Source organism: Artemia franciscana, chromosome 14 (genome assembly GCF_032884065.1).
Source record: "Artemia franciscana chromosome 14, ASM3288406v1, whole genome shotgun sequence".
NCBI lineage: Eukaryota > Metazoa > Arthropoda > Branchiopoda > Anostraca > Artemiidae > Artemia > Artemia franciscana.
Genome location: NC_088876.1, coordinates 37917643 through 38205588, shown reverse-complemented (window position 1 = coordinate 38205588; position 287946 = coordinate 37917643). Strand labels below are relative to the sequence as shown.

Below are 287946 nucleotides of genomic sequence, written 5' to 3'. Positions count from 1 at the left end.
ACACCTACATATAAATTGCCCATGGCCCATGGGAAAACAATCCGTATTCAGATCTATACCTCATTATTCTAATGACTGCCCTTGAGCTTTGTTGATGGTGATTGCTAATCAAACATTCCCTGTGTCCCCATCGTCACTTATATTTTATCGTCACTTATATAGAATAGAAATTTCTCTTTCAACGATCTTCTTACAATTAAAAATTTGTCTTTGAACGATATTCTTAAATACCTGTGTCCTGGTCGTCATTTATATTCCCTGTGTCCCGGTCGTCATTTGTGTCCCGGTATCCCAGTCTGTAATTTCTCTTTGAGTGTCCCGGTCGTTATTTATATTCCCTCTGTCCCGGTCGTCATTTGTGTCCCGGTCTGTAATTTCTCTTTGAGTGTTTTTTTTTTCTTTTTTTTAGTTTTTTACCTTTTTTCTTTTTTCAGTTTTCTTTTTCTTCTTTATTTTTCAGCGTCACTATGAAATACATATCGCCGATCCTTTGTTTTTTTTAACTAAAATCTGGTAGGCATTGATGACCTTATCCAAGTCAAAATCCCAAACCCAATAATCATCGCTATCATTTTCAGTTTTGATATGTTTTGACTCTCGCTGTCCAGGTGGATTTTCATCTAACTGCGCGGTTTTGCGTTCTTTAGCCGCAAGCCTGTTTTCTTGCTGTTCTTGTGACTCCTCGGCACGCTTTCTTTTCTTACTTTCTCTATCAGCCGCAAGTTTTTTCGCATAGACTCTTTGAGCAGCTTCCTCGGCTGTTGCCATTGTAGGTTCTTCAGTCATTTTACAATTAAACATTTTTCCGTCCACGATCTTCTTACAATTAAAAATTTGTCTTTGAACGATTTTCTTAAATACTATTAGCCTTCTTTTTTCACTTTCTCTTTTAGCAGCAAGTCTGGTTTCGCGTTACTCTTGTGATTCCTCGGCACGCTTTCTTTTCTTACTTTCTCTATCAGCAGCAAGTTTTTTGGCATAGACTCTTTGAGCAGCTTCCTCGGCTGTTGACATTGTAGGTTCTTCAGTCATTTTACGATTAAACATTTTTCCGTGAAAGAATGTCTTAAATACCTTTAATGACGTCATTGTCATAATGACGACATGACGACCTGATGACATGACGTCACTCGACACACAGACACACATACAACTTATTTTTATATATATAGATACTAGCTTTTGGGGTGGCGCTTCGCGCCACCCCTAAAACCTAGTTGGTGGGGCGCTTCGCGCAACCCCAAGCCCCCCCGCGCGCGTAAGTCGTTACGCACCATATTAGTTACGCGCCATTGTAGTTGTGTCCCTGTGTCCCACCTGTGAATATAGATAGATTTATATATGTGTTTCAAACTACGTAAAAATTGCGAATATACAACATTTTTGGCTTTCCCACTACTGGGAGCTTACCGTTTCCAATTGCCAGCAATTGATCTGAAAATGTTTGACCAGAGTCATCGTTTTGCAATCGGACACGCATATTTGTAGTTAATTTTAATATTTTTACGTGTGCCCATAAATTAGAATTTTTCAGGCAAGCATTCATTTCGTCTGCAGGAGTTAAACTACGTAAAAATTGCGAATGTACAACATTCTTGGCTTTCCCATTGTCTGTGCATATACAAAGCCGTATGTACTAATAATGACGTCATATGCAAACGCTCTTTTTACAAACAAACAAACATGCATACACACAACTCGTTTTTATATAGATAGATAGATAGATAGATACAATACAAATTAACTGCTTAAAACTTGCGAATATACAACATTCTTCGCTGTCCAATTGTCGCTGCATATAAATAGATTGTCAGGTTTACCGACCCTCGAACATGCAACGTACAATTGTCCATGGGAAAAACAATCAGTATTAAGATCTATACCACATTTTTCTAATGATTGACCTTGAGCTTTGTTAATGGTGATTGCAAATGCTAATCGAATTGGGAATTGCAATCTTTTAAATTGAAAAGGCAGATCCGTTGGAATCATGGGAATGCGAGGAATAAGAACAGCCTCACCCTCAAAAGGCCCTGTCAAGATTGTGGCCTCTATTAGGTTTTCCATTGTTTTTTTTTACGGCAAGTCGCGTGCCATTGCAAAGCTTTGGTGGGTTTATATTTCTTAAAAGTATTATTGGTACGCCTATTTTTAGTTGTAGCACGTGTGGTGGAAACCCTGAAAGATCTATGGAATTTAAAAATTCAGATGGATAATTAACCGCTTCATTTGGTTCCAAAACTTTGTCGACTGACTTGTAAAGGACTGCCTGGTCTCGAATCTTGGTCAAAACAATATTGTTGATTTCGTGGACGTCTATATTTTTGGGTGCGAGAATCGCTCTTTCACTTAGCCATTTATTATTTTTATAATTTTTTAGAATATTCGGAAATACTTTTTCAATCAATTCATTTTTGGACGTCACTAAATTACAGAAATCAGCAGGTAGTTGTATATGTCCTGAAATTGAGTCTATCGTATCATAAATGTCTTTTTGTTCCGACGTTAACTTGGAAATGTTATTTTGTACATACGACAATAGATCACTCGTACTGTAACTTTGTTAACGATCCAATTCTACACATGTCAAAACAGCAGCGATACGGTTAGGTGAAGGCATTCCCAAATCCTGAAGAGGTTTGTTTGCCATACGTACGCACAAATCTTCTATAATAACTAAAGTGTAGTTATAAATTTCTGATGTAAAATCAAAAGTCATATCTGACGTCTCTAACTGTTTTCGATGGAGTATATCTTCGGACATTTTTGACTTATATTTTTCCCATAACTCTGTACGAGCTGATGGAGAGCAAGTTGTTAAAATGATGCCAAACAATGCACGAATTTGACTTGGGGTTGACGTTTCGCACGCGTCATTGATGCAGTTATCCCAGTGTTGGTCATACTCCAATAAATTCAGAGCTTGGCATGCACTACGGTAAGTGTCATGTATAGTACCGTTTACAGTTCTCAAATACTCAAAGGATGTCGGACCGGATACATTCACCAAAAGCAGGCGTAGAAAGAAGCATTCATGTTGATTGGGGTGAACGGTGTAGAGTCTTCCTATCGTGGTATCTTTGAAGATGGTAGGTTGGCCGTCGACTGACTTACCCTGTTTTTGACGTTCAAATACTTTATTTTTAGTATTCCACGTGTAATACGAAGGCACTTCAGTATACAGCAGTTTTTTTGCAAAAGAATCATTTTTGCAAAGCGAAAAAAAAGCTGTTAATTTTGTATCCGGTGGATTCAGGGCTCTTTGTTGCACGTTGGTTTCCGAGAAATAAACACGTTGACCATTCTGTAAATGTACCGCTAAGTGAACAACAGCTGGACTACGTTCATGTATCGGAAATGAAAGAATTCGCCAAACAGCTTCATTACTGCTTATGTATCTTCCAGCCTGATATTGTAAGATTTCGTCGAAATCTTTGATTTCGGGCTGCAAGCCAAAAACTGCCATGTCACTGCCTTTGTTGACGTATTTACATATGTATTTGATTGCCTTTACGGAGTTACAGTATTCAACGTTTATGTGTGCATTAAATGTTTTTGATAATAATGGGGAATATGGAACGACCCACTGGTTATCTACTTCGATGGTGGTACCGTTGCCATTGTAGGTTCTTCAGTCATTTTACAATTAGAAATTTCTCTTTCAACGGTCTTCTTACAATTAAAAATTTGTCTTTGAACGATATTCTTAAATACCTGTGTCCTGGTCGTCATTTATATTCCCTGTGTCCCGGTAGTCATTTGTGTCCCGGTATCCCAGTCTGTAATTTCTCTTTGAGTGTCCCGGTCGTTATTTATATTCCCTCTGTCCCGGTCGTCATTTGTGTCCCGGTCTGTAATTTATCTTTGAGTGTTTTTTCTTTTTAGTATTTTTTAGTTTTTTACATTTTTTCTTTTTTCAGTTTTCTTTTTCTTCTTTATTTTTCAGCTTCACTATGAAATACATATCGCCAAATCTTTGTTTTTTTAACTAAAATCTGGAAGGCATTGATGACCTTATCCAAGTCAAAATCCCAAACCCAATCATCACCGCTATCATTTTCAGTTTTGATATGTTTTGACTCTCGCTGTCCAGGTGGATCTTCATCTAACTGCGCGGTTCTGTGTTCTTTAGCCTCAAGCCTGTTTCCTTGCTGTTCTTTTGATTCCTCTGCACGCTTTCTTTTCTGACTTTCACTATCAGCAGCAAGTTTTTTGGCATAGACTGTTTGAGCATCTTCATCGGCTTTTGCCATTGTAAGTTCATCAGTCATTTTAAACTTAAACATTAATAGATTTCTACGTGAACATATATGTCTTAAATATCTTTAATGACGTCACCGTCATAGCAAAAATGACGACAACTAACTTCATGACGTCAGTCGACACAGAAACATGACGTCACCTGACAGACAGACACACAGACAGACAACTTATTTTTATATATATAAGATAGATAATGTTAATGTCTTTCCAAAAACCCATCCTAAATTCAATGGGATTGCCAGTCCGATTTGTAACTTTCTTTACTTGAAGCTCCTCGGCTGTTGACATTGTAGGTTCTTCAGTCATTTTACAATTAAACATTTTTCCGTGAACGAATGTCTTAAATACTGTTAATGACGTCATTGTCATAATGACGACATGACGACCTGATGACATGACGTCACTCGACACACAGACACACAGACAACTTATTTTTATATATATAGATATAGATAATGTTAATGTCTTTCCAAAATCTTATCCTAAATTCAAAGGGATTGCCAGTCCGATTCGTAACTTTCTTTACTTGAAGCTAATCACCATTTCTCTTTATTTTTTTTATCAGGTTAATAAGTAGAGACGTTTTAAAGAAAACTTATATTTTAGCCTTTTTCTAAGGAATATTCAACAGTTTACGAAAATAGTTAGTTTAAACGATAACCAATCCTTTATCAACCATAAAGAACTATTTTTAAAACTGTTAAATTGATTATTATAACAGTAACTATAAAAAAAATTATTATTATTAAATAAGTATATTTTCTATATAGGTGTCTTTTTATATTTCCAGCCTAGTGATATTATACCAAGGGAAAAGCACGCCCTCTTACTGCAAATATCAGGGAGTAAGTCCTGGCTTGGAGCATCTGACATTTCTTATGTGTTTTTATAGGTTAATTGGTCACATAATTGAAGAGCAACAGGCAATTTCTTATATAGTTCCGTTAAAGTCATTTAATTTTTCTAACTTACCGAGTATTTTTTGCTCAATTAAAGAGACCTGTAATCTGGATAGGATTGAATTGCAATACCGATATTCTCAAGAATTAAGTTGGATTTGTTTGGGAAGCTTTTTAAGTTAATTTGTTACATAATTTAATAGAAACAGGCAAGTTTTTGGATAGTTATGTCTCAGTCACTTAATTATTCTAACTTATAGATTGCTTTTTACTCAATGAAAGAGACCTGCACCCTGGATAAAGTCGAATTGCATTACCGATATTCTCCAGGATTAAGATGGATTCATTTGGGAAGCTTTAGTCGAAGGGAGTTTCAAAATAACACCCATCAGCGAATTTTAATTCCTTTGAATAATCAACATCAAACTTCGTAAGTTTTCCCTATGCATTACAAAACTTCGTTCGGAATTTTGTGTTTATTTGATGTGATGTTTTAATTAATTAAAGTGGATGATTAATGTCCATTGAAAATTACAATGGGAAAAGAACACATTATCTAACAGTGGTTCGTTCGAGCAGTCACCATTAACTGTTGAAAGATTGCTCAAATATATGACAATGTTTAGTCTGCCTTTCTTCTTTTTTCAGTATGGCAAGTATTCACATTCCTTGAGTCATATCCATTCAAAGATCCAGGCCAAGTTTGAAAAAATCATTAAGCTTCAATTTGCTTGAACTGGTAGCATCAAATATTTCTAGTTTTTTCCATGTATCAATTTACCCAAGCCTGTTGTCTTTACAATCAGTCAATAAAAAAAAATCATCAAACTCATTTCAAGTACCTCTATGCCTCAATTTACACAAATTTTTACTTTTGATATCTCAAACACTTACATTCTTTGACTCATTTCTATTGAAAACTAAAGTTAATTAGAAAAAAATATCATCAGACTTTAGTTTCTTTGAGCTAAGATCGTCAAATATTTCAAGTTCGTATTTTATATCATTTTACCAAAACCTGTTTTTGATATTTAAAATATTCACAGTATTTGAGTCATGTATTTGTAAAAATCAACAATTATTTCAAAAAGAATATCATCGAACTTTGTGGTCCTTTCAGCTGCCATCAAAAAATATCCATTCCGAAATTTAATTAATGTGAAAAAAGAAAGCATATAACTTTTATTTTAATTTAAGCTACAATCATCAAATTTTTTTAAATATACTCCATGTAACTTTACCCAGGCCTGTTGATTTATTTTTAAAATAATCATATTCTTATAGTAGTGTCCATTCGAATTTCAAAGTTAATTTCTTTGAAATGCCCATTACCTTATGTTTCATTGTTTTTACCCAAGATTATTTTTGAATATTTATATATTTACATTATTTAACCCATATTCATTCAAAAGTCAGTCTGTTGGAAAATAATCGAACGAGTCACGATGTAGGCAATAATCCTCCTAATATAATCAATCTTTAACTTCTTTGATGTGTCATTGCTAAATGTTTAAAGGGTTCAATTTCCATTACTCTTCCCGAGCTAGTTTGTTATCAATGTTTGAGTTATTCACATTATTCGAGTTACATCTGTTCAGAATTCAAAGCGAAATAAAAAATTATAACAAACCTTGATTTCTTAGCTGTCATCTTTAAATGTTTCAGTTTAGCTCTGTGCATCAGTCTACCAAATCCTGTTTTTTTCGATGTTTGAAATATTCACAATTTTTGAGTCATGTCCATTCTAAAATTCAGTCAGTTTTAAAAGGAATACTATCGAACTTTAATTTTTTAGCTGAGCTGCGTTCATCAAACATTTTTAGTTTACAGAGTTGAAAACTTTATCCAAGCTTTTTTTCATACTTTAGAAATTGACGTTTTTAGATTTAAATCCATTCAAAAATCAAAGTCAAGTAAAAAAAAAATCTAAATTTATCTAAATCTTTTATCTAAATCTTATCTAACTATTTTGAGTCATATCCGCACAAAAACAGTTTTGATTTAAAATAAAATGTCAAACTTTGATTTCTTTCATCTGCAATCATGGATTGTTTCGTGATTGCTCTGTAAATCTGTTTACCCAAGTTTTTGTGAAATATTCATTCAAAATTCAGCTAATATGAAAAATAAACATCATTCAACTCGTTTCATTAAGGTCCCATTATCAAATGTCTCAAGTTTGCTCCGCGTATCACTTTACTTAAGCTAGCATTTTTGTTTTTTATATTTATATTCTTCAAATCCTGTACGTTCAAAATTCAAAATCAATTTGAAGAAAATATATTACCAAGTTTAGTTTATGTCAGGTGTTATTGTCCAATATTCCTGTTTGCTCCTTATTGCACTTCATCCATTTCAGGTGGTTTTCAGTGTTTGAAATGTTCATATTATATGATTCAATCAATTTAAATTTAAGCCAGTTTGATCAATTTATTCTAATGAAGCTTAATATCGTGGAATTATCGTCATTAAATGTGTCAAGATTGCTACATCACTTTACCCATGCCTGTTTTTCCGATGTTTCATATATTCAAAGTCTTAGAGTCAAATTCATTCAAAAACCAGTCAATTTGAGATAAAAATTAATTGAACTTCGTATTCATTGAGCCTTCATCCGTAAGTTTTCCTAGTATACCCCATGTATTTGGCTCCCAAGTCTGTTTTTCAGATTATTTATTTATGAAGATTCTTAGAGTCATATCCCATTTGAAAATCAAAGTCCTTTTGAAAAAAAATCATCAAGAATTCACTAACTGTTTCAAATTTGTCCCTTGCATCACTTTACCCATACTTTTATTTTCAAGTTTGACGATATAACCATATTATCAGCATCGAGGATAACAAATCAAAATTTTGATTTGATGTCAATATTTTCAATTGAATTTTGGTCTGAGATTGATTAAGAGATCAGCTAATGCAACATTTACACAAGCTAGACAATGAAAAGTTTATCTCTGTATGAAAGATTTACAAGAAATTCTAAATTATCTGATAACGTATTTGGAACTCCCAGTTAGCACGATCTGTGATATTTTGAGAAAGAAATTCATTTTCTAGTACTTTGTCTATGAATTTTTGTCTCTATCTCATTTTCGATCTTTAATCGATTTACATATCTTCAATATTCGAGGAAAAGCTGAATTATACATACCCAGAGATTCCTAGTTCTCTTCAGTACTCATCATCAAACTTCTTAACTTGTTTTTGTGCACCACACAGAAAGAGTGAAGAGCGAAGCTCTAAACAGAAGGAGCGTACGCAGTTGTGGTCACTACTGTTGTTTGGCGCAAAAACTAATCATAATAACTAAAGTAAGCTCATGGTTCGAAAACCATATAATCTGTAAGGATTCCTCGTACTTATGCCACAACACAACTGGCCCGAAAAATAAAATCTATGTTTCTGTTTAAGAATCTTTGCTGTATCTCTCAATCTCTCTCTCTCCTCTCTCTCTCTCTCCTCTCTTCTCTCTCTCTCTCCTCTCTCTCTCTCTCTCTCTCTGTCTCTCTCTCTCTATTTCTTTCTATCTCTCTCTCTCTCTCTCTCTCTCTCTCTCTCTCTCTCTCCTCTCTCTCTCTCTCTCCTCTCTCTCTCTCCTCTCTCTCTCTCTCTCTCTCTCTTCCTCTCTCTCTCTCTCTCCTCTCTCTCTCCCTCTCTCTCTCTCTCTCTCTCTCTCTCTCCTCTCTCTCTCTCTCTCTCTCTCTCTCTCTCTCTCTCTCTCTCTCTCTCTCTCTCTCTCTCTCTCTCTCGCTCTCTCTCTCGCCCTCTTTCTCTTTCTCTCTCTTTCTATCTAGCTATCTGTCTATCACTTTCACTTTGTTACTTATATCTATCAAACTGATTAATGATTCTAGGAATGGACAGATAAGATTGCTGCAAATTGGTAGGTTTGCCTGGGACTTACTTCATATTTACGTTGGAGAGCCCTGTGAAGAATCATGCTCTGGAAGGGGTTTCTGTAACCAAGGAAGATGTGTTTGTGATTCAGGCTATGATGGTATTCTTCATAAATGTTAAATTATTAATGGAAGCAGAGTTTTCATATTTTTGGAGTGGATCGGAAGGGAGGGGGTTTTGGAGGGGATTTTATATATTTTGGAAGGTGCGGCTTGTTTCCTTTAGTTTAGTCAAACCCCCGTATGCTGAAAATGAATACTAATGGATTCTTCGTGGTTTATCAGCTGCTTTATGTAAGGACTTTGTCCCCAAAAGTGCTTCTGAGGTGGCTTTGATGCACTATCTCCAGCAAAATTTAAAATAAGGAGGGTCATGGTATTTTGAAAAGTGAATATTTTACATTTTAAAGAAGTTGAAACTAATTGAGAAATGGCTCGGCCCTTAAAATTCCAAAACAGTAATTGAATTAGCAAAAAGTAGCTTGCTATAATGTTTTATACAGTACCATAGCCAGTGTCATTTTATACAACATAAATTTCCATTAGGAGACAAAAAAAAACGTTGAATTTTTTTTGTCATTATCCCTCATCTTTTGTATACCTAGGTTGACTGTGGATTACAAAATAAGCAAAAGTTAAGTTTTGATATGAAAAACTTCATATCCCCCATTATTTTTGCGAATGGAAAAATAAATGTAGAAAATTCTTTTTAGGATTGACTGAGCACTTTTAAACATATTCAAAAATAAATAATACGCGACAGATTGAACTTATTTATATTGACATGGTTGAGTTCAATATGATGAGTAGCAAATCTCATTTTGATATTTGCAAAATCCCTTTTTAATACCATAAATAAGCTATTCTAAGGCATAACCACCCTTTTTTAAAAAATTGTCAAGATTTATTGTGCCTTTTATACATAATTTCTATAGACAGTTAAATAGATAGATTTATTCACACGACAACCCAGTTAGGCCATGGTGACATGCACAAAACAAGCAAAATAAAATACAGAACAAAACAAAGACTGAAAAAACACTAAAACTAATTGTTTAAGAAAATCATCACGATACCTCCCACCTACCCGGACGAACTTTCCAATATTTTTTATGTTTAAGTAACACCTACTTCTCAAAATTTCCGGAATCCAATCCCCCCCCCGACCTCCCTAATACACATTTCCAAGCGCAACTCCCTCAACTCCCTACGTTCCCCTAAATAATGATGCAAAGACTCATCCATCTCTTTCACACATAGAGAAACTGTAAGGACCATACCTCAATCAATTTGAGTAATACAAATCCCCTTTACATACACTATCCGCGTCAAATCTTCCGGAGCAAATCGTATTCTTAGGTAAATATCATCGCCCCAGTTCTCCTTGTCTTCCACAAGGGACGGCGAGGTGGCATTCTCAGCTTGCCGAAACCTGAACTTGCCAAGACTCTGGCCTAGTAGCAACTAACTTTGATTCAGTCCCTACCATCCCTCCTATCCCCTTGCCCTTATTACAGCAATTACCTAGCCCTGCACGGTCTAATATACACTTCACCTGATTTGGCCACGAATCCTTCCTCCTATATTGAAGCATCATCAAAAATTATTGTTTAACCAGCCGATTATCTTCTATCAATGACACCCTTCCCCAAAATTTAATCATACTAATTAACCTACTCTGTCTCATACACTTTATTCCTATATGCCCTTTCAGCTCTAACCCTTTGAACTTTTTATCAATGCCTAACATACGCTTGAAAAACCTCTACTGCATTCTTTCTAAATTTAGCTCCTTATTAAACCCCCGAAGCTCCGCACTGTAATGCAAAGCTGATCTAACCCTAGCATTTAAAATATACTTTAGCAGTCCTACATCCCTACTTTCCTTAATACTACTTTTACTTAACATTCCTAGTAGTCTATTTCCCTTTCTGTCAACCATCTTAAGATAGTTTTTCCGTTTCCTATCTGACGATAGCCTAAAACCTATGTACCGAAATTCATGTACATGATTTAGTGTCCAAACTTCATACGTAAACTGACAGTGCAAGTCTATCTAATCTCCACTTTCACTAAAAACCATAAACACTTACTACTTTACGTTTAATACGACTTTCTTATTACAATTAAATGAAAAAAAAACAAGTTTTTTTTTTAAACTGAAAGTAAGGAGTGACATTAAACTTCAAATGAACAGAAATTACTCATATATGAAAGGGGCTGTTTTCTCCTCAACGCCCCACTCTTTACGCTAAGGTTTGACTCTTTTTCTCAACTCTACTTTTTAAAAAAGTAAAAAAACTCTTTATGCTAAAGTTTGACTATTTCTCTCAACTTTACTTCTTAAAACATTAAAAAACTTTAACGTAAAGAGCGGGGTGTTGAGGAGAGAACAACTATTTTCATATACGGAGTAATTTCTGTTTGTTTTAAGTTTTAACGTCGCTCCCTACTTTGAGTTAAAAAATTGCTTTTTTTTCGTTTAATTTCTGAACGTTTTTTGAATTAATGTATATTTTGATTTTGGCTCTCCTCACATGAATAATTAAATCGAAATTTGAATAATAGTTTTTTCGGCTACATTGCTTTCTCATAGTTTTGATCGGATGATTTTGAGAAAAAAAGGAGTGGGGGAAGAGGCCTAGTTGCCCTCCGATTTTTTGGTTACTTGAAAGGAATAATAGAGCTTTTAATTTTTAACGAACGTTTTTACTAGTAAAAAGTATACGTAACTTACGAAATAACTTACGTAACGAACTTCTGCATTGTTTTTTTTATTACGTATATGAGGAGGTTCACCTCCTCGTCAATATCTCGCTCTTTACACTAAGGCTTAAATTTTGCCCCAATTCCTTAAGAATGACTCTTGAATCATAAAGGTCGTATAATAAATAGTTGAAATAACTAAAAATACTTTAGTGTTAAGAGCGACGTAATAAGAGGAGGCGAGCCCCTCGTATACGTAATAATTTCTGTTCATTTTAAGTTTTAATGCTGCTCCTCATTCTCAGTTTAAAAAAAAATTTCAAATTTATTTTTCCATTTCTTTTAAAATAATGCTAGAAAATCCTGCGCCCCCTTCATTGAAAATCTCTTCCCCCATGACAAATTCCTCCATGGAAAGATCCTTCCACATAACCCCTCCCCTCAACCCGTTCCCCTGGAAACCAAAGTAAAAATCCTATGATTGAAGATAAGAAGAGGTTATATCTGGCAGTTGTTGCAAATATTTTTTACCTTCAGCTACTAATTTTATGTCGTCCACAAAAAGTAATGCCGCAGCAATTGCACTTGAAAGTTTAATTATTGGGGTACCTCTGCCTATCAAATGTTCTTTAAAATCACTAATATACAATGAAAATAGCCTTGGGGAAATTTTGCATCCCCGCTTAACACCAATTCTACTCCTGATAACCCTAGAGAAATCCTTGCCTACCCGTAATAAAGTCTTAACTATATTATGTGTAGATGCTATAATCATCACAAATGCGCTTGGTAGCCCTAGTAGTAGTAGCGACTCTATCGTTAAGCATCTCTCCACTCCATCAAACGCCCCTTTTAAATCCAAAAATGCACAAAAAGACTGCCCTTTTTTCTCTTAACTTGTTTCCTAATCATACCTAATAAAATAAAAATTTGATCTGTTGGACTATAGCCTTTTCTGAACCCCTCCTGCGAATCTAACAAAGTTTTATTTTGGTCTATCCAGCTATCTATCCTACCACATAAAATTTCAGCAAAAACCTTATGAACCACATTGCTTATACTTATACCTCTATAATTCCCATGGTCTAACCTATCCCCTTTGTAAATAACAGCACTAGAATAGACGTAACCCAAGACAAGGGTCATTCTACACTATTCAATATACCAGAAAGTGTCCCTGCTACAATAGGCAGCAGTCACACCCGTCCCTACTTCTTAAGTGTGGTTGGTATTCCGTTTATACCTGGAACAGAACTGTTTCTCATTTCTTTCATTGTCTCCCAAACTTCACTTACCTGGGTGGGAGCAACCAAATCCTAATGACATTCTTTCATTTGCCTATTAACTACATCAAGTGCTGCAGATACCAGATCTGCACTTAAACTAGTTTCTCCTTGGTCCCTGATCAATACATTTTTTCTCTCCTCTAAATATATAAGCCAAGAATCTATTTCTGGTATACCAACATAAACCTCTATTCCTCCAATAGATTTCTTAACTATACGCCAATAGGTTCCAATATCCCCTTGTCTAATACCTTTCTTAAGTCCCTCTCCTGTCCTAATTTCATGCTCTTTTTTTTAAATCTTCAACATTTTCTTATACTTATCCAGAATCAACTTGTAACCCATATAAAATCTAGTACTTTTTCTTCTTCCCATGCTATACTTTGCATTCTGCAGTGCCTCTAAAACTTCCTGGCGTTTCCTTTTGAAGTCATCATCGAAATATCCATTCTTGATAGCATTCTTAACTCTACAATTTAACTTTGAACCTACCTCATGTACAACACCATAAACTAATGCTAAAGACTCCTCTATTTTCCCGTCACCTAATAAAACGAAAGAATTCTCTAATTCCTGCTGAACTTCTTAACTCATCATCATACTCTTTCTCCTTTTACCCTGATACTTTCAGTGCCTTTCTAATCCCTAAATCCTCATCTTCCCGGTGTGTTTTCTTCCTATCACTATTCTCCGCTAGTTTCTTAGAACTAACCCAATCAAAAGTAGCCATAACAGGCAAGTGATCCGAACCTACCGCTGCCACAGCCTCGAAATCCACACAGAGACGCCAAAGAGGAAGACAAAGCGAATCAGAAGGAAACTGAATGGAAAATTTACCTTTTTGGTCCATCTAATATACACAACGTATCCTCCTCGTTGTACGAGCTCGACTCTGGAGGGATATAAATTGCACAAAAAAATAACAGACCGTCCATCAACTTTCGACTCTTAACCATATCGAATTACCAAAAAACGCTCTTCAGCCGTTGTACTTTATGCCTAGACAAAAAACTCTCAGATGAAAAAATTGCTACTCCACCACAAGTTCGTCCATTCCTGGATTTTCCACACTGGACAAAAAAAATACATAAACCTTTCAAACTCAATTTCATTTTCAACCACTTTTCCGATAATGCTACAATATAAAACATGCACTGCAATACCAATAGACTATTAATTTTCACTTCACTCCATCCTTAAATGTTGAAATGTACTATCTTATTCTGTCCTGCATAACATCATGGCCCTGGTCTCCCTATTCTTGCAACCGATCACTCTGATCTTGGAAAGATAGCTTACGACGTACGAACCGCCTTTCAATTATTGTGGCCCTACCTCTAAAAAAAGGTGGCTATTTTGTATTCCGCGCACTATCGTTCGAGCTTATGATTTCAGAGCTTGAATCTGTGCTTGAAGCTCCTTCTTCAACATGCAGCGGAGCAACAGAAATAATTGTTTTATGTACTTTGATTATATTATGAAATTGTACAGGATCACTAAATGCGCTACCAAAAGACGACATAGGTGTGGCGCTTGAGTTCGATAATTGCGAATCCGCTCTCGGCCTTCCGTCATCTATCAACGTTAGGTTTGAGCCACCAGCAGCCTATATTCAGTGTTCACTAGCAACTCCTTTTCTTTATTCACCACCAGGTACTGTGCGCTCCTCTATCACATCAGTTTCGACATTTTATATATAACCCTTGTTCTCTACAAACAATTTCATACTACGCAACTTACCCTCTTTTCCCGCTGATTTCGCTGCCTCATGGGCAAATTTCATTTTCATTCTCGCAAGCAATTGAAGCTCTGTGTAGTCAGGCGTAATTCAATTTTTCGTGTGTCTAAAACGTTGACCTGATTCAGAACAAAATGACTGCAAAAAGCGCTCGTAAATTTAACAAAATGGGGCGGGGTTTTGATTAGATTTAATAGATTTAATATGGAAAACGTTTTCTATGTCGCTAAGATGTATCAAGACATTTGGAATAAACTGGTGAAAAGTGGAAACTACAGCTTCAAGTAATGTCTGTGTTCGTCTTGACGGATCAAAGTTGTACAAAATCACAAAAGTTCTTTTCGAATCAGCCTTTATATTACTCATTTTAAGTCGCGTCTTCTCCAGTTTTGTTCTGAGAGAATCCATTACTTCTTCAAGTAATGTCTCTGCTCATCTTGATGGATCAAAGTTGTACAAAATTAGATTAGTTCTTTTAGAATCAGCCTCTATATTACCTATTTCAAGTCAAATACGTTCTGAGACCATACTGGCTATACATGACGCATGAAAACAAGAAAGGGAAAAAGAAATGAAAAGAAAAAAATCAAATAGTTGAAAAAGAGGATTTTGTCAGCCAGTTGCAAGATATGAAGATGAAAATCAAGTAAATATTTCGACAAGGACCTCCTTCAAGTCGTCCTTAGAGCTCTAAAAAAAGAAAGAGGAAAAAAACAAAAAAGAACAACAACAAAACCTAACTTTGTGAAGTGAACTCTACAAGGAGAGAAAAGACACTGAATCAAAAACAATAGCCAAAATGAGATCAATGAAAGAGAAGTTATCAATTGATACTTAATATTGATATTTAATAAAATTTGATATTTAATAAAATTTAATGAAATTTGATATTTAATAATATTGATATTTAATTGAGATTTAATAAGTATCCTTTGCCATGCAAACGATATTGCCTGTCTACAATTTCGGTTTTCATTAGATATGCGGACAGGCTTTCTTAAATTAGACTGGGCGAAAATATTGATAGAGTCTTTTAATATTAAGTTTTTTATAAATTGGGAATAATGAAATGTTTCCCGTGTTTCTATTTATAGCCAAATTTCTGCTTATATATTTTTTTTATATCAATCACCTCTTTAAAAGATTGCGGTAGGGTATTTACAGTAGATATTAAAGTTGCCTCTTCAAAAAGAACTAAATGGTCAGTATTTTCGTATATATGCTGCGCCAGAGCTGAATCAAAGTTGTCACTTTTATTTTCAAATCTCAGGAAGTTATCTATTGAAATTTTGTGTTCATGCAATCGTTCTCCTAGTTTTTTATGGGTCCTACAATGTAAAATTTTTTCAGTATGAACACGGGACTCTGTAGACCCTACTACCTAGTATAGAGTCCGTTGTATTCTTTCCTGAGTTGAAGAAATGTTCAACTTTCTGTTCAGTTTCGAAAGAAACAGAGAGATTATGTTTTTTTTCCCATTCTTCCCGCTGAGTTTTGAGACGTATGGTAATGTAGTGAAAGTTTTGTTCTTAATTGCCAGTGTAACTGGATCAAGGGGGACGGGATCCCTATTTTTCTGTAATACCTATTTTAATCGTCGGTCTATTATGTTTTGAATGAGGCTGATTTGGTAGCCATCGCAGAATACAATATCTTTAACATAATCTAACTCGGATTTTACATGATTACGTGAACATATTTTTATAACTCTGTCGACTAAAGAAATTCCTACCCCTCTTATTACAAAAGGAGGGTGATTTGACGAGAAACGTAGATATCACAAAAAAAATGTACAATTACAATATCAGGCTCAAAATTTTATAAGTACAAAATCAGGCCCACATTGGATGTCTACAACTAAATAGAGAGTAGGGAAAATAAAAATTTCCTTGAATTGCGTGAGCGGAAGGTGGTTTCATTCTCGCAGGGTTCTTAATTGTCTGTTTTTTTGGGTTCTGACAGGGGTTCTGTTAGATTTACAATTTAGTAATTGTCTGTTTAAACAGGGTTCTTAATTGTCTGTTTAATTAATTGTCTTAATGTTTTAATCTGTTCTTTTCCAAGTGTTATGAGAATCTTAAGCTGTATCCAGTTCAAAACTGTTTTCAATTTTTGAGTAACTGCAGAACAGTTTGATTTTTTAGATTTATTCCTTATCTGTTTAGTTATGATTAATTTTCAAGATTTATGGTTGTAGTTTAATCTGGGTCTCATTTTGCCATTTTCTTGGTCTAAATTCGTAAGATTTCCTTCCCAAAGATCTTCCTGATAGAATTTATTACCATTTAATTACCCTTCATATTTATTTCTTCTTATTAATATTTATTACCAATTAATTACCTTTATACTTATTTCTTCTCGATAATATTTATTACCAATTAATTACCCTTCGTATATATTTATTCTTGATAATGTCCATTACCAATTAATTACCCTTCGTATTTGTTTTTTCTTGGTAATATTTATTACCAATCAATTACCCTTCATATTTATTTCTTCTTGATAATATTTATCACCCATTAATTACCCTTCATATTTATTTTTTCTTGATAATATTTATTACCAATTAGTTTCCCTTCATATATATATCTTCTTGATAGTGTTTACTACCAATTATTACCCTTCATGATTATTCTTTCTTAATAATATTCATTACCAATTAATTACCCTTTATATTTGTTTTTTCTGATAATATTTAATACCAATTAATTGCCCTTCATATTCATTTCTTCTTAATAATATTTATTATCAATTAATTTTTCTTCATATTTTGTTCTTCTTGATAATATCTGTTATCATTTAATTATCCTTCATTATTTATTTCTTCTTGATAGTATTTATTACCATTTAAATACCCTTCATCTTTGTTTCTTCTTTATAATATATATTACCAATTAATTACCCTTCATCTTTATTTCTTCTTCATAATATTAATTACAATTTAATTAGCCTACCCTTTATATTTATTTCTTCGTCGTAATGTGGGACCCGAAGATTTGTCTCATCTTTTTTTTTGGGCCTGGAATACACAGAGAATATTCATTAGTGTCTCCAAATGACCGTACAGGAAGAAGGAACCCTTGCTAATCTTCTTCAGATTGTGTCCAAGCACCTAAAATCACGATGAAACCATAGCTTATACTCAAAATAAAATAGTTTAGATTCAACTCAACAGCATCTTCGGTAGATTTGAGAATGAACGGATTCTTGAAATCCTTTATATTCGAATAGCAGGTCCTATCTGAACCTTAGCTAATCTGCTGTATACCTTAAGTGATATCAAAATTAAAAAAAAAAATTGAGCAAAATCAGAAATATCCTGGAAAAATTTTGTATTTTCTGACCGACTTATATAGAATTGATTATTTATAATTCTAGAAGATACAAGATTTTTTTTATTTTTCGTGTCATATCCGGCATTTGAATATCTGACTGGGTTACTTTGTGAGTGGCTTACCTTTGAAGCTACAACTGAATTGTTTTTTTGGTCCCACCCCCATTGCAACCATTTGAGGAACGGTGATTTTTTATGTTTTCACTGAAAAAACACTTTTTTTGTGCTTTCATAAAAAAAAATCTAAAACAACAAATTTACCTCCCATACATTAAAAAAAGTAAATCTGCCCTACCCCCCCCCTAGATTTCTAGAAGTAGCACTACTTGTAAAAGAGAGTTTTTTATTACCTTTTGCATATGTTATTTAGTAGTCTATACAATGTTTTATTCCTCGGTTCTACTAAAAATCCTTAGTATTTCAAAATAGCTTTTCTTTTCTTTTGCATGATTCTCATATTAGAAAAGATATTTGAATTGACATATCTTACCCCTACTACAGTGTAGACTGGTGATCACAGCAGTTAGATAAAAACAAAAACGTTAAAAGTAAAAGTGTTGCTCCATAGCGTAATGACATTAAGCAAGGGTCCAATATCCAAACTCCTTTAAATTATGTTGGCATTCTTCCTACCCGTCATCGGTGATCATTTCTGTTTGCATTTAAGTTCAATATTATAAACTTTGAATTTCAGAGGCTAATCCTGGCCAAGTTTAGCAGCAGTTTCTTAGTAATTATGGTTTTTCTCGTTTTTATTTTTGTGAATCAATTAAAGGTGCTTATGCTCAAAATTATAGGCCCGGTTTGTTCAGCTAAGAATCAATCGAAGAAGCAACAAAACCGAAAAGTGGAAAATTTTGACAATGGTATAGAAAATAGCGCAGTCATAAACTTGTTGACTGGTGGAATTGATAATAGATGTTCCCCCATTGCCCCTTTAGGCCGAGGAAACTACTTGATTCTGGACTCCTGTCAATATAGCTTGTTGATGACTCGTTCAATGAATACTAATAACAATAGGTTAGTTAACTTATAAGTTAAATACTGCTTTAATACTTATTTCTTACCTGTTGCTATAAGGGATACTGTACCGCTACTACTAAAAACAATATCACCTCTTTCTATCCGATAAGAGGAAACCCCTTTTTTGTGTCTAAAATTGTTTTATTACAAGGTTTCTTGTAGCCATAATCTTTATCTTTATCTTATCCTTTTATCCATATCATTTATCTTATCCCTTTTTCTTATTTTTATCCTTTTATCCTGAAGACATATTCTATATATCTTATTCTTTCTGTTTTTTAGCCATGGAAAATTTGACAGAGGTATATTTTTGTGAAGCTCACTATTTTACTTATGTTAATTCAAATAAGTACAAAACTGTTTACAAAAGCTTCACCTGGTCATTCAAGTAAGCCCAAAAATATCATTCAATGTTTCACCTGGTCATAAAATTGAGCACAAATTGTCCACCGAAGCTTCAGTTGATGATTCAAGTGAGCACAAAATGTCCACCAAAGCTTCACCTGGTCATTCAAGTGAGCCCAAAAATGCCCCCCTAAGCTTCACCTGGTCATTCAAGTGAGCCCAAATGTCCCCCAAAGCTTCATCTGGTCATTTAAGTGAGCACAAAACTGGTCACCAAAGCTTCACCTGGTCATTTAAGTGAGCATAAAACTGGTCACCAAAGCTTCAATTGGTTATCCAAGTGAGCCAAAGCTGTCGACCAAAGCTTCGCCTCGTCGTTCAAGTGAGCTCAAGACTGTTCCCCAAAGCTTCACCTGGTCGTTCAAGTGAGCGCAAAACTGTCCATCACAGCTACACCTTCTCATTCAAGTGAGCACCAAACTGACAACCAAAGCTTCAGCTGGTCATTTAAGTGAGTACAAAATTGGTCATCAAAGCTTCAATTAGTTATCCAAGTGAGCACAAAGCTGTCCACCAAGGCTTCGCCTCGTCATTCAAGTGAGCACAAGACTGTCCCCCGAAGATTCACCTGGTCATTCAAGTGAGCGCAAAACTGTCCATCAAAGCTAAACCTGGTCATTCAAGTGAGCTCCAAACTGTCCGCCAAAGCTTCACCTGGTCATTCAAGTGAGCACAAAACTGACCACCAAAGCTTCACCTGGTCATTCAAGTGAGCACAAAACTATCCACCAAAGCTTCACCAGGTCATTCAAGTGAGCACTAAACTGTCCACCAAAGCTTCACCTGGTCATTCAAGTGAGCACCAAACTGTCCACAAAAGCTTCACTTGGTCATTCAAGTGAGCACAAAACTGATCATCAAAGCTTCAATTTGTTATCCAAATGAGCACAAAGCTGTCCACCAAAGTTTCACCTCATCATTCAAGTGAGTACAAGACTGTCCCCCAAAGCCTCACCTGGTAATTCAAGTGAGCGCAAAACTGTCCATCAAAGCTACACCTGGTCATTCAATTTAGTACCAAACTGTCCACCAAAGCTTCACCTGGTCATTCAAGTGAGCCCAAAACTGACCACCAAAGCTTCACCTGGTTATTCAAGTGAGGTCAAAACTATCCACCAAAGCTTTACCTGGTCGTTCAAGTGATAAAAAACCTGGCTTTTTTATTTATGTTTATTTAAATCAACATAAATTTTTCTGGTAAACTAGAATCTATTACACAGCTTTTTGAAACGTCCACTTTTCAGTACTTTTCTTGATTACTTACACTACCATGTATCCTAGTATAGTAACATTAATTTTCAGACTTGTTCCTAGGGTTCTTCAAAGCAATTTTAATCTAAAAAAGAAAGGGAAATTACTCTCTTTCTTGGCAATTGTAATTTTTACACTTTCAATACATCCACCATCCTTACCAATAACAACACTTAAGATGAGATAATTTTAGTTTCTCGCCTCCCAGTAGCAAAAAAACAAAAAAAAATTAAGTGGAACAAGGAAAAAGGAAAGATAAAAACTGAAAAAAAGTAAATTAACTTCTTAGCAGTCAAAAATACATAATTAATCCAAGCTGCTCGCGCTAATTACTCGAAATGGGAAAGTCACTTGCATTTATATTAAAGTCTATGTACTGTTCATACGCAATGAAGTATAACATTTCAGGAAGCCAATATTTTTGCCAAATAAAAATAAACTTGAGAAACATTAGAAAACTTAATAAAAACTTCAAATAAAAAAATCATGATAAAACAGCGAAAAAAATCCTTAGTATTAACATCACTAACATTCAAAAACTAACATAGCTAGTCTGAGACAAACTCCAAATAAAATTTTATCTCTGACAACGAATGAAAGCAAAACCTAGATGCCTAGAAAATCAAGTGTAAATTTATTAAATAAAAGAAAAGAAATGCAAATATTAATTGACTGGATTTCAGAGAAGTAAAAGTCAGAAACTTTAAACCTTTATCAAAGAGTTGTATCAAAATTATAGTAAAAGTTAATAGTATTTACTTGGAGGCATAAAAAATTAATTTTAAAGTTTTTCTTCTGTGCCAAAAATGATGTTTACTTACTTAAAATTACTCAGAAGAATTTAAGCAGAAAATATTTGACTTCTGAGAGAGATTCCCGAGCAATTTCTCTAGGATTGCAACAATCTATTCAACATTGTTTAGACTAGTAACAAAATAATATGCAAATTTTTGAGTAAAGAAAGGTTAATCCATAGAACTAAAATTCCTCAACTTGTTCCCTTATTTGAGCGTCTGATGTTCAAGTGACTTAATACAGAGGGGAAAGGGTAACAATGAGCTGTTTCCAAAGAAAACTCATGCTTTTTAAGTGGCAATAGTAAATTTGAAAATTTTACAAGGATTTCAGCTATCTGTTTGATGAATTTTATTTGAATATAAAAATGTGTTTGATGTTAAAATTGTTTTGAAATCGTGAAAAGAGGATTATACCTCATAAAAGCTATATCCACAATTCAAGCGCCAGAAATATACACTGTTTAGTAGGATTAATCTAATAAAAACTAATTCTAGTTTTTATTCATCTTTTTAAGACTGTTTTATGCACCTGTTTTCTGAATTATCAATATTGTAAATTATTTGAGACATGCAATAATTGAAACCGAGAAGTAATTTAAAACAGACACTTTAAACAATTATGTTTTCTTAGAAATCATATGCTCCGTAAGTAGCTAAGGAAATGCGATTGTAGTTTCGTTTCGATTAATGAATTGTAAAATTATGGCTATTACCAACTGAAATAATGTCAACTTTGCTGCTTAAAAAATATTTAATAGTTTTGACCTACATAAGAAGCTTACCAGTAGGTGTTTTGGTCGACTAAAAAATATTTAATATTTAATATTTAATTTTAATTTAATCCCTAAAAACGACAAATGACAAATGACCCTAATGACTTAGAAAATTGAAATAGTCAAGTAATAAGACTTGAAAATTTTACGACTTCAAAAATTTACATGGATTACTTTTGGGTTTTACAGTTTTTTATTACTTTCTTATATTTTTCTTGAAGTTTAAATGCCTTTTTTTAAATCTTCTTTTACATATACAATTTCAATTTTTAATTTCCATCTGAATAAACATACTTCTATGAAATATTTTGCGATAAATTATGGCTCGCTATTAATTTTTCTCTCCATAGCCTAGCAACAAAATCATAGTAGAAGGAACATGGCTCAAGTAGCTAAAGATTTTCCACTGTGCACGTTAAATCACCTGGAGCCTCACCTGGAAAAGTTTAAAAGATAAAATGTGGTTAGAGGAATTCAAAAAAGGAAATTTTGTTTTTTAGTTTTTAAAGTATTTATGACTAGTTTTCTTAACAATCCGCCTAGAGCTTTCTTGATAATCTACCTATACTCCCAACTCTGTGACAGAGAATGGTGGTCTGTTAGGTCGCAATCCACTCATAGAGCCAACAAGAACGCTCCTCGGGAAAATATAATTTGAAAAGAAAAATCAAATAAGGAAACAACAATAATCCCTTTTTGATGTCAATCCCTGCGCCTGTCAGACGGAAAGGACTTTCAAAGGTACAACTACTACTGAAAATCAGATTTTGGAACGTTCAAACGCTAGTAGAGCTATCCTAAATAAAAGTGCTGTAGGTGGGAATGAACTGCTATCGATTAGATATCATGGTCCTCTGAGAAGTGCGATGGCTGAGAAACCAAGAACAACGGTTCAGCGGTGGAGATATCTTAATCTTCTATTGCTATGAAACAAGACGTGAAACGGGAGTGGCCGTGTTCATTCTAAAGCCTTTGACAAAACCTCTGATTGGTTGGAAATCCTTGAGCAGCCGCATTATGACCGTTTGAATCTGTAGGAAGCATGCCAAGACGACCCTGGTTGTTTGCTATGCATCCACAAAAAATTACAACTGCTGATCATCCGCTTGTGAAACCACAGATGACCAGAAAGGGACATTCTACAACGAACTGAATTCTCTTCTTTGAGATGTGACCGATATGGCATGCTCTGTGTCACTTGGTATTTCAATGTGAAGGCTGGCAACGACAAGGACTATTGTGTCGAAGTCCTTTACAACTATAGACTTGAACAACGCAATGAAACGGGGGGGCTGCTAATAAAAGTGGCCCAGCTCTGTCGCCTGGTTGCTGATGGCACTCTATTTGCCTACAAAGACATCTAGCAGCACTCCTGGACAACACTTGACAAACACAAAAAAAAATCGAACACGCACTGATAAAAAAAGAGCCAGGCATCGGCGTGCGATCCGCACGCATTTGATGGCGCTAATATCTTCTCTAATCAAAGCCTTTGGTTGCAAAACCTCGTGATCCTGAGACGAATAAAGAGAGCTAGGCAACAGCCCTAAAACTATAAAAAAAAAAAACAATTGAGAAATTTGGTCACAGATTGCACTGAAACCTACCAAAAGGCTCAAAGCCCTCAGTTAACTGATATATCAAGACCAATAGGAGGCTCGGACGGTCATCAGAAGAACCCACAATGATGTCGCCAAAGAAACAACTAGCCTTAAAAAACCGCTCAAAGAGAGATGGACACATTAAGGATAAAACTGGATGGCTCCTTTCTCATTCTGACAAAGTGACTGAAACCTATATTACGCATTTTGACAAGCTACTAAATAGACCGCCACCAGCTTATCTTTCAGATATACCTCGTGCATTTTTTCTAAGCTAAGGCATTGATTTTGAACAACCTTCTCTTGAGAAAAAGAAACTTCCTCACATTCAAATATTTATGTTTAAGGAACATTCTATATGGCCATAGGACATACGAAAAAGGGACTCCACTGTACGACAAAAGATATTTCAGCCGCCGACAACTGAATATATTATATACCTAAAGTGGGGATTCCCCGGACATATGGGCCGGAATCCAAAAACTTGAATGCAAAAGGCTGTTCTCCAGTGGCAACCATGCCGTATTTTGAGAAGGGGACACCCCAAAAATACCTTGCAAAGCAGCTATTAAACTGACCTCTCAAATCTTAATCCTCGCTTCAACCTGAATGGGTCATTTCTGGACGGCCATAGTGATGAGGGATGACTGGCGACTCTTCAGATGCCCTAAGGATCTAAGACACGGGAGGACTTAAAGGTAAGGTTCCTGAATAACCCTTATTTCAGCGAAAACGTGTGTGACTTCTTATAGTCTAAATTCAATCCATTGCTCTCATACTATGTTGTTTCATAAATAAAAAATGGACTGAGTTAGGTTGACTTTCGATTGGAAATGAATGGCCCAGTACTGAGAAAGCTATTAAAGGGTGTTAATTCATTTTGTGAGAAAATCCAAAATTCGCCAGAGTAACAAAACTAGTTATCTTTGGATTTTTCAAATTAACATGTCAAAAACATAGTACGCAAAATTTATTACGTCATTCAACATTCATTGAATTTTTGAGTAACTATTTGTTTAATATTTTATTAAGGTTAGTCCATCCTTTTTTGGAAACGGGCTTAGAGATCCTAGTGGGTCCCTTGATCCTAGTAGCTATGACAATTTTTACCTATTGACATTTGTTTAAAGAAATTATATATGATTTTTTAATTTTAGGAAGCAATGATACCATTACTATTTCACTACCTTCTTACCTACTTGTTTGTCTCCTATTTTCTCTTGTTGTCAATTTGTTGCCACTTTATTTATATGTGTATAAATTTATTTATATTATATAGGGAGATACTTTTTGTCCTTCGACACGTTAAACTTGATTTGAAGAAATGTATTGTATCTGATTCTGAAACTAAGTCAACATTGGTACTACAACATTCCAGGGGAAGAACTTACTCTTGGGAAACATTGGCAGAGTTCAGCTCAAGCGATTATCTAAAGGTATAATGCTAGTTTTTGGTCTCTCCTTTAACGAAAATTTAAAAGAAAGTGACTTCAATAAAATTGAATTATCTGAGGATATGAAACAACAGGTTAGTTTAGCGCCGCTCAACAAAGAGGTAAGTTAAACTAAGGCTAAGGTATAAAAGTTATTACCCTGTGAAGGGTAAAAAGGAAGGATGAATTGAATTCACCCCAGAGTTTTTTAATTTAATCAAAATTGCTGATATCTCGCTTCATGGCTTGAAACTGAACAACAAGATGATTATTATGCTAATGCGCAGACATTCCAGAGGATGTGAGCAATGGAACACGTCTGGGTATTACTAAATTATATAACATCGTTACTAGAGCAAAAAGAATAACTGGAAAAAAAATAGAAAAGAAGTTTACATTATCCTGCAGTTAGAAGACAAGGTGCAGAGAAAATCACACATATACAAGCCTGTCACGAACAGGGCAGAGTACCAGGGACCAAGCGAATTTCGGTCACCAGGTACTTATTGTCGTATTAGAAATGTCTAATATTATTAGTAGTACATATTGAAAAATTATATCTACTTTTCTTTTATAGCTTATTCTTAGCCTAAAAAGGAATTATTCCGAAAAATATAAGGAAGCTGAAATAGTAAGTATCTTCAGGCTTTGCATCAAGCACAAATGAAACCTAAATACTGCAGACCATGTGCTAAATAATGGGCACAATGGTAGCAATTTTCACTCGTTAATAATCCCCGGATATTGTATTTCAAATTACTTGTAACCAGCTCGGCAAATTTAGTCGCATACATCTCCTCCGTTTGGCCCCCTTTTCCTCGTAAATATAGCCTCAATTACCTTCCTTCACTCACCTTTCTAGTAACTGCCGAGGTCCATGGCCATAAGAAGATTTTCACTTGACGTCATATTTTGCTTTTGACGTCAAAACAAAGGTATGTCAGATACAACCGCATAGCTGACAAGGGTTTTAACACTTTGTAAATTGGCTAAAATTTCTGTTTGTGTTGTTAGTAAAAGATGTTACTATAACATTGATAATTTAAAAACCAAGTTAAAGATAAATATATCATATTTATGCATTGATTTTATGAAATAATTATAGAAAATCTGTCAAACGATACTGCATAAATGAATATATGCATTTAGCATTGTGATGATTTTGAGGCCTTATTCTGTTGACCGAATGGATTTATGCTGCTCCTATAAAAATTACATTGAAAAATAAACAGCAATATGTAAGCTTAACCCATGGTGCACGTAACTTCGGCTCTTCAAATGACTGTTGGATTTTTCCCTAGAGGAAACAGTTAAAAACAAGTGAAAAGGTGCATCTTCAGATTGAGATTTTGTGTAGATGAAAATCTTTTGACTAGGATTTGGGGGGAATACCCCTTAGCTCTTGTGTGTTCAGATTAAAAGAAGGAAAACTATTCTTTCGGAATTATGATCTGCGAAGCCCAAACAGGGAGACAAGCAAAATCTTTATAAAAACGAACTGCGAAATAGACTATAAATTGGTAGAGGTTGAGTGTGTCATACAGTGCTTTTTTGACAGAACTAAATTAAAACAAAATATCTCTGTGATTGGTTGACCCACTAGCACGTATTTGTGCAATAAATCTAACCAACCATGTTGAAAAACTTCTATAGAACTGAACTGTCACCAGAACTTAAAGTTCAAGGAGTTGATATTTTAAACCTAGTTCACAGAGTTTTGATACGATGCATATTACAATACCTATTTGACCGTGTTAATTTAATACCTTTGTGTTATATGTGGCTCACTGGGTCCAATTCTTCCAGTAAATCGGTCCATTTGTATAAAGCAAAGCTTATACATTTATTCCAGCTTCAAAATTGACGCTCAAGTTTTTTTTTTCAGGCAAGAAGAATTTCAGTTGGTTTAACAGGAAATACGAGGTCAAAGGACAGTAAATATCGTTGGATAGTTCTTGAAGGCTACCCAAAAATCGGCTATGGAGATCTTCCGGGAGAAGCAGGAAATTGGATATTTGATTCCTTAGAATTATTATAAGAACTTGATAAATATCACCAGTACTTCGAATACGCTATTATTTTCCTTCCATCAAACTTAGTCTTACGATCAAATCTGGAAATAACTTCTGGTTTGGTTCTTGTATTTTGGGGAAATTTTTAAACGATTGCACCTACTGCCCCAAGAACAACTATTTTACTTAATCTTGTTTTCACCGTTGTATCTGTATTTGCACTCTTCTTTATTATTTCAATCGTATCGTTTGATTTTCAAGAAAGGAATTAAAAATATCAAAATAGTTTCGCTAAGTTTACATGGTTTTATCGAAAATAAAATTAGCTATTGCCCTTAATTAAAGTGGCATTTTAGTTTAAATTACTCTTAGGGATAATAGGATAAAGGATAAAGATCATCTAAAGCCGTTGATGGTGTCTAGTGTGTCAAATTGACGTTTCCACTGCTTTTTTTATAGCTAGCCTTTCGCCCAGCCTTACGGTTGAGGGAACTGAACCCTGGTCCTGGTGTTGCTAAGCGCAGTATCAATCCACTGTGTGACACGGAGACCCTACGAATAATAAAATGTAATATATATTTCAAATTTAAACTCTTAATTTGATAGCACTCACCTTACCCATACATGACATATCGCACACAGAAATAATTCCTTGCTTTCCTTATTCCGGCTTTGCAGCGGTAGCAAGCAACCTAGTACAAGAAGATCACGTCCAATAGTAAAAAAAAAATACATCGTAACTACTCTAGAGTCAGATAAAAATAGAATATAGTAACAACGAGCCACAGAGAATTAGGCAGCAGAAATAATCAAACATGGCATCATACCCAATATAACATCATTTTGCATATGAAAATGAAGTTTTTTCTCAAAATTTATCTTTATTCATTACAAAAGGTCCTAGATATATCGATTTTACTTAAAATTAGGCCTCAGACTTGGAACAAACAGCCAAAGTGAATGAGGCAGCAGAGCCGCTCAAATATGACATCATACCGAAAGTAACATCATCTTGCATATAAAAATGGTTTTTTTGTCAAAATTTTATTTTGTTTTTAATATTAATTACAAAGGGCCAAGATATATCAATTTTTTTAAACGAGCCCTCAACTCCTCTCTATGATTTTCCGGTCCCCCACTAGCATTGGAGGAAAAAGAGGATACGTTAATGCTAACCATACAAAAGAGTGATTTTTCTTCTTATTCAAGCCAGGTGGACAATAAGTTTACTGTATAAGTTTTCCGGCCAATTGTGATTCCAGTGATGTACATTTTCTTTCGATCCTGGCCTGGTTCAAGCTATTTTTGAAAATTTCCATAAAGCCGTTCGAAAAAACATTATACTTACCCAGATAATAGTTATCATTACTTAATAAGCCACATGTGACAATTTTATCAAACTAGGAGTTTTTTAACGTGTTTTTAAATTTTTGTCTACTATAGATTGTGGTTCATTCTCTACTTGGTTCCAACTACCACTGCACGCATGGTACGCCTCCAATAATACTTCAAACGATGATTACATTTGTTTATCCATGACATTGATATGTTTCAGGGATAACAATCAGCCGATATAATTTAAGAGAATAGATGCATGTACTTTCGAGTCAATTATATTGGGGAGCATTATTATGTTGCTTAAATAGGTATTTGCCGGTCGTTCAAAACTACAAAACAAAAAAGGTAACCCACAGACGTAACAATTATTCAACGTAACATCGACAGTTCAAACAAAATATCATGATTTTTCTGGTAAGAGGGCATTGAAAACAATAAAAAGGTGGATTATTAGACCAATATTTTTAGAGAAAGGTGATGTTTTTATATGATCTTGGTTACTATGGGCCTTTATTTATTATTTAATAGTTTAGAGCTGTTTCTGCTACCATGAATAGAGGTAGTCCCCCTTATTCCCTCTGTATGAAGATACAAGAGAAGGATAATGCTTTTGTAAATTTGGGCCCTGTAACACCCAATTAAGGTACAGATATGAACTGCAAACTAGACTATAAATTGGCAGGGGTTTAATGTGTCTTGCAGTGTTTATTTGAGTAAACTAACGCTTCATAAAATATCTCTGTTAAGTACACTTACTTTTACTTGCACTTAGCGCAGGAGTAGGTGCTTCCAACTTGCCTGGTATCCAAAATAAGCTTCTAAATCTGGGTCTCCTCTGATAGCCGGTCTTGTGCCAAATCTTTCGTGAACTTCGGCCAGCACTGGTCCCATTTGTTGCCAAATATCTGAAGATCTCCATCAGACTCTGGATCTCACGTGACGAGTGACTATAATATTTTTTAACTGTCCCCTTTTTTCTACACCATGTCTATACCAACATGTTCTATACCGGTGGAGCTTGATATCGCTTGAGATTTTATTGATGATAAAACAACTTCTGCAGATATTGTATTTTGGAGTCTGATCTGACTCGAAGCGTGAAATTGAACGTAGGCAACTACAGTCAAAAGGTCTAGATTTTTTCCCTGAGCTGCTTTGACGAGCAGCGATTCAAAACCATAGAGTAGGACTGCCCTCACTGTCGACCTATATATGGTATCTTCGCTCACAAGCTAATTTCTTGACAGACCCCTAGCTGTTTGTGAGGCTGAGCAAAAACTGTTTGAGCTCTAGGTATTCTTCGGTTGACATCTTGATCACATTCTGCCTTTGAACCACCTCGGATTCCAGACAAACAAAACTGTCAACCTTTTCAATTGGTAGATCAGCCTTCTGTCACAGGACAGTCCACATCGAACAATGGCAACACAGTGCCATAAACTCTAGCTCGGTATACACATCCCTCGTAATTATCTTCTAACTGTCAATGAATTCTTGTGGCCTTTCGTCTTCAAGGGCAATCTTCCATAAGATTTGCCGTTCATCAGAATCAAATTGGCAACAGAGTCAATGAGTATATTGATAAGGGTGACGTTGAGTCGTCTTTTTCTCTCTGTGTGGGATCTATGCAATAGAATGAAGGAAAATAATTCAGCTATAATGTCAGTGAATATATATATATATATATATATATATATATATATATATATATATATATATATATATATATATATATATATATATATATATATATATCCCTTTATAATTCATACACACTGTTTTTCACGTTTATTGTAAATGGGGGGGGGGGGATAATTGAAGCTTTCTAGTCCTTTTGTAAGTTCTTGGTTTTTTGGGTTTTTTTTTAAAGCGGCATTAGCCAGTTTGCATTTTGTTGGGGGGGGGGCTCTTAAATCTCAGGTAGAATAACGTCCTTACCGGAAGACTAGGGACACTTGAGACTTTGAAATAGCGGTGGTAATTTGTTTATAGCCTAAGAGAGACTTTTTTATACAGTACGAGTGCTTTGAAACCGGTTTCCACTTCTGTAATCACCTTTACGGAGTAGTTTGTAAGTTCAATAGAATGTATTTTCCATCACTCAACTTTTTGGATACAATCGCCTATGGTATCGCCTTGTTTATTTATGATAAAGTCAGGCACAGGTGATTTCTTTTCGATAGTTTCTTAAGAATTTCATGTGTTTGTCTAGATTCCAGTTTTCGTGCTGTATCTTCTAGTTTATGAGCAACTTATTCCTGGTGACTAGTGCGGTCTGCTATTAAGTATTATTTGACGCGTTTTCTCATATACTTGCTAGGTTGCTTGAGGTATGTCTTTCTTCAACCATCCCTAGAGATTTATTTTAAAAGTCCAGCTCTTTTTAGAAAGGTGGTGTTAGCCAAGAATATCAAAAGCAGTTTCAATGGCTGATATTCAAACTGCCTCACTCTGCTGAGTTTTGCGCATCCTTGGGTTGGCCATCGGACCTGTTTTGACTGTGAATCCAGAGATGTCATCAGAATCCAGTTTTGTGAAACTCAATTTTCTCTTTGGTGCCTTCCCCTTACTCGTACTAAGAAGGAAAAGGATCTTTGTTCCCACAAGAGAATGATCGCTTCCTGCTTTGGATCTAGTACAAGCTCCACTAAAGGCACGGGCGTCTTGAACAGAGTTTCACCATCTTCTCCTGAATAGGATATAGTCCATCTGGGCTGCGTTGATATTATCATTAGAGCACCAGGTTGTGTGTTATGAAGCCCTGTGGAGTTTCAACAGCGCAATCAAGCGCAATCAACATAAGCAATTAATAGTTGAAAGTTTATGCATTATGGCATCTTATTCCATGCTTGTAGTGTCAGTCACATCATTGACTGACTTATCAGTTAATCAAACTCGGACGTTCCAATCTCCTGCAATGAAATCGTCCAATTTAGGACAGGTTTTCAGTTTATGCTCTAGTTTCTTAAAGAATACAAAAACAAAATCGCATATAAATGAATAGCCAACTGGAATACGAATTTACAGAGCTTATTTGCTAGACTTATTTGGTAGACTATTAACATAGTGTACATTGTTGTATTTTTTCGACTGTGTTAATTAAACACAAAATACTTCTGTTTTATGCGTGGCTCACTGAGACTTATTTTCCAATAAATCTGTCCATCCATCTTTTACAAAGTTTAAGTATCAATTCTTGCTTCGAATTTAGCAATTGTATTTTTTTAAGCAAGCGAATTTTCATTTAGTTTAACAAGAAACAAAACATTAAGGGACAGTATATACCATTGGACAGTTTTTGAAGGCATTCCAAAACTGATTATGAAATCTTTCGTTAGAATCTAGAAATTCGATTCCCTTGATTTATTATAAGGAATCGAAAAATATCATGAGTTATTTGACTGCATTATTTTTTTCTTTTTCTACCAAAGTTACTCTTTTGAGTCATTCAGAAACCTAAGAATAATTTTTGGTTTTGATGTTTGTTTTTAAAATCATTTATTTAAGCCAAACACAACCAGATGATGGATAATTTAGTCAAGGGCACGGCTAGTCTTTGGTGGAAGGGACGTGTAGTTGACATAAACTAAAATTGAGAAAAAGAGAGCCTAGCCTTAGTGACTTTGTCCTCTCAACATTAATTTTCAAGCCTATTTTAGCACCCTGAAGTTGCAAAACCTCTAAAGATTCATTCATTTTGCTCACACTTTCATCTAGCATACTTAAATCATTAGCATAATCTAAGTCTAGGTGCATTTTTCCTCCCCATTTGATTCGTTGTCTCCAATTGCCTTTCCTGTGCTCCTTAAGACAAAGTCCATCAAAATGATCCATATAAACGGGGATAGAACACAATCCTGCCTAGCTCATGATTTCATACAAAACCAGATAATAACCTCATTTCCAACCTTAACCGTCCCAGTATAATTTTCGTAATGTAGTTGTCTGGTATTCCATATAAGGATAAGACCTTTACTAACGCTTTTCTATCAACCGAATCGAAACCTTACTCATAATTTATAAAAATTGAGGACCAAATGTGTTTGACAACGAAGGACCTCTCCATTATTAACCTAAGAGTGAAAACTTGATCGACAGGTCCTCTATCTTTCCTAAAACCGTACTGTTCTTCCCTTAAAACTTTGTCTACAGCATCTGTCAGTCTAAAAAGTATCATATTACTAAGTAATTTGCTACTTACAGAGACAAAACTAATGCCTCGATAATTACGACACTCACTTTTGTCACCTTTCTTATACAGTGGTTTAATTAAGGTTTTCCTAAAATCAATAGGTACTTCCCCCTTCCTCACAAAAGTTTTTCCTCAATTCTTCCTCACACACTAATTCTTCCTCAGAAAAACAAATCTTCCTTTACTTCCGAGGTATCACAAATTTTTTTATTTCGACCATATCTTTTCCTGCAGCTGTATCTCGGTTTAGCACACTCTCAAAATGTTCCACCTATCTTTCTTTTACTTTTTCCTTTGTGGCCCCATTCCTATCTTTAACTGGGACTCTTCCAGGTTGACTAATCCCTTTCAATTATTTAACATATCAGTATGATATTTTACTATTATACCGTATATCTTCATCTTCTAGATCCTCAGCAATTTTATCCATGGCCTCCACTTCACATCTCCTTAGTTCAAATTTCAATGCTTTCTCCACTTTCTTTACATTCCTTTTGTTTTCATACGATCTATCACTCAGATAATTCTTGTACAACCCCTTCTACTCTCTATTAAACATAAAGCTTTTTCACTAATATCCCTAGTTGCAGTCTTAGCACTTTTTCCTAAGACACCATCAGCAACTTCACAAATTGTTTTTCTAATATTATTCCTTCCATATTCCACATTGTCAAACCTGGTAGAGCATTGAGATATTACTCAATAATGCCAAAACACTTTCCATTTGTTACAGAGCCTTATCTTTCAAGGGACAAATGTTTTACATTACAAATGTCTATCTGGCATATCCTGAACTAACAAAAAGAAGATGTTAGGCATTAGGTTGGCCTTAGAGCTTTTCATGCTGGGCATTGGAAGATAGGGAGCAAGCATTTTAATTAAAACAATTAATCCTTTTTTTTTCAAAATTTCATACAATGTGAGTAACACTGATGAGGAATCTCAAGAATATTTGCGACTCAACTATTTTCAATTGTCTGAATTTCTATCGGAAAAATCTTGCTTAGTTTGACATATTTATCAATATAAATTTTTCCGTGAATTGTTTATACAGTCTCAACAGAGGACACAATGTCTGAAAGGGCTAGAACAGGGGCGAATTCAACAGCCGTTTAGATTCAAAACGCTACGTGTGTCCAACCTTTAACATCTGGTCTATAAAACGCAACGAGGTAATGCTATAAATTCAAATTTAGATGACGTGTCTCAGTCCGTAATTTTCTTCAGAATATCCGAAAGACATTTCCTCTGTTTTAACATGTACAACGAGCCAAAATTCTTCTTGTATGCAGTTGGAATTTTTACATGTTATTTCTTTTTTGGAATACTTCAAGAGAGGATGTAGGTGAATTTTTTACATTGCTGTGAACATTTTTGTATTAGGCTGGCAGACTGAAATGGCCTGTAAACTTGGGCATAACTTTGAATTAAGATTGAAAGTTTCTAGGAGATAAACTCCACAAAAGGAAACATGTTAAGAAAAGAATTTGTACCCTACTTCATAATATGCAGAATAATTATAGTTAATACATGTTGCAAAGAGAGAACCATTATTTTCACTTCTTCCAATTTATTTCCAGTTTTCAACCACATTTCTAAGTTTGATATGTCTATTCTTTTTAAGTCTTGAAAAACATGCCCAAACAAATATCCAGTCATCATCTAACTGACAACTATCTGATGTCACCTAGCCTAATTTATTACCATTTTTTTTATTTATATGTGATATGAAAAGTAGTTGGATAGCATGATGCTGTTTAATTTCTATTTGAGAATTGACAAAATGCTTTTTGAAACCATACTTAGTTTTCAGAAATTTTTTTAAAAGGTTTTGCAACTATGAAAGAAGTGAAGATAAAGGGGTAATATTCTATTTAATTGAATTCTTGCTATTTTGGAAAGGGTTTAGGTTAGGAAAATGAAACTGTCAGGGATAGGTCTCCAGGCTAAAGCATGTCCTGGGAAGGTATTTTAAAGTACCCACCTCCACTCCTCCCTCTAGAGGACCCTGAAATTTGCTTACATGACAGGTCTATACCTATTGAAATTTTGACAAAACAACATTTTACCCTGATTTTCAGTTACTAGTTGCTTCTTCTATGCCTTTAGTTCTGAAAATGCATTTCCTGTTATTTGAGCAGAATTTTGAGCCATATCAATTTTTTTTTCAAAATTTAGGAAATGTATTTGTGTATTTTTAAAACCTTATAAAATAGAATTGAGCAAAGTTATAAAGCTGAAAACAATTTGGTGTATTTGCATTAAGCAGAAGATCTTTTTTGCAAGGTTTCACTTTTATAACACAAATATTTTTAAAGGTCATCATAGGTCAGGGCCCTCTAAAGGGAAAAGGAGTGGAGGTAGTTGCTTCAAAATACCTTCTCAGAACATACTTTAGTCTGTAAATTCATCCCTGATAGTTTCAATTTCCTAACCTAAACTCTTTCTGAGATAGCAAGAAGTCAATTAACAAGAACTTTACCAATAAAGGTTCTCACCATGCAAGGTGTGTTAACTATGATTATTCTGCATATTGTGAAGTAAGAATTGTTTTTTACCATGTTTCCTTATATGAAGCTTATGTCCTAGGATTATATCCTAATGTTTGGTTTTCCCAATTAATTTTTCACCTAATAGGTGAACAGAGAGTTAGGCTACCACCCAGTGTACATTTGATGTTTGTCTTGCTGAAATTAAAGACAATTTTTTGGTTTTCTTAATTAATTTGTTACCTAAAAAATGAGCATAAGTGTATGCTAATGCTCAGTGTGCCTTTAACACTCTTTCAAACTGCCTAAGTCAGTTGTTATGCTTAAAAATATATCCCAGCTTCTCTTGGTAAAATTATAGCAGTTCATATAACTGGCTTACCAATAAAGTGAATATACCACTTGATCCCTTTTTTATGTTCTTACAGACATAATAATCATTTCTACCACAAATTCACATTTAAGCACTTTTTGAGCTATTAAAAATGATAAAATTTCAAAAAAATATGAAAGTTCTTACAACTGACTTGCCAATAAAATGAATATACCACTTGATGCCTTTTTTATGTTCTTTATGAATATAATAATTGCTTCTTAAAATTTAAAAACTTTTAAGCTCTTAAAAATGACAAATTTTCATTTGAAGTATGAGCTATTGCTTGTTTTCTGCAAAATAATGCTATGTTTTCTCAGCACCATCTTTTTCTATTGTTTTGAAAAAATAATGCTACATTTTCTCAGTGCTAAAATTATTTATAATAAGGTTAGTTTAGGTTAGGTTAAAAAGTGTTTAAATTTTAATTTAATAGAAGCAATTATTATATTTGTAAAGAACATAAAAAAAAACGCATTGAGTGGTATATTCACTTTATTGGTAAGCCAGCTATATGAAATGCTATAATTTTACCCTTCTATCCCATAGCATGACCAGATTTAAAGCTTTGGTTTTTCCTGGCCCCAAGTGTTTTTGCCACTCAGTTTTTGTAAGATTATTGGGAAAATGACCAAAAATTCAGACATTGTAGAAGCACTAAACAGAATGAAACTGATAGGCCAAAAGCAGGGTAAAGGTACCAATGATTTGACAGTGCAATTTTGGTACCACTGTGAAAATTTTGCAAAAAAAATTGGGATCAACACCATTGCTTCAATTACATTTGGGCTTCTCTAAAATGTAGCCACATTTGCTTTATCTTGATAAAATCAAATTAAAATGGCAGCTAATATTATATTGACAAAACTATGTTCCTGTGTCAAAAATTCTTGTCTGATGTAATGGAATACCACCCTGATTAAAAATGCTCCTTCAGTCCAATTCAAATGTAGATCATGAGATTCATTTCTTTTGAGAATACCTTGTAGTAACCTTGCTAAAATTTTTGACAGACAACAACAGACCCTGTCAAAATATAGGTGACTCTGTCAAAACTTCACTGAACATATAACCCTGATGAGAAACATTTTCTCAGTGCTAAAATTATTTATAATAAGGTCAGTTTAGGTAAGGTTAAAAAGTGTTTAAATTTTAATTTAATAGAAATAATTATTATATTTGTAAAGAACATAAAAAAAAGGCATTGAGTGGTATATTCACTTTATTGGTAAGCCAGCTATATGAAATGCTATAATTTTACCCTTCTATCCCATAGCATGACCAGATTTAAAGCTTTGGTTTTTCCTGGCCCCAAGTGTTTTTGCCACTCAGTTTTTGTAAGATTATTGGGAAAATGACCAAAAATTCAGACATTGTAGAAGCACTGAACAGAATGAAACTGATAGGCCAAAAGCAGGGTAAAGGTACCGATGGTTTGACAATGCAATTTTGGAACCACTGTCAAAATTTTGCAAAAAAAAATTGGGATCAGCACCATTGCTTCAATTACATTTGAGCTTCTCTAAAATGTAGCCACATTCGCTTTATGTTGATAAAATCAAATTAAAATGGCAGCTAATATTATATTGACCAAACTATGTTCCTGTGTCAAAAATTCTTGTCTGATGTAATGGAATACCACCCTGATTGAACATGCTCCTTCAGTCCAATTCAAATGTAGATCATGAGATTCATTTCTTTTGAGAATATCTTGTAGTAACCTTGCTAAAATTTGTGACAGACAACAACAGACCCTGTCAAAATATAGGTGACTCTGTCATAACTTCACTGAACATGTAACCCTGATGAGAAACAATTGGTGTTGAAAATCCAAGCATCCTCTGATGAAAACAGTTGTTGAATTTACAGGTACTATCTCAACAACAAGAGTTTTTTGGTGATTATCATTTCAAATAATATTCCACATGAAAAAAACAACATAAAAAAATGTTTTATTAAATTATAGTTATACTGATTTGATGCTAGATGATAGATTTTCCTTCATCTGAGGAACTGCCTCTTGATCTCATACCATGTTCATGTTGTTGAGCATTTAACAGGGCTGATCACAACATCTTAATTTGTTTATTGCTGAGTAACTATGAAGTAGATGCTCTCTGAGTAAAATTTGTATATGTTTTCTGTCAAATAGATCCCAAGTTGTAAAATACAAAATTTTCTCCTTGATCCCCTCCCTACTTGATATAGAATTCCTTAAGGAACTTTTTAAGGACCTCTTTTATATCTAATATTGATTAATGAATTTGATCAGAGATTCCCTCAAAGGTGTTTATGTGTAGATTAACTTCTGGCCCTTAAAGTATGTCATAGAAGTATCAAAAGTGGCCTGATCAAAATCATAGCTGTATTTAGGACAGGGCTAAGAATTTACATATGAATTTAAATTCCACTAAGTCAATCATAATAACAATAAAATTCTTGAAATATACTCTGGTTTTTTAGACCATATCCCACCCAAAATCCTAGTGAAACATGTTAAACTCCTCTGTGTCTCAAATTTCTAATAATCTAAGTAGGAAATGCACACAAGGATTTTGACTTTCCAGACAAAGGATAGTCAAAGCTAAAGTTTTTAATCCTCATTTTTAAGTGGGTGCATATTATTAAAATCGTTGAAAATTTTGTCCAACATATAAATAGCAAGCCAAAATATGGATTCTTATTGAAAAAAAAGAAAGATTTAAAATGTTCTTTTCTTTACCAGTGACAAAAGTTACATCAATAAAAACAAGAGCTAAGAGCTCATATGGCATGACCTCTTAGGTCATGGCATGACCTAGAGGCATGATCTCACATGGCATGAGAATCATTAGGTTGATTTAAAAGGAAAATTAGAGGCTTAATGTCAGTTGGGATTTACAATAAGATCTCTGAGACAAGAGGTCCTTCTAAATATTAAAATTTATTAAGATCCAATCACCCACATGTAAGTTAAAAATACCTCATTTTTTCTAATAATTCCTCTCCCTTCCCCAGACAGTTAAATTGGGGAAAACGACTTTATCAAGTCAATTTGTGCAGTTCCCTGATAAGCATACCAATTTTCATCATCCTGGCCCATCCAGAAGCACCAAACTTGCCAAAGCAAAGGACTCCTCTAACTCCCCCAAAGAGAGTGGATCCAGTCCGTTTATACCAATCATGTACCTACAACATTTGCTTGTTCTACCTACCAAGTTTCATTCCAATCTCTCCACTCTAAGCGTTTTCCAAGACTTCCAGTTTCCCCTCCAATTCCCCCCAACGTCACCAGATTTGGTCAGAATTTAAAAGAAGAACTATGAGACATGGGTTCCTTCTAAATATCAAATTTCATTAAGATTCCATCACCCATTCTTAAGTTTAAAAATCTCAATTTTTCTAAATTAACCCCCCCCCCCAACTCCCCCAAAGAATACGGATCCGCTCCAATTATGTCAATCATGTAGCTAGAGCTTGTGCTTATTCTTTCCATAGAGTTTCATCCTGATGTCTCCACTCCAAGCATTTTCCAAGATTTCTGGCTTCCCCCTCCAACTCCCACCAACGTCACCAGATCTGGTCGGAATTTAAAAGAAGAGCTATGAGACTTGAGTTCCTTCTAAATATCAAATTTCATTAAGAACCATTCACCCATTCCTGAGTTAAAAAACCTCAATTTTTCTAAATAACCCCCCCCCCCCCCAACTCCCCCAAAGAGTGCGGATCTGTTCCAATTATGTCAATCATGTAGCTAGAACTTTTGCTTATTCTTCCCATCAAGTTTCATCCTGATCTCTCCGCTCTGCATTTTCCAAGATCTCTGTTTCCCCCCTCCAACCCCCTATGTCCCCAGATCCTATTAGAATTGAAAAGGAAGTATCTGAGATATAAGATCTTTCTATATATCAAGTTTTATTAAGATTCGATCACCCATTCATAAGATAAAGATACCTCAATTTTTACATTTTCCAAGTTTCTGGTTTCCCCCTGGTCAGGATTTAAAATAATAGCTCTGAAGCACAAGATCCTTTTATATATCAAATTTCATTAAAATCTGATCAACCATTTGTATGTTACAAACAACTCATTCTTTCTGATTTTTCCGAATCCCCCCCAACTTCCTCAAAGAGGGTGGATCCGGTCTGGTTATGTCAGTCATGTATCTTGGGCTTGTGCTTATTCTTTCCACCATGTTAACTTCTGATCTCTCCACTCTAAGCATTTTCAAAGATTTCCAGTCCCCCCCTCCAACTTCCCCCAATGATACTGGATCCAGTCGGGATTTAAGATAAGAGAACTGAGTTACAAGGTCTTTCTAAATATGAAATTTTATTAGGATCCAATTGCTCCTTTGTAAGTTAAAAATTCTCATTTTTTCCAATTTTTCAGGATTAACCCACCCCCCCCCAACTCCTCCAAAGAGAGTGAATCCGTTCCGATTATGTCGGAACACCTATGTATAAAATTATTTATGTATAAACTCTGATCAACCATTTGTAAGTTACAAAGAACTCATTCTTTCTAATTTTTCCAAATCCCCCCTGACTTCCCCATAGACGGTGGATCCGGTCCAGTTATGTCAGTCATGTATCTAGGACTTGTGCTTATTTTACCCACTAAGTTACATCCCAATGCCTCTACTCCAAGCATTTCCAAGATTTTAGGTTTCCCCCTCCAACTCCCCCCAGTGTCACCAGATCCAATCAGGATTTAAAATACGACCTCTGAGACACAATATCCTACTAAGTATCAAATTTAATTAAGATCTGATCACCTGTTTTTAAGACATCATTATAAAAACATCATTTTTTCTAGTTTTTTGGTATTAACCATCCCCCCACTCCCCCCGGATGGTTGAATCAAGGAAATGACTATTGTTTAATCTGGTCTTGTCACTGATACGCCTGCCAAATTTCATTGTCCTAGCTTATCTTGAAGCGCCTAATCTAGCAAAACCAGGACCAAAAGACAGACTGACAGAATTTGTGATTGCTATATGTCACTTGGTAAATACCAAGTGGCATAAGAACACTTAACTGAAAACAATACACATTTTAAATGTTTTCTGTTTTGTAACATTACTGAAGAAGAGAAGAAACAGTGAGAATTGCAACGAGTTCCAGAAGAAACCGTATGATTTGCAATATGCATGATTCCTTGATGCATTAACAGCAAAGGGTTATTGAATCCAAACGGGACTTCCCAGACTTTCTTAACTGAATCAATGATGCTTTAACATCTCATGACTTAGAACTGTATATTTATTTTGAACATCTTTTTGTTAGAATTATATGCCTTTTTAGCAATTTTCACTGGGTGGTTGCATCTGACACCATGACATCAAGAAGAAGTTCTTATTATCTGTAGTTAGAAGACAAGCAACAATAAAAATCTATATATGAAGATCTTGTGTATATATTGATGATAAGTGCTTGAGTCCAGCCTCAAAATTTGCCAGTTCAAAAGTCTAGTTGTATGATCTCTCTGCACATACCAACTAAATATTCTGGATGACTTATCTTTGGCTCAACACATGTGTCAGCTATTCACTTGTCACAGCTTATGTTGAGCATCCAGTATATAAAACATAGTGATGTCTGGAAATACTCCATATGATTTTCTACATTTACTTTTCTCCGAAATGATCTGAATATAATCGAAAATTTATTAGATAAAGGGCCCTGAAAAAAAAGGAAATCCAACTTTAGTTTGCATATCTATAGATGTAATGAACTTGTTTTCCTGGGAATTTTTCTTTGGAATCTGGAAATTTTCTAAGAATTAAAATTCTTGTGCCATATACCTTCATTTTGCAGTGTGGAGCAATGATGCTGATGTCCTTTTTCATGAATCTAGACACTTAGCTACAAGAATAAGAATGGGGTAGTATGAATTTTGTATAAGGAATGCAGAATTTTTTTCTGAAGATAAATTGCTGTGTTTCTAAGATTTAGGATTCTTTCGTTATCTACCTTCATTCTGCTGTTTGGAGTGATGATGCTCTCGTCCCTTTTATAAATATAGACACTAAGCAGCAGGAAACTAGAGTGGTAGGACATTTTGTAGAATATTCTAGATATTCTAGAAACTAGAAGAATATTCTAGAAACTATGTGTAGAATATTCTAGAAAGTAGACAGTTTGTAGAATATTCCTTGGATTTTTTTTTCTGAAAATAAGTCGGAAGTATGTATTTAAAAAAAACTCACATTTACTTTTTAGTTTTTGTTTGGTCTTTTCGTAAATAAGAATATCTGTAACAGTATAAAACAGATTAAATTTTTGTTGAAAAACAAAAGAGTTGTTTTGTTTGGCAAAACTTCCTACACAAGTATTTGTTTTTCAATATCTAAACCTATAAGTTTCTAACCTTTAATATGATAGCCAAAACTGACAGAAATTAAATTTAATAAGCAATTCTTGTTCAAGTGAAAGTGAAGCATAATATCAAAACTTGAAACGAACACAAGTTCTCCATTTTATTTAGGACTATTTTGTCACTCTAAAGACTCCTCTGTATACACTAAGGCTTAAGTTATTGAGAGAATTGTTAGCATAGATGATTCATGCAATATCTTGCAAATGTAAACTCTCGGATACTAAAATAAAGAATTCCAGCTGTTACAACGTGAATTTGATATGGAAGAGCGGGGGGGGGTATCTTGGTTGGGAAACTCGGGAAATTTCAGACTTAGGTCGTTTAAGGTGTTACATCAGCAGGGTCGTCAATTAATGCAAACCAGAGATCTAATACACCAAAATTAAAAGTTCAATAGATAATGTATTTAGTCATTGTCTAGAGAGTTACAGATGGGTCACCATCACATTTAAACGATAAATATGACAAAGTGACTTTATAAGAATTCTTATGTCTATTTAACAGTACCATCTGGTCCAGCAAAATCTTAAGATTGGACCTTCTTATTAAATCAAAATCATTAAGCATAGCAATCCTGCAACCCATAGGCTCAAAATTTGTTTGTAAAAGTAAGCTAAATTCTAGGTCTAGTAATTTATATTATTCTAAAATTTTAAATATGTGGTAGCTTTTTTTTGTACAATTTTAAATAATATTTTGTACAATTTTGCTTTTCAGAACTCGAGGAAAATATGGAGAAGGTGAAAGTGAGGAAAAATTTACATACACTCTTGCCTTGGTGTTTTTCCAATGCATCATTAATTATTTGTATGCAAAAATCAGTAAGTGTATCTCATTAGTCACACGTATAATCCGTCTTTGTAACTGCCCCACTTATATTCTGCCTGTTATTAATTTTTGAATATTTATTTGTTGTAGACCTGCCTAAAAGAACTTCCTGGAAAGCTCTAAAGAAACGTCATTTAAGGTAGAGAGTGGATCTTACAGGAACCTTTTTTTTTTCTCAGAAAAAAAAATTCTTGTGTGAATTGAATATCACAAATTATAACATGTATTTTTAGCCGCCAGTGAGGAAACTCTCCCTATTCTCTCTTGCTTTTGTTAGTGGATCTAAGGTAATTGACCCAAAATAAATGTTTTCAAGCTTTCTAAGAATTACTAGATTCCTCGATATCTTCATTTTAATTTGACTAATGTGGCGCCTAAAGGAAAGGTTCTCATCAAGAAGAATACCCAGAAGCCGAAAATAACGATAACTAGGTGCACTGAGAGAACCCCTTGAAAGATGAATTTCCAAAAGTTGGGAGGCAAGCCTGAGAAACTTGCGAGCTATCCAGGAAGCTCAATTTAGCGACATACAATGCCAGGAAACTAGCATCAACCACATAATTACTCTCTCAAACAAAACAGTCAACTTAATGCTGATCTCAGGCTTCATTCTGACAGCAGTGGTAAGAGTACCGTACATTCATAACCGACAAAAATGATTTTCTTTGTAATAATTTCTGGATGAAAATAAAAATGGGTTCAGTTTAAAAAAAATTTTTGTTGTATTTCAGAAAAAAAACTGAATCAAGCTCTACGAATTTGTCAATTCATTGTTTCTTCTGGTTCTCTTAGTCTCCAAAGAAAGAGATGTAAGTTACTCAATTTTCCCCTTGTTCACATATAGCCTAGTATTTTTTAATGGGAAATATTCGAGCTTTTTAGGGTGGGATTTCTGTAAGGGGGGGGGGGGATTTTCCATGGGAGGAAAAGTTTCTGGGGGCACATTAAACTGTTAATTTTATATGGTGGGAAGGAGGATTTCCTGGCATTATTTGAAAAGCCGTCACAAATTAAATAAAAAAAAAACAGGAAGTAAGGAGCAATTTCAAAAGTTAAAACGAACAGAAATTATTTTGTATATGAGGGGGGCACTCCCTTCAGAAAAAAAGATCATGACAGTGTTGCTTCTACATTAAATTTAAATTAAAAACGGGCAAAGATTAATTTAAAAAAAAAACAAAGTTATTGTGAGGAAAGTAAAGAGTGTAGTTGAAACTTAAAACGAACAAAAATTATTACTTCACAATCTGTCTAACATATATGAATGAAACTACTGCAAATAGACCAACTGATGATATTCTCCTATGTTTGTATGATTATAGAAAACTAGGCCTAGTGTTTTACTGAAAACACCCAAAGGCCAGTATAGAAAACAAGAATACTGACTTGTGACTCAAAAGTGAGTGCGTAGCCTGACAGCAACAAACTAATGTATAATGCTTTTATAGTCTTACACCAGCTATGATATCAGTAACTTTCAGATAATTTTAACTTTCAGGTAGTTTTAAGATAATTAAAATTATCTTAAAACTTGAGCATAAAAAAAATCTAATTTTAATAACTGCAAAGTCATTGAATATCATATAAAAATAATATACAGATATTTAGGTACCATCTTGGTTTCACCAGCTATAATATCAATAGTGTGTAATGTACAATTTTGAATTGCAAAAAAAAGTGCTTTAATATTACTCAATATGAAGAACAAATAAACCATAATATTAACTCTGGAAATTCATTTATTTCTCTTTATTCAACAGAGAATTTCAAGTTATGATACAAATTCTAAACCTAGTCTGTAGTCCTAATACTATCAAGATGGCTTCAGTCCAGACTTGTCTACAAACTAATCATGAAATTTCCTTTTTAGGAGGCAAAACAAGATCAAATCATTGGACTGAGCTCGTTTTGGAGAAGTGATACCAAAATAAAATAAAGCAACAATCCTAAATCAATTATTTTTTTTGAAAAAGGGCTCTTAATCAGTTTGCTTTTACTGTAACAAAAATCCACTATCGTTTTTTGTGTTTTCAGTAAAGTGCTAGTTTTCTATTATCATACAAACATATGGAAATATCATTAGTTGGTTTGTTTGCACTAGTTTTAGTGATATATATATATATTAGATGTACTGCGAATCCATATTTTTTTTTTCCTTTTAAGTTTCAACTTTGCCCTTCATTCCTCTCAGAAAAAAAAATATTTTTTAAAAATTGAATTTCAATAGATATGAATTGAAAGATCCCTTCCTAATTCCTTGAAAGATCACTTCTGACGATGTACAGAAGGTTAATGAGTATATAGCCTAGAAGGTGAGTCCATGGATGAGCCCACGGTTTTACCATCCTCTACCGATCTGTTGTTCCCTCAAATATCTGGGTGTATGCTTCAGCATCTCATTGCTATTATCCAGAAAGGTTTCACGTAGCCCAATAATGTCAGGCAGTCCATCACCAGCTATTAGCATCAGTTGATCAATCGATGATATCAAGGAAGCAAAATTTAAAAATGTTTCCTAAATTTTGACCTATAGAATTATTCAAAATACCAAAATATGTTTTTGGTTATTTTGAGGCTCAAGAAGACACTTGACAGAGTTAGAACATTCCTTATCACTCAAATTGTGGGCTATGGTTTACATTATAAATCGGCAATTTTTTTTGCCTTTATCAATTTAGTTTCCACGTACCTTCTTATGCATGTGACTCTTTCCTGTGACTAGCAAGCAAAACAAGTGCCATCATTCAACTCAATCAGTATGTTGAGCAAATAAAGCAGATCATCAAAGATAATTCCTCCTTCCCAAATTCCTTGATGCGAAAACAAATTCCATGGTGAAAACAAATCAAATTTGGCAAATGAAAACCAAAATAAATACTTGCGGGCATGCTTGACCCTGACATTTGTTTCTTGGCTTCAAAACTATATTCAGGTTTTCCTTCACACACAGCATTATGGGAATCTGATCAGCTAATTGCACTTTTATTGTCCTAGACTTCTGAAAAGTTAAATTTACCCTGATTTTTTTTTAAATTTGGGTGTTTTGGGGTTTTGTTGTATTCCTACCCCCCCCCCTTCTACTTCCAAAATAAATTCCTGCATATATAGCTTACAGATGTTTTTTGCTTGACATCTGCCATTTTGTCTTTGTCATTTGAAAGTATTGAATATTGTAAAAAAACTAAAAAGAAAAAAAAACAATAGAAAAGAAGAAACTAAAAAAAGAAAAAACTAAAAAAGGAAAAAACTAAAAAAAATAAAAACTATATTGAATAAGAATGTTGCATGTTTGAATAACTCGCAACATGTATTTAAAGAAAATTACCGAAAGCCTTAAACGTGTCTTGCTAACTTACATATGTATGCGTTTTAATGAATAAATATTTTAAAATATTACTTTGGTATACGTTTGTTGACATCTCTCTCGCTCTCAAACATTCGAACGCGTTTTCGAGACCAATTATTTTCGAAAGTAGAGGGCCGCCTGTATTTGTAAAGGGCCTTAATACTATAGAAAATAAAAAATCATTAAAGGACTCTTCTCACTTCAAAGGAATTCATATAATTGGCGCAGAAAAGATGGTACTTTTGGCTACCCTCCCATATCCTCGCAAAACGCTGTAATACCCTTTTTCTCTAGGTTAAAAAATAAGTTAAAAAAGGCTAGCCTAAAATATTTTACCGTTACACTTATACCTCAGGGATATTCCGATTTGCTATTGGGGTAGGGCTTTGTGGGGCTGGTTGGATCTATATTTTCCGATACGTGGAATAGCTTCTTGTTTTCTGGTCATTATTTTATTAAGACTTGAGTTTTTTCGTGAGGATAAGGGTTCGATTTCTGTTGTCTCTGGTTATTGGTTTAAGCGTGAATAAGTGGCGTGAGTTGGTAAGCTCGGTCAGAGTCAACCCAGCTCTAAATGGATACCTGGAGAAATCCGGGGAAGGTAAACAAGAAGGGTTTGCGAAAGCACAAGATGGGTGGCCCCCAACCTCTCATTGCACCTCCTTGCTGAAGGGCCACGAAACGGAGATTAGCAGCACACGTAGGGACTATAAAGTCCAGTGCTGTATTCTTTACCTTTATTCTTGTATTTTATTTAATTAAGATCTATGTAGGCGCATGTTACTTAACCAGTTTTTGATTTCATGCTTAGTCTGACTTGTGTCTATAAGCCAACTTTTGTACTAAGTTAACACTATTTCTATTTTTAGTGCTCAAATTTGTTTTCAAACAAGGTGAAGACACAACCCGGAATGTTTACTATGCATCATCTTCAATGACGTATCTTCTTGCCATGATTACTAGTAATATGGCCCTGCAATGGGTAAATTATCCAACACAGGTATGAATAAAGAAAAAACTGATAATTGGCCCACTTTAGATTACGGCCCTGCGATGAGTAAATTATCTAAGATAGGTATGAATAAAGAGAAAACTGATAATTGCTCCAATTTAGATTACTCTGTTCGTAGAGGGGTAACCTTTAGTCACAGTAAATTGAGTTGTAAGGATATTAACTTCTGATAAAACCCCCTCAGTAATTTTTGATGGATTTTGATATAGCAGTTGGTAATAAACAAGCACATAGAAAGGCAATATGTAGTAAGATACGCAGGTGGCTTTGTCCTTTCTTTCCAAATAATGACTAGCCATTCATAGTTTTTTTTTTTTCAAAACTATTTTATCAGTCTTGTCAATATTTCTTCAGTTGAACTGACATTACCACTATAATTGAACCGACAGAAAGTTTCAAATTTAATAAAATAATTGTAAAAAAATATTAACAATTCGAAGACTGGATTTATTTTCGTTATTAATCCGGTTTTTTTTTTCGTTTTTTTCTTTGTTTTGAATAGCCCAAATTTTGTGTTTAACCCAAATTCAATGGCCAAATTTGAATTAAATTTTATTATTTGGAAAGATTTATTTTTGTTTTCTATGAGAACATCTACTATCCTTCCTCCAACGAAGGATACATTTACATTTATTTTACATTTATTTATTTTACATTTATTTTTTACATTTACATTTTTACATTTACATTTACATTTTTTTTTACTTTACATTTATTTTTAGCGGCCTGGTGTTATAAATCTTGCCGTAAAAAGTAAGCGAATAATAGCTTACCTTTAATTAGCTGATACAAGCGAATCTGTATCTTATTTTTTTATTATTTAAGAATTAACGACGCTTCTTGACTACTAAGGTCCCTGCGTCGGCCCTGCAGCGTGATTCGATCTCTGGGTCCCGTATTACCAAGCTAAGGTCAAATCTACTGCGCCACCACAGGACTGAATCTGTATCCATAATCTTAATTTGGAGGTTTCAAACTTTATGCGGAAACTCTCTCCAATAGGCACAAAGATGAATATAGTAATATGTAACCTGAGAAAATCAATTGAACATTTTTCCGAACTTGTATATAGAAGCAATACTAAGTTAATTGCAAAGAAATCTTGCCTCTTAATGTGATGAACAACCATTTTAATGGCTAGTATTATAGTGAGATTAGATGAACTTTGCTGTCATATTATTGAAAAAGAGAAAAAGGAAATTACAAAAAGATTATTAGGACCAGTTTGAAAATTGAATTTATGAGAAGAAGAAGAAGTTTACAAGAAGTTTATTATTATTCAATACAATACAATACAAAATACTATTCAAAATGGAATTACAATACACTTATTTCCCCTCGAAAGGCTCCATGGCCAGGGATACAAGGGGGGTGTAAGGAAGGGGATATTTAACTTGACAAAATAATTGGGTGTCCTACAACACCCAAAACGAGCATTTTAATGATATTAGATGAAAATGTTTTGTTTTATAAAATTTTTTCTTACATAATTTAATAAAGTTTAGTAAAGTAGAGACGTTTAATTTAGCAATTGCCCTTATTACATATTCTAGTAAAATTTGAACCTTTCTATGAGTCCCGTTTCTTGTGAAAAAGAAGGATTGAAGTTTCGTAATTCTTCTTATAGACCTAAGTGTTTGGTCTAAGTGATCGTCTTGGTTTCAGAGACGGAAACACCAACCCGATGCTTTATCGTTATTAATTTAGCTTAATAGTCTAATTCTCTTATGATAATGATTAGCCTTCAACCATTACAATTCCTTATTTATATATCCCTCTACATCAGAAGATGAAAAATGTTTGTTTTTTTTTCTCATAGAACACTTTCAAAATTATGTTGGTTTTGATGGACCACCTGCTAAATTTCTACCATATTCCAAAACTCGACAAAAAAAGGCAAGAATTGATTGGCTAATTAATTAATTGATCCTGCTGTGATTGGATGTCAAAAAAGTAAAGCTGGCCAATCAAAATAGCAATTCCAGTGAACGTTACTTTTGACTTCTACCAATCAATTCTATTTTATTTATCCAGAAATCTTCGCATTGACAGTGGTAAAAATAAAAGTAAAATAGTGTTTATTTGTGTTACGTTTACCAAATATGTATTTATTACATTAATTATTATCATTGTTATCATATAAAATATCGTCTGTCAACATTGATTGGTGAATTTAAGCAACATTTTATTTTTGTATTATATAAACAAAAGGAATTTTCGCGGACCCTCACTTACGAATTGTGAACCTCATTTTTTTCATCTCGTCATCGTGTACACCCATCGAATCTCCCGTGGAACCCTGGAGTCCACCGGGACCATTTTGGGAATTAGTGTTTTAATCAGACATTTAATTAGTTAATAAGTGCTTTAATTTAATTTGATTATTGCTTTAATTAGACATTTAATTAGTGCTTTTAATTAGACATTTAGAGCAATATGAGTACAACAAGAATATGTTTTGGTGTCCCCAATCTTATAATCAAATTTAATTGTCTGGCTAAAACTCCTTATCTCACAATGTAAATGTTAGGTAAAACGATGTTCTCAGTGTTATGTAATGTTTAAGCAGATATTTTTGTGGTTAATAGAACATCACCCTGATTATCCGTCATTAATTTATAGATTTTGAGAATTAGGATTGACCTATTAATACAAAATTTATTTAGCATGCTGATAATTAAAACCTAAAATCAAGAAAATAAGGGATTTTTAAACAACAAGTAGAACAATGGAGACATTGTTTATATAAGACAGTGGAACGCAACTTTAAATGAATATTTTGACCCTATGTCCAAGGACCGTTCTCCACAAAACAAATGAAGAAAAAAAACGAATATTAAGGAACTCATCTTAGAATACAATCTTTGAAACTAAAATATTTTCAAAACAGCCCTAGCATCATTACTTCAACGAGGTTCAACCAGGATTGGTAGATCAAGCGAAGTGAAAAAAGACAATTCATTCAAATAGAATAAAAAAAAAGAACATTTACAAACAAGCTCTTAAAGCTAATCTCGCCTTTTTGGCAGCCAGCCTAGAAGGTCTATCCATAACAGTTTGGGTGGAATTGTTTACTGTTATTTTAATATAATTACTTAAATGTTTTTGAATTGAATTTGTATATAAAGCGTTTAGTGAAAATTTCTCCAAGTCCCTATTTATTTTTTATTTTTCTTCGTTTGTTTTGCTGAGAACAGCCCTTGTATATAGGGTCGAAATATTCGTCTAAAGTTGCGTTCCACTGTCTTACATAAAAATTACTTGTTGTTTATTACGGAAAAGCAGTGTAGTCTTCGTTGCTATTTAAACAAGAGATTTGTGAATTTTATTGAAGTAAATGAAGCTGAATAATTTTACGGCGAAAAAATGGTTTTTCATTCCTCAAGGAGATAGACCGTCAAATTTTTCCGTAGTAGTGTCCTATGACAAATATTTGAGTGAGATCCCTCCTCCTACCCACCTATGTATAGGTCTGACTAAATGAACTATTATTCCCTAAGATTAGCATAGAAGGGGACAGGGCTTTTACCAACAAAAGATTGAAGACCTACTCACACATAGGGATAACTAATATTAGTGCCCCAAAACTGCAACTCTTTTATTTTTTTCTTTAATGAGTAGTCTTTTTCTTCACTACATAACCCTTTTTTCAGAGCTATTTATATGTTGATCATCTGTTGGCCTGGTTATTATTTAATCTTTTTCGTTTTTCAAGGTGGTTGGCAAATCCTGCAAGCCAATACCAGTTATGGTCCTTGGTTTTCTCTTTGGTCGAAAATCATATCCGATTCAGAAATTGATGTTTGTCCTCATCATAGTTATCGGGGTAGCTATGTTCATGTTTAAGGATAGTGAAGCAGCTAAGAGTACAGAACCTGCTGGCTTAGGCATGGGGGAGCTAATGCTGGTAAGAAGAGTTTATATCCTGAGTTCATTGTTCATAACTATAAATGGCGTGCAAGATAGATTGTTTTGTTTTTATTAATGGAAAAAAAAAAAACAATGTCGAAACCTTGTGTCTCAAAAAAATAATTGTTGTACTGATATTTAATGGAAAAATCCGGGGGACAAACTTTATTAGCTGTTCTCCTTATTGAAAAGGATGGTAAGCCCTATAAGTAGTAAATTAATAGTCTCATGTCTGATAGTTCCACTGTAGTGACCTTCTGCGTTTCGAAAATACTAGAAAAATCCAAATAATGTTCAGAATGATGGAACCGATCTTTTCCTAGCTTTCAAGGAGGAACACTCGTGCCTCTATAAAGAGGCGACCCACGACAATGTTAAGCGATCTTCGGTTCCAGTGGTCGCAGAGGGATGGGGAGGGATGCATTTCGTAGCCCGAGCTCCAACTAAGAAACCTGCCAAATTTCATCCCCCTCCAACTTTTCCTTAATGGGGAAAATCTGGCCGAAAGTTTCGACCCGTCAACCCCAGCCCCCCTTTAACGTTGTCCGATCGGGCTGAAATTCACAAGTTAAGGTCCCCTAGGGCCCAGGAGCTTATCCGCGAAATTTCAACTCGATCCGATAACTCCTTCCCTGTTTTCCAGAAACCACGCATAGACACTTAAAATTCATTTTCTTTTTTTTTCTCGACGCCTACAGGTCACAGCCGACATCGGATCTGGGTGTACGAGGACTCATTCGATGCGGAATTCTCCGAGTAATTTTCCTCGAAAGTTTAGTAGGAAAATCTTAACCCCCCGAAAGTTTCGACCCCCCAACCCCACCCCCCCTTTTAACGTTGTCCGATCGGGCTGAAAATCACAAGTTAAGGTCCTCTACGGCCCAGGAGCTTATCCGCGAAATTTCAGCTCGATCCGATAACTCCTTCCCTGTTTTCCAGAAACCACGCATTAGCTACTTAATTAACGCATTTCTCTCCATAACAGCCCATGTTAATTCGAAATTTTTAAAAGTTATCGAGAAGTTATATTTACACACATGTAAGTGATTAGCTCAGTCGGTAGAGCGTGGGACTTTTAATCCTCTGGTCAAGGGTTCAAGTCCCTTACGGGCGGTTTTTTTTAACAACATCAAAATAAAAGTGTATAATTTTGATAACACCTGGACGGCTTATCAATTGAGAGATAACAGAATATTAGCTTCTTATGAGCAAAAGAAACATTTCGGTCATTCTATCTATTTTTTTTTCTATTTTATACAATGATTTAAAAGCGGGGGGGGCGGAAGCCACCCAAGTTCCTCTCCTAATTCCTGTACGAGGAGTACAGGAATTGTTAAATTACATCCACCATGGATTGTAGAAAAACGTACAGAAATAATATGAAAAAAACTTCGTTTTCTTAAAGAGTTAAAGAGGCTGCGTCCCAAAGTCGAACCTTAAAACGTACAGGAATTAGAAGAGGCAGTTGGGGGGCTGCCGCCCCCCAAACCCCCAGCTTTTAAAGACTCTTTTGTACAGGTTTTTTGTTTTTTTGCTAACCCCCCGCTCTTGGCTTCGGAAAGGCCCTCTTTTAATTAACAAAAAATTGAAATGAATGAATAATGGAATAACTTCGAAAAATGTTAAACACAAGAGGGCAGGAGAACCATTGCGCCGAAACTAGTAATTAGTAACAATGAAGTCCCCCCACAAAAAAATTTCTATTACAAGGCTCAAAATAAAAAGCTTATACAAACATCAGAACTTGATTAAAAAAAAAATGCTAAAACAAGTATTTAAGTTTTTGTTTATCTTTTTTGTAATTTGCCAATTTCACTAGTTTTGCTACTAGTGAACTTTTGCGTTTCAAAAATGCTTGAAAATTCAAAAGAATGTTCAGGATGATGGGGTAACCCATCTTTTCCTAGCATTTGAAAAATTCTAAGCTCACCATGATTAAAAACAGTAAACACACTACGAAGTCCTTGATGACCATATTCTGAAGGGCTATATAACAGGAAGGATCTATAACTGAAGCCCATGTCCTCCTCCAGAAAGTTTAAAACACCTCGATTGTATTTCTAATAAAAGGCTCAAAATTAAAAGCTTACACAAACATTAGAACTTGATTAACTAGTTTCGCTGTAGTCAACTTTTGTGTTTTAAAAATACGAGAAAATCCCAAACTATGTTCAGTTGGATGGCAGTATCCCTTCTTTTACAAGGATTTGAAAAGTACAAAACCTCGCCATAATTAAAAATAGTGGATAAACTACGAAGTCACTGATTTTCAATCACTGCAGATGTATATAAGGGGGGGGGGTCTTCGAGTCTATATCCTGCATCAGAAAACTTTGAAACAGCTTGACTATATTTCTATTGAAAGGCCCAAAATCAGAAGCTTACATAAACATTAGAACTTGATTAAAAAAGGCTAAAATAATTATTAAAATTTTTGTTTACCTTTTTTTGTAATTTTCAAATTTCACTATCTTTGCTGTAGTAAACTTTTGCGTTTTGAAAATACGAGAAAATTCCAAAGAATATTCAGGTGGATGGTGTTATTCCATCTTTCACTAGAATTTGAAAAGTGCGAAACCTCGCCATAATTAAAAATAGTGGATACTCTATGAAGTCACTGATTATCAAGCATTTTAGGTGTATATAGGGGGGAGGGGGTCTGTAAGCCCATATCCTCCTTCAGAAAATTTTAAAATGCTTTGAATGTATTTCTGTTGCAGGAGTCAAAATCAGAAGTTCATATCAATGTTAAAACTTGATTCAAAAAGCTAAAATAATTGGTAAATTTTTTTGCTTTACTTTTATGTAATTTCTAATATAAAATGTTATGTTAAACCAAGTACAATTTTTTTTACAAGAAGAAGCATGACTTTAATGTGGCCCACCCCACTTTTCTGTTTTTTCATTGTCAAGTACAAAATAGTGACCAATTTTCACCGCAAATAATTTGGTTTTTCAGTAGTGTATTTTGTGACATTTCTATTCTTATTACCAATTATATAAAGATTCTCCTTCTTTACACCAAAATCTCTTGAAAGTCCTGAAGGTGGAAGGGAGTTTCCTAGCCATTTTGCCATGACAACTGTTTTGTGACGTTTCTATTTATGTTTATATTTTGTAACGTTTTTATTTTTATTATCATTTATGTAAAGATTCATCTTCCTTACTCCAAAATCGCTTGATAGTCCTCAAGGTGGAAGGGAGTTTCCTAGCCATTTTGCCATGAAAACTGTTTTTCGACGTTTCTATTCTTATTACATAAAGATAATAAAGATTGGTAAAGAATACCAATTACATAAAGATTCTCCTTCCTTACACCAAAATCTCTTGAAAGTCCTCAAGATGGAAGGGAGTTTCCTAGCCATTTTGCTGTGGCAGCTGTTTTATGACGTTTCTATTCATATTACCAATTATATAAAGATTCGGCTTCCTTATCCCAAAATCTCTTGAAAGTCCTCAAGGTGGAAGGGAGTTTCCTTACAATTCTGCTGTGACAACTGTTTTGTGACGTTTCTATTCTTATTACCAATTATATAAAGATTCTTCTTCCTCACTCCAAAATCTCTTGAAAGTCCTCAAGGTGGAAGGGAGTTTCCAGACAATTCTGCTGTGACAACTGTTTTGTGACGTTTCTATTCTTATTACCAATTATATAAAGATTCTTCTTCCTCACTCCTAAAAACAACTGAACAAGTGGCAGTGAGCCCAAAAACCAGCTGAAGAGTCCAAAAACCAACAGCGCCCAAAATCCAACAGAAGAGTCCAAAAACCTACAGTGCCCAAAAAACAACTGAAGAACAACGAAACAAGTGGAAGCGAGTCCAAAAACCAACTGAAGAAGAACAAGTGGCAGTGAGTTCAAAAACCAACTGAATCACCCAAAAACCAACAGCGCCCTAAGAACAACTGAAGTACAACCGAACAAGTGGCAGTGAGCCCAAAATACAACTGAAGAGTTCAAAAACCAACAGCAACTAAAAACCAACTGAAGAACAACTTTGAAAAGAAGAACAAGTGGCAGTAAGCCCAAAAACCAACTGAAGAGTCCAAAACCAACAGTGCTCAAAAACCAACTGAAGAAAAACTGAACAAGTGGCATTGAGCCCGAAAACCAATTGAAGAGTCCAAAAACCTACAGCGCCCAAAAAAAACAACTGAAGAACAACCGAACAAGTGAGGGTGGGCCCAAAAACCAACTCAATAATCCAAAAACCAAGTGCGCCCAATACCAACTGAAGAGTCCAAAAACTAACAGCGCTCAAAAACCAACTAAAAAACAACCGAACAAGTGGCAGTGAGCCCAAAAACCAACTGAAAAGTCCAATAACCAACAGTGCCCTAAATCCAACAGAAGAGTCGGAAAACCAACAGCGCCCAAAAAACCAACTGAAGAACAATCGAACAAGTGGCAGTGAGCCCAAAAAACAATTGAAAAGTCCAAAAACCAACAGCGCCCAAAAACCAACTGAAGAATAACCGAACAAGTGGAAGCGAGCCCAAAAACCAACTAAAGAGTCCAAAAACAACAGTGCCGAAAAACCAGCTGCAGAACAACTGAACAGGTGGAAGTGAGCCCAAAAACCAACTGAAGAGTTCAAGTACCAAGTGCGCCCAAAAACCAATTGAAGAACAACCGAACATGTGGCAGTGAGCCCAAAAACCAACTGAAGAACAACCGAACTAGTGGCAGTAAGCCCAAAATCCAATTGAAGAATCCAAAAACTATCAGCACCTGAAAACCAACTGAAGAACAATAAAAAAAAGAATAGTGCCCAAAAACCTACTGAAAAACAACATTGAAAAGAAGACCAAGTGAAAGAACAAGGTTAAGTGTTGGAAGTACTAGTGATAAAGGCTATGATAGGTCAGTCCCATCAATGCTCACTGAATGAAAAAAAAAATAATAACTACCGCTCTCGAAACCATTTGAAAGCAAATAGAGTCTAAGAAACAGTTACTGGTTTTTAAAGTTTAAAAGCGGTTGATTTTCTATTTGTGGCTATTGCTTTGATGTTTTCTTTGTATTTGGTCCAGCATATTCGGAAAAACAATAAAGAAACAATTCAAGAATAACCAGAACAGCTTATGAAAGTACTTTTCTCATATAACGTTCTTCAGTTGGTCAGTTTCTTAGTTGTTATAACTTTTGAAGCAAAACTTCAGCTTCATTTGTTTACTCTTTCAGGCAAGTTTAATTTCTAGTTTTATCTAGTGCTTTATTCCATCCTATGGTCCTCTGAAGCTGAACTTAGGGTCTAAAAAGGGATACTTTTTTTGAACAAAAACAGGCCTTAAGTCCCTTGTTTCGGCCCTTTGACCCCCTGGTAAGCCTACATTTGTGACGATCAATTCAGTTTTTCGATCTTTTTTTTTCATTCAACATTTCTCCTTTTTCATCCATTCTTTCAGATTTGTAGAAAATTGTGAGAATTAAATGTGGAAACTATATACTACTAAGGGTGGGGAGGGATTTAGTCAAAGGCCTGTTTAAAACGCTTGTTTGACTTTGATATCACCATGGTACCTTCCTACTAAAATACATCTAGGAAGCCTTTTTTTTAAACGGACAACTTGATCCGATGCTATAAATACCTGTAGGGCTGACTAGGGTAGTGAGAGATTTAACCAACTTCGATTGATTTCTTCCTTAAAAATATCCTTAAGCATAATCATTCGCAACCAATTGAGCAGTCCCCAGCCTTTAACGGTCCTTTGCTCTGCGCGATTTGGTTGAGAAAAGAATAGTTCACGGAAGACATATCGGTCTTTGCTATGTCATGACTGCAGCGGTAGCTGAAGCCCAGTAAAAAGTGAATAATGTCAATAGTGACCAAAAGCTTAAAAACGTGTTTTTTTAAGTGTATAGTTAGAAAATATTGTCATCTAAAGCTGATTCGTGAATGGTAATTATTATTCTGGCTAATCTTAATTGTAAAGTATATTGCGAAAACAAAATTACAGGAATTGTGAAAAAGAGCTTAAAACCCTTCAAAGGATGGCGGAGCGAAATAAAGTGTAGCGTTAAGATCACCAAGGTATTCAATGTAAGATCACCAAAGTTCCTCACCTTGAACAACAAGAAAAATCACTTTGTTGCCTGGTTAGCACTGAATATTTCTTCTTTTTTTCTACCGAGACTAGCAGGCTAACACAGCATCTTAGAGAAGTTTTCAATGGCTCATTTAAAAGTTACAAGTCACATCCACGCGATTCTTATAAATATGTTTCAATAATGCCATTAGCAAGTACCGTATAGTACAAAAAGCGGGACTTTATGGATAGGAAAGGAGGGGAAGCATAAAAAGGTTCCAATATCATCTCTATCGTCGAAAACATTTAACCAGGAGTTTACAATCCTCAGTGTTATATTATAGCTCCTGATCATATCTGCGTAAATTTATCTTGATAACAATCTTTATCAATATCAATTATCAAGATAAATCTTGTTAATTGTGAAGTTGAAAATGATCTGGATTACACTTGGATAATGACGAAGACCACACTGCTTTTCATTAATACAAATACAGAAGATAGAATAATGAGGACTTTTTTTGGAAAAAAGTCCTCATTATTTTCTCTTCTGTAATTGTATTACACTTGGGTTATACACTTAAGGCTGAGATCTATTGAGAAATTGCAAAGTTAACAATTTGGGTTTTGCTTTGTCGCTAACTTCTGAAAATGGCTTTTAAGCATGACGTTTCTTGCGAATTTTTGTTTTGATATTGTTTTTCTACTAATACTATTCATCATTTATTTACTTTTACTATAGATTATTTCACTGACGATGGATGGTCTTACTGGCGCTGTTCAAGAAAGAATGAAATCAGAGCATCAGACAAGATCTGGTCACATGATGAGTAACATGAATCTCTGGTCCGTCGGTTACCTGGCTGTTGGTAAGTAATGAGAACGCATGCTTTCCACTATAATATACCCACCAACGTCATTGCAATTATATTCCTGGTTATTTCACAATAATTCCGTCAATTAAAATACTCTTGTAAAAATTTTGTTTTCATTCCAACTCAATTTTTCCTTTCATTTCTGAAATTTTCTGCTGATTATCTAAGTTAGCGGTCGGTGAGTTTCAAGAATCCGTAGAATATTCCCTTTGTTTCGTTCCGGTTATTTTGTCACTTCACCGTATAGTTTATTTCATTTTACTACATTTTCTTAACTTCATTATTTATTTATTATTATTTATTTATATTATTATTTTTATTACTATTATATTATTGTTATTTATATTATTTTCGCAACATTTTCTTAATTTTATTATCTGGCTGTTTGTAATTAGTATTTATATCCTGTAATGTCCGTTCAGTACTTTTGTTTGTTTTACTGTACTACTCATCTCCTTAATTTCCAATGGTTTCATTTCACTGAAATCCTCTCCATGTCATGGATCTTGTTATTGGTAAGCAATAACAACTTCATGTGCTTTCAACTTTTCTTTTCGCTTTGCTATTTAATTAATTTCGCAAATGTCCTATACATATGTAACTACATTAATATCTTCTTCATTTTGTACTTGGATGTTGGTAAGTAATAAGAACCCATGTAAAATTCTCTACGTTGATTCAGTTTTTCTCTTCTTTTTCCGGCATAATTCATTTTGCTTCACTAGTGTCATTTTCATTTTGCTTTCTGGCTATTAGGAAGTAAATAGAACTCCGTGTAACATTTCGTATTTGGCTTTCTTTTTATTTTGCTTTATAACATATTTCACAAGTGTCCTGTATGTTAATTTCAATAATTTCCAATTTCTGGGACGACGCTAGCTAAGCAGGAAGAAAGAAAATGAGAAAACATAGCACAACAAAGAAAATAATTAAACAATAATAGTAATTATAACAACAATAATAAAAATAACTCGCAGCCAGTGAGTAAAGAAGCAAAGGTCACCTTCAATTGCTTTTTACGATTATTAGATTAGAAAGTCGCTTTTATCTTTGTTTGTAAGAATCGTCGTCTTATTTTGTCCCGTCGACTCATTACTAAGCTGTATGCCTAAAAGTAGTTCTATTAAATTAAAAAAAAAATTCTTGTGTATCCTTCTCTCCTTTTCTTTCTTTAGTGTCAATGCTTCTTGGTTTTACTTGCTATCACTGCCATTTCAGATATCCTCAGTTTTGACTCAATGTGCACCTTTTTCGTTGCGTTCTTAGCACACTACTTTATATTTTTGCCATTCAACTTTTTATGTATTCCCTGTAACCTCCTTTCTTACTAATAACACTACCGACATAAAGATACATCTTAATCATTAACTCTCATCTATTACTCATTGCGCTTTGGATAACCACCTCGATTTTAAAGCGTTTCATTTTGGAAAAAAAGGATAAAGAGCCATTGTTGGCGCATTGTTGGCAATGCGCATTGTTGGCAAATGCTTGAGCCATTGTTGGCGCAAAGGGTGTCGAGTTGACGTTTCAGTTGCTGAGTGTTTCTTACAGGGATAAGTAGCAAGCTTGTCTCCTAACCTTGCTGCAGCGAGGATCGAGCCCGGGTGCTCCGTATTACCAAACAGAGCATCAATCCACGTTGCTACAACAGGTTTCATTTTAGAATCTAATCACTAATTCCACACTTTGGCTTATTTTCAAAAGAGTTTCTCGTCTCAATTAGTCCGATTGTTTAATACTGCCGACAAAAAAAAAAAATAAATAAAAAAAAACAGATGAACGTAGTGCTTTGTAGCATAAACCCCTGAAAGTGGGTGCATTTTAGACTAATCCAAGTGGATCTGTAAATTTTGCTTATTTAATCTAGGATTAATATTATTCCGCTTTTCTTTGCATTACCAGATCCTCAATAAACAATAATGCCCCCTTGTTTGTCTTTTAGCTCTTCTATTGACGGGTGAAATCGTTGATTTTGCTGAATTTGTTGCCAAATATCCATATGTTCTTTGGGAGATGCTTGTCTTTTCTATTGCCAGCGCTTTTGGACAGGTGAGACTTTATTTCTTTCTTGTAACTAGAAAATCGTATTTAATAGTGCTCGTAGCTATGGAAACAGATAAATACTGGGACTACATGGCTATGGAGATCACTATTAATTGAGAAAAATTTTCGAAAGAATAGAGAAGAGTATTATTGATAAATTTATACATAAAAATACTAACTTGGTAATCTTTTGTTTTTGAAATATCAAAAAGTTGATTTTTAGTGTAAAGCTAATTAATATTATGAGAAAACAAAGTTTTGGGTGACAACGGCTTTATTTTGGATTTTTAACGGCTTTATTTTGGATTTTTCTATAACAGGACACAAAATTACTAGCCCATACAGAGCAATCATAACAAATGTACGGGTAAAAAATAGCGAAATAACACAATCGAAGAATTTTCTGGGACACTAGGGTTTTAACTCAGCGAAGCACACCCAGAGATCTGGACAACTTTGAAGCTATAATATTGGAATGTGTTTTCCTTTATAGATTTTCATCAATCATAAAACCATATATTTTTTTACCTTTACTCTTTTTATTTGATTTCCATTTATTATCAACTCGTGAGTTAATTTCAATACTAGATACACAAGAAAATAAATTGTAGTTAGTTTTAGTATAATTTAATGTCAAAAGATTGAAAAATGTCCACTCAATAAACTCGGTCATTGCCTTTATCATTTGATCAAAAAGTAGATCAACTGATGGAGCAGCTACGAGTAAAAGAGTATCGTCTGAAAATAGAATTATACCAGCCTCTGACAAATATTACTAAATCCGATCTATAAAAATTAAAAATAGAAGAGGACAAAGTATAGAACCCTGGGGTACTCCGCTAGCTATCGCAATAGCCACACAAGTAAAACACTTATTCACCACACTTTGTTCTGGTAACTTAAATAAGATTCAAACCAAGACAAACTCTTCCCGGTCACGCCGATTTTTTCCAGCTCAAATAATAACTGTTTATGGTCAATCGCGTCAAAAGCCTTCTTCAAATCCAGGAATAAAGTAGCTGGAATAAGACCCGCTTCAAACGACATATTTACCCAGTCAACAAGTTTAATAGTTGACATATCTGTGGAATTATTTTTTCTAAAACCAAATTGAGTATTGATAAGAATTTTATTATTTTCAATGTAATTAGTTAGCCTGGATCCAATCACCTTTTCATATATTTTTGAAAGGCAAGGGAGGATAGAAATGGGTCTTTTGTTTGAAGGTTCGTCTCTCTTACCTCTTTTATGCAACGGTATTATTTTAATGACCTTCAAAACTTCCGGGAAAATTCCTTTTTCCATAGATTTATTAGTTAAATTACATAAAACTGGTGTTATAACTGATTTAACTGATTCAGTAATCTTAAGAGAAATCCCATCTACACCACTTGAATTTGATTGCCTTCTACTGATAATTTTATTCACTTCATTTATAGTACAAGCACTAAAAACCAACTGATTTTCTACTAGAAGTTCCGACTGAACTATTTTGGGAGGCCGCTTCATTCTTTTCCGAGCATCAACGCAAAGTTTTGCTCCCTCACTAGAAAAATATTCACATAAATAATTCGTAACATCCTTTGGGATGTTACACACAAGGGTTAATACAATATAACACATAAGGGTTAATGATAGTAGTTGCTATGATAACATACACCCTATAAAAGAATCTCACCCCTTTTTATAAACAGGAACTCCCAAATTGCAACAATCATGACTTGGCTACATCAATATTCCCCATTGTTTGGAAATGTTCGTCCCTCCTACCAATCTTAAAGAAAAAATAAACCCAAATAAAACGCTGAATTTTACAGGCCTATAATGATTACTCCTGCGTTGGGAAATGTAAAGCAAAAAATTATCCATCGACTCTCTTGGTTTGTTGAGAAGAATATTATGATAAATCATACTCAAACTTGTTTCAGGAACAGCACTTCTCGACAGATGCTTTTACCTTGTTAACAAATGCCATAAATAAATTTCTAATGATAGTAAAATTGATAAATAAATTTTCTAATAATCTAAAAATAATGCCCTAGTTGCTGCTTTCCTAGACTTTGAAGGGGCGTACCATAATGTGAACCACCATATCCTTTAAATATATATATCCATTTATATCCATTAAATAAAAACAAAAGTTTTTCCAACGGAAAGTAAGGAGCGACATTAACAACTTAAAACGAACAGAAATTACTTCGTATATGAAAGGGGCTGCTTCCTCATCAACGCCCCGCTCTTTACGCTAAAGTTTTAAAAAGTAAAGTTAAGAGAAAGAGTCAAACTTTAGTATAAAGAGCGGGGCACCGCTCTTTACACTTTTCGATTGCACCTACCAAATCGAAAATCATTCAGTTTCACCATAAGAGAAAAAATTTGACTGCAAAAATGAATCTAAACGGCATGATCGTTCCAGAGGATAATTGGTAAATTACCTAGGTCTTAGACTTTTTTTACTTGAGACTTTTTATACTTTTAGACTTTTTTTAGACTTGACAAAAAATTTTATTTCCGCCTTGACATCACAAACACAATAAAAAAAAATGCTATAGGAAAATCAAAATAATAAAGGGACTACTATCCACACTCTGGGATTGTAATGAGAAAACTTAATTTCAATTTAATAGATCACGTACAAGACCCCATATTGATTTTGTGACAGAACCCATCACACATTGGGTCTTAGGAAAGCAACAAGTACTAAGTTTCTGCTTACTGAGAGTGGATTATCAACAATAAATGAAAGAAGATTTCTTTTGATAAATTATCTGACAAAAATTGAAGCCAATAGCTCACATACCCTGCATAACTGGTTAAAAATCCATCCATCTATAGAGGCATTGCAAATGAATACGCTAATACCCAGAAGAAATTCTCAGTGCGAGAAAAGCCTATTGCACCTACAATCCCCCAGACCCTCTACGGAATTGGTCAGTCCCTATAATAAACACTAATTTTTCAGAGCGGACTAAAGAACTTACCCTCATTGCTTTCATCCAGAAAAAAATTGCTGAATTTAATACAATTACATAAAAAAAAACATTTCCAAATTTCTGTTGATGGGTCCATAATGAATGAGAAGGTGGCAAGTGGATATTTTATCAACACTTTAAGGTTGCAGTGGGCGAGAGAATGTATTATAATGTCACTACAATGTCACCAGAATTAAATACCATAATCATTGTATTAGAGCACCTCATGAATAACCACCCTTTGAATTCTAAATTAAAAATATTATAGTTTATTCTGACTCTTTGTCAAGCCTAGAGCTGCTGTCTTCAGCTTCTCAGGATAAGATGGATATAGACAGTTTAGATTATCTTAGTATTATTGATACTCTTGCTTCGAGAGGCAGAAGAACTGACTTTGACTATGTTCCAATCCACTCAGGTATAACTGGTAACCATCAGGCGGATAAAATTGCAAAAGATGCTCGAAATATTTACGAGACAAGTGGGAGATTAATCCCCATTGGAGACATATATCGTTGGAGATAATCAGAGGTATTGTCAAATAAGAACAATCCTGTTTTTATCTCCCTTTCCCAATATGCACCTTTCTAAAATTTATCGTAGAACCCAGTCAAATAGGCTAAATTTTCAGGTGTTTTTGAATCAGTTCCCTAATAAATGGCACAGTTCCATCTTCCCCCCTTTGCAGGTCTTGCAATTTTAAAATCGAAACAATTGACCATTGCAATCCTATCGCCCTTCCCCAACAAGCACCTTTCTAAGATTTATCATAGAATTTGAACTGGTTCAGATGGGCTAAATTTTGTGGCGTTTTCGTTTTTTTTTCTGGCGTTTCAATTGCCTAATTCAAGTAGCTCAGTTTTCTCTTCCCCTTTATGCAGATATTGCAATAAAAAAATTAAACAATTGATCATTGCCTATTTGAATTTAATATTCTGACGTCTGTACAGTATTCCCTGCAATCTAAACTATTAAAGTCCTTCAAACACCAGAAAGTCTCACTATCAGATAAGAGTCTAGCTGATTATACCTGCACACAGAGCACAGAACTCAGAGTATATCCTCTCATATTTCAAATCCTAGAATGGATAGATTTACTACAAGAAATCTGAGCAGATTCAAGATAAATAAGAAGCAACCAAATCAGTAGCTCTGTTCATCTCACAGAGTGAGTCAAAAGGAAAACGGCTGAATAGTCTCGACTGAAAAGCCCGCGTTTGCTGAAATAGAAGAAGAAATGCTCTAATTCTTTTAGCCAGATTGCAATTTATAAGGATGTCCTTGTACATTTGCAGAAGAAGGAAAATATAGCCAATTTCGTCACCGAAAATATTCTTCTTTAATTAGCCAAATTAAAATTTGTAAGGATTGCCGTGCACATTTACAGAAGAAGTGTTTTCGGCAGGCTAATATAAAGCAGGCTAATAAAATTTGGTTCATTTACTAGCTGAGTATTATTCAACGTCACGTGGATTGCTTATCCGGCTTTTCCTACCATATCTGGATACAATCTATAACCGATAACAGCAAATTCTTTTACATTTGCATATGCGCAGTACAGTAGAGCAACAGCCAAAAATAAAATTACCCAAATTCAGTTATCCTCCTTGGTCCCGTCTATTTCTGGACTGCTGGTCGTAAGTTATTCCGGTACTTGACAACGACGACATCAAATCCTGGAAGACCCCAGTGAAAAAAGCCAATCGATTTAATTATCATTTTGTATTGGTTTTTACACCACAATCGGAGGATAGAAGTGAAGCAGTACGAACAGAGCAAGAAAATGTTGGCTTCCCAGTGATAGATTTAATGAAGATTTCATATACATAAACTTAAAAAGCTAGACATAAATAAATCGAAGACGACATGCACCCTCACATTCTTAAAGACCTTGAAGCACAAGTCACAAAACCTTTATCTCTCATCTTTTGGCATCTATAGATATGGGTAACCTCACTATAGTATAGTATATGGAAAAGGCAATTATCACTCCAATCTTCTAGAAATTTAACAAACCCAATCAACTACAGGCCCATAAGTCTTACATGCATCACTGGTAAGTCCTCGAGTCTATCCTAGCACCCAACACATTACTGCAGATTACTACATAGCACCCGACAGATTACTACACATTACTACAGATTACCACATAGCACCTGACAAATTACTATACATTACTACATAGCACCCGACAGATTACTACACAGCACCCGGCAGATTACTACAGATTACTATATAGCACCCGACAGATTACTACACATTACTACATAGCACCCGATAGATTACTACCCAGTACTACATAGCACTCGACAAACTACTACATAGCACCCGACAGATTACTACACATTGCTACAGATTATTAGATAGCACCCGACAGATTACTACACATTACTACGGATTACTACATAGCACCCAACAGACTACTACACATTACTACATAGCACCCGACAGATTAATAAACATAACTACAGATTACTACATAGCACCCGACAGATTACTGCACATTACTATAGATTATAACATTGCACCTGACAGATTACTACACATTACTAGATAGCACCCAACAGATTGCTACACATTATTACATAGCACCCGATAGATTACTACATAGCACCGGACAATTTACTACACATTACTACGGATTACTACGTAACACCCGACAGAATACTACACATTACTACAGATTATTACATAGCACCCGGCTGATTGCTACATATTACTACATGGCACCGTAATGATTACTACACATTACTACATAGCATCCGACAGATTAGTACACATTACTACATAGCATCCGGCAGATTAGTACACATAACTACAGATTATTACATAGCACCCAACAGATTACTACACATTACTACGGGTTACTACATAGCACCCGACAGATTACTACAAAGCACCCGACAGATTATTACACATTACTAAATAGCACCCGACAGATTACTACACATTACTACAGATTACTACATAGCACCCGACAGATTACTGCACATTAATACAGATTATTACATAGCACCCGACAGATTACTACGGATTACTACATAGCACCCGACAGATTGCTTCACATTACTATATGGCACCTGACAGATTACTACAGATTATTACGTAGCACCCAACTGATTAATACACATTACTACAAATTATTACATAGCACCCGACAGATTACTACACATTACTACGGATTACTACATAGCACCCGACAGATTACTATACATTACTACATAGCATCCGACAGATTACTGCATAGCACCCGACAGATTACTACACATTACTGCATAGCACCCGACCAATTACTACATAGCACATGTCAGATTACTGCACATTGCTACAGATTATTAGATAGCACCCGATAGATTACTACACATTACTATGGGCTACTACATAGAACACGACAGACTACTACACATTACTACATAGCACCCGACAGATTACTACACATTACTACAGTTTACTACATAGCGCCCGACAGATTACTACGCATTACTACGGATTACTACATAGCACCCGACAGACTACTACACATTACTACATAGCACCCGACAGATTACAACACATAACTACAGGCTACTACAAAGCACCCGATATATTACTACACCTTACTACAGATTATAACATTGCACCCAACAGATTACCACACTTTACTACGGATTACTAGACAGCATCCGACAGATTGCTGAACATTACTACATAGCACCCGATAGATTACTGCTTAGCACCCGACAAATTACTACACATTATTACGGATTACTACATAACACCCGACAGATTACTACACATTACTACAGGTTACTACATAGCACCAGAATGATTACTACACATTACTACGGATTACTACATAACACCCGACAGATTACTACATAGCACCCGACAGATTACTACATACCACACGACAGATTACTACACATTACTACAGATTACTACATAGCACCCGACAGATTACTAAATATTACTACAGATTATTACATAGCACCCGACAGATTACTACGATTACTACATAGCACCCTACAGATTACTACACATTACTACATAGCACCCGACAGATTACTACAGATTACTAAATAGCACCCGATAGATTACTACATAGCACCCGACAAATTACTACACATACTACGGATTACTACATAAAACCCGACAGATTACTACACATTACTTTAGATATTACATAGCACTTGGCTAATCACTACACATTACTAAGATTACTACATAGCACCCGAATGATTACTATACATTACTACGGATTACTATATAACACCCGACAGATTACTACACATTACTACGTGGCATCCGACAGATTAGTAGACATTACTACAGATTATTACATAGCACCCGACAGATTACTACACATTACTACAGATTATTACATAGCACCCGACAGATTACTAAATATTACTACAGATTATTACATAGCACCCGACAGATTACTACGGATTACTACATAGCACCCGATAGATTACTACACATTACTACATAGCACCCGACAGATTACTATAAATTACTACATAACACCCGACAGATTACTACAGTTTACTACATAGCACCCGACAGATTACTATAAATTACTACATAACACCCGACAGATTACTACAGTTTACTACATAGCACCCGACAGACTACTACACGTTACTACATAGCACCCGACAGATTACAACACATGACTACAGATTACTAAAAAGCACCCGACATATTACTTCACCTTACTACGGATTAGTAGATAGCATCCGACAGATTGCTGCACATTACTACATAGCACCCAATAGATTACTACATAGCACCCGACAAATTACTACACATTACTACGGATTACTACATAACACCCGACCGATTACTACACATTACTACAGATTACTACATAGCACCCGAATGATTACTACACATTACTACGGATTACTACATAGCACCCGACAGATTACTACACATTGCTACAGATTATTAGATAGCACCCGACAGATTGCTACACATTACTACGGACCACTACATAGCACCCAACAGACTACTACACATTACTACATAGCACCCGACAGATTACTAAACATAACTACAGATTACTACATAGCACCCGACAGATTACTACACATTACTAAAGATTATAACATTGCACCCGACAGATTACTACACATTACTAGATAGCACCCGACAGATTGCTACACATTATTACATAGCACCCGATAGATTATTACATAGCAACGGGCAATTTACTACATATTACTACGGATTACTACATAACACCCGACAGATTACTACACATTACTACAAATTATTACATAGCACCCGGCTGATTACTACACATTACTATATGGCACCCTAATGATTACTACACATTACTACATAGCATCCGACAGATTAGTACACATTACTACATAGCATCCGACAGAATAGTACACATAACTACAGATTATTACATAGCACCCAACAGATTACTATACATTACTACGGGTTACTACATAGCACCCGACAGATTACTACACATCACATAGCACCCGACAGATTACTACAAAGCACTCGACAGATTATTACACATTACTAAATAGTACCCGACAGATTACTACACATTACTACAGATTACTACATAGTACCCGACAGATTACTACACATTAATACAGATTATTACATAGCACCCGACAGATTACTACGGATTACTACATAGCACCCGACAGATTACTTCATTTTACTATATGGCACCTGATAGATTACTACAGATTATTACTTTAGCACCCAACTGATTAATACACATTACTACAAATTATTACATAGCACCCGACAAATTACTACATAGCACATGACAGATTACTGCACATTGCTACAGATTATTAGATAGCACCCGATAGATTACTACACATTACTATGGGTTACTACATAGAACACGACAGACTACTACACATTACTACATAGCACCCGACAGATTACTACACATTACTACAGATTATAACATTGCACCCGACAGGTTACTACACATTACTGCTGTTTACTACATAGCGCCCGACAGATTACTACACATTACTACGGATTACTACATAGCACCCGACAGACTACTACACATTACTACATAGCACCCGACAGATTACAACACATAACTACAGGTTACTACAAAGCACCCGACATATTACTACACCTTACTACAGATTATAACATTGCACCCGACAGATTACTACGGATTACTACATAGCACCCTACACATTACTAAATAGCACCCGACAGATTACTACACATTACTACAGATTACTAAATAGCACCCGATAGATTACTACATAGCACCCGACAAATTACTACACATTACTACGGATTACTACATAAAACCCGACAGATTACTGCACATTACTTCAGATTATTACATAGCACTTGGCTAATCACTACACATTACTAAGATTACTACATAGCACCCGAATGATTACTATACATTACTACGGATTACTATATAACACCCGACAGATTACTACACATTACTACATAGCGTCCGACAGATTACTACACATTACTACAGATTATTACATAGCACCCGACAGATTACTACGGATTACTACATAGCACCCGACAGATTACTACACATTACTACATAGCACCCGACAGATTACTATAAATTACTACATAACACCCGACAGATTACTACACATTACTACAGTTTACCACATAGCACCCGACAGATTACTACACATTACTACGAATTACTACATAGCACCCGACAGACTACTACACATTACTACATAGCATCCGACAGATTACAACACATGACTACAGTTTACTACAAAGCACCCGACATATTACTACACCTTACTACAGATTATAACATTGCACCCGACAGGTTACCACACTTTACTACGGATTAGTAGATAGCATCCGAAAGATTGCTGCACATTATTACATAGCACCCAATAGATTACTACATAGCACCCAACAAATTACTACACATTACTACGGATTACTACATAACACCCGACAGATTACTACACATTACTACATAGCACCCGAATTATTACTACACATTACTACGGATTACTACATAACACCCGACAGATTACTACATAGCACCCGACAGATTACTACATAGCACACGACAGATTACTACACATTACTACAGATTACTTCGTAGCACCCAACAGATTACAACACATTACCACAGATTATTACTTAACACTCGACAGATTAATATACAATACTACGGATTACTACATAACACGCGACAGATTGCTACACATTACTACATTGCACCCGACAGATTACTACAGATTATTGCATAGCACCCGACAGATTACTACACATTACTACAGATCATTACATAGCACCCGACAGATTAATATACATTACTACGGATTACTACATAACACCTGACATAATACTACACATTACTACATAGCACCCGACAGATTACTACACATTACTGCATAGTACCCGACAAATTACTTCATAGCACCCGACAGACTACTACACATTACTACAGATTATTACATAGCACCCGACAGATTAATATACATTACTACGGATTACTACATAACACCTGACATAATACTACACATTACTACATAGCACCCGACAGATTACTACACATTACTGCATAGCACCCGACAGATTACTACAGATTATTGTATAGCACCAGACAGATCACAACACATTACTACGGATTACTACATAGCACCCGACAGATTACCACACATTACTACATAGCACCTGACACATTACTACATAGCACCCGACATATTACTACACATTACTACATAGCACCCGACAGATTACTATATATTATTACAGATTATTACATAACACCCGACAGATTACTACGGATTCCTACATAGCACCCGACAGATTACTGCACATTACTACATAGCACCCGACAGATTACTACACATTACTACAGATTATTACATAGCATCCGACAGATTATTAAATATAATTACAGATTATTACATAGCACCCGACAGATTACTACGGGTTACTACATAGCACCCGACAGATTACTACACATTACTACATAGCACCCGACAGATTACTACACATTACTACAGATTACTCCATAGCATCCGACTGATTACCACACATTACTACTTAGCACCCGACAAATTACTAAACATTACTACATAGCACCCGACAGATTACTAAACATTACTACATAGCACCCGACAGATTAATTTACAGTACTACATATCACCCGACAGATTACTACACACTGCTACAGATTATTAGATAGCACCCGACAGATTACTACACATTACTACGGATTACTACATAGCACCCGACAGATTACTACACATAACTACAGATTACTACATAGTACCCGGAAAATTACTACACATTACTACAGATTATAACATTGCACCCGACAGATTGCTACAAATTACTACATAGCACCCGATAGATTACTACATAGCACCAGACAAACTACTACAGATTACTACATAACACCCGACAGTTTACTGCACATTACTACAGATTATTACATAGAACCCGGCTTATTACTACACATTACTACAGATTACTACATAGCACCCGAATGATTACTACAGATTACTACATAACACCCGACATATTACTACATAGCACCCGACAAACTACTACGGATTACTACATAGCACCCGACAGATTACTACACATCACTAGAGATTACTACATAGCACCCGACTGATTACTACGCTTTACTACAGATTACTAAATAATACCCGACAGATTACCACACATTAGTACATAGCACCCGACAGATTACTACTAATTACTACTTATTACTGCATAGCACCCGACTGATTACTACACTTTACTACGGATTACTAGATAGTACTCGACAGATTACTACACATTACTACATAGCACCCTACAGATTACTAGAATACCTTCTAACCAAAAAGTTAGAAGGACTGAAACCTTATAACAAAGGTAGTTTGGATTCCTAAGACATAGGTTAGCTGAATCCCAGCTACTTCAAGTTAAAAACACCGGAGACTAAACATTGACAAAGGCATACAAGTCGACGCAAATATATATTGATCTTAGCCTTCGATGAAATTTCTCATTCAAAGCTCCTTCATAAGTTAAGAAACCTCGGGAATGCGAGCATTTTGGCTCGATCACTAATTTCCTAGCAGGTAGAGCTCAGAAGGTGAAACTAGATGGCCGCATTAGCACAGTTGCGACAAAAGCATCTAGCGGTATTCCCCAAGGTAGCATCATCTGGCCCCTGCTCTACAATTTTTTTGCGAACGACCCGCCTGACAGTATTAACTCACATATCGTGCTTTACGCTGACGATGCATAGCTTTTTAGACGTATCAAATGCCCAAATGATATTCAAGAACTGCAGAACGACTTGAATAAGATAGCCGATTGGATGAGGACGTTGAAAATAGAAGTAAACTCAAACAAAAGCTCCCGTCTCTGCCTTGGACCGCAGAATTTTAAGTCAACCTATAGTTTTAAAACCAGTCTAATACCAAAAATACTTTTTGATCGGGACCTTAGTAATAGTATACAGTGAGCTAAAATTCACCAACCACTACGTATCCATCGTCAGCAAAGCTTCAAAAGTAGTCGGACTTATTCGTAAAAACTTTGCCCTAAACGATCTTCAGCTTTTTTCAACTCTATTCATATCTCTTGTTTGGCCTATCATTGAATATGGTTACACGACGATAAGACCTCACCTTAAAAAAGACATTGATGCACTTGAGCAGTTCAGCGAAGAGAAACACAATCTGTATCAAAACTAAGAGGCGTCTTCTACTGCGAGAAATTGCAAAGTTTTCACCTCCTTCCTTCTCCTATAGACTCCTCCAAGGTGATCTTATTGAAAATTTCAAGCTATGTCACAAGTACTACAGTGACATTGGATCAGAGGAAATTCTCTTCTTCAGCACAAGCAATCTGCGAGGACACAACTTTAAGCTACAGCCAAACATTTACAGCAAAGAAGTTCGAAGGTGTGCTTTCTCAAACCGATTAGTCAAGGAATGAAAAAAACTTCCACCAAGAAGTGGTTATGGCGGACTTCACCAACTCTTTTGTGAATAGTATTAGCAAGTTTTTTAGTGAAATTAAATTTTTATTGGGGCGAAAGCCTTTTATTCCAGTATATTATTATTAGTATATTTTGCTTAATGAAAACAAATCCGGATGGACAATAGTCTGGTGCTCGGAACTTATACAAATCCAGATTGATATTGCTTTCGTTGTACTCATTTCTTTTTTATTTTGAATATAATTTGAGTTAGGTTCTTATAAAGAACACTAGCTGATTAAAAAAGGAATATATCTACCAATATACCTGTTAGCCTTTTTGTCAAAGTTTCTTTGTTTAATATTTGACCTAGACCAAAGCAAAAGTAAAATAAAGAATGTATAAATAATAAAAATTACTTTGATTTTTGTAAAAAAAAATTATACTTTTGTTGGGTAACGCTAGATTATGTTTTTATGTTCTCTAAGACAAACTCAAGTTTCCTTTTTTCAGTTCCCTTACTCTTCTCTTTGGGTGGTTTCAAAGAACAAACTTTAATATTGATCTAAAATTAAAAACGAACTATTATTTAAAATGTCCTGTCAACCGAACGATAAGTTCGTATTGTTTATTTTTTTTCTAGTTCTTCATATTTTTGATGGTAACCGAATATGGTCCATTGCCTTGTTCAATTGTGACAACGACGAGGAAGTTCTTCACTGTGTTAGCATCTGTTCTTTTCTTTGGAAATTCACTCCTCAATCGCCAATGGGTTGGAACCATTCTAGTGTTTACAGGTAAAACATTATTTATACTCTGTTACATATATTAATGGAAGGGTTGGGGGAGGTTGGACAAAAGGACCACACCCATCCAAGTCAAGTTTCAGGGCCCTATCTTGCTACAATAGGCTCCTTAAAATTCTGACGGTTCGTACACATGTTTTACTTTAGTCTATGTAGCATTGTTTGTTTTTTTTTTCAAGTTAAAGGGAGATATCTTCTATTGGGAAACGAAATGTTTAAATTAGATAGGCCCAGGTATCTGAACTTTCGCGGCCACTTTGGGGGGGGATGTTTTAGGTGCCCTCCAACTTCTTTGTGTTATGAAAGTGTCGCATTGAGCCTCAAGTTTTCCTAGAAGTTCATTGAAGAATTTGTATATCATATTATATATTGTAATATTTGTTCTCTATCACTTCAAGCCTATGGCATTTCCTGAAAGAAACGAAATGACAAAACGCGTTTACTTTATGATATGCAGGAAATTTATTTCATATGGCGTTTTTGAGTTGCTTCCACGTTAGTTCATGTTTTGTCCACTATTTTCGTTGTATTAAACAAAAAAAAAGTTTTAGTCTTTGTATGCACTCCTTTTTGAAATATTGTAGAAACTTCAGATGTAATTAATTTCAATTAGAAAGAAAGAGCTCTCCGCCTGATGCTGATATATGAATTTTCATAACATATGGTCCAACTGAATGTATAACAAAATGCTTTTTCAAAGTTATGATATCTCTGAAACATGTGTGAGTGAATCTTCATTGACAAAGAAATAGGTGGCGTTTAATATTGTAAATATTTAAAATAAGGTAGCACGGAAAAACTATCGTTTGATAACTATATTGTTTCTAATAAAGGAAAATATTGTGGGAAAACAAAATGCAAGTGAAAGTGGCCAAGAAAATCCGTTCATTATAAATTTTCTGTATACGGTAAAGTAAAAATTTTGTTTCCTTGAAAAGAGGTCACAGGCTGGAATGTTACCACTTGTTTTATCGTCTTTTTAAAAGAATTACGCCCTTGAGTCATTCGTTTAGGGTGTAATCGACTAACGTTCCTACTCAAGGGTTTCTTCTTACGCCTGAGTCATCTCTTTCGGCCATAATCTAATAACCTTTCTATTTAAAGGCTTCTTGTGCCCTTGAGTCATTTCTTTAGGACATCATCAAATAACGTTTCTATTTAAAAGCTTCTTCTTACGCCCTTGATTAATCCCTTTGTGGCATAATCCAATAACGTTTCTATTCAAGGGGTTCTTCTTACGCCTTTGAGTTATTCCTTTGGCGCATAATCGAATAACGTTTCTATTCAAGTTCTTCTTTTTAAGCCCTTTAGTCATCCCTTTTGGGCATAATCTAATAATGTTTCTATTTCATTTGTTTGATTTTCACAAGTTCTTTTTTTCTTCTAGGCTTGACATTGGATAGTATTTATGGTAAATCGAGCGTGAAGAAACCTGAATGACATGCATATAGCCTAGTCTAATTTTTCCTAAGAATTTTTCACTAGTCTATTCAACTGGAATGTTATATTGATAAATTAAGATTATTGCTATATTTATATATATTTTTTTGCTTTATTTACACTTCTTTGTGACATTGCTTGTATCATGACTCATTGGCTGCAAGCTGAACTGACTGTTTTTCAGTAAGGCCTGTCGAAAGCTCCCCGTCCTTTAAGGTAATGCACCTCTAGAAGTGAGACAAATGGAAATCAGTCACTTGTAAGAGCTAGATCATTTTAGAAAGTTTGATTTTCCTAATCATGTAAAAAAAAACTATCAGATACTTGCTTTCATTTGGGACTTGACTACATATAACTATATTGTAATTCATATTTTGTCTCCTTTTTTAAAGTATATTTACTCTTAGTTCTGTATTTAAAATCGGGAGCACCGTATCATTTATATTTTACACCGTATCATTAATGAACACCGTATCATTTATATTTCTGTAGCTCGGAAAAGACTTTGTAATTTTCAAACTTGATTGTTTCGGAAGGTTTTTTTGCCATATTTTTGATCATTGGTTATCTCGGAAATTTTAAAGGTTTGGTGTTTGGGAAAGATTAAGCTTTCTTGTGATGGCTTTGATTTCAAACAACAAAGAGAGATAAAACTCAACAAAGAAAAACCTCAAACGAAACTGCGGCCAGTAGAGGGAAAAGAGATGAAAAACTAAAATAACGTGGATGTTTTGCCTGTATTTAAACTAGGCGTCCTCAGCACAAGATAAAAAGAAAAAACACTAGACTAAAAACAAATAGAACCGCCACCAATAATAATAAATACGATTATCGCTACTGATCCACGTAGGGAATAGAAGCTGTTAGAGTTACTTCAATAAGAACATCAAAGCAATTGAGGAAAAATTATAAAAATTGAAACTAAGTTAACTATTCTGTTTTGAAATAATCCTCTTGTAAGCTAATATTGAAGCAACTCTTTTTGGTCCATCTATTTTTATCTTGTGTTGATGACGCCTAGGTTAGATACAGGAGAAGTATCCGCGTTGTTTCAGTCTTTCATCTCTTTTCTCTCTACTGGCAGCAGTCTGGTTTGACTGTTTTTTTTTTGTTTTTTTTTGTTTTTTTTAGTTCTATTTCTCTTTGTTGTTTGTTGTCATGTCCGGCCAGTTCGGTTTAAGAACTTTCATGGCTTTGGTTTGAATTTCTCGCGGGCTGCCAATATCAGAAGTGAGTTTCAATGAAGTTTTGATACTTTTTTCGAAGTTTTTGAACTAATGGCTATAGTTGAATCAGGCACTGATACGTTTTTGTCTCAATTGGGTATGCTTTTAGAAAATTGCCTTTCTAACTAATTTCAGTAAAATATCTGATGCTTCAATGTTATTAGATTTTGTATGTAATCCATTGCACACCGTTTTTATTTCTCATATACTTAGCTCGTTTTTTATTTATTTTTCTTTATTATTATTTTTACACTTGTGGAACGTGAGTATCTATGTCGATTGAAGTCAATAAAGCACAAAGTGGATGCAATTTTAAAGTAAAATTATTTGCTGGTTTTAACTTATTATTGTTCAAATAAAAACCATAAATAATAATTTTTTGTCTATTTTTTATTATATGTTATTAATTTGTTATTATATGACCAGCTTTACTGAGCAATACACCGTTTGGTCGCTGTTCTATTTATTTTTAGTTTTTTTTTTGCTAATTGCTACAAATTTTGCAGTCTCGCTGTTTTTTACTAGTTTTATTTTGTTTCTCAAACATTTCACAAAGTTGATTTCAATGCTCCTAGGTTTGGTGCTTTCTGTTTGACATTGTTTGATCATTTTTGTAATTTTGGATATTCACTGTAAAGGGAAACACCTTTTAATAATGTGCTTTGGCCGTATTGTTCCTAAATTAATTCTTCTATAACCTTCTCCATGTGCTCATTTCTTCATATTGTTTACTGTATACTTTCGATACAGTAATGCCGTGTTTAATTTACCTTTAAAAAGATTTGCCAAATTTTTGGAGCAGCGCAATCCAAATAAGGCAACACCGAAAATTTTTTTTGCTAAACTAAAAAATATCGCTTTGAGTTAAAATTAGCAATGAATTTATCCCATAATTCATAATCCAGTCGTCGTTTTAAGTTATTTTTTGCCTGGCTTCTTTGATTATTTTTTTTTACCCTGTTTGGTGGAATGAAATAAAAGGTGATATTGACTTGTTTCTCTTTTTTCAAGTATGGATTTAGACAATTTGGTGGTTTAATTTAGAACCAGTAGGTGTAGACAGTGACGATTCATAAGCACGATTGTAAGATATTTTGAAGTTGTTTATGTTTATATACGCCCAATCTACTTAACTCCTCAACGAAAGGACGAAATATTACAAAATTGCTAAACATATGCTACATTTAACACCCTAGGAAACACTAGCCGACCACTCTTTTTTAAAGCTAGAAAAATGAGATTTTTAGAAACTCTAATAAAATTCTAAAATTTTCACCAAAATGACGTAATCCCTTGTGATGTATGACGTTATTTATTCGTGAAAGCTAGAGTCTGAGCTGCCTGTCAAGCAAACTATAGACCATTCTCAAGCAACAATGATGAAAGCTGCCGCAGGAGTGAAGTGAGGACTATTTACGAAAGCTGAAGCCCCGAACTTCCTGCTGCCCACTAAGCGAGGGGTATAAAAAAGCTTATTTTAATATCAGTAAGGATGCCAAAAAAAAACATACCCTTGCGAAAGAAAATATCGAAACAAGAAACGAAAATAAAAACAGTGAAATAATTTGTCAGAGTCAATTTAAGAAAAATTTGGATCGGAGCCAACGCTTTACGTTGCATGCAGTAAAGAGGAATAAGGCTTCAATCTATTTTAGTATTACATTTTCCAGAGTCACTTCATATGGAGGGGGAGGTTGTATAAACTTCGGAGGGGGATCAATCGATCGGAAATTGGAAGTTTTAGTGGCCTTTTTAAGATTCAAGAGTGATCGGAGGGGAACCGACCCTACGCACCCTTCCGCCTTTTAACTGCCCTCCCCAAAAAGACATCAGATAAAAATTTCGAGATAGTCATTTTATTAAAGATAGTCCAAAGGCCAAATAATTATGGTATAACCCCCACAGCCTCAAGGCAATGGCTGTAAGTTATGCAAGTTGCCCGTTGTTTACAAAAAAGAATATTTATCGGGAAGGGGAACGTTTTTGGTCCAATAGACATCTGATCAAACCTTTTAGATAGCCATTTTATTCAAGATAGTCTAAAGGACAAATAAATATGCCTGTAGTGTTGATATAACCCACCATAGTCCCTGGAGCAGGGGCTGTAAATTATACAAGTTTTCCTTTGTTTGCATATAAGGTTTTTTTGGAAAAGAAGGCTTGTTTGATCCTAGGAAAGGCTAGTGTTCAAAAAAGCTATTAAGGTGGAATTTCGAGGCACGTTAAACTAAATCAAGGACACTGTATGCATCCTGTTTATCAAAAAGACGTATCTGTAATATTTTAGGAACGGTCGAAGGTATGAAGTTGAAACTTTTAGGATAGGTTGAAAAGTGGTCGAGGGGCAACCAGCCCCCTTGCCCTTTTTACCTATCCTTCCACAAGACATAGGATTAGATTGAGAGATAGCCATTTTGTTTTAAACAGTCTAAATGTCAAATATGTACGGGCTGTAATTTATACAAGTTGCGCGCTCTTGATATTTTTTTATGGATCAAAGGGTATGTCTGATTCTGGGTCTCCAACAACCCTTAGGATATAAAGTGAAACTTTCAGGAAACGTTGAGAAGAATATTGAACAAAATTAAAACCTGCTATTTGCATGCTGGTTGTCAAAAGGGCATGGCATTATTTTCAAAGGAACGGCTGACGGTATTAATTTGAAACTTTCAGGGGATTTTGAGGGGGTGTTGGAAAGTGATCGGAGATTAATCAGCTTCCTGCTTTTTTAAATTCTCCCTACCCTCAGCATTGATCGAAATTTTTATTTTGTTCAAAATAGTTAAAAGGTCTAATAACTATGCCTCCGTGGATGACATGCCCCCACAGCCCCTGAGACAAGGATGTAAATTATGTTATTTGCCGATTATTTACATGTAGAATTTATTATTAGGGAAAAGGGAGAATGTTTCATCAGGTGTGTCCGAAAAGACTAAGGGTGTTAAGGTGAAACCTTGGGGAATACTGAGGGCTATGTTTAAGCATATCAAAAGACACTATGTGCATCCAGGTTATCAAAAAGTCGTATCTGCAATATCTTAGGTGCGGCTAAATAATACATATTTTTTAAAGAAGGCTACTGTTCCCATTATTGAACCTACTCCAGAGCAAGGTCGATGCAGAGTTTGTTGGAAGAACACAAGTCTAAGTGGGGTGAAACTCCACCTTCAAACTTCTATCGAATCATTTCATGCACAGAACATGAATTCTTCTTGTTTTCTTATACTTTTTGCCACTTTTCTTATTTTATAGTCGAAGTTGATAAAGAAAGATTATACCCAGATCTGTCTGTTGTTAATGGCAATACACCCTAGCACCAATGGTGAAGATACTAATTTTTTCTTTGCACTAAGGAACTTCTAAATTGGACGCCAATGACTTCTCTTGAAAAAATTCAGCAGGGATTTCGCCTTCTGGTTGCTGTAACCCAAATGTGTCTTTTCCAGCTTTCATTGAATTGCAAATGAAACCCAAGTATTTTGCATCTACTACCACCATTAACATTTCTTCTTTAAAGTAAAATTTCTTCTCTTCTTGACTTGGTTTTCGACGACGTTTGAATATTATCCCTTCTGTTTTTTGTTCCATTAACTAAATTTTTTTCTTTTTAAGCTATCCTTCTACCAAATTTAACAATGTCTGTAAATCTTCGGCTGATTTTGCGGTAAGGAAAATAGTATCAACGAATAATAAAAGCGAAAATGATAGTGATTCACGTTTCACTGCTGGGACCCTCTTACTTCCTGTAAATATAACTAGATCAAGTAAAGAAAATGTGAACAATTGGGGGGGAGGGTAGTTCCCTATTTTGCTCCTATTCGGTTCTCAAGCGACCTTGACAAACCCTCTTCCACTGCCTTAACAACGTGCATTGTTCCTGTATTCATCCCGATTGTTAATCTTACGAATGGATCAGGCAGACCTACCCCTAATAGGCCCATATATCATAAGTGATATTGTCAAACGCCTTCTGTAGATGCTGTCAAAACGATTGAACAGTTGTACATTTTCTATACAATACTTCTCCTTCAATACGTTTAAGACCATCATTTTATCTATCATAGACTTTTCTTTTCTAAATCCTCCCTGTTCTTTCAGAATACTTAAAATCTGGTCTTGAATTTAATTCTAAAAAGTCCGGTGTAGTGTTTTTTTAGTTGGAAACCATTGCTTTTGAAATCGTACTTGGAAATTAAAAGAGCAACCCGTCTGGCGAATTTGGAGGCATTGGAGATACAATTTCTCACACTCGTCATCTCCTAACAAAAAGCATCAAAACCCGCACATCAGCTTCATATGCTTCCATAGTCTGCTAAGATTCGTTTCAACGTCGTTATCTGGCAACACTGTACAGCACTGTCGCTCTTCTCCACATCCTCTATATTCCACCCTTCTCGAAGGTTCTTACACACCAAAAAATCTGCTTCACTTTCTTCCGGTTCGCAATACGCCTACTGAGACATCCAATTTGAACACGTATTTTAAAGCTCATCAATAGTCTTCATATGGCAGATCCTACTATAGCTGTTGCTAAACTTATAGAAAGACGCGACCAAAAAATTTCAAAATATGCTTGGAACCAAGTTCTTCTACCCTAGTTTTATCGTCATAGTTCTATGGTGCTCTTTTACTTTCTTTGTAGTGCTCAGTCATTTTCTTTTTTGTGTGAAGACTGGTTTTCAATAAATAATAATAATAATAATACTTCCATAAACTTCGTAAGAGCTCTCTGCATCTTCTTCCTAATATTTAATTTTACCAGAAAATGATCTGAACCCAGCTTAGCACGAAAACCCAGGGATCCAGGGGATAGTTTAGTGTCTTGTAGTATATAATCAGTTATACTAAAAATTGAGCCTTTAAGAACAAATAAGCTCAACACTCTGCTTACCATAGTCAAAGCTTTCGTTTCCCAGTAACCAGACCATTTTTTCCACAAAGTGACATGAGCTTTTTCTCCCCCCTAACTTATCTCTTCTCATCTTGGCTGCTTCTCAGTATTACTATAATACAGTATTACTATAATACAGTATTACTATATTACTATAATTACTGTAATACTTCTCAGTATTACAGCAATATACGCTTCTGGTATTACTAGCATCTTATCTACCAATTCTGAGGATGAATTAATACTCAGCTTGAGCACAACTGACGTACAAGCATGAAAATCACTCTTAACTACCAAATACTCACAATGGTATGTATTTTTTTTTACAATTTCTAATTCATATTGTAGAATGCGCCACGTATCTTCGGTAGCATAGGAGCTAATTTGGGAGAAAATCAAAATACAGCATATAATTATTCTCATACCATCGTGGCAAGTCACCCTATTCAACGCTAAATTTTCCGAATTACTTTGTATATTAACTACCTTAAGGAACGATTTTTCTTTTACACACGCTAGCACACCTCCATAAAATAGTTTACTGTTCAAAATTTTTCTCAATACCTTAAATAGTTTCAAATCCAACGCTTATATATAATCGTGTTCCGAAAACCGATTTTCCGTTAACCTTTTATTGCCTACTTCGTAAAATTTCCTTCTTCCACATCTTTTATCTTATTTTGTAGTCCTTGTGCATACTATGCAGACCTGGTAAATTATTCTTCTCGGTAGGGGGACTCTCCCCGGTCACTCAGCGCGTCCCCAGGGGGTGATTAGGGGAAAGTCGACCAGATACGTAGGGTCCCACTATCGGAGGCAAGGACCCAGGAAGGACCTAGTCCCTGGGATTCCATAATAGAAACTGGTGCACCCTCACCCAGGGGTCGTAAATACAGTCGAAGAAGGAAAAAGCACCTGAAGTTTAGCAAAACCTGGGAGAGCCGATCTTCTAATAACAGAAATTAATAGATACTAATAGGATGCATTTGGCCTCGCTGAGACACACCGCCCCAAGAAGAAGATATCTTCAGACTCGCCTATTGTTAGGACGCAATGACAAAGTTCCACAGCAGGGAGTCGGCTTCATTCTCTCTCCAGCCGCCATAAGGTCACTGATCAACTTCACTCCTGCACCTCTATGAAATAACCTATCAAAAATCTCTCATTCATCTAGATATACGCTCCGGACTCCCTCCGAAGTGAAAAAGATTGCGATCAGTTCTACTTCTAATTACAGAGTGTAACTGATCAGATAACCAAAAACGATATACTAATTGTCATGAGTATCTCAACACAATAATGGGAATTAGCCATGCCAGTCGGAAAGATGTCATGTACCCACAAGGACATGGGTGTCTTAATGCAAGGGGAGAACGGTTAATTGACTCCTACAGAGAGAGTGAACTATATCGTACCAACAGCACTTTCAAAAACAGAGTTCGACGAAAAGTTACATGTAGATCACCGAGCGGAATGACCAAAAACATGATTGACTATATTCTAATATACAGACGATGAAAGTCTTCAGTAACCGACACTGTCTCAATACCTGGAGGAAACTTTGGCTCAGATCAGACGCGGCTGATGTCTAAACTCAAGCCAAAATTAAAACAATTCACCCTAGCGACAAAGACTACCAAATTCCGAACAGAATGTCTCCTCGACCCAACCAAAAAGGCACCTATACCACTAACCTCTAAAAAACCACGGGAAATCCTGAGTACACCTACCCCCTTAAAACTTCTGAAGAGACTGACTGCTTAGCCAAATATACTACCTCCGCAATAGTAGAGACTGCAAATGACATCCTTGGTAGAAAGACCAAAGATAAAAACCTAGGATCACTGAAGACATAATACGACTATACAACCAGAAACCCCTCTATAGAAACGAATTTGATCAAAAGTAGCAGTGACACCTACAAACATGTCAAAAAGGACGAACGAGAAATCCGAAAGGCCCAAAATAGTCAGAGAATTGTCCACCAGGAGAGATCCTACAACACTTGTGTTCCTCGGTAAACAAGGGAACGATGTCAATGATGCGAAAATGAAGCTCTCCCAATGGAAGAAGTATTTTGAGGCGAAATAAATCCCACAAATAGAAACGGACCAAAACGTCCTAAGCTACTTCTCAATCACAAAGCGTGACACCAAACCACCTCCAATAAGATCGGAGGCCACAGCGGCCGTAGAACTCCTGAAACGAGGCGAAGCTCCAGGACAAGAACGGTGTCACTACGGAGCTGGTAAATGTCGACCCAGAAGATGTTGTTGACCTATGCCAAAGTATTATAATAGCCACTTGGTCTACGGGATATGCCCTACGACAGTGGTGCAAGTTAGCAATAGTCCAAATCCACAAAAAGGCTCGAAGAAAGAGTGCAAAACTATCTGCCTATCAGCCTGAAAATCTACTAAACTAGAATTCTGACTAAGATCCTTCTCCATAGAACACAAGCAATCACCGCTCATGTTCGATGAGCATCAAGCTGGGTTTCGACCACGACGTTCAACTACCAACCAAACCTTTATTGTGCGCCAACTGATAGAACTCAGCATTGAATTTAATTGAGAGCTCTATCAACTGTTCATTGATTTTCGACAGTCCTTTGACATCAGTTTTGACATTTCTAAAACAAAACGATGTCCTAGACAAAATCGTTGAGGGCATGTACAATCGGTTCAAAATCTAAATTCTGATTAACGATGGGCTCTTTGATGAATTCTTGACAACTTCCGGAGTCTTCCAGGGATAAATCCTATCCCTGGATCTATTCAACTTATTCCTGCAATCCATCCTCTCCCTGACACCCGCTGGGTGTGGGACGAAAATAGTTGGGATCCTACATGACAAACTAGTGTATGTTGCTGATATCCAAGAGCTAGCTATGACCCCCCTAAGAACTCCAAAGACAGGGAGACAGCATCTCTCAAGCAACGAAGTCGTTTGGGATGCAGATTAATGCAAATAAAACTAAAGTCATGGTTACATCTTGCCAGGACAAGGAAATCTCAAATCCCCCCTCTATAATAATCGATGGTTAGCAACCGGAAACAGTAGATTGATTCCTTCATCTTAGCAGTATATTAACGACTGATAATTGACACACTGCCAACATTAAACGCTGCCTAGCCCTTGTCAGCTCAGAAGACTGTCGTTATAGAAGACTCTCAAATTTATGGAAGTCCAGCCACATTTTGTACTATCCGAAAACTCCCTTTAGTAACAGTCGGATCATAACCCTTTGCTCTGTATGGGTGTGAAACATGGACAGTAAAAGTCGAAAACGAGTACACCTTTCTCAAATTCAACATGAGACGCCAAGCCTACGCGTAGGAAGATTAAATATAATACCCATGTCACAAATGGAGAAGTCTATAGAAGAACAAAATCACCTGACATGTTCCTAAACAAAGTAAGCAACTAAGCTAGTTTGGGCGCGTCAAGAGAATAGACCCTACTCGACAACCCAAGATCTTTCTCGAAGGGAGTCGGCCACAGGGAAGACCTCTCAAGAAGTGGATTGACATCTTTAATCGCCAACATATTACCCCACTATCCAGAACTGCATCTGACGGAACAGTATATCGAGTACTGGTCTATGAAATTTCAAAAGGAGCGGCTCCAAAACGTACTATGAGGATGGATGGGACTTCAAGTAAGTAAGTATATTCCATGTAGTTAGTAGCGCCGTTTGTATTTGACTAAGTTCCTCCTATATCTTGTGGATGTAAAACCCCTTAGGCTATGTATGAGTAATCTATTTGGTAATAGTTTTTTCTAAAATTGTACGGTGGGTCCGACCTGTTGAAATAAGGATAAGATTCAGTAGAGGAACTTTTAAAGGAACGCCGTCCTAGAGCTATTGTTGCGGCACCACGCTGCGCTTCCTTTTCCCTTTTCTAGGCCTGTTTGTGTTGGTCTTAGGAGATAGTGATTTCCCACCATCCACGCACAATTTTGTGGTCACCGGGGTTACGTACTATGTTGTCACAAGGCTCACTGAGAACATCTTGATAAAAAAATTTTTCACACTCACACTATTGCCACTGCTTCGCTCTCACTTCCGGTTTCATTTCATTTTCTTTAGTTTCTCCAGTCTTCATAATCATTATAATAATTTATTTTTTATTTTCGTCGATCATTTTTACGGTTAGGTAAGAAGAGAAAGAATGTAGCCTAAAATCCTGTTTGTAACAGTTGTTTGGGGTTTTAAATCAAACTTGAATATTCAATTTAATTTTTACTCGTTTTAAGATTTATTTATTCATATATATCATTATCTGTCAGCTTTATGTTTAATTTGATTATCTATTTTTAATTCTGATCGTTGTGGATTTCATTTATTCTTTAATAGTAATTTCTGACCATTTTATACTAGAGTTATTGTAGGATCTTATTTTTGCTCGTCTCAAGTTTAATATGGCTCTTTATTTTTCATTGAAGCATTCCTTTATCGGAGTTCTTTTTGCTAATGTTTGGAAGAACCCACTCGAATAACAAATGGGAGCTAAAAGATAGCCTCCCTGTCACTAAAAAGGCAAACAAAAGTAAAAATTTTCAGTCAGCTGAAGTTGTAAGTTTCAATCAGCTGAAGTTGTTTTCAATCAACTGTTAGAAGTAGTTAATCTGAATTTAATTTACCTCGTCTAAGCATCTGACCTTGACAAACGTTGTTTTTTAGCAAAATATTCTTCGTCTCTGTTTGAGAAACAACAAAAAATAAATAAATAAACAAAGTGTCAAAGTACTGAAAATTTATTTATTTGCATTTAATTTTGAATAATTCATAGCAAAAACAAAACATGTAAAGGATCATTTCTCCACACATAAGCTGATCTTTTAAAACTATGTCTCTGAATAAGCATTACTTGTGACGGGGGATCGGATCCGGTCCGGTTATGTCAATCACGCATCTAGGACTTATGCTTATTCTCGAACTCGCCAAAGCACTAGAAATCCCCCAGCTCCCCCAAGGAGATCGGATCTGGTCCGATTATGTCAATCGCATATCTAGAACTTGTGCTTATTCTTCCCATCAAGCTTCATCCCGATCTCTCCACTCTAAGCGTTTTCCAAGATTTCCGTTTCCCCTCTCCCCCCCCAATGTCCTCAGATCCGATTCAAATTGAAAATGGAGCTTCTGAGATATGACATCTTTCTATATATCAAGTTTCATTAGGATCTGATCACACATTCGTGAGGTAAAAATGCCTCAATTTTCACGATTTCTCCTCCCTTCAGCCTCCCTCCCCAGATGGTCGAATCAGGGAAACAACTGTTATCAAGTTAATTTGTACAGGTCCCTGACACACCCACCAAATTTCATCGTCCTAGCATGTCCAGGAGCACCAAACTCGCCAAAGCACTGGAAATACCCTCCCCCTAACTCCCCCAAAGAGAGCGGATCCAGTAAGGTTATGTCCATCATGTACCTAGAACTTCTGCTTATTCTTCCTACTAAGTTTCATCCCGATCTCTCCACTCTAAGCGTTTTCGAAGATTTTCGGTTTGTCCCTCTAATGTCACCGGATCCGGCCGGGATTTAAAATAAGAGCTCTGAAACACGAGTTTCTTCTAAATATCAAATCTTATTAAGATCCGATCACCCGTTCGTAAGTTAAAAATACCTAAATTAATTGTTTTTCTCCCACACCTGCCAACTTTCATCGTGCTAGCTTATCTGGAAGTGCCCAAACTACCAAAACCGGGACCGACAGACAGACAGGCCGACAGACAGAAATTGCGGTCGCTATACACTTGGTAAATACCAAGTGCCATAAAAACCAAAACATCTAACAAGCTTTAAAGCCAGTTTATTTAAACACAAATCATTCCAGATAAACAGTCCAGATAAAGCATCATTCAGAGTAAACTATAAATTGACAAAAAGCATATACAGGAGCCACAGCATCAAGAACGTACTCTAGAGTTTCCCCGAGGGAGGAGGGGAATAGGGATTAACAAAATAAACACATTTTTTAAAACATGTCAATTTGTATACAATTCATTAGAGATAAATAGTGATAATAATATCGGGGTAAACCAATAAAGTGCGAAAGATCAGAGAGGGGTAAGCTATGAGGCACGTATTCTTAAATTCATTCTAAGAAGGAAATAATTATAAAAATGTGATCTCAACACGAAGTTTGTGATGACACAACCCCCCCCCCCCCTTCAGTCTACAAGCCTAATTAACAGTCATTTTGAACATTGACAGAAGCTTGAAATCCAATACAACCAACGAATAATATCTGGAAATATTAAGGGATATTTTTATTTATACTTTAATTATTACTTGCGCATACTTTATAGTTATACTTTGTATTTACGTATACTTTACTTATACTTAAGTATAATTTACTTATAATTACTGTTGACACATGTCAATAAACAAACCTTAATAAGAAGATTATTATTCTTTATATGGCAGCTTTAGAGATATTCTTTAAAAGACATATTGTTTAATTCAAAGCATTTATTAACTTATTTTAATAAGAAGAAGCATCAATATTTTGTTTATTTTAAATATTTGAGTTGCGGATATAGTTTCCCCATATATCTAGTTAGTACGAATATTTAAGCGCCATAAATTATTGTATCGTCGGTATTATCCCTTAAGGAGAACATCCGTCAACAGCAAATTTATTGAGTGTCCTTGTCAGAATATTCTGGGGCCTGACCGCCTTAACATTCGGCCTGACTAGCGCATGAACAACGTCCAAGAAAACATTTAGAGAAACGTGAAGGCAATTCTCAGAACCAAGATTACGATAGTGAAGGTTGCCATAACGCCATTTGTCAAGAATGGTTGTGAGATTTTGACTCTTTAGAAAAAAAGACAGACATGCTAGAGGTTTCCAGTTTTAATTATAAAACGACATGCAGTGTCAACAAAAACATCAGCACTATCTAGCGTTGGCGTCTCTTGGCTTTTTTTCAGGCTTTGCAATGGTTTTCCTGTCGGAAATTGGGATCAGGCACTTATTATTATGTTATTGCACTAATTTTTCCAGTTACACCAAGTTAATAAATTTTTCTTATTAACACACTGGAAAAATTCAATAAAACACCAAACGCTAGATTTCATACACGTTGTCTTTGTCGTGACTAGCGCCAGTTTCCGCTCTTATAAGTTACCCATACTCTTTGCCTTAAACAGTAGGTTGTACAATAAACATTGGTCGGTTTCAGTGTCAAAGTTGGACGGGATCCCTGCGTGGAACATATTTTAGGAAATACGATATATCAGATAACAAAAATGAAAATCATGATTTCAGGGGGAAGTGGGGAGGAGCTCAAAGCCTTTATCCCTCCGCGTAGGTAATTTTACAATAGTCCAACCTCGTGAGTTGACATCGGCCAGCTTTTTGGGGGTTGTAGAAAATTTTCGTAAGAGAAATCCTAGAAATCTGGAGAAATGCATCAAACTTATAGACAAAAAAAGAGCGAGGCAATTTGTTATAATTTCTGGAAAACATATATCTTTCATAAAAAAAGGATCAGAAAATAAAGATTTTGGCAGTAACTTCAGACAAACATAAACTTTCAGGGTTGCAACAACAAGAAAAATCACAAACTATACGGTTAGCTATTCTTATTTTTAGAGCATATATTTTCAATATTTTCGTTGAAATTTTCTTATACCCCACAGTTTACGAGCTGAAACATTAGTATTTTACCCTAAAAGTAATTTACAATACAGATCATTGACTTCGCTTGATTAACAACATGAAGAAAGTCGGTTAACTCATTCTAATGAAAACCAAGAAATAGATGCCCAAGATTTTTTTTTTTTTTTTTTTTTTAATAAAGAAATTATCATCTAGATGACAACACGACTAAATCAACACTTCTAGAACTAAGAAATCCCTTCTAGAACTAAATCAGATGATACTAAAAGACTGGGTCAAAAAGTATGGATCATAAGAGTGGAAACTGGCGCTAGTGTCGAGAAAAGCATATACGCTATCTACCGTTTGGCAACACTTGGCATTTCTAAAAGCTTTGTAATAGTTTTTCTGTCAGGAACTAAGATCCAACGCTTATTACTACACTAATTTTTACCAACTACATAAACTTAAAAGATTATTCATATAATTACGCGGAAAAAATGCCAATTGTCACCATATGCTAGGTGGCGTTGAGTGTCTTTTTCTGTCAACACTAGCACCCGTTTTCACTCTTCTTAATTAACCACGCTTTATGGACTGGGCGAAGAAATTTACACAAAATAAACATACGGTCGATAATGAAAACTTGAGACAGTGGGATTTTACGAGATGAAAGAGCAAGAAACACTTCTACTACTAAATTATAAAAGAAAATTTCAAGGATTTATACCATTAAATACCTTTTTTTTTAAATAGCTACAACTTAAAAAAAAACTTACAATATTCGTCTCCCTCAACATGTGTATTAGAATTCCGCTATATAAATGCGTTGAACAGTGGCGCCAATTGGAGAAGGGGTATGTACCCCCCGTGTTTTTGAAAAGTACCCTTTTGGGGGAGTTTTCATTGAAAAATGGTTTTTTGGTATTGTCGTAAAAAAAACGACAAATTTGCCCCACCTTAGATTCTAATAAATACATTTGCCCCCTCTCCCCAGATTTTAATGAACTGACGCTGATAATGTCCAAACAAGTCAACCTTGAAAAGAATAAAAAACAACATACGTACACTCTTAAAAAAAAACAACAAACAAATATATATCTTAAACACACCTTATATCTAATAATCTAATATATCTTAAACACACCTTATATCTAATAATCTAATATATCTAAACACACCGCCCTCCAACTGCGCGATGACGACAGATTAGAAGTTTTATACCGGTTTATTTCACCAGGGTACAAGTAAAAACGAGAAAGCAGGATTGAAAAAAACTAAGACATACTTGATCAAATTCGAATTCTGATCAAGATAATCGAACTTTCAAGTTGAAATGTTTTGTGTAAAAATACATTTAGAAGTGAACGGTTAAACCGTGTTCTCCTTTGAAGTTTTATGGACAAAGGCCAAACCGAAATACCTTTCACGTTGCTTCGTTTGCATGCTGTCTATATTTAAATAATTTGGAAGCAGGGTTGTAACAGCAATCCAATTTTCCTTTGGAAGCCAGATTTGAGGTCAGTTTTAGAATAAACAAACCAAATGACTGATTCACTTCAGGTTCACATTAGGGTTAAAAATTCGTTTATGCCTCTAGCAGAACAAAAAAATTAAGTTTTTGCACTGGTGAAAATGTACCGTAACTGTATGTTCTTCTGTCTTTTTCTTTCAAATGACGTCACTGTATGTGACAAGTGACGTAACTGTAAGTTCTTCCGGCTTTTTTAAAGTAGTTTTCTTTCAAGCGAGGTCATTTTTACCCAACAACCTTTACCGTCTTCGGTCAAAAATTATCTTAAAAGATTGCAAAAATGAGTTTAATGTAAAATTTTCCTGCTTAGCCTCCCAGCAGTTATAACTTGATCGCTGACAATTGCAGTTGCAAAGGGCTTTTAGATGCCCTCAATCAGAGTGCACTTTAATATTGCTTTGATGTTACTTCAGAATTGAATAACGCTTCTTGTTCTCTTTTTATTGGTTTGTGGATGGATAAAATAATCATATGCACTATTTATATGGTCTTTTTTGGCTTCTAGATCTCTTTTTAGTTGTTTGTGGATGGATAAAATAATCATTTGCACTATTTATATGGCCCTTTTTGCTTCTTGGTCTGTTTTTAGTTGTTTGTGGATGGATAAAATAATCATTTATGCTAGTTATATGGCCTTTTTTGCTTTTTGATCTGTTTTTGGTTGTTTGTGGATGGATAAAATAATCATTTATACTATTTATAAGGCCTTTTTTGCTTCTTGATCTGTTTTTGGTTGTTTGTTGATGGATAAAATAATCATTTATACTATTTATAAGGCCTTTTTTGCTTCTTGATCTGTTTTTGGTTGTTTGTGGATGGATAAATTAATCATTTATACTATTTATATGGCCTTTTTTGCTTCTTGATCTGTTTTTGGTTGTTTGTGGATGGATAAAATAATCATTTATACTATTTATATGGCCTTTTTGCTTCTTGATCTGTTCTTGGTTGTTTGTGGATGGATAAAATAATCATTTATACTATTTATATGGCCTTTTTTGCTTCTTGATCTGTTTTTGGTTGTTTGTGGATGGATAAGATAATCATTTATACTATTTATATGGCCTTTTTTGCTTCTTGGTCTCTTTTTAGTTGTTTGTGGATGGATAAAATAATCAATTGCACTATTTATATGGCCTTTATATTTCTTATTTATATAAAATAAGTATGGCTTTTTTTATATGGCTATTTATATGGCCTTTATATTTATATTTTTTTTTTGGACAAGTACGCAGTTTGAGCTTTATATTTTTTCGGTTTTCCTAATTTATTTTCTATCGTGGGATTTTATTTTTATTTTTGACCCAAGCCTTTCTAGTTGTCAATCGTTTCTAGTTGTTGTTCCTATTATTACCGATTTTTAATTCGCGTTAAACTTGAGTTTCTATCTTTGATTTTAATATATATATGTATATGTATATATATATATATATATATATATATATATATATATATATATATATATATATATATATATATATATATATATATATATATATATATATATATATATATATATATATATATATATATATATATATATATATATATATATATATATATATATATATATATATATATATATATATATACTTGAAACGTTGATTCAGTAATTCGTTTTGCTCGTGATAATTGTTTATCTTAGCTTGTGTGCAGAAATACAAAGAAGAAACATTTTTGTTATTTCCCACTGTAACTTTTATGTCCGACTAGCACACAAATTGAGATTCAATTTTCTTCCTTTGTCAGATATAGGCAACATTAGTTGCCTACAAGAAAGTTGTTAACAGAATTATGGTAGAAGAAAATTGTAAACAAAAATCACAATCAATTAAGGCACTAAGCCAAACAACACTAGAAGAATCTTTTGGGCCCTGGAGGCAGACGTCTCAAGAAAAAGGGGAAGGAGGGGGGCATAATTTCGAAAAGAACAAAAAGGAGAAAAAACACAAGGAGAGTATGAGAAAGCACAGGGAAATTTGCAAAATTCAACTGATTTCTCAGGAGATTAAAGATTCCCCCTCCATTTCGTAAACCGCAAACTTATTTGCAAGGAAAAAAATCGAAAACACCAAATACTATTTACATCAGAAATATTTTGCAAATGTTGTTGCAAAATTGCTGAACTATTCTAAAATTCCTTTTTTATGATACATGAATGGGCCTCCCACTTTCTCTATGAAATTAATATTGGTTTATGAACGTCTCTGTACTGTTCTGTGTTTTAACATTGTATTTTAAGCATAAATATTATATTAGAACATGTATTTTAAGCATAAAAGCTGCCCAGACATCCGTTTAAATTCACACATTGTACAATAGTTTTGCAAAATTTCAACGATTTTTTTCTTTTTTTTGTGTTTTAGTTTCAGAATACTTACACTGGCCATGGACGCCATTCACACATTACACTTTCTAATAGCAACTCAATATATACATTAAGAACAGCTCTAGGTAAGAATGGGCAGTTAATAGCCGACTACACAAAGAGTCGTACACACGACGGGAGTCTTCAACAACTTGCAGCACCCCGACCCTCTATATATCACAAGCTTTTTAATAAAACAAATTCCCAATATGTTCATTTTCTGCGAGATTCCCCGATAGTGCAGGTTTCGGAATTCCAGCTTTCATCCCTCAAAATATCATATTGCAGAGAAAATATTTTGTGTTTCAGGGAATTTCATTTATATATACATTAAGAACAGTTCTAGGTAAGCAGGGGCAGTTAATAAAAAACTACACAAAGGTAAGCACACACGACGAGTCTTCAGCAACTTGCAGAACCCCGACCCTTTATATGTCACAAACTTTTTAATAAAACAAATTCCCAATATGTTCATTTTCTGCGAGATTCCCCGATAGTGCAGGTTTCGGAATTTCAGCCTTCATCCCTCAAAATATCATGTGTCAGAGGAAATATGTTCATTTTCTGCAAGATTCCCCGATAGTGCAGGTTTTGGGATTTCAGCTTTCATCAAATTTCAGAGGAAATATTTTGGGTTTCAGGAAATTACAAATTACGGCCATATTCAATTATGGTAAAGCACTAAAAAACATTCACTTAATTTTTTGATGAAAGGCAAACTGAAACTTCTAAAATACACCTTAGAAAACAGTGGCCTTCCAAAGATTCACTAGAAAGATTTCTAGGTGTTACAAGTCACCAAACTGATATACAACTTCACAGCCTTTACGAGGTATCACCAAGAAATCAGCTATGAATATAAATGAGTTCGTGCAATTACTATGAGTATCAAATTGAAAAAAAAAAGCCTCTAACTTCAACATGTTATAGTTTTCCCACATTTTTCAGCACCGCAGTTACACTTAAAGCTTCCGGCTACTGAAGCAACGTCACTGCTTGTCGAACTGCCTTCTTCTGTCGCCTCTTGCTCAACAATTTCTGTTATTTCTTTCTCTGGGCTCCCGTTGCTTTGATTGTTATTCCTTTCCGAATAATAGTTCCCCCTGTAGTCAAAGGTAACCTCCTCACCCTTTTTTATAAGCCTTTTCGAGAAGAGCATTAACCTAGGCACATCAGGATCCAAGGTCTCAATCCACGCGGAGCGAACAATCAAATTGGGGTCACACTATAAAAATAAAATAATAAATGACAAAATTAAAACAAAAAGCAAAAAGAAAGTTATATTGCAAAAAAAGTAAAAATGACAAGAAAATGCCACATAAATAAAGTAAAACAAAAACAAGGTAACACTTAAAAAAGAGAAAATCAACAAAATGATAATAAAAGCAAAAAGAAGGTATTACCGAAATATTATGATCGTAAAAGAAAAGAAAAAGACAAGAAAATGTCGCATAAAGCAGGCAAATAAAAGTACGTTAGAGGGGGGGGGGGGGCTGAGTCACTAACACTAAAATCTCAAAATCACCAGTTTTCTTTAAAAATACGTGAACTTTTTACATATAAGATGTCAGTTGTTTTGCAAGTTAGAAATTTATAAATATATTAAGGACCATACGAAACAAAATTCGAAAATCTCTTCCAGGGCAGACAGCCCTCCCCCTAACAAAAGAAATTCCGAAGAAATTGTTTTTAAGATGTAAATGTCTTGCTCTCATCAGTCTACTTGATTTTTTGTAGTGTACTTTGATAACATATTAGAAATACTGCAAAGTAATGAAATTTCTTCTCTTTATAGACCTATTTTTACATCTATCTAGGACTAGATCTTACACTTTTAAGATATCTCTCACATCCTTAGCTGAGAACTTTTATTCCCTCGGTAATTACATCCCTTTAATCGGGACTCCCGCAAGTCCTATTCATACTTATTGTGATAACATTTGATCAGTTAAAAGCTGCGTAAGCTTCGTTACTGGTATTTGACTAGACGAGATTCAGTCATATTAAAAAAAAGCACAGTATATATTGAAAGGTATGTTAATGGCGAAATGGGACTGCCTACAATCTCTTTGTCATTTTTTTCAAGAATATTGGGTTCATGAACCCCATTTTGAATCCTAATATTTAACTTGTTGAGGCAAGAGTAGAAGGTACTCGACTAATCACATTCAAGGCAAAACCATCCCAGTCAAAGGGATTATTAATGAATCGCCTTTTTTGTACCTTTAGTCAATATTTTCCTTTTCTCATATTTTAAATGCCCAAGGAAGATTAAAAATTAAGAATGAAACAGATAAGACCAATAACAGTAACGGATTGACACTAGTAGTCCAGATTAGTTTTCTATTGAACGTACATGTACAATTTTTTTCAACTATGCCAACGTGAAAACATAAACAATGATTTAAATACCTTGTTTCACATCAATTTCTAACAGAATAGGTTACTTGTCCTAACCGAAGTAATACACTAACTTTATTTAATATCTCAGAAAATTAAGCACTACAAGTCCGTAACTCTATTGGAGAAGCAACAACAAAAGAGAGAATAATGAGGACTTCTTTCCCAAGACAGTGAACCAACAAAACCTATTTGAATATTTCGGCCCTATATCTAAGGGCCGTCTTCAGTAAAGAAAATAAAAAACAATAAAACACTTACAATAAAAGTTCTCAGTTAAAAATCCATTTTTTTTAAATAGCCTTGGCATCATTACTTCTTAATGAAAAGTTCTTTAGCAGTGTGGTCTTCGTCATTATCTATTGGAGAAGCTACGCTACATAGCGCAGTGGTTCTTTTTTTCAGTTTTATTTTCCTAGTAGTTTTAGAAATGAATATATTGATCGTCATTTTCCCTCAAATTCAAAACGCATAGAAAGGGGAGGTTTTTGATTTCTACGGAAACATGGGGTGAAATGAAAATGAATACAACAACTACAGTGACTACTTTATAATTACCAATTCTCTTATCTCATAAGTAAAAAAAAAATAAATAAATAAAGAGCTCACACGATTGTTGCTCGATTTAACCAACAATATATGCAATAAAATCAATGTTGAATAACAGAAGAGAATTGTTGATGAGTAATGGTATGCGAGATGAGTAATGGTTGTGATGAGTATGGTAATAATGATGAGTGTGGTAATGATCTATGGTAATGAGATGAGTATGGTAATGATGAGTAATGGTTGATGAGTAATGGTATGCAAGATTTACGTGTGGAATTGCTCGGTAGGTATACTTTTGAAACAGATTAGCTAAAAAAAAATTTCCATATATTTATTCTTTGTTTGTTATTTTTGTTGTCTTGGGATCATGCAAGGTAATGTATTGTTGATGTCTTTTTATTGTTGTTGATTTTGGTATATGGTCTCATTCTCCATATGTTCTCATTCTCAATATTCTATCTTTATTTTCCTTGAATTTAGCACAGCCTCGCAAGCTTCGCTTATATTGTGCTGTTGATTAAGAAATATTTATTTCTAATAAAATTGTTCTACTACTACTACTACTACTATTAAGAACGGAATGTTGGACTACGGTAATTGAGTTTGTTATCCCGTATCTTCTAAAGTCCTGGTTCATTTTCCAATTATTTTCAACCAAATCCTTCTCCTCAGGCATACAAAGACAAGAGAGCGGCAACTCTGAGGTCAGTTCTCCTGTCTCCTCATGGAATTGGCGTAAAAAATGAATAATAATAATAACAAAAAAATGGCTGACGATTAGGCAACCCTGAAGGCTTTAAGAAATGAAAACTGATTTTGGAATTTAAGGTAATGTAATACAGTCGAAATTAAAAAAAAAACGTAAGATTATAAATAAGGTAGCTGCGAGTGATGTTAATTAACAGATGTTAATTAAAGTGATGTTAATTAACAGTGATGTTAATTAAAAGAACTATTGGTCATTGGATTGATAAACCTTCTATTTTGTATTTCAATCTCTGAAAAAATTAAATGTTTCAGTAAAAAAAATTGTGAATCAAACCAACTTTTCAAGTTAATTTGCCTAAAACATTAGAACAACTTCTAAGCCAAAGCATTAATAGACCAACATTCAAAAGACTCTTCTGTTACTGCACCCATAATCACCTTGCTTGACATTAGTCTGGAGTTCTTTGATAACCGTTACCAGATTTATGACTCTCGACAGTTGGACTTATCGAGAGTCATAAAACTTGTAGGCAAAATGTGTAGGCACTGAAAACCAGGGAAGGAGATTGAATTTCCTGAAATAGTTAACCAAAATGTTGAGAGCAAAGTGACATACAAAAATACGTGACTTCAAAAGTATTCACGGTTGGCGTTGTTGGTTGCTGTCACTGCGCACATAATCACCTTGCTTGACATTAGTCTGGAGTCCTTTGATAACTGTTACCGGATTTATGATTCTCGAAAGTTGGACTTATAGGCACTTGTAGGCAAAATGTGTAGGCACTGGAAACCAGGAAAGGAGTTTGAATTACCTGAAATAGTTAACCAGAATGTTGAGAGCAAAGTGACATACAAAAATACGTGACTTCAAAAGTATTCATGGTTGGCGTTGTTGGTTGCTGTCACTGCGCACATAATCACCTTGCTTGACATTAGTCTGGAGTCCTTTGATAACCGTTACCAGATTTATGATTCTCGAAAGTTGGACTTATAGGCACTTGTAGGCAAAATGTGTAGGCACTGGAAACCAGGAAAGGAGTTTGAATTACCTGAAATAGTTAACCAGAATGTTGAGAGCAAAGTGACATACAAAAATACGTGACTTCAAAAGTATTCATGGTTGTTGTTGTTGGTTGCTGTCACTGCGCCCATAATCACCTTGCTTGACATTAGTCTGGAGTTCTTTGATAACCGTTACCAGATTTATGATTCTCGAAAGTTGGACTTATAGGCACTTGTAGGCAAAATGTGTAGGCACTGGAAACCAGGAAAGGACTTTGAATTTCCTGAAATAGTTAACCAGAATGTTGAGAGCAAAGTGACAAAACAAAGTAAATGGCTTCAAAAGTATTCGTGGTTGGTGTTGTTGGTTGCTGTCACTGCGCCCATAATCACCTTGCTCGACATTAGTCTAGAGTCCTTTGATAACCGTTACCAGATTTATGATTCTCGAAAGCTGGACTTATAGGCACTGGAAACCAGGAAAGGACTTTGAATTTCCTGAAATAGTTAACCAGAATGTTGAGAGCAAAGTGACATACAAAAATACATGACTTCAAAAGTATTCATGGTTGGTGTTGTTGGTTGCTGTCACTGCGCCCAAAATCACCTTGCTCGACATTAGTCTGGAGTTCTTTGATAACCGTTATCAGATTTATGATTCGCGAAAGTTGGACTTATAGGCACTTGTAGGCACTGGAAACCAGGAAAGGACTTTGAATTTTCCTGAAATAGTTAACCAGAATGTTGAGAGCAAAGTGACATACCAAAATATATGACTTCAAAAGTATTCGTGGTTGGTGTTGTTGGTTGCTGTCACTGCGCCCATAATCACCTTGCTCGACATTAGTCTAGAGTCCTTTGATAACCGTTACCAGATTTATGATTCTCGAAAGCTGGACTTATAGGCACTGGAAACCAGGAAAGGACTTTGAATTTTGAACCAGAATGTTGAGAGCAAAGTGACATACAAAAATACATGACTTCAAAAGTATTCATGGTTGGTGTTGTTGGTTGCTGTCACTGCGCCCATAATCACCTTGCTTGACATTAGTCTGGAGTCCTTTGATAACCGTTACCAGATTTATGATTCTCGAAAGCTGGACTTATAGGCACCGGAAACCAGAAAAGGACTTTGAATTTCCTGAAATAGTTAACCAGAATATTGAGAGCAAAGTGACATACAAAAATACATGACTTCAAAAGTATTCATGGTTGGTGTTGTTGGTTGCTGTCACTGCGCCCATAATCACCTTGCTTGACATTAGTCTGGAGTCCTTTGATAACCGTTACCAGATTTATGATTCTCGAAAGCTGGACTTATAGGCACCGGAAACCAGAAAAGGACTTTGAATTTCCTGAAATAGTTAACCAGAATATTGAGAGCAAAGTGACATACCAAAATACATGGCTTCAAAAGTATTCGTGGTTGGTGTTGTTGGTTGCTGTCACTGCGCCCATAATCACCTTGCTCGACATTAGTCTAGAGTCCTCTGATAACCGTTACCAGATTTATGATTCTCGAAAGTTGGACTTATAGGCACTTGTAGGCACTGGAAACCAGGAAAGGACTTTGAATTTCCTGAAATAGTTAACCAGAATGTTGAGAGCAAAGTGACATACAAAAAAAAACATGACTTCAAAAGTATTCATGGTTGGTGTTGTTGGTTGCTGTCACTGCGCTCATAATCACCTTGCTTGACATTAGTCTGGAGTCCTTTGATAATCGTTACCAGATATATGATTCTCGAAAGTGGGACTTATAGACACTTGTAGGCAAAATGTGTAGGCACTGGAAACCAGGAAAGGACTTTGAATTTCCTGAAATAGTTAACCAGAATTTTGAGAGCAAAGTGACAAAACAAAGTACATGGCTTCAAAAGTATTCATGGCTGGTGTTCAGTGCTTCAAAAAAAGTCCATTCTATGGACACTGCTTCCGTTGCCAACTCTCAGACTAGTAAAGGTGCAAATCCACCCCTAGGAGGCTTAGTTTCGAAACCATGTACTGACCTAACCTATTAGCAAATAGCCTTAAAAATCTAGGTATTAATATATCTCCCTTTTTCGTTCAATAGAACAAAGAAAGCTATAATTTCAGATAACAATGCTCAAAATTATGAAATTGCAAATTGAACTCGAAGAAGAAAAGTGGTATAATAATAGCTTAAAGTTTCAACATCATTTTATTCAAAAGGATGAACCTGGTCTGCTACTAATTTAGCAACCTGTGGCACCATTTTCCCCAGCTGTAACCTTGCATAACCTTGATTTACTGTTTGCAATGCCATTATTTGTAGTCACTAAAGTGTGCTTTTGTCTATCGGTGCTCCCGGAATCGTTACTATGCCAACCATTGGGTGATAACGCCCATCTTAGAAATCAAACATCTATTTTCTTGATAACTACTGCTTTTAAGGTCTTTAATTTTAAGTGTCTTTTTTAGTCTTGAATTTCAAGAAAACGGTGGACACCGTAGATCCCCTCCCATATTATTTTTAGAATGCACTGCTTATCTTACAATAGCATAACTTCTTATAATCTTTACCACTTATGTATTTCAAAATAATGTTTACCAATTTTTTGTATATCTATTCAACCATATTTCTTTCTTTGTAGCTGTCTAATGTATGACTGAACAAGACACAAAATACTGTCTGTAGCCTGTAATGTAACGTCTATTTGTTTTCTTAGCACCACAAGAGAAAAACGGATGAATGAAAATGTTAGTATGTTATGTGTTACATCTTGTTGCGCGAATGCTTGTTAACAAAAAGGTATAAATTTTCTTTTTTACGGGGAAACAGATCGCTAATGAGCAAGTTAATTTCTTGAATGTTAGATTTTAAAAAGGAACTACTTTTAACAAAAATATTGATGGAGTACTACTTTTAGCGAAAAGCACAAAGAAAGCATTCAAAAGTGCTTCTTTGGGCAAAAAGTACTGTTTAGCATTTTAGTAATACCCGTGACTACCCTGCCTCAAGTAGATCGGTGCGATAAGTCGCTTAGCCAATGTGAAACATGAACAAAACATATCGTCAAAAAAGCTGCTATTTGGCAAACTTGCAACTGCAAGCCACAATATTTCAAAATTTTGGTGTATTGTTAGTCTTATATAAATCTTGATTAATGTTTATCATCTTCCATATTAAATATACCCATAACTAATAGCTAATAAAACTTACCAAATTATTTATGAACCGAGCCATGTTTCCCATTTTTGATACGTCTATTGTATACAGTGTATACCTGGTAATTAACCATTAACTAGTTATTAATGGTTTTTAATTAAGCTTACTGCTGTAACTATTAATAGTAATTAAGCTTACTGAATGGTTTATGGACCGAGCCATGTTTCCCATTTTTGATACGTCTATTGTATACAGTGTATACCTGGTAATTAACCATTAACTAGTTATTAATGGTTTTTAATTAAGCTTACTGCTGTAACTATTAATAGTAATTAAGCTTACTGAATGGTTTATGGACCGAGCCATGTTTCCCATTTTTGATGCGTCTATTGTATACGGTGGATACCTCTATATCTGGTACTACTACTACTACTAATAACTCACTGCAGCACCAAGCCGCCTGAGGCCAACACAGCTACGTACGCTCCTCCTCCAACCTAATCTACTTAAAGCCTCCCTCTTAACACCCTCCCAGGAAGTTCCCATTTCGTTTAAATCTTTATTTATGACAACCTCCCAACCCAGACAAGGACGACCTGCTTTCCGTGTAGCCCCAGACGGTTGGCCAAAAAGGAAAATCTTGGGTAATCTGTTATCCTTCATCCGTAGAACGTGGCCTAGCCATCTCAACCTTTCTTTCATTATAGCCCCAGAAAGCGGGATTGAACCACACTTTTCGTACAACCTACTGTTTGAAATACGGTCAGTCAGCCGGGTTCCCAGAACAATCCGTAGGCAATTTCTCTGGAAAACATCTAGTAAATTTTCATCTGCTTTTCGGAGTGCCTATGCTTCAGAGCCATATATCTGGTAATTAACCATTAATTAATTATTAAAGGTTTTAAGATTACTGCTGTAATTATTAATGGTAATTAAGCTTACTGAATGGTTTATGAACCGAGCCATGTTTCCCATTTTTGATGCGTCTATTGTATACGGTGGATTCTCAGTGTCATTGTAGTCCAAGTCGTAGTAATAAAACCTATCGTCGGCTGAAATAATAAAAGAGTAATTTAAGAGATGGACTCGCTAGGAAATTACGGTTAATTCACTCAAATGGTAAGGAAAAAACGAAAACTTCAAAGAACAAAATAGTTATTTAATTTTTTCTTGAAAACAGTTAATTTTTCATTTGTTATGCATTTCTTGTCTCTCAGGTATCCAAAGTTTCTTTTTTCTCTGAAAGCGCGTTTTCAATGATTTTTGAATTTTTGCAGGTGGTTACAACATCTTGGCTTTAATTTTTTCCGAAAATTTCGGTTATCATTTTACGCTTAATTTGATGCCATATTTATGCAAAATATCCCAAACCTTAATCAAATCAAAAAGATATCAAGCTTATTTGAGTTATGGACAAAAATTCCTTTTCTCTGGGCAACACCATTTAACTTTCAATTAAAGTAAAATATGATATGTCAAAACGGTAACAATGCACATAATCGCAGTCCTTAAAACAGATTCAAACATTGATACATTTAACAATAGATAAACTGGATATATCGAAAAAGAAATGAATAAATGTAAACCGCGTTTTTATTAGGATTTCATACTTCAATACCTCTAGAGCACGTAAATAAATATGCAGAGCAGACGTAACTCAGCAGCTAGTGACTATTGGAAACATATTTTAGCGGCAACTTCTAGGGAAATACTAGGTAAAAACTAGTTATGTTAGGTTAATTTTCCATGGAATATCGCCGCTCAAGCTATCTTCAGAAAACCTTAAATAGCGTGAAAGCAATTTCGATAAACTTTTTCTTCTTAAGATTAGATAGGATACTTCATTCCATGAATAAAAATTGTATCTATTACAGAGGAAGTTACGTTTATCTAGTTGGGATTCTTTGTAACGTGGGAGAGTAAGACACCCTCGATTTACCTGAAGTGCTGATCCTGCAGGTGATCCAGCATAGAGAGAGATGTGACTCTTCGCTTCCAGTCCAAAATATCCAGTGCAAGCAAAACTGCTTCTTAAAGGTTAGTACCGATCGTGGAGTGGTTTCAGGTAATGCTGCCCGCTCATCTTACCCGGGGCTTCCCATGATGGCGCTTCCAGCTATGTGCAGCCGAATTATAATTGAGTGTTGTGCTACTGTACTGGGTGTTTCTGATGACAAGCGGAATAGACGGCGAGCTTCAGGCGGCGAGCTGGCGAGATTTTCGGTGTCTGATTTGGTAATACCGTCAGTCAAGTGTTCGTGACAAATTTGTACCAATTGATATATTTTATTTGTCTCAAAAATTGTGCTTTTGCCAGATCTATGGAGTCACGAACAGAAGAAACAGCCGCCCAGGCCTCAGCATCGTAAAGGGAGTTTTGCGTGAGATTGTTAAAGATTCGTAGTTTTGTGTTTCGGTTGATGTTGCACTTTGATCACGAAAAAACGACATAAACACACCACGATTAACAAATTAGCGATACACAACTAAGCTTCAGTCGTCACTGAGTAGCTGTCTATAATAACAGATCCAAGGTAGATGAATGACTTGAAAACTTCAACAGCACGCCCACATACATCGAAAGCTGGTGACTTTGCGGTACTACCTGCGCGGAGTGCAAGCAAAACTGCTTCTTAAAGGTTAGTATCGATCGTGGAGTGGTTTCAGGTAATGCTGCCCGCCCATCTTATGCGGGGCTTCCCATGATGGCGCTTCCGCTACCTGCCCGGACAACAGTCATGATTTCTTTTCCAAACAGCTAATATTTAGTCTCACTTTGAGGGATTCTTCGAGTTCGACTGCAAAACAACATACCGGGCCAATAGCACCTACACGGCCACGATTGGATAAAATTTATTTTATATGAACAAAGGGGTGCAGCTCATCCTTCAATCCGCAACATTGTCAATCACCAAGTTGAAAGGTTCGGGAGCAATAGCACAGCCTTGCCATGTACCTGTATTTATTTGGAAACAGCTGTCGACGACCATTGACTTGAACAGAGCTTTTTTTACTAGTGTAGACTCCCTGGAACAAGCTACAGTATTTGGAAGTGTCAGCCCAAAAGAACGACGATCAAATGAGTCGAAAGCTACTTTATGTCAGTTTAGATAATGTATGTTGTAGGCCGGAAAACGGAGGTGTTTTCCGCCTCCTATTTACCTTTGTGTTTCCATAGCGGGATGATTATCCCATTCTTCTAGTCTTAAGGCGTAAGTTCGGTTGTCCAGTGAGGGAGTAAAGCCTATGCAGCCAAAGCAACATTGTTGTTCCTCTGAGTTTTAGAAGTTCGACAGGTGCCTTGTTGCATTTTATTCTCCACAGAGCATATAGTATCTTTTACTGAAGGGGGTCAAGCTCTAGTATATTCTCACGTGCCATTTGCTGAGCAGATTCTATTTAGGTGGGTTTAACGACGACACTTTTGGCATTTAGAGGCTTTGTGAAGTGCTGTTTCCACTGACTGAACTGCGAGTTTTAGTCTTCCAGCATTACCCTAGAGAAGGACTTAACTACGCATATATTTGCAGGTTTATCGCCACTGAGGTCTAGGGTATGCTTGCAATGTGAAATGACTGACTTTTCATGTGACATCTTCCGGCTCGTAAGCTTTTTTTCCACATATTTTTTCTTGTCTTGGTGAATAAGTGCATTCCTGATCCCACTTAACTGTCTGTAGGAGGATACACCTCCAGCCATCAGTATTATTGTGGGCAGAAATCCAGTCTAAAATATTTATTTTATATGCAGAAATCTATTTGAAGAAGAAGGTGAGTTTCAGAGATCCAAAAGTGACACTTAAGACTTGTTTAGGAAATGAATTTAAAAAAAAATAAATATTATTAGATACTTAAGAAGTGTGTAATACTTACATATTTGTAAAATACAACCAATAAGACATAGCAAATTTCTTCTTGATCTACAAGATCTGGCTAGTAAGACTTGCAGGACTAGGTTAGCTTGTCAAACACTGTTGGGTGTCATGGACAACACACAGTATAGCATCAGAAAAACACCCTTTCTCCTTTTATTTACTTTTAGACTTTCCATTTTCTATTGTTTTTTAAAAGTTTTTTCGAAGTATGCTTCAAATTTATTGGTTGTTTTTTTCATTATATCATTACAAGTTATTTTTGATGATAGTAAGTTTCATTTTGGGGAACCTGTTGCTAAAACTGGATGATCAGGTTAAAATTTACTGGTTCAAAAAAACAAAATGATTAAAGTAGACATTACGTTTCCCCCAATCAATATTGTTCTCTATTTTGAATAGTGTTGGACCCCTAGGCCAACTAGTTATAGGATAAACGTCCTTTTGCTCTTTCACAGGTCCCTCACAGCTTATTAATTTTTTTTTAAATCATTTCACGTTTTGTATAGATAAGCCAACCAACAGGCAGAAAATCCAGTTAGACCCTGAGTCGTAGGTAAGTCAGAATGCAAGACAGAGTTACATGGTATCCTTGCAGTTTTATAAAGATATTCGTTCATTGTAGAGTACAATTATGGTCAGGATTGGTCAGAATGTTAAAGGGATACTCCCCGCTCAGGAATTAGAGTTTTTGTTTGTGTGCAGTTTTTATGAGTCAATTTTTATACATCGAGCTAGCAACATTAAGTGTACCCTTTTTAAGCATTAGAAAAAGCAGTTAGACCGTCAGTAATCCACATGTCCTGGCACAATGCAAGACAGAGTTACCTGGTATCCAAGCAGTTTTATGAAATAGTCGTTGATTGGGGGTTACAATTATGGCCTTCGTCAGAATGGTCAGAACTGGTTAGAATGTTGAAGGGACACTCCCCACTAAGGGGTTATAATTTTGTTGGTGTAAAGTGATAAACAGTCCATTTTGTGCATTGAACTAAATGGTAGGCTTCATACAGTTTACTGGGTCTTTTTTTTCGCAACCTAGATTCAGTTTTTTTTTGTTTTTTTTTGAATGTCCGCCGCAACTTCAACTAGCAACATTAAGTACATTCTCCTTATAGAATCGAAAAAAGTTCTTCTTCCCCCGCTTCACATTGAACCAGGAATTAACGCGAGAAATTGAGGGCCTTGACAGAAAGAAGTTCTTGTGGGTGATTTACGTGTTTTTGAGATTAGAAACAGAGTAAAACTTTTCGCACGTCTACGATACATAAATAAGCACCATAGCGCTTATTTAATTTAAATACGTAAATTGAGCATATTATTTAGGATACTTTTGAAGTTGAAAACTGTTTCTGGCAAATCATTGGGAATTTGATGTGAGTTGTAAAGGAAGGTGAAAAAACTTAGTGATTAGGACTAAGTCTTCCTCCTCTTGGAAAAACAGAGATGACCGTCAGGTAGAATTGGAAGAGCTACAAGAGGTTTTGGAAAAGTCGAGTAGTATTGGAGAGGGGGTTCGACTGGGAGAGCCAGAGAAGGAGTTCCAGTTCCGTCCTATCAACTTTCTGAGGCACTTGGCCTAGATTGATAGGGAGGGAAGGGTGACTCCCTTCGGGTAGTCAGAGATCATGGTAAGTCCCCTCAGCAAACTAATCTTCGGCCAGTTATGATTACCTTAACAAGACCTAACCTTTATAAACTGAGGTCACTGGAAAATACTTTTCCCGTTACCAGTTACCACATATTTCCCCAGAAACCTTTTTCCTATAGCCCTATATGCAATTTAAACTGTCACTCGACACTTGTCCCTGTCTTGACTTTCCCATGGGGTGGGACCTGAAAAAGTTATGTAATGTTTCCTTGTGATTTGTGCCCCATCTTTTTTTATTCAAATCATTCCCGTATCTTACCAAGAATAATTCTAAACCACGCCATAAGGCAAATTTCGGTTTGATTAAGATGTGGATGTGTAAATGTAGCTAATCCCTCTTTACACCCGGTATCGTTTAAATGCTTGAATTCAATTTTTCGTCAATCTCCAACGTACATTAGAGAGGCTGAGAAAACGTCATAAATAATCGTGCTACAAGGCCCTGATAAGTGACAAGGCACATGCCATGAATACTTGTCCCTATTTGTTTTTTCTGTTTATTTCTGGTGAGTTGATGGGCAAATGAATATCCCCTCAGGTCAAGCCCGACAATATCATCGCTATATTAGCACAAAGCTAGAAAATTCCAAAGCTAGAAGAGATGATATATAGCCAATGTCTCCATTTATTATGCGGATATGTTGATTGTCAGTGGACCCTAGTCTAAGCAAATTTGTGCCTGCAGTAAGACACTGACTAGAGATGGAAGATTGGAAGTTATTTGAGATTTTAAAGTTGGTGTCTTTGTGTTTTGTATATCTTTTGCTGTTTGTTTTATTACGTTTTGAGATTCTGAATAATCAGGCGTGGTGGCGACTATTTATCATAGGCACGAGGTATCCCGGCCAAATTTATCACATAAATGTCCAGTTATTATTTTTTTATTCCCTCTAAACTTTTTCCTATTTTCCACGAGAATCTTCTATCGTCTTATATCATTGCACTTCCTGGCTGAAGGGCAAAGAAACGGAGATCAGCACCTCCGGTACGCACTGTAAAGCCTAATGCCGTATCCTTTACCTTTTTACCTTTTTCTATCGTCTTATATGAGTATACCAGCAAATTAAGACAGACAGAAATTCCAGCTAGAGAGTGATTCATCCATAAGTCCTGACACCAAGCAAAACAGTTGACTGTTCTCTTTGCAGTTTTGTTAACTAGTCATTCATCACGGGGAATTGAACAGTAATGGCCTTAGTCACAGTGGTCAGGATTGATCAGAATATCAAAGTGAAACATGTCACTCAGAGGGCAGTTTTCTGTTTGTGACTGGTTTTTATCAGTCCATTTTTGTATACTTTATTTAATACCAAGATTCATAAACTTCCGCACGTCTTTCATTAATATTTTTTGGGGAATTGCCTACGACTTTCGTTCTTGGTGAATATGTCTCCTATTTTGATTAGGGTATCTTGTGAGATACGATACTCAGAGGCTTTTGGAGCATATATAAGAGATACTCGTTCAATTATGCCTGTGACACCCCTCCCTAGCTTAGCTCCGAGCGTTGATACTTAGGTGGTGATTGACTAATACCGTTTCCGGGAAATTCCAAGAAGACCTATTCTATCGTTTTTTTCCACACACAATTGGGACGTTTCGGACGTCTACTGGATTTATTACCTCACTGATAGAAGAAGATAGTTGTCACGAAGGATTACTGAGAACTTGCGAGTTTGTTTGGGAGGTAAGACAATCTAACTCTATCGGTGTAATGACTGGCAGACATTAGTTTTGCAATCTGATGAGAATTTTATGTTTTAGCAGGGTAGTTCGCCCTGTGTAATGTGCAAGCGAATAAAAGACATCAATCGTGTACTTAAAAGGTTAACTTTTGAGTTCTCTCTATTAGAAATTTATGACTTTGTGTTTCAAACTTTTGTTTTAAGGCGGATTATAAGAATATTCGCCCAATTCAGTACTGACTATATGGTATAGCCATATTTCGGGAGAATCCACGGCACCAATTGAGGTCTGAGAGCCACACTAGAATAAAAAGGTTAAGATCTCTCAGAAGGAAGGATTGCTAGAATTAGACATTAACTCGAGTAAATTTCATACAGTACATCAGAGAAAAGACTCATTCGATATGTATTTGATCACAACGCCAGCAAGGGACATCCCAATGAGATCCCAAGAATGTGAGACATCATTTTTTTCAGCCGTTAAGAGAAAACGTTCACACCCAGTGGAGCCATTCGCTAACCAACCACGGGTATAAAGATCCCAAAAAAGAAAAAGGTCAGACCCAGTGGAGCCATTTGCACTCCAACCTCGGTTATAAAGATCCCAAAAAAGAAACCTTCAGACCAAGTGGAGCCATTCGCACTACAACCCCGAGTATAAAGACCCCAAAAGAGAAAAGTTTACACCCAGTGGAGTAATTTGCACATCAACGACGGGTATAAAGATCCCAAAAAAGAAAAGGGTCAGACCTAGTGGAGCCAGTCGCACTCCAACCACGGGCAATAAGATCCCAAAATGAAAAGTTCAGACCCAGTAGAGCCATTCGTACCACAATCAGGGTATAAAGATCCCAAAAAAGAAAAGATCAGACCTAGTGGAGCAATTCGCACTCCAGCCACAGGTATAAAAATCCCAAAAAAGAAAAGTGCAGACACAGTGGAGCCTTTCGCATCACAGCCACGGGTACAAAGATCCCACAAAAGAAACAGGTCAGATACAGTGGAGTCATTCGCACTCCAACCGCAGGTATAAAGATCCCAAAAAAGAGAAGTTCCAACCCAGTGGAGCCATTTGCACCATTACCCCGGGTATAAAGATCCCAAAAAAAGAAAAAAATCAGACCCAGTGGAGCCATTCGAACTGCAAGCACGAGTATAAAGATCCCAAAAAAGAAAAGGTCAGACCCAGTGGAGCCATTCGCACTCCAACCATAGGTATAAAGATCCCAATAAAGAAAAGTTCCGACCGAGTGGAGCCATTCACACCACAATCACGGGTACAAAGATCCCACAAAAGAAACATGTCAGATCCAGTGGAGCCATTCGCACTCCAACCACGGTTATTAAGATCCCACAAAAGAAACAGGTGAGATCCAGTGGAGCCATTCGCACTCCAACCACGGGTATTAAGATCCCAAAAAGAAAAGTTCAGACCCAGTAGAACCATTCGCACCGGAACCATGGGTATAAAGATCCCAAAAAAGAAAAGGTCAGACCCAGTGGAGGCATTCGCACCCCAACCACTGGTTTAAAGATCCCAAAAAGAAAAGTGCAGACACAGTGGAGCCATTCACACCACAACTACGGGTATAAAGATCCCAAAAATGAAACGTGGGATGAATTTTACGAGACACAAGTCAGAAAGAGTTATTTCGGGAAATAGAATATTAGAAACGAAATAGATATTATTTTGAAATTCGATGGTCAAAGAATATTATACTTTACAGTGGCTAATGCGTATTGAAAATATTGAGGCCAGTGAACATGACCCAGAAAAATAGATAGATACATGAAGATGCCTAGCATGGTCTTCATACCAATTTGCCGGATTAAGAAAAAAAACACATACTCGATTAATGGGATAAGAATCATTAATTCAAATATAAATTAAGGGCGCCCAAATAGTGGCAGTAACATTGACTTGCTTTCGAATCGATATCATAAAAATGTAAAATCATAACTTTTTATGAAAGTTATAAATAATACGGCGCAAAAAGATGGAGCCGACAAAAAGGAAAGGGAAAGAAAAGAGAAAGCCGACAGAAAAGATGATCAATTGATGAAACTCATAGAAAGCATCTCCCAAACTATGCTACTGCAGTTGTCGGCAATATATTCAATCAATCAATCAATTTGTTGATACTAAAAGAAAAAACTATTACAAAAATAAAGTGGTTACTAGGCCAAAGAAGCTTTGCTTGTAATGGATCACAGAGAACAAGAATAAAACACTATTATAAAATATATATATACAAAAAAAAAAAAAAAAAAAAACTAGACAAGACAAGGACATTGATTAGATAGGATATTTAACAGATAGAAGATTTAGAAGGAGATTTTAACATATAGCTGAAAATGATTTTAAAAGAAGAGAAGAGACATACAAATTAGGAAAGGATTAATAAAGAGAGATTATTGAATTGGAAAGACCCGACGAAATAATGCCTTAGCAGAAAGAGAAAGAGGGACATCCGAAGGGATGGAGTTCCATAATAGAATTGATTGATATACTGGAGACCTCTGGGCTGCTGTAGAAGATCGTTTTGGTAAAATAAATCGTCGAGAAGAATTACTTAAAGAAGAAAAGTACCTACCTGAGCCTGTCCGTGAGAAAAACTGCTGTAGGGGCGGTGGGAGAGTACCTAGAAAAGCAGAATGCGCAAAACAAAGAGTACTTTTACCTATAATATGGTCCAGCGGAGCTATTCCAGTATCATTATAAAGATCAGAGGAAGGGTAAAGCCGAGGGAGAAGAAAAGTAGCCTTCACTGCCCTATTTTGGGCTCTCTGAAGTGAGCAGAGAAGAGAAGAGAGCTCCGGGCTGCTGTAGAAGATCGTTTTGGTAAAATAAATCGTCGAGAAGAATTACGTATTACCCCAGACAGAGCAGCAATAAGAAAGGTAAGGATAAATAAAAGCATAATAAAGAGAAACCATAATATCAGGAGGAAGAAATGAGTTAATCCGGTGCAACATTGAAGACTGGCGGAGGATTAAAGAATGGATGTGAGTTATATGCGGTTTAAAAGAAAGAAAACAGTCAAGATACACACCAAGAAATTTCACCATAGTAGCTTGTGGTATAATATCGTTCGCAAAAGTCAGGGTGATTGGCTCCTGCACGTCTCGCATACGGTAAGGGGTCCTGAAGTTGGCAATGGCACTCTTTCGGCTGTTAAGAGCCATACCATTTGACCAGCACCAATCCTTTACTTTATCAAGAAGACCTTGAGCTATAGAAGTGGCAGATGGCAGGTCCACTGCAGCAATGAAAAAGTTACTGTCATCAACAAAAAGAACAGGGTGAACATGGGGATGAAGACCATCAACAAGATTATTAATATAAATTAGAAACAAAAGTGGTCCAAGCACAGAGCCTTGTGGGACACCTTTCAATACAGGCAAATTAGAGGAAGAAGTACGGTTAACCAAAACATACTGAGATCTCTCTGAGAGGTAGGACCTAAACCACTCTAGTGGGACTCTATGCACTCCAAATAAAGATAGTTTAGACAGAAGTACATTGTGGTCAACCATATCAAAGGCCTTTGAAAAGTCGAGAAATAGACCCAAAACACACAAGCCCTTGTCCAGATTAACACGCAAAAACTCAGTTGCATCAGAAAGTGCATGCAAGGTAGAGAATGAGGGACGAAAACCATACTGATGGTTAGTGATGAGAGAATTTCCAACAGTCGAATTAGTACTAAATACAAATGAAGAAAGTCGACGATACACTACTTTTTCAACAACCTTTGAGATGACGGGATGAAGAGAAATAGGTCTGTAATTTGAAATTAGAGAAGAATCACCTTTTTTATGTAAAGGTACAACAGTGGCAACTTTAAATAAATGAGGGAAAATACTAGAAGAAAAAGTGTGAAAATACCAGAAGAAAGAGTCAGAAAATGGGTGAGATGGTTATTCAAACGAAAACTATCAACTGTACAACTGCTTGGAAGTTGAGAAATAATATTAGAAATCTCAGTAGTACTACATGGGGAAAGGAACTTACTCTACTCGGGGGTGGAATGAGAACTGAGGGAAGTGTGGTGAAATACGAATAGAAGGCACTTGCTAAAGGTTTTTTTGTCCACAACAGATCCATCAGCTTTCCTATAAAGAAATGGGGAAGATTGTTTGAGTTTCTTGCGGGAGAGAGCTTCATTAATTACAGTTTAAACCTTGCGCAAATTCCCTTTACACTCATTAATTCGACGCGAAAAATACAGCTTTTTTGCTAAACGAACTGAAGAAGTGAGCCCATTTTTGTACTATTTATACTTCAGAAGATCTTCCTATGTCTTACTTTTACATGCAGCCTTGAACAAAGACGCCTTCATATGGGTTGCATTGATCAGACCTCTAGACATCCATGGGCATTTAGGTGTAAAATTCCTTGGCCTCTTTCTCAGAGGAAAATGCTTATCCAACAGAGTTCCCATACGACACAAAAAAATCTAGTTACACAATCAGCATCATTAGCTTCAAGAACACTAGACCAATCATTACTCTGAAGACTATGTATTAAACTAGAAATTTCTTTATCTGTAAAAGTTCTAAAAGAAGACTCGCCTTTCTCATTCACAGTAATCTCTGTTTTAGGCACAATAGTGATAGATAAATAGGGAAGTGATCAGAAAGATCAGTGAAGACAAGACCAGAAGAGAACTTCAAATTAGGAGAATGAGAAGTGAAAATATTATCTATTAAAGTGGCAGAATTTCTTGAAGGGTTAACACGAGAAGGAAAAAAAATTGAAGGAAGTAGCCCAGAAGAAGAAAATAAATCAAAAAGATGGTCACGTTCATCATTTGATCCAACATTTAACATATTACAATTAAAGTCTCCCAAAACAAATCCGTTTTTTAGAGAAAGTCCCCACACCAGAAAGCTGATCAAGCAAATCATAGAACAGATGTGTTGGAAAAGGAGGCGGCTTATAAAACAAACAAACAGTATCACATACAAACTAACTTTTCAGATCAATAACAAGAGATTAAACTGTCCTACTATTAGACACCACCGATGTAAACAAGGATTCAAGGTCAGATCTTTTACAAAATTCAATACTAGATTTTATAAACAAAGAAATACCCCTAGAACACTTTGTTACCACTCTAGGTACATGAATAGCAATATAACCATGCATATCATAAGCTGTAAAATTATCACTGTCAGATAACCATGTTTCCGTCAAGCCTATGACATCAAAAGGGCAAGAATTATCAGACCGCAGATATGATTTAAGACTGTCTCACTTATCTCTTATCCCACGCACATTCAAACAAAATACATTAAAGCAACTGTTTGAAGAGAGTGAGGGCATAATGTTATCACAATAATCAATGGTGTTGTGATAATTACAGCTAGAACTAACCATAGATTCAAGGAGAGGGTCAAGAGCGTGTGCCTCTTGTTTACCAGCACTACTTGGTTGATCAAATATAACTGAATTAAGAATAGAAGAATTCATAAGGAAAGAGAAATCACCCATATTTATCTCACATAACAGAGACACACAATACCTTCACAAATGACACAATATCCATAGTACACTTGAAGGTGATGGAATCATAAACAAAGATAAAGAAATATCAGTGGGATGGCAAATATTACCCAAAGTAAAGGGTCGAATAATGTGGCACCAGTCAGAAATAGATGAGCTGCAAGTGTGCAGGCGTGACAAACAATGACAGAAATCAGGCTACATAAAGGCAATAGGATCTCAAACAAATATAAAGAGACATTAGTAGGATGGCTCATAATATTTGAAGAATAGGCTAAATTTACAATATGGGACCAGTAAAATTTATGTGAGCTGTAAGTGTGCTGACATGACAAAAGTGTGATAGAAAATAGCATACATGAAGTTGATAGGAACACAAACAAATATAAATAAGTATCAATGGTATGACACACAATGTTCAAAGTATTAGACCAAAATAGATATGAGCAATAAAAATTATGTGATCTGCATGTGAACACACAAAACAAAGATATGGTAGAATTAAGGCAAAATGAAGGTGATATGATCACAAACATAAACAAGGAAATAATAGTGGGATGGCATATATTTATCAAAGTATTGGCCAAGAGCATAGTGTGGAGCCAGTCAAGATTATAAGATCTGCAATTATGCTGACATGACAAAAATATGATAGGAATTGGCCTACATGAAGGTGAGAGGGTCAAAAACAAAAATAAAAAAAATTCAGTATGATGGCCTATATTAATCATAATATTGGCCCAAAATATAATATGGGGCCAGTCAAAATTCCATGAGCTGCAAGTGTGCAGACATAACAAGAACATTCTAGAAGCCATGCAACATGATGGTGATAGGATCACAAACAAAAATAAAGATAAATCAGTGGAAAGGCACAAAGAAAAATCAGTGGAAAGGCACATATTAATTAAAGGAGTGGCACAAAATATAATGTGTAACCAGTTAAAATTATGTGAGCTATAAGTATGCTGACATGACAAGAGTATAACAGAAAGCAAGCTACATGAAGGTGGTAGAATCACAAACAAACATAGAGCAATATTAGTGGGAAGGGACATATCATCCAAGATATTGCCCCAAAACATAATATAGCACAAGACAAAATTATGTGAAGACAGTGAAGAGTGAAAGAGGAAAAATGTAGGAACATAAAATAAATTCATACAGAAACAATTCAACACATTATGACAAAGTGAACTAAAATCCATCACTTTAATTCTCTGCATTTGCAGCACACAAATCAATTTCATCCTGATCACTGAACTTAACTACTCTTCCAGACTGAGTTTTATACAGGATATCACCTTTACTGGACCAAACATTATGTAAACCAAGCTTTGACTTGGCATATGAAAGAAGCTGTAAGCATGGTTTAGTAAGCATCTCAGAAAATAGTGTCCCATATTCTTTCAAATCCTTCTTTTGTCTGAGAAGCAGTTGGCAAATTCGTAAATTACAAAATTCTACAACTATGGGTCTGGGTTTGGCAGATGGTTTGCCATTTTTTTTGGCTGATATAACATCAGACTGGGTAATTGGTATGCCAGGAAATTTCCTAGCACATAGTGACATGACATCTTCTTTCACCCCAAAGACAATAATTTGGTTGCTCAAAGCCTGCTGTTCAAAACGGTCATTTAATCTTGCCAGGTTAGACTGGATAGGCCTGAAAGAGCTCGCAAGGTCTTTCATTGATGACCCTAGAGTAGCCAAAGAAGATTCAATTGAAGATATGCGTTTATTATAGCTTTCAAGGGTTTTATCAACTAGACTACTAAGATCTAGACTGAGGCCAGCACACACATCCTGCTTGATTGCATCCAGCTTATCTGAAGTGACATCATGTTGCATGAATGCCTGTTCCTCTTTCATTTTGGTCACAGCCTCATCTACCTGGGTAGAGATCTTGGCCAATATGAGGTCATCAAGTAACCCTTTCACTGAAGATTTAAGGCTGTCAGGATGCAGTAATAATAATAATAATTTATTTATAACCCACAAAGTACATTAAACTGTGGAGTAAACACACAAAAAAAGAAAAAACAAGACAAAAAACATAACAACATAAATAACATAGCAGCATAACAACATACAACATAAATAAATTACCTCCATTCAAAAAATGGCCAAAGAGGGTCAAAAACACCGATCATTTGCCGAGTTTTAAGACATATATCTTTAGATAAATGTTTCAGTCGCGAGGGCGCATCAACGATGTCAAATTTAGAGACGATTGTATGATTCCGATACCACCGAGGCAGACGCAGCAAATACTTGCAATACTTAAAATATCCTGAGCGTATTTTCTTTGTATCCTTCTTGCGAAGGAGGAAAGCAAAACCAGAAAGATAAAAAACAGTAGGGGCACAAAAACTAGAATAAAGACGGCATAGTCCATTTCAGTTATACCGACCACGATTTGGTGAAATTTTCGCGTATCCAACCCGCATACTTTTCAGCACGCTGGACGTAATAGCGGAGCAAGTAGACGAAAGTGACGTGGGAAAAGAGAGACCCAACCATTTAATACTTGCTGAACATGGTATAGTTGAAGAACCCAAGCAAAGAGGTGATGCTGGTGGAGGACTCCCAAAACACAAAAACTCACATTTGGAGGCACTAATTGAAAGGCCTACTGTGGATAGTGCGGCTGAAAGCCGGTAGAAGTTGGTAATTAGACTTTTTTCCGGCTAAGAAGCAGAACATCATCAGCATATGCAACGTGACTAATGCCTAAATTATCATTGTAAAAAATTGACGGTTGAAGACGTTGGAGACATGAAGCTAAAACACATTTAAAAATGCTCGGGGATAACACGGCACCTTGCCTAACGCCTTTTTTAACAGGAATATACTCCCCTACCGTACCATTCCACTTCACCCTAACTGAAGAATTAGCATACCAATACTTAAGCACGGAAACAATAGAAAGGTTAACACCCGAGGCTGCTAGAGAAAACAAAGCATTTGAATGAATTACATTATCAAAAGCACTAGATATGTCAAAAGTCAAACAATACAGGGGACTTTTTTGAGCAACAGCTTGTTTCATTAGCCGACCCACAATATGGTGAGCTTGAAAACAGCCCATACCTTTAACCTAACCAAGCTGGAAGGGTGTAAAATTGCACTTGGAGTTAATGGCCGGTAGCAGTACATATTCAAATACCTTACTAACAAAACAAGACACAGTGATAGGACGATAATTAGAGCAAGCACTGGGGTCCTTACCCCTCTTGACTATGGGAGATATACAACCGGACAAAAAACTATCTGGCACAACGGACTGTGCCAAACACATCTGAAACAATAATTGCAAATGCTTCAGCAGTTCAGGACAATCATAAGCAAAAAACTTGAAGCAAAGACCATCACTATCGAGAGACTCAGACTTATTCACTTGCATAAGAGCTCGGAGTATAACACCAGATTCCACCGACAACACTTGAGATTGGTTGATACGAATTGGGAGGATTGAGTTGACAAGTTTTGTAAAATGATTTTGGAGATTAATATTAAACGAAAGCAAAATGTTTTTATAATGAGAAACGAAGTCACATAGCCGAAGAGACGAATTAATTGGAGGTGAACACTTAACACTGTTTATAACACGATCCCAGGATTTCTTGTCACAAGGACCATCCCAGGCATTCAGTCTCGCTCTACGCAGGGAATATTTGTTCTCTCGTTTGGTTTTCTGTTTTATTTGATGTACTGAACCAGAAGAAGGACGATTACAGGCTATCCGCATACGGAGCCAGAACTTAGCTTTTTGTTTAGCTATCTTCACTTTAGGATGAACTTTCCAAAAGGGATTGCGAGTACCCGTTCGCACGCACTCGGAGGGACAGCTGTTTTAGCGGCAGACTTTATACAGAACACTATTTGCTGATAATACGAGTTGATATCTATCCGAGTTGAAGTTGTAGATACAGATGTTTGCAATAAGTGGAAAGGCACTTTAATAGATGATAATAACTGGGACAATGTCAATACATAAAGTGGAACATTGGTATTTTCCCAATTTAACTTTGAGAACCACTTGGGAGAGTTACGTTGCACAGAGGTCGCCATGGAGCAAGATAGTTGGCACGTGATTGGTAAATGACCGTCGTCGATTTTAGAGTCTTCCACATGAACTATTGATGAAAGTAGAGTTGAATCTGACACAATTACATGATCAAGGTTGGAAGTAAGACCACCACGATTGTGAATATAAGTAAATAGAAGATCTTTATCAGCAAGATGGAATCCTCCAGGTAGTGAATCGAGAAAGATTTCAGATCGGTTGGAATTAGATAATAAGTCAGTGTTCATGTCGCCGGCGAGAACCCATTTGGTATTTTGTTTTGAAAGGTCGCTAAGTAGTGTTCGTAGGCGATTACATGCTTGTGAAAAACTAGACAATGACCGCACAGTCTTTTTATTACAGGGGAAATAAATGTTTATAAATGCGGTATCACCACATTTTATCGCTAAGATGTTAGCGTCGCTTTGCAATAATATCGGCTGAGTCTTGTGTCTGAAATAGATGGCCAGACCTCCTGATAGTCTTCCACGGGTTTTTTGGGCGGCTCTCAAGAAGGTATAATGGGTCCGAGAACGCTTTAGGCTATCAACATTCACTTTAGAGAGAAGGTGCTCCTGTAAAAACACAATATCATTTGCAAGTAGCTCACTTATCAGTAGATCCTTGTCTTTTGTACCATTAATATTAAGGGAAACAAAGCTAAACGGAGTTTGAGCATTCATTTATTAGCGTTGTTGAGAGCCGATCGGAGAACTTTGCATTTCAGGCTAAAACTTACGTGTTCCATAGTGCAATTTGCACATTTTGGTGAGGCTTGGCAAGGGTTTTCCTTGGAATTCACATGAGGGCCAGAACATCTGGAACACTTGGGATGTGCTGGTGAGCTGGGACAAGCTCCAATCAGGTGATCAGTACATTGACAGCGAAAGCATCGACGCGAAATGGATTGAAAGGGCTTAGCGCGAAAAATTTCATACCCAATACGGATTCCCGACTCCAAAACCGCGTTCAGAGCGGTTTTGTCGACGAACTCGAGGCGAAAAGTACGAGAGTCGCCGATTTGACTAGTACTAATTGACTACTATTGTAATTGTACTAATTGTACTAATTGACTAGTACCGATTTGACTGGAGGCCACTGAGGCCTCCAAATCAGCTCTTGAATAATTATGGGGTATATCCCGGACCACAGCTAAAGGCTTTTTATCAATCACTCTGGCTCCAACGTTAGGGATGGAGCTAGTAACAGCTTCAGCAAGCGAGTCGGCTGAGCGCTTATCGCGTACCATCACAACCCAGCTTTTGCTATGTGGCTTAGATTTTAGACTTATGATTCCGTCATGACCATCCAACGTTTCGAGCTTCTTCATGCGAAGGATAGGGTCGTTGAGCTCCGGGGGTGGGTTTCTTACAACGGCAGCGTAGGACGGTTTTTTCGTATTTTGAGTAGGGGCTACAAGCTTAGACTGTCCCTCTGTAACCTTGGACGCAATATCACGCAGCTGTTCAAGGCAAGAATTCACCTTGGCACTGAGGGTACTGAAGGCATCGACAGGGATCATTGGCACTTCGCTGGGACATTTGATAACAAAGTCCGGAAGCTTTATGTTCTGGGAATCGCACTTTACAAGCGAAGAATTAATGTCCGAAGCACAGTTTAATGCAGCATTGGCTCCTACGCGCTTCGATGGGACTTCATTCGGAAAAAGCTTTAAAAAAAGCAATTTACGGATCTCACCAAGAGAAGAAGACTCGAAGAAATCGGCCAAGTACTCTTTTATCGTATCGGGCGAAACTCCTTTAGCAAAATTTTTCAGTACAAAGCACAGGATAGGATTGTAGAAAAGTTCATCTTCGTACCAATTACCAATTCCCATTTTCTCTAGATTGAAGGTTCACTTGCGAGAAGTAAGGGAAGCGTTGGAGGCTGCCTACCTTGTCCCCGCAATTTAAGGGACAAGCCCGGCGGGTACCACGGCTCTTGCAAACAGCTCTCCCCCACCCTTCTGCTTACTTTTCTCCTCTCACCTTTATCGTAACGCAATCGTCTATAATATCGGAAATTATAATTATTTTTGCAACTGCTTAATCCTGACCTATATCATATATAGGTCATGAAAATATCGATAAGAGAAATCACTGTTCCCAAGGGAATTTTCACTCAAGTCTGAAAATAATCCGCTTATTTATAATTCTTTGGACACTGAATTAATTATTATGAAAATATTGGCTATATGTCATGTAGAGACGATAATCCTTTACCAAATATTAGTGATAGGTTCAATCCAAAAATAGGTCCTCACACCTTGAACTCTGAATCAATACTGATTCAATACATGTTAGTCAGCATGAGTATTTGCTTTGAAACGGATTCTGATCCAGAGAATTGGAGTGAGCTGTCTGACCTAAGTTCACGGGGTGGCTTGATTTGACTTTTCATTACTTACTTAATGTGAACAACAAGACAGGTACAGAGTAAGCAGTGTCATATGGCAGGCTGGGTATAAGGCAGGATATGGTTCAAAATCTAGCAGCAAATTTCAAATAACAAAGCAGGAGCAAGTTAAAATTGGCATAGGTCTCACCTGATGAGTCCCCTCTTACACCCCAGGGGTAGGGGCTGCTTAGTATGCTTGCCTTTACCCACTGGTAGTCTTTCTTTAAATCTAATTAGTAGTTGACTGCTGAAGTTCTGTTACTGACAGGGTTGCCAGAGATACAACCACAGTGCTACTTTTACACTTTTGGATCAAAGCATTACTTCTTGTATACTCTCTAAAAAATTACTGATTTTGCATTATTTTTGTTAAAAGAGGTAGTTGTCGCCCAAAAAAGCAATTTCACAAGGACGTTACATAAATTTGAAACTATTATCGGTCAATGCACTCGATATTTTAGATTTTGGGTTAAGCAATTTTGATGTTTTATATAGCAAATCTCCTGATTCCTCTTCGGTCCATAAATATAAGATTTAGACGAATTCAGAAATATAACTTTTTAGAATTGAATATATCCAACTAAAATCATAAGCAACGTTCAATCATTTGCCCTGTGGTCTGAACCTTTTCCTGAAATTTGAAACCTGTATATATTGACGATCAGTCATGATAACGAGCTCAATTTTATGCATATTTTCCTTTAAGAAGTCTATTGCTATAGTATGTGTTTTGACTGGTGATGAGCATGGTTTAATTCTGCAGCAAAGGAATGCTGAGAAGATACAACAAATTGCTAGTCTGTTCCATTTTTATAATGTCATTTTCATATTCAATTTTGCACATGCATTGCTTCTTCAATGCTTATCCACAATTATCAGAATAGAGCATCACAACTAGTCTAGAGATGAATCCTAAATTTACGCTTTCTGAAAAAACCTCACTACGCAACTGAATGCTAAAGACAGTTATAAACATTTTGAAATCTTTACTCACGCGTATGGCCCCTTATGTCGGCTTCAGCTGAAGTAATCACTTCACCCATATATTCTACCACAAAGGTGTCTTTGGCTATGACTTGCAGGGCTTTGACGGCCCATCCTTTAGCTTCAGTTTTAAATAAAGACAACTTTACCTAAAAAAGAAAAACTATAAACTAATTCTGAATTATTTCCAGTAAGGACGAAGAGCGGGATAAGACATAGCTAGAACATTTGCCTGTTCTTTTATCAGTGAACCCTGCAACCACCAAACAAGTTATGTGCACTCAAAATCAGTAACACAAGGTTTTTTTTTTGCGGGAGGGGTGAAAAATTTATTAAAACTTTCCAGGGTGAATTATAATCCAGTTTTGAACATGTGAGGAAAACTTAAAGCAAACAGAAAATGTATCCAGATAATTTAGCAGTGTAACAAAACAAATAAGAAAAGTGTTTACAAAGAGTTAGGTCCTCCCTCCAAGGAGAATTCTCGCGAAATAATCCTTAAAGTTGGACATTTTAGCAAGTACAAAGTTAATGATTCGAAAATAAGATATTTAGCAACTTTAACAGAGTGCGGTTGGATTGCCTGCAAGAGGAAGTACTTCCTACAGAGCACTTGAAGAACAAATTTGTAAAGCATGGATCTTCATCTGAAATAGTTTCCCGATGGAGGTTATCCCTGTAAAACCGCCTTTTAATTCCTTTAAAGGTGAGTTCAGTTAGCAGTATCCTACGGAAAGGACCTGGGTAAGAGGTTACCTAGTGGCATATCATTCCTTGAGTTTCTAGCAGCAAATCGTCATGATCGTAGTCATAAAGAAAGGGTCTTGTAAACTCAAAATATTGAGTATTGGAGAATTCATTATAGATACAATATACAAAATCCCGAGGTTTGAAAAAATATGCGTCGTTTTGCAGTAACAGTATGGTAGATTGCCTGAACTTCCAAAAATATCCAAATTTTTGAATATCCCTAGGATTTAAATTCAAATTTTGGATGCCGTATGTATTTTTTTCAAAATATACCTGTTTACCATGAGTTTTGATGAGCAAAGCTCCCCTCACAAATATGGGAGCCATTTTCTATTTATGTTTCGTCAAAAATTAAAAAGAAAAAAAGGACATACGTGACCTCAGCATGAATACTGAACTGATGGATATTTGGTTCCTGAGATAGCCTACTCTTAAAACGTTGAAACTGCATAAAACACGCAATAATGTCTAAAATATAAAGATTCTGAAATTTTGTGTTGGTGATGAGGATTAGACCACACAGTATAACTAGAGACTCTTTCGTTCTATTCCACTTCCTGTGAGCAATACTCCACACCAGAAATACACACCCCCCTGATGGTTCTAACTGGTCTACTGGGGACCGCGTAGTATAACTAAAGACCCCTCTTGTCCCTCTGGACAAAAGGGTTAATTTTTGTGGGACGTATAACACTTTCATACCTCTTCACAACCAAACTGGGAAAAACACGTCAAAAGCTAAAGATGTGACTCGAGACTATTTTTGGACGTTCTGGGTACTTCAGGAGGCAAGGATAATCCTAAGTTTAACATTGTGGTTTGAAGTTTTGAAGGGACTTCAGAAGCACACAGGGGATCGAGCACACAGACAAAGCAGCACAAAACCACTGCAAACACCGGTATGACTTTTATTTTTATATATATTTTTATATTTTATTATTATTTTTTTTTTTCACTTTTAGCACATTTAGATTTTGAATCATTAGCAGCAACAACGGGGTAAAAAAGATAATAATAAATAACACAACATTTAATAAGAGTGCTGCAGAACAACGGATGCCTATCTCCAAGAAGATAATATAATATTATTGAAAAAAACTTCCGTAGAAAAAGTAAGAAAGCCTCTTCAGTCAAACCGGTGACAGAAAATTTTTACATTTTTTCCAAACCAATGCTTGAGAAACTAGGCCCAAATAAGTGTGTTCTAATGATAAGTGTTTAAAATTAAGAATCCTCTAACCCCGGAAGACACGAGCGTGGATTAAGATATTTTACTTGATTATCTTTTATTTGAGTCAACTTTCTTTGAACTTGAAGCCTCTCAGCCCTTAAAAAAACTGAATGAGACTCAAATAGAATCAACATTGACTTCAAAAACCATGCTTGGAGGCGGGGAGGAGGACACTGCAAACACCAGCCCCAGTTCCAAAAAGAAACGTTAAGGAGCGATATGAGCTGTGAGATGGAAGTTCTCAGGCCAGCACTGCTTCTGACGAACGATGTTTGCTATCGACAGCCATAGAGCAGTGGATAATCCGTCTCTCTTCTTTGGTGGATGCTTGTCCAAGATGGGGGGGGGTGTGGTCATCAAAGGAATGAGGAAAGTATTAGTAGACGTTTAGAAAGGGAAAAAAGAGATCAGCAAATCCTGTCTGCAATTACCATGAATATTGGGTCCCAAATTGTCAATAGAACTAGTCCTGAGGATGGGGGAGTATCTCTAGTGGTTATGCTAGCACTGGAAATGACAAAAAAAGGCTCAGTTTGCTGGACAAAAAAACAAGTTTCACGGATTCTGCGAAACTTATATCAACGAGATAAGGAGTCTTGACGAAAGTTTGAAAGAAGTGAGCAAAGATCGTGTTGTAGATATACTGGACAATTCAATAGAGAAAGCAATCATTTTCTTTGTCCACACATTTTCTCCCCTAGACTGGATGGCATTAAAACAGGGTTCGATGAGATAAAAATAACCGCACTGATGAAAGAAGAGATAATTGGTGCTGAGCCAGGATACCCAGGAGTAGCACAATAAGAACCACCTTAATAGCAACTTTCGGCATGAACCTCCCCGGGTGTGTGCTACAAGAAAGGTTAGTTAGACCTATGGTGGCCTGCAACGAATTCACTGGGCGGTAGAGTATAAACAAAATCAGGCCTTAGCCATTGACTTGATAAACAATCACTTAGCCATTGACTTGGATCCACGTGAACCTGGATGAAGAAATTGAGAACCAAATTGTATGATTCCCCATTGATAAAAGAGGAAGCATGCTTCTCACAACAGCTTTATAAGAAAAAAAATGAACGATCTTGAACAAATGAATGTACAACTTTGCCCTCAATAGTAGGAGATGAGACTTTATCTTCATCACAGGCATGAGACTATATTTTCATCACAACCTTAAGATTGCTCAATACTAGTATGCTAGTCAAAAAAATCAAATGCGGGCAGATCAAAGTGCATTATTACCATGCAGTGAAGGTCAATAAACTGATGGATTGTGTACACTTTAATATTATCATTCGATCCAAACTCGCATCACAAGCAGTGGGAAAACTCAGATACAAATGAGAGAGGATGCGAGCTTCTAGATTATTTGGCCGGAGAAAATACAGGTGTTCGATGCCCGTATTCGTGACAAAAAGAAAAGAAGTGGTCGATTTTGCATCAATTCCTTGCCAATATAATAATTTAGTTCGAAAATTGTGCGGGAGCGATATCCTATCCTTGTAAAACCATTGGATTATAAGATTTATTGTACACCATATGTGCATAACAAGCAACAAAAGAGGAGCCTTGGCTTTTAGAAACTCGAACCTCTGGAGAACGTTGAAAATTCAACGGTTACAAAGAGATTGTCGACATGCATCAAAAGCGACAAAAGAGGAGCCTTGGCTTTTGAAAACTCGAACCTCTGGAAAACGTTGAAAATTCAATGGTTACAAAAAGATTGTTGACGTGCATCAAAAGCAACAAAAGCGAAGCCTTGGCGCACACATCATTTAACCAAAATGGAGAATACAACCAAAGCAGCAATTTCGAATTATAATTGGTTACTCCAAGTAGATCTTCTGGACGCTTCAGCCGGCACAGCCGGTCCTAAGGTCAAAGGTAACAGTCCTAAAAACCAAAAAATGCTAGAACGCCACACAAAGAAACTGGATAACTTGTAGAGAAGCATCAGCAAAAAAAGCATAACAAACCATTTTCTTACCCAGGTGGATTTCATGAGGATAAGGAGATGGAAGTAGAAAGACTTATAAGGGCTTACACCAAGGAATCTTTCAACAAAAAGTCAGAGGGTTTTATAGTGTGGTTAGATTCTTTTGATTCTCTGTACTTACTAGCTCTTTGTACCTAATCTTCTTTCTCTTTTGTACTTTACTTCTTTCTATTTTAAAGTTTATTTTTCTTAATATTATTGAATAGACCTTGGCTATGAAGATATGCATTTTCTGCCATTCTTTGCTGTCAGCAAAAGATGCAACTGGCATCTTTTGCTGGCATCTAGGAGCTAACTTCTAGCCTTCTAGAGCAGAACAGTATGAGGAAGTTCAGAGAGGAACTAACTTGGCTTAGACAGAGAATTCTAAAGCACCTTGGATTTCGATGGTAAACTCTGGTTAATGCTGTCATGTCTGTTCTCGAAGAGTGCAGTACACTAAAAGATACTTGTTAAAGCATTTCTCTTCCCATTCAAAATCTGCAAAGAAGTTAAGTGGCTACAAGAAAATATCAGGCATGCTGAAAGATCCGCAGACAAAACCTCTTCTGTTGCTCCTCTTCTCAATTGCAAAAGCCTTCACAAGTTTTTCAGTACGTTTCAGACTAAGAGTCCGTTGATCTGTAAGATGTTTCACGAGATTTGTTGCCTTGTACAACATTTGATGGGCGGATATATGTCGAGGTGGAAAAAAGAATACGATTGAAACGATCATTTTTGACCGACACAAATAATACCTGCCGATTGAAAGTATAAAAGTTTTTGACGAGTAGGTGACATTTTGGAAGACTTGAGCACAGCAGACACGATGTCACAAAATAAGGACTCTCGTGTTGCAGCGTTAAATCATATTTTGAAGGAATCACCCTTACTACCATGGGACCTAAGATCCACATAAAAAAAAAACATAGGCCCACCATGGAAAAAAGCCACGGGACCGCCATGAAAAAAAAGCCATGGGACCTAAGATCCTCAACCCTTGAATGATTGTTTGAAACAAAATGAAAATGTTCAAAAACCAACCTGAATTACTCTCAACAAACGAGCTGCTTCAGCTAACCCATGATACCAGTTCAAGCAACAAGACAAAATCTAGTGGCGAAAAAAGTGAACAAAGCCAAATAAAAGGATGGGAAACAACTAGCAGAGGAGAGGCCTAACAAGGAAGAGTAGAAGAAGGTATTAGCCGTCGAAAAATTTAATCTACGAGAGCGCAAATATAATCTTCTAGAAAAAAAGAAGGGTGATACGATAAACCCCAATTGTCTAGAAGCAAATTCAGGATGCATATTTAAGACTCCAAAAGGCTATTAAGGATAAAGACTATTGCAATAGGCAGAGCCTAAGCTATGCTAGAGGCTGCATTAAAAAACTTAAAGAGGACCAAGCAAAGGCCGAAGAAACGAGACTTTGACAAAAGGAAGTCAAAACCCATATATACTATGTTGCACTAATTTACTAACAATCGTTTTTCGTAAGATGTACTTGAAGTTGGTTGTTCACTATGTGTTTTTTGCTATTTTGCAAGTGAATAGAAAAAAAAATTAGTAAAGCGATCGGGCGCCACGACCACAATGAAGCAAGCAAAATTTAGCTAAGCTAAATGCGATTGGTTAATATCTTCTGAGATACTGACTGTAGTACGTAAGTCGGCTAAAAACACTTTATCCTTGTTTTTGTGTCAAATCTTCTAACCGTGATCTTTTCCCAATTTGTTTGGTGGCAGCCCTCCTTGCAGAAGGCTGAAAGAAAATACTTACAATGAAGCACCCCCCCCTTCATAGCAAAGGAGGAAAGTTAGTAAATTAACAGTTGGTGAACTTAGAAGTTAAGTTACAGAAGAAAAATTACACGAAGACTCTTGAGAAATTGTAAGCCAAGACTAAGGAGATTGGGACACATATTCAGTAGGTCAAAGACTTCTTTAAAAAGAAAGAAGAAGAGCAAAGAGACCTAAGAAATAAGCATCGAGGCAAAGAAAGGACTAAAAGCAAAATATTTTATCCCGCGTTTGGTTTCTGAAAAAAAATGATTGGTAGTATCCACAAAGGGTTTCACTTGTGGCACCCCCTTAAACGGGCATTACAAAATATCTTGGGATTTTAACTGGTCAATCTGTTGTGCCGAAAAGCTAACTATGCAGAGAAATCACGCAAAGCTACAGCTTCCCTCATCCACTGCCACCAAATAAGGAACAAAGCATCATGAATCTTTGTTAAACAGTGGTTCGACCAATCCTGTTATATGGTCTGGGTCGACTCGACTCAAATATGCATATATGACCCTTTCAATAAGGTTGCGAAGGCTTGACGACCTAATGATCGCACAAGAGTTCTGTAGAATAGCAAATTACGCACAAAACTGTGTAGGACGTCCATCAGTACAAGTTTTTTAGAGGAAAAGGCAAAAACAGTACTTCTACGCTGAACATTGCTGTTGGAATGAGAAACTATGTTTCATTAAACTCAAACTTTCTTATTCTGGTGATTCCCAAATTATAACTACTCCTTGCTAAGTTGTTTAGCAACAGGTGTTTTTATCTTTTTGTTGATTTTTCACTAACGGTTCTATCAACTAGCAACAGGTGTTTTTATCTTTTTGTTGATTTTTCACCAACGGTTCTATCAACAGAACCGTTCTAGCAACAGGTGTTTTTATCTTTTTGTTGATTTTTCACCAACGGTTCTATTTTAATTTGCCACCTGCTTCTACCAACAGCTGCATAACCGCACAAGGGAGGATACTAACTAAAAACTAAACTCCTTATTCATTATTACATTATTATTATTTTTCATTCTATCGTACGTTATTCGTTATACATTAATATCCAGTATTATTTTTTCAGTATTATTTTTCCTTATTCATTGATGCATTATTATTTTTCACTATATTATTCATTATACACTATAATTCGTTATTATTTTTCCTTATTCATTAGTAATTATATGTTTGTCCCATTTAACAAATTCAAAACCAGATTAGATTTTCCCCATCTTTGATACATAACTGGAAATCAATAAAAATAAAAAGAATAAATAAGGAATAATAAGAATAAGAGGATAAGGAAAATCAATAAAACATAAAAAGAAGACAAGTGCTAAATTTTCACAAAACCCAAAAGAGAAAAATAAAGGAATGTCACCTATAAGCAACCTTCAATGAAAGGATATGAGGAAGTTGTCTAAGACCAGTTGAAAGGCCCCCCTCAATTGAACTATCTGTCTTGGCTTTTTTCTATAATTAGCCACGACATGATGCCCACAACTATTCCATTTTAATTCAAAAATCAACGGACTTGAATTAAAATGAAATAATTGTGGGCATCAAGTTATGGCTAATTGTAGAAAAAGCTGCGACAGATAATTCAATTGAGTGAGAGGCAATTCTGACATAGATCCCCCCTTATTAGGATTGTATAAAGAATGAAGTTAGTTCATTTGTTAATAGACATTATATTAATAGATAACAATTATTTTTCACGAGTAGCATGGCATAATGCACAAAGTCAAAGTATTTGACCCAGAATTTTTTTTTTTTAATAATATTGACACCTAGCATGTTGAATATACACTTCATGACCCAATAAAATAACGGAATAACGGAATTCAATAAAATGGTCAATAAAATGACCAGATAACGGAATTCCTGTACGGGAACATCCAAACCCACTTAAGTTTTCAAGTTTTCTTTACGGCCTTAATATTATTTTAATATTATTATTGATATTATTATTTTTGTTAAATTTTATTTATTATTTTATATTATTATTATTATTATTATTTCAATATTATATTAATATTATTTTAAGCCAACGGTCAGACTTGTTTAATACATTTAGAAGTCGAATCGATTAACTCTTGTTTTCATTTTCAAAATTTTACGCACTCCAACTTTTTCTATAGACTTACAACGTACCCAAAACGAAAAGGGGTTATCTAATATTTTCAAAATTTTGCAGCAATACGACAATAAAAATTATGAAGCTGCCTGCGAAAATTTTTCCGTCGAGTTAGTAAACCGAAAATAATTTGTCCTGTATTTTCATACGATAAATCGATTGATGAATTATAAAAATCTTTCAGAAAACTAGAAGCTTATTTATTTTTTCCTTCTCACTACCATCTGTACCTACATGCCTGACCAGCTGGGGAGAGGTCCAAAGGGATATCTTTCTAGTAGAGAAAGCTCAAAGCCAATATCGAAGGGAAGGATTTAGAAAATTTTTATTTAAGTAGAGAAGGGCCAAAAACAACATGAAAAGGAACGGAGGGTTGCCTGTCCAATTATTTCTGTGACCAACCTGACTATATAGAATTAATGGGCATTCTTAAAAATTCTGAAAATATTTCAACTCTTCCCTGCTCATGTTAACTCAAAGCTTGCTTAAAGTGGGGAAAACTAAATTAAAATTGTATCCCACACCTGGATTACATTCCCAACAAAATTTTGAAATATTATTTGAGTTTCTATAGATCTTGTTCGAAGTATATCCCCATGAATCAGCATTAAATACCCCAGGGGGGCATTATTTCTAAGTCCGCTTAGGTGCTAGGGTATTTTCAAAAAAGTTGAATAAAATAAGCCCTGGATAAAACCAGCAAGATGACTCGAATGAAGAAAACCAATCATTTTCAGAGGAAAAGGAAATTTTACACACAAACAACCCTTTTGACCATAATGACAAGAAAACATAGAGAAATTATGATTATTAAACATTAAAATCTACCACCAACAAAGAAGTAACAAAATTTCGGATAAGACCTTTTATTTCCGGTTGCCTACATGATTAACACACTAAAAGCTCCACCTAAAAGGCTGAAAACCCACAAGACAACCCATAGAAATACAATCCGCCATTTCCAAAAAAATTAAATAAAATAACAACTTCACATATAGACTTTTGTATAAAGTATGTTGACAAGAAAATGGTTTTTGTTTTTTTTAGATTAAAGGTAAATCAAAATCCTCAACTGAAAAATATAACTCCATAAGTAAATCGTTAGGAGCACCATTACTGATTAAAAACCAGCAACCAAAAAAACATAAGCTCTGTGGCCTTAGAAATGACGACAAGACAACATATAAAAAATGGTTTGTTTTTTTTTTAGATTAAAGGTAAATCAAAATCCTCAAATGAAAAATATAACTCCATAAGTAAATCGTCAGGAGCACCATTACTGATTAAAAACCAGCAACCAAAAAACATAAGCTCTGTGGCCTCAGAAATGACGACAAGACAACATATAAAAAATCTATTAGTAGATTGGAATCTACAACAGACAAAAAAACAGACAAAGAAAATTATTAGGAATACAATCCCTTATTTCCAAATAAGTGTAAAAACGCCCTTTCGTTTTGGGCTTGACGAGAAAATAGCCATAAAATAAATGACAGACATACTAAAATCCACTATCTAAAGAAAAAACAATAAGATTCCTTAAAACAATACTACTCATTTCTAAGAAAATTCAGATAAAACCTTCTGTTTCTGGTATGATTATAAAACACAGGTTGGTTGAAAAAAAAATTAACTTAGATCAAAATTATTACTGATTTTAAATCAAAATTTTAATCAGATTTTAAATCAAAATTGTTACTAATTTTTCGAGTTACTTTTTCATGGAGATAATCAACTAGGCGAATGACTCACTCGCAAATTACACTAGAAGATACTGTTTTTATTTCAATTTGAATTCAAAAGTACCTTCGGTCCCCGCTGTATAACCCGGTTTACACAAGTAGGAGGGCACAAGCAGTTTGAATTGCATTCATAAATAGCTTCGCCTCCCTTCCGACATCTTCCATTTTTTTTGTAAGCTGGGGCTGCTTTGGCAAGATGAGGGCAACAATTTTTTGACGTGCTACAGTCTGTGCACTCGCACCCAGGTAAAAAAGGGTTTCGAATTCTGTTTTTCACTTCTTCGCTGACCTAAAAAGGAATGAATTGCTGTATATATGCCTATTTGGATGCGTAATTGCGTAATTTGGTTGTCGGCGAACAGCAACAATTTAAAAAGAGGAAAACACAGAAAAACAAGATTTTCAAACGCAGTTACAAAAAAAAACATTGATGAACATACTTTTCTTATAAGGTGACGGGATATTGAGCTGCAACACAACAATATATCAATAGAAAATACTATTGGTATTCTTTATTAAATATTTGTCTAATATATGTTTTTTAAGAAAATTTTTAGTTTCAGTTTCAATGAAGTTTGTTTGCTTTAGCTTAGGAATTAGCTGGTTTTTTTCTAAAACTCAAATAAAAAAAATTACATTCCAAAATTGTAAAGCAAAAAGCAGACAAAATTTCATGGGATGACTCTTTATTTACTAATAAAATAATTGAATCAATTTTAACACTTAGATGTTTCTTAAAATAAAGTCTTCTAAATTAGCAGCAAGTATTTCCATAAATAAATACATAAATAAATAAATATTTATGGATGACGCGGACAAAGCAGTTCTAAAACTGCCAGTGAATAATTACAACCAGAAATTCAAATTTAATAATTTAAGCTAATTTTTTTAACACAATTAATTTAGGCAATATAGCATAATCAAGTGTTATTATATAATAATACAATAGCCATTCTTAAGCAAAAGCAGTCAGTATTTTGAAAACGCACAACAGCTTGAAAAAAAAATTCTTAGAAGAATACAACTGTTTTAGTGATCAATTCATATTGTCTGGCGTTTTAACTTTACATGCAGCTAGAAATCAAATTCTTTATCACAATCTTAGGGTTAAAAATACTGAGATAGTTGAAAAAGAATAAAAAAAATTTTTTGTTCCAAACAACTTGGCTATGGAGTCAGCAGGGTTAAAACATCATTTCTGTGGTTTAATCATACGGATTTATATACCGATGCTTACGTATTATAGCGACCACACTGTTGTCTCGACTTGAAAAAACAAAGGTACTAAAAAGGAATTTCCTTATATCTATGATGGGATATTTTCGATTTTTGTAATTAAAAAAGTCACAAATGGTATTCGCGAAAATCTAAGGAAGAGTGTTTTTGTAATTCTTTCTCCTTTATGGAAAGATGCATAGCTACTTTGAAATGTGGGATTCTGGAAAAAAAATTTCATGCAGTTTTCTTTGGTTGGAGAAAACTGGATGCTTTGCATCAAACACAAATGTTTCTTTCTTATGACGTCATCTTTTTGGCTCGTTGGAATGGGTACTTCAACAAATATTTGTTAGGCCTTTTCTTTCATATTTACTAATTACTATGTTTTCTTAGAAATATGGTTTTTTAAGTATAATCATACGGATTTATATACCGATACTTACGTATTATAGCAACCACACTGTTGCTTTTGATCTCAGTAAAAGCAGTTTCAACAGCAGTAAAAACAATGAATTCGTTTTCACAGAAACGAGCCGAATGCCAATGACAAAGATAAGAAAAGAGAAAAATACTTGAAATATTTTCCCTTATTATATCAGATTGATCTTAAAAATTGCTAGTAAACTTAGCGACTAGGGACAAAAAGAAAAGAATGAAAAGTCTACAAAGAGATACAAAACAAACAAAACAAAAATTAGATGCATAAAAACTAGCAAAAAGAACAAGAAACATAAAAACAGAAAGCAAAGCACTTGAACAGGAAGACAAACAAACGTAAAGGAAAATACAGGAAAGAAAAAAGAAAAACAAAAATAAAGAAAGATAAATATTAGAAAGACGAACAAAAATAAAGGAAAATAAAGGAAACAAAAATAAAGAAAGAAAGACAAACATAAGGAAGACCAAAAAACACAAAGAAAAACAAAGGAAACGAAATAAAGGAAAAAAGAAAAGAAAAAGAAAGAGACACAAACAAAATAAATAAAGAAAGACGAAGATACAAAAGACAAACAAACATAAAGGAAAATAAATGAAAAAATAAAGAAAGCAAGAAAACAATAAGAAAGAAAGAAAAATGAAAAAAAAGGAGACAAACATACGAAAGACAAACAACCATAAAGGTAAATAAAGGAAAAACAATAAAGAAAGCAAGAAAATAAAAAGAAAGAAAGAAAAAAAAGAAAGAAGTCTTTCTTAAACAAACATAAAGGAAATTAAAGAGAACAAAATAAAGTAAGACAAACATAAAACAAAAAGCAAAGCATAAGAATAGGAAAAAAATTACCCGGTTTTCTTTTATAAATTCAAATTGTGGATCCGGCACTGTAGTATCAATGTCATTTTCGATAGCAAATTGAGTTGGATATAACCCACGAAGCATCGACGAAAGTTCCTCGAATTTTTGTAACTGATGACTACGTTCCTTTTTGAATTTTTTAAAAAGTATGTTCAACTTTATTTTCTTCTGAAGCTTTTCAGCCAACTGTTTATATTTTACTAGACTCGCGGCATTTCTAGAAATCTCCTCGTCTGATTCTTCAATGCAATCGCCGTTGATAAACTTCTTTGCATACGCTGGACTATCGGAATCAAAACTACTTAAACTTTCGACAAGCTTTTTCGACCTGAAAAAGTTCATTACCATACTTGTACAAAAGGTGTTTTTGGAAGTGGAAAGAAGAGAGAAAATAATTGAAAAATTATTTAAAAACACATTTAACTGATTGCAATCATCCCCAATAGCCTATGACCCGGAATTCTGGTTGCCAGCTGCCCCTCTCCAAAAAAACTCCCTGAACACTAACCGTCAAAACACCGTATTCTGGCGTTTGTGTGCTTCACGCAGATATTAGCTCTAATACCTCCTCCCCCCCCCCAGTTGACGAATCCGAAACGGTGCCATATAACCTTTTTTATCAACGCAGTTATATATGATAAGAAAAAACATTGACCTGATGTGTCCCAAGAATTGTTCGGTCGAACTATAATGGATTCAGAATTCCTAAATAGAGTATGAACAGATGTTTTTAAGTATGGCCAAAAACCTAGGCCAAATTTTCTCACTGGAAGAGACCAAATTTACAACGATTGAAGAAACCATGACCAAGTCAGTAAATTGTAAAGATCATATTGACGATTTTTTTCCGATTTTATAGGCATTGTGCGTCATACGTCTGGCCCTTGGGGGCAGACATTTAAGCAAGAGCACTACAAAGGGCTGTTTCTATGACTATCTATCTCAGTTCTGCCCTAGGAATGATATAGGGATGATATAGACTTATCCATTAACAAATGAACTGACATCATTTTTGTACAATCCTAATAAGGACTTATGCCAGATTTGCCTCTCACTCAATCGGACTATCTTCTTGGCTTTTTCTACAATTAGCTATAGCTTGATGCCCAAAAAGACTTGATTTTAATTCGGCGAAAATTCAGCACTTTAGCGGAAAATATTCAACGGAAAGGACCTATTCTCAAGAAAAAAAAAATGGTTCCTTCACCAAGCCAAAACAACTATGCGCAGTATATTCTAGGAATGTTGGTAAAAAATTTAACACCCTTGTAATTTATTTCCTCATTTGGGACACAATTTTAGCTCTAGATTATATTGACATTTTGAGTTGTATATTTTTTCCAACTTCCTTTTACTCTTTATTATTTTCCCCTAATTTATTGCTTATGATCAGTGATTTCTCCATTGAAGGGGACAGACTTTATAACTTTTTAATTACATAGATGGTTATAACTTTGTTGTTATTAGCCACACCTTTCTAGAAAGCAAAATACCACTGCTACTATTAGCAATTAATTGCAGCAACAAGCAGTCTCAAATCAACTTAGACTCAGAGGCTTCACTCCCAGTCTGACCTATTTGAAACTCACTTCTTTACCCTCTCCCACAGAGTTCAAACCTCTTTGGATTATTTCTTCAGATTGAAGAGACACTCTTCAACCACAATTTTGTAAGTTTTAGTCGAAAGTAAAACAGTTCAAAATAGGGATGAAACCTTTTTATTGACAGTGAATAGATGATGATGAACACTGTAGATGTATTCAAAATATCCAGTTAAATAATTTTATATCTATTCGCTGTCAATAAAAGGTTTCATCCCTATTTTGAACTGTTTTACTTTCGTCATGGAAAGGCAGTGTGGTCTTCGAAGTTATGTAAGTTTTAGTGTTTCCCCTTACTTTCAGTTGAATAAACTTGTTTTTTTAATATATCCCACTTATGCCTCTTCACCCCTGCTCCCCTTGGAATTGACTGGCTTTTTGTTTTGCCCCAGACAGAAGGCGATAAAGAACACAACTTCGGCAATCTATCATTCTTTAATTGTAAATTGTACCTTAACCATCCTAGCCTTCTATCACCAGAGCCCTAGGGAGTCAACCCATGTTTTACGTTAAGCCTAATGTTTGATACATAGTAATGCAAAAACACATCTAAAAGTATCCTAAGATCATTTCTTATCCCATCTTAACCGTCTCTTCAATGGAGGATACGGCCACAGGAAAAAATAATTCTTTTATTTTTAAAAATAATATTTTAATAATTCTGTACTTTTATAGTATTAGTATTTTATACGCTTATATATTTTAATAGTTATTGAGCAGAAGATAGAAGGAGGCTCAGTATGACAAAAATAATTGAAAAGAGCACATCTCTTTTCTCATACCATTAATATTTTGATATTAATTATTAAATATTAATAATTAATATTTTATCAATATTAATATTTTTTACGATTAAAATTTTAGAGACAGATTGACAGATTAACTTGATTGAGTTTCTGCTTGTGAGTTGTTAAAAGGGATTTGGTTTCCTATATTATATGACTGGGTGAGTGATATGTATTGGTTGTCAGTATGTATCGGGAATTGTGATTATTTGTAGATTATGAGTTTAGAATTAATTCAAGTTCCCTGTAAACTTATTAATTTTAGATTTGTTGATTAATTGTTTAGTAGAGGTGAGTGAGGGGAGGAGCAAGATTTTTTTCTGAGGAAGTTCAATACTAGTCGTTTTGTGTTTTGGCATGATGATTAGACAGCGTTTGGCACGAAGATTAGACAGCATAACAAAAAAACTAATGCAAAAAGTAACACTAAACCAAAACAAAGGTGCACCTTAATGCAGTGGATTATGTTCTTGTGGGTCTTTCATTTCGTGTTCAATTAATATTTAGTCACTTTGATGCCTTTTTAAACACTCTTAAGTCGTTTTGAAAACACGCTGGAAACGAAACATATGTGTCAAGTTTTGCAAAAGTCGGAGAGCAAAATAATAAATTATTACTGTAAGTAATAACACTACTAAACTAAATGTATACTTACTCTAAATAATCTCTAAGCACTGATTCACAGTTGATAAGGTTTGTTTTCGGCTCCCAAGTCTTGCGTGAGTAACCCAGCCATTTGACGAGGTAAACTTGCGTGTTCTAGAAGAAAAAGAGTAAATACAAAGAGTTATCAACATTTAATGTTGGAAAACTACCATAAAATAAACAGTTGACAGGTAAAGTTGAATGAAATAGTGATTTTTGATGAAAATAAAGGATAAAATAGGACACTCAATATTTGGCTTACCCTTTACACTAAAACCACTAGCAACAACTGTATTAAATATTCGGTTCTGGTAGGTACTTTGGGGTAAACTGTATTAATCGACTTAAAGTAGTGCCGAACTCAACTTGTGATTAAATAAAAAAAACAAGTTTTTTTAACTGAAAGTAAGGAGCGACATTAAAACTTAAAACGACCAGAAATTACTTCGTATATGAAAGAGGCTGCTTCCTCATCAACGCCCCGCTCTTTACGCTAAAGTTTGACTCTTTCTCTCAATTCTTCTTTTTAAAACAGTAAAAAACTTTAGCGTAAAGAGCGGGGCGTTGATGAGGAAGCAGCCTCTTTCATATACGAAGTAATTTCTGGTCGTTTTAAGTTTTAATGTCGCTCCTTACTTTCAATTAAAAAAACTTGTTTTTTTTATTTAATTTCTGGACGTTTTTGAATCAATGCATGTTTAGATTTTGGCTCTCCGCAGAGGAATAATTGAAACAAAATTTGCATTTTTTTTTTTTTGGCTAAATGGCTTTCTCATAATTTTGATCGAATGATTTTGAGAAAAAAAGAGCGGGGGAGGAAGCCTAGTTGCCCTCCGATTTTTTGGTTAATTAAAAAGGCAACTAGAATTTTTAATTTTTTACGAATATTTTTATTAGTAAAAGATTTACGTAACTTATAAATTAGCTTACGTAAAGAACTTTTGTATTCTCATATTTTTATTACATATATGAGGGGGTTCCCCCCTTGTCAGATCCTCGCTCTTTACACTAAAGCTTAAATTTTGTCCCAATTCATTAAGAATGACCCCAGAATCACAAAAGCCGTAGAATAAATAGTTGAAATTACTAAAAATACTTTAGCGTAAAGAGCGAGGTATTAGGAGGAGGTGAGCCCCTCAAATGGGTAATAATTTCTGTTTGTTTTAAGTTTTAATGCTGCTCCTTACTTCCAGCTGAAAGAACTTTTTCATATTTATTTTTTCATTTTTTTTTTAAATAATGCTAGTAAATCCTGCGCTACCTTCATGGAGATTTTCTTCCCCCATGACAAACTATCGATGGAAAGTTCCCCCAGCATATCCCCCTCTTCTCAACCCCTCCCCCAACCAAAAATTCCTCCTGAAAACGCCTGTACACTTCCCAAAAACCATTACTATATGTAAGCACTGGTCAAAGTTTGTAACTTGTTGCCCCTCCCACGGGGACTGTGGGGGAGTAAGTCGTCCCCAAAGACATAGTTATAAGGTTTTTCGACTACGCTGAATAAAATGGCTATCTCAGAATTTTGATCTGTTGACTTTGGTAAAATAATTAGCGTGGGAGGGGGCCTAGGTGCCCTCCAATTTTTTTGGTCACTTTAAAAGGGCACTAGAACTTTTCATTTCCGTTAGAATGAGCCCTCTTGCAACATTCTAGGACAACTGGGTCGATACGATCACCCCTGGGAAAAAAAAAATAAAAATAAACACGCATCCGTGATCTGCCTTCTGGCAAAAAATACAAAATTCCACATTTTTGTAGATAGGAGCTTGAAACATCTACAGTAGGGTTCTCTGATACACTGAATCTGATGGTGTGATTTTCGTCAAGATTCTATGACTTCTAGGGGGCGTTTCCCCCTATTTTCTAAAATAACGCAAATTTTCTCAGGCTCGTAACTTTTGATGGGTAAGACTAAACTTGATGAAACTTATATATTTAAAATCAGCATTAAAATGCGATTCTTTTGATGTATGTATTGGTATCAAAATTCCATTTTTTAGAGGTTTGGTTACTATTGAGCCGGGTCGCTCCTTACTACAGTTCGTTACCACGAACTGTTTGAAAATAATCATAATATTTAAAAATTATTTACGTAGGCAATAAGAAATAGACTAATGTAATTTCTCGATGAAGCAAGTTATGAACAATATAAGCAAAAAATTTAGCTATTTCAAAGTTTTCAGGGGTATCTTCATCAGTTTCTATGACAAAACCAGCTCTTGTCCTTTAATCATAATTATTCAGACAGATAATTATGATTGTGCTATTTCAAAGTCAACAAATTCAGCTATTTCAAATTTTCAAGTTCAGCTATTTCAAAGTTTTCAGGAGCATATTTATCAGTTTCTACGGCAAAACCAGCTCTTCTTCGTTTGATATGTATTCAGAGAGATAATTATGATTGCGCTATTTCAGCTATTTCAAAGTTTTCAAATTCAGCTATATCAAAGTTTTCAAATTCAGCTATTTCAAAGTTTTCGGGGGCATCTTCATCAATTTCTATGGCAAAACCAGCTCTTCTCCTTTTGATCTGTATTCAGACAGATAATTATGATTGCGCTTTTTCAGCTATTTCAAAGTTTTCAAAATCAGCTATTTCAAATTTTTCAAGGGCATCTTCATCAGTTTCTATGGCAAAACCAGCTCTTCTACGTTCGATATGTATTCAGACAGATAATTATGATTGCGCTATTTCAAAGTTTTCAAATTCAGCTATTTCAAAGTTTTCAAATTCACCTATTTCAAAGTTTTCAAATTCAGCTATGTCAAAGTTTTCAGGGGCATCTTCATCAGTTTCTATGGTAAAACCAGCTCTTCTTCGTTTGATATGTAGGCTATTCAGACCGATAATAATGATTGTGCTATTTCAGCTATTTCAAATTCAGCCATTTCAGTTTTCAGGGACATCTTCATCAGTTTCTATGGCAAAATTCGTTCTTCTCCTTTTGATATGTAGGCTATTTAGACAGATAATTATGATTGCGCCCAGAAGTACTAGTTTAAAAAATTATTCTTCTTTTAATATTGGCCAACGCAGCCCGCAGCTCGAAGTAATTACAAAAAAAACTTGCTTTCCATCATTTCTAGTTACAAATAGGTTCTGTTCAGGATTGGGGTTAAAATTTCTCTCAGTGGCGGTTAATGTCTCTGGAAGTGTAAAAACTTCCAAGATTTTATGCCAAGGTGGAGGGTAGAATACGAACCTAACCACACAATTATAGGCCTACTTGTCTTCGTTTTTACTTCTTTTCAGAGATAAGGCTTTAAAAGGAAGTCTTGCTTTCGCTGACTGGATGTTACATCTACCGGCATGTTCAATGTTTCCCCATTTCACGAATATACTCTGAAAGCTTGTCAAGAGGCTCCATTGCTTCAATGATTTAATAATGGGTCAAACTCCTTCCCGAATATTTAGGATAAAGAATATTGGCAGTGTAGTTAGTTACCCCTACTGCTACTTTTTGTGCAATGCTGTAAGTTGAAGGAAATAGTGATGCTCAGAGAACTCATGTGATGATGACATGAGAACTGATTTCAGATTTATATTCTAAGAAAATTTCACGAATGATTAATATCTTTTACTTGTCTCCCTCTAGAGGCAGCATCAATCTAGTAATGAAGTTTAGAAAAGCCAGCGTACCTTCAGCCTAGGTACTGTCATACAAGTTGGAAAAAAACAGTGATTGAGTGACTGAACCATGTGGTGAAAAACAATGGATGAGTGATTAATATAAAGCAATAATATAAACTTAATAGTCTGTTGCCAAATCGGAATTGAAAAAAAATGTATATTTTTGGAAAGCTAAAAATCTAAGCTGTGCACTAATAGATTTTCTATGAAAATACATTAAAATCGAACACTTCAGAGTACTATTAGTTTATTGGCCTACCTACAAGAACATATTTTTATTGTTTCCTATAGGATTAAAATTGATGCCTTATCGACGCAAAGCCGATTAGACGTCAATTTCCTGTAATTTCAATATAAGCGTGAGTGATTTTCAGCTTTCCCAATCTGATCCTTTGTTCAAATTGATCTATGCGAGTTGACAACCACCAAATTAATAGTACTCAGTTCCCAGCTTGTTTGAAAGTTATTGTTGGGTGAAATTTACCGAATACCGGAAACTGCACATTCAAGGGTAAACAGATCATTTGAAACCAGTTGACGTAAATAGATCCCTTGATACGAGTTAATACCCTTTAAATGCTCCTTCGAGTAGTTCCAGTGACCTGGAATAGTTACGGATCCCTGCCCTCCCATAGGTCCCTGCCATGGACCCTTCCCCCAAAAGGGAAATCCTGCATACGCTGCCTTAAAGGGGCGTAAGGGTGGACCTCTCGCGTGATGGCCTAACCAGAGCCACGTCTGCGAACAGCCATGCAGGGTACCCATGGCCTGGGGAACTATAGGTCAAATGCATTCCCAAGAAAAATCGTATGGAGATGTCCACAAAAGAGACCAGCCCATACTAGGGCATTCCTGGCAGGCGAGGCATCCGAGGATTTGGCGCCTCCTTCGGAAAGTAACCGAGCCGACACCATCTCGACGATCTATACTACGGCATTCCCAGCAGGCAATGCATAAGGGGATTCGGCAATCCCTTCAAAAAGTAAGCAAGCCGACCTCATCCTGAAGAAAGGACAATCTTTCTATCGGGTACTGGAATGTAGGCTCTCTGATGTGCTCAACGACACAGTCATTTATTGCTGGAAAAACTTTACGTTATAGACATGACATTCTCTCTTTGACTGAGACACATATTAACAGCGTCGTCGACTCTCAGGAAATATGAACTGCAGACACTGAAGCTCGCTTTGAATTTCTCAACTTAGGCTCCACGGATAGCTCGGCTCTCAGCAGGGTGGGCCTCCTCACCAGCCAAGAAGCGGCGTCTGCCTTGCTCGAATGAAAACCCATTTCAGCTAGGATAACTCAAGCCTGTTTCAAAAAGCCGCTTATTCGATATATCAGTTTTTGTCTTATATGCACCTGCGCACGACGATCCTGAATCCCATGCTGAAATTTCGTGCAACTCCCTAAACGCAGCTCTACAAAAAGCTTCAAAGAGAGGTCGTCTGCTCAGCGCTGGGGATTTAAAAGCGAGAATTGGCCCGAGAACGACATTTGAAAAGATTCAATTGGCCCCTTTGGCTTCGGAGCAAGATGCCGCCAGAGTACCCGGCTGCTACAGTTCGCAATGCTCAACAATCGAACGATACCTAATACTTGGTTTAGCCACAAACCTTCGCATCTGATTAAAACCTTAATTGCTATCCCAAGTTCAGCTTATCCCGGAACCAACACCCCTGGAGCCGATTGCCTACTGCTTTTTTAATATCAACCCACCTAACCTCAGCAATAAAGAATTTAAAAAAAGCCTTCAGCACCAGGACCCGATGCGATGCCTCTAGAGTTCTTTATTGAAGGAGATTCTCTGCTTGAATAGAAGATCCAAAGCATAATCACTAAAATCTGGAAAGAAAAATTTTATGCTCGCAAGAGTGGCGTGACTCCATAATTCTGCCAATCTTCAAGAAGGGAGATTGCCACCCAATGGGAAAATCATAGAAGAATTTCACTGACGTAAATTGTGGCGAAAACTTTCCCTATGGTCTTCCTTAGCCGCCGTAGTCCCCACCGCAACACAAGAAAAAGGCCAAACTAAGGTGTTTTTCGACCAGGAATGGGATCCGTTGACCAGATATTTTCGCTCAGACGACTCCTTGAACAAAGAGTAAAACACCACCAGTTAACGATTGGGGTGTTTATAGACTTCATAAAGCATTTGACTAAATCCTAAGAGCTCTCGGTGGCTATAACTGAAAACAGAGTCCCGGACAGGCTGGTGAGACTGATTAGACCGTATTACGATAATACAGATGCCCAAAACCAGGCTAATGGAGAGTTCTCCAAGCTCTCCACGATGTCCTCATAGCACAGTTTAAGACAGGGATGCGTTCTCTCATCTGTGCTCTTCAACTTCGTAATTGACTCGATATTGTCCAGGGCAATGTCAGACTTTGATGACACGCAAGTTAGCCCAATTTCCCCCTGAGCGATCTATATTTTGCAGACGACATCGATTTCCTGTTTAGGACCGCCAAAGAAGCCCAGGAAATGCTTTCCACGGTGTAAATCACCACCCATTCAATGTGTCTCAAAATCGACATTCCCAAAACGACAATCCTCATGTCCAATACGCCAAATCCGATATAGCCTATTATTTCCAACAAGATAATATTAAGGTGGTTGAAGAACTCAAGTACCTAGTATCTCTCATTGACGGCAACGGAAGCGATTCGAACGAAGTTCACACTAGAATTGCACCTGCGGCAAAAATATTTGCCCAACTCGACTCTTGTCTATGATGGAAGCGTCAAATCCAGCTGAAAACAAAGATTCTATGAGGAATTCATCAGAAAATCCGTATCTATGAGGAATTCATCAGATCAGTTCTCCTATATGGATGCAAGTTTTGGACGCCAAAGCATCGGAAGTACATAATCTGAAAGTCCGTGACCGTTCTTGCCTTCGGATCGATTTCCTCGTTTCCTGTTTCCTGTTTAGGACCACCAAAGAAGCCCAGGAAATGCTTTCCACGGTGTAAATCACCACCCATTCAATGTGTCTCAAAATCGACATTCCCAAAACGACAATCCTCATGTCCAATACGCCAAATCCGATATAGCCTATTATTTCCAACAAGCTAATATTAAGGTGGTTGAAGAATTCAAGTACCTAGTATCTCTCATTGACGGCAACGGAAGCGATTCGAACGAAGTTCACACTAGAATTGCACCTGCGGCAAAAATATTTGCCCAACTCGACTCTTGTCTATGATGGAAGCGTCAAATCCAGCTGAAAACAAAGATCCGTATCTATGAGGAATTCATCAGATCAGTTCTCCTATATGGATGCAAGTTTTGGACGCCAAAGCATCGGAAGTACATAATCTGAAAGTCCGTGACCGTTCTTGCCTTCGGAGAATACATAGCGTCACGCTAACTGACAGAATGGACAATACAGATCTTCATCGATCATGCTCCAGTACCATAATATCGGGTCAATCATCAAGAAACCCCGTCTGCACTGGTACGGGAACATCTAACGCCAACCACCTGTGGCACTGAATAAAAAGCACATCACTGCCAGCTTCTCCTCAGCAGGATGAAGCTTAAATAGAGGACGCCAGGTAAGGCTCAGAGCCGTTGTTCTAACCCTAGTAGAAGTAAGTAAGTGTAAAAGTAAACTTGGTTCGTAAATTTTGGGTTCATTAAAAAATAAGACCAAGTATTGTCGACTGAAAAAATAGCTTTCTAGCTTGACAAAGCAGACGAGAAGAAACAAATACAGATAAGAGAAAAAGGGCAAAGTTGGTCAGTGAAGACTGTAAAGAACCTGCAAAGCCCATCACTATTTACGAGTTTAACGACGATTACCATAGGACTTTTGCAGCAAAGTACCATGCAAAGTAGATCTACCCAAGTTCGAAAAAGGACGCTTTATCCAAGCCCGTCCAATAGAAATTCAGAAGAAGAGTTTATATTCTTACGGTTTCGTTAAGCCAGTGACGCAGTTCTTCCTGTGCTTAAAACAAGATGAATAGCTCAAAACACTAATATAACTAGTGTTTTTGGTAGTGGTAGTGACTCTGTTGACGGAAATGAAGAAACAAAGCGAGGGTGCGCGTCAAGCAGTTCACCTTAAGAAAGCTGATGAAAACTCGGAGTCTCAATCGGAAGAGCCTTCACTCGGTATTATAGCCAAAGCTGCAGTTCAGAAGAGCGGCGCGCCATCACCACTGCTTCTCTCTTCGGGAAGTTACTCATTCTGCCCTTTAAAGTGGATATCCATACCCGTAATTCTCTTTTCCATCCATTTACTTACATTTTCTTTTTGCCATTTCAAACTTATAAGTTGAATTCTTAGATTTTCCACCACCGAGTCTTAAATACAGAATCACACAAACTTAGCACTCTTAAAACTCTTTTTTTATTCTTTAAAGACAATCTGAAGGGCCACTTGATACATTATGGTGCTATAAGGAATTTTAGTCGACATCCATATAATTTTTATTTCCTTTTGCATGTTTTCTCAGTAGCTCTAGTTATGATGATCGATCCTTGCCCATGTATTCTCGATATCTCAATGGTATTTAATCTTATGAAAATTGACAGGGGATTCTTCTTACACATAGCAAGCATTTGTTAAGAGGTTTTCACACTAGTTTAAGTATAACCTTTCACGCTTAAACAAGTCTTTTCAGTATAGGCTGACGTGAAAATCCTTAGAAGCATCGATATCATTGTCAAGATCGTTACTATGAATGGTTTAGAGGGGGAGGGACAGTAACACAGAGGCTTGCACTCCATTTCTAATGCGAAATAAACTATACCAAATGCGACGTATATGATTTTCTCCTTGCAATCTACAGAAAATCTTCCCTGAAATGGTATTACTCAATCGTCACTTCAAGTCGCCCCGCTCGGAGCTAGGCTGAATCGCTCGGAGCTAGGCTGAATTTGTTACCTGGGACACACTAACAAACGCAACTTTGGACAGCTTTTCTCTATTGCCAAAGAGCATAAGCGTGCACTTCCACTTATCTATAGAGCTTTTATTTTTGTAAAAATCGTACCCTAACTTCAGCTGCAGGTTAGCAGATCTTCAGTAAGATGAAAATGGTAAAAAACGGTATGGGGCTAACCATGCGCGATGATACACATGACTAACTATGCTCCTCTACACTAAAAAAGTCATAGCTACTGAGTTGGAGTCATCAGCATTTGTTGATCTAGAGCTAGGCTGAATTTGTTACCTGGGACAGATTAACAAACACAACTATGGACAGCTTTTCTCTACTGCGAAAGAGCATAAGCGTGCACTTCCACTTCTCCATAGAGCTTTTATTTTTGTAAAAATCGTACGCTAACTTCAGCTGCAGGTTAGCAGATCTTCAGTAAGATGAAAATGGTAAAAAACGGTATGGGGCCAACCATACGCAATGATAGACATGACCGACTATGCTCCTCTACACCAAAATTGTCATTGCTACGGAGTTGGAGTCATCGGCATTTGTTGATCTAGAGCTACGCTGAATTTGTTACCTGGGACAAACTAACAAACGCAACTTTGGACAGCTCCTCTCTATTGCCAAAAAGCATAAGCATGCATTTCCACTTCTCTATAGAGCTTTCATTTTTGTAAAAAGCGTACCCTAACTCCAGCTGCAGGTTAGCAGATCTTCAGTAAGATGAAAATGGTAAAAAACGGTATGGGTCCAACCATGGGCAATGATAGACGTGACTGACTATGCTCCTCTATACCAAAATTGTCATTGCTACGGAGTTGGAGTCATCAGCATTTGTTGATCTAGAGCTAGGCTGAATTTGTTACCTGGGACAGACTAACAAACGCAACTTTGGACAGCTCCTCTCTATTACCAAAGAGCATAAGCGTGCACTTCCACTTCTCTATAGAGCTTTCATTTTTGTAAAAAGCGTACCCTAACTCCAGCTGCAGGTTAACAGATCTTCAGTAAGATGAAAATAGTAAAAAACGGTATGGGTCCAACCATGGGCAATGATAGACGTGAGTGACTATGCTCCTCTACACCAAAAAAGTCATTGCTACGGAGTTGGAGTCATCAGCATTTGTTGATCTAGAGCTAGGCTGAATTTGTTACCTGGGACAGACTAACAAACGCAATTTTGGACAGCTCCTCTCTATTGCCAAAGAGCATAAGCGTGCACTTCCACTTATCTATAGAGCTTTCATTTTTTGTAAAAAGCGTACCCTAACTCCAGCTGCAGGTTAACAGATCTTCAGATGTGTTAAGATGTGTAAGATCTGTGCAAGATGAAAATGGTAAAAAACGGTATGGGTCCAACCATGGGCAATGATAGACGTGACTGCTATGCTCCTCTACACCAAAAAAGTCATTGCTACTGAGTTGTAGTCATTAGCATTTGTTGATCCGTGGGTATTGAAAAAAAGGCGTAAATTTTTAAGGTCTATTCATTTGTAATCAGTTTGTTTTTGTACATTGGAATTCTGTAAAAAATCGGGTTAAATCAGTAAGCTTTATATATTATTAATTTAGCATTTGTATCCGCAATTGTCAGCATACTTGACAGTTTTGTTGGCTTTTTTTTTGTATCCCCCCTCCAAACTAAAAACCCGAGCTATATTCTGAAACAAACAACAGTGAAAAGAGGTATAGTATATCTATGTATGAGAAGAGTGCTAAAAAGGTAATATACCCACGGTTACAAAACTTGTGAAACATTTACTTCATATGTTTTCACTGTGACTTTAACATTTAAAACGCGTTTTCCAGCAAATCCTCGTTGTTTATCTCACAGGGGATTTAATAGGAAAATAAGTTTCTCATAATGCGGTTACCCACGAAAAACAATAGATTGGAATTTGATTGCTACTCACAAGTAATAGTTGAAAAACTACTGATTGGTCCATGATGGCATTTGGGATCGTAATCTTATAATATTATATGGAATGCAAAAAGTTTTAAATCAATATCTTTCTGTCCATAAAATGATCGTTTTGGATCAGAGGTCTCCTGTATATCAGTCAATTCTATTATGGAACTCCATCCCTTTGGATGTCCCTCTTTTTCTTTCTGCAAAGGCATTATTTCGTCGGGTCTTTCCAGTTAAATAATTTTTGTCTCTCTTTTAATTCTATCCCAATTTGTATGTCACTTCTCTTCTTTTAAAATCTTGTCTTGTTCCAGTGTTTTTTTTTTTTGTTTTTTTTTATAAGTGTTTTATTTTTGTTCTCTGTGGCCCATTACAAGCATAGCTTCTTGGGCCTATTGATTGATTTACTTTTGTAATAGTTTTCTTTAGTATTAATAAATTGATTGATTGATTGATTGATGGTTGAAAGGATCGTTTAAAAGTCACATGGTCACAGGTGACAAACATTGAAGACTTGGGTAATCTCACTGTTATAAATTTATAGTTTGTAATAAACAGGTGATCTGAAGCAGCAAAAATGATAAAACAAAGCTTTCTTAAACAGTTCTTTATAGTCAAGTAGTAACAGATATGCCTAATGGCCATGGTAAGTTAGGTTTGAAAATTGAATAACAAAATGTTTAAATGTGTATTCTCTTTCAAGTGTAAAAGCCTTTTCTAATGATCTGTTCTCCTAAAATGATGAAGTCAAAGAAGCAGGAATAATGAAAGTATACTTTCTGATAAGAAGATGAAACTTAACAGTATGCAGTAAAAGAAATAGATAAGTATTAACAGGAGTTTATGTAAAACAAATTACCTACACAACTTAAATTCTTTTAATATCCTTTAAGTCTCTAAAATATGAAAATATTTAATATAAGATAATATTTCATAGATGACGGAATTATTTATTTACAGCTCCTCAAAGATGTCAAAGATAATCTACCCCATAGACTCTTTATGTAACCAATTTCAGATATTTTTCAGGCAAAGTGCGAGAAAGGCACTTTGTTAAACATAAAGTTAATACCATATTTCAACATAAACCATTTGACTTATTTAGTTTCTTTGCTTAAGTTGGCAAAAGATCTTTTGGAAGGTTTATGGTCTATGAAAAAAGCTTTAAAAAAAATGCACGAAAAGTAATTGTAAAAATGAAGTTTTTTCTGACAAAGTGAAGAGCAAAGTTAAAACGGATTAATATTACTGCCTCGAGGTTTATACAACAGATACTAGAAAAACTATTTCGAATAAACTGACTTGTAATATTTCCCTACGTTTGTGGAATTCTGAAAAACTAGCATCTTACTGAAAACACACAAAACCAACGGAACCAAACAGGGTTAGAAGCGGACAAATCCTTCAATTGGTTGCAGAAAATATAAGAATATGACGGTCTCAATAGTCTTTCATCAGTCATAAAATCAATAAAGTTTACTACACGATTTGGAATATATATAAAAAAAAAACTCAGGAAAGCTTAGTTTGAGTAAGAGACTAGTTTTTCTAGGATTGTAGAAATGTAGGGAAATATTAAAAGACAGTTTAATTGCAAGAATTCTTCAAAAATATGCAACATAAGCTGCAAACAAGTGATTTTGATTAATTAAAATTTCAACTTCATTTCATACCTTCTCAAGACCACAGCATAATTTGCGTTTTACAGAAAAAAAAAACAAATGACCGTGAATTGTCTGTTTAATATACAAATATTGATATTCATTCCTTAAATTTTCAATATTTTTTTATTTATTTAAGTAAAAACATTTAAAATGTATTTTGTTTTCAGTAAAAGGCAAATTATGTTCTGGTGTTGAGAAGGCATGGGGGTTGTCAGCCCTGTACATCTTAATGTTTGTTAGTTTTCAGTTTGACTTGGTTATTTATTGTAATTTCTGTTTGTTTCGGTTTCATTTATTTATTGATTATAATTTGGGATAATTTTACGCTTGGGAGATTATTTAACTTCATTTCTGCTCATTTTCGGTTTAATGCAGCTCTTTACTTTTCTTTGAAAAACTCGTTTTGTGGAAAAAGTTTCTTAAAGTAAGTTAATGAAGTACAGGCAAGGTTTCCAGTTCTTGTACAATAAATAAAAAAAACAAGCTTTTGACTCTTTGTCACAACTCTACTTTTAAAACAGTTAAAACCTAGCGTAAAGAGCTATACGTTGAGTAGGGGACAGTCCTTTTCATGTGCGGAAATATTTCTGTTCGTTTTAAGTTTTAATGTCATTCCTTACTTTCAGCAAAAAAAACTTTTTTTTATCTAATTTCTGAACATTTTACATCTAACGCAGGTTCGAATTCAGCTCACCATACATGGAAAATTAAAACGAAATTTATTCTGGCAGCTTTATTAATTTGGCAGATTTATTCTGTATACAGAAAGTTGCCCCTTCAGCAATACCTTGCCCTTTACGCTAAAGCTGTTACCACTTCCTATTCTAATTAAAAGCTTCCTATTCTAACTAAACGGCCTCCGTGTTTCAGTAGACGCTCTTAAAAAATTAGGATAAACAGTTAAACTCTAGCGTAAAGAGCAAGGTATTAAAGAGGAGGCAACCCTTCATATATGGAATGAATTGTTTTCGTGTTCCAAAATATGCCGGTAAACCTGGCTCACCCTCATTGGAATATACCCTTCCCCTCACAGAGATCTCCTAAGAGTAAATTTAATCCAACGTAAAGTACAGCCCGTCATGCACCAAATTAAAAGACCTACATGCACGCATTCCACTGCATCAAAAATTTTGAAGAATAATGTATATGGTTTTGTATACTTGAGATAAAGCGATTAAAATCAAAAAGTAGCTCCTGGATGATTCCCCAAAAACATCTCCACATGAAAAATCAGCCAAATTAAAAAGAATTTGGTCCCTGGAATATTCACCCCCCCCCCCCAAGAAAAATTCTCCCTGTAGAAATTCACCTTAAGCACACTCCCCCTCCAAAAAAATGTCCGTATATTTCCCAATAGAAAATACTATACGTAAACAATGGGTGGATTTCATATCTTAAAGGCCTCTCCCCATGGACTGTTGGGGAAGGGTCATATTACACCTTCAGACATAATTATTCTATCTTTAAACTATACTGAACAAAATGGCTATCTCAACATTTTAATCGGACAATTTTGGGGGGAAATGGGCATGGCAGGAGGCCCAGTTGCCTTCCAATTTTTTTGGTCACTTAAAAAGGGCACTAGAATCGACCCTGGAAAAAAAATGCATCATGCATTTTTTTCAAACATGCATCTATGCATGTTTGAAATCTATGCATCTATGCATATTCAAAATGCATAAACAAACATGCATCTATTATCTGTATTATGGCAAAAATAGCGAAATTCCATATTGTGGAAGTTCAACTAAGGTTCCTTTAATTTTAGCGAGTGTTTCCCCTCTATTTCAAAAATCAGGCAAACTTTCTCGTGCTCGTAACTTTTGATGGGGAGCATTAGACTTGATGGATCTTATATATTTGGTTTCAGCATAAAAAGCTGATTCTTTTGATGCATCTACTGATATTAAAATTCCGTCTTTTAGAGTTTCAGTTACTATTGAGCTGAGTCACTCCTTAATTACAGTTTCTTACGACATACTGTTTGAAATCTATACGCTTTTTTGATGTGAAGAATAGTCGCATTTCAAATTTAATTAAGCTTGTTCATTTGTTAGTTCTGATAAGAAAGCCAAAATCAAATTTATGAAAAAGCTTCATTCATATTGCCTGTATAGGTCTAAGGGTAGAAAATTCTGCCTTTTACCAAAGGCTCTTATTTCAACTCTTATCAACAGCAGTTTTTCAAGCATTTCGTGACGAACATGACAATTTATACAAGCTGGTGTAGAGCACTTTTTTGAAGAGACAAAGGGAATGGCATATCCATAAAAAAAAATCAGAGAACAAACATATAGAAGACTAATACACCAATTTTCATAATTTTACATTTTCAAAATTCTAAATTTTTCTTAGTTTCTAAGCGCTTCGTCTGGTCGTCTATGAGCAGTATTTCAAAGGTGATAGAGCTTAAAAAAATACATTAGTTCTGAAATAAGTTGGAAGAGCAAAAGAGGTATTTACTTGATGAGAAAAAATATTACTGAAAGTTAATTGGTCTTAAAAGTGGGAATCATGGTGACTTTTCAATGATGAGAAAATAAGAGAATTTTTCTAGAGGGCAAGAGCTTTGGTCATCTAGTGAGGGTCATAAACTCCTATTTTGCTTATGATTAAGTCATGAGTTGTTAATACCTTGAACAAATCAATTATAGTCAGAACACATTTTACCAACAGGCTAGGATTCTGGCGGTCTGTCGAAAGGAAACCTGCTCGATTATTCATGTTGAGGCGAGGGCGAAAATGTCACTTACTTATACCAGAACTAAAAAGTAAAGTATTACAAAATCCATTATGACAACTTGTCTTGTCACCATTCAAATTGAAATCCGTGAATAAATTCTTTCATGGGAATCAACGAAATTTCCACGATTTTCCCTCGAAAGAATTGATTTCTGTATTATAGGAACCTATTAAAGGCCTACAATTTGTCAATTAGCTTGTTGTACCAAGGAAAATGTGTAAAACTGTTCTTTTGTTTAAATTGTGTTGCAAGTACCAGGTAATATGGCATGTTATTGGGTAGAATTCTAGTTTAGCATCTAATTGATGATGCTTTTATTATTTTCTTTAATCATTTTGATAAAATTGTTTCGTAATTAAGTTAAAAAAAAAAATCCGATGAAAGTAAGGAGCAACTTTAAAACCAGAAACAAACGGAAATTATTCTGCATATAAATGCTGTTGTCTCCTGCCTAACTCCTGAATCGTTAAGCTGAAGTTTCTTAGTGCTTTAAAACAGCTTCTTTTTTTCTGATTCAATGGTACTGATGTTTCAGCAAATCTCTTAAAGAAATTTGGACAAAAAGTCAAAATTTAGAGTAAAGAGCAAGAAGTGGAGGGGGACATGTTTCCCTCATGTAAAGCATAATTCTTGTTTATTTTAAATTTACTCTTTACTTTCAGTGGAGAAAAAGCTGTTTTTTCAAGTTTGATCTTTGATGGTTTTCAATTTATGTCAAAGTCTAACCATTATATGATGTGGGTTACTAGCCTGTCTAGCATCTAACTGATACTTTTATAATTTTCTTTGATTGTTTTGACAAAATTGTTTTGTAATTAAATTAAAAAAAACTTCAATTGAAAGTAAGGAGCAACTTTAAAACCTAAAACAAACTGAAAATATTCTGCATATAAAGGCTGTTTTCCGCTGCTTAACTCCTGAATCGTTAAGCAAAATTTCTTAGAGCTTTAAGACAGCTTTTTTCCAATTCGATGGTCCTAATGTTTCACAAATTTTCTTAAAGAAATTTGGACAAAAATTCAAAATTTAGAGTAAAGAGCTAGCAGTGGAGGAGGGCATGTCTCCCTCACATAAAGCATAATTCTTGTTTATTTTAAAGTTACTCTTTACTTTCAGTAGAGAAAAAGCTGTTTTTTCAAGTTTGATCTTTGATGGTTTTCAATTTATGTCAAAGTCTAACCATTATATGATGTGGGTTACTAGCCTGTCTAGCATCTAACTGATACTTGTTATAATTTTCTTTGATTGTTTTGACAAAATTGTTTTGTAATTAAATGAAAAAAAACTTCAATTGAAAGTAAGGAGCAACTTTAAAACCTTCTGCATATAAAGGCTGTTTTCCGCTGCTTAACTCCTGAATCGTTAAGCAAAATTTCTTAGTGCTTTAAGACAGCTTTTTTCCAATTCGATGGTCCTAATGTTTCACAAATTTTCTTAAAGAAATTTCGACAAAAAGTCAAAATTTAGAGTAAAGAGCTAGCAGTGGAGGAGGGCATGTCTCCCTCACATATAGCATAATTCTTGTTTATTTTAAAGTTACTCTTTATTTTCAGAAGAGAAAAAACTATTTTTTTAAGTTTGGTCATTGATGGTTTTCAATTCATGTCAAAGTCTAACCGATATATGATGTGGGTTACTAGCCAGTCTAGCATCTAACTGATGATACTTTTATTATTTTCTTTGATCGTTTTGAAAAAACTGTTTGGTAATTAAATTTTAAAAAAACTTCAATTGAAAGTAAGGAGCAACTTTAAAACCTAAAACAAACAGAAAATATTCTGCATATAAAGGCTGTTTTCCGCTGCTTAACTCCTGAATCGTTAAGCAAAATTTCTTAGTGCTTTAAGACAGCTTTTTTCCAATTCGATGGTCCTAATGTTTCAGCAAATTTTCTTAAAGAAATTTGGACAAGAAGTCAAAATTTAGAGTTAAGAGCAAGCAGTGGAGGAGGGCATGTCTCTCTCACATAAAGCTTAATTCTTGTTTATTTTAAATTTACTCTTTACTTTCAGTGGAAAAAAACTGTTTTTTTAAGTTCGATCTTTGATGTTTTTCAATTCATGTCAAGATCTAACCATAATATGATGTGGGTTACCAGCCTGTCAAATGTTAAGTGGCTTAAGCGTTCTTAAGCCACTCAGCTTTTAGCAAGCTTTTTAGTTTTTCAGCTTAAGAATAGAAATGTGAAATCGTAATCAAAATTTTAGACAAATTTGAAATAGTAGTTCTGTTGCATTCGTCCTTAATGAAATTTTTACTCAAGAATTTTGGGTGGACAAAGAGAGGTACTATAGTACATTGAGATGGAAATTCCATGTAACTGCTGATCTTCCACATGGCTGAAGCCATCACGATCTCTATACTAGTTTTCTCTGATGTCTATATCCATTATAAACATTTGTTTAAACCCATTGGAATATTGAAGCCTATTTAAGTGGAAAAAAAGAAGTATTATAATCTAAAATTGCCAAAACAAGATTCCTAGCAGCCCTTAAGTATTTTCCTTGCAACACTTATGATGGACTGCTTGATCTTTTCTTTCTCTGTATCAGTAGGCATCTTAATGTAATATCTTTTGCTACAATGAGAAACATTTAATTGCTATAAGGTATTGAACAGACTTAATATGTGTTCAACACTTAATCAAGGACAATGAAAATTCGATTCTAATTAAATAAATGAAATTGAATAAGTAAAATTTTTTCCTTTCAATTACAGTTCTTAGTTTTTAGATCTGTGTAATCTTGTTTATTTTTCTTACAAGATTAGGATATATCAAGAACTTGTCTATATATTAATCCTTCTCACTTACATCAAATCTTTCCTTCAAAGCTAAAGTAGGGTGTAGTAAGGTCTCATGGCTAAACTTAGAACTTGTGTTCCTACCCTTGAAATGCCCCTTATATTCCTTACAGTACAATATTGATGAAAAATATGCAATGAAATTCAAAATATATGTGAGTCCTAAAGATACTATCTGCAAAATGAGAAATAAACAGCTTTTTCTGCTCTCTTTTTTATTACTTTACTTTTTAATTACTTAAATCTACGCAGCACCTCCATGTATTGTCTTTCTTTCTGACTATTGCTAGTGGAAAACACCACTCGCTAACCCCCTCTTTAATAATTCCTTGTTCTTCCATTTCTTTGATTTGGTTATCAAGCTATGACTTTAAATGGGAATGGTACTATTATTGGAATTTTTTTAATTGAAGGTGCTTGTGTTGGTATTTTGTGTGTAATCAGGTGGGTAAAGTTCACTTTTTTTATTACTTTGGCATCATTCAGATGGATTCTGCACTATACCAGAACTTGTCAAAGTTATCCTGCACTTCAGGCACTGCTGCCATGAAGTAAGGAGCAGATATTTTGTGTTGAATGTAAAGCAATGGTGCATTGATGGACAGCAGATCTTTCTTTGCTTTATTCTCTCAGAATCATGCACAAAAAAAAAGATTTCTTCATTGCTAGATTTTTTTCTCTAGCTCAATGTGATGCACTAAACAGGGTGTTTTTTAACTGCATGGTATTCTGCATGATGTAATGTATCCATATTTGGCGATATATATTCACAAAAAATAACTCGGTTGCGAAGATTTCTCAATAGGAGAACCGAAAATAATTGGGTTCAGTTCCACAAGTTAGCTAAAATGATCTTTCATGAAATAGACTCAACTAGGAAAACTTTGAACTCTTTTAAGTATCTTACTTTTCAAACCTAGTACTGGTACAAAAGTAGTACCGGACAGAACGTAAGAGCATTACAAAAAAAAAATTGATTGTTAACTACTGTAATATGATTAATACCAGAGACTGTAGAAAACTTATGAGAGCGAAAACTGGCGCGAATTTAAAAAAAAAAAAAAACACCATCGCCACCTGGTGTTTGATATTTTTTCTTTTTACGCCTAACCTGCTGCATGCTTGACTTTTCAGGTATTTTAAATGAAGGAAACCGTACAAGAAGCATATTTCTTTTACTTCAGTTTTCTTATTCATTTAAATTGTCAAAGGTGTTTTCTATAGGGTGTTGGCTTGTGAGATGTTTCAAACAGGCTAAATTGGCTACTTAGGTCTACTTTTGCAGTATTAGCACAGTTTTTAACTAGTTTTCTTATTCATTTAAATTGTCAAAGGTGTTTTCTATAGGGTGTTGGCTTGTGAGATGTTTCAAACAGGCTAAATTGGATACTTAGGTCTACTTTTGCAGTATTAGCAGAGTTTTTGACTAGTTTTCTTATTCATTTAAATTGTCAAAGGTGTTTTCTATAGGGTGTTGGCTTGTGAGATGTTTCAAACAGGCTAAATTGGCTACTTAGGTCTACTTTTGCAGTATTAGCAGAGTTTATAACTAGTTTTCTTATTCATTTAAATTGTCAAAGGTGTTTTCTATAGGGTGTTGGCTTGTGAGATGTTTCAAACAGGCTAAATTGGATACTTAGGTCTACTTTTGCAGTATTAGCAGAGTTTTTAACTAGTTTTCTTATTCATTTAAATTGTCAAAGGTGTTTTTCTATAGGGTGTCGGCTTGTGAGATGCTTCAAACAGGCTAAATTGGCTACTTAGGTCTACTTTTGCAGTATTAGCAGAGTTTTTAACTAGTTTTCTTATTCATTTAAATTGTCAAAGTTGTTTTCTATAGGGTGTTGGCTTGTGAGATGTTTCAAACAGGCTAAATTGGATACTTAGGTCTACTTTTGCAGTATTAGCAGAGTTTTTAACTAGTTTTCTTATTCATTTAAATTGTCAAAGGTGTTTTCTATAGGGTGTTGGCTTGTGAGATGTTTCAAACAGGCTAAATTGGATACTTAGGTCTACTTTTGCAGTATTAGCAGAGTTTTTAACTAGTTTTCTTATTCATTTAAATTGTCAAAGGTGTTTTTCTATAGGGTGTCGGCTTGTGAGATGCTTCAAACAGGCTAAATTGGCTACTTAGGTCTACTTTTGCAGTATTAGCAGAGTTTTTAACTAGTTTTCTTATTCATTTAAATTGACAAAGGTGTTTTCTATAGGGTGTTGGCTTGTGAGATGTTTCAAACAGGCTAAATTGGATACTTAGGTCTACTTTTGCAGTATTAGCAGAGTCTCTAATAAGTTTTCTTCTTCATTTAAATTCTCAAAGGTGTTTTCTATAGGGTGTTGGCTTGTGAGATGTTTCAAACAGGCTACATTGGCTACTTAGGTCTACTTTTGCAGTATCAGCAGAATTTCTAATAAGTTTTCTTATTCATTTAAATTATCAAAGGTGTTTTTTATAAGGTGTTGGCTTGTGAGATGTTTCAGACAGGCTAAATTGGCTACTTAGGTCTACTTTTGTAGTACCAGCAGAATTTCTAATTCTGCACATACACTTCAAGTAAGAAAAATACTTATCTCTATAGTCAGAATTGCATCCTGAATCCAAAGTTATTGTGCATTTGCATCAGAAAGGAAATTAATATTCACCATATACAGACCTAGCCTATACCAATTCAGGGTATATATTTGCACGTTAGTGAGTATATGTGTATGTATGTGTGTATGTGTGTATGTGTATATGTACGTGTGTATGTATATGTATGTATATGTATGTGTATATATATATATATATATATATATATATATATATATATATATATATATATATATATATATATATATGTATATATGTAAGCCCTATAGATAGGTAGAGTAGCTCCATAGGAGGCTTAGGCCAAGTAGGACCTTGTCCCAGTGGGGCCCATAATAGAAACTGGGAAACCCTCCCCGGGGGGTCATAATTTCAGGTGGAGGAGGAAGAAGGCCCCTCAAATGTACACTCAGCGGGGCCAACTGCCGTGTTCACGCGTCAGATGAGTTACAAACCTTCTCCCAGTAATGGGTTAAATTGCATGGTGAAGCAGAACACCATCGTGGGAGGATCCTCTATAGGAGGACAACTGCGGCAGGGCGTAAGATCCAGATTTATGGACAACGGCCTCTGTAAAGGGCTGCCTCGACCCTTTCGGGGTACCTGCAAGACTGGGAAACTTGCGGTCAATTTTTCCCACTTGAGGAGTGGCGCCCCTCGAGGAAATTATAGCCTAGTAAACAACACAGCACTCGTACGGGATTCTGATTATTGGATAATTTTCTGGGCTTGGTTTGTTTTGATGGGCGTTTTCGGGCTGAAAAACCTCTTCCTAGCTAATTTATCTACTATGGGCTGCCTCCCCGTAGTAGCATAATATTTGTAGGCATGAATATATAATGAGTCGGAGGTAATAGGCTTGGGACTGTCTGTGCAGGATTTCGACTCTTGTTGATAGAAGAGCATCGCCAAGTGCTGAAAACCATGTTGTGACCAAGATGGGCCCAGGATTGCACAAAGCCTCCAACTTACTGGAGGTCCCAGGGACTTCTTGCTGTCCGGTTCTAAGCCGGCTTAAGCGCTTCGGTGTAGACTTGAGAAGATATGTTGGTCCCCATCCTGCACTGGTATCCGGGATCACTGCTTTTCTTGAGGCCAAAATAATTTCAAAGATTTAAAGAACATGAAAATTGGAACTTGGAATGTTACGACGTTAAAAAATGACTATCGCATCGACATTTTGACTGACGAATTCAGACGGTTTGAACTGGATTTATTAGGAGTTTCAGAAACTCATATCCCAGGGGTAGGAAGCATGAAATTAGGTGACATAGAATTTGTTTACTCAGGAAGGAAGGATGGGGTACATAGACAGGGAGTAGGGCTCATGATGAATAAGGAAGCTGCTAAGTCTTGTTTAGGCTGGGAAGGTATTAATAATAGAATACTAATTGCTCATTTTATGACTAAAAAGTTTAGGGTATCAGTTATAGTAGTATATGCCCCCATTGAACCAACTGATGGAGATACTAGTGACTCAGATGAATTTTACTTACAGTTACAGGAGCAAATAGACAGGGTACCAGGTAGAAATATGGTGTTTTTGCTAGGAGATTTTAATGCCCAGGTTGGTAGAAATAGGGATAGATGGTATCCTAGCCTAGGTAATTTTGGTGTAGGAAAAGAAAACAGTAATGGCTATAGGCTTTTGCAATTTTGTAGGTATAACAACCTAGTTATAACCAATACGGTGTTTGGTCACAAAATGGCCCATAAGTCGACATGGTATTCACGTGATGGTAAGACAGCAAACCTTATTGATTATGTTATTGTAAACAGAAGACTAGCAGGATCAATACAAGATACTAGGGTGTATAGGAGTGCCGTTATTGATGTTAAAAGTAAAGATCACCATCTAGTAGTGTCTAAGGTTAATTTAAAGCTGAAATTTCGGAAGAGTAACTCCCTCCCGGGAAGTTATGATGTTGGTAGACTTCAGGATGAAAATTTGAGAAAAAAATTCCAGGAACAGTTGAGTACTAAACTTGAGGGTTTAAAATTTGACAATGTGGAAGATGGATGGAATAATTTCAGAAAAACAGTTTGTGAAGTTGCTGATGGTGTCCTAGGGAAGAGTGCTAAGACAGCAACTAGGAATATTAGTGAAAAAGCTTTAGGTTTAATAGAGAGTAGAAGGGGTTTGTATAAGAATTATCTGAGCGATAGGTCGTATGAAAACAAAAGGAATGTAAAGAAAGTGGAGAAAGCATTAAAATATGAACTAAGGAGATGTGAAATGGAGGCGATGGATAAAATTGCTGAGGATCTGGAAGATGCGGCTAGACGGCATAATAGTAAAATATTATACTGGCATGTTAATAAATTGAAAGGGAGTAGCCGATCCGGACTAGTCCCAGTTAAAGATAGAAATGGGGTCACAATAAGTGATAAGGAAAAAGTTAAAGAAAGATGGGTGGAACATTTTGAGAATGTGCTAAACCGAGATACAGTTGCAGGAAAAGATATAGATGAAAATGAAAAAGTTTGTGATACCTTGGATGTGAAGGAAGATTTGTTTAGTGAGGAAGAATTAGCGACAGTACTAGAAGGATTAAAAAATAATAAGGCCCCAGGTGCTGATAGTATGATTAATGAGTTCCTTAAATATGGTGGCTCTGAGGTTAGGAATAAGCTACTGAAGATTATGAACATGATTTTTGAAAAAGGGCAAGTACCCAATGATTTTAGGAAAACCTTAATTAAACCACTGTATAAGAAAGGTGACAAGAGTGAATGTCGGAATTATCGAGGCATTAGTCTGGTCTCTTTAGGTAGCAAATTACTGAGTAATATGATACTTTTTAGACTGAGACATGCTGTAGACAAAGTTTTAAGGAAAGAACAATGCGGTTTTAGAAAAGGTAGAGGATGTGTCGACCATGTTTTCACTCTTAGGTTAATAATTGAGAAGTCCCTTCGTTGTCAAACACCTTTGGTCCTTAGTTTTATCGATTATAAGCAAGCTTTCGATTCTGTTGATAGAACAGCGTTAACAAAGGTCTTATCGTTATATGGTATACCAGAAAAATACATTAAAGTGATTTGCGCAATGTACGAGAATAATACTGCTGCGGTTAAGGTAGGAAATGAGGTTAGCAACTGGTTTTGTATTAAATCAGGAGTTAAGCAGGGTTGTGTTCTATCCCCCTTTATATGGATCATTTTGATGGACTTCGTCTTAAGGAGCACAGGAAAGGCAATTGGAGACCATGGAATCAAATGGGGAGGAAGAACGCTCCTGGACTTAGATTATGCTGATGATTTAAGCATATTAGATGAAAGTGTGAGCAAAATGAATGAATTTTTAGAGGTTTTACGAGTTCAGGGTGCTAAAATAGGCTTGAAAATTAATGTTAAGAAGACTAAGTCACTAAGGTTAGGAATAAGTGAAGATGAACAGGTGACCTTAGGTAACGAAAAGATTGATCAGGTTGGGAGCTTCAGTTACCTTGGTAGTATTATTAGTAAAGATGGTGGGAGCAGTGAAGATGTTAAAAGTAGAATAGCTAAAGCTCAGGATGTTTTTTCACAGTTAAAAAAAGTTTGGAAGAATAGAAAGATAAGCCTACAAACCAAGATTAGAATATTGGAAGCTACAGTGATGACAGTGGTCAAATATGGCTCTGAAGCATGGACACTCCGAAAAGCAGATGAAAATTTACTAGATGTTTTCCAGAGAAATTGCCTACGGATTGTTCTGGGTACCCGGCTGACTGACCGTATTTCAAACAGTAGGTTGTACGAAAAGTGTGGTTTCAATCCCGCTTTCTGGGGCTATAATGAAAGAAAGGTTGAGATGGCTAGGCCACGTTCTACGGATGAAGGATGACAGATTACCGAAGATTGTCCTTTTTGGCCAACCGTCTGGGGCTACACGGAAAGCAGGTCGTCCTTGTCTGGGTTGGGAGGATGTCATAAATAAGGATTTAAAGGAAATGGGAACTTCCTGGGAGGGTGTAAAGAGGGAGGCTTTAAATAGATTAGGTTGGAGGAGGAGCGTGCGTAGCTGTGTTGGCCTCAGGCGGCTTGGTGCTGCAGTGAGTTATTAGTAGTAGTAGTAGTAATAATTGTAAACTTGAAGTTCAAAGCTTGAGAGGAACAAGCATTGTTTTCATAGCAATTTGTACAAAAAGATTATAAAATATTTTTTGGCCCATTCCTTCAGCTTCAACAAACAGTTTACATCTTTTCAGTAAAAAAAATTAAATTGCATTGTGCCATGATCCCAATGGTCAGCCAATTTGAAGCATAATATCTGATCTAATAATCAGGCATCTAATACCTAACTTCATGCTGAGCAGAGGTGCACACTTGATGCATGGGATGATTGTTTCTAGGCAGTTGGTACATATCTGTATCCTATTGATTAACTTAGCAATGCATGGGTGGAGTGAAGCTAGAATGTGACACAAACAATGCAAATGATGTACAAATTTATCCAGACATCTGAGATTAAAAAAGAAACCTTGGAATTTACTATTTCCTGAGAAGAGAGGCTTATTGATTTTCCAGCTTCAAGTTACATTAATTACTCAAACACGCAGTTGTAAGCAGGAAACTGATGAGCTTTCTACATTTGTTTTGTCAGAGAATCAAAAACAGACAAATAAATGTAGCATAGTACCTAATTTTCTGTAGCATTTCAGACAAATTTTCTAACCTGCTATTGAAGAGTCTATCAGAAAAAAAAATTAAGGTTAGAATATATATATATATATATATATATATATATATATATATATATATATATATATATATATATATATATATATATATATATATATATATATATATATATTTATATATATACATATATATATATACATATATATATATATATATATATATATATATATATATATATATATATATATATATATATATATATATATATATATATATATATATATATATATATACATATATATATATATATATATATATATATATATATATATATATATATATATATATATATATATATATATGTATATATATATATATATATGTATATATATAAATATATATATAAATATATATATATGTATATATATAAATATATATATATATATATATATATATGGAAAAAAAAATTATTTACCAGTTCTTCACTAAATCTGTCTGCAAGAATTAACTCCACTTCATATTCTTTTGTCTCAGTCTTCCTCCTTTTTAAGGGTGGAGCCATCTTTTTCAATGGCTGGAGTGTGTGAGCTACAAAAAAGGATACATATCAGTTATCAAACAGTTCATGGTAACAAACTGTAGTAAGGAGCGACCCGGCTCAATAGTAACCAAAACTCTAAAAAATGGAATTTTGATACCAATAGCTATATCAAAAGAATCGCATTTTAATGCTGATTTTAAATATATAAGTTTCATCAAGTTTAGTCTTACCCATCAAAAGTTACGAGTCTGAGAAAATTTGCCTTATTTAGGAAAATAGGGGAAAACACCCCCTAAAAGTCGTAGGATCTTAACGAAAATGACACCATCAGATTCAGCGTATCAGAGAACCTTACTATGGAAGTTTCAAGCTCCTATCTACAAAAATGTGGAATTTTGTATTTTTTGCCAGAAGACAAATCATGGGTGTGCTTATTTGTTTTTTTGTTTTTTTTTTCCAGGAGTCATCGTATCAACCAAGTAGTCCTAGTATGTCGCAAGAGGGCTCATTCTAACGGAAATGAAAAGTTCTAGTGCCCTTTTTAAGTGACCAAAAAAAATGGAGGGCATCTAGGCCCCCTCCCACGCTCATTTTTTTCCGAAAGTCAACGGATCAAAATTCTGAGATGGCCATTTTGTTCAGCATAGTCAAAAACCATAATAACTATGTCTTTGGGGATGACTTACTCCCCTACAATCCCTGGGGGAGGGGCTGCAAGTTACAAACTTTGACCAGTGTTTACATATAATAATGGTTATTTGGAAGTGTAAAGACGTTTTCAGGGGGATTTTATTTTGTTTGGGGGTGGGGCTGAGGAGAGGGGGCTATGTTGGAGGATCTTCCCTTGGAGGAATCTGTCATGGGGGAAGAAAAATTCAATGAAAAGGGCGCAGGATTTTCTAGCATTACTATAACAAAACAATGAAAAATAAACATGAAAACGTTTTTTTTCAAATGAAAGGAAGAAGTAGCATTGAAACTTAAAACGAACAGAGATTATTACGCATATGAGGGGTTCTAAAAATACTTTACCATAAAGAGCGAGGTATTTAGGAGGAGATAAATACCTTGCTCTTTATGCAAAAGTATTTTTAGTAATTTCAACTATTTATTCTACAGCCTTTCTGATTCAGGGGTCATTCTTAAAGAATTGGGACAAAACTTACAATTTAGTGTAAAGAGCAAGGTATTAACGAGGGTACAAACCCCCTCGTATACATAATAAAAACATAAGGTTATGAAAGTTTGTTGTGTAAGTTAATTCTTAAGTTACATATATTTTTTACTAATAAAAAACGTTCATTAAAAATTAAAAGTTCTAGTTGCCTTTTTAAATAACTGAAAAATTGGAGGGCAACTAGGCCTCCTTCTCCACCCCTTATTTCTCAAAATTGTCTGATCAAAACTAAGAGAAAGCCATTTAGCCAAAAAAAGAATTAATATACAAATTTCATTTTAATAATTTATGTGCGGAGAGCCAAAACCAAACATGCATTAATTCAAAAATGTTCAGAAATTAAATAAAAAAAAACTAATTTTTTTAGCTGAAAGTAAGGAGTGACATTAAAACTTAAACGAACAGAAATTACTCCATATATGAAATGGGTTGTCCCCTCTGCAATCCCTCGTTCTTTACACTAAAGTTTGACTCTTTGCCACAATTCTACTTTTTAAAACAATTAAAAGCTTTAGCGTAAAGAGCGAGGGATTGCAGAGGGGACAACCCATTTCATATATGGAATAATTTCTGTTCGTTTTAAGTTTTAATGTTGCTCCTTACTTTCAGCTAAAAAAATTAGTTTTTTTTTATTTAATAAATGGAAAGAAGTAGCTTCACTGCAAGGGTTAGACCCAAGCCTACCCAAATCAACAGTGATACATTTACTTGCCAGGAAAAAAGAAAGATGCACTAGGAGTATTACCTTCTACATTGTCAGGAAGGCTGTATCCAAAGGTGTGAGGTTTAAACCCTCCCTCTCAAATTTTTTTGTCAAACTAGTAAAAGCATCATAAAAATACATATGAAATTTGTTTGATGCATTTAAAATAATAGATCCCCCCCAGATAAAAAAAAATCCTGAATGAATCTTCAAGGCACTCAAAGCAAAGCATGCTATTTCAGCCAATCCTCATTAGGCACTTATTAGTCAAAGAAAAGGAAAAGAATAACAGGATATATACTAATCAATATATGGTTTATCCTTTCTTGTTGAGCGATATCTTATGATTATCATAATATTTCTCATTGTCTCTCTAAAGAGGGAGTATAAAACAAAATGAATTAACATACAACTTCAGTATACTTGATAGTTTGCTACTGATTCTTTTTTCTTGTCAAATTAGGATGATTGTTCCCAGTGCTGGATCTAGATTGTTTTTTTGGGGGGAGGGGTAAATGCACATTTTGCCACTCCCTATCACACCATAAATATTGTAAATATTACAATATTGTTTAGAGTGAAAGTTAAATTAATTTACCAGTAAAATAATGATTTTTACTTATTACATTTGTTGGATATTAAAAGTGCTAGTTTTATCACTCAGATTTTATTTCTAGTACTTTTGAGAAATGGATGATATTATTTATTCTGTAAGAGCTCTTCTCTTTCAAATATAGGCTAAGGCCTAGGTAAAAAAAGAAAGAAGAAAACTTTGTGTTAACTACTGACTGTGAGCTTGGCAAGGGACAGACACATAAGAAAGCTGAACACCCAGAAGTAGATGAAGCTTTGTAGATGTAGTTTGTTCAGGAAAGAAATAAGTAGGCATACTTTCAGGTTCTATATTGGTCATCAAACTAAGCTTTTTTACAAGGAAATAATAAAAAAAAGAAAAATTACGAGCCACCATTAAAATGGGAGTTTGAAAGCAACAGCTTGTCAAAATCATGTCAACAAATTGAACATATTAGTTGATATGTCAACACAAGTTTATTGTACTTAAAAAGCTATCTGGAGCTGAACATGGCCCTATATAATTTAATAGCATCACTTTTTGGGTACCCATATCATACCTGGGCTTGTGCAAAGTTGTCAGTTTTCAGTACCTGAATGTGACTAGAGCTTGTGTGTTAAGGGGTTAAAATGTTGTGTAAAGCTAGTTCCTAACACTGAAATACTAACTTTAGATGAGCATTTTGATTAAAATGACTTTCTTGTCAAAATTGACAGTAAGTTTTTAATATTAGTCTTGGATATGAACTATATATTTTAAGACAGTTGAGAGATTGTCAGGACTGGACTAGTGCCTGGCTAAAATCTAAAAAACTTTATTTTCTATATTTAAATTTAAATGAAAATTATCCTTACATCCTTGCCTGTTTAAATACAATTATTTTGCACCACTACTGCATTTTCTAAGACTAGGTTCAAGCTTTAAGTGTGTGACCAAGATTAGACTCTACTGCAGTCTATCAGTATATTTGAAATTTTGAGTGTTTTGTAATCTATTGTTAAAAATATTCAAGCTAATCACACTTGTTAAAAACATTTTGACATATCTAATGGTGAAACAATCAAATTCATGGGTGGTAAGATAGAAATTTTAGAATGATTTAGCTGTTAAAGAATGTATTACCTGGCCAACTACTGAGTATCTCAACCTATGTCTGTGATCAGGTATCTACTATTGACTGTCAGTGTTAGTGTTGATGAAGCTTAAATAATTAAGGTAATCACATAAGCTAAATATTAAGAAAATCTAAATAAACCTAGTAATAAAGCAATTCCTTTTTAAGGTGTTATAACTGAGGTTTTTAAGGTGGTATAACTGAGGTTCTACATTAATTTAAGTAATAAAATGATGATTAGCCTAATTGCCATACTACTGGTTATGTAGGTATATCTTGCTTTAGAGGATGGTCATGCAGTACAGTTCAACTAGAGGAAGGGCTGGGCTGCAAGATTGCTACAATTCAAGGGCACTGAATGGACAATTATTTCTCTTTCTCAGAGCTTTGGCTATCTGATTTCAGCCCTTTTGGCAACCTTAGACTATCCTATATGGTATCTATTTGCTTGGGATAAAAGAATGGAGAAAAATTAGATAAAACGAGATTATAGAAATATTCTTCACCAGCTTGGGGTTCTGTCAATGCCTGGCTATTACAGATTCCAATTTTAGGCTTCCGGCATATTAATTTTCCCGCTAAAAATTAAATTATTTAACGAAGAAAAATCTATTCTTTTTAGATGTCAGGATCAATCAATTGCTATAATCAAAATGTGCTAAACTACAAATTGCTGACCTTCAGTGAAAATTGACCTGAAAAGTAAAAGGGTGAAGAAGAGACCCATTTTGAGCACTTAGAAATAAGAAAACTTTAAAGGAAGAATTTTGAAAAAACATGTCTAAGGATATACATAGCTACCTTTATAATTTGTGATACAGCTCATAGAAAAAAATAACTTTTATAAAAGTACCTGACAAATGAGCCAAATTAGATATCAGGAGGTTCACCGGGTATATTTTTAAAAGGGCAATTTAGTGTTCTTCATTTAAAATTTTTATTACCCTCAGTGTTCTAATTTAAATTGCTTTTTATATATTTTTTTATAATCACCAGAATCCTTTTATATATTTTTGTATAATCACCAGAAACAAAAATGAAACAGGGATTATTTGGGTCTTTCACGGCACGGCGTCAAAAAGTCATAAAAACTGAGGACACATAAGTGCTTTAATAATTACTCAATCCACATACCGAGTTGGCGTTGAGAGATACTTTTTTTTTATTTCCTCGTGGTGCGGTCAGCAGCAAGAGCCTCTGCGTCTGACAACAGAATTCCAGCCTGGCCGGGAAGAGTATCGTGATGGCGCCGAAAAGCGGCAGGTGCAGGCCAAGTCTTAGCTCCGTACCAAAGGATCAAACAAATTAAGGTTCCGATAACCTTGATTTTTGTAGCTTGTTTAACCATTGGCTTCTTTGAAATATACCTTATTCTGCTTAAAATGGTAGAGGTCTTGGTCAATTGAGTAACAACTTCGTGGTTGATACAGCCGTCTGGAGATACAATAGAGCCGAGGTAAATGAATGGGTCAACCACTTGAATTTGGTTTCTGGCAATTGAGTCATTTGATTTTTTGGCTTCAGAATTTGACTGTGATATTGCTTTGGGATGGAAATTTGTTAAGATGTCCTCTCCCCTAAACACTCATCGAAAGTTTGAAATATCCATTTTTAAAATATTTTAAGGGTGTAGTAACAATGTCTCCTAGTATGCTATATTAATCACTGCCCCGGGGTAACAGTTCTAAATTTTGGAATTAGACCATTGCCAACATTCAGGATTTATCATTAGGAAATAGGGGATATTTGGTTCTAGGAATGTCCAGAAAGGCATAGGGTATTAAAATGAAACTCGGGGAATGTTTAGGAGTATGGTGAACTAAATTAAAAGACTCTACATATTTAGTGTATGAATAAGGTATCTCTGGAATGTTTTAAGAACATCTGAGGGTATTTAGTTAAAACTTTCAGTTTTTGCCGAGGGAGATGTTCAATAGAAGTCAAAAAGTAACCAACATAATTCCATGACCTTTCCTCAAATAAATCAAAGAAACGCTCCTTATTTTAATTTCCAAAAGAAAAAGTAAATATATCGGTTACGCTACTGTTGGTTAATATCCAAAAAACACAGGGATAGGTCAAAAGTGACATTTATTAGAAAACATAGTGTAGGGCGGGTGTTTTTTCAATAAAAAGAGGATTTTTTTAATCTAGAGGGAACTCTTATCTAGAAATAAATGAAACACAAGAACATAGATATTTTTCTAAATCTTGGGTGTATTTGCACTCCCCCCTCCCCCACTGTGGAGTTGTTTTCAACATGCTAAAGAAGCAAATTAAATATGTTGTCAAAAGTCTAAGAAGCAACTGAGATTGGACCCTTCAAAATAAAAAAATAGCTACTCCTACGGAAAAATCACCGCAGGACAAGCCACCTAGGCCAATACATCAACGCAAACTCCTCCTCCATCTCAATCTATTCAAACCCTTCCTTTTTACATCCTCCCAGGAGGTTCCCATTTCAAATTCAATTCAATTTATTCAAATAAACCTAAAATATAACACCAATAATAATAAAGATCCTGGAAGCGAGCTTGTTGAGGACCATAACCACAAAAAATTGAAAATGAAGAAGAGAGAAAAAAAAAGAAAAGAGAAAACATGGGTAACTAAAGCAAATTGAATAAGAATTTAGAGAGTTATAATATCAAAATTTTAGTATATTGTTATACAGCGTGCGAAAACTTGTGGATAGCTCGACACTGGAGAATATTAAATTCCATTGAAGTATAGATTTATAAATGGGGGATCGCTGGGCGGAACTAGAGACACACTTGGGGAAAATGAAGGAACGGTTGGATGAACGGAGACAGAGGCCTTCAGAATTATTAATACTAAAATAAGATAATAATTGAGGAGGAAGATTTTTATGGTAAGCGGAGTATGCTAGGTATAGATTTAATTTTTTGATGATTTGTTCAAAAGGGATAATACCAAAATCGGAGTACAGGTCCTGGGTGGGATATAGTCAAGGCAGCCGAAAAACTGCTTTGATGGCACGGTTTTGGGCAGATTTTAATTTATTGGTAACTGAAGGAAAAGTGTTGCCCCAAACAGATCCACAGTATGAGATATATGGGTAAATAAAAGAGTAATAAAGGGTGACAAGGATATCGGGAGGAAGAAAATAATTCGCACGATTAATCATACTTACCTGTCGCAAAATTATGGCTCTGATGCAGGACACGTGTGTTGCAAATGATAGGGAGGAGTCTATGTGGATACCAAGAAACTTGGCAACTTCGACCTGTGGGAGGAGATTGGTAGAATATTTTTGGCCAAGTGCTTGCTGAGCTTCATTTTTTTGTAAGGGGTTCGAAATAATACAACCTGACTTTTCTTGATGTTAATGGTCATGCAGTTAACTAGACACCACTCCTGTACTCTATTCAGAAGGGTTTGAGTAGAAGCGACGACGGATGGTAAATTAGGACCGGCGATGAAAAAGTTGCTATCGTCAGCAAAAAGTACTGGGTGCACTGATGGACCCAGGTCCGTAACCAAATCATTAATATAAAGGAGAAAAAGTATTGGACCAAAAACAGAACCTTGTGGGACGCCCCTTGGGACAGGTAGGGGATGTGAAGTCAACCCGCCCAGACTCACACTCTGTACTCTACCAGAGAGATAAGAGCCAAACCAGGAGAAAGGAACTCCACGAATCCCTAAGTTGTTGAGTTTACTTAATAGAACACCGTGATCAACCATATCAAAGGCCTTAGAAAAGTCCAGAAATAAGCCCAATACAGTATTTTTAAGGACAAGTTGGGAACGTATAAACTGTGTGGCGTCAATTAGTGCATGAGCAGTTGAAAATTTGGAACGGAAGCCATATTGATGAGGAGAAATCAACGAATCTGAAGAAGGAATCCCAAATAAAAAGGGAGAAAGACGTTGGAATATAATTCTCTCGAGCACTTTAGATATAACTGGGAGAAGTGAGATTGGACGATAATTACTTATCTCAGACGGATCGCCTTTTTTATGAATCGGGATAACAATTGCTGATTTAAATATTTCTGGGAAGACTCCATTGGTCATAGACAGGTTTGCTATGTGCACAATGGCTTCACAAACATAGGAAAATACGGTCCTAAGAAGCTTATTACTTATGCCAAAGAAGTCAGGTGTACTACTATTAGAGAGACATTTGATAACTTGAAGCACCTCTTTATGATCAGTTCGAGAGAAAAACATTGATCCAGGATTTTTGCTAGGTTGTACTGACTGGGAGAAGGAACAGGAGTTAGCATTTGGAATATTAGTGAAATAATTATTAAAAGCATCCGGTACTGAACTTGGGTCAATTAATCTGCCACTGATGTCCTTAAGGTTAAGAGGTACAGATCTTGAATTTCTTTTTTTTTAAAGAATTTCATTTGTTGTTGACCAAATTTTTTGCAAGTTCCCTTTGCAATGAGAGATTTTTGAATGATAATAATTTTTTTGCTTCCAGGACAAGTTTGGTATATAAATTTTTGTATTTTTTTATAATTAGTCAGGTCAATAACGTTACTGGTTTTGCAAGCTAACTTATATAGGTCATTTTTTCGGTAAGAAGAGATTATCAGGCTATTAGACATCCAGGGGCGTATATGGGTAGTTTTTCGGTTTGATTTACGAACTGGAAAGGTTGAACTGATAAGATCACTCAGTCCCTGTGTAAAACCATTTGTGGCTGAATTAACATCCTGACAATCCAAAACCTTGGACCAGTCGAAGGATTTCAAACGACCCGTGAACCTTTTCATATTCACAGTATTATATATTCTATTATACGTAGGGGTTTTAGTTCTAGAAGGTTGAGTAGCTGGTAGGGAGGGTAGCGAGAGATGGATTGGAAAGTGATCTGACAGGTCAGAAAATATTATTTTGGAGGACAGGTGGTTTCCCAGGGAAGTGGATACAAAAATGTTGTCAGTTACAGTACCTCTAGACCTCACAGTATCAACTCTAGTAGGAAAAAGGATTGTGGGAAGAAGACCACTTGAGGTGAATGTTTCAAAAAAGGTATCACAATCATTATTATTGCTAACATTTAGTAAATTACAATTGAAGTCCCCAAAAACTATGGCCTTCTTTTGTGGTAAATTAATAAAACTAGAAAAATCATCAAACAGGTTACAAAAGAAAGGGGTCAGAAATGAGGGGGGCTTACAAAATAATGAAAAAATAAAAGAATTCTCGTCAACACTTATGTCTACTATCATTGAATAAATGCATCTATTGTTTATAGTTTGCGAGAATAAGGATTCACAGTCTAATAGCCTGGTGAATTTCAGACTTGACCGGATGTAAAGAGAAATGCCGCCAGAGGACTTGGTTAATTTTCTTTCAATATGAATAGCTTGAAAACCAGGGAGGGAAAATTCATTCTTATCATCAATTTCTGAAAGCCACGTTACCGTTATTCTAATTACGTCGAAAGGGCAGTAACCATTAATTAAAATTAAGTCTTTAAAATTAGCCCACTTATCCCATATACTTCTGATGTTAAAGCAAATTACATTAAGTTTGGTCTCTTCCATTAGCTTAGGTTTCACATTTTTCACAAAATCAAAATTGTCGAGATTTTCACAGTTAGTTTGGTTTAAAGGGCTATCGGCTATCTAAGGGGCTGGTAGGCAAATTATTTTGGTCATCGTAATAGTTAAAAACAACATTATTATACAGTGATAAATTCGTGAGAAACGTAAAATCTTGTACGGTGCACATTTAAACATCCATTGTGGTCTGAGTTTCATCATCTCCTTGATTACAATATTGGAAATCTTCTTCAGCCGACGAGCTGTCATTGGTGGTAATTTTGGACTGGAATGGAAAGTTTGCCGTTTTTTTGTTAGATTTCTTGCCTTTGACTAGGGCAGTGGCATTGACTACCGTCTTGGGGGTTGTGGCAATTTCAGAGCCTGCATTGATTTGATTTGCAGTTGAGTCTACAGGCTTAACTAGCTTTGATGCGGAATCTATGTCCTTTTTCATGGAGGATAATTGAGCCATAGCTGTTTCTGATATGTCATCACCTAGGAGTTTAGTGATAGCTTTCTTCTTGAGAATATCTTTGGTTTCCTCAGCTTCATTACTAACCTCAATTAAGTGACTGACTGTTAGATAAGTTGCAAGCCTTTGCCATTCTTGGCTATTTTTAGATGAATCTTTTGGAGGGCAGGATGTTGAAGTAAACTTAGGTAAAGGATGGGGGGAATGACTAGAACCTTGAGTATGAACATTATTTGCCTCTTTTGGAAATGATACTGTCTTTGCATCTGCTACAGCAACTGTTGCTTGGCTTCTACTCGGCTGATGGGGTTTGGGTTGCCAAGGGATTCTTGCAGCTACAACTGAGTAGGGTAGGTTCATTTTATCAGATGTTCTAAGGATTAAAAATCGCTTTTGGTGAGCTAGGCAAGATTGTTTTTGGAGGGCTGTGTGTCCCTTACGGTTACAATTTCTGCAGGAAGGGTCTGACTCAGGGCATTCACTAATTGCGTGGCCTGTTTTCCCACACTTAAGGCAAGACGGATGGGACTGTTTGTAGTGTTTTTTGCTGTGGCCGTGGGCCAGACAAGTGGAGCATTGTAGGGGCTTAGGCTTATAAATCTTGTAAAAAAGAGACATACCGTAAAAGAATATTTCTCCACTTAGCTCAACTTTGCAGGAAATGAGGATTGAACGGCTAGGGTGAAGAAAACCTTCTTTGTTTAATCTTAGCCTTATTGCAGTTGAAGGATTGATGAGAAGACCTGAAGAATCTATTAGTTCAGTTTGTATTCCTACACTTTTAAACTGGTATCAACACCATACAGCACATGCTTGTGTAACTTTTCCACATCTTTTTTTGTGGCTAAAATTTTTGAGCCACCAAGAATTATTTCTTTGGATTTTTACAGGACATGGTCCGCCGCCTGAAAAGACGTAAAGTAAATATCAATAGACTCGTCCTGCTTGAAAACAAGTTCAAAATTCACCTTGGTGATCAGAAAGACAGCTTTCCTAATTTGCATTATTCGATCTTTTGAAAAGGGTTGGCCATTGGTTTTCTTGATTGAGACAGTATAATAAGTGGGGTGATCGTTAGCACTTGTTTCTGGGACACTTGAAGAGAGGGGTTGCACTATCGTTGGTGAACGAGTTTCATCCCTTTTCCTCTTTTTGCCAGGCGTCTCACCTCTTTCATTAGAGTTAGTTTCGGCTAAGGCCTGAATTCCTGACAAGTGGCTAACAGTTTTGGATCGCGTAGTTGGGGGTGGGGTTCTAAGAAGAGTTTTATAGGTAGGTTGGAATGGTGACCGGCTAAGGGTTTCAGTGGGAGTATCCTTCTCGGGTGGTAGCCTTAGGGGCTTTTTCCCCATCATTTATTCCGACGAGTTACTGCAGATTCACAAAATGTTAATCAGTCTTAATCACAGCTTTTAATCAGCGATAACACCAATATATTCAATTATACACTAATAATAACTCACTTTGTATGAAGTGAGCAATCCCTCACAATTAAGTCCGCAAGTTATTTGCGCAATCTAACACAATACAGTACAAAAAGTAATCCGATTAGGTTCATAAGCTAGTTCCCTTTAGTTCAGATACTAAATTCTCATAAACGCTTCTTTATTAAACACTCTAACCCCATCCATGGACGACCAGTTTTCCATTTAGCCCTTGGCAGTTGGTCAAAAAGCTTCGGCAATCTGTCATCCTTCATCCGCAGTACATGCCCAAGCGATTTCAACCTTTTCCTAATGATAAACATAGAAAGTGGGATTTAACCACATTTTTGGTACAGTCTACTGTTTGGTACTGTTTGAATTACAGTGAGTCAGTCGGGTACCCAAGACAATCCGTAAGCAATTTCTCTGGAAAATATTTGGCAAATCTTCATCCACTTTTCGTAGTGCCCATGCTTGGTAACATTGTTTGTCCAATGTTATGAGTGCTGCTTTCAGTATTCTAATCTTATTTGCGGACATTTCTTTCAATTCTTTCAAGCTTTTTTAATTCTGAAAAACAGCCTGAGTCTTAGCTATTTTACTTTTAACATCTTCGCTGCTCCCATTTATTTTAATAATAATACTACCAAGGTAGGTAAAGCTGTTGACCTGATCAGTCTTTTCATTACCCAACGTCAGCTCTTCCTCCTCGCTTATTCCTAGCATTAGCGACTTAGGCATCTTAGCATTAATTTTCAAACCTATCCTAGCACACTGAGCTTGTAAAACCGCTAAAATTTCCTTCATTTTGCTCACAGACTATGAGAAGAAACTAAGTTCAGGAAAGTTTTTCCTCCCCATTTGATTCAATGTTCTCCCGTTGACTTTCCTGTGCTCCTTAAGACAAAGTCCATCAAAGTGATTCATATAAAAGAGGATGGAACATAGCCCTACTTACCTTGGTGTCTCATAAATATCGTTTTCTTCTTTTGCAAGATAACTTGTAATTTCAGTGATTTTTTTGCTAATTTAATGCTTTTTCGAGAATATAGTAATCATCTATCTGATCTAGCAATTTTTCAAAAAATCAATAGATTTGTTTTCAGCTGGTGGCAGGGTTACCAGATGGGCTTGTTTTCCGCCCCGTGGGCATGTTTTAGCTGTCAGGGGTGGGTTGAATTTTGAAGTAGATGTGGGGTGAGAACGTGGGCTTTTATTTAAAAATGGGTTTGTTTTGGGCTTATTTTGACAGAAAGTTCGGGACCGTGCCAAAATTCCAAAATCACTTTGGCTCAGCAGTGACTATACATCGAAACGACTTTCTTTAACGCATGGAACGCTATTCTGTATTTTTTTTCCGTTTAGGGAATTTATTTCCAAATGGTTCTGTGTCTAGGATGCAAGCTGAATAACGCTAATTTAAGTGAACAAACTTTTCAAGTTTCTTATCCTAATTGTTACGAGAAACTTGATTGCTGCTCAGATTAAGGCAAGACTTGAATTTTATGCAGATCTTTCCTGTTTTGATATATTTGACAGACTTTGTAAAAAGGTTTTGGTTGATGTTTATAATATATCATTATGTTCTTGAAACCATTTCTGACCGAATTTCAATGGGCCAACTTGCTGTTTCAGTACAAACACGCTGACCAATTTTATATTTTTAAAGAGCTGCAGGGTTTTATGCTAAATCTCCTGCGTAGGATACTCCACTTTTCTGTAGTGTCTGTGATGGTTAACATAGACCTTGAAATCAAATACTTGCCACCAGATAAACTTGATAACGGACTTAAGTTCCTGATTGAACTGGTCAAATCTCAACTTTCCGACGCAGAGAAGAGCAAAATCAAAATGCGGTTTTTGGTTTTCCTAAAAGCTGCGACTTAAGTGGTGCTTAAACAAATGCCTTCTTCTGCTCTGGATTCGTTCCTCGAACTGAAATTCTTACCCCTTGCGACATGCTTGTCTCAATTACAACCCAATTCTGAGACTTGATATTGATAATTGTTGTTACCACTAATATCAGTATCTTGGAGAATCAGTTGATGAAACTTTTGGACGCTTATTAGTCATTTGTGTGTGGGGGGACAATCCCCAAAGATTTCTCTCAGTTCTTGATAGTTGTCCTACATTATCTTGATGTTGTTGTGGTATCCCCTTTTATTGAGTTAGCCAGGAGAGCATTAACCTGTTGAGTTTGCCATTTAGAAATGCGATAGTGGAACGACCCTTTTCTATGATGAATATTAGTAAGAGCAATATCTGAAACTTTATTCTCTTGCCCCTGTTAAACCCCGTGTTGATTAGTCCCTATGACAAAATCAACACCTTTTTTTCATCTTTCACGTAAAAAAACAAAAACAAAAAAATGGCAATAAGATCCATTACACACTCAGGGATTTGAGGCTCAAAGGAGACTACGATATTATGTAAATCAGTTGTTTGGCCATCAGTTTCTTTGACTTCACAACCCATAAAAATGTCACTATTGATAAGAAGCATACACTTTATAGGCTCAAACGTCGAGCAACAAGAACCACATGCTGACAACTCTGAACACGACCATTGAGTTTAACCCGGGAAAGAGCATAAAGGCTTTGGTATTGTCCCCGTTCTCATGAATGCTTTGGTAGACACAGTAACTTAGCTAAATACATTGTGCCTTTCTGCAAGGCTAGTTGTAAGCTCTGGAAACTCACCGTACGCGCAAAATCCTGCAAATTGTCTTGCATGACAATTCTTTAGTCAATTATGCGCATCTTTCAGTGTTTACCAATATTTTGGACTATTAGATACTTACGCAAAGAACGTGTAGCAGAAGAAATACATTGAAAAAAATCTATCAATATAATTGAGTATTTCTATCCAAACCAATTGAATCCAATATGAATAAATCAAATACAAAGCAATGCAAAAAAACAAACACATATACTAATAAGGGAAAGGGACATAAGAATAAAACCCTCTCCCCAAATTTGGGTTTAACGCGTAAAAAAGTAACAAAAAGACATCTGAACTTTTTTTGAAGATTTTTCAAAGTATTTTCTGTTAAACTCGCTTTTATTTTAATTGCATGCAGTTGCCGGTGAATCTTATTCTTGGTGCAACTCATTGCTCCTAAAGAAATCACAAGAGACGTGTTCCAGCCAATCCTGAGCAGCATAAAAAATACAGTAAGCAGAACAAAAACCAACAGATATTAAGATAAGAAAAAATTGCTCTTATCATCTGTTTAGATTTAAAGGCTTTATCAGCTTTGGTTATGCATCATTATTTCTCTTTGTTGCTTAGCACTTCTCCGCTATGAATTTTATGATAAGCATAAGGCCTACAACCCCTTCTATGGTGTAAGTCGTGCATATTTACCCTATTAAATGGACCTCATGGAAAATTGTTACCAATGCTACTTTTCCTAACTGTAAGTCTGTGCTGAGACAGGTAGGGCTTGTTTTTTTAGACTATGAAGCGTTTTCCCACAGCCACCATTGGGCAACTTTGCCTAGCGGCAGCGCTGGTTGTGATGAACATCTTTTTTTGAAATGTTCAAATACTAGCGGGAATACATTGGATTGACTTGGAAACATGATACCGTAGTTTTCATCATTTTCCTTTAATCTAGATTGAGTCCCAAAACTAGTAATTTCATTTTTTATTTCTCCTATTCTAAGTCCTAACAGGACATTTCATCTTCTGATCAAAATACTGTAGGCTAATTACAAAATTTAGGAGGTCATTGGCCTATTTTGTAACTCGGTAGGAGATTGGTAAATTTCTAGATCAATTGCCCATTGAGATTTTTAGGAAAAAGCCTTGATGTGTCTTCAGACTTTGAATTTGATAGATTTGGGGTTGTTTAAATTACTGACACAGAAATGAGGTGAGCATACCACTTGATGCCTTTTTTTTACTATTTCTGAAATAATTAGGCTATTGCATTACCTAGAAATTAAATTTTAAGCCAATTACATACCTTCAAAGATGATAGCTGTTTTCTTATTTGTGGCTAGCCTACATGCCTAAAAGACAGTTAATAAATATCCTACAACTCTCACTTTTTTGTATGCAGAATAATTTTGATCCACACATTTTAAATACAGCTCCATTATACTTTATAGCCTTCTTTCAGAATCAAAATTTCATTATGAAAACTTATTGATAAAACTCTAGTTTAAGGGGTGGTCACTGTTTTGAAAAGTTATCCAGTTAGGCTAGATGAATAGAGCTTTCAGGGATGTATCCAGCACCTTAACAATCTCCAAGGAAGATATTTTGGTGCACCAATCTCTACTCCCTCTCCCCTTGGAGGGCATTGACCATTGATTATCTTTAATAACATTTGTGTCATCAAAGTGAATTCTTTTAAAATTGCTCATCTCCACAAGTGAGACACAGTAATAGTGATTTCACCCATATAGCTTCAAAATCCTGATTTATAAGGTTTTAAATATCTGTAAAATTGTTTCTTAAATTTAGGAAAAGTAAATCCTTGATGTGTTTTAGAATTCTAGTGAAATAATATGATCACATTTTCAAAAACTAAAGCCAACAAAAAGAAATTAAAAGTTAAAAATTGAGTTATAACATTGCTTGTCAAAACTCTGATAGGTATAGACCTTTCATGTATGCAGTTTTAAGCCCTTGAAATAAGATATAGGCAGATAAAGTAGCTAGGCACTACCTTCCCAGGCTGTACCTTTTAGCTCTGGATTTATTCCTGAAAGTTTTATTCACATAACAAAACCTCTTTCCAGGAATTCATACTAAAAATCCCATAGACTAGGACTTTATAAAAATAAAAAATAATATATATCTTAGAGGCAATGTACATATTTGACAATGATGAGGTGGGTTAAAGTAAATTTGAAACATAAATGAATGATTAAAAGTGTAATTTAGAGACTGCTTGCTATCTTGAAAGGTACTTGAGTTGGAGGCAACTCTAGTTTTGCCTGTAGTAAAAGCCAGACCTTTCATATATGCAATTGAAAGCCCCTGAAATAAGATATATATATATATATATATATATATTTATATATATATATATATATATATATATATTTATATATATATATATATATATATATATATATATATATATATATATATATATCTATATCTATATATATATATATATATATATATATATATATATATATATATATATATATATATATATATATATATATATATATATATAGATATATATATATATATATATATATATATATATATATATATATATATATATATATATATATATATATATATATATATATATATATATATATATATCATGAAAAGAGAAATCACCAATGCAACAGAACAAACACACAAAAAAAAAGAAAAAAAAAAAAAAGAGAGACAGAAGGAGAAAAGGAAGACTGTTTTCCTAAATTAGTGACTAATATAGATCAGCACTTGAATGAGACCTTAACCCTACTCATCCATACAATCACATAGGTCAAACAGCATAGCCATACACAATCAACCATAAAGAATAATCTGTGGACAGGCAGTCATGTCGTCAATAAGTATAAGTTGCCATTTACCAAACAATAGAAAAAAATACTAAAGACAAATAATTCAGAGGCAACAACCTAACACAAGGGCTCATCAGGAGAATACACTGGCCTATATAGGGTTTCGCCACTTTAAATTCTCTACCCAGCCAAGTGTTGTGGCTACCACAGAATATCCATGGCATCCCCATGTCAGGTATCACCCCCAAAATACATGCCTATGAAAGAAAAAAAAAACAGCAAATGTAAAACAACCAAGTAACACCAAAACAAGCATATCCTGTTAATATATCCCTCTTTTTAGCAACAATAGGTAAACTAAATATAATAAATTTTACCAAATCACAAATATTAACACATTGCAAAAAACCTGAATGAACTAAACATTTATAGAATTCATCTTTACATTGTGACTAGATTTAAAAAAAAATCCACTCAATTAGAAACACAATTCAAAATAAATGGCACTGCAACAACATTTCTCAAACCTCCAAAATTAGTTGAAAATTTCTTTAAGTATTTCTAGATAATTCTTTTGATGTTTATTTAAAAGTTTGTTATAATGAAAACTAAATTTTTTTAAATTGCCAAGTTAATTTATTTGCAGAAAAACCTCTTGAAATCAATTTTTGGCTTAAGATTTTACATCTATTTTTAAAATCAATATAATTACTACAAATCCTTGCATAACGAAGTAACTGTGAGAAAAACGCTGAATATGTGATATTTGAGTGTATATTACTTTCAGGGAATGGGAAGCAATGTTATAACTCAATTTTTAACTTTTAATTTCTTTTTGTTGGCTTTAGTTTTTGAAAATGTGATCATATTATTTCACTAGAATTCTAAAACACATCAAGGATTTACTTTTCCTAAATATAAGAAACAATTTTACAGATATTTAAAACCTTATAATTATTATTATTATTATTATTATTATTATTTAAAACCTTATTATTAGTATATCATATATTAGGTCTTCGCATCCAAGAGCATTGTTTTTCCAGAGGCCAAAATAATTTCAATAGTTTAAAGAATATGAAAATTGGAACTTTGAATGTTATGAAAAAAATAACTATTGTATCAACATTTGATTGACAAATTCTGACAGGTTGAGTTGGACTTATTAGAAGTTTCAGAAGCTCATATCCATGGGGTAGGAAACATGAACATTGGTGGTAACACCTATGATGAATAAGGAAGCTGCACAGTCTTGTTTAGGTTGGGAAGGCATTAGCAATAGAATGCTAATCACTCATTTTATGACCAACAAATTCAGTATATATTCAGTATATAAATTCAGTATATAGGTATCAGCTATAGAAGTATATGCCCCTGTAGAACCAACTGACAGAGATACTAGTGACTCAATTTTACATAAAGCTAGAGAAAAAAATTTATAGGGTCTCAGGTAGAAATATGGTGTTTTTGTTAGGAGATTTTAATTCCCAGGTCGGTAGATTTGTGGTATGGTATCCTAGCCCAGGGAGGGATATATGGTATCATAGCCTAAAAAAATAATATGTCTCCTGATGCTCATAGTGTGGTAAGTTTCTCGAATATGGTGTGTCTGAGGCTGGAATAAGTTTCTGTGAATCACAAATATTAATTTTTAGAAAAGGAAAGTACCTAGCAAATTTAGGAAAATCTTAATTAAACCACAGCATAAGAAAGGTGATAAGAGTGAGTGTCATAATTATCAAGGCATTAATATGACAAATACATTAAATTGATTAGTGCTATGCATAAGAATAACATTACTGTGGTTAATGTAAAAAATGAGTTTAGCATCTATCCTCCTTTATATAAATCATTTTGATGGATTTTGTCTTAAAGAGCACAGGAAAGGCAATGAGAGACCACAGAATCCAATGGGGAGGAAAAAAATTATGTACTTGGATTATGCTGATGATTTAAGCATCCTAGATGAAAGTGTACTAATACTATATACAATATACTATAATTGCCAGGTATTAGTCAATCCAGAATAGTCCCAGTTAAAGATAGGAATGGGGCAACAATTAGTGATAAGGGAAAAGTGAAAGAAAGGGAACATTTTTAGAATGTACTAAACTGAGATACAATTGCAGGAAAAGATATAGATGAAAATTAAAAAGTTTTTGATACCTTGGATGTGAAGGAAGGCTTGTTATGTGATAAAGAATTAGCAACAGTACTGAAAGGATTAAAAAATAATAAGGCTCCAGGTGCTGATAGTGTGATAAGTGAGTTTCTTAAATATAGTAGTTCTGAGGTTAGAAATAAGCTACTGAAGATTATAAATATGATTTTTGAAAAAGGGGAAGTACCTAATGATTTTATAAAAACCTTAATTAAACCACTGTATAAGAAAGGTGACAAGAGTGAGTGTTGTAATTGTTGAGGCATTAGTCTGGTGTCTGTAGGTAGAAAATTACTTAGTAATATGGTACTTTTTAGACTGAGAGATGCTGTAGACTAAGTTTTAAGGGAAGAACAGTGCGGTTTTAGAAAAGGTAGAGGGTGTGTCGACCAAGTTTTCACTCTTAGGTTAATAATTTAGAAGTCCCTTTGTTGTCAAACACCTTTGGTTCCCAGTTTTATCGATTATGAGCAAGCTTTTGATTCTGTTGATAGAAGAGCGTTAGCAAAGGTCTTATCCTTATATGGTATACCAGAATAATACAGTAAAGTGATTTTTGCTATGAACAAGAATAAATCTGCTGCGGTTAAGGTAGGAAATGAGGTTAGCAACTGGTTTTGAATTAAATCAGACGTTAAGCAGGGTTCTGTTCTATCACCCTTTATATGGATCATTTTTATGTGCTTGGTCTTATGGAACAAAGGAAAGGCAATTGGAGGCCACGGAATCAAATAGAGAGGAAAACGCTCCTGGACTTAGATTATGCTTATGATTTAAGTATATTAAATGGAATTGTGAGATAAATGAATGAATTTTTAGAGGTTTTGCAAGTTCAGGGTGCTAGAATAGGCTTGAAAATTAATCTTAAGAAGACTAAGTCACTAAGGCTAGGAATAAGTGAAGATGAAAAGGCGACGTTGGGTAACAAAAAGATTGATCAGGTTGGCAGCTTCACTTACCTTGATAGTATTATTAGTAAAGATGGTGGGAGCATTAGAGATGTTAAAAGTAGAATAGCTAAGGCTCAGGGTGTTTTTTCACAGTTAAAAAAAGTTTGGAAGAATAGGAAGATATTTCTGCCAACCAAGATTAAAATATTGGAAGCTACAGTGATGACAGTGGTCAAATATGGCTCTGAGGCTTGGGTGCTCTGAAAAGCAGACGAAAATTTACTAGATGTTTTCCAGAGAAATTGCCTACGGATTGTTCTGGGTACCCGGCTGACTGACCATATTTCAAACAGTAGGCTGTACAAAAAATATGGTTCAATCCTGCTATCTAGGGCTATAATGAAAGAAAGGTTGAGATTGCTAGGTCACGTTCTATGGTTGAAGGATGACAGATTGCCAAAGATTGTTCTTTTTGACCAACCGTCTGGGGCTACATGAAAAGCAGGTCGTCCTCGTCTGGGTTGGGAGGATGTCAAATAAAAATTTAAAGGGAATAGGAACTTCCTGTTAGGGTATAAAGAGGTAGGCCTTGAATAGATTAGGCTGGAAGAGGAGCGTGCATAGCTGTGTTGACCTCAGGCGGCTTGGTGTTGCAGTGAGTTATTAGTAGTAGTAGTAGTCGTAGCTTCTGATCAAAATTTTGAGTTTGTCATTTTGTTCAATGTAGTCCAAATGTCAAATAACTATTTTTTGGATTTGAACCCTTCCTCAAATCCTTGGGTTAAAGTCTATAAATTATGCTAGTTACTCATCATTAACAAACAAAGTTTTTATGAAAGGCGAGGTTGTGTAAACTTTAGAGGAGGCTCTTTCAATTGGACATCAAAATTTATTGCGCTCTTATTTAGAGTCAGAAAAATCTGACGGTAGCCAGCTCCCCCCCTCGCACCCATTTTTCCCCAAATGCGTCCAATCAAAATTTTAAAACAGTCATTTTGATCTAAATCGTCAAGAATTCAAATATATAACTTCTGTGTTGAAAAAATGCCCATAGCCATAGGGTTTTTAACTTATGCAAGCTGTCCATTGTTAACATATAAGATCTTGTCGAAGGGTTAATTGTATTAACTTTGGAGGGGGCTCAATTGATTGGAAATTGAGACTCTTAGTGCTTTTTTGAGAGTAAAAATTGATTAAATGGCAACCAGCCGCCCTTCCCCCACCCTTTTTTCAGCGGTATCTGTTCAAAATTTTGAGGTAGCCATTTTGTTAAAAATAGTCCGAAGTCCAAATGTCTATGCTCCCCGATTGACCCCCACCCCAGCTCCCAGGGTAAAGACTGGGTTATGCAAGTTGCTAATTGTTACTTTGACACTTCGTTTCATTTGATACTTGAATTTACTTATTTATGGAGCAACTTTTGTTTATGAGGCAAGGGCTGTGAGATATGCAAGTCACTTATTGTTACTTTGTTCACTTTGATATTTTCTTACTTACTTTGATATTATTACTTTGATACTAATTTGGGTGCTTTTATGTTGAAAGAAATTGGATTGAAATAAGTTGTTTGAAAAAACTGGAAACTTTGGCAATAAAAAACTAACAGAAAATAATTTAAAAAAACTTTCCAAAAAACAAGTTAATTAAAGAAAAGTAATGGCCATATTAAATTTAAGATCAGCAGAAATAAAAACTTATAATAATTGAAACTCGTACATTCAGAAATTACTATTAAAGAATGAATGAAATGAATAAATAAATCTTAAAATGAGTAAAACTTAAATTGAATATGTAAATCAAACTTAAAACGGACAAAGTATCTTTTATGAGTAAAGAAAAAATAAAACCTAAAATGAACAGAAATTAAATAAACAATCATAGTGAACAAACATACAATATAGGCTACACTAAGTAAATGAATAAATAAAACGAGTAAAATTTAATTTAAAATGAAAATCGAGCTTAAAACGAATAAAAATCACTACAAACAAGAGTTTGGTTACTGATTTCTTCCCTGACTGTTAAAGCAAAAGACATGGAATTAACGACGGCAGCGCAAATCACATTGAAATGCAAACGACAATTTTGAATAGCAAACTGTAGTTAAAATTGGAAACGATATTTTTTGGTGTCCATGGCGCCTTAAGAAATTATATGAGAAGATAATGAATCTAAACGGCTAAAACAAAAGGCATGGAAAAGTATCTGAGGTAATGATGAGAGTAGTAAAACAAATGTATTTTCTGCCCCATAGAACTCATCCATTCAATTTATTTCATTTTCAGTCCATTTTGCATCAGTTTAATATCAATTATTTCACATTTTTACAATTCTCCATCCCTACATTCAACTTGAAAAAAGATCCTTAAAAATTAGATTTGGTTTTTTTTATCCTTTTCACAATGTGAATTCGGGTAAGGATCCCACCCCATCAATTTACCCCATATACAATTGAGTTTACATCATATTAAATTAAAATTTTCCGTTATTTTTCTAATTTTTCATCCTGAGCTTTAAGGTTGTAACAGGTCTTGTGAAATAAGAATTTGATTATAATCCATTTTTCTTATACTACCAATAAAATATAATAATTCAAAATTTAGTGGATTTTCAAGTCGAAAATAATTTATATATTAACAAATAATTCGCATGATTGCTTTTCTTTCTTTTAATTAACTCTTTCTCTTTTTTCAAGAGATTCCGTTATTTTGAGTTCTGGTAACAAATCCAAACACACGTCAACTGAAATGTCACCAGAGACCTGTCAAATGTAACACAAAAAGAATAAATAAAGTTTCTCTGCAGGCCTAGGATGGCCAAGTAGAAAGTTTCTCTACAGGTCGATGATGGCCAAGTAGAAAGTTTCTCTACAGGTCGATGATGGCCAAGTTGATAAAGGGCTCGACTGATCATTGGTTGCTTCCCAACAATTCGACTCTCACTGTTACCTTGTGTAGCAGTTGACGATGTCAAAACGATCATACCAGAGGGGCCCAGATTGAGGATTAAGAAGCAGCCAGCTTCCATCCAAGCAAAAACCCTCAGAGTTTGCCTCAGAGCCCAGGTTAGATCACCAAAAATAAGAAAAACATATAGAATAAAAAATAAAAAATAAAAGCCTGTGTAGAGGTTTTGCAAAACAAAATTTTATTTTTGTTTGATTATTATTTAATTATAACATTTTCATTCAAAACGTTAAGATTTTATTGAGATAAAAAAAATGTATAACAGCCTGTAGAAGGTTTTTTTTTTCAGAGAAGCATGCTACATATGCTATCTTGTTAGAACCGTGAACAGAAACTAACCTTTATTTATTTTCCCATAATTTTTTTTGGTCCGGATGATGAGTTTTTTCAATATACATATCAAGCGAATTTTCTTTTGATGAGGATTCTGAAAATGTATAATTTATTAATTTTAACTAAACCCATCAAAAGCTACGAGACAATTATTAATTATCGAAATAGAACGGATTGAAAAAATTGATGAAAAGATTCAGATTGATGAAATGATTCACCTTGGATCCAGAGACAAAACTATTTGTTGGCTAATTTAAATAGAAAGGGGCTATTAGCTTTATTTTATATGATTTTTTACCAAGGAAATATGTATTATGAAGAGCGGTTGGAAATTAAGAAAAAAATTATTTATGTGTTAAAATCTACAGACTTTACGCAATGTTTATAACCACTGAATTGTACTTGTTTCATATATTTTTTACGAGGAAAAATACTAATGTTTTGCGTAATTCATATTCTCGTTTAATTATTTCTTCATTAACCAATTGACCTGATTTATACACAGCAAGAAATTATAAATAGAACAAACAAGCAGTTTTATGCTCGGCCTGTCTTTTTGATATTTTTCAAATATTCAATCGGAACTGTCCCACGACTTAAAGAAGCGAAAGGTAGAAAAGCAAAAGTGGATAAACATGATGCACTAAATATAAATTTAGATACTAAGAAAGCATTGCTAACACTTCCATAATATTAAAACTTCTACGATAAACAAATAATCTCTTTTCAAATTGTTCTTCCATTTATATTTGAAACTAAATTTAAACTAAATTATGTGGATCCATTCCCCCAAATCTTTTTTTTATATAATGAACACACAAATGACAACAATTTATACTGTTAAAACTCTTGACTTGAGTAGAATGATTGGCAATTTGCTTCTTTGATGTCTTTAAATGGTTGACTATTTTATTTCCAAGTTGAATTCCAAAAGGATCATAAAATTCTACAAATGATTACTTGGGATCATTGAAATAACAAGTCCAATGCGTCCCAGGCGATCCCATACAGTCATAATTCATTTCACTACATTCTTTTACATTACATTTTTATAGATAAAATTCCAAGGTAAGGATTTTCGTAATACTCTTTTCAAAAAACTTCATAGGCTGGATTTTTGTTTTAACATTTATTCCATTTTCTTTTGAAAATTTTTCGTCTGGATATTGTCCCAACATATTTACAACAACCCTCTTCAACGCCCCGTTTGTTACGCTAAAGTTTGACTCTTTGTCACAACACTACTTTAAAAAAAAATTAAAAAAAACTTTAGCGTAAAGAGCGAGGCGTTCAGAACGGAACAACCCCTTAAATATAAGGAACAATTTCTGTTCGGTTTAAGTTCTAATGTTGCTCCTTACTTTCAGTTTATTTAATTTCTGAACGTTTTTGCATTAATACATATTTTAATTTTGTCTCACAGTACATGAATAAATAAAACAAAATTTGCACAATAATTTTTTGTGCTAAAATGGCTAAATGGATTTCTAATAGTTTTGGTCGGACGATTTTGATAAAAAAAAAGGAATGCAGGAGGAGGCCTAGTTACCCTCCAATTTCTGATTACTTGAAAATGCAATTATATTTTTTTTTACGAACGTTTTTGTTAGTAATAAACATACGTACCTTACGAATTAGCTGACGTAACGAATGGAAAACTTTTAGAACTCTACTATTCAAACTTTTCAGGGATTGATAATTTACATAGAAAATTAAAAGAACATGGTTTTACTGTATCAAAAACTAAAATCAAAGAAGTGTAGCAAAATCAATATAGTTATTCTTTACACCATTCAGCTTATCACACGTTTAAAAGAAGACGAGTTAACGTTCATAGTATCGATGATCAATGGCAAGCAGGTGTGGTTTATATGCAGCAATATGAAAGTGAAAATACTAATTTTAAATATATTCCCACAGTCATCGATTGTTTTTGTAAATATGCTTGTTGTAATCCTTTAAAAGACAAAACGGAAATTATAAATGCTTTGAGGGGTTTATCTAAAAATAGAAAACCTAAAAAATTACAAACAAATAAAGGTAAACAAATTGTTATAAAAAACGTTCAAGTGTTTTTAAAAGTCATGACATTCATTGGTTCTCATCTGAAAGTAAATTGAAAGCCCAAATTGTTGCATGGTTTAATACAACAATCAGAGAGAAGTTATGGAAATATTTAACTCATAACAACACAAAACGTTGGATAAAAATTACCGTCGTTCGTTGACAATTATTACAATTCTTTTCGTTGATCCATCAAAATGAAATAATAGAAGAGAGTAAAAAAGGGGATGAAAACAAGGTCTATACTAATTTATTTCATGATGTCGAAGTTCAAAAATCATCCACAAGCAAATCCAGCGTTGGTGATTTGGTCAGAATTAGTAAAAGTAAGGGTGTTTTTGATAAAAGTGACCTACCAAATTATACAGTTGAAGTGTTTCAAATAGCTGCAGTGAAACATTCAACCCCTATAACCTATGAAGGGTCAGATAAAACTGGTGAACTCATTATTGGTGATTTTTACAAAATGGAACTCTCGAAAGTTATCCAATAAAACTTTCATTTTATAAATTGATCTTATAAAGTTGAATAAATTATTAGTGAGTATAGTGAAAAGTAGAGAAACACGAAGAAATATATTTCAAGAACGTTCCATAAAGCAAGCTTGATTTCCTGACTATGCTGAAAAGTTGGGTGCTCTAGTCGTTGAAGCAGAAGATAAAAATACAAATATGATTACTGATAAATTAAATGAAAATGACGTAAATTTGAAAAGACTATTGAAACGATGGGATGAAGCTTTAAGCAACGCATCAATTTTACAAGCAAGCAAGCAATCAAGCTCATTTGAGTCAAATTATTTTACCTCCGAATAAGCCAAATTTCATTGCTAATGTCGATTCTGGGATAGATGATGAACTTTTGAGAGGAATCAGTAAGGACTATGATCCTACGGAATCTTAATTTGAAATGCCTAGTTTTTATTTAGACAATTATAGACATTGAAATGAGGCAATCGGTGAATCAGGAACACCTAATCAAAGATATGGAGGAAAGATGAAAGATTTGAAATTTAGTGAGTAAAAAAAAGTCTCAGTTCGTAAAAATCTACAGAAAAAGGTTAAAAGCTATTGAAGATGAATTTGATGTTATACAACCTCAGCAAGGAACTGGGATTTACATGAATGCAAATGATATGATTGAAAAATTTTATAGTTTGCTATGCAGCAAAGCTGATGGAAATACATCTCATGAAATGAGAAATGAAGCTATTTACCTACTCGATTTATTATTCAAAAATAAATTATTAAGAAAAATGATTATAATACTATTTGAAACAACTATCTTAGAATTTGGATTTTATGAACAAAAATACTTTTCTAATAAATGGTTTTGATTATTATTGGTGGTAACAAAAGTGAAATTGAACAGTCTTATAAAAGTAACCTGCTCAAGTTAAATTGAAACACTGATTATGAAATAGCTTTAACTCAATGTACACTATGATATCCATGGTATAATATTAGTGATCAATTTAAAAACAATACGTTTGAATACAGGGGGAAAATAAGGATGAATAGAAAATAGTAATGATGAATAAAAATAAGGATGAAAAAAATAAGGATAAATGATGAATAGAATTGCATCATGAAAAGAGCTTAAATTATTTCTTAACTCGTTATTTCGGTTCTCCCCTATGTCGATGCCCAATCAGTATGTCATCCTATCTAGCAATTATTAAATTTTATTATTTTGAAAGAGAATTATAAATTTCGGTTTAATATTGATTGATGTTTTATTTTAGGATTTGAAAATGAAGATGAACTAAGCAGTAAATATAATGAAAGTACTAAAGTTCCTAATATTACAAGAAATGTTGATAAAATACATATTCACTGCTCATTAGTGGATAGTTCAATTGTGAATGGGAATACAACCACTGATACGATCTGGAGTTTTGCTCTAAAAATAACCTGGAATGCTACTCTGTGAGATTCATATCGAAAGGAATTAGTGAATCGAAACGAATATGTCAACGCGCTAAAAGATTAGTAGATTAAGTTGATCTGAATCGAGAGAATATTGAATATGTTTCGGATTTGAAAAAAGGTCAATGAAATTATTTAATAAAATTTAGCTGTAATAATAGTTGATCAATAAGAAACCATTATTGTAGACAAGATAGGATGGCTGTTTCTTTAAAAATATCATCTATATCATCAATTTATTATTTAAGACTTCCATCAAAAAATAAAAGATAAAGCTTGTTCCATGTATAACACTACGATTTAACATCGACTGGAATTATTTCGAAATAGAGCGATTTAATATGAAAAAGATTGGATAGATGATATTCAAAAAGAGTTAAATGATGTGAAATCTTTAAAATATGTAGTTCCAAATAATAAACATGTATTTCAATAAACATCTCGATGAACAGAGGAAAGGTTTATTGGATGCAATAATTTTAGGGAAAGGACTTAAACTACATCCCCGGTAATGCTCTTGGTGACACCCTTAGTGACAACCGAAGATCCTCCTCAACTATTTGAATATCTTTTAAAGTTTATTTAATAATTTCTTCTGTTTATAAATGGCAGTGAATCAAGTTGTTGCTCCTTATTTGAAAAGCCTATTATTGATGAATCTACAACCAAATATGAATATACAGAAATTAGAGAAAACAGTTTGAATGTATCTCAAAAATTGAATTGTAATTTCATTTTAAAAGGTCCAGAATCTTGAATTCTTCCAAGTAATAGTTACCTTTATACGAAAGTGAAAATAACTCGATGGGATGGACTAAATATGCAAAATAATTAAGAAGCTACTTATATAAATAATGGATTTAATTTCATCCGAAATGTTAAATATATTATCTATGGAAAATGTATGGAAAGCAATGGTTATGTATGTATAGCGACTGCTTTAAATTTTTTTTTTTTAGAATTTTCAGATGATTATAGTCGGATTGCAGCTACTAATATGTTTGGTGTGAAGGTAAAACACAATCCGTTGATTCCTTTAAAACAGAAAATGAGTTTGAAAGCGGTTTTACACCTGTTGCAGGAGGTGGTAGAACCATTACAACAAAACGAAATAACGCTTTTAATAGTTGTTCATTTAAAAGATTTAATAAAACGAAAGAAAGGTACGTGGTTAGTATGTGTTTACCATTATCAAGATTATTAGGAATTTGTCAAGATATTCGTCGCGTTTTTAAAGGCACTACACATCAAGTTATGTTAAAAAGAAACGGTTTTCCCATTATGATTATAAAATCTGGAGCTAAAAATTTTAAAGTAGATGTAATGCAGTTATCATGGATGTTACCAGTATTACATTCCAGTTTATTCATAGCGACTCAATTAGAAGCTGGATTAACGAAGAAGGTGGAATAATTAAAATCAGGCGGAATAATTATATCAACAAGAAGATCTTAAATGAGATTTCAGTGATGCTAATTAAGATTATTCTAATGCTTATCAACGATTTTGCAGTTAGGATATAAACATAAAAATGTTGATAGTGCAACAATTGTAAGTTACAGTTACTTTAAAACAGTATATCCTTTGTTTTATTATGATGGTTTAAAGCATGAATCGAATATTTTTCAAAGTGGATCAACTGCTGATATAGAAATTAAACTTTTATTTTATTAAGTATCTGCTAATTTATATAACATTTACTGCTGCTTATTTTCTGAAATAAAAGCAATCACGGAAGTCATTGATAGCAAATTATATGTTAATATTTCGATTTGGAAATTTGTTTAACAGAATTAGCAATTAATAAATGGCAAACTTTTAAGCAAATGTAAATGGAAAATAAATATAATCAAACTATCAGGAACCAAGATTTAGACATTGGAACAGAAGACACAATCACAGGAATGAAATGTGTTACACCTAAATATGGAAATAAACTCGTAATTGCTATTGATTATAAAGGTGAAACGGTTGATCCTTTTCGACCTAAACTATTTGATTCTAAAGTAGCTGATCTTGGAAAGATATTTAAAAAATTAGATAAAGGTATGATTTTAAAGGTTATTTAAAGAAAAAATAAATAATATAGACATTGATATCGAACTATCCTCTAAATATTAAATTGATACATTTTGTTGGTAGTATAAGAAAAATGGAATATGATCAAATCCTTTTTTTAAAAGACCTGTTAAAATTTTAAAGCTCAGAATGGGAAATTATCAAACTGTTGGAATTTTTAATTCAAAAATGTGTTAATTCAACTGAAAAGGGGGCAAATTGATTGGTTGTGGTCTATAACTCGTATTCACATTCAGAAAAGTACAAAAATAAAACCAAATTTTATTTCCAAGGACCTGTTTTTATGTTGAATATAGGGATGGAAAATTGTAAAAATGTGCAATAATTATTATTAAAATGATGTAAAATGCACTGAAAATGATGCAAAGTGAATGAATGAGTGGGCAAAACATACATTTACTATGTTGCTATACTACTGATGAGTAAAAACGAACAACAAAATCTATGGTTGGAAGACAAGACAGAGATGACCACGTCTAATAGTAACGAATTCTCTGCTTAGAAGAGGAATTGAATTCACACCAGAGTTTCTTTACTGAGCTTTTATTACTTATCTGATCCCTCATGACTTAAAAAAAACGAATAAGGATTAAATATTCGAATATATATTCGAATAACGAATAATGACTATTGATGGTTCGATCTTCGTTTACGTTGAATGAAGCTAGAGAAAAACTTGGGCTCAACCTTTGAATTTGTTTTTCTCTCTAGAGATTAACTCTTTAGAGATTAAGTGACACCCTATAGAAGGCTAAGCCAAATTCCTTAGGAAATCGTTCAGGTGGCAATGCAATTTGACTAAGTACGCAGAAACCTCAAAATGCATCATCTTTGTCGGCTGCTCCACAGTGGTGGAGGACTACGGTGAATATATACAACCCTGAAGGGTTCAGATAATTTTTAATTGACAATTGCTTAGTTTGCTGGATCTTTACTATAGATTTGCACTGAGTTTCGCGCCACAGATTGTTGGCTTCGATGATTGTGACGGTGCTGTTCTTCTAACTTTATATTCCTTTCTACTTAACTTTCATTCTTGATTTGTTCTGATTCTCGCTGTCACCGTCTTCTAATAGCAGAATTCTTTGTTCTTCAAATCCTTTTTTGACGCGTTCTGATACTCTCTTTTGGGTGTCTGCTAATCGTGCAATATTTTGTTTTTCACTTTCGTTTTGACACGTTCTTATTCTTGCTGACCATATCTTCTAATGGCATATTTTTTTGCCTTTGCTCTCGTATATCTTCTAACCACATATTTCTCTGTTCTTCATTTTCAGTTTTGTTTCGCTCTGATCATTGTTGTTGTATGTCTTGTAACCAAATATCTTCTTGTTCTTCATATGCGTTTTGTACTTATTGTAATCCTTGCCGCAACTTATCTCTTAACTGCAGATTTCTTTGTTCTTCCAGTTTCTCCGTTTTAGACTATTTATAATTGTCTTTTTCGGAAGTATTTTAACACATATTCCATTTTCTCTTCATTTTCGTTTATCATTACGTCAGACATTTTATCAATACCCTTTACCTTAACTGATCAGATTATTCTTGTCACATTTGATGGTCTAGGCTGTTCATTTTCACCCGTGAATTTACATATCTCAGATTGTTCTCTTGATCTTATCCTATTTTATGGTCCAGTTTGTTCATTTTGACCAGTTGTTAATTTACGTTTTTGTACTCTAGGTATTATGAAACTACTTGAAACGCCTTCTTTGCTCATCAAATTCATTTTTGATTCGTTTTGATCATCGTTTTCACAAGTCTTGTAATCGCATATTTCTTTGTTCTTAACTTTCGTTTTTGACTCGTTGTAATTTTTCTTGGCGCTTATCTTTTCACATGTTACTTTTTTCTTTGCTTTCGGTTTTACTCGTTGTATTTATCGTTTTTGCAAGTATTCTTTCCCAAATTTCTTTGTTCTTCATTTTTGTTTATCATTACTTCAGATATTTTTTCAATGCCCTTTACCCAAGCTGCTCGGATTGGTCTAGTCACATCTGATGGTCTAGGTTGTTAATTTTCACTTATTGTGAATATACATTTCTCAGGTGGTTGCATTGATCTTGTGTTAATTGGTAGTCCGGTTTGTTCATTGTAAGCAAGTTTTAATTTATGTTTACTCCTTCAGTTATTAAGAAACTGCTGAAAATGCCTTTTTTTAAATATACTCATTTCAGTTGGTGTTTTATGCTTAACCATTTTCCTTGTGCAATTTTGTATGCGTCATAGACATTAAAAACGATAGAATTTCTTGTTAGACACAAATTGCTCATAAATATGACGTTACTCTTATGAATGTTTTTACAAAATTAAGGCTCTTAACGAATTTTCTAAAACTCGTGATCTATATATTTTTTCAGGCCGAAAAATTCCAGGATTGCAATTTTCCAAAAAAAAAAATATGGAGTCGTTTTCGAGAAGTAATTTATAAATAATTTAATAAATATACAATTATCGTTCATTTTAAAGAGAAAAGATATTTTTTTTAGGTATTTGACTAAATGGAGAAATCAGCCCGAGAGACACAACAACAAAAATTTTTGAATGACGATGAATATGTAGTTGAATTTATCGTAGATGATCGTTGGAATGAAGTGGAGGTATAATTTTTTTTTTATTGTTATTGGATTTGATATCAAACATGCATCCAAAGTGACAAAGATATAATTTCTTAAGAAATATTGGGGATTGATAATTTGCCATAAAAAGGAACAGAAGATGTAAATACAATCTTATTGCCCACGAATTTAAAATCTGTTGGTGATATTTTTTTCACTTGATTGCTTGATAGTATATTGACTCAGATCAACCGCTATTTCAAGCATTTGGTTTTGAATATGGGGATGGATTTAGATCTAGTATATTTTGGAAGATACAGAAAACACATCAACAGTCAGTTGGTACCCTTGATATTGTAAGGCATTAGAATTGGTTTTCATTTCTCTGTGTTTTACTTTACTTTGCCCTCCCCTTTGCTTTCTTTGTGCTTTACTTTTCTTTATTTCTGTGTCCTTTTCTTGTGTGCTCCCCTGTGCTTTGGCCAAGTATTTGATACAAAGGGTTGCCATTCTTTTCATTGACTACCGAACAAATGATTTCTCCCAAGCACATAGAAAAAATATTGTATCGAAAATATGGATGTAAATGTGGGGGAGGGTGAAATTTCGGCTGGATCTTGCTCTCTGTTTTCTCTGTCACTCTTCCTCTTCCTCACTCTCTTTGTCTATTTCACTCTCTTCCCCCATGTTTCTCTTACTTTTCTGTATTTCTCTTTTCTTGTCCCTAGTTAATAAGATCAGCTCCGAAAGAAATATTTAATTTGGAAGATTTGGCTTTCTCTGTGGTTGCTTTTGAAGGATTTAGCCATGACTTTATCAACTGAGGAAATCATTAAGATTAATTGCAGGGGGGGGGTGAGTTTTTTTGCACAAAACAGGTAAAATATGAAATTCTAATGTTTTTTCAGTAGTAAAGAAATGAACTGGAATGAATTGGTAGAACCTAGCAATGCACATTTGGCAGCCATATTTCAGCCTGCTGCACATGGACTACAAGTGAAACCAAGATTCTTCTCGCTAAGATGGTTGTGAAACTGTGACTGAAGGCAACAAAATAGGCAAATAAATTCAAGCTTAAAAAAAGATGAGCCACTACAATGGATAAGTAAATGAATAGAACGAATTTCGTTCAATTTCCCGGGAAGAAAAACAAAATGGTACATCCATACCAATTAGTGTAACACTTACTACCTCTCCTGAAAGTCCTTATTTTGCAAATTTTGCTGATTCTTATGGTCTGCCAGATTTGCCTCTCACTCAATCGGACTATCTGTCTTGGCTTTGTCTACAGTTAGCCATGGCTTGATGCCCACAACTATTCGATTTTAATTTAGAATCAACGTTACAAAGTTATTAAAACGTTAAGGTGTGGTTAAGAAGTCAAATGGTCCATTGGTTGGAAGTTTGATGGTGCTGTACTGAGTTTTCAGACGGTATCTGAAATTACCGACCTGTCTAAAGAAGAGGTGAAGTTTTAATCCAAGACACGATCAAATGTTGAAATGCTAATACTGCTACTAGCTCTCTGCAGCACCATGCTACCCGAGGCCAAACAAAGCTACGCATGCTTTTCTGTCACAAGAGAGAGAGAGAGAGAGAGAGAGAGAGGGAGAGGGAGAGGTTTATTTAAACAGCAATCGTAGCTCAAGTGGCTAATTTGATGTTGAAATACAAAACATGTTATTATGCACTATTATATATTGACGTAAAAAAAGGGACAAAAGAGTTCTGGTAGCGGTTTGTCCGAGCACGCTCAGGCACAAGTTTTACCTTCTGTCTTGTACGGCTGACTGTCAAGGCTTCAGGTGGTAAAATATCACGGTGAGCAGGGTTAGGCAGCAACATTTTTCCAAACCTCTGGATAAGCTCGCCCAAACTGAGTTCCAGACTTTTGAGTTCAAGGGTTGCTAGGGCATCGTGGTGGGAAATGTCTCTGTTATTCTGGATGATCCTGGTTGCCTGTTTTTAGACTGACTCCAGTTCCTGCATTAGGTAGATGGTTCTCAACACTGACGGGCCCCAGACGGGACAGGCGTATTCAAGTATGGGGCGTACGTAGCATACGTATGTCCGCAGAAGACTGTGGGCGTTGCACCCGAAGTGACGCATTTTTTGAAAGGGTTTGCAGAGTTGCGTTTGCTTTACGGGTCACACTATTAATATGGGTAGTAAAGGTGCAATCATGTGAGAAAATGACATCTAGTATTTTCACCTCACTCACAACAGGGAAAGGAACTTCAGGGGGGACGAAGTCTCTCTTTAGTGGGTTCAGTCTAATTTTTTTTCACTTAACAGAGTTAATAGTCATTTTCATATCAGAGCACTGTAAACTTAGTAGATCGAAAGTGATTTCGGGGAATTGTTTGGTGGGGACACTGCCATGAAGAAGATAGGGGAGTGAGAGCGACAAATCCTCGACAAATTTGTATTTGTCGGTATGTTCTACCATCAAGTAGTTGATTATGGCAAGAAACGCTATTCCTGCCAGTTTCGTCCCTTGCGGGGCACCACAGGTTATTTTACTCCACTCTAAGTCACAGTCCTCTTCGTGTAAAGCAAATACTTTTTGCTGCCTTTCAGACAGAAAATCGAGCCCAATGGCTAGCGTTTGGCGTTTAGCACCCATTCGTTTTAGGTTTTGGCATACCACTAGGTGTGATACGAGATCAAAAGCTTTGCGAAAGTCGATGGCTGCTAGGTTGACAAAACAGCCTTGCTTTTCAAGCTATTTCAGGATCTGATCGTACATTCTGACTAGGTATATAGACGTCCCACACTTTGGGAGTCCCCCATATTGGTATTTGTCGATAGTCTATCTTGCTTGCTCTAGTAGTCGCCGCAAGATGAACGATTCTGTCACTTTTGCTAGGCATGGCGTTAGGGAGATTGGTCTTGAATCATCACACGACTTGGGTGGGTTCACTTTGGGAATTGCACGGATGTGGGCCTTTTTCCACGATCCAGGGAAGGTCCCAGATGCAAATCACTGGTTTATTAGAACCGAGAGTGGTAGGGCTAGGAACAAAGCAAATTCATGTATAAGCTTTGCAGGGATTTTGCCTGGGAAGGGAGAGACGTTTGTCCTCACTTTCCTGATTTCACTATATACCTCAAACTCAAACTAAAATGGCTGCATAACACGCTTGAATTACTGGACATTATTATTATGAGTACGGGTATTTGACACCCTTGCCATTAAGTTAGTTTTATACAAATAGTGTGCTTTTTCTAAATTTGCTCTATGGTTCGTAATAGTTATTGAATCTATGAAGATCATATCAGAAGATTCGAAATATTTGGTATATTACTATTGCTCTCAAGATCAGCAGAAAATAGTGGAGATTAACCTGCTTGATTTTGAATCAAACAAGGATTTGGCTTTGAGGAAAAACTACGAAAAATGTTAAAAGTGCTTTAAAGAATTAAATTTAACGCCTAGTGTCTACCTTGAAAAATTCGACAAAACAAAAAAGGTTAATTAGTCAACTTCCGTGTCTCCAAAACTCAAGACACTGAAAGCCCAAGTACTGTTAGTGGGACTAATGAAGCAATATCACGATTAACAGGAGAGGAGTAAAATTTTCTCATAAGAAAGATTTGAGAAAGGACATGGAAAAACAGGAGCAAACTAACCCAACCTAACTCTATCAATCTCGTACTGTGGAATACCCCTCCTAATTCTGAAATGGAAAAACAGCTGAAGTCTATCAAAAGTCACTTAACATCACTTCATAATGCAATGTGGCAATTCATAGTGGAATTGCCGCATTACATCATCCTACTTAGATGTGTTGAGTTTTTTAGAGTGCTGTAATCGTCCAGTTGACATTCTTGGCGTGTGTGAATCTTTCCTTACTGTAGATAGTTTTCTCTCCATTTTCACTTCCAGGTTATTCTTTAGTTTAAAAGACTACAGATATGTACACACTTGTTTCATTTCTCCCATGAAAGACGATATAGAAGGGCCGGACATCTAGCACATACTGAGTTTCATCTGAATTTTATAAGAAAACTATCTGTCTTTAGTTGCAGACCTTCGTTCCAAATCTCATTGGCTAACACTGGCTTATACAACGGTATCCAGCATAAGGACACCGTTTGCTGTCAAGTACCGAAGAAGGCGAGATGCCGAGTTCGTACATCAAGTTCGTTCCTAGAAAACGCCCGAATTTTCTCTTCCGAGTACTATGCAACAATAACCAACCGTTGAAAAATTAAAGTAGGGTTAAAGGTTGGCAATTTTGCTACTGAAATTAGGCTACTTTGCAGTCTTGTCATAACGGGATTGGTTTTTTCTTGAAAGTGTAAATATTATCATGATTCCCAGTCATGTCAGTCAGAAACTTCAAGGTGATCTGCATAGCCTCGTCAGTGAAAGGTGGAAAATTCAGAAGAACAATATTTTCAACAGCTTTAAACTAGTGTTCCGTTCTTGTCCCTCAAGCGTCTTTGTGGTGCTCACCTATCTCAAATGTTGCTCCCGTGGGTTCTTCCAATGGAAAGCTGACTGTAGCCCGCGGACGAACGTATAAAAATAATGCTTATCGCTATAACATGCTCATAACGTCTTTCGTGCTGTACCTCAATCAGTGTTTCGAGAGCTTATCAGCGATTACAGGTTCAAATTTGCATCATTGGCAGAAAGGTTTAAAGTCGTTTCTTGATTTCTGTCCTAAATTTTCTCAGTTCAGTGACCATTTGAAATGATCAATTGTTAATAGCCTCTCACCGAACTCTGTGATATAAAAGAAAAAGCTGTTTTTAATTTGATTCTTTTTGAAAAATATTCTGCTCCATCATGACCATTAGTCGTTTTTGAAGTTGGATAGTTTTCTCAGATGACGTGAACTCCACCTCTGGAGATAATTTTGCTGGGCTAAGAATTCATTTTTGCTTTTTACTTGATTCATTTGTTATTCTCGCTCCTACTACAGCTAGAACAACCTTTTCGTCCGCTTCGAGTATTCCCTTGTTATAGATGAAATTTAAAAGAACAATTAAACCATCAGGGCGAAATACCAAATATGTGGTATTTGACACGCGAAATCTTATTCTGTTTTCTGGGACAATCACAGTTAGTTACGCAAATCTAACACTGTATCTGCTGCAAACCCTCTCAGTATCATTGAGAAACCAGAATTTTTGGACAAAGATTCGGAGACACCAAAATCTTTCAAAACTCGTCAACGAATATGATTTGAAAAAAAAAGACTTTTTGTGTCTAACATATGCCAGATACTACCTTGCCCACTCCGACTACTAGTCAAGCTATTGCACTGTCCTGATGCTGATGGATGACGATGTACGGATGGTCAATCTCCAACCCCTAAACAACTTCTTGAATTTGGGATCGTCTTTTCAGGACGCCGTTCTTTTGATCAAGAAAGTTGCTCTCAACCTAAAAAAGAGTCAACTTTTTGAAAGACTTAGAACATTAAATTTTTCGTTTCTAGTATTTTTTTTTTTTTTTTTTTAGCAAAGAAGTGAGAGAATCATACTTATAGCAATTTATTTGAGTTCAAGCAACAATTTTTAGTGGAGTAGCAGAGTACCCCGATTATACTATTCTCTTTATGTTTAGGGTACCAAAGAGTATCTTATTAAATGGGAACACTATGACACTGAAGACAACACTTGGGAGCAGGAAGCTAACTTAGATGGGTGCCAAAAGCTGCTTCAGGAATATGAAGAGTAAGTTTGCTGCTTTTATTTTGTTGTCACTTTTTGTTCTATTGTAAAAATTCAATATAGGTAAAATTGGAACTTTCCGAGTCCCTGTCAATTTGCAGAAAAACGAAACTAGTCTCATACGTCACGAGGGCACTTTTTTTCTAGTAATATTTTCCTTAACAAAGTAATCATATGTTTCCTAATTACTAATAAGTAAGACCATAAATTCATTTTTAATATTTTATCTGACTTCTTAAGAAATGTAGGTGAATGATTCAAACATAAACATTCTTCCCAATTTAGCTTTAAAAAAAATTTGATTCTTCTTTGAATTGTGATACACAAACCATAAATACTTTGTTTCGATTTTGCAAGGTCTTTGCCACATCTATGACACGACAATGATGAGGATCCAACAGTCTCCATTCTTAGGAATTAGGAAATTCTTGGGCAATAATGAAAGAAGTGTCGCAATTATTAGGTCATTTCTTGCAGATCAAGGATGGTAGGCTACATATGAAGGATAATAGGCTACATAAGACCTTGTCTTTTGGCCATACAGTTAATGCTGAAGGAAAACCAGGACCTCCTTCAGAAGAGAGATTCTTTTGTTTGCAGCGAAGATTTTACAGAAAATTGGAGTTCCGTTAGATAGAGTGAAGAGTGAAACCTGGAGCAGAATGAAGGAGGAGGGTGTTCAGCTAGGTTTATCTAGAGAGCTAAGTTTAGTAATGAACAATTGGTGGTAGCAGATTCGTTCCCCGTCTAACATTTCCGCTTCATTCCCGTAATATAGAACGAAAAATTGTAGATAATTACGGAAACTTATTTAATGGCAAATGCTGAACACTCTTTTAAAGTGATGAAGTTGATTAAATGTCATCTGCAGTATAATTAAAAGATTCGCTATAATGCTAAAGCTGCGGCCGTTCAAACTATCACAGTTTCTACCGTCCACAAAAATTGCTGCTTGCACGAGAGCTGCTTGCACGAGAGCTGCTTCAATTACATAATGCTTAAGACGAATGTCATCTGCAGTATAGTTAAAAGATTAGCTATAAAGCTAATGCTACGGTCATTCAAACCATCACACTTTCTGCCTTCCACAAAAATTATATAATGCTTAAGACTCTTTTACAGTGATGAAGTTGATTAAATGTCATCTGCAGTATAGTTAAAAGATTAGCTATAAAGCTAATGCTACGGTCATTCAAACCATCACACTTTCTGCCTTCCACAAAAATTGCTGCTAGTGCGAGAGCTGCTTCAATTATATAATGCTTAAGACTCTTTTACAGTGATGAAGTTGATTAAATGTCATCTGCAGTATAGTTAAAAGATTAGCTATAAAGCTAATGCTGTGGCCATTCAAACTATCACAGTTTCTACCGTCCACAAAAATTGCTGCTTGCACGAGAGCTGCTTCAATTACATAATGCTTAAGACGAATGTCATCTGCAGTATAGTTAAAAGATTAGCTATAAAGCTAATGCTACGGTCATTCAAACCATCACACTTTCTGCCTTCCACAAAAATTGCTGCTAGTGCGAGAGCTGCTTCAATTATATAATGCTTAAGACTCTTTTACAGTGATGAAGTTGATTAAATGTCATCTGCAGTATAGTTAAAAGATTAGCTATAAAGCTAATGCTGTGGCCATTCAAACCATCACAGTTTCTACCGTTCACAAAAACTGCTGCTTGAACGAGAGCTAGTTCAATTATATAATGCTTAAGACTCTTTTAACAGTTCCAACAATTCTTTCGTTTTTTACGATATTTACTTTTATAACAACGTTAATTTTGACATTTTCAATGTTTAGTAACTTAAACCATGGCCAGGGATGAGTTAAAAATTGAAAAACGAAAACGAAAAATAAAATATTAGTTGTTTATACAAAACTAACGTGCAAATTTAAAATTTAAAACGAATATAAATAAGCTTATATAAGTCAAACTTATATCAAACCCAGTTTATAACAAATATTATATCAAACCAATTTGAAACTACTGTAAGTAAAGAGATGAAACTTACACTTCAGGGTTCAGAAATCAGATTTAATTCAGTGAACAAAAAAATAAAAAAAAACAGACAAAATTCACTCCAATTTCTCATAAATTCTCAAATAATTTCTCATATTCTCATAAATTCTCCAATTCTCATATTCTCATAAATAATTCTCATATTCTCATAAATAATTTCTCATAAATTCTCATATTCTCCAATTCTCATAAATAATTTCATTCGCAGAGTTGTTCTTTTGGTTGTTCTCTTTCATCTATGTGTTTAATCCAGACATATAGAGTGGTTAAAAATCTAAGAATAGCATATGGGAAGTTTTCACCAAATAAAGGTAGATTTTAGGATCTATTTAGTTTGTACCACAGTTTTAGTGCTCCGGTTATTCTTTTCCTTTCCGGTACAACCTATTTGTTCTGGAAGAACATTCTTGTACCCTACGAGTAGCACACTTCTGATACTTGAAATCTTGGCTTCGTTTGCCGGGATCGTATCGTGATAGTATATTAGTGGGTAGATATGATCTTGTTGATGTACCATATCAAATAAATGGACCAAATGATAATTAATGTGTAAGAACCTTGAATTGCGTTTCTGTTATGACCTTATTTTTCATTTTCTCCTCCTTGGAGTTTTCTTGCTTATGGTATTTTTACTTATTTTTTGCTGTTTTCTGCTTTCTTTTCTCTTCAGTTTTTGTACTCCACATTTTTTTGGCTTTTTGTGGCTAATAAACTTATATTATTACTAGCTGTTGGGGTGGCGCTTCGCGCCACCCCAACACCTAGTTGGTGGGGGCGCTTCGCGCCCCCCCCAAGCCCCCCCGTGCGCGTAAGTCGTTACGCGCCATATTAGTTACGCGCCATTGTAGTTGTGTCCCTATGTCCCACCTGTGAATATAGATATATATATATATATATATATATATATATATATATATATATATATATATATATATATATATATATATATATATGTTTTTAACTACGTAAAACTTGCGAATATACAACATTCTTTGCTGTCCCATTGTCTGTGCATATAAATAGATTGTCAGGTTTACCGACTCTTGAACATGCAACATATAATGGTCCATGGGAAAACAATCCGTATTCAGATCTATACCTCATGATTCTAATGATTCCCCTTGAGCTTTGTTGATGGTGATTGCTAATCGACCATTCCCTGAGTCGCCATCGTCATTTATATATCCCCCTGTGCACCCCGGCGTCCCCTTTGTAGTTATGTCCCTGTGTCCCGGTCGTCATTTATATTCCCTGTGTCCCGGTCGTCATTTGTGTCCCGGTGTTCCAGTCTGTGATTTCTCTTTGAGTGTCCCGGGCGTCATTTATATTCCTTGTGTCCCGGTGTCCCGGTCGTCATTTATATCCCCCTGTGCCCCCCGGCGTCCCCATTGTAGTTGTGTCCCTGTGTCCCGGTCGTCATTTATATTCCCTGTGTCCCGGTCGTCATTTGTATCCCGGTGTCCCGGTCTGTATATACATTCGTTTTTTAGTTTTGTTTTTCTCCTTTATTTTTTTCCTTTTTTCTTTTTTTTCTTTTTTAGTTTATTTAGATTTTTAGATTTTTTAGTTTTTTTATTAGTTTTTAGTTTTTTTGTAGTTTTTACCATTTTTTTAGTTTTTTTAGTTTTTTTTTTTACTTATGTCCTGGTCGTCATTTATACTCCCTGTGTCCCGGTCGTCATTTGTGTCTCGGTGCTTTGTTGATTGCTAATTTATATTATATTTATATTTATATTTTTTATATTTATTAATATTTTTTTAGTTTTCTTTTTCTCTTATTTTTCAGTTTTTTCCTTTTTTTTAGTTTTTTCTTTTTTAGTTTTTAGTTTTTTTTTGTTTTTTACCTTTTTTTAGTTTTTTTAGTTTTTTTAGTTTTTTAGCTTTTTTAGTTTTTTTATTAGTTTTTAGTTTTTTTTTAGTTTTTGCCTTTTTTTAGTTTTTTCAGTTTTTTTTAGTTTTTAGTTTTTTACCTTTTATTAGTTTTTTTTAGTTTTTTAGCTTTTTTAGTTTTTTTTCTTTTTAGTTTTTTTTGTAGTTTTTACCTTTTTTAGTTTTTTTTCTTCTTTTGTATTAGTGTGAAATAATTCAGACGTCATATGCGGACAAACACGACGTCACTCGACAGACAGACAGACAGACATAACCCACAAACAACTTATTTTTATATATATTTATTCATATTTTTTTAGTTTTCTTTTTCTCTTTTATTTTTCAGTTTTTTCCTTTTTTTTAGTTTTTTTCTTTTTTAGTTTTTAGTTTTTTTTAGTTTTTACCTTTTTTTAGTTTTTTTTAGTTTTTTTAGTTTTTTAGCTTTTTTAGTTTTTTTATTAGTTTTTATTTTTTTGTAGTTTTTGCCTTTTTTTATTTTTTTCAGTTTTTTTTTAGTTATTAGATTTTTACCTTTTTTTAGTTTTTTTTAGTTTTTTAGCTTTTTTAGTTTTTTTTTCTTTTTAGTTTTTTTTGTAGTTTTTACCTTTTTTAGTTTTTTTCTTCTTTTGTATTAGTGTGAAATAATTCAGACGTCATATGCGGACAAACATGACGTCACAGATCCTGGTCCACAGATCCACAGACAACTTATTTTTATATATATAGATTATAGAGCTGATGATTTTCTCTTGATCAATTCTACTCTAGATAATTTATTTTTCCCTTCTGTCTTTCATAATTTTCTTTTGGCCTTTACGCCTTCTTTTCTTTTTAACGCCATACGGCACCTTACGCTAGGTTAACACCGAACTTTATGATGAAGTGGTTAATGTGAACGCTATGACAGTTGTGCTGTCACGATAAATTTCTTAAGGTAGAAGGAGGTAGTAGCTTCTTATAGAGCCATTTAACATCTCTCTGTGACCTTGTTTTAACCTATTGAACTAGCAGAAAAAGAATTGAATTAGATGATTAGGTCATTGCTAATCATGGAAAAGTCAATTTTCCCTTTTTTTTTACATGAAACCTTCAGTTAAGGGGGGGTTTACACCATGACAAACCAATGAAGCTGATATGATTTGGGGGAAATTGCATTCTAAAAAGACGAATTTAGAAATTTCATCGAAGGCGAAATAATAGATGAAAGAATGAATTTAACTCCCTTTGTGGGTTTTTGACCAGGATCAGAAGATGATAAATCCTTTAACATAATCACGATTCTTGTAATTTCGACCTCAGAAACTGGTTCCAGGGTCATTAACTTCTGGCAAGATGGCATGATGGTCAAAATAAGGTTGCGAAGAAGACTAAAGAGGCAATTCTTCTCCCAGTCTGAGCAAAGTAAGAGATGTATGGTTATTAGTTTATCCTGAACCAGGGATATGGAATTTGCAGGTTACTTGAATAAGTTAATTTTACAATAAGAGCTGCCGTTCTCAAGCTAACATAATTTAATTAATGGCCTGTATATTTTTTGCTGCTAATTAAGGATTATTCCTCCTCAAAAGGAAAAATCTGATGTTTATAATATTCTGAAATACTTACTTATATCATTCCCAGAAGTATTTCACTTTACTTTATCCCCCTGGTTTGCATTTATGTTTTCCCGTTTCTTGATTTTTTCGACTTCTTTACCGTTCAGTCTGTTTAAGAAAAGATTGAAAGAAGGAAAAATGTATTGGAAATTTATAATTTGAGTTATATATTTGCAAATTAGAGGAGGGGGTGGGAATGAGTCAAGTAAAATGAGGCGAATTTAGAATTGATAGAAGTAAGTGTTTTAAGATTATTTTTTTTAAATCTGATCAAAATTTTGTAGTTTTTTCTTCTGAGAAAGGAATAATTTGTGCATTAGCGCCACTTTTTCAAGTTGCTCGAATTCTATTGAAACAGTTTTCAGTTCAATTACGCATACGTACCAATTCAAAGTTGTGAAAATATGCTAAAAAGTATAGCAAACTTGACTAAAAATGCACTTTAATGGATGTGCTGTCAAATAAGATGAAATGGTGCGGACTATCGTGCAAATGTTGATATCATACCATTGATGGATGAGAAGACACTTTTCACTGTTCTAAACTACATTCCAAAACTGACTGACAAACTGAAAAGAATCCATAAAAAACTTAAACTTAATGTCACCTTTAAACATTCAGATTCATTTATTCAAAAATTCATATTCATCAAAATCTTCAACTTGCCCAAATGGAGAGACAAGCTCGACTACTGGGCAAGACGTATAAACAAAATTTAACAATCCTCATTGATACAGAACAAACAAAAAATGAACCACTATTTCATCAATAAAAAAGAACAGTATCTTTCACGAGAGTATTTCAGGTGGAGCAAGTGGAGTGAGGCCAAAATAAAATATAAAATAAAAAATTTTTACCAACCGTTCTTACAAGCAGATTCCATCATATAACTTTTCAATCGTTTCTTGAAAGATCCTTTTGGTAACTCAACAAATTTATTTAATGAATATTTGTTGGCTATTGATGGGATCATATACCAAAGGTTTAAACTGGATCTTTCATTTTTCACCAGAGGTAGTTTATACGGGCTAATACATCTAGTTATCAGTGAATTTTGATGTCTGGACAGTAAATTCTCATCAAAAAAGAAATTATTTACTTGTTGAATCTTAAAAAACCAACTAGATAATAGCAGATGAGATTTCTGTGTAAGAAAAAGTTAAAGTCCGCTAAAGCTTCAATTTTATTTGTATTAGTTAGTCATTTACGAACTCAATGCTACTAAGTAAACCTCTGCAGTTAAAACTAGAAAAACGTACATTACTGTATGTGGGGATAGAATCATCCATAAATGAATATTTGTTTTTCGGGCTATCTTCAAAAATTACTGCTTCATCATCCTTCACATCCCTCATGCATTCCAGTATATCAAAAGAATTTTCCTCTAACAGTTTAGTTCTGCTTGCAAAATCAGGTAAATTATGTATACTCAATATCAAAAATCAGCAAAAAAGCCTCACTCCAGTTAATCAACAATTTAACAAAAGACCACTCAAAAAAGAAAACTAAGCTAAGCTCATATAACAACCGCATATGTCGGAGAATTCTATTGCGTTTCGGTGGAAGTATATGCATTCTTTCTCATTCAACAGAGAACACGCACATTTTGGCCACAATTTGCGCAGACCAACACATATTTGCGCATTTATATAATGACTATTATGAACAAATCCTAACAAATCCCTAATAATGACAAAAAAAATAACACAATTTATTCGACTGGTAGGACGTTATACCACTTCTTTTTTGTTTCACTCCGTCTTGGTCTATGTAGCATAATGTGGGTGGTACCGTGGGTGGGATCCATGCAACAAAACCTTTATCCTTCATTTCTTTCTTTTTTTTGATTCAGCGTAGCACGAATCTCCCTGCTGGTTTTACTAACATCATCACTGAAGAAAACTCCATTGTAATCAAATTTTGTCGCTTTATCAAGGTCTTTTTTCCAGGGCTGGTCACGTAATTGTTTATTCGCTTGAAGTACCGAGAATTTGTCATCCAAATTCATGAGTCGTATTTTCACAAATTTGTCATGTACTTCTTTAACTTAAAAATTAATTTTTAGTTGTAAGAAGTTTTCCAGCAAATGTTCCATTTTCGTCGAGGCCTCCGGCACTGTGGCAGCCTTTAATTCCAAGCAATAATGTTGTCTTTCTTTTCCAAATTCTCCAATATGAGGACCTTATCAGTGAGAGGGCCTAATCCATGGGTTTCTTTCTTTCGTATATTTTTTAATTCTGCCTGAATCTTTGTTATTGTATCCAAGTGGGTCGCAGTTATGATTTTTCAACATTGGCAAAGATAAAAAACCACCTCCATTCTGGGAAGTGGTTTGTATAGAACTCCCTGTTCCTGTGGCCGTTTTTATATTTGAAGAACCCAACAGCAACTAGGGACGAGATTATTAGAACATAGGTCTTCAATAGACAAGGCCAGGAGGCTACGACAAAGGCCTGGGATTTTTTTATTCCGCATTGGCTCAACACTTTTACGATAATCCTCACCATTTCATCTTATTTGGCAGCACCCCCCATTATTGCCCCCGTTAAAGGTCCCATGCAAGTTTTCAGGGAAGCAGTTGAGATAAAAAAAAGCACAACATAAAAAGGTAGATCTCAATTGAGACACGGGAGAAACTTCGCTAAGTCCCATTAATGACAAAATTATTAATTCTGATAGTTTTCACATAAATCTACAAATTTTTGTTGCACAATCAAATAAAATCTCTGATAATAATCTAACTGGAAAGCGATTAGCCTTTAAGGATGCTGTAAGTAAGATGAATTTGTTAATTGTCATTTAGATTTGTGTTTTTCATTCAGTTACCCTTTCACTGTTACTGAGAAAGGGTCATCATATTTTAGTTTCGTGTTTTGTTTAAAGTTTCCAAGCAGAGGTCTTGACCGAAATATTTCTATAATTTTCAATTTTTTCACTGGCTGTTCATTGTCCCCGTTCTTCTTTTCTTTGCGATTTTGTGTTTTGTCATCACTCATTTAGTTCTTCCTTTCATGGCCATTTTAAACAATCGGCTTGATTTTGAACAAAGCGGTTTTTTCAGATTGCTCTCTAAATCTGGTTCAAGCAAGCTCATCATATTCATGGTTGATTGGATAAACATAGATGATTTGCGGTAACACCTCTTTCGGATTGAACTGTGAATTTTAGTTGTTATATGGATAAAGTAATAACATTAGCTCTTGCAGTTATGGCCTTTGTAGTTGATTACATACACCCTTGTGATATGCTCGTTGAAGCATAACAGGGGACTTTTTCATTGAAAGTTCGATGGCTAGCTATTGCGTTCAGTTGAGGTTAGAATGAAGCCTCGCTTGTGGAATGCTGGAGGCTATCTGACTGCTCCTAATAAAGCTGACGAGATCTTTGTTTCGTCAGTGCAATCAGCTTCTCTGGATGTATTCCCTGTATCGGGAATGTATGGTCAAGCAAACTAGTCCTTATTGGTTCTCCTAGAATCTCGATTTCTAAGGCTTCTTCCTCAGTAACAACATGCTGCAGGCAGCAGCAGTGACAACATCACCAGCAGCATCTTTCTGTCACATGCGTCTCTTTTCGTGTGGCTCATTTGAGAAATTAATTGCGAGAAACGGAATTATTTTACTAAAGTGTTTTACTGGCTAAAACGGATGTTTTAGCCATGCTTTTCTGTACCACATGAGTCATGCTAACCTTCTCTTACTAACCCATCTTTTTGTTGTACAGTTGGTCACTTTTGACTTAGGCACTAAAACTCTTAATTTTGGTCGAATGAGCATCCTCGGAAGTTTATTTTATTTCTTTACTTATTACTTATTTAGCGAGTTTCCTTTTAAAGGTATCTGACCATCATTCATTAAAAAATACTTAACCAGATACAAAATTTTCTCACTTATTTCATTCAAAGTAGTCCGTTTGAGCTGCCACATACTTCTCCCAACGGCTCTGCAACTGTCGGCAGTAGTGCCAGAACGCCTCTTAAATGTTGCCCAGTTGATATGTTGAATTGTGCATGATATGTTCTCTGGACTGAAATCTGATATTTTTTTAATCAATTATTTATTAATACTAAAAAGAAAAACACTTACAAACACTAGAAGGTTATATGACCCAAGAGGCTTGGCTTGCAGTGGACCTCCCAAAACAATAATAAAGCACTGAACATTTAGAAAACACTAAAACAGATACGATAAAGAAACAGTGGAATAAAAGAAGGACAGCGATACATATATATGGAATAAAAGAGAGAAGAGATGCATATATAATGGGAAAGAATGAAAAAAACGAGTGAGAAAAACTCCTCGACTTAAAAAAAAACCGTCGAGCAATTGCCTTTACAGAGAGATAAAGTGACATCAAAAGGGATGAAGTTCCACAGGAAAAACCGTGAGAAGAACTACGTAAAGAAGAAGAGTACTTACCTGAGCCTGTCTGTGAGAGAATCTGCTGAAGAGACGCTTGAAGTTGACCTAATAAAGAAGATTGTGCTAAACAAAGATTACTTTTACACACAATATGATCCAACTGAGCTATTCCAGTATCATTATTAACATCAGAGGAAGGGTATAGCCGAGGGAGAAGAAAAGCAGCCTTCACTGCCCTATTCTGGGCTTTTTGAATGGAGCACAGAAGAGATTTGTTAGTTCTACCCCAGACAGAGCAGCAATAAGAAAGTTATGGAAAAATAAATGGATAATAAAGAGAAAGCATAACATCTGTGGGAAGAAATGAGTTAGCTCAGTGCAACACTGAAGACTGGCGAAGGATGAGGGAACGGTTGTGATTTATATGGGGTTTAAAAGAAAGGAAACAGTCAAGATACAGACCAAGAAATTTCACCATAATAGCATCCGGTATAAAATCATTCCCTTAAGTCATCATGATTGTCTCCTACCTCACTCATACAATAGGAGCCCTGAAACGTATAATAGTACTCTTCTGGCGAGGTTAGGTTTGATAGTTTTGTCGTACCATTTGACCAATACCAATCATATACTTTATCAGGAAGACCTTGACCTACGGAAGTGGTTGATGGTAGGTTCACTGCAGGAGTGAAAAAGTTACTGTTGTCAGCAAAAAAGAATGGGGTGCACATGGGGATGAAGGCCGTATAAAAGATCATTAACATAAAACAAAAACAAAAGCGATCAAAACACGGAGCCTTGTGGGACACCTTTCAATATAGGCGAAGTAGAGGAAGAAGTATAATTAACCGAAACATACCTGCAAAATTTTTACAAAATGATTCAAATGTTTGTCTCAAGTATTTTGTGGCACCAGTCAAAAATATGTGAAGAAAGTAAAGAATAATAGAAGAATATTGCAAGATCATTAAATGCATTCCTACAGAAACAAGTCAGTGTCTTCAGCACACTTGAAGGTGACAAGATTACACACATACATAAAGAAAGATCAATGGGAAGGCACATATCATTCAAAATATTGGCCCAAAGTATAATATGAGACCAGTGAAACTCATGTGAGCTGCAAGTGTACTGCATTTGCAGCACATTTGAAGATAACAAAATCACAAACAGACATTAAGTAACATCAGCGGGAAGGCAAAAATCATTAAAAATATTGCCCCGAGGTATAATATGGTACCAGTCAAAATTATATGAACCAAAAATAATAGAGGAATATTTCAAGATCGTAAAGCAAATTCCTATAGAAACAATTTATTGTGTTATAAAAAAGTAAATTCAAATTCATCAAATTAGTTTTCTGCATTCTTAGCATACAAATCAGTTTCATCCTGATCATTGAAGTTAACTACTCTTCCAGATTTGATTTTATACAGGATATCATCTTGACTAGACCAAACATTACCTGAGCCAAGCTTTGACTTGATATATGAAAGAAGCTGTAGGCGTGGTTTTGCAAGTGTCTAAAAAAAGTATCTCAAATCCTTCTTTTGTCTGAGAAGCAGTTGACGAACATGAAAGTTGCAAAATTGAAAACTATGGGTGTGGGTTCGGCTGGTGGTTTGTTCATTCTTTTGGCCGATTCAATATCAGCCTGGGTAATTGGTATGCCAGGAAATTTCCCAGCACATAGTGACGGGAGTCGACTTTCAGCGTTCTCAATGGTGGCATCAACGCCAAAAATGATAATTTGGTTACTTAAAGCCTGCTGTTTAAATAAGTAGTTTAGTCTTGCCAGGTTAGATTGGATAGGCCTAAAAGAGCTTTCAAGTCTTTCATTGATTACTCTAAAGCAGTCAATGATGACTCAATAGAAGATATGTGATTTTCATAACTTCCAAGGGTTTTAACTACTAAATTACTGCGATCTAGATTGAGGCCAGAATACACATTCTGCTTGATTTTACCCAGCTTATCTGAAGAGACAATAACATCAGGTTTTATGAAGGCCTGTCGCTCTTTCATTTTAATGACTGCCTCTTTTACCTGTGTATGAGGTCATTAATTAACCCTTTCATTGAAGATTTGAGGTTGTCAGGTTCCAGTAAATCTGCTCGAATTCTATGCTTGATTTTTGTATCATTTATGTAACTAGTAAGTACGAATAGTTGCTATTGACCAGATTTCGATCCAGAGAATTGGAATGAGCTGTCCGACCTAAGTTCATGGGGTGGCTTGAGTTGACTTTTCATTTCTCACCCAATATAAACAACAAAAGCAAGTACAGAATAAGTAGTGGTATTAGGCAGGATTGATATTAGGAAACAGCTGACAAACAGTAAATTGCAGACAAACGGCAAAACAGGAGGCAATGTATTTTGGAGGAATGTAAAGCAAGTATAAAACATCAAGCAGCAGCTGCAGTGGCTCAACTCAAAGTTGGGATTACTGTAGGCAACTTACAAGTTAAAAATTGGGACTGAAAACTGATATAGGTTTCACCTGATGAGCCACCTCTTCACCCCAGGGGTATAGGCTGCTAAGCTTGCCTGCCTCTACCCACCGGTTGAAAGGCAGCACCAGTACTCCAAGCTGTTTAAAATGTCATTGGCTCTGCCTGAAAACCTTAAATTTTTCCAGACAATTTTTGCCACGTCATCGGCACTCAGCCTGGAAAATAGTCAGAAGTCACACGGAGCCATATAGATAGAGTAGGGAGCCTAACGAAGTATGGGTTTATTGCGTTTGGGCTTGAAACTGTTTTGCTTGAGTGTTAGTAGCTTTCCACGAACTTTGGTGAGATTCTCCAAAGGCATTTCTTTACGGGAATTGATATAATTATTTACTGCTAGATCAAAGATTTTAGTTTGAGCCTCTGTTAGCTATTAAATAAAAAAAACGAGTTTTTTTAACTGAAAGTAAGGAGCGACATTAAAACTTAAAACGCACAGAAATTACTTCGTATATGAAAGAGGCTGCTTCCTCATCAACGCCCCGCTCTTTACGCTAAAGTTTGACTCTTTCTCTCATTTCTTCTTTTTAAAACAGTAAAAAACTTTAGCGTAAAGAGCGGGGCGTTGATGAGGAAGCAGCCTCTTTCATATACGAAGTAATTTCTGTGCGTTTTAAGTTTTAATGTCGCTCCTTACTTTCAGTTAAAAAAACTCGTTTTTTTTATTTAATTTCTGAACGTTTTTGAATCAATGCTTGTTTTGATTTTGGCTCTCCGCAGAGGAATAATCTTGACTTAAGGCTCCTGCCGCATGGGGTGCGGCGTAGAGAGCTTCGCAACTTGACTTCTCCAGGCGGACCGGTCTGCTGCTAGATGAGGCGCCTCGTCGACAGCAATGTTGGCCATCACCAAGAATTTGTTGAGGCTGTCTTTCCACCTTGTCCGAGGTCTGCCCCTCGGGCGAGACCAGCCATGGGCTTTTGGGTCGAAGTCGTACACTATTCGGGCTGGCGTTGATGTCGGCATTCGTAGGAGGTGTCCGAACCATCTGAGAGACCTCTGCGCTATCTGGACGGAGAATGGCACCTGGGAGGTGAGAGTAAGCAACCTTGCGTTGCTTACAAAATCATCCCACCGGAATCCCTCGATCCGGCGAAGCTGTTTCGTCTGACAGACGTCTATCATTTTAAGGATGGTTGATTTGAGGGGCCAGGTTTCCGCCGCGTAGAGCAGGACGGAGCTTACGGATGCGTTATAAATTCGCATTTTCGTACGCCTTGAGATGTGCGGCATTCTCCATAGACTGTTGAGTCTACCGACGATGGAAGAGGCTTTCGATATTCGGCTGCATACCTCTTCGTCTACGGAGCCATCATTGGACAGCACAGAGCCGAGGTAAGTGAAGTTTTTAACGACTTCAACAAGTGTTCCGCAGACAGTTATGGTATCAGGGTGCGAGACTGGACCTGGGGGTTCAATTGCCATAATCTTAGTTTTGAGCCAGTTGATTTTCAGCCCCACTTTTGCTGCCTCTTCCTTCAGGACTTCCAGAGCGTTGGTCAGCTGGTCGATTGAGTCGGCAACGAGAGCAAGATCGTCTGCGAAGTCCGCATCCGTCAGAATGCGATCTCCAAACTGCAGACCAAAGGGCAGGCGATTTGTAGTTCTTGTCATCACATAGTCTATCACACAATTGAACAATTCCGGGGCGGCGGCACACCCTTGGCGAACGCCAGTTTTGATATTGAATGTCGTGCTCCGTTTTCCGTTGACTTGGACGCAACTCTCGGTCTCTTCGTACAGCTTTTCAAAAAGCTTGCAGTATTTATCAGGTAGACCCGTCGATCTAAGTATTAGCCAAACAGAGTTGCGATCGACGGAGTCAAAAGCAGCTTTGAAGTCTACAAAGGCCACGTATGCGTTCCTCCTGAATTCTCTAGTTTTCTCAATTAACTGGCGCATAGTGAAGATTTGTTCGACAGTGGACCTCCCTGGCATAAATCCGGCCTGCTGAACTCTCCTTTTTCTTCGGAGGATACTCGTGCATCTGTCTAGCAGGGTCATGGCAAAGAGCTTTCCAGGGACTGAGAGAAGGGTTATACCTCTGTAATTAGAGCAGATGCTCTTGCTCCCCTTTCTCTTCCAAAGGGGCAGGATTATGCCAAGTCGCCAGTCCTTCGGGACCCATTCTGTGCGCCACACCACGGAAAACAGCATTTGCAGCCAAAGTAACATCGCCGGTCCAGCATACTTCAGGAGCTCAGCGGATACTCCGCATACGCCTGCCGCTTTGTTATTCTTTAGACGTTTCAAAGCAGAGTGGATTTCTGCTGTCGTGAAGGAAGGTCTCTGGTTCATTTGACGGCACTTCCTGAGTGCTGGCAGCTAGGCGTGCGAGTTCCTGGTCAGTCTGTGCTACAGCATCGGCATTGAGGAGACTTGAGAAGTGGTCTTTCCATCGACTGACCTGAGCGGCCTCGTCACTAAGTGGCTGGCCGTCCGTAGAGACAACAGATGCAACTGAGGGGGCTTTGTCGCTTGAGAGGTCACGGAGGTGCTTGTAGAGGCTCCCGACGTCCCCTTTCATGGCTGCGCCCTCCAGCTCGATTGCCTTCCTTTCCACAAACAGTTTCTTGTCTCGCTGTATCAGCTTGTTGCGGACACCATTGAGGCGCCTGTAGGTCGGCATGTCGCCCAGAAGCCTTGCCTTGCGTCTCTGCTCAATGACGTCAAGCGTATCGAACTGAACCCACGCTTTCTTAGCACGCTTCGCCCTTCCAATATTTGCGGTCGCTGACTCCAGGACATTCTTCTTAAACGAGATCCATGCGTCCTCAGAACTTTCAAATGGCAGGAGTGCGTCGAAGCGGTTCGAGACATCAATGGCATACTTGGACCGTATCTCTTGATCGGAGAGACGAGAGACATCAATCTTGGTCGGTCTAGGTTGCGAGCGCTGGGCTTGGAGCCTCAGTCGCATATTAGCTACAACGAGGCGATGGTCAGTGTTACCAATCTCGGCTGACCTGTACGTCCTGCAGTTACTAATCGAGGATCTCCATCTCTGTGAGACAATGATATAGTCGATCATTTTTTTGGTACGGCCGTCGTTGCTGTACCATGTGTATTTGTGGATATCCTTCCTTGCGAACAGCGTGTTCGTAATGACAAGGTTATGCATGCTGCACAGTTGAAGGAGCCTTAGCCCATTGTCATTTAGAGGGTCCGGAATAACTGGTCCGATGACTTGCCGCCATAGGTCGTGGTTGTCGCTCACTGTTGCATTCATATCACCCAAAAGGATGACAATATCGTGGGGGGATATCTTGGACAGTTCATTAGCCAGGGCAGAGTAGAAAGTTTCTTTTGCTTCGTCGTCGGCTTCATTTGTCGGAGCATAGCAGACAAGGACTGTCATTTTTCCTTGCTTATGACTCAGTCGAGCATTAGCTATTCTATACGAGACGGGAGTAAATGACAGTAAACACTTTATGGACTTGTTATCAAGTACTAGTCCGACCCCATTTCTCCTAGTCGTTGTCTGTCCAGACCATAGAAGGTGGTATCCCTCACCTATGGGATCAGTCCCATTCCCGACTAGGTGGGTTTCTGTTATTCCAGCAATAGAGATGCGGAATCGTTTCAGTTCCATCGCCAGAAGCGACTTTGCTCCGGGAAAGTTCAATGTCAATACATTCCAGGTGGCAATCCGGAGGCCACCATGGTCAAGGAGATTCAAACGCTGGTCACTTCTCAGTCCAGGGGCGAGCAAGGGTCGTGATGGGATAAAAGAAGATCGGTCATCCGAGGCATTTGCTAAGCTATTCATTGCAATCGATTTCAGGTGGAGGGTTACAGGCCCAACCGACCCTAGGCCTGGATTCTGATTAGAGCCAGGATTTACCTGGATACTGAGAATCCTGGGGTGGGCTCCACCCACCTCATGAGGTTGAGGCCACCCTGATCGGAGCGATTAGTTAGGGGAAACCCCATATCCAGAGGTACGTGGCGAAGCCTAGTTGCCCTCCAATTTTTTGGTTAATTAAAAAGGCAACTAGAACTTTTAATTTTTTACGAATCTTTTTATTGGTAAAAGATTTACGTAACTTATAAATTAGCTTACGTAAAGAACTTTTGTATTCTCATGTTTTTATTACATATATGAGGGGATTCGCCCCATCGTCAGTACCTCGCTCTTTACACTAAAGCTTAAATTTTATCCCAATTCATTAAGAATGACCCCTGAATCACAAAAGCCGTAGAATAAATAGTTGAAATTACTAAAAATACTTTACCGTAAAGAGCTAGGTATCATAAGGAGGTGAGCCCCTTATATGGGTAATAATTTCTGTTTGTTTTAAGTTTTATTGCTGTTCCTTACTTCCAGGTGAAAAAGCTTTTTCACATTTATTTTTTAATTTTTTTTTTAAATAACGCTAGTAAATCCTGCTCTCCCTTCATGGAAGTTTTCTTCTCCCATGACAAATTCTCGATGGAAAATTCCCCCAGCATATCCCCCTCTTCTCAACCCCTCCCCCCAACCAAAAAAATCCTCCTGAAAACGCCTGTATACTTCCCAATAACCATTACTATATGTAAGCACAGGTCAAAGTTTGTAACTTGTTGCCCCTCCCACGGGGACTGTGGGGGAGTAAGTCGTCCCCAAAGACATATATAAGGTTTTTTGACTACGCTGAATAAAATGGCTATCTCAGAATTTTGATCCGTTGACTTTGGGAAAATAATTAGCGTGGGAGGGGGCCTAGGTGCCCTCCAATTTTTTTGGTCACTTAAAAAGGGCACTAGAACTTATCATTTCCGTTAGAATGAGCCCTCTTGCAACATTCTAGGACAACTGGGTCGATACGATCACCCCTGGGAAAAAAAAACAAAACAAATAAACACGCATCCGTGATCTGCCTTCTGGCAAAAAATACAAAATTCCACATTTTTGTAGATAGGAGCTTGAAACTTCTACAATAGGGTTCTCTGATACGCTGAATCTGATGGTGTGATTTTCGTTAAGATTCTATGACTTTTAGGGGGTGTTTCCCCCTATTTTCTAAAATAACGCAAATTTTCTCAGGCTCGTAACTTTTGATGGGTAAGACTAAACTTGATGAAACTTATATATTTAAAACCAGCATTAAAATGCGATTCTTTTGATATAGCTATTTGTATCAAAATTCCATTTTTTAGAGTGTTGGTTACTATTGAGCCGGGTCGCTCCTTACTACAGTTCGTTACCACGAACTGTTTGATTCCACTAATGAAAAACAATAACCTAAGAGTTTCTTCCTGGAGATTTTGAAGAATGTGAGAATTTGTGAGTTGAAGAATTAAAAACAAGGATTAGAAAGAAGTGGACACATTTATTTCATTAAAAAGAAGATGCTTCTAAAATCGAAAACGAAATCAGATGCCGCTACAAAGTCCAGAATTTTAAACAATAGATAGAATATATTTGCTGCCAACGAATAATGCGGACTATTCATCCTTAGACGATTAGTCTAAGCCTTTTAGGCTTTCTAGCAAAAGGGGCGAGGCTTTCTAATGATTAAAACTTTGAGTTTGGCTTTATGTGTAACACTGAAAAGAAGATTGTCGCTCCTGGTTCAAAACCTATATAAATAGGTGGGGCTCTCCTGGCCATGGAATTAGTATACAGATATTATTTCCATCTCGAAGTTTCGCCAACAAAATTAGCTAAGCCGGACTATACTTTTCAAATCGTATGGCTTTTTTGGTGGATTTCTTTTTGAACTACTCGTTGCATTACCACACTGTTATGTCAAGAAATCCAGTGAACTAGTCACAATCCTATAGAGAGTAACTGCTACTCGTATAAAGTTTTCTTTTTAGACGTTAGCTTTTGCTAATTTTGGTTCGAAAAGATACCGGATTGATAATAATGTACTTTTCAACCAGTCAAAATTTTGAGTCATATAGGCTATAAAAATGCAGTAAAAACTAGAAATATGCTTTCACGGTAACAAGCTGCTGAGCAGTCGAACATAATGAATACAAGTCCAGTGGACATTGTCCGTCATGAGTCAACCTAAAATTCATCCGATCATTCATCCCTTAATTTTATGACTATCTACTTTAGTTCTGCCCTAGAATAGATGTATGGACGGATTGATGATAGCCTTAGGCCTATAATCGTGTTTCTTTGCGATCCATTCGCGACTTATCAGTGCAGCTATATGGCACCATATGCTCCTAATCTTGGCCAACTACATGGCCAATCTTGGCCAGCTATATGGCACCATATGCTCCAACCTATATGGCCAATCTTGGCCAGCTATATGGCACCATATGCTCCTAATCTTGGCCAACTTGGCAGAAATCACCATCAAATAAGAGTTTCTTTTCCTACCAATAGGTTTTTGTGATGGTTTTGCTTTTTTTATTATTTTTTTTTTGGCAAGTAAAGTATTCATGTTTATAATATTTGAGTATTACTATACGGGAATTAATATGAATATTTGTTATCAGATCAAAAGCTTTACTGGAGCCTTTGTTGGCAATTGGACAGAATGAGAAAACCTACCCTAAAAGTTTTTTTTCCGGAGAATTTAAAGAATCATCTGCTGAAGAATTGAGAAAAATGTCGACTAAGCTGTTTCACTTAACTAAGGAAGTTTCCAAAATCGAGAACAAAATCAGATGCCATTACATGATCCAGAATTCGAAAGGACAGAAAAAGAATGAAGTTGCTGATGATAATAATCCTTCTCCAGACAAAGACAGTAGAGGAAGGTATGAAACTTAGACTATGGGAAAGATGGAACAATGATTTATTGTAATTGATATTAGGTCTTCTATCAGTAAACTTATGTGGAGTTGGGGGACACTAAATAACATCAATCAATCTTTTTGACTAGGAATATTTCTGACACCTTGCAAAAGAACTTATCTATTATGTAAGATTTGTTTCACAAAACAAACACTACAGACACCATGATATATCAAGGACAGGCACATAACCAGGAATGATTACCGTAAATGCCAATCACTCTCCTTTTTTAATTTTAGCGTTCAAGCCAGTCAGAAGTACAATTTTTTGTTTGTAAAATTCAAAAAACGCAACCTTAAAAAGAAGAGGCAAAAATTTTAGTTCACACGCTAACCGGTGGTAGACTTTAAGAAATACTTCTTCTAGGAATGTACACAGTTATCCTTTGATTGCCTGCGATCCGGCAATCACGGCAATCCAATTTGCTGCTTGATTCATTCAATGTGCAACCACTTCAAAAGAGCTCCAAAATTGGGCCCTCCCTGGCAACACTGACTTGGAGAAGATGTACTAAAGTCATGTCCCTCTTAAAAACAATTTATAGGTTCCTTCTTTAATACAGGCGTTATTAACAAATGAGAAATTTGTTAATACACGAGGAAAAAAATTGTCTTAAGTAATACCTATTAATTCAAAAATTAGATTAAGCAGTTAAATAAAATAAACAAAAAAACTTAAGAAAATTAGGTTAAAAAAGGTAAAAAAAAACTATGTTAACTACTGAACATAGGCTTTTTCAACAAAATTCCAGGCTGGCTGTAATTGGAATAAAAAGTAAGAAAAGAAAGAACGCATAAAAAAGGCTTGGCACAAACTTCTGAAGTTATTTGCTGGATGAATAAACTGTTAAAAACCAATCGATTGCCCATTAAAAGACAAACGGACAAAGGCAAAGAGATATAAAGCCCCTAAAACTACTTGCAAGAGTTTAAATTCAAATTTGAATTTAGCTCAAATCTTATAAAAAAAAACTTACAACACAAAATATGTAGATTTTAAGCCAAACTTGAAAAATGTTGCTTTTAAATGTTAAGCCTGTTCTCATACAAAGGCCCAGATATACCAATAGACCCACAAGACCAGGGCTTAGGGGCGTAATAAATTATCGCTGAGGTTTTTTCCCTAACAAAATCTGGAATGATTTGACTTATCGTCAAAGTGCCACGTTGCTCTTCTGCCTGTAGAAAATGTTGCTCTTTTGCCTGTAGAAAGGAATTAAAAATTTTAGTTCTATTTTATTTGATAAAGGGAAAGAAATAGGAGGTATCTGCCTGTGGTTCAGAGGGTGAATATTCAGTGGATCTGTTTTTTTTTAACATCTCAATATTCTGAATAATGGTTCAATTGATCTCATATCTGGGTCTATAAACATACTTTTTGAAGCCTGTGACCCGTTAGGAAATCTTCCTGCCTATTCCCCTCTAGAAGTCTGAGTAATGTTTATTATTTTGTAAACATTGTTGCATTTAAAAAAAAGGAAACAGGAACCTAGGCCTATGATACCAAAAAACAAACAACAACATAAAACATACCTGTGTATTTCCACAGGTATTTTTAATGTTCTTTATTAAGAAGCAAAAGGCAGACGAGTTTCTATAAATTTAAAGTGTACGTTTTGTTACACGTGACAGAAGCTTCTATCTCTACTGATAAAATTGGTGGAGGTGCCAAGCAGTTAGCAACACAAGTAACATCAGAGAAACTTCTTTATTGTAAGCATTAACTATTAAAACTAATAAATAAATTGATAAATCTTGCGTTGAGGTCAAATCTTCGAGCAACTGAAATTCTGCCCCTACCACAAAAAAAATTGAGAAGCCATCAAATATCTGTACCTTGAGCTTATTAATCATTGCTGGCCCATTCTTGCCTAGGTGTTGGAGGGATCCGAGTCTAAGGAAGTCTTTTGATAAGAGAATATACTTCTGTGTTTACAATTGTAACTCTTTTTTGCTAAAAAGAGAAATGTGAAAGAAGTTAATTTGAAATAGTTGAACTTCCTCTTTATAGATGACGCAATCCTGCAACAGTAGACTTGCTCTCCTCTTTGTGTTAAAAGTATAGACCTAATTCAAACAAGTTGTTGCAATCGAGAGGATATACTAGAATTTGAAATATGTGCATAAAGTTTCTGAAAGTAGAAACCGGGTTAAAAAACCGGGTAGAAACCGGGTAAAATTTTCATGGAAATGTGACAATGTTCAACTTGGCTCTGGAATAGTCTTCCTTAGGAAGTTATCCCTAAAAGTTTTGTTGTTGACTCTTTCAAAAGAAGATTCAATACCCATTTACATACCAAGATAAAAGCTAGCGGCAAATCAGATATTTAGCTATCCTTGGAACGGCAAATTTAGGAATAAAAAGTAATAACAAAGGCAGACACTTTTTAACGGAAACTTAGACATGCTCCATCTGGGTCAAACTGAAGTCATCCAATTCTTTTGGTTGTCCAATGTACAAAGAAGTACAAAAGTAACTCCAAGATATCTCTGAACTTTTTTCAAATTAAAGGTTAAATGCTAAAACACCCTTATAACAAAAATACACGCCAGAGACTTCAAAAGTAGAGTTGCTGTTATCTTTGACAAACAAACACGGATGGGAGCAATAATGAAAATAAAACATTTTTAGCAGGAATTTGGGCATATCAATCAATGTTTGAACCAAAACCATGTTAGTAATCGAGATTTTTAGTTTTTATAATTGAAAAATCAAACTGGTCGTATGGATGTTCTAAGTCTTTATAAAAAAAAAAAACACCCAAAAACATGAAAAAAGTGTGTGGCTTCAGTGTAAAAAAGTGATTGGTTTTTGTATTTTATGAAAAATACTTCAGTATGAGTTTAACAGAAATTTAGGCATGTTTAACATTGTCCCAGGAGGAATCGGTTAATCTGTCTGGTTCTTCATTCTCTAAGCACTTCTAATTTTTATCAAATTAAATCTTAACTACCTAAAAACATGGAATAACTGCATGCCTGAAGGATAAAAAAAATGATTGGTTTTTGTATTTCATAATAAAACTTCAGCGTGAGTTTAACAGAAATTTAGGCATGTTGCACAATGTCTGGGATGGAATCAAACATTCTGTTTGGTTCTTCATTCTCTGGGCACTTCTAACTTTTTATCAAAACATGAAAAAAGTGTATGCCTTGAGTGTAAAAAAAAATGATTGGTTTTTGTATTTTATAAAAAAAACTTCAGTGTGAGTTCAACAGAAATTTAGACATGTTGCACATTGTCTCAGATGTTTTTGAGAGAGAGAGACACTTTTTATTATACATACTAGCTGTTGGTGTGGCGCTTTGCGCTACACCAACATCTAGTTGGTGGGGGCGCTTCGCGCCCCCACGCACGCGTAACCCTGTGAGCCAAGCGTTCGTGACTGCTGGATCTAAGCGGGAACCAAGTTCCAAGCACGCACCACAGTCACGGCCAGACCGAAGTCTGAACGAAAGGAGGGAGTAGGCGGAATCATCACATCCTCCAAGTTTCGAAGTGTATACAAATTTACTTCCCCTACTAGTTTGAGCAGTCCCGAAAAACAACATGGGAGATCTCCCTGGAAGTATTGATATGCCAACGAAGATGGAGGTAAAACATAAATATCTTTAATCTTAAGGAGGTCAACAGGAGTGTGTTTAGCCGACTGGAGAATTCTTACCGCTTTCTCATGAAGATGGTGAATAGGAGCAAGTACCGAAGGAAATGTAGTCATCCACACAGGCGAACAGTAACATATATAAGGGTAAATGAGAGAGAAGTATAAAAGACGGAGGATAGGAAAAAGAAACAAACGCTTTAATTTTCAAATGTTCCAAGTCCGCGGGTAATTTTCACTCTTATTATTTGAACATGACACTTAAACGATAAATTTTCATCCAAAAGAACTCCCAGGAATCGCACAAATCGAGCCAGGGGGTGACTTATGGAGCTTTTTGGTGTAGGAAGCTCAGTAATTGTGGGGCAGCTCACACCTTTACGAGAAAAATCCGAAGGTACGACGTTTTCACATTTAGTTTTTTACATTGTGTTTTGCTATATTATCAGAAAAGCACATCTGCAGTTTCTTGGGTACAGCTCAACTTGAAATCTTAATTTTTTTTTTTTTTTGGGGGGGGGGTGTCATTTGGACTCTAAATTTCAAGAGGAGTTAGGCTCCAACCTAAGTGAATGTTTTTGGACTAAAAGCTCCTGTTGGACCTATACTCTATTCACAGTTAGGTAGTCAGGTAAATTTAAAGAAACTGTGTGTTGGCAGGTGATTTAAATAAAGTGCTGGACTTTCCTTGAAGCGCATTTTGGGATCAAGCAAGAAATGTTGGGGGAGCAAGTGGGCCTCGTATCTCGAATTAGATGGCAGATCTCTTAAGATCATATCAAATTTATTGTAAACCGGTTGTTAAATTCGTGTGTAAACGGCGAGTTTGGCAAAAACTGAGCCTGGTATTGAATTACTACAAGAGTAAAGTTTTTAGTGACTTAACCCATTTATGTCTTTTAGAAAACGGAAACTCAGTGAGCTGAAACAAGTAAAACTGCAAAAGGCACTTTCTCAAGTGGAAAATGCTCAAGAAGAAGTCAAAGATGAAAGAAGAAAAGACAAGGTGCAACCCAAGAGAGCATGCACAAAATTGTAAACCCTCTTAATATTCGTCCACTACGTCAGTTATAGATATAATCTTTTAATTTGCCGTAAGCAAAAGAAACTGTCACTTTTTTAGCCCAACAATGATCGTTGATTTCTTTGACTATGACAATGTGTACATTTTTTGGGTTACATTTCTCTGTACATTGGCTAGAAAATAAACAAAGGAAAGTTTAAATGGAGTTCTCCTAATATTGGCTACGGTGAGTCAAGGGGTATTCTGTTGTAAAATATTGCTATACATAAAAGAAAATTACAACGTAATGAATTTGGTCGTGCGATTTTCATGTATACTTTTGTGGGGACTTTTAACGTACAACTGTTCCCCATCACCCACATTTTTTAATTTCTTTTGTTTCCTCGGAAACATAAGTGTGGGTTATTTGAGCTCATTACAAAATTGATTTGGTTTTCTTAACATCAATACTTTTACATAATGGTTCCTTCGTTTGCAGGCTGGATATCCAATAATCTAAGATATAATTGAATTTGATGGTGTTCAGAAAGTTGAATTGAATTGAAATGTATGGTTCCTCCTGTCTTCCTGCAAGGGCTCAGGAGGCTTCTTATACTATAATCACTATACAACTTGGTTTGTATAAGATTTATCTGATTGATATCCTTTAAAAAACTTGCATATCAACTTGAGTCCATCACTGTTCTAGCCTGCTTCACTTAGTGTGTCACTATCCTGTCGAATTCTTTTTTCCATAATAAATTGTCTAATATCCTTCCTCCTGCCTTCCGTTCCCGCACATTCAAATAAAAGATTTTCTACCGTTTCCTCATTTCCAGAAAATGCACATCTCGGATCTTCATTATAAAATGGGCTCTATATGTCTGAATTCCTGCATGGCCGTACCTCAGTCTAAATATCACCCTGGCTTCAGATTTACTTAGCGCTCCATATATTTGCTTTTCGATTCGCCTTTCTTTCTTTTGTATAATTAATATATTTGTTGAGAACGCACGACTGTCCTCGAATGTCCTTATTTTCAATTTCTTTATCGCTTTTCGAATCTGATTAACCATCCTGGGCATAATATTTACAAAACACCTTACTGTGGTGTTCAGAAAAGACAATTAATAATGATTTTTTAAAATCATTTGCCTCTTTCTTTTCTTTTTTTTTTTTCTCTATTATATCTAGATTTTAGAAAAGGAAGAGTCTAAAAGAGCTGTGCTTGAATCAGTCTCTCTGTTTACATAACATGAAATTTTGCCCTTTTGTTGGATTCCGTCATATATATGAGACAATATACACATAAGATATAAGACGTGATATATATTAGATACTAGCTGTTGGTGTGGCGCTTCGTGCCACACCAACGCCTAGTTGGTGGGGGCGCTTCGCGCCAACCAACACCACCCCCCCCCCGCGCGCATAAGTCGTTACCCGCAATATTAGTTACGCGCCACCAGCTAGTATATATATATATATATATATATATATATATATATATATATATATATATATATATATATAGTTGTCTGTGTGTGTGTGTGTCGAGTGACGTCATGTTTGTGTGTCGACTGACGTCATTATAAGGATTGAGCTGTATGCGTCATGAAGTTGTTTGTCGACTGACGTCGTGTTTGTCAACTGATGAAATTACATACCGGGACACAGGGAATATAAATGACGACCGGGAACCTCAAAGAGTAATTACAGACTGGGACACCCGGACACAAATCACGACCAGGACACAGGGAATATAAATGACGACCGGGACACAGGGACAATAATATATATTGAACTCTTTCGAATGACTCCGTTTCTAAAAAGTTTTCAAACTTCATACTAAGAAGTTAGTACCAGGAGAGGTCACGGGCCCGCTTCATTAGCTCCATCATATATAGCACAGTTGTGAGAAAATCCACTAATCAGGACACATTCACGGGTAGCAAAGGAGCATACTTGAGCTGAGAGACAAAAGAAGCTACGGAGCCAACGTGAAGTGCCTTCTGGCAGGGACCACTCTAATTACTTTGTCTAAATTTTTGGGTTGTCAAAACCCAGCTAAAAGCTGGAAATTGTCACATCCACACAGAAAGTGAATTTACATTTTGGCTCTATTCATCTTCCTCACAATACCTTTGCATAGGCTTTAAAATACTGGACCAATCAATTCGTGTCTTCGAGTCTCAAGAAAAATAAAGAGAGAAGAAAACAACCAGAAAATTCCCAGGGTAGAAAATCATTCTAATCCTAAATGGAGAATTGCGACCCTGAGAACTAAAAAAATAACACTGTTTTAATAACAGGAATAGAAATCCCTAGTGTGGAGATTCTGTTTAAAACAATTCACTTTCTAGTGTGTATGGGCTAGAACTCAGCAATGAATTTAGTTCTACTAGAGATGCGAAATTCAAAGTTTATGTCAATCATATGGAAAAAGTAAAGCACTATGAGAAACAGTAAATATTGTGCGACTTATATAAAAGAAGTAATAATCAGGATAGTCGTCTCATCAGGATTAGAAAAAAAAACATTTTAAAATAATAAAAGAGATAAATTGACGCATAATTCATTTATTCTACTAAAAATTTTGAAAATATTACTTTCAATCTATCTAACTACCACTGCGAAAATAAGATACTAGCTAAAAGATAAACAAAATCACGAAGAAAATGGGAGTAACTCAAAACCAGATATATCTGAATCACTCAAATCTAAAGATAAACTTCTCATATTTTGTACTTCTTGGGAAGACGATGGATCTTCAGTAAAATAAAACATCGGAGAAATGCGTCCTTGACTGTCAGTTATATTTACGACCTGAAAAAGAAAACTAGCAATGGAAACTACAGAACAAACATTTTTTTTTTAGTTTTACAACAGTTGCAGATTAGAAAAAAATAGTAACTTATGTACACCCTCAAAATTTTCACCAACAATAGCAAGTCTAATAACACGAGTACTAGTACACGAGGTAGCAGGTCATTTGAAGTTTCACATCGTTTCAGTTCCTGATTATTCCTTACTAATCGTCTGTGTGGGATTTCTTGTAACCATCCAATGAAAGTCATCTTCTAAAATTTTTGCTTACGAAAAGCTCTATTTTTACATCTATGATTGTGCAATAATGGAACTCAAATAAGGTTGGAATTCAACAACATTTAATAGAAATGAAGTTTACAATGGTATTCAATGAGGCGGTTTACTTATTTTTGAGGGAAACCAAAGATGGTTGAGGGTCGACACCCCCACTCAAATTGTTATCGTTGAAGAAGAAATTCCCGATCCTTTCGCCTCACATTTCTTGACCATGGTGCCCTGAATAAAAAACAAATGACCATGGATTGTCAGTTAAATTGACATGTACTGACGTTTCTTCGTAGGTTTTGATAATTTTGTTTTCAGTAAAGCTCAAATTCTGTTCTGGTCTTGAGAAGGCACAGAGGTTATCAGTCCTACTCATGTTAATTTTTGCTCGTTTTGAGTTCGAATCGACTATTTATTGTGATTTATTTTCGTTTTATTTATTTGTTGATAGTGATTTGTGGTACTGTTCTGCTTGGAAGATTATTTGACTTTATTTTTTCTCATTCTTGGCTTAATGGAGCTCTTTTCTTTTTTTTGAAAAACTTGTCTCGTAGAAAAGGTTTTTTAAACTAATTTCTGTTCGTTTTTTATTGACATAGTCTTTTTCATAGAAAAAAATTTTCTACATCTTTTCAGTTTTCTTCTATAAAAATCCATAGTATGGGTTGCTATTTGTATGTTGAAGAAACTTTTTCAACAATTTTTAATCCTGACACAAAGTGTATTTTTTAATTTAATTTTATAGCTTCTGAAGTTGACCTGAAAGAGAACATGTTATTATCATTCCCAAAATTTTCTATATATCCTCTTTGACAACCTGGATACACTTACACTATTTTTATTTGTTTAAATCGTAAGAGCAAAAGTAGTAACAGTAGTATCCCCAAAAGTTTCAACTTAATACCCCCAGTCGTTCTCCATATGTTGCTGTGGTGTCTTATTGGCAACCATAAACTAAATGCCTTTAATTTTTTTTTTAAGGCAACACGTAGTTTTAAAGCATAAATGGGCCAATTGCATAATTGTGGGGCGTTGGCATGCCTTATATCCCCAAAGACATAGTTACTGGACCGCTTTACTATGTTGAACAAAATGTCTATCTCAAAATTTTGACTGGATACGTTGGAAACTAATGGGCTTGAGAGAAGGGATGCTTACCCTCCAATCTCTTGTTGCTCTTACAAAGGGCACCAGACATTCGAGTTGTAAGTGGAGTGCAAGGGCGAAGACTCCCCTTTCGCATATCTAGTAAAAATATTTAGAACAAGTAAAAACAAAGTGAAAAGATTTGAAATGTATTTGTTTTCAGCAAAATGCAAATTGTGTTCTGGTCTTGAGAGGACATGGGGCTCGTCAGCCCTACTCATGTTAATTTTTGCTCGTTGTGAGTTTGACTCGGTTATTTACAGCATGATTTAAATACAAAAATACGTTTAAAATGTTTAATTTTTTAACTTCAATAAATTCAAAAATCTTTTATTTTAATGAATATATATATATATATATATATATATATATATATATATATATATATATATATATATATATATATATATATATATATATATATATATATCAGTATATGTATGCTAAACTGATAACCCATAGCCATTTTTTTTACAGTAAAGTGTAGATTATGTTCCTGTCTTAAAAAGGTATGGGGGTTGTCAAAAACATAATTTCCAGACCTTTCAACTACACTAAACAAAACGGCTATCCCAAAATTTTGATTAGTTGTGTTTTGGGAATCGATGGACATTGGGTGGGGGGGGGGCTTGTTGCCCTCAGCACACTTTTGGCGAATAAAAAGGGCACTAGCCCTTTCAAATTCCAATCGAATGAGTCTTTTTCGAAGTTTCTACAAAAGCAAAAGACCATCTTAAAATTTCTATTCTTCGATCATTATGAACCTTAAAAAAGGCAAAATAACTTCTGAGTACCAATGCAACGATCCCCCTCCAAAGTTTATCCAATAACTCTTTCTATATATACCTTATATGACCCCAGGGCATAACTGGACTTGCCCTGAGGGCTGTGGGGGGTGTCATCCTAAAAGACACAATTTCCGGTCCTTTCAATTACGTTGAACGAAATGGCTATCTCAAAATTTTGATTGGATGTGTTTGGGGTAATGGTGGGCGAGGGTAGGGGTTAGTTGCCCTCCAATCCCTTTAGACTATTAAAAAGGACACTGGCCCTTTCAACTTCCAACTGAATTATATGTTTTCCAAGTTTCTACGACAACAAATGACCATCTTAAAATTTCTATCAGATGCACTTCAGGAAAATACGAGGTGTGGCGGGTGATATCCACCCTTCGATCACTCTGAATCTTTAGAAGGTCACTAGAACTTCAGATAACGAAACCAATGAGCCATCTCCGAAGTTTATACGTTCACCCTTTCTATATATGCCTTATATGCCCCCAGAGCATGATTGGCAACTCTTGCCCTGAAGGCTGTGGGGGGTTGTCATCCTCAAACACATAATTTTCGGACCTTTCAATTACGTTGAAAAAAAAATGGCTATCCCAAAAATTTTATTTTATGTGTTTTGGGAAATAGTGTGCGCGGGAGGGGGGTTAGCTGCCCTCCCATCACTTCGATTATTAAAAGGGTCCTGGCCTTTTCAATTTCCAATCGAATGAGCCCTTTTCGAAGTTTCTACGACAGCAAATAGCCATCTCAGCAGTGGGGGGGACCCCCCTCCGATCACTCTGAACCTTAAAAAGAGCACTAGAACTTATGATTACCAATCCAATATGCCCCCTACAAAGGTTATACGATCACCCTTTCTACATATACCTTATATGCCTCAAGGTCATATAACTTACAACACTTGCCCTGAGGGCTGTGATGGGTTTTCGTCCTCAGAGACATAATTTCCAGACCTTCGATTACGTTAAACAAAATGGCTATCTGAATTTTTTATTGGATGTGTTCGGGGAAATGGAGGGCCTGGGAGATGGTTAGTTGTCCTCTCATCACTTTCAACTATTAAAAAGGGACTGGCTCATTCAATTTCCAACCGAATGAGCTGTTTTCGAAATTTTTGTGACAATAAATGAATGTCTGCCCTCTCAGATATTGAGTCTTTATAATTGAGTCAGATATTTATGTCTTTATAAATGAATAAAGACAGATTTTTAGGTAAAAAGTATCTGGGCGACCTTCTCCATTTCCTAGTATAGGTCTTTCTCTCTGGGTATTTCCACCAGCGCCATCTTTTTTCTCATATAGATTGGCACGACTTGTATTTAAATAATTTCATATAGCACCATCTTTGTTGCCATATCATTAAGGTGCACCTGATTTTACTGGGAACAGGCAGAAGAGGGGAAGGAACCCTCCACAAACACCGTACTGCACCTGCCAGTATTCAGTTACCCGCAAGTTGAGAGAAATATGTGAGGAGGTCCTTACACTTCCCTTGTTCTTTTGTGATTTTGAATTTACTTGCGTGATTTGTCGGTGATGGCAATTTATCGGTATATATATTCGCCAGGATTAAACTTCGTTGAAACATACTTAAGGCATCAGGATATTACGAAAGATTCAATAATCAGCTCTGGTGTCAAGTTCATAACTCGTGACCAAATTTGCGAAGCCGTGATGAACTGTACATCACATCACAATAATATTGTGAATACATATAATGAAAATTTTTAGAAAGAAGGTCTTAAATTGGCCGTAATGTGATGTTCAACATATGAAAACTCTACTCAAGAATAGTGAATTTAAAATCAAGTTTAGGATATGGAAAATCTCTGAAATCCACCGTATCCAGCAGGATAGGATCCCACCCATGACAGTCCACATAAATGAGTGTGTCATAAGGAATAATGATTGACCAGCGCAAAGCTGCTCTACCGCAGACTTCCGAATGGCCCCCATTCCTGGTACCTGTAAAACTACTCAATCCCGTGTTCATTAGTGGTCTAGAACCGGAAAAGACTGAGTCTTGTTCTAATCAAAAACAGTTTATCGGGGAGTCTGGCCTAGTGACATATATCAAAATGGACTCTGGTTAAGCCCTAAGAGAGTCGTTATCTAAGATGCCTGACATTAAAATGAAATGCCAGAGAGAAAACTTCATAGCTGTTGCAAAATCCGTCCCACAAGGTACTACCCCAGAAGAGATAATAGCAGGTAACCCCCCTTTCACAGAAGCTAAAAGACATGACACTTCACAGACAGTTCGACTTGTTTTTGCAGATGCTTCGTCACGTGATAGGCCTATGCAGCAAGGTATCTATGTTGATTACATTCATTTCAAAGTAACGACGTTCAGAGAAATCCCGAAAAGGTGCTGCAGCTGCCAGTCTTTCGAACATCTGGCTCGAGACTGCAGCAATCAACCCTACTGCCCCGTTGTGCAGGGCCCCATGAATCGACAAAGGAAACACATTGTCAATCGAACAGTGTCAAGTGTATCCACTGTCTCAACGGGAAGAACAATCACCCAAGCTATAGCCTGATCTGCCCAGCCGTTACAAAAGCCATGAACAAAACGTGTCAACTCCAGAAATGAACAATCCACAGGTCTTTTGCCGAAACATATACGGACACAAAGCTGTGAAAATAGGCTGCCTTAATGGAATTTAATACGATTCTAATGAAATTCGTGTGCAAGAGCACCTACTTACCGAGGACAATTTTGCTTTGTCCAGTCCTTTCCACGCAAATCGGTTTTCATACATGAAGCAAAACAACAACTTACGGGTGGAAGACCTAGTGGCGGCACTGCTATTATAGTCGATGGTCAGATACCCTGTAAGCTGTAAGACTCATGCGACTTCTACACTTCTGTGGAACTTCTTGAACCAAGCAACTTTTTCCTCATCAATGCATATCTTCCAACAAACCTGAATAACGATCGTTCTCAGAAACGCTATGCCGAAGCGCGTAGCCGTTTAAGCAGACTCTTGTGTAGAATCGGCAACAGACGCTTTTTGATTTGTGGAGACTTGCAGTGCAACCCCTGCTTACCTGGTAAACTAAAAGACATCCTTCTATCAGCACTCCCTGATGGGATATCCTTTCGCAACAAAAATCACCAGTTTACATATATACACAATAGTGGCTCTACGAGTAATATTGAACATGTGATAACAAACTTTCAATTCATGAAAAATATAAGCGTTGACTCCGACCATACCTGTAGCTACCATTTACGTTCTATCTTTTAGTGTCACTTTTCAATCTACTGCCAACCACGCAATCAAAGAACACTTTATCAAAACTGAGTGGGAAAAAATTGACACGGCACTGTATCAACATACTTTTGACGAAATTTTGAGAAAAGTTAAAGTGTCCTACAAGCTACTAGTGGACACAGTGTCCAAGATTCAGTCGCTTTAAACATGTAATGTGAAGAAATTTGCCACGCCATAAAAACCGCAGAAAAGCTAGCCGTACCCTGTCGTAACGTCCGTTTTGGTTCTCAAAACCAGGTTGGGACAAGTGTCCCGTGGTCAAACAAGCAAAAAACCGTGCTAAGTTGTAGTACAATATCTGAAATGAATCCGATAAGCCCGGATCTAGAGTGATCTCTCAACTATTTCGGAGCACGAAGAAGGACCACCTAAATCTAACAGAAAAACTGAAAAGCGAAAAAGCTGATAAGATTTCAGAGCGAGCCTTAAAAACCCAAAAGTGATATGTAAGTTCTTCAAGAGATCCCAGACCAGTGTAAACACGTGTTCACCTGACATTCCGGAAGAGAAGTGTTTAAAGACTATTAAAGTACAAAATCAAGACTATTAAAAGTACAAAATACCTTTGTGATATTCTAATCAGCTGCAGCAAAAAAAGAGTTTATAAATCAAGACGCGGAAAGGCACCTGGTCTCGATGGTATTTGTCCGGACAAACTAAGGCAAGGCATAGTATGACATCCAGATGTGTGTCGATTGCGGTATGGTTCCCTGCTCATTTTGTGCTTGTGTTCTGTTTAATATCCCCCAGAAAAGGGCAAAATCAAAATTAATGTACAGGATATAGACCAATTACCGTTTCAACTGTTTTCAGTAAAGTCTTCGAGCTACTTCTCCTTCCAGAAATCTCGGGGAAGTGTATATTAGATCTGGATTCCACCGAAACCCGAGTTGCTCGTTTGTACATAAGTTTTTAAAGAAAGCTATTGACAAGCCCCACAGAATGGGATCCTCCTTCTTTATGTGCAGCGTAGACATCTCAAATGCATTCGATTCAGGTGTGCAGTCTCAGGTATTCCTGAAATTACTCGAGTTTGGTGTGAATACTCATGTCATAGTACTTTATCTTTCTGGTACTCAAGTAGTTTTGTGAAAGTTAAACTGACAGGGGGTCACCTGAGCAGACCGATTAGACTTGTTCGAGGTCTTCGTCAAGGATCTGTATTAAACCCATTCTGTTTAATACCTTGACATTTGGAATAACAAAATGCTTTCGTATGCAGACGTCCTGCTGATGTTAAGCTGCAACCTTACTTCTTTACAAGAAAACATTGACCACCTAATAACTAGCTTCAAAAGTATCGGTCTAAGGGTCAACGCACTAAAGACGGAGTCTGTGAAATTTTGTCCTTCGGCAAGCAAGCAGCTAAACAGTAGACCAGATGTGACAGTTGAACAGATGAAAATTTTCCATGAACAGGTGAAAATACCTGGAAATAACTTAGTCATTATGTCAGAAGTACTCGTTTACTAATAATCGAAAAAATTACCAAGAGTATTCGTTTAAGTTACGGGAAGCTTGTCTCTCTGAAATTTAGCATAAACAGGAAGATTCTTGCAAAGCTTTGTGCAGCGGCTAATCTCCCTCACCTGGTTTAGAGTAAAACTCCGATCTGTATACCACAAATAAAAGTTTTTGCTTCGATACCCACTCTGCGAGAGAAACACATTCGTTCTAAGATCTCAAAATCTTGTGGACACAACTGTCGTTGTGCCGTCTACTGAAATAAGTGAAGAAAAAAGGCGTTCGAAACATTGTTCGACTTTTTGCCTGATCTATGAGTGCGAATGAAGAAATTATTACTTGATTTTGTTCTTTGATGATGAGTGTTCTTTTTTTCCTTCTCTTCTTTTGCTTTACTTCGCTTTTCTCTTTTTTTTTTGTATGAGCCAGGCAAAAATAAAATTATAATTATTATTATCATTTTTATAAAGGGCACTAGAACTTAGTGATCGGATTAGTGATCTAATGAGCCCCTTCCAAATTTTATACGATCCCCCTTTCTATGTATGCCTTATATGCCCCCATGGCATAACTTGCAACCCTTCCCCTGAGGGTTCGGGAGGAGGAGGTGTTGCCATCCTCAAAGACTAAATTTTCGGACCTTTTAATTATGTTTGACAAAATGGCTATCTAAAAATTAAGATTGGATGAGTTTGGGGAAATTGTGGACGTAAGAGGGGAGTTAGTTGTCCCCCAATCACTTTTGACTATTAAAAATGGCAGTGGCCCTGTCAATTTCCAATCAAACGAGCTCTTTTCAAAGTTTCAAAGACAACAAAAGGAAATCTCAAATTTCTATCAGATGCATTTCGGGAAAATATGTAATGGGGAGGGGGGAGGCATCCAACTTCTGATTATAAATCGAACAGGGCCCCTGTGAAGTTTATACGATCACCATTTCTATATAAACCTTATTTGCCCTCAGGGCATAGCTTACAACCCTTGCACTGAGTGCTGTAGGAAGGTTGTCATCCTTAAATACATAATTTCCAGAGGGGGTTAGTTTTCCTCCAATAACTTTCGACTATTGAAATGGGCACTAGCTCTTTCAATTACCAATTGAATGAGCCTTTTTAAAACGACAACCAATGGTCATCTCAAAATTTGTATCAGATACATTTCAGGAAAAATACGAGGTGTGGGGGGTATCCACCTCTGATCACTCTGAATCTTAAAGAAGGCACTAAAAACCTTGATTACCAATCCAATATGCCCCCAGGGCATAACTTACAACCCTTGTCCTGAGGGCCGCTGGGGTGAGGAGGGTTGCCATCCTCAAAGACATAATTTCAACTATGTTGAACAAAATGGCTATCTCAAAATTTTGATTGAATGTGTTTGGGGAAATGGTGGGCGCGGGAAGGGGGTTAGCTGCCCTCCAATCAATTTCAACTATTTAAAACGGTACTAACCATTTCAATTCCCGATCGAATGTACCCTTTTTGAAGTTTCTGCGACATCTCCTTCGATACGAAGTGCCCTGGTCTAAAAAAAGATTATGCCCACATCGCTCTTTACTTAGGCAGTACTATTGCGCTGCCCATAAAATGGAGTCGGCTTCTCTGCTTGCTTATGACCGTTCTTCTAATCCATAATAAGCCAAATTGGAAGCAAGTGAAGTCCGAAGTTTATTTCTATGTTTTTTCCTCGCTGTTGTCAAGCCTGAAAGTGCCTTTTCACCTTTTACAAACCTCAGTGAGGTTAACGACAGCAAAGATTGATGTAAATTGTTACTAATACCGACTCGTGCATTATTTGAAGTCTGTTCCTTCAGCCTCAGTTCCTGTTGAGCCTGTTAGAATCGCCACCAGAAAGTCGTTGTAGAACGTAATCCTTGGAGTGAAAAAAGCTAAACAACGCGTGAAGTCTTGGCTATGCCTTTGGTTTGGTAGTGACCGGTCCTAGTCTGGCGGAGTATTTAAAATTAAACAAAATTCGGAATATTTTGAAAATATGGGAAACTAGAGTTAAAGGAAAAGATACAGAGGGAAATGAAAAAGTTGAATAACTACGACGTGAAAAAAAATTGATTTTCTGAGGAACAATCTGTGACACTACAAAAAGGATTTAAAAAAAAATACTAAGGCCACACATGCTGATAATATGGTAAATGAGTTTCTCAAATATGGTAGCTATGAGGTTAGAAATAAGTTACAGGAAAAAAAGGAATATGATCTTTGAAAAGGGGGAAGCACCTAGCAAATTTTAGAAAAACCTTAATCAAATCCCTGGATAAGAAAGGTGATAAGAGTGACTGTTATAATTATAGAGGCATTATAGTTATAGAGGGTATATCATTATAGAGGGTTTCTGTAGGTAGTAAAAGTATGATGATACTTTTTAGACTTAGAAATACTGTAGACAAAGTCTTACGAGAAGAACAGCCAAGTCTTAGGAAGGATAAAGGATCAAACACTTTTAACCCTCAGTTTCATAGATAATGAGTAAGCGTTCGAATCAGCAGACAGAAGAACTTAAGCAAAGGTCTTAAGCAGACAAATACATAAAAGCTATTAATGCTGTGTACGAGAATAACACTGCTGAGGTCATGGTAGGAAATGAGATTAGTACCTGTTTTTGTATTAAATTAGGGGTTAAGCAGGATTGTGTTCTATCCCCATTTATATGAACCATTTTGATGTACTTGTCTTTAAGTAATAATTAAGTATTAAGTGTATTAAGTATTAAGTAATTAATTAAGTAATAATTTCTTCATTCGCACTCATAGATCAGGCAAAAAGTCGAACAATGTTTCGAACGCCTTTTTTCTTCACTTATTTCAGTAGACGGCACAACGACAATTGTGTCCACAAGATTTTGAGATCTTAGAACGAATGTGTTTCTCTCGCAGAGTGGGTATCGAAGCAAAAACTTTTATTTGTGGTATACAGATCGGAGTTTTACTCTAAACCAGGTGAGGGAGATTAGCCGCTGCACAAAGCTTTGCAAGAATCTTCCTGTTTATGCTAAATTTCAGAGAGACAAGCTTCCCGTAACTTAAACAAATACTCTAGGTAATTTTCTCGATTATTAGTAAACGAAAACTTCTGACATAATGACTTTAAGTTATTTCCAGGTACTTTCATCTGTTCATGGAAAATTTTCATCTGTTCAACTGTCACATATGTAGGTCTACTGTTTAGCTGCTTGCTTGCCGAAGGACAAAATTTCACAGACTCCGTCTTTAGTGCTTTGACCCTTAGACCGATACTTTTGTAGCTAGTTATTAGGTGGTCAATGTTTTCTTGTAAAGAAGTAAGGTTGCAGCTTAACATCAGCAGGTCGTCTGCATACGAAAGCATTTTGTTATTCCAAATGTCAAGGTATTAAACAGAATGGGTTGAATACAGATCCTTGACGAAGACCTCGAACAAGTCTAATCGGTCTGCTCAGGTGACCCCCTGTCAGTTTAACTTTCACAAAACTACTTGAATACCAGAAAGATAAAAGTACTACGACATGAGTATTCACACCACACTCGAGTAATTTCAGGAACACTTGAGACTGTACATTTGAATCGAATGCATTTGAGATGTCTATGCTGCACATAAAGAAGGAGGATCCCATTCTGTGGGGCTTGTCAATAGCTTTCTTAAAAAACTTATGTATAAACGCGCAACTCAGGTTTCGGTAGAATTAATCTATCGGTAGATCTAGTCTACACTTCCCCGAAATTTCTGGAAGGAGAAGTAGCTCGAAGACTTTACTGAGAACACTTGAAACGGTAATTGGTCTATATCCTGTAGACTAATTTTGATTTTGCCCTTTTTTGGGGGATATTAAACAGAACATAAGCACAAAATGAGCAGGGGACCATACCGCAATCGACACACATCTGGATGTCATACTATGCCATGCCTTAGGTTGTTCGGACAAATACCATCGAGACCAGGTGCCTTTCCGCGTCTTGATTTATAAACTCTTTTTTGCTGCAGCTGATTAGAATATCACAAAGGTATTTTGTACTTTTAATAGTCTTGATTTTGTACTTTAATAGTCTTTAACCACTTCTCTTCCGGAATGTCAGGTGAACACGTGTTTACACTGGTCTGGGATCTCTTGAAGAACTTCCATATCACTTTTGGGTTTTTAAGGCTCGCTCTGAAATCTTATCAGCTTTTTCGCTTTTCAGTTTTTCTGTTAGATTTAGGTGGTCCTTCTTTATGCTCCGAAATAGTTGAGAGATCACTCTAGATCCAGGCTTATCGGATTCATTTCAGATATTGTACTACAACTTGGCACGGTTTTTTGCTTGTTTGACCAGGGGACACTTGTCCCAACCTGGTTTTGAGAACCAAAACGGACGTTACGACAGGGTACGGTTAGCTTTTCTGCGGTTTTTATGGCGTGGCAAATTTCTTCACAATATATGTTTAAAGCGACTGAATCTTGGACACTGTGTCCACTAGTAGCTGGTAGGGCACTTTAACTTTTCTCAAAATTTCGTAAAAAGTATGTTGGTACAGTACCGTGTCAATTTTTTCCCACTCAATTTTGATAAAGTGTTCTTTGATTGCGTGGTTGGCAGTAGATTGAAAAGTGACACTAAAAGATAGAACGCAAATGGTAGCTACAGGTATGGTCGGAGTCAACGCTTATATTTTTCATGAATTGAAAGTTTGTTATCACATGTTCAATATTACTCGTAGAGCCACTATTGTGTATATATGTAAACTGGTGATCTTTGTCGCGAAAGGATATCCCATCAGGGAGTGCTGATAGAAGGATGTCTTTTAGTTTACCAGATAAGCAGGGGTTGCACTGTAAGTCTCCACAAATCAAAAAGCGTCTGTTGCCGATTCTACACAAGAGTCTGCTTAAACGGCTACGCGCTTCGGCATAGCGTTTCTGAGAACGATCGCTATTCAGGTTTGTTGGAAGATATGAATTGATGAGGAAAAAGTTGCTTGGTTCAACAAATTCCACAGAAGTGTAGAAGTCGCATGAGTCGTACAGCTTACAGGGGATCTGACCATCGACTATAATAGCAGTGCCACCGCTAGGTCTTCCACCCGTAAGTTGTTGTTTTGCTTCATGTATGAAAACCGATTTGCGTGGAAAGGAGAGGACAAAGCAAAATTGTCCTCGGTAAGTAGGTGCTCTTGCACACGAATTTCATTATAATCGTATTAAATTCCATTAAGGTAGCCTATTTTCTCAGCGTTGTGTCCGTATATGTTTCGGCAAAAGACCTATGGATTGTTCATTTCTGGGATTGACACGCTTTGTTCATGGCTTTTGTAACGGCTGGGCGGATCAGGCTAAAGCTTGGGTGATTGTTCTTCCCGTTGAGACAGAGGATACACTTGACACTGTTCGATTGACAATGTGTTTCCTTTGTCGATTCATGGGGCCCTGCACAACGGGGCAGTAGGGTTGATTGCTGAAGAGCCAGATGTTCGGAAGACTGGCACCTGCAGCACCTTTTCGGGATTTCTCTGAACGTCGTTACTTTGAAATGAATGTATTCAACATAGATACCTTGCTGCATATGCCTATCACGTGACGAAGCATCTACAAAAACAAGTCGAACTGTCTGTGAAGTGTCATATCTTTTAGCTTCTGTGAAAGGGGGGTTACCTGCTATTATCTCTTCTTGGGTAGTACCTGGTCGGACGGATTTTGCAACAGCCATGAAGTTTTCTCTCTGGTATTTCACTTTAATGTCAGGCATCTTAGATAACGACTCTCTTAGGGCTTAACCAGAGTCCATTTTGATATACGCCACTAGGCCAGACTCCCCGATAAACTGTTTTCGATTAGAACAAGACTAAGTCTTTTCCGGTTCTAGACCACTAATGAACACGGGATTGAGTGGTTTTACAGGTACCAGGAGTGGGGGGCCATTCAGAAGTCTGCGGTAGAGCAGCTTTGCACTGGTCAATCATTATTTCTAGCTTTATGACACACTCAATTATGTGGACTGTCATGGGTGGGATCCTATCCTGCTGGATACGGTGGATTTCAGAGATTTTCCATATCCTAAACTTGATTTTAAATTCACTATTCTTGAGTAGAGTTTTCATATCATACATATTGCTGAACATCACATTATTTAAGACCTTCTTTCTTTCTAAAAATTTTCATTATATGTATTCACAATATTATTCAGCTCATCACGGCTTCACGAATTTGCTCACGAGTAATGAACTTGACACCAGTGCTGATTACTGAATCTTTCGTAATATCCTGATGCCTTAAGCATGTTTCAACGAAGTTGAGTCCTGGCGAATATATATACCGATAAATTGCCATCACCGACAAATCACGCAAGTAAATCCAAAATCACAAAAGAACAAGGAAGTGTAAGGACCTCCTCACATATTTCCCTCAACTTGCGGGTAACTGAATACTGGCAGGTGCAGTACGGCGTTTGTGGAGGGTTCCTTCCCCTCTTCTGCCTGTTCCCGTTAAAATCAGGTGCACCTTAATGATATGGCAACAAAGATGGTGCTATATGAAATTATTTAAATACAAGTCATGCCAATCTATATGAGAAAAAAGATGGCGCTGGTGGAAATACCCAGAGAGAAAGACCTATACTAGGAAATGGAGAAGGTCGCTCAGATACTTCTTACCTAAAAATCTGTCTTTATTCATTTATAAAGACATAAATATCTGACTCAATTATAAAGACTCAATATCTGAGAGGGCAGACATTCATTTATTGTCACAAAAACTTCGAAAACAGCTCATTCGGTTGGAAATTGAATGAGCCAGTCCCTTTTTAATAGTTGAAAGTGATGAGAGGGCAACTAACCCCCTCCCAGGCCCTCCATTTCCCCAAACACATCCAGTAAAAATTTCAGATAGCCATTTTGTTTAACGTAATTATTCAATCTCAGATTATGTCTCTGAGGATGAAAACCCATCACAGCCCTCAGGGCAAGTGTTGTAAGTTATATGACCTTGAGGCATATAAGGTATATGTAGAAAGGGTGATCGTATAACCTTTGTAGGGGGCAAATTGGATTGGTAATCATAAGTTCTAGTGCTCTTTTTAAGGTTCAGAGTGATCGGAGGTGGGTCCCTCCACACCTGAGATGGCCATTTGCTGTCGTAGAAACTTCGAAAAGGGCTCATTCGATTGGAAATTGAAAATGCCAGGGCCCTTTTAATATTCGAAAGTGATGGGAGGGCAGCTAACCCCCCTCCCGCGCACACCATTTCCCAAAACACATAAAATAACATTTTTGGGATATCCATTTTTTTTTCAACATAATTGAAAGGTCCGAAAATTATGTCTTTGAGGATGACAACCCCCCCACAGCCCTCAGGGCGAGAGTTGCCAGTTATGCTCTGGGGGCATATAAGGCATATATAGAAAGGGTGAACGTATAAACTTCGGAGATGGCTCATTGGTTTCGTAATCTGAAGTTCTAGTGACCTTCTAAAGATTCAACCTATTACCCCAGAATAGCTATATACCCATGTCCACAAGTACAATACTACAATAGAGAGACAGCCCATAAAAGGTAACATAGCTAGGTAGAGTTTATTCGATCCATCAAAACAAACAAAACCCAGAACGTTAACACGTTAATCACAGTGAAGTGCAATACTATGTCGTTTACTAGACTTAATTCCCTCGAAGAGTTCCCCCTTATGAAAGACGCCCTACAGTGCTCTTTGTAGTTCCAGAACTTGTTCAGAAAAGTCGTGAATAGTTCATACTAACGCCATTGCAAGCCTGAACAATAATGACTTTCCTTCCGGGAGTACGCAGGGAGAAAGGGCAGTTTATTAGTATTAGGGTAGTGGAAAATATTTTTAATGAACATTGTTACTTTTTTTTTATTTATATATAGTATTGATATGTGGCCGTAGCTCCAAGTAAATCACTAATCTTCGGTTCTGTAAACAAACCACGTAACGCTATAAAACGGGTATCTGAAAACTGAAGGCAATCGAGCATTTCACAATATACAGATTTTATAGGTAGTAGCTTAAGGGAACGAATTTCATATACGTTTTCATATACAATCCTGCGTTTGGAATATCAGTCCTGCGTATCATCCTCCATTGCACTTCCTGGCTGAAGGGCCTTGAGACGGAGATCACCACCGCCGGTTCGGACCTTAAGGGTCTAGTGCTGCATCCTACCTTTTTACCTTTTTTTGGATATGGCAGTTTGTCAAATTATAATGTTTACTGATTATAGAAAAATCACGTACCCGTTCTACTAATTCCTTAAAACCTTGGAATTCGTTAAAACTGTTGAAACGAAATCCCAAGCACATGGACGGATCAATACGACGAAATGGCATCTTCTTTGGAATCCTACAATGAAACGATTCTAGTGGAAAATCTGGGGTATGAACATCCACAGCAGGTTGGCAAAAATGAGGATCAAAATATATCAGACTATCATCTAAAATGAATTCAAAATTAATTGAAGGACAGCAAAAACAAATGATAAAACAAATAAATAAACAATAAATAACAATATAAATAGAAAGTTTTGAAGGACTAACAATCATAGCAAGTTGACAGAAATGGACCCAGTCTTAGATAATATCGAAGACCATACTGCCTTTCTATGAAGATAAATAACAGTTCGAATAGGGACTAATCGTTTTATTAGATATTTCTATTACAAGTGCAGTGATCGTCTCCAGCAGAAATACTGTGTTTCTGTTGATGACAATCACCACATATGATCGAAATATCCAGCATATTTTTTATTATTTTTTCAATGTCTTATAAAAGGATTTATCCATATTCGAAATACTATTTATTGACCCACTCTTAAATGTTAGCATTGTCCACGCTGATTATCTTCTCGTAAGCAATGTAGTTTTATCATTCCAGCGATACAAAAGATGAAGATCGACGGCCTTTCAAGCTTCTGTTTTTTCAATACACCGAAACAACAGGATTGCTGTGTTCTCCAACACACTGAAATAACAGGGTTGTTATGTTCTTCCAATAGACTTCAGTGTCTCTCACTACACTGAAGAAGCAACAACCAAGTTTTTGTTTTCAAGACTATGCAGCATTCCTTTTAAGGAATCTAACACACAGAACTGCCTTCTAGATTACTTGGATTTATCACATCTTTGTAACAGTTGTTTTGCTAAAAAAGATATACCTTTCGTAAAGCTAAAAGTATTTAAATGCAAAATCAGTTGAGCCTAATAAGACATGGATTTGAAGTAAAATAATCTGACATATTAGGGTAAAATAATGGTATATATCGTATATCCAAACTTTGGATAAGTGTTATTTTCTACCTTATATTCAAACAGATTTATTAATGTTTACTTATCTCCTTCCTTCTCTCTTTTCCTTTTCACAAAATATTTCATGTTCAACCAGAAAAATTTCAAATAGTTTATCTGCTTACTTACGGTAGACTTATGCATCTGATGCTTGCATTCTTATGGTGAAAATGGATTTCACGATAAAACAAAAAATACAAATATCATGCTTCAATCTTATCTTGCAGTACAAAAAGTTCAGTATAAGACAGAGCAATGTCATTTAAATTAAAATGTTCCTCTAAAACATACCTCAGCTATCCCTGGCTCTTGACACTCCTAGAAATCTTCTAGTGTTTCTGATAGAGCTTGTAGTGCATCCCTTTGCTAGGCTTCACTTTTACGAAAATCATTGGACAATAAAGTGAAATCCTATTTTTCTGCTTTCATTGCCATTTCGTCTGCCTCTCTGCTTCTTCTCACTACTTTTCATCATTCTTCTCTGTTTTGCTATGACATTTTCTAGCTCTTTGTGGTGCTCCTTTCCTTTCTTCTCATTTTCAGTTTGCTTTTTATTCTTTTTTTTCGTCCTCAAGATATTGGATATACCTCATTCCTGCTCCTTTGCAGTGTTGCATTAAGTCTTTTGGCAGGATTTCGTAGACTACAAGCTTAGAAATTGCTTCTTAGACTAGACAAAGTGTTATCAGCCTCCTTTCCATTAAGTTTTCTACTAGCATATCCACTGCTGCTTGTCCATGAGACAGAGTTAGGAGTCATTTTATTATGTCCCACAGCACTACATACTCTGCTCTGCCACTAATGAATCTAACATAAATTCGTCAAGCCTGCAACTGTAAGAAAATTCTTGGAATTCTTCACTGAGGTTTGCATTTGCATGCCCTGAAAATATTTTATACTGAGCAAGGTTTTTCGCATACTATGCTGCATCCGAAAGAATCTGAGGAGTTTCTCAAACATTATTATTGCATGCCCAGTTGTTGTCATTACGATGACAAAGATGCTAAAAGTAACAGATATAATGCGTTAAATGTATAACCCGTTTGCGATCATCCACAGGGAGGGAAGATTACTTTCCAGGAAAACTGAAACGTTTTCAGAAAATTGTATTTTTCTTCCTTTTCTAGGTGTTTTCCATGACTTGAAAATAGCTCTTTCATTTTCAAGGTATTCAAGGACGCGTAGGAACCTTACAGGTGAGGCAGGTGACGTCTAATCCAGCTACAAACACAGGTATAAGTAGGCCTCTTCCTTATGAACATTACCCATGACTCATTTTATGTATGTCATATAATTCTCTTTGACCTTGTTTTACTGTCGCCAAATGCCTGTGACAACTAAAACAATTTAGGCACTTTTGGTTAATTTTAAACGAAAATAGAAGCATAAGAAAAAACGAATTGCTAACAGGTAATGTTGAAAAACCGAAAGTGGCAAACCAAAAGCCGAACCTGAAGATTTCGTCTAATTTTCACAATTTACACGAGTCACATAATGGATTAAGGATTAGTCACAACGGATTAAGCTTGCAATAGGTTTAATCGTTTTTTCTAATCCTTTACTGAATAAATCCGCTTTAGACTTTTATCGACTGTCGCCAAATACCTGTGACAACTTAAACAATTTAGGCGCTTTTCGTTAATCTTAAGTGAAAATATAAGTATAAGAAAAAACACAACGTTAACTAGTAATCTTAAACAACCGAAAATAGCGTACCAAAAACAAAATTTGGCCTTCAACAATATCTATTATAAGTATATTTGCCCCTTCTTTAAGAATCGAAAACCTCTCCAAACCATCTCAGTACATTTTTTTGCTGACGTTAAAGAGCAGAATTTTTGAACACAATTGTTATTGTACCGTTTGACCCAGAGAAAACCCCGTAAAACAAAGAGCAACAGAACTTCAAACTTCCAATCAAATAAGTCCCTTCCAAAGTTTATACGACCACCCGTTCCATGTGAAGTGGTTGTAAAGAAAAAAAAAGAATAACATATTGAAAGCTTGTGACTCTTTACTACAGACAACGATAGATAATGTAGATATGTAGATACATTTGTACTATTCCCCACTTCCTACATAATCTTCCCTACCTATGATAATTTCTCAAGCAAACCTGATTTTCTGACAAAATTAGAAGGCATATGAGCTTGCATGCAGATACGGATATTTAGGAGGCAATTCTCCAATAAGAAATATTTCAACTGGCGCTTTGCTGGTCAAAAAATCACTGTATCAAAATGTTGATGCCCGAATATCGCAAGTCATATAATTCACTCATGTGACTGAAGTCAAAATTAACTTTAAAGTATAAAAAATTAATCTTTCTTTATATTAGAAACAATCTCCTTTCTTTATATGAAGCCAAGTGTTAGATCTTACAGCGAAAACATTGCAATGGATGAGGATAACGACGGAAGGAGGTGACTGAACAAACTTCAATTCACACTCAACACTAAACCTTGACGGGGAATTTTTTTAAAGAGAAGAAGTTTAGAGTTATTCAATAAGCTATTTTTAAAATTCAAAAATCATACTTATTTACTTTTCTAAAAACTTTAATCCGTATATTTCATACTAGTATCAAAGCCTGTCAAATTTTGTGTGTGGGGGAGGGGGGAAATATTTCTTTTCTGATCCTTGCAAATGAATACTTCATAGTTTTTCTTCCTTTTTTACCTGTCGCCATACAGGCTCTGCTGCTAGTACGACACAGGAAAAAAGAAAAGAACATAACACATAATAAAGTATATAACACAGTATAGAACACAGGAGTGAAAATTTGGACAGAAGAATAGAACAGAGTATGGAATAGAGCGTTGGATAGAATGTAAAAAATAGAAGTAACGAATAGTAGAGAATCGTAAAATATTTGCAGAAATGAAGAGAATACTTCGATGTATTATAAGGGCTAAGACCTAACAGAAGACGGTAGATTTCATGAAGTGTAGGCAGTCTGTGTGTTCTGGCTGTTAAGTATGATTGAAAAGAAAAGTTAAAAGAAAAAGTTTTCTCGGAAAATCAGGACTTTGAATAAATGTCTAATAAGACGCCTCTCGAGAAAATAATAACGTAGTAAACAACACAGCATTTTCACTGGGTTCTGACTAATGGATAATTCTTGTGGGTTTGGTTTGTTTTGGTGGGCTGAAAAACCTCTTCCTATATGATTTATCTATCATGGTTTGCCTCCTCGAAGCAGCATAACTTCTGTAGACATGAATACATAATGAGTCGCAGGTAATACACTTAAGATTTTCTGTGCTGGATTTTGACACTTGTTGATGCACATGCATCGCCATGAGGGGAAAACAATGTTATGACCAAGGTGAGCCAAGGATTGCAAAAAGCCTCAGTTCAACTGGAGGTCCTAGGGACTTCTTGCTGTCCGGTTCAAAGCCCAGAATAATTTCAGGGAAATAGTTTGTGAAGTCGTTGATGGTGTCTTATTGAAGATAGTTAAGAACGCAGCTAGGAATATTAGCGAGAAGGCTTTAGCTTCAATAGAGAGGAGGAGGGCCTGATACAAGAATTATTGAGTGATAGATATGAACTAAGGTTTGAAGCAGAGGTCATGGATAAAATTGCCGAAAATCTGGATGATGCAGCCAGATGGCATTATAGTAAAATAATGTACTGGCATGTTAATAAATTGAGAGGGAATAGTCGACCTGAAGGAATAGGGCCATAATTATTTATAAGGAGAGAATTAAAGAGACATTGGTAGAACATTTTGAGAATGCACCAAACCATGATAGAGTTTCAGGAAAGGATATGGAGAAGAACAAAAAAGTTTGTGACACTTGGATGCGAAAGAAGATTTGTTTTGTGAGGAAGAATTAGAAACAGTACTAAAAAAAATTAAAAAATAATAAGGCCCCAGTTGCTGATAGTGGAATAAATTGAGTTTCCTAAATGTGGTGGTTTTGAGTTTAGAAATAAATTACTGAAGATTAAGAATGTGATTTTTGAAAAAGCGGAAGTACCTATCCCACATAAACATAGGAATTAGGCTACAAAGAACATTTTGAGAATACGCAAATCCGTGATAGAATTACAGAAAAGATACGGAGAAGAATGAAAAACTTTGTGACACTTTGGAAACAAATGAAGATATATTACGTGAGGAGGAATTACTGACAGTACTAAAAAGATTAAAAAAATAATAAGGCCCCAGTTGCTGATACTGGGTTCAAATGATTTTCTTAATAAGGGGGTTATGAGTTTAAAAACGAGTTAATGAAGATTATGAATATAGTTTTTGAAAAAAAAGTACCTAGTGATCTTAGGAAAACTCTAATTAAGCCCCTGTATAAGAAAGGCGATAAACGAGAGTGGTAAATATAGAGGCATAAGCCTGGTTCCGGCAGGTAGCAAAATACTCAGTATGATGATTCTTTTTAGACTTAAGGGATGCTGAAGAGAAAGTTTTAAAAAACAAGCATTGTAGTTTTAGAAAGGGTAGAGGACGTGTCAACAAAATTTTCACTCTTAGGTTAATAATTGAGAAGGGTCGTAGTCATCAAACACCATGAGCAAGCATTTGATTCAGCTGATAGTAGTTATATGGTATACCAGACAAATACATTGCAGTGACTAGTGTTATGTACAAGAACACATTGCTGCGGTTAAGGTAGTGAATGAGGTTAGTAGCTGGAGTCGTACTAATCAGGAATTAAGCAGGGTTGCGTTCTATCCCCATTTGTATGGATCATTTTGATGGATTTCGTCTTAAGGAGCACAGCAAAGGCAATGGGAGAACATGGAATAAAATGAGGATATAAAACTTTTGGGTTTAGAGTATGCTGATAATTTAAGCATCCTAGATGAAAGTATTTGCAAAATGAACGAAGTTTTAGTGGTTTACCGAGTTCAGGATGCAAAAATAGGTTTGCAATTAAATTTTAAGATGACCAAGTAAGTAAGGCTGGGATTATGTGAAGATCAAAACTTGATGTTTGATAAGACAAAAATCGAACAAGAAGACAGATTCACTTTCCTAGGCAGTATTATTAATAAAGACGATGGGATTAGCGAGGATGTTAAAAGTAGAATAGCCAAGGCCCAGGGTGTTTTTTCATGGTTGAACAAAAATTTGGAAGAATAGGTAGATAAGTCTGCAAATTAAAATTAGAATGTCGGAAGACAGAATGCTAGAATATTGATGACAGAGGTCAAGTACGGTTCTGAAGCGTGGGGCTTCAGAAGATTTGCTAGAAGTCTTCCAGAGAAATTACCTACGGGTTGTTTTGGGTACCCGAATGACTGATCGTATCTCGAACAGTAGGCTGTATGAAAAGTGTGGTTTAATCCAGATTTCTAGGGCTATAATGAGAGTAAGGTCGGGATGGCTAGGGCACATTCTGTGGATAAAGGATGACAGATTACCAAAGAATCATCCTAATCGGCCAACCATCTAATGCTAAAGGAAAAGCAGGTCGTTCCCGACTCGGATGAGAGGGAAGATTTAATGGAAATGTTTTAATGTCGTAAGGGAAGATTTATTGGAAATGGGAACTTCCTGAGAGAGTGTAAAGAGGGAGGCTTTGAACAGATTGGGATGGAGGAGGAGCGGGCGTAGCTGTATTAGCCTCAGGCGGCATGGTGCTACGGTTAGTTGTTAGTAGTAGCAGTATATCAGAAACAGAAGCGTACAATTCAGCCACAAGAGATTTTTTTCTTTAGGTAGCGTGCAATCCGACAACCAGAGTTAAATTTACTCTAACCTATTACCAAAGTCCTATCAAACCAAGCTTTAGTCTAACAATTAAAATCCATTACAAAGCAAATGGCATCAGTTTGAGTCGAACCTACGCTCTACTACATAGGCCGATGTTAAGATATGGCAATTCGCTGGAATATTCTCCATAAGAAATTGTAATCTTAATGCAACTTTACAACTCGTGACACAAATTTAAATAAACTGGGCTTCTTAAGAAACGTCTGTTATTTGCAGGTAAATATTGATGATACTAGTTGCCACAAATAATCTTTTTTGTGGGGTATCTTATAAGATATGTAGGGTATCTTATAAGATATTATATATGGGGTATCTGTGGGGTATCTTTATAAAAGCACAGAGTTAAAAGCTAATCAACAGCTTTGGCACTTAAATCACAAAACTGTAAATCAGAATTGGTCTTCTTAACAATTTGTGTAGTAAACAAAGTATAATAGAGCTCTACCTTGCCATCCCGTGAAATACAAGGAATGATTTGGCCTTCCTCCAATAATTCCAATTGTACATTCCATCGCTAATATCTGTTTTAGACAAGGAACATATGATTGATTAAATCTTTCGAGTCCAAGTAAGGCGGGGATCATTACTATAACGGTGTTTCTTGATCCGTCCTCATTTTGTAGTAGTCTTTCTACTTCAGAAGGAACAACTAGAAAAATGTTTTATCAAAATATTTTTTAATTTCTATGCTGCCTAAAGATAAAAAAAAAGAAGTCTCCATTTAGTATTTTTTACCAGTTTACAAGCAAGGTTTTTGAAAAATCTGTCAATATCCAATGATTCATTTCAACAATATTCCAGAACAAGCAATACGTTAGGTTGTTTAGGGTGCTTTTAATCAAAATCAGCCAAAATAAAACGATAGTCCCAGCGATCTAATTAAAAAAATATTTACAATTTCCCATTCCATTTTTTCGAGACAGGATAAATAACATCGATTGATTAAAAAGTACAAGATCGAAACAAGAACTGTTTCGCTAACGAGACAAATTACAACTGCAAAGGACATCAAACGTATTTTAGGTAAAATATTTCCTGAATATTCCATGAATGAAAAATAAATGAAATTTTTAGTTATTTGGAAGTCTTGGGCTAATCTTGGTCAAGGCAGAGAATATGACAAAAATCCAAAAATTGAGTCACGACCCTTTGTCAAATGCCTGGCATTGTATATCAGTCACTCTTAATATGTTGAGTGACTAGTGAATGGAGAACAAATAATAGCTCTTCCATATTCTTGAGTCTCTTCCAACCCTCAATTACATGTGTGTATTTTCCAAGTAAACCTACCCGAGATTTACACGAAGGACCACTTATCAATTCTCAAGTTTTCCTTTGGGTCTTACCTCGATACCAGTAAATCTACAAGGGTATTAAGAACTATAGTGGCACACTAGCAACGTTAGAAGAAACCATCATTATCCATCCACACCTACATCTATAAGCTTTTACAATTTAAATCTCCAGTCCTCAAATGAAGAGTTTTAAATAAGAAAGTGCAGACATGAATATAAAAAAAAAACAGAGTAAGGGGCTCTAGAGGATATAAGAAATGTATACAGGATGATATAGGGACTTGCGAGACTACATGCAAAATAATTACCCTAGTTGGAATGCTTATTCAATGTGAGACCAATTTCCATTGCAAAAGGGATATATTAGAGCGACAGTCCTCTCTGAAAGATTCCAAACAACAGGAACACATCAATTAGAACTGTAACTATCATTCTTAAAAGTATTATTATTATTTTCTGAGGAACCCGTCATACAATATACAATGAGAACAACACAAAGGAAAAAACGATAAAAAAGGAGAAAACTTCATATAAAAAAAAAGTGCAAACTACACTTACATAGACACAAATAAAAAAAAAACAGAACAATAAGCCACAAATAAAAGAAATTTTTTATATACATTATACAGAAAACTAGCAACTCTCAAATAGCAAAACGCATTAGCAGCGGGTGTCAAGGTTGGTTAATCATATTAGCAGTTTTTTTTTTCTTTTTTTTTTTTTAATGTGAAGATATAGTTTTGTCTGGGTCAGCTACTCCAGATCTCTGAAATAACCTTGAATTTCGGAACCATGGAGGAAGTTGAAGCAGGTATTTAGCAAACTTAAAAAAGCATGTGTGAATTTTTCTTTTATCTGATATACATCAAATCTCCCAACAGGGGCAACATACAGAGGAAGGCTAAGTGAATTATAAAGATATTTAAGAAGATTTTGCTTAAAAGACAGTTGTGTAGTAACTGTGGATACATATGTAAAACAACCCAACGCAAGATAGGGTTCATTAAAAGTTTGCAGGTATAAGCATTTAAACCGACTGGAAGGCCAAGACACTTTCAACTGGCTGAATCAAAGAGGACTCAAGAGCCGTATATGATTTCGGTTCAGTTTTCCCACCGTTAAATTCAACTTATGGTTCATATGTTCATCTTGGAGGAATTTTAAAACTTCAAAAAGTCGTTAAGTAGATGAGCTGATATTAAGAAAATCATCAGCACATGACACAACAGAGGCATAGATAGCATTAGTAACGCAGGAAGAGAGACATTTTTCCTGCTGCTTTTCATTCCCAGGGAGTAATCTTCTAAGATTTATGAAAGAAGATCTTAAGACAGATCTAAAGTGTGGATGCCTACGACAATAATTTTTAATAGTCCAGTAATTTACACTTGCTCTTTCGCAACAAAAAGCTTTGCCACATGAATAGGGGAATCAAAGGGATTGTGTCAAGAGAATGCCCATGTCAGGAGATTCCCAGGCACTTGGCGAGTCTTGAACAAGAAAAAGGTAATAACCAGAAGTGCCGGCTTCAATGTGCAATTTAGCAACATCAGAAAGTGCCTTAGGACAACTGCATCAACACTGAAGGTGTATTTAATGAGGTAAAACGTAAAACTTACTCTGAAACTCGTATATATCCTCATACTTGTATATAACACCAAATACGAACATTACGCAGGGCGTGAGAACGGGCTGTAACGACGTACAATGAGTAGTGGTTTAACCCTTCTCGGGAATGGGCACGACATCACCAATACAGACTAACGAGAGGATAATGCTTAGGGTAAGGACCATCTCCATGATCAATTAGCAGTATGCTGAAGGACGATTTAAAAATAAAATTACTCTTTAATGTGCAGTTAGGCAGCTCTTCTGAATGACATCGGCGAAAAAAATCGAAATAGTACATTCGATTGCTTGAATGATGCTCCTTTTCAATATGGTGGTCATTACCCGGACATTGTACCCCAAAATATGATAACATTACGCGGACATTACTCTGAGGTTATACCTACGAAGAATTTGGAATGACACATCCAACCGAGCTTAGAATGGCAACTGTTTCTGGTTAAGTACGAGGACCACCAATAAATCCTCCCATAAAAATAAACTTCTTAGATCTTGATAGATGTTAGCAGTAAGTGACTATCAATCAAACCTCCCGTAAAAAATCACCAACCTAGATGTTGATAGATGGTAGCAGTCCAGAAAGCAAAAGAAGGGTAAGTAAAACAATATAGTAAACGTCTATTCAACAAATAGCAACAACTGAACAGGTATAGCACACCTGAACTGCAAGAAAAATAAGAACTTAGAAATTCGAAACAAAAGTTCTTCACTTTGTATTACTACTACTACTAACAACAACAACTAACTCGGTAAGTAAAATTTGCAGAATTAACAAAATAAGGTGAAATTGGTAATATAAAGTAAAATTGAAAAAAGATGGTCTAGGAAATATAGGGTGAAGTTGATGTTTTAGAGTTGCTCTGCAAGACCAGTTGAGTATTTTTGTTTAACCATTACTTTCAGATTTTATTGAAATATTTTTATAATTCTCATTTTCCTGGGCTTAAAAAAGGTAATTCCCCTTCATCCAGAGTTAATCTATAATTAATAGTCTAGTTTATCCAATTAGTGATCTTATGCCTAGGATATTGCATCAGCACTTGGACAGTGCCTGATTTCGGACATCCATTTTGTAAAAAAAAAAAAAAAAACAATATTTGGCAGTAAAATCATAGTAGCAATTTTTTCTTACATTTTGACCTAAGAAAAATTACCCAAACAGCTTTTGTTTGAGTCGCTGCCGCCACTTAATTGAGTGGAATTGCCTCGCAGCCATCGATCACTGCTGGTGCCACAATTATATTTAGAACCAACGCTGGCGGTTTCGTTAGGTATGGTAATTTACTTTTATTGTACTTTGGCAGGAATCACGCGTTTTCGCCTACCCGGTATCAAGGATCTTCAAGACCTGTTTGAACCACGTAGTGCGGTCTACTCCAAGCTGGTTTGCAAATGGGAGCCATTGGGTTATCCATGTGTGACTAAACTTTCTGGACCCCCTAATAAGTTCAACGTCTAATTTAACCAAGTTCCACCAGCTTTTCCGCTGTCCTCCTTGGCGTCTCTTTCGTGAGTTTAGTGAGTAGGCTAGAAGGATTCGGCGAGGTAAGTACTCTGTTAGCCTCCGTGAGACAGGGCCCAACCATTTCAGTCGACGCTCCTAGGTATGGTAACGTGATCGAACAGTGAAACGGGCCAAACTCTCGGCCAAGGGTTCCACCACCTGGGTCATCACTAATATCTCTAGCTATCTCTTTGGAGGATAAGCGGGCTCTCCTGTCGATATACTAACGACGGTATTTCTCGCGAACTGTTTTCCCACCCTATCACGGTTCGGGGAAAACAATCTACACGGCTGTAGAAAATAACTCACTTGTATTTCTCCCAAAGGTTACTTTAACACAACATATATCTATCAACTCCAAAAGTAAACTCTCGACATCAGACTCTGAAAATTGACTAAAATAAAATCACCACTTTTGTACATAGAACTTTTTGTAGGTGTGGACCCTGGATTGACTCTAGCCAATCCTATAAATGAAAGCTACAAAGTCAAAGGCATTTTGAATATAATTAACGATCAATGGCCAAGTCCATAAAGACAGAAATAGAATTTAGCTTGAAAGTTTACTTGTTGCAAAACCACTACTTTAGCAACGAGACTTTAACTTATCATTGAAAATTATATTATAAGCAATCTAAGCAAATGTAATTACGGAAAGGAAAACAGGGCATTTATCTAAAAAAAAAAGAAAAGAAGCAGGGGGTGGAACCTAAACAGCCTAGCATATTTAAATAGCCACATTCAGCCGCATTTCTGATATCATATACATGTTATTTTTATTTATATATAAAAGAACTGACTACAATCACAAAAGTGGTTTGTAACTATTTGATGACTTTGATCAACGAAGCACTGGATCATAATAGCAGAATATTCAGTCACTTTCAGTCATGAAGACCGTCTACAATAGGGTCTAAAAGCAAATCTAACTCCTTTCTTTTAAACTCAGATTCTGATTCAAATGACTGTGCTTGCTCCGAAGCCCCCCCCCCCCCATCCAGCAAAAGTCCTAGAGCGGCCCTGAGGTTTATATATTAATTTTTACCTCCAAATTCCTTACCTCCCCTCTCTATCCCTTAGAACTAATTTTGTATTTATCTGAAGACTGTTTCAAACAACTGCTGAAACACAAGGGCTATGAAACTAGAACAAGATTTTCTTAGACACTGCAGTCGGAAGTATCACATTCGGTAGCAAATGGTTGAAAAGCAAGCTAAATCTTAGAAAAGGACACGAGAACTTTCTATTTCCAATTGACTGAGCCTCCTCCAAAATTTATTCGACCAATCCTCCCACATGAAAAGCCTCTGGGAAAAAATAAACGAACAAATATAACATTTTGAACCCTTATGGGTCTTTACTATAGGCAATGCTATACGATCGCGTCTGACTTAAACAGGAGGGAAATTTCAATTTTCCTTCTGATGAATATCCAAAATTATTTAGGAGAAAATGAGGAAGGGGTATTTCCGCAGGGAGGTGGTAAATTCTCCAGGGGTGATATTTCTCGGAGGTGAGGGTAAAAACAAAACATTTCTCTGGGATGTAAAAATAAAAATAAAAATGAAGATACTGATTCTGCTTTGGCCCTCGGCCTCGTTGAAAATCTAGATCATTTAGTACTCCGATGAGGCAACTTTAATAGCTGAACTAAATGACTTTCTACATTATTTTAGGCAGGCAGTTGAAATTTTAAATCATAAATAGAAATCTGGCTTGAAATAGAGATACTGGAGATACTCCTATAAGCCTAATTTACAATAACTTTATATTAAAAGATTCAAATAACATTTTTTCTTCATTTTAAATTGAGATCATCTGATCACACTTTTAATGAAAATTAGGTCATTAGACAGGCTCTCTCAATCTAAGTCAATCTCTGAGGACAAAATGCTCTCCCAATCTAATTGGCAAAAAGTCTTTCATTTATCATGGCCTGGCTTATTTGATTCATTCTTTCTTCTGCTCTGTTTAGAGTTACTTCAATAGGTTAGTTTTCCTTCTTTTTTGAGTACTGAAGACAGCTGGGTGGAAGCCACTGACGAAATATATGATTCAGTTATTTTCGCTTCTTTTTTGTTCACTGGCTGATATTACCCTCGTTTTCTCGGTTATTTAATTTTATTATTTTTTCTTGTTTGTCACATGTTAATCCTGCTTGCAGCCCTTTCTGGCTTTAACAGCTCACAATTTCAGCTACTATTTCACATTTCAAAATTATAATTACTCGTATAATAATATCCCTTTATCCTTCTGATAACAAGAGAAATAAGTCAGACAGACGGCCTTTTAAACTATACACAATATGGGTGGTAAAGTTATACACAAAAAAGAATCATATCCAAACCTGTTACTGCCAGCCTCTTTGCGCTTTTTTTAATTTGAAAATTGCAAGCCATCATAAAATATATCAGTAAAATATGTAAGATACCGGTAAAATACGTAAAAATATCGGTAAAATACCGATAAAATAAGGTAAATTACGGAGAAAAGGTAAAATACTAATTTTACAGGGGTCCATAAAATTACAGTAAGATACGTAAAATACCCACTTTTACCGTGACCAATTTTACCGGTTACATCACCACTCTGTAAAACAACTTCACACCCACCTTACTATACCCAAATTAACAGATAAGACCAATGTCATTAACGATCAAGTCTCCAGGTAGAGTATATTAAGCAGAGAGTAAGACTTCAACCAAAATGTCCTTAGAGCAGCACTCAGTTGATTGGATATTTTTAAAAAGACCTTTGCAATGTCTCTAGAACACCACCGTCGGCTATGATAGCGACGTTCATATTCGACAGCTATGATATATGACCACGACTATGGCTATGACGGCTATGACTATGATTCGACGGCTATGATAGCGACGGTGGCTATGATAGCGACGGTGGCTATGATAGCCACCGTCGGCCAAAATGATTGCGCAAAGGCGACTGGTTGAGTCATTCCTATGAAGTCTTCTGATTCAAAGGATGAGATACATCCTACATGGCACCCAGTGACTGATCAGACTACACGCCTGTTTAATAGGAGACACCACGCAGTGTTGATTTTAGGGGGGGGGGGGCTATCAAAAAGATTGTTTCTTCACGAAGACCATCAATACAACAGGATATAAGCTCAAGACGGTGAGCTTCAAGGAATTTTCACCTTACATAGTCACTTCATCCTGCCAATGTCTCTATTCCTGAACTAACATAATTTACGACAAATCTACAAAGAATAGATTAAATCTACATTCTAATTTTATGGAATAAAAATAGACCATAAACACACACAATTCAAAACCGCACAGATCAACTGACATCCACTGAAAACCCTTTCCATTATCCTCAGAGGGATGTTTTATCCAAAACCAGCCTGGACCGACTACCCCAACCTAGATATTTAAACTGTATTTCTTTTCTCATTAGTATTATATGTCAGAGTAGATGAGAAACATGATCCTGGCTATATTTTTTCTGTTTTAATTTATTTATTTTTCACAAATTAAAAATGGATTTTTTTGAGCAAAAAAAAAAAAAAACACCCCAAAAAACAAGAGAATCAGAATCGCTAGGTTAAATTTTTATCTCAAAAATAGACCAAGAATGTTACTATTAGAATATTATATTATACTATTAAGAATATTACCCCATAAACATTACTGTTCATAGTAAGTTAGGGACACGCTGTCTTAACAAAATGCTAGATAAAAGTACAGCCACCCAAACAGGCGGTTAATATCTCCCTCTTGAGGGATAATTGATGATGCATTGTCGTTTTTTAGTTTTTTTTAAATGTGGTATTCATTCATTAGAGCTACTACCAATTTCTTTTACTAAAAATTTACACTTCTATTGTAGCTTTGCCCGTCTTTATCTATTTTCTGGATTTTTTTTGGTTGTATTACTTGGTATTTGATAATGATGTTACGTTACGCCTTTCGACCTTTCTTTTGCTTAAAAGAATTTGGCTACATTTTAATATTAGATTCTTTTGCCCAAATTTGAGAAATACGACCTAATTGACACTTTGTAGTTTATAATACAAAGATCTCTTTACCGATTTGAAGACTTTTCAAGCAGTCACGAGAAAATGAAAGATCCATGAGTAACTGCGGCAGCACTACATCTTACTGCATTTGGGAAATACTGTTAAAAATGTTGTTCTACTTTCACACACTTCTACCGGAGCGACACCGTCTCAAAATCGAGATATTCTGTCCTGATTGTCAGAGACCAGGATAAAATCAAAAGATATAACTAACCATTAAAAAAATAGATGTTAAACAGTTTCAATGAGCTGGTAATTTACATAAATATTGTATATTCATAAATGTTTAAGTTAAAAATGTTAGGTCTTTTCGGTTACTTCTAAAGCTTTTTATTGTCTTGGTGTTTACGAAGCGTAAAAAGAAAAGAAAACTGGCGAAAGGAACAAAAAACAATGAGCAAAATATGAAACTTTTAAACAATTTTGTAAAAAAAAAAAAACAAGAGCTAAGAGCTCATATGGCACTTGTGACGAGGTCATAAGAGCCCAGAACCAAGAACTCATATGGCATGAGCTCTAACAAAATTCTAAGAATCAATAGGTTAATTAAAAAGGAAAATCAGAGGCTTAGTTTCGGTCGGGATTTAAAATAAGAGCTCTGAGACACGAGGTCATTCTAAATATCATAATTCATTAAGATCCGATCACCCACTCGTAAGTTAAAAATACCTAATTTTTTCTAATTTTTCCTCTCCCTTCAGCCTCCCAGATGGTCGAATCGGGGGAAAGGACTTCATCAATTAAATTTGTGAAGCTCCGTGACACGCCTACCCATTTTCATAGTCCTAGCCCGTCCAGAAGCACCGAACTCGCCAAAGCACTGGACCCCCCCCCCATAACTCCTCCAAAGAGAGCGGACCCAGTCCGGTTACGTCAATCATGTATCTACGACATTTTTTATTTTAACCACCAAGTTTCATCCCGATCTCTCCACTCTAAGCGATTTCTAAGATTTCCGGTTTTTTCCTTCAACTCCCCCCAATGTCACCAGATCTGGTCAGGATTTAAAATAAGAGCTTTGAGACATGAGTTCCTTCTAAAAATCAAATTTTATTAAAATCCGGTCCCCCGTTATTAAGTTAAAGATATCTTAATTTTTCTAATTTTTCCGAATTAACACCCCCTCCAGCTCCCCCAAAGAGAGCGGATTCAGTCCGGTTATGCCAATCACGTATCAAAGACTTGTGCTTATTCTTCCATCATGTTTCATCCTGACCTCTCCACTCTAAGCGTTTTCCAAGATTTCCTGCCCCCCCCCCAACTCCCTCCAATGACACTGGATCTGGTCGGGATTTAAATTTAGAGATCTGAGTTACGAGGTCCTTCTAAAAATGAAATTTCATTAAGATCCGATCACTTCTTCGTAAGTTAAAAATACCTCATTTTTTCTGATTTAATTAACCCTCCCCCCAACTCCCCCAAAGAAGGCGGATCCGTTCCGGTTGTGTCAATCACGTATCTAGGACTTGTGCTTATTTTTCTCACAAAATTTCGTCTCAATCCCTCCACTCTAAGTGTTTTCTAAGATTTTAGGTTTCTCCCTCCAACTCCCCCGAATGTCACCTGATCCGGTCAGGATTTAAAATAGAGTTCTGAGACACGATATCCTTCTAAATACCAAATTTCATTTAGATACGATCACCGTTCGTAAGTTAAAAATACCTCATTTTTCTAATTTTTCCGTATTAACCGTCCCCTCACTCCACCCCAGATGGTCATATCGGGGAAACGACTATTTCTAATTTAATCTGGTCTGGTCTCTGATACGCCTGCCAAATTTCATCGCCCTAGCTTATTTGGAGGTTCCTAAACTAGCAAAACCGGGACCGACAGACAGACCGACAGAATTTGCGATAGCTATATGTCACTTGGTAAATACCTAGTGCCATAGAAACAAATAAAGATATCGTCCATAGACGGATTTGTCTATGGACAATAGCTTGCATTTTGGATTGAGGGTAAAATATCCTTAATTCATTTCTACCACTTATTGATTTCTTTTGTATTGCCGTGAAAACTTCAAAATCGGCATGCCTATACATTGAACTACAGTAATGATATTACTGAATGTCTGCTCTTCAATTGCGTTACACAAAAAAAATAATTTCAACAATAAAATAACATTTGTCTTATATGGGAGGTCCCTGGCCCTCATTATCGGGTTAATGTCCTATTGTAATATTGAAAACATTCCCTCTTTAAATTCATTGCTCCAACCCTGGCCCTAACTACTCGTTAGATATATTTTTGTCCTGTTTATATCCTCTCTTGATTAAGAGATTACGAGACATCTTTAAAGAATTTGGTAATTAGCTAGCCTTTGAAAAGTTCAGCAAGCTGGTGACTTCTACAGGAAAAAAAAGATAGTGTGACTAATTGGTCACAGCTACGCGTTTCCACGTGGGAGGTTCACTTTGAGAACCTCCCAGTGTGCTTATTCGAAGCTTGTTTTAATCCTTGTACAGCTGTTGTCCTGTGAGTAGTATCCTGTGAATTTTAGCCTTTTTCTATATGTTGGAGCCCCTGTACATGACTATCAGATAGATGTCACTTTTCTCCTACATATAGATTAACTTATGAGGTAATTTTATTTGCCCTTTGAATTTATTCGTGGATATTAGCCTGCTTTCAATGGCACTTGAAATGTATTAATTCTTGAAGAAAAATATATTGGCTTGGTATCAATATTCTTTACGAGTCATCGCACGGGCTAACTGAATCCTGGTTAATTGATTTTAATTTATGGATACTGTAAATTAAGCTTGGAGTTCGATTATGTCAAGTGCTTAGCGTCTAAACTGGTTGGCTAAAGAAGCGAGTCATCCTCTTTTATGCACAGATATTTTTTTATTAGTTCATCTTGTGAGTTTATCTTTGTAGTTCGTCTCAGGAGTTCATCTCAGTAGTTGATTCAGTTGATCTTATTTTGTGTTTGAATTGACACGTTGGTCAATAAAAGTGAGCTATATTTTCTACGATCGCTGCTGATTACTTTCCCCAACCCAGTTATGGCTAGAAGAAAGTGTTTGGAGTTCACAGTCATTTGTTACATGCTAGAGGGCCGGTTCCCTTCAATATATATATATATATATATATATATATATATATATATATATATATATATATATATATATATATATATATATATATATATATATATATATATATATATATAATATTGGTGGCAAAGAAGTGTGACACTGTGGGTCAAATACTGTGGTACTCACTCGACATAGATAGTACACTTGTATCAGCCATACTGTTCATAGCTGTGGCACCTCTACAGCACTAATACAAGCGAGGACATTACTTGCAGAATTTATGGCTCAACACAGATGGTCCACGAGAAACCACAAACATTCAAAACTTTTCATTATGCAAGAAGTAAAAGAAACACAATTTTATTGCGTGTAAACTAGATTAATCAGAGTCTTTACCTGCCATATCCTGAGCAACATAAATACGTATACTCTTTAAAATATCATGACTATTTGATGCCATATTCAGTGCGTCCCTAAAATAAACATAACAATAAATTAAAGCAAAACTTGTAATTAAAGTTACAGCAATGATTAATGTTTATGGTTAATTTAGTAATGGACACTAAAGCCTCAAATGATAATTTCGGCGGGGGCCTGTGTCACATTGTCTCCAGGTATAAGTGTCATCAAAATATTTTCTATCCGTGTTTCGAAGCCTAAATATGCATAGTCAAGTAGAGCTCCAGGTCTATATCACCGCGTTGAACAATTAGGTGATTAGATAAACGGTGAAAATCCCCATCTAACAGTGTCTCTGGTTAATTTAAAGCTAAAATTTCTAGAGGGTAACTACCTACCGGAAAGTTATGACGTTGCTAGACACCAGGATAAGAATTCGAGAGATTTTTCAGGAACAGTTGAATACTAAACTGGAGAATATAAAATTTGACAATGTAGAAGATGGATGGAATAATGTTAGGAAACTAATTTGTGAAGTTATTGATGATGTCTTAGGGAAGAAAATTAGGAACAGAGCTAGGAATATTGGTGAAAAAATTGTATTCTTAATAGAGAAGGAGCTTGCAGAAGAATAATCTAGTAATAGATCATATGAAAATAAGAGGAATGTAAAGAAAGAGGAGAAAGCATTAAAATATGAACTAAGGAGGTCTGAAGTGGAGACCATGGAAAGACACTGCCAAGGATTTGGAAGATGCAGCTAGACGGCTCTAGAGACAAAGCGGTCTCAAAGGGTAAGGACTGGTATGTAGTATCGTATCCCCCGCTATGATTATGGATCGAAACCACCCTAAAAGGACTGACAGTGCTTGGGGCAAGCTTTTGGTAGGCATTACATGATATACTAGTAGTAGTGATCCAACTGTAACGCCAATTTTTATTTAAAAATAGTCCTTTATTATATTATTACACTTTATTACATTTATCATCAAAGCTATTTTGCATCTTCAAGCCATGCTTTTGCCTCCAAAAAAAACGCTCCGTCAAAGCAGCCAAGCAAACTAGGTAGCAGTATCAAATGGAAGACCGATTGAAAATAAAAACTCCTAAAAAGTGTGGGTACCTGGTCCGAAGACCAAAATATTTTCTTAGAATATTAATACAAAATTTTTGAGACGCAAAAGAGGACTATTTTCCCCGGCCTAAAACCACTCTCATCTCTTTTACCAGCCTTGTTCGTGGATGATTGTAAATGGGTTTTCTATATTAATCGGTGTTTGTAACACCAGTTTTTAACGCCATGTTTGTAACTGTAACGCCAATTTTTCTTTTACCCAGTTTTTCCGTATTCTTTGGAAGTTATTTTCCAAAATTGGTAAATACATGGATGGTACGTTTTCAATGTGAAATCGACGGGGAGCGAACTAGTAACGGTCAAACTAATGGTTGAGCAATAAGTTTTGTAACTCCACTTTTCATTTTTACCCAAGTGTACTGCAATAGAAAGTCTTATGGCAACTAGGTCTTCATAGAAATATGTTTTCAAAGTAATGTAATAATCGTTGTTAATGTCGTGGCAATGTTTACTTATTCATGCACACTTGACGGGCAAGGTTAAATACTTCAATGCAGTTGACCTGACCCAAAACATAACTGTACCTGAATTTCTGCGGATATCGACGTTAAGTTCATTAACTGAACGAAAAAATATTACAATTGATTTTAGTAATTACTCACTTAAGAGCGTAAGGAATGAAATAAGTATCAATTGCCCTGCTTCGAAAATATTATAGCTCGACGATTATATATCAATTTATTTGAAAGAAAGAATATTCAAGTCACTTTGACCATTCTTCTTATTCTTGAGGACAAGAGATAGACAGATTATTTTCTGTGCTGTGCTGCATTTTCTGTGCAGCTGTATTTTCTGCGCAGACATTTTATGTGCTGCATATATTCCCTTTCTTATTGCGTCTCTTCTTATCTGTTAAAATGGTTTTCTTTTAAATATCACAGATTCAAAAACCTTCTTTAATTTTGTGGGCACCCATAGCACTTACAGAATGATTATGGATATTAGTTCATTCGGATAACTGGTATTTCAGTCTTAAAAAATGACAAGATATTATTACGTTCAAATCATAGGCACTATAAATGATTTTATTTTTTTTAATTCAGTATACAGAAGTGAATCAAAAAAATCATGCTATATACAATTTTCGCGAAGCAGGCAAGCTTTCCAAGTGACTTTAATAGAGAAACCAAAATTGATGCAATTCCAGACACAACTTAGATTTATTGCTGACTCCCCTCCCCCGTAACGTTCAAAATAAACTAACCTAAGGCATAACTCTGGGGATTAGTAAAAAATTCTTGTTTCATATTAGATTAGAAGTTTTTTTAATAAGATCAAACTTGTTGGTTTTTGAGAAAAAAAAATATTTTTATGTATTATCTTGATTCTTACCGAAGAACATAAGCTGCAGAAGTCGGCCCAAACCAGTCACCTGGCTCTTTTCCAATTTTTCTTCCAAAGGATACAAGGTTATGAATGGAAAAAACACAATCTTCAGTATCCCCAAATAAGGATACAATGCCTCTATGAAGAGATTCAAGAGCAGGAACAGTGATGGTAAAATTCCATCTCCACTCTGAAAAGAAGAACGAAATAAGGGGACACACACTCTCGAAACACTTAAGCAGTCTACACAGTGAAATAGTTTCAAAATTATGTTCATTAGGTAAAAATTATTATTATAAAACGAACAAGTGCAATTATTGGCCTTAGATATGTTAGCCTCAGGTGGCTTGTTGCTGCAGTGAGTTGTTAGTAGTAGCAGCAGTAAAAGATAGGGTAATTTGCTGATTCAAAAAGCTGCTGTGATAGATGAAGAAAAGCTCAAGGAGTCGAACTGAAGCCATAATCATTACCTGAAAGTGGTTTCGGTCTGAAGTGCCTCAAAAAACTTAAAACCACAACAAGCAGAGAATGGCTGAATTGGAAAACCTAAAAACATCTTCTCTACTGGTAAATGTTATCTACCTAGATCATAACATTTCAAGGAGGAAAAAGCCCGTCTTTCTGATTTTACTTAGAATTTTTACAACTATACAACATCCAAAAAGTAGTCTGACCTTATTATATCTATCATCAAAGCTATTTTATATCTTCAAGCCATGCTTTTGCCTCCAAAAAAAAAAACGCTCCGTCAAAGCAGCCAAGCAAACTAGGTAGCAGTATCAAATGGAAGACAAATTGAAGCTAAAACCTCCTAAAAAGTGTGGGTACCTGGTCCAAAGACCAAAATATTTTCTTAGAATAATAATACAAAATTTGTGAGACGCAAAAGAGGACTATTTTCCCACGGGCCTAAAATCACTCTCATCTCTTTTACCAGCCTTGTCCGTGGGTGATTGTAAATGGGTTTTCTATTTTAATCTGTGTTTGAGACTGAAATCAAGAATGGTATAAAATATGCATCCAAAAATGTTTATAGTTCTCTCATTGCTGATGAAATGCTTAATTTTACGGTAACGACTCTGGTTAAAAAAAAAAAAATTCATGAAAGATCAAAAGATACCAAAATGAGGCCGGGAAGGCACGGTTCTCTCCCGGGGATAGGGACGGCTGAGGCAGCTTGTGGCGACAAGAAGACCGGCGATTCTGTCACAATTAGAGTCAATGCTGTAGTGTTGCCTATAGTAAGGACCATACGGCTTCAATGTTTTATTACTTTTTTCTCCATAGGCACAATCTATATGTCTAAGTATTTGACTTTTCTTCCTTTTTAGTATAATTTACTCCGCATGTTTTGTTTAAAAGTGGGTTATAAATAAATGATTATTATTATTATATAGAAGGAGTGGTCGTATAAATTTCAAAGGGGCTCCTTCGATTAGAAATCTGAAGTTCTAGTGCCCTTTCTAACAGTCAAAAGCAATCAGAGGGGACTAGCCCCTCCCAAACCCTTTTTCCCAAAATGAATAAAATGCATATTTTGAGATAGCCATTTTGTTGAAAATATTTCAAAGATCAGATAATAACAACTCCAGGGTCGATAAAACCCCCAGAACTCGAGGGCAAGTATTGTAAGTGATGCTCTGGGGGTACATAAGATTTTTATGGAAGGCATGGTCGTAAAAACGTGATAGAGGGCTCATTCGAACGGATATCAGAAGTTATATACCCTTCTCAAGAATCAAAAGTGATCGGATATCAACTACCCCCCCCCCCCCCAAGCCCTTTCTTCCCCAACTGCATCCGATCGAATTTTGAGATTGCAATTTCGATCAAAATAGACCAAGGATCACACAACAAAAACCCAAGGTCAACCAAACCCCCCCAGAGCCCAGGAGTGTTGTAATTTATTCCCCAGGGGCATATAGGGTTTATATGGAAGGCTTGGTCGTATAAACTTCAAAGGGGCACCATTTAATAGTAAATTGAAAGTTATAGTTCACTTTTTAAGAGCAAAAAGAGACCGGAGGGCATCTAGATATCCTCCCACGCCCTCCTTTCCCCCAATACATCTGATCAAGATTTTAAGATAGCCATTTTGTTCAAAATAGTCTTAAGATCAGTTAAAAAAAACACTTCAGGGTCAAGAAAACCCCCCAGAGGATCTTGTGGCGACAAGGAGAACGTTCATTCACAATCAGAGGCAAAACTATAGCATTGCCTAAGTAAAGGCCATAAGGTTTCAATGTTTTATTACCTATTTTCCAGAGGAACATCTATGTGTCTGTGTATTTGACTTTTCTTCCTTTTTAGCATAATTTACTCCGCTTGTTTTGCTTAAAAGTGGGTTATAAGTAAATGATTATTATTATAAATGGTCATATAAATTTCAAAGGGGCTCATTCAATTAGAAATCGGGAGTTCTAGTGCCCTTTCTAACAGTCAAAAGTGATGGGAGGGGAACTAGCCCCTCCCACACCCTTTTTCCCTAAATGTATCAAATAAAATTTTGAGATAGCCATTTTGTTAAAAATATTTCAAAGATCGGACAAAAAAAAATCAGGGGTCCATACAAACCCCCAGAACCCGAGGGCAAGTGTTGTAATAGATACCCTGGGCGCATATAAAGTTTTTATGGAATAGATGGTCATGTAAACGTCAAAGAGGGCTCATTGAAACGCAAATAAAAAGTTCTAGTACCCTTTTTGAGAATCAAAAGTAATTGGAGATCAACTAGCCCCCCCCCCCAAGCCCTTTCCTTCCCAACTGTATCCAATCAAACTTTTGAGATAGCCATTTCGATCAAAATAGACCAAGGATCACACAAAAAAACACAAGGTCGACAAAACCCCCAGAGAACAGTGTTGTAACTTATGCCCCAGGGGCATATAAGGTTTATATGGAAGGGGTGGTCGTTTAAACTTCAAACGGGCAGCATTTGGTTGTAAATTGAAAGTTCTAGTTTCGTTTTTAAGATTCAAAGTGACCGGAGGGCATCTAGACCCCATCCCATGCCCTCCTTTCCCTCAATACATCCGATCAAAATTTTGAGATAGCCATTTTATTCAAAATAGTCCAAAGATCAGTTAAAAAAAAAACTTCGGGATCAACAGAACCCTCCCAGAGCCCGGAGGAAATGATTATAAATTATACTCCGGCGACATATAGGGTTCTTATGGATGAGGTGGTTGTACAAACTTCGGAGGGAGCTCAAATTATTGGAAATTCAAAGTTCTAGTTCTTTTTTAAGAGTAAGAAGTGATCGGATGGCTACTATCTCCGCTCAAGCCCTTTTTCCCACTTTGTTGAAAATAGACCAAAGCTCACATATCAAAAACTGCCGGGGTTTACATGACCCCTCGGAGCCCAGGGGCAAGTGTTGTTAGTTATACCCCGGAAGATATGAGGCTTTTAATGGAAGGATTGGTCGTACAAGCTTCGGACGGGGCTCATTCGATCCAAAATTATAAGTTATAGTTCCATTTTGAGAATCAAAAGGGACATGAAGGCAACTAGCCCCCCCCCCCACTACGCTCTCTTTTCCCCAAATGTATCCGATCGAAATTTTTTTATTGCCATTTTGTTGAAAATAGACCAAAGATCACATAACAAATTGGGGTTGACACAATTCCCCAGAACTCGGGGGAAAGTACTGTAAGTTATGCCCTGGGGGTATATAAGGTTTTTATGGAAAAGATGGCCGGATAAACTACGGAGGGGGCTTATTCGATTAGAAATTGAAATTTCTAGTTCCATTTAAGAGTCAAAAGTAATCAGAGGGCAATTAGTCCTCACCCTACGCCTTCTTCCCTAAATGAATTCGTTATAAATTTTAAGACAGCCATTTTGTTCCAAATAGTCCAGATATCATATAACAATGCATCTAGGGTTGACCAAGCCCAGAAAAGCCCAGGGTTAAAGGGTTGTAGGCTATTCCCAAGGGACAGATAAGGTCTTATGGAAGGAAATGGTCGTACATACTTTCGAGGAGGCTCATTTCATTGGAAATTCTATGTTCTAGTTTATTTTAGAAGCCAAAAACGATTAGAAGGCAACAGCCCCTCCCAAGCCTTCTTTTCCCCAAATGCATTCGATTAAAAATTTGAGAAAGCCATTGTGTTCAAAATATGTTTTCGGTATATCATTATTCCTTGGGAGAGGGTTGTAAATTATGCCCCCAGGACTCATAAGGGTTTTATGGAAAAGGCGGCTGTTTAAACTTTGGAGGAGGCTCATTTGACTGAAAATTGGAATTTATAGTTCTTTTTAAACAGTCAAAAGTGATCAGAGGGAAAAAAATCCCTCACGTGCCCTCTTCTCCCCCAATGCATCCGATCTAACTTTTGAGATAGCTACTTTGTTCAAAATAGTTCAAAGATCATGTAACATTGCCTTCGGGGTTGACACAATTCCCACGCTCAGAACAAGCGTCCTGAACGTCAGACTGAACTAATTTGACTGAACGTCAGAGGTTCTAGTTCCTTTTTAAGATTCAGAAGGGATCGGAGGGAAACTAGCCCCCTCCCCACTCCTTCTTTTTCCCAAACGTATTGGATCAAAATTTTGTGCCTCAGAAAACATGTACTAATATAAGTGAATAAATAAAACTGAAAACGAGTAAAACGTTAATTGAATATACAAATGAAGCTTAAAATGAACAAAAATGACTATAAAACAAGAGTTTGGCTACTGTCCCCCTCTCTAACTGAAAAAGTATAAAGCCTACTGCGTCCTTTGTATGTTTGTTTGCTATAATTTTTTTTTCTAGTCGTTTTGAGTTTCTTTTATTCTTTAATAGTAATTTCTAGTCATTTTGAGTTTGAATAATTATATATTTTTATTTCTGCTGATCTTAAGTTTAATATGGCCTTTACTTTTCTTTGGAAACATTCTTTATCGGAAAGTTTGTTTTAATTAATACCAGAAGGGCTCCATCCTCGCATACATAATCTATCCTCATCAGAGTATTTTGCAAAAAGCATCATTAACAACTAACGGTCATCAATTTCCGATATATAGGCATGAATATACAAAATGAAAATATAGGAATAAGATATATGAATGAATTTCTGGTAATATAGGAGTGAATATCAGTATATATATTAAAGTGTCAATCCCCATTTATTTTCTGGTTTTGATTTTCACTTGGTTATATATCGTAATTTCTGTTCGTATTGGGTTTTATTTATTTATTGACGCTGATTTATGTCAGTTTTAGGCTTGAAAAATCATTTTCCCTTATTTCAGCTCATCTTTCGGTTTATTTAGCTCTTTTGTTCTCTTTGAAAAGCCTCCTTTGTGGAAAAACTTTTTTAAAATTAAAAATTTAGAATAATATTACGAGACTATTGATATTAGTTAAAATAATAATATTGTTAATATAGCGTGATTGAAAACACCTTCTACCTCTACCCAGGTGAAATGAAATAAGTGCATGCCCCATCATCATCTGTGCAGTTCTAAGCATACAGCCCCATCCACAGTCTGATATAAATTTTGAGCCAAGCTTGGGAAAATATCGACGATATGTGAGCCAGAGTCTTGAATAAAAGTCATACCTGAAAAAAAAAAGTTTCAAATAAGCAAAAAATGAACCATGAACTTCACACCTGCAATAGGCCCATCTGACCAAAATTTCTTTTTACTAGTTTTGACTCCTTAGATTTTTTTTTTTTTTTTTACGCAAGTCTAGCCAATTAGAATAATTAATTTTAGTTCTAACTGAATGGGATAATTCCTGACCAAGCAAAAAAATAAATCAAGTCGAGGGAAACATGTTTCTTTCTACATAACTTGCGTTCATTTGCATTTGATCTATTTCGACCAACAAAAAAACAACATGAGTCAACCCATGACAAAATTAATAAAGACAATCGAGAACGTCGTAAAAGGATGTTGCTGTGGATTGAATAAACCCGAAGACCTAAGAATATTAGTTTTAATTACTGACTGAATATATACCTAACATGCCTAAAAGCATAAGGCAGTGACGATTGACTTCCCATTTAGTCAATCCTCAACCCAAAGCAAACTTATTGCAGTCTAGCACGATACACTGAGGGAAACATCCTTCATCTGCAATAGTTATATGTCCCCAATGCCAACGTCTCCTCGTTCTAATTTGTTTTTTACTATTGACTGTTCTATTTCCTGTTAAAGTTTGAGCTTTGACTAAATCAATCCACCGCATCGACATGATTTTTCTTAAGCAATTGTTCTAAAAGCAAGGAATTTGATTTGCGTTCTTTAATAGACTGCTTGACACATACCCAAACATGCTTACTTAAATTATAATATTTAAAGAAAAACTTGACTTGAATCTCAAAAAATAATTTTTTCGTCCTATGATATTATTAAGCTTTTTTAAAATTTTAAACTGAAGACCCACTATTTCATTGAAAAGTGTAAGCAAAGATTATTTCTACAAACTAGAACGTCTTGCGCAAGCTTTTCTTAATTGCTTGGATTAGTTTCAAGTAGTCAATCTCCGGATTCCCAAGCACACGTGAAGCTGAATGGATGTGGCAAAGCAATTTTTCCATCACAACGCACAAATGGGGTAGCAAAAACACGATATTTTAAGACATTTTTCTTCAACTGTAGTTTCAAACTTGGTTTGGTGCTCCGAAAGCACTTCAAGAAATGAGCGATGGATTTCATTCAAAGCTTTATCTTACAAACAGACTTATACCAGTGGCTCCATCTAATGTCCACCTGCCTTTTTAACTCAAGAGCCTCCGGCATAAATTTTTGTTAGCGCTAATAAACAGCTCAATGTGCGTAAAACTTTGGATTAAAAACAGTAAAGGGATTCTACCACTCAAAAAAATAAAAATGATTAGCTGATTGTAGATTTTCCTAGAGTCCTGGTTCAACTCCCCTGAAGTAATGATGCTAAGCTAGTCTTGAAAAGATCTTAGTTTTAAAGATTGTATTTTATTGTCAGCTTCTTTTATATTTTCTTTTTCATTTGTTTAGCAAAGGATGGACCTTGGATGTTTTCTTATCAAACTTGTTTATAACTTTTTGTGTAGATTTTTTATTTGTTGATTAAAACTTCTCAAGTGGTAGTGGCCGTGGCTAAGTTGTACTACCATTTAGCGCCTAAGAGTGAAGTGGCAACAGTGGTCAGACCTTTACTTCGTCTAGTGAGGTCCCAGAGGTAAATCCAATCAGTGGTCTTAACAACTATTGCGTCCGTGTCTGTCAAGCGAAAAGCAGGTTATGACAATTATGTCATATGTAAAGACAATTATGTCATATGTACATGACAATTATGTCATATGTATATGTAATATGACAAAATTATGTCATTATGTCTATGTAAAGCTATTTCAAAATGAAATTGCTTAGGTAGGCAACGTTAAAAATACAAAAGTATCATTTCCTCTGAAACTGGGAAGCTCAACATAAAACTGTTCGTTAACTTTAAACCGGCTTTTTAAAAAACACTTAACTTTTAACTTTCTCAGAGCATATTTTTTTTAAACTTAACTTTTAAAAAATCAGAGAACAGCAAAGAGCCATATTAAGTTCTAAGAGGAGCAGCAATGAAGATCTATTGCGACTCCAAATTATAACAATCAGAAATTACTAAAGTTGTGCCATTCCTGAATTTGTGGTATCAGCTAAGCAACAATAATATTGGATGAAAAAATGTGGGGCCATTTGTCTCAATTCATTAATATCTCATATCTCAATTCGACCTATCTCGGAGTTCTCAGTCGATAGCTTTTTTCTCTCTCTTTAGGGCAAAACTATCCAAGGGCGAAGGGTCGAAATATTCATTTGAAGTTGAAATTCCACTGTCTTATAAAAACAAATTCCCTATTGTTCTACTTTTTGTTTATGATGGGAAGGTGGGTGTTTTAGATATTAACAAAAACTTCCGGGTTAACACAACCCCCCTCCCCAGAGCCCGGAGGGAAGGGCTGTAAATTATGCCCCGGGGCATATAAAATTTTTATTGGTGGTCGTATAAACCTTGGAGGGGGCTTCGGAAATTCGATTTCACATTTAAGAACAACCGATGATTGAATTCCTGTTGTGAACTAGAAAAACAGGTTAAAAAATTACTTAAATCAGGAGAGATAAGTGCCATCCCCCCAAATGAAGGACCTATTTCCATTATAGTTTCCATCTTGGGTCAATGTACTTAAAGTTTTTGACTTTTTCAATGACAGTGGGATACCAACTGCCAATATAGTATTAACAGTATTTTTGATGTATAATTTGTATTATCAACATTTATTTAGTTAAAAAGCCACTTTAGAGCATGTAGAGATGGGCTTCACCCCCTAGTTAAGTTATACTACAGGTCTTATTGACAATGGGCAGCATTGGTGATATCTCAGCGGAAACCAGTATCTAAAGGGCCCCCAGGAAGAAGTGCAGAAACCAGTTTTTAAGGGGCACCCAGGAAGAATTTTTATCCTCCTCTAGAAAGGCACGCTTTAATAAAAAGTGTACGAGTATCACGAACAGCTTGAATATATTTGAAAACTATTATCACATGTGCTATAGTTTCATTATATGATTAAACAAAAAATAAGCTTTTCAACTGAAATTACAGAGCAAACTTGAAACAAACAGAAATGATTCCGTATTTGAGACAAACTGCCCCCACAACCCTGGCTCAGACCGGACATGCGTAGTCAAGTAATGGCCACATATAACACAGATATGCCAGTTTGTAAGGCGTAATTTTCCTTCTTTACTAGGTTTGCAACATGTCGGATAAACGAGCAGTCTGAGCTAAAAGTGACACTGAGTGTAACTGCGTTTGAGATACAGGGGTACCGTGGTTTAGGACAGGAGATATCACGATTCAGTTCAACTTCATCACTTTTGAAGGGTTGGGTGGAGGGAATTATATTTGGGTGAGGGTTGTTACCCTGGGGGTGTTTGAGAAAGGGTGATTGTCTTTTTTCGTTTTTTTTTTTCCTTTCATTATTATTTTAATTAGTGTAGGGTGCTTATAGGAGCATTAATGTAGGATTTTTTTTTATTATTGTTAATTTAGGATGCCTTTAGGAATGTTTATATAGTTAATCGCTACGCGTTAGCAAAATTTAATTTTTTCCCTAGCGTAGTGATTTATATCTATAATAGTTTATATTTTTGCTTATTACGAAAATAAAAGTCAAAAAACTTTGTTTGATTATCATTCATTTGCAGCCCATACGTGTCAGATTGGCTGATAAATGTTTTTTTTTATGTTAATTCAAGAAACACCAATTGAAGAAACAAGTTTAAGTGTTAAAACAGCTAAAGTAGAGCCTTACTATATATGGAGTCAACATTTTGCTTCAACAACCAAATTTACGTCACTTGATTACAAAACAGGGTCGCACAAGCTAACTTTCAGTTTCATTTCATTTATTACTGAAGTTAAAATTTATAGAACCTTCTTTTCTATGCTCTGGTAAAAAAAAAAATCATTGGTGTTTTTTTTTAAGGATTCAAGGAGGTCCTTCACTTTCCCAAAAACTGTCCACATATAGTTACTTTATTGAGGCTAGATTTTGTCTTACTTCTTACAGTAAAGACCCCAAGGCGCTAAAGGCCGTAAGGTTGTAAGGTCGTAAGGGTGGGCGACAGACTAACTACTTTTTCCTGTAAAAAAAAAAAAAAAAAAAAAAAAAAAAAAAAAAAAAAAAAAAAAAAACCTACCCAGAGACGCAAAAGTCGCCGATTATTAACACCCCATGGGGTGTATTAATACACCCCAAAATGGCTCCAAAAGGTTTTTATCATTTTTATTTCATTGTAAAAATTATCTTAGATAAATCAGTGGATACTAACCGGAAGGGGTCTTCTGTTAACTTGTCATGCTTCTTTCGTAGCTTCTTCTTTTTCCACCAAGGGATACCAACATCCTCACGAAAATAATGCACTCCTAAAAACCAAACAGACGAGCCCTTTTTAACAGTTTGATCAGGACCTTCTGCTAAAGCTAAAAATAAAATATCAATAAGAATAATTTTAAACTTTTCGAACATAATACTCGACATATGGTACGTTTTTGTTTTATTGTGTTGCGAGAGCAACACTTTGGTTTTGTCCCGTTTTTTTTTTTTTTTCTATGCCACCGATCTCAGCTTGTTCCTGGAAACTGGTAAGGGTCTAACCTGTGCGGTTTTTACCTCAGGCCGGATTGATGAATATGACATTACATTTTGGAACGCTCCACAGAACTCTTGCCCGGGGCCAAAAAGGATGGTTTTTGCTTGTCCACGAGCCAGAGCCTATGGTGTGCAAAGTGAAGTGGAGTTATATAGCCTATATCAGAGAGGAGTGTATTTGAAGTTGTGCAGCCAAGCTTTCGTTTCATCCAACCATGTTTCTGCTTTCGAGTGGAAAGCTCCGTTCTAGCAGGCAAGCAGGCAGGCACCACTTTCAAATTGAAGATGGATTAAAATCTATAATAATAATTTATTTGTGACCCACTTGAAACAGTGGAATATAAAAACAAACACACAGAAAAAAAAACTTCTGACAACATATTAAATTACTGTAGAAATTTTTTTAGAAGATCATGAAAAGGGTTAATCGTAAAATGTATCGAGTCGGATAGTTTCTGGTGTAGCAGTTTATTTAATAAATCTGGAGCCCCGAAGTTTGTTACCATATCACTGTTCTTGTACCAGGGAGGAAGATACAACATAAAACGGAGGAAACGAAAATAAGATGACTTGAGAGCCTTTAAATCTTTTTTTTTAAACAGGATACAATCCAGAAAGATATAAAACCGAGTGATCACAAAAGCAAGAATAAATTTTTGAAAGGGCTTTGCGGTGTTATTTCCCCCTGTTCGCAACAATTTTAGAATAACCCACTTGAAGTTTAACCTTAGCGTCAGAAAAAATTTTATTACGAAAAGAGACTAAATTGTTAGTAAGGGTAATGCCCAACCACCTTAAAGAAGTCACGCACGGAACGCTAAAATCAGAACAATTAAGTCTAGAAGATTGGTTAGGAGAAGGACCAAAATGAAGAAATTCACAATTATCAGGGTTAAGGGTTAGACCTACATTCGAGAAAGCAGTAGAGATAGAACAAACAGAAGCCGAAAGCCCAGATTTAGTTCTACTAATGAGAAGAATGTCGTCCGCATAAGCAAGATATGAGACATTTGAACTACCTAAAAGGTAAGTTGTTGGAAGACTATTTAAAATATCAACAATACAAATTTTGAAAATTGATGGAGATGAAACTCCACCTTGTCTCACACCTTGTCTTACGGAGATTTTTAACATAGAACAATCAGAAGGAGAAGATTTAACATGAAGGAAAGGATGACCATACAAAATTTTAATAAAGAAACAATAGAAACATTCACTCTACATTTAACAAAAAGAAAACAGGGCTTGGGAGTGAACTACAGAATCAAAAGCCTTAGATAGATCTAAAGAACAAAAGTAAAGATCACAGCCCTTCCCGGAAGCATCAGAAAGCAGAGTAGAAAGAACTTTATGGGCATGCTGACATCCTAGACCACGCTGAAAACCAAACTGGTTAACTCCAAAATTTATATTATCTGTTATAGAAGGGAGAAGTAAATACTCAAGGACTTTGCTTAAGGTACAAGAAACAGTGATAGGACGATAAGATGAACATGATAATGGATCTTTCCCCCTTTTTAAAATAGAAGTAACTGTGCCACACAAGAAACTGTCTGGCACGATAGAACAACACAAACACATTTGAAAAAGTAGTTGTAAATGCGATATTAAAGGGGGGCAACCAGGTTTTAAATGATTCACTGATATTCCATCGGTGTCAACTGACTTAGACTTAAGCCTTTTAATAGCCAGGTAAATTGAATCAGCGGATATCAGTAATATATCCTGCTGAGATAGAGCAGACGGTAGCATACGTTTCAAAACAGCTGAAAAACGTGAATGAACTGCATAATTAAAACTGCAGTATAATGGGATTCCCAAGCTGACTTAGAAATATAATTGCCAGGACCATCACTAATAATTTTACTAGAATTTAAAACATTCTTCCAATCACTTGGATTTGATGGAAAATCAAGACCCTGAAATCGGACTGCACGAAGGTATTTCTTATAAGCAGATTTAGTGTGCTTCTGGTATTGAAAACAATACCAGAAGCAGGCCTTCCGCATTCTGACCATATACGCAACCATAACTTTGCACGGTCCTTAATCGACTTCAACTCTGAATCATTATTCCACACAGGTTGACGAGTCCCTAACCTAACTCGTGCACAAGGGACAGTACAAGACTCAGCGTTTTTCAAACACGAAATAATTTGAGAATAGTACAGGTTAATACCGGCAACCGCATTTTTCACTGGCATTTGCGTCTGGAGCAAATGAAACGGAATACGAATAGAACTAAGTAGTGTAGCAAGCGTCACACTGTAAAGGGCAATATTTTCACGATTCCAATTATACTTGTCAAAAGACCATGAGGGCTTAGGAATAGAGGAATATACAGGAACATCAGATAGGGAAAACGTAAATGACATCGGCATATGATCAATATCTTGTTCATTCGTAAGGACATGCACTTCAGAAATACTGAGACTTGGCGAACAGATTACATGGTCAATATTTGATACACTTCCTGAACGATGAATGTAAGTATAGGACTGATCCTTTGGCACAATTTTATTATCAAGAACTAGATCTAACAAGCAGTCAGTTCTGGCCGAGTTATCTAAAATATTGCAGTTCAAGTCACCAACAATCATATGTGTAAGTTCGGAATCAGCGAATTGCTTCACAGCTGAGGATAACGAGGAGCAAGCTTTAGCGAACCGTGCCATAGAATCAATTCCACGTGCATTATGTGGCAAATAAGTGTTAATTATAACAGTATTGCCTAACTGGATGGCAAGAAAATGATCGTTCGAGCATAAGCAAGTGGGATTTAGACCACTTAAACTCCGCTTCACAAAACATGCAAGCCCTTCAGAGGGCCTGCCAAAAGTTGTGCGGGCATTTATAAGAAATAACTGATGTGATGTGCTTCGTTGTAGGAAACTGGAACTGGTGGAAGAGAGCATGTGTTCTTGTAAGCAGACTATATCGTAATCATTTATGAACTCGTCGATCACAGAGGCTTTATCCTTAGTGCCATTAATATTAAAAGAGAGTAGGGATATCGAGCGAGCCATCACTTGGCAGCAGAAATCACTTTTTTAAGGACTTGACATTTTAGGCTAAACAACACATGCGGACCACCACAATTCGCACATTCGGCAGGGAGTTTACAGGGAGACTCTTTCGTAGAGACATGAAGCCCTGAGCAGATTGCAAAATTTGGATTTGAACTGGAACAGACGGACTGGATATGGCTGGGTATAAGTGTTAAATCTATGCGGCAGTTACCCGGCCCCACAGCCAATATACCTTCTTTGAGTGATAACTAAAAAAATTTACAGGAGCAAAAATGTGGCATTTTTCCACGGGTCCGAAAGTGCTGCCATCTATTTTTCTATCCATTTCTGTTCGTGATTTCAGCTGAGTTTATCATTCGGTTTTTCGAACTTGGGATTGCGGTAGAGAAATGGCGTCAGATGTGCCGAATGAACTTTAAAAGTTCTCTCAGCTAAAGAAATTGGAGCTTATCCTTTGCTCCTTTCTAAGTGGTGACGTTAGAAAGTTGGCCAACGGCAAAAAAATCGACTTTTGAACTAAGAGATAGAATTTTTCTTAGACGGCAATGGATAGCTCTTGATGAGCTGATCAAAGTATATGACATTCATTTTTGGTACAAAAATTCCTTCATGAGGTATAACAGTTTGAAAGTTTCAAGGGGTTGACAACTTCAGTACTAAGGTACCCACTGAAATGAAATCTAGGCCGATACAAATTGTGAGACATATAGTGGACTTGTAAGCAACAGTCGGCTGTTAGGTAATAATCAACTTCGGCTATGAGGGGTTAGCAACTTTTTCTAGTTGGTGTATCTATTATTTCTTTCCAGTGTATTTGAAGGTAAAACCAATTTGGTTCCAGTGATAAGACATGTAGGAAACTTTTAAGTAATAATTTGCTGTTAGGCTAGAGTCAACTTCAGCGATGAGGGGTTTGCAACTATACTATTTGGTGTACCCATTTGTTTGTTTCTGGTGAACTTGATGCCTATCACGGGAGAGGGACTTATAAGTAAGAATCAGTCCACTTTTGGCGAGAAACGGCTGTTAGGTTAGCTCATAATCATCTTCGGCAATGAGCGGTTTGCCACTTTTGCTAGTTGGTGTACCTATTACTTGTTTCCGGTGTATTTGATGGTTAAACCAATTTGGTTCCAGTGGTAAGACATGTAGGGGACTTGTAAGTAATAACCGACTGTTGGGCTACAATCATCTTCAGCGATGAGGGTTTGCAACTTTTGCTAGTTGGTGTACCCATTTATTTGTTTCCGGTGAACTTGATGTCTATCACGGGAGAGGGACTTGTAAGTAAGAATCTGTTCACTTTGGGCTAGGAATTTGTACCAATTGGTGCACATTGTATTCGATCTCCTTAAATCTGACAGAATTAAGCGTTTACACAACAGGTACAAACGATATTGTAAAACAATGAGGTAGTTTCGTAATAATTAGTGTCACCTATGGTATTTTAATCCTGAAAAGTTACGGATAGCTTTATAATACCAACTAGATCACACGAGATATTGTTCCGAGTTTTCATCCGTCACGATGTCTACGATTGAAAAGGATAAAGTTCAACTGGTTGCAAAGTCGATTTAGTCCCTTCTTTCGATACTATTTTGCTATTGTCTTTTCAACGCTAAGGAATAGCCTTTGATCATGTAATTACTGATCGATAGCGAAGAAACAAAACCAAAGTGTTGCTCTCACAACACTTTAGTCGGCGAAGCCGGACAAAGGTTGCCGCAACACTTCACGTTGCCCGGGCAAAGTAGGTCTAGTTTTGTATAATCTTGGATATCTGATTTCTAACAGGTTGACGCAGACATGTATTTACGACCCGTTCACCAGCATGTAAACAATGATGAAAATGGCATACTAAGGTGAGAGAGTTGCATTTTCCTGCTAAGCTGAGAACAAAAATTCTAAGATTATAAAAAAAAGCTGATATTGCGTTGTCTGATCAATAAACAAACGTTACCGAGAAGTTCTAAAAATATTTGAAATTTCCAATTGAGAGGGCATAGTATACACATTGTTTATTCAAAGTTAATATCTTGTGTATGTCAATGATTTCTTTTTATCTTACAAATTAAGCCTAGGGCAAAAGGCAGTGAATTTGATGATCCAGGTTATTGGGATGGTTAATAAATATAACAGATGGTTGTGATGACACTTCACATGTGGTGGGGATAAGAGGGGGGTACACCTTCCTCCCTCTTTCCTGAGTTTGTCCAAAGGCTTTAACCACCTTCAGGGGAAAGTTTTGTATAAAATACACTTTTTTAGATTTTCAACAAAATACCTTCTCTTAGGCGTTCTGGACCTCCAGTTTCCAGAATATAGGAATCCTTTTTTCCTTTTCTAACTCAAAGAACAACTTGGGAAGCATTTAACTTCTTGACAAAATTTATGAGTTTGAACCCTTTCTTTCAAACTTCTGAATTAGCTTGAACTTCTGAATTTTTCTTTGAAAGACTACCCTCTTTGGAAATACACAAACGAATATCTGGTCAATAATTAAGTGATCCCAAAAATAGATATTGATATTGGTAGATGGTTCAATTCGTAAGAGATATACCAGCATGAGCTGAATGATTTAATACCAGAACTGGTATATTCAATAAGCCTTCAGAGCTATTGGCACCATGCATTCGCAAGAAAAACACGTTTGAAAAGGGCCAAAATTCAAAATAAAGTTTGGCTGACATTCAAACACATTGTCAAAGAATTTTATGGAAAAGATGAGTAATTTCACCAAAATTTGAAGGCCATGAACGCAGAGTACCAGGATGGAAGGGAGATACGTAAAATAGATATTTGTTGTTGGCAGGGCTCAGGAGTCTATCCACTTTACCACCGACTCCAATTCTGACTTCGATTCCCGAAGCATTAAAAATAATTGCTCCTGAAACTTTAGACATAATTTCTCTGACTGCAATTCTGACTCTTAACATTTTACTGAAAGAAGTAAGAACTTCAAATCCAATATTCCACCTAATTCAATGCAGAAAATAATGAGAGAAATTGACATTCATGAGAGAAATATAGAAAATGAATACTATAGGATAAATATTTATTTATTTATTGAACACTCCACTCATCACTCAATTTTAATAATTTTAATTTTGTTTATTATTGCCACTTTTTAGTAATATGTAAGAGTATTTAGCTTAAATCCAGCCTTTTAGTGTAGGCATAGCTCCCATTCCGAAGGCTCTTGCATTATTTCTGTTACTCCAGCTCTGTTCAGCAAAAATTTAATAAAACACCGATTCCACAGCGTTATTGCAGCATCAGCATCAGCGTTGTTGTAGCACAGGTTGTTGTAGCATCTAACAAGAATATCCACATGTTAAAAAGTTCAAAACTAAAAAGTATGTTGTAACCATTACACATGAAACTGAAGGTATTACCAGAAATTCGTAAACAATCAATCTCACCTGAGAAAAATCCACTAAAGGCACAGCCAATACCAAATCTGAAACCGGAATGGTTGTCTAACCGCAAACCAGGAACTTGCTTACTACTTCCAGGAGAAGAAAACTCATCAATCTGTTCAAAACCATCCAAATTCAGTTCTTTTTCGTCATAACTAGCAGGGACAATCTCAAAGCTCTCACTCCAGCCTGTGTCTCCACTATTTTGGTCCCCACTCATGTAGTATTACTACTAAGCATTTATTTATCACAAAAACTTATAATTCGTCTCAAAAGTAAAGCAGGTCGGTCAAAACCATCATCAAGCTAAAAACCTAAAACAAAACGTTTTCATATGAAAATAAACTGGATTTAAACAGAGGTTTAGTCGCCTCAATAGCTTCATTTTAGGCTTTTGATTGCCAACTTTGAATTGTACTTATAGCCTAATAAAAAAAGGTTATATATATATAAAAAAAAGGGGGCAACTACCTATGTAAATGAGAGTTTTTCTTCTTGTAAGTAACATAAAAAGCAAAGATCCTAGTCATTACGTGAAGAAGATCCGAGTCACTTTTTTGTTCTAAGACAAAAATTCTCTCAGGATTACTACTTTCCCTTGCTTACACGGAAAGGAGTTTTAATTGTTTCAACGGTTTGAAGAAGGAATTACTTAAAAAGCAAGCTTTTTTAAGATTCAAATCAAAAAGAAACTTCTGAAGAATAATTTGAATTTGCACACAAAGTATGGACAAAATTCAATTATAAAACCTTATGGGACTATACTTCCTTATACCTAGCCTCAGACGTTCTTACTATCGCCAATGTCTGTACAGAGATAAGCATAGAGCCAGCATTTCCCTGGCTCTCCATAGAGCCAGGGAAAGGTCAAAGAGAAAAAGCTACCACGGGCATAAACAGAGAAATTAGTCACCTCCTTAAACTATTAAATAAAAAAACAAGTTTTTTTTAACTGAAAGTAAGGAGCGACATTAAAACTTAAAACGAACAGAAATTATTCCGTATATGAAAGGGGCAGCCCCTCCCTCAACGCCTCGCTCTTTACGGTAAAGTGTGACTCTTTCTCACAACTCTACTTTTTAAAACAATAAAAAACTTTAGCGTAAAGAGCAAGGAGTTGAGGAGGGGACAGCCCCTTTCATATACGGAATAATTTCTGTTCGTTTTAAGTTTTAATGTCGCTCCTTACTTGCAGTTACAAAAATTTGTTTTTCAATTAATTCCTGAACGTTTTTGAATTAATACATGTTTTGATTTTGACTCACCACACATAAATATTTAAAACGAAATTTGCATATTAATATTTTTTTTGGCTAAATGGCTTAGCCAAAATCAGACAATTTTGAAAAAAGGGGTGGGGGAAAAGGCCTAGTTGCCCTCCGATTTCTGGTTACTTAAAAATACAACTAGAACTTTTATTTTTTTTACGAACGTTTTTATTAGTAATAAATATACGTAACTTACAAATTAACTAACATAACAAACTTCTATATTTTTATATTTTTATAATATATATGAGGGGGTTCACCCCTCGTCAATACCTCTCTCTCTACACTAAAGCTTGCATTTCATCCCAATTCTTTAAGAATGACCCCTGAATCACAAAGGCCATAGAATAAATAGTTGAAATTACAAAAAAATACTTTGGCGTAAAGAGCAAGGTATTGTGGAGGAGATGAACCCCCTTATATGCATAATATTTTCTGTTCGTTTTAAATTTTAATGCTGTTCCTTACTTCCAGATGAAAAAAAACTTTTTTTTATATATTTTCTGTTTTTTATAAATAATACTAGAAAATCCTGCACCCCCTTCATGAAAATTCTCTTCCCTCATGATAAATTCCTCCATGGAAAGATCCTCCAATGTAACCCCCTCTCCCAACCCATCCCCATCCCAACTCTAAATTCCCCCTAAAAACGTCTGTACACTTCCCGATAGCCACTACTACATGTAAACAATTGTCTAAGTTTGTAACTTGCAGCCCCTCCCCAGTGGACTTTGGGGATTAAGTCGTCCTCAGAAACATAGTTATTAGGTTTTTCGACTATGTTGAACGGAATGGCTATCTCATTTTAATCCGGTGACTTTGGTGAAAAATGAGCGTGGGAGAGGGCCTATGTGCCCTCCAATTTTTTTGGTCAGTTAAAAACGGGCATTAGAACTTTTAATTTCCGTTAGAATGAGCCCTCTCACGACATTCTAGGACCACTTGGTCGATACGATCACCCTGGGAAAGAAAAAAAAACAAATAAACACGCATCCGTGATGTCTTCTGGCAAAAAAATACAAAATTCCACATTTTTGTAGATAGGAGCTTGAAACTTCTACAGTAGGGTTGTCGGATACGCTGAATCTGATGGTGTGATTTGTAAAGATTCTATGACTTTTAGGGGGTGTTTCTCCCTACTTTCTAAAATAAGGCAAATTTTCTCAGGCTCGTAACTTTTGATGGGTAAGACTAAACTTTATGAAACTTATATATTTAAAATCAGCATTAAAATTCGATTCTTTTGATGCAACTATTACTATCCAAATTCTGTTTTTTAGAGTTTTCGTTACTATTGAGCCGGGTCGCTCCTTACAACAGTTCGTTAACACGAACAGTTTGACTACAAAAAAAATTACGCCACATAAATCTTAAATAGACACGGACAGTGAACTATGATAGTGAATTATTGATAGTGATATTAATAGTCAATAAAGGATAGTTAAATGGACAGTGAATCATAATTTTAGAGTAGACGTAATGGTACTTGTATGACACACCCCCTCCCTAATATTCTTCTAATATGTTTCTCTGACGTTCAATCCTAATGAAATATAACAAAGTAAGATAAAAAATATAATGCTTTAAAAACAAAATAGGAATATATTCGCACATTAGGGGGGGGGGGTAAAGTATAGTGGTTCTGCATGCCTAATATGTTAGGTACAATTGTTCTGCATATTATGTAGTAAGAATAGCTTTCCAACTTCACAGGGTCCAAATACTTTATCCCCCCCCCCTAATATGTAAATATATAGCCCAAATTAAAAAAAAATTCAAATATTCTGTCACTACATTTGTTTTATCTCACACTAAGCTGATAGAGACTAACGATAAAAAAACGGTTCTATAATGCGTCAAAGAATGAACAACTTGAGCAGGCTTATCATACAAGTACCAACACAATTTATAAAGTAGTCTGTTTCAAACAATCCCTTTAGATACACCTTATATAGAACATTTTCACAAAAAAAAAGAGTTAGCTCTTCAAACTTTGTAATAACACTATATTCGGAAAAACAGTAAATCAAGAAAGTAAAAGAATAGAATGTGAAGTTATGATAGACCTTGAAAAACTGTTCCAGGTGAAAGAATTTTTTATTTTTTACAACAATCTCCGAAAATATAACATTCATATTCACGAAAGACTTTTTTTCTGGAGACATATTTGAGCTGCTGTGGCCATTTTTTCGAGTCAATTATAAGTTAGTTTAAGTTTGACAATCTATTGACGAGATGAGAAAAACTAAAAAATTAAAGAACGAGGATATTTAGTCAGTGAAGATTAAAATACTATACAAATATTTCGGCCAAGACCTCCGCTCAATCGTCCTTAGTAGAAAAATAAAAAAAATCTTAAAAAGCAACCATTAGAATATCTGGTCCCTTTCTCAACGAATCTCAATAAAGTAAGAAAAATCAAACTCTACTTTATTGACAAAGACTCGTTATTTGTTAAAATACAAACCTAAAATTTAGTTGGGGACTTAATGTCACCCATACTTTGTCCTGCTATGGATTTTTTCAACCGCGATCCTGAACAAAATGCTTATATGGTAGATAGTCAAAAGAAGAGCCAATTAGGAATATTGAAAAACAAACTCGGCAGCGACTATTTTACTGAACTTAAAATGGAGGGCCAAAAGGCTATTGTGTTATAATATCAATCGCTTTACAAATGATGACCAAGGGGGCACCATTTTTAAACTCAAATTATACACAATAGATGAAGTCAAAAGGGGAATTTTGGTGTTGCCAACGAAGTGCATGCGACCAACGATGGAGTTACATTATCCCCCTTGGACACCACTGAACAAGCAAATTGCAAAAAGCAAAGAGCTTCTAGCTGTTAATGAACAAACTTTTTTCCTGTTCCAAAATCCTCGAGAAAAGGCATTCAGAAAACAAGTTTCTCAATCCTAGCCACTCCTTTTCCAATTCGTTTAAAACAGCATCTACTCCTTAATTTACTCTGTTCTAAACTTCCATGTTTTTTTCGACTTTTATGCAGTAATAGGTCAAAAATATCCAATTGTCAAAATTTCAAAAATGAAAATGACAAAATAATATTTGGTGTTATTAACTTCCAGTTTATATCGTGATTTTTTTTTTCACCAGCTCTAATTTTAGTTCAATTAATTTAGTCTTTTTCAGATTTTTCTTATACAGTTTTGTTCTTTTTTAATTTTGTTACACGTAATTTTCAGTTTTGTTCATGTGATTACGTATTTTTCTAATTTGTCTTCGCACTTCTGGTTTACTGAGAAATTTTGTTTGCATAATTAGGTCTATTTTAAATTTGGTTTTCGTAATTTAATCTTTTTTAAAGTTCTGTTTTTCCCCATTTTCATATTTTTGTCATATTCAATTTTTAAATGAGAAATTTCTTAGCATTTTCAAACTTCGCCGAGTTGTTCACCGTTTTCACAATCTTGTTGAAAGTTTTCAGAAATTTCCCATTTCGTTGATAAGCTTCGTGTTTTTTCCATTTATTCTTGAATTTTTTTTATGTAAAGTTTTAAATTGCGTTGTTTTTAGATGGAAATTTTTTGGCATTTTCAATTTTGTTTCAAGGCTTTCGCTGTTTTTTTTTTTTTTTTTTCGAAGATGCAAGATGTGCTGAAATTCGACTCGAGTGTTGAAATTGGCAGAAGAGCGACAAATTTTTCTATAAAACATTTTCCATCTTACACTTTTTAGATAGTTAGAAAACCAGAAATGAGCAGCAACCATGTTTCAACCCTGTACCCTGTTCTTTTATAAATTGCAAAGTTGATTTACACCATTTCTAAGAAAATTGATAGCAAGTGTTTTTTATGCAATCCATGAAAGCTATATAGAGCATATCCAATTGATGTAAAAAAGTGTAATTTCTGCCTTGATGAAGTTTGCACATTGCATTCTAGAGCGTTTTTACCCTTAAAGTGTCATTATGATAAATGTGGACAATGGCAAAATACCTATCCTGTCTTAATTGTGAAAACCCCTGTATAAACCTTTAGCCTACCCTTAAGAGAAGGTTTTGGGAGAGGATTTAAACAGATATGAGAAGAGGACCATGGTTCAAGCCACTAGTGTCAAAACAATGAAAACTATGACTATAAAGCTACTGGTGTCTTCAGTATGTGACATTGCTTCAAATAATCAAACTTAAAAACATGAGTCTGTTTGGCGGCCTTTTTGGGCTGAAAAACCTCTTTCACGCTAATTTATCAACTATGGGTTGTATCCCTGTAGAAGCCTAATATTTGTAGCTATGAAGATATAATGAGTTGGAGGTATTTAGCTTGAGACTCTCTATACAGGATTTCAACTCTTGCTGAGAGAAGAGCATTACCAAGTGCTGAAAACCATGTTGCAACCTAGATGGGCCCAGGATTGCACAAAGCCTTCATTCCTACTGTAGGTCCCAGGGACTTCTTGCTGTCCGTTTCTAGGGTGGCTTAAGCGCTTTGGTGTACACTTGAGAAGATATGTTGATCCCCATCCAGCATTGGTATCTGAGATCATTGCTTTTCCTGAGGCCAAAATAATTTCGATGATTTAAAGAATATGAAAATTGGAGCTTATGATGTTACAATGCTAAAAAATAACTATTGCATTCAAATTTTAACTGACAAATTCAGATGATTCGAACTGGACTTATTAGGAGTTTCATGAACTCATATCCCAGGGGTAGGAAGCATGAAACTATGTGGTATAGAATTTGTTCACTTAGGCAGGAAGAATGGGGTACATAGACAGGATGTGGGACTCGTGATGAATAAAGAAGCTATTAGGTCTTGTTTAGGCTAGGTAGGTATAAGTAATAGAATACTAATTGCTCATTTTATGACTAAAAAGTTCAGCTATCAGTTATAGTAGTATGTGCCCCTGTTGAACCAACAGATGGAGATATTAGTTATCAGATGAATCTTACTTACAGTTGCAGGAGCAAATAGACAGGATCCCAGGTAGAAATATGGTGTTTTTACTAAATTTTAATGCCCAGGTTGGTAGAAATAGTGATAGATGGTATCCTAGGAATGTAAATGAATGTAAGAATGTAAATGTAAGGAATGTAAGTAAATGTAGGAATGTAAACAAAAGGAATGGAAAGTAAAGAAAGCATCAAAACATGAACTAAGGGGATGTGAAGTGGAGGCCACGGATAAAATATCTGAGGACCTGAAAGATGTAACTAGACAGCATAATATTAAAATATTATACTGGTGTGATGATAAATTGAGAAGGGACAGTCAACCCAGACTTGTCCTGGTTAAAGATAGGAATGGGGCCACAATTAGTGATAAGTAAAGAGTTAAAGAAAGATAGGCAGCACATTTTGAGAATGTGCTTAACAAGATACAACAGCAGGAAAAGATATTGAGGAAAATGTAAAAGTTTGTGATACCATGGATGTGAAGTAAGATTTGTTTTGTGAGGAAGAATTAAATAAATAAATAAATATATTCGCAAATTTGATGGCAGGCCGTTAAGCCTCTACAAAACAAAAATCTTAATTTGCATTTCTTCTAAATTTGCATAAGGAGAAAATGTCACTTGAATAATATTCATCAACTTCCTTCTTGAATGTCCGTAGGTTTGTGGAGCAGATTACTCTTTCTGGTAAGTTGTTCCAATGCTGAACAACTCGGTTGCCGAAAGTCCATCGGCCCATGTCCTTGTAAAAACGTTCCATACTCACTTTGTACTGATGTCCTCGGAGATGATTTTTATTGAACTGCACGATTCTCTGGGCTGGTACGTTATCATAGGCTCCATTGCAGAGCTTGTACATTTCAATAAGATCACCACGATGGAATCTATATGCGAGGGTTGGGATTTCAAGCTTTCTAAGCTGCTCTTCGTAGGGAAGGAAGCGTAACCTGGGAGAGAATTTAGTTATCCTCCTCTGAACATTTTCGAGAGCATCTATGTCCTTGTTGTAGTATGGTCTTGTAGAACAATGTCCATACTCAAGAATCGGGCGGACAAGGGACTTATAGAGCGTAGCAAGCATTTTGTCGTCCTCGCACGAGAAGTTCCTTCTGATCATACCAGCAACTTTGGAAGCCTTCTTGACGACAGCTTCATAGTGGCTACTGAAGTTCAGTTCAGAATCCACTAAGATGCCTAGGTCTCTTTCTTCTCTACTAAGAGTGAGTGCAGCGGAACCAAGAAAGTATGAGGACGAAAAGTTTTGTGGACCCAGAGTCAGGATATGACTTTTCTGGGTATTGATTTCCATGATCCACTTCCTCATCCAGTCATCGATTCGTTGGAGATCCGCCTGCAGGTGGTGAATGTCTTCACATGACGAGATGACGCGATAGAGCTTTGTGTCGTCCGCGTAGAGAAGGATGTCATATTTGATGCCCTCAACTAGGTCGTTGATGTAGAGATTAAACAGAAGGGGGCCGAGAATTGACCCCTGGGGTACTCCGCTAAGAACTTCTTCTTCGGCATTGCTGAGACAACCTTCTACGCACACAACTTGCTTTCTGTCAGTTAAGAAGTCCGTAATCCATTGAAGAAGACTGAATGAGGACCCGGATGATGAGAGACCGTATTTCCTGAGCTTCTTGACGAGACGCTTATGGGGAACTTTGTCAAAGGCTTTCTTGAGATCCAAGTATATGAGATCAATCTGGAACCCCTTGTCGATGTTTTTCTTCCAATCATCTGTGGCACAAAGCAGTTGGATCTCTGCAGATCGTTCCTTAAGAAAACCAAACTGCTTTTCGGTAAGTATTTTTTCTCGTTTTAAGTGTTCTAGGGTGTGGTCTGCAATGAGAGACTCAAGTACTTTACACGTAATACAAGTGAGGCTTATCGGTCTGTAGTTTGATGGGTCTTCTCGTTTCCCACCTTTGTATATTGGGACGACAATAGCTTTTTTCCAAATAGTGGGAAGCTCACCGAGTTCAAGAGACTTTCTGTAAATGTAGACTAGTGGCTCTGTTATTACCGTTGCAAGTTCTTTGAGCAGTTTTGGATGTAGATTGTCTGGGCCTGTGGACTTGCTTGGGTTAAGTTCTCTGAGTTTTTTTAGAACATCGCTATGTTTGATCTCTATCGGTCTTATCAATTCGCTTATACCCTGAATTGGTTCCTCGCGGCTAAAGTGGTCTTCGTTCTCAGGTTCCTGAGTAAAAACAGAAGAGAACTGGCTGTTGAGAAAATTTGCCTTGTCCATGGGGTCGTGTACCAGCTTTTGTTTCACGGGATCGTAAAGAGATGAGACTCCACCTTTGTTTTTCCTTTTGCTGTTCACGTATTTCCAGAAACTTTTTGGGTTTTCTTTCAAGGAGAAAGCTAATTTACGTTCTCTAAGCTTTCCTTCTCTTCTTGTTGCTTTTCGAACACTGTTGCGGAGCCTCTTGAATGTTTTCTCTCGGTCGTTACTTAGTCGATTACTTTTGTAGTCTCTCCATGCTTTTTGTTTTGCTTTTAATCAGTTCAATATTGGCTTTAGGTAATGCAACACGGGTGTATTTATTGTGCATAGGAATAAATTGTTCTTCCATTGAGGCTACAATCTTAGTGAACCTTGTGTAAATGGTGTCTAACGACTCCAACCCACTGAATTCTTCAGTCCAGTTGACATCCGAAAGCTCTCTTCTCATAGCAACGTAATCTCCCTTGTAGTAGTTACGTTTCAGTGCCACACGTGTCCTCAAAACCTCCGTTTCCAAGCTAAACACAATTACCGAGTGATCCAATTTACCGATTGGTGACAACTGCTTAATATCTGATACCAGGTCTCCATCGCTTACTAGTAACAAGTCGAGGATACTTGGTGTGTCAGATCCCCGCATCCTTGTTGGCTCAGATATTAGCTGCTCTAGAAAGTGTTTGTTAATAACGTCCAAGAATTTACTCGTCAAGCTTGCGGTAGATTCCGTGGTGTATCGCCTATTCCAGTCTATCTTAGGGAGATTGAAATCTCCTATAATAGCAAGCTTTTGGTTGGTGTTCTTAGCGAATGCTGCTATTTGCGAGAACAGAGCTTCGTCGGATGTGTCAGTGTTGTTGGGGCTACGATAACAGATCCCAAGAACAGTGTCGCTGGTCGTTTTAGACTTAATGCAGATCCACAGACTTTCTTTGGGCTCAATCGCGTCGGTTGACCTCGATATTGGATGCACGTTGATGCCTTTTCGACAATAGCAGACTATCCCTCTACCTGTATTCTCTTCCAGATTTTGTTCATACAGATAATAATCTTCGATACTGAGCTCTGTGACGGTAGGTAAGTATCTGTAGTTTTTTGGTTTAACTTCTACTATTGCCACAATATCCGGATTTTCCAGTTTGATAACCTGCTTTGCTTCCTCCATTTTGCAACAGTACTAATAGAATTAAAAAATAAGGCTCCAGGTGCTGATAGTGTGGTAAATGAGGTTCTTAAAAATGGTGGCTCTGATTTTAGAAATAGGTTATTAAAGATTGTGAATATGATTTTCGAAAAAGGGGAAGTACCTAACGATTTTAGGAAAACCTTAACCAACCATTGTATAAGAAAGATGATAAAAGTGAGTGTGGTAATTATTGAAGCACTAGTCTGGTCTCTGTAGATATCAAATTATTTAGTAATATGATATGTTTAAGATTGAGATATGATGTAGACAAAGT

General features: G+C 35.7%; 5 protein-coding genes across 8 annotated transcripts in view; 3 read left to right on the top strand and 2 right to left on the bottom strand.

Moving 5' to 3' along the window:
- LOC136035685 (reelin-like) overlaps nucleotides 1-27473 on the top strand; it is a 538294-nt gene extending 510821 nt beyond the window's left edge. For both annotated transcript variants that reach the window (XM_065717615.1, XM_065717614.1), the window contains exons 46-50: nucleotides 5423-5592; nucleotides 9017-9159; nucleotides 18920-19142; nucleotides 25252-25408; nucleotides 27291-27473. In XM_065717615.1, coding sequence (XP_065573687.1) covers nucleotides 5423-5592; nucleotides 9017-9159; nucleotides 18920-19142; nucleotides 25252-25408; nucleotides 27291-27443 — 846 coding nt within the window. In that variant the 3' untranslated portion in view covers nucleotides 27444-27473. The remainder of the gene's footprint in view (nucleotides 1-5422; nucleotides 5593-9016; nucleotides 9160-18919; nucleotides 19143-25251; nucleotides 25409-27290) is intronic.
- Nucleotides 27474-34117: 6644 nt separating this feature from the next.
- Nucleotides 34118-77563, top strand: LOC136035686 (solute carrier family 35 member B1-like). Its single transcript, XM_065717617.1, has 8 exons — nucleotides 34118-34288; nucleotides 42887-42990; nucleotides 47213-47343; nucleotides 51071-51262; nucleotides 58037-58163; nucleotides 60115-60221; nucleotides 73744-73897; nucleotides 75294-77563. Exons 1-8 carry the CDS (start codon nucleotides 34206-34208, stop codon nucleotides 75344-75346), a joined length of 951 nt encoding a protein of 316 aa, XP_065573689.1. The 5' UTR covers nucleotides 34118-34205; the 3' UTR covers nucleotides 75347-77563.
- Nucleotides 77564-92977: 15414 nt separating this feature from the next.
- Nucleotides 92978-165659, bottom strand: LOC136035683 (histone-lysine N-methyltransferase SUV39H2-like). Its single transcript, XM_065717611.1, has 8 exons — nucleotides 165583-165659; nucleotides 161443-161555; nucleotides 136110-136213; nucleotides 133057-133396; nucleotides 130618-130842; nucleotides 120947-121085; nucleotides 101713-101822; nucleotides 92978-94206 (listed from the first exon to the last, which is right to left on the bottom strand). The coding sequence occupies exons 2-8, from the start codon at nucleotides 161527-161529 to the stop codon at nucleotides 93898-93900; spliced, it is 1314 nt and encodes a 437-aa protein (XP_065573683.1). The 5' UTR covers nucleotides 161530-161555; nucleotides 165583-165659; the 3' UTR covers nucleotides 92978-93897.
- A 10348-nt stretch (nucleotides 165660-176007) lies between these two features.
- Nucleotides 176008-222573, top strand: LOC136035682 (uncharacterized). 2 transcript variants are annotated; one of them, XM_065717609.1, is made up of 5 exons: nucleotides 176008-176136; nucleotides 192891-193001; nucleotides 198541-198650; nucleotides 217447-217710; nucleotides 222252-222573. In XM_065717609.1, the coding sequence occupies exons 2-5, from the start codon at nucleotides 192903-192905 to the stop codon at nucleotides 222385-222387; spliced, it is 609 nt and encodes a 202-aa protein (XP_065573681.1). In that variant the 5' UTR covers nucleotides 176008-176136; nucleotides 192891-192902; the 3' UTR covers nucleotides 222388-222573. The 2 variants fall into 2 exon arrangements, with proteins under 2 accessions (XP_065573681.1, XP_065573682.1); XM_065717610.1 differs by having other exon boundaries at nucleotides 176057-176090.
- A 2338-nt stretch (nucleotides 222574-224911) lies between these two features.
- The window catches only part of LOC136035680 (cysteine protease ATG4D-like), a 120963-nt gene continuing 57928 nt past the window's right edge, over nucleotides 224912-287946 (bottom strand). Inside the window, exons 2-9 of one of the 2 annotated variants that reach the window (XM_065717606.1) lie at nucleotides 278066-278376; nucleotides 271296-271389; nucleotides 266898-267049; nucleotides 261501-261684; nucleotides 259031-259107; nucleotides 247566-247769; nucleotides 240334-240530; nucleotides 224912-225174 (exon numbers count right to left, since the gene is read on the bottom strand). In XM_065717606.1, coding sequence (XP_065573678.1) covers nucleotides 225016-225174; nucleotides 240334-240530; nucleotides 247566-247769; nucleotides 259031-259107; nucleotides 261501-261684; nucleotides 266898-267049; nucleotides 271296-271389; nucleotides 278066-278282 — 1284 coding nt within the window. In that variant the 5' untranslated portion in view covers nucleotides 278283-278376 and the 3' untranslated portion in view covers nucleotides 224912-225015. Of the gene's footprint in view, nucleotides 225175-240333; nucleotides 240531-247565; nucleotides 247770-259030; nucleotides 259108-261500; nucleotides 261685-266897; nucleotides 267050-271295; nucleotides 271447-278065; nucleotides 278377-287946 lie in introns of both variants that reach the window. The other variant, XM_065717605.1, reaches the window with a different exon arrangement.

Coding starts and splice junctions, on each gene's coding strand:
- LOC136035682 (XM_065717609.1), top strand. CDS start 192,903: ATGGAGAAATCAGCCCGAGAGACACAACAACAAAAATTTTTGAATGAC. Junction 193,002..198,540: donor ATCGTTGGAATGAAGTGGAG/GTATAATTTTTT, acceptor CTTTATGTTTAG/GGTACCAAAGAGTATCTTAT. Junction 198,651..217,446: donor CTGCTTCAGGAATATGAAGA/GTAAGTTTGCTG, acceptor ATTTGTTATCAG/ATCAAAAGCTTTACTGGAGC.
- LOC136035686 (XM_065717617.1), top strand. CDS start 34,206: ATGTACAACGAGCCAAAATTCTTCTTGTATGCAGTTGGAATTTTTACA. Junction 34,289..42,886: donor GGAATACTTCAAGAGAGGAT/GTAGGTGAATTT, acceptor TTTGCTTTTCAG/AACTCGAGGAAAATATGGAG. Junction 58,164..60,114: donor CGTCGGTTACCTGGCTGTTG/GTAAGTAATGAG, acceptor TTTGTCTTTTAG/CTCTTCTATTGACGGGTGAA.
- LOC136035683 (XM_065717611.1), bottom strand. CDS start 161,529: ATGGCTCCACCCTTAAAAAGGAGGAAGACTGAGACAAAAGAATATGAA. Junction 133,397..136,109: donor GTGCTTAGAGATTATTTAGA/GTAAGTATACAT, acceptor GAACTTTTTCAG/GTCGAAAAAGCTTGTCGAAA. Junction 101,823..120,946: donor CGACATAAGGGGCCATACGC/GTGAGTAAAGAT, acceptor TTATTATTTCAG/CCGACGATAGGTTTTATTAC.